The following is a 288,358-nucleotide window of genomic DNA, read 5'->3' on the forward strand; positions in this document are numbered from 1 at the left end:
TTGATTGATTGCAATTCAGTAGGCATTCCCATGTAAATACGATATTTTTTTTTTTTGGTAAGTGTTGTTCAATCACTTAAATACCACTTTTTGTATTTTTTTTGTTCAAACAATTGAACGATTGTTGTTCAATCGATTGAACAACACTTTCGCATTTTTTTCTTTTTTCATTTTTTGTTGTTCAAACGATTGAATGATTGATGTTCAATCGATGGATGTTCAATCAATTGAAAAACACTTATGTGTTTTGATTTTGATGTTCAAATGATTGAATGATTGTTGTTCAATCGATTGAACAACACTTGTGCATTTTCGATTTGTTGTTCAAACGATTGAATGATTGTTGTTCAAACGATTGAACACCACTATTGTGTTTTCTTTTTTTTATCTGTTGTTCAAACAATTGAATGATTTTTTTTCAATCAATTAAATAACACTATCGCTTTTTTCTTCTTTTCAATTTTGCTATTCAAACGATTGAATGATTGTTGTTCAATCGATTGAACAACACTTTAGCATTTTTCCTTTTTCAATTTTGTTGTTCAAATGATTGAATGATTGTTGTTAAATCGATTTAACAACATTTTCATGTTGTTTTCTTTTCGATTTTTGTTGTTCAAACGATTGAAGAATTGTTGTTTAACCGATTGAAAAACACTTTTGCGTTTTTTCAATTTTTGTTGATCGAAATTGAACGATTATTGTTGAATCGATTGAACAACACTTTCCCGTTGTTTTCTTTTTCGATATTTTTTGTTCAAACGATTGAACGATTGTTGTTCAATCGATTGAACAACAATTTTATTTTCTTTTCGATTTTTCTGTTCAATCGATTGAACGATTATTATTCAATCAATTGAACAACAGTTTGGTTTTATTTTCGATTTTTTTGTTCAATCGATTGGACGATTGTTGTTCAATCAATTGAACGATGTTTGTTTAATCAATTTAACAACACTTTTGTGCTTTTTATAGGGAGAACTATGATTTCTTTTATTTTTTCATTGTTGGTCATTCTGGCATCTTTATCTTTTCTTTTATGTTTTGAATAAACACCCTCTTAGTGGATTTGTGCCTAACATGAAGAAAAAACAATAATGTCAATACCATTATGATCTATGAAGCGTTTTGATGGTTATCTTTATTCAAAAGCTGATATGGTGCATCTCGATAGTGACTGGTTGAACATCTTTTCTTTGGACACATCATAAAATGATTCACTATTTTAAAAACCATGCTCACTTATTTTTCACACTTTCAGATGGATAAATCCCTTTGATATGATGAGATGGGGTTAAAATAATAAACTTTCATTGGAATTTTTCTTACTTCTTACACCATCCCTGACTCTTAAGAAGTAAATGAGCCTCCCTCTTTTTACAATAAAAGCATCAAAATATGAAAATAACAAAATATGAAAACAAAACAAAAAGAGGATAGGGGGTCTCATCACGAGTCATCCTACCATGATCATAAGGATGTAGCAGGTGACATTCCATGTTGGCCACCAAACCAAGGTAATGACCTTCTTCATAATTAAAACTGTTAGAAGGGCAGGGGGTGTCATCCCAAGCCAGCCTGATCATTTTGATATATCCTAGTGAATGGCACTATGATTATTTGGTCACAATGCCAGCATAGTGGTCTCTTTATGGCAATAAAAGAAATAATCATCTACATGCTAAAAGGAGGACTCTGGCTCATTTGTGGGGTTAAGAAGCAACCCTGTCGAGGCTATGAACACCTGCTAGAAACAGTGGCTCTACTTGTGGTATTGGAGTATTATCTTACATTGCCAAATTATCTCTATTCTATTACCACCTATTGATTTGTTTCTAAGGAAATTTCCCATTTGAACAACACTCTTACAAGCTAGCATGCATGGTAACTTATGTTATATATTGATTATATTATATTTGTCCAATCACTTTATGACAGTCATTAATACTTACCTCCAATTATGTGTTTGTTACCAATATCAGTTAAGGTGAAAATCTTTGACATAATAATATAAATATCTATTTTTTCAGCCATTTTACCTCTGATACATGTATTGCTTTAATTGCTTTGTCGTAAATCATGCCGCTTTTTTGGATTGGTTTCTTGCATTTATGAATTACCAATAAGTTATATTTCTTTTTACATGCTTGGCGGATGTGGACACCCTTTTCTCAATGGAGGGTGGATGGTCTACGTGTGAACAACATGTGTGAAAGTTATGGATAATTGAGTGATAATTATTTAATTGATTTTTGGGTAAAGGATTGCATGATGATTATGTATGCATAATAATTATCAAATTATTTCTAATTGGAGAAAAGACGACGACCATTATGGATGGCATGCGGATTGATTATGAGCCTGCATCAAATATGGATGAGGAGACAAATGACTTGACTGTATATGTTGTTAATTCCCAAAACAATGTCATTTTGCTGTTAAGTGCTTTAATGTTCTTTTCTCCTATTCTAAACTACGAGAGTGCAAGAAATTCCATACGAGTGGACCAGTCACTGGAAAACAAAATCCATTGGAGGTAGAGCTATCTGAAATGAATCCACAGTGCTCATGGTATCGAACTAGGCTCGTGCAATTCCCAAGTGAGTTGGCTCGCTGCAATATCTCAGTAAATTGCAGGGATTTCAAGAAGAAATGACACTCGAATTCATGTAGAATTTGCATAATGGTAGCACCACTGTAAGAGGTAGGGACACAACAGTCTCTGAATCGGTCATAGCCGAAGTCACTGGACTAATGGATGAGGGAACAAAGTGGACATACAAGCATGGCTTTCTGCACAATGTGATTGCAGTGTTCCAAGACCCAGGGGAACAATTGGTGCTAACAGGGAAAGGGATTCATCCTTCTCTGTTATGACGGCCATGGTAGGAATTGGCAGTCATTGCGTAATGGTACATCACATGTGAGGGTCTTAAGGATGTGGTAAAGCCCCACCAACTCAAATTTTTAGCCATCCTAAAACAGAACATTTTAGTTGATTTGTCGTTTTATTTGAATTCCCTATTGCATGATGTCGCTCGTCGAGTTAGGAAAGATAAGGACCCACACATAGTTATTGGTCATCATGGAATGATCAAATTGATTATCATGCATGGATTGGCCCAAAAATAAATCCTACTTTGGCCCCAATTCCAGAAAACCCAGCAATGAAACAACAATGACCAAGAACCCCAGGTCCTAGAAGGACACTAAAAGGAAAGAATTCATTTGTGCCCTTGAACCCAGCCAAACATAGGTGCCCTTTACGGATGAGGTCCCAGAGACATACCCCAACTCAAACAAATGAGGCCGAAACATCTCACACACCACCTCCAAGTTAGCAAAATGCCCCTTTGCAAGACTATGAGGGAGAGGTGTCCAAGGTATTGGAAAACATGGGGATGTTTGGCGAGGGAAGAGAACAATCGGAGAATGCTAAAGGATAGAATTGTACTCCCAGCTACTTTTCCTCTGCCGATAGCCCTTGTTGTGATCAAACCCTACCATTTACCAATTTCTTGGAATAACAGAGGGAACCAATCCTTTCTGTGGAAAAACCCCTTGAAGCTGAGGTGCATGAGGAGTAAGCCATTAGAGAAGAAAATCACATAATAGATACTAGTCTAGTGGATTCCCCAACTGAAGAAAATCCTGCAGACGAAACCCTGGAAGATGGAAATCAATCGTCCTATTAGGATCAGGCCTACCCAGATGAAAAACTAGAAAATGATAACTGCTCAGGAAACACCATTTTATTGGGGTCTCTTGAGAGGAAAATTCATGACGAAGAAGAGCCAGAAGGTGAAGCTCCATCGGGAGATACAGTTCCAATTGAAACACTCCTTGATGCTGACACAATACCACCTAAGCATGAACTAGAGGAAAATGCAGTTGCAGCACTGCCAGTTGGAAGTCCCATAATAAAGAAGTCCTATAAGGACAGACTCATAAAAATTCTTAAAAAGTATAGAAATTAGAAGAGAATTATTTGGAAGCTTAGACAGTGGTTAAAATAAGCAATGAGAGCCAGAAAATTGAATGTGGAAATGGAGACCATAGGAACACAAACAGAACATTGTTCTGGAAAATATGCTACAACCCAAACTGAGATTCTTTTGGTATGTTCAAGGGAAACTCAAACAGAGCCATGTCTTGTAGAGGACACTAAAATTCAGACTGAAGATCTCTGTTTCTGCTCAGAGGAGACCCAAATGGACTACCCTACTGTGAAGGTTTTCATTCAGACTAATGTTGAAGAAAGCATCCCAAATTATTTTTGCATAATTCGAGAAGAAACCGAGGTCGTTGTCAAAACTGACCGTATAGAGACACAAGATAATGAAGCCTAAACAAAGGAGACACTTGCTTACATTCCCTTAGTAAGGGAGGCATTTATTAGGAGGCTACAGAATGAACTACTAAACGTTCAGTAGGAATTAACTCAGCACAAAGAAGAAGTAGTTCCCCTACTTATACATTAAGAATTAAGGAAAAAGTGTGAGGCACTCACAGCTACTGAGGATGACACCTTCACTCAGTACAAGGCTTAACAGAAAAAGGTTGAGAAAGCACAAGACAAATTACAAAAGGGTAAAGAGAAATTGGAAACTGTCTGCTCTATTTATTCAGACACCCTGTCATGCAGAGCTCCTGCTACAAACTATGCATTACTCCTCCTAGAAAGGTACCCCCTGCTGAAAATCAAAGCTGTTAAGGCTGGCAGCTATGTGGAAATAAAAACTACCCTAGACTTGGTCAAGTGCTTTAGAGAGCAGAATGAGCAGGTACAACGCCTCCTCTATGAAATTTACATGCACAATTTCTTTTCTGAAGATGACAAGGACAACAACCTTGGCCCCTTTCTAGGAGATGTCCAATTCCATGCATTTCTTTCCTTTTCTACTAACCAACACAAGTGGGCCAATGCTCAAAATAATTTTAGAAAGTGTGAATATGGAATCAACCTATGGGTTAGGGGGAAACCTACAAAGCCCTTACATCTCTCTATCGGGCACAAGCAATTTATGAAGGGAGCTGGTGTCGTAGGCCAATTAAGGTCATTCCACACAGATATTATACAAGCTGGAAAGGAGTACCTCCAAGAGATCAAGGATGAAGCCTTGTCTGCAGCCAGACAAAGGTGGGAGGTCTCCAGCAATACTGTTGGAAATCGAGAACCATTTGGATACTGGAATTTTCAAATTTCCTCCTCTTGTTTCCATAAATAGAGTAACATGGTCTTAACCATGGGGCCTGAATAGATAGGATGTTGATATAGAACCCTAATCATATGGCATCCTCTAGATAAGTATCGCGATGACTACAACTTGAAGGATCAAGAAGTAAACCAGGCTGTCGTTGTACTTAACAAGAAAAATGGCTTCAAAGTTTATAAGGAGGAGGTATACCCTGACTATTCCCTAACCCAACTCCACATAAACCATTTAATTGCATGAGGACATGCAACAAGATAAGCTACGGAGTATGTTGGGTCAAGAAAAATGTATGTTTTCTCCTTGGTAATTGCTTTATTTAGCACTCATCCTCAAATGATTATGTTTGTTTATCGATAAAAGTGGAGGAAATAACAGTTAAAGTTGGGTAAAATTAATCAGTAACAAATTAGACAAATCTAAGTAGGAAAAACTGATTTTTACTATCTTTATTAGCAGAAGACATGAATTGGATGATAGTTGTTCAAGCGATATAACAACAACATCTCATAAAGGGAAAAGACAATGTCTGAGGCAAAGCAGGACAATGGAAGACCAGGCAGACTGATGCTATTTTATGACGAAATTAGATCGAGTATTGCGAAATCCTCAAGATGTCCCGATCCTAAGGATTCTCTTTCATCTATTTACTTTTCTACTTTTTAAATATAAGGTTGAAAGGCAAACTACACGACTAGTTCAGAAATACACAGTTCATAATTATTCTTTTAGACATAAAATTTAGTTACTTTGGTGATGTTGTAACTCTGTTATCCATATTAATGAGGAAGACTGCGTTTAAATCATAATTATATTCTAAGTATCTCATAGCGGACACTTATGGTGACTCTGGGCCCAGTCAAGCGAAGATCTACTGCTTCATCTGTGCTACAATCTTTTCTATTTTATTCTTTATTGTTTGTTAATGTTAAGTTAATATCATTTTGATTATCGTGAGGGTTGTCCATTTGATTTTATTTTGATGTTCATTCGAGATTTAGATTTAGCCATGTGTTATATATATGCAATGCCTCTAGTTATATTTCTTATGTAATTCTAGCATTAGATCACTGATTGATTCCACGTAATGTTATCATAGATTTCGGAGATAGAATTGATCGCTTTTTGCAATTTAGTTATTTGTTTTTCAGATATCATTTGCTCTTCAATTGGAATTTGTTTTTCGATTATCATTTGTTGCTCAATTGCCATAATCTCTTTAATAATTGAGTGAGTTAGTTTCAATTCAGATTCCTTTATTTTTATGATAGGTTAAGTAGAATTGCGAAGTATGTTATGAGTTTCATTCAGAGTTATTTCTTTTAGAATTGTTTGGATTGAGTTGGAAAAGATAGTCATTAGCAATTGCAATCATTTGTTATTAGTTAACCTTTGAATTCACTTCATATATAGTGCTAACACTCTTGAGATAAAAATACTTTCCTTGGGTTGAAAACTAATGTAGGAATTAAGATTCCATGTAAAAAAGACATTGTAGTGCACCAACAATCAGCACCTACAACATGATTCGCTTGCAGGTACCGAGTTGCATGTATTTTTTCCTCACTAGTTTTGGCATGCATGGCATATTAATGTGGTTTGTTGGTTGTGATTTGTCATGGGCATGGAGGATGGTCAGGATTTATGGTGGATTTCCTAGCCTTTCCATTTCTTGGATAGTGATGGCGATTGTGGATTTGTTTTCCTTCTTTTTCTTTGGTTGGTTCTCACTTTTCCTTAGCTTGGGTTGAGTTATTAATCCTGGAAGCCCTGGTTGGACAAACGCTCTGGAAGCCCTGTAACAACGTGGGTTAAGTTACTAGTCTTGGAAGCTATTGGCATATAAGATGTCTTTTAGAACTCTTAAATTCCTCACATTAATTATCGACCTGGGTAAGTCTTTTTGTTTCAAGAGTGTACACAGTATGTGCGAGTGATGGAAATCGTTGGATCTATAGAGAGTAATGCTCCAAAATAACTTATTGATTTCAATACAAGAGTAAACGCGTCAAACCATAAACTACCAAACCTGTAACTTCAAACAAATTAAAATATTCAAGCATCAAAACTCAATCTTAATCAAAAATCTCTAATTGCAATTACAAGCCACCAACCAAGTGCACTATAGCGGTAACAGAGCTCTTTCAGCTGAATAGAATAGTAATGCATTTGATCTTTAGACCAATAATACTTTGGCTCTCAATCAACATGAAATAACTCTTATCTAATAATTAAATCAATCTATGACAAAAATAAATGCAACAAATCAACATAAATAAGAACTAATGCGTGAATGCACAAACTCAACACCAGTGACTTATATATCAAATAGATCATTCGTAAAACTATAAAACAAAGTAATTAAACTTTCAGTAAAAAGGTAGAAATATAACACAGGGAAAAGCAATGAAATCCACCAATGACTGGGTCCAAGCCACCAATGATTACTGCCTAGTTACTCAGAATATCCTGATCAAACTGAAACGCAAATTATATATTACTCATTAACTCCGAATGTCATTACAGTAATGATGTGTTCTTCAGAATAACACTTTGTCTCTTAAAATTATAGTCGAATTAAAAAGGCAAAAGTTGTTCTATTCTATTCAATTTTCCCCTCTTATAATCAAAGAGGAAAACAGATAACAGCGATTATCAACCACATGCTATTATCAGAACAATATTTTGTCCTACACTAATCCTTCTAATTCACTTCTCATCTTGACCACACAAGACACACTCTTTTCTCCTTGTTTAGCCTTTGTTGTTCAATAGTTTGAACAGCAATTGTCCCATTCGATAATCTCTGCATAAAAAGCAATGAAAGTTAGTTTTGACAACCAAATCATATCAAAAGTGATTTCGTTCACTTTCTATCGAAATTCTATCAAAATCTTATTACATCATGGAAAAAATGCATAAAAAGGAGGTAAAAGATAATGTAATCAAGAGTAAATTTATACCTTTTACACTACCCTACATACTCCCCTGCTTACTTTGTTTCATGTCCTCATGAAAATAAGTAGTTATTATGCAATGCATTTAAAGAGTAAGCAGGAAAGACATTTTCCTTATATAACCTAAAACTGTGCTTTTGTATTAAATTTGCAAAGGCTATCCTTTCATGACCATCAAGCAACTTGTAATCAGAACAGTATCGTTCAGGAGGGTACCAAATAATATGGCTCCTAAATGGACATCCTAGCCAATGTGGTCCTTCCCTCAAGATAATATTACTATATGTGGCAAAACAGCCTGTGGCAACTTTAAAATTCTTGTAGACAAACGGTCCTTTGTTCGTGACACTATTGATGGAGACTATCCATCTCTGTTTGGATGCAAGTAAGGACCTTTCTTGTATGGATAAGAAATATGCCCTTCGTGCTTGCACAATTTCATTATGTATAGGCCCAAGATTCTTAATTACTCCCTCCTGTTTCATGAACCTCTTGTGTCTAACAAAAAGATGCAAGGTTTGAGTAGGCTCCCCCCTTACCCACAAATCCAGTCCATGTTCTTTCCTTTGAAAGGTGTTATAAGCCCTAGACCACTTAATTTGGTTCATTGTGAAGGAAATGAAGGCTTGGAACTGAATGTCCTCAATAAAAGGGTTAGGATTGTTATCCACCTCCTCGTCTAATAAAAAGTTATGCAAATAAAGTTCATAGAGAAGACGTTGGAATTTTATCCCATCCTCCTTACAAAATTTTATGAATTCTTCAGTTGTCTACAATTCAACTCACTTGTCGGCCTTAATAGCTTTAATCTTCAACAATAAATACCTTTCCAATAAAAACAGAGCATAGTTTGTAGCAGGAGATCTGCAAGATAAGACATCAAAATATAAAGAGCAAATAGCATCAATCTGACCCACAACCTTATCTAACATGGCTTTTACTTTCCTCAGCTGTTCTTCTTCATGCCTTAACTTAGCAAAAGTTTCATCCTTGGTTATGGACAAATCATTGAATTACTTCTGCAGTTCCTAGTACTTTTGCAGAGGAACTGTCTCCTTCTTACATTGTGCTAAAGAAAGATGGGCCTGTACCAGCTCCTCCTGTAACTCTAGAAGAATAGGATCACTGTTTAATGGAGCATTATTGAATATTTCTTCTATCTAGGTGCTTTTGTTGTGAGAGGGTAAACCCTCTGTCTGAATAGCCATATCTATAAAATCTTTATGAAAGCTTGTTTGTGTCGCTACCGTCTGAGTAAAAATTGATTCAGTCTGGGCACCTATTGCCTTACTTTCACATACTTCTGTCTGTGTGGCCACAGTGACTAACATAGGAATAATTCGTGGAGATTCCTTATTTATCGCTTCTTTTAATTTCTGACGTAACCACCTAACCGTTTTATGAAGCTTATGGTATTTCTTCTTCACCTTTCTTAACTTTATTTCAGCCACTTGCTTCTTTTGAGAAGCATCCTTTGTAGGAATAGGTTTATCAATACCCTTTGTGTCTGAGGGGTCTTAGTGCTTGTCTTGTCTATGTTCCACTATGACCGTGTCACCTGACTGGTTATCAGATTCATGAATTATTCCTGTGTCCACTTCCTTGACCCAGTCTGTAGCTTTTGGGGAAGGTAAAATTTCCGTGTGACGAGAATCCTCTGTGGATTGAGACTTGTCAAGCTCTAGTTGAGTAATCCTTTAGGTTGTATATATGTGCTGAAATTTGCAAGAACCTGGGCCATCCCTTCCTCAAATTCATGCAATAAATCATCTCTAGGGCTCATAGGTGGTGTTTGAGAGGGCCCTGCTTCATTTTCTAGTTCACCATCATCTTGAGAAAAGTATTGTGGTTCCCTTTGTTCTGGGTCAGAATCATGTTCTTCCTCCTGTTATGGTTCATAATTGGGTTATTCCTCCTATTCAGTTTCAGAGTTGCATTCTTCCTCCTGTTCATGTTCAAAGTTGCATTATTCCTCCTATTCAGGTTCAAAGTCATGTACATCATTTGGACTAGATCACTCTACCAGGCGCTCGGCGCTACCGTGAGGATCTACGAAAGTCCTCTAAAATGGATTTGTCTTGGCAAAATGCCTGCACTTAGTAGGTCATGTTACTGTACAAGCAGTTATTTTCCTCTTCGAAATAGGGTTTTGTTGTTCAATTTCCAAGGTTGGAGAATTTTGGACTACAGGGTCTGGCCTAATCTTTGGTGGGGTTATAAAATTATCCCAAGTTAAATCTTGTTGAGCAAGATTGTGACTAACAATCAGTTTGATCAACCCATGATGACTGACTACAGTATCGGGATGTTTATCCCGTCTTACTCTATCAACTATATATGCAACAGTGAATTTAAGAAAAATGGCAAATTGACTATAAGCTTTTCCTTTAAAACAGCTAAAAGTTTAAGTTATCGTGGTTTTACCACATCCCGTCGACCATCACAGGTAATGTACTGTTGGATGACACTCACCAATTCACAACATGGTTCTCCCAGAGAGGATGGTTGAATGCCCTTGCCTTTTTGAGTTATCTCTTCACTTGCGTCTTTGAAAATCTCCACTACGTCATGCAACATTACATGCTTTTCCACCCATGCTGCTCCTTCTACTGACAACCCAGAAACCTTAGCTATCATAGCTTCTAATACTGTTATGCTTACACCTTTTACTGTGGACTGCTCATTCTGTAAGTACTGTAAAAATTCAAGAGTGATTTCAATGCTAGGGGTCTGAAGCCTGGTGAAATATGAAATCCATCTCGCATGCACCAGAATTTCCCTGGCTCTGTCCAAAATTTCCAGCAGCAAGGGTTCTCAGTGGACTGATTTTCCACCCATAATGCTTGAATTCTTCCATTATTCGCTCTACAATTTTCAATGATTAACCCAACAAAAACGCAACAAAGAACACCAATTGCTTTGGTAAAATAGAAAAACAAGTAGACATAACAAATAAATCCCATACTGTCAAGTGAAATTTCCATGATAATTAATGATATTAACTCTAAGACTATCATACTGCCACATTTCATTTGATCATGGGATATCATAGCAACATATCAAGTCTAGTAAGCGGAATAAATATAACACATGCAAAGGTGTAATGGGAATCCCCCCCATCCTTAAAAAGAGAGGTTTCCTACAACCAAGTAGATAGGGAAAGTGTTGTTCTAATGGCAAGGCAAGGGAAAGAACAACATGACATTAAATGAAACAGAGTACGCATGTAAATGATAAGACGGCAAGAGTATGGTTATAATGAGACCAGAGTGTGTAAAGAAAGTTATTAATAAAAAATAATACACTTGGATTGATGAGAAAGAAAAGGACAACAATGTTCCAAAAAGATGCTCTACTGATGGTATTCTAGCTAAGAATGATGCGATTGATTGGAAAACAAGTTCTCCTGCGTAAAGGTTCAAAACGGGGAAAAATTAAGGAAATAACTTCTCCGATAAAAAGAAAGAATAAGAAGAGGGTATTATAGTAAAATTTGATGATAAGATATAACTTCAATACCATAGGAAGAGCCTCTGCTACCAACAGACATCCATAGCCTCAACAGGATTCCTTTTTAACCCATATGAGCCAGGATCCTCAATTTATAAATGGAGGGTTACAGTGTTGTTCTACAGAAGAGATCAATATGCTGGCATGGTAACCAGATGACCACACTGCCATTCACTGGGATGTAACAAAAGTGATGAGGTCGGCTCATGATGAGACCTCCTGTTCCAAGGATATTCTGGCTATACAATGGATCATAACCTTGGTGTGGTGGCCATAGTGGGAATCTCACTTTGCTATAGCCTTATGAACATGGTAGGCTGGCTCGTAATGAGACCCCCTATCCTCCACTTGAAAACAAAATTTTGTTTTGATTACACATTTTTATGATAAATAGAGGGAGGCTCAATACTCCTTAAGAGCAGGGATCGTGGAAGAAGTTTAAGATGTCAGTAAAAAAAGTATACTCATAGTCTTATTTATTAAATACAAAGAATATTATAACTAGGAATGGTGGAACCAACATGGTATTAAGATGACCAATCAGTATCAAGTACAACAGAAAGCTATGCAGCGAAGCAATATATAAATAACTGTGTTTGTTTCCTGAAAAGAATCTATCATTAAGAAGTTGTGTTGTTAAAGATCATAATGTTAATGGTATTAACTCCAATAGAATCTATAAATTCTTGTCCTCATAAAAGTAGTGTACTTCATGCCATGAAAAGAAAACAAAATGAAAAACAAAAGAAAAATGGGGCTAAGCATTTGAGTGAACATCAATCATTTAGACAAGGGAAGAGCAATCACACAAAAGAAAAATTTTGTTGTTCAATGAAGTGAAAAGCAGAGATATGCAAAAAGTGTTGTTCAATTGTTTGAACAGCAATAACCGCAAAGAGAAAAAATGTTGTTCAGTTGTTTGAACAGTAGCTTTTCAACTGAATGAACCACAAAACAACGCCAAAAAAGTGTTCAATTGGATTGAACAACGGTTATTCAATAGATTGAACAATTGCTATTCAATTGACTGAACAACAAAACAACACAAAAAGAAAGTGTTGTTCAATTGGATTGAGTAGTGGCTGTTCAATAGATTGAACAACAGTTGTTCAATTAATTGAACAACAAAATTACGCCACAATGAAATTGTTGTTCAATTGAATTGAACAGCAGTTGTTCAATAGATTGAACAACAACTGTTCAATTAATTGAACAACAAAACAACGAAAAAAGAAAGTGTTTTTCAATTATCTGAACAGCAGAATCACACAAAGAAAGAAGTGTTGTTCAATTGGATTGAACAACAGTTGTTCAATAGATTGAATAACAGTTGTTCAATTAAATGAACAACAAGATCACACAGAGAAAGTAGTGTTGTTCAATTGGAATGAACAATGGCTCTTCAATAGACTGAACAACAACTATTCAATTAACTGAACATCAAAATCACGTAGAGAAGAAAGTTTTGTTCAATTGGATTGAACAAAAGTTGTTCAATAGATTGAATAGCAACTGTTCAATTATCTGAATAGCAAAACAACGTCAAAAAGAAAGTGTTGTTCAATAGATTGAACAACAGTTGTTCAATAGATTGAATAACAAAATCACGCCAAAAAGGAAGTGTTGTTCAATATATTGAACAATAGCTATTCAATTAATTGAACAGCAAAACAAGCAGAGAAAAATAAAAAGAAAATCAAATCAAATCAGCGATCATATTTACATATTTTATAGAGATGAAATAAATTTTATAAAGATGAAGCTATCAAAGGATTGCCTTCTGCAGCTGAAACATGCATGGTGGGGTCCTCACATATTTGTTGGTAGAAAGATTCTCTAGTAAGTGGTTTTTGGTATAGGTGCACCCGATGCCCATTCGCCTTAAAAGAAGAACCAGACCCATCAATGGTGGTCAGCGTAAGAGTGCCATTTTCATGTACTTGCTTTATTTCATAGGGGCCTAACCACCTAGTCTGTAGTTTGCCAGGGAAGTCATGAAACCTGGAATCACAAAGGAGTACCCAGTCGCCCTCATGAAATGCCTTTTTCTTAATCAGGGATTCATGCCATTTGGCTCTTTGCTGTTGAATAAGTGCCATATGTTATAGATCTAGTAGCCAAAATTCATCTAATTCGGTCATCTGCTGTAACCTATTAACCTGGGCTTTGGTTAAATCCAATCCCACTTCTTAGGATATCCTTAGTGTTTGTATTTCAAATTCTATGGGAAAAATGGGTTCTTTACTAAATATCAGTTCATACAGAGAGCATCCAGTAGTGTTTCTCCACATTGTGTGATACGCCCACAATGCCACTGGGAGTCGAGCAGTCTAGTCTCATCGATGTGATGAAACTGTCTTTGTTAGAATAGCTTCAATAACTTTGTTGGTGCTCTCCACCTGCCCATTCGCCTGCAGGTGATACGGGGAAGTAATTCTGTGTGTGATATCATGATTTCTCAATGTAGCAGCAATCTTGTGACCCGTGAATTATGGTCCCCCATCAGTAATTACTTCTCTGGTTAAGCCATATCGCACAAAAATTTTGAAAAGAAAGTTAATAATGGTTTTCTCTATTGCTCTTGGCAACGCTACTGCTCCCACCCACTTAGTTATGTAATCTGTTGCAACTAATATATACGATTTCTGGTTGGATGGTGGTTTGGATGGCCCAACGAAATATAGTGCCCAATGCTCAAAGGGTTCTATCACTAGCTGTGGATGCAGGGGAATTTCATTAGATTAGCCACGACAGCCCATCCTTTGGCAACTATCACATGCCTGGACAAATTTCTTAGCATTTTTAAAAGTAATGGACCAATAGTAGCCCATCTATAGAATTTTATGTCCAGTTTTATAGTCTACAAATTGTCCACCACAAGGTCCATCATGGTAGGCTTTTAGGATATCATAAATTTCATCCTCCATGATGCACCTGCGGATGTGCATATTAGATCCTATGTCGAAAAGGTATCCTCCACTCCAGGTGAAATAAGTTCTACGCTAAACAATCAATTTCCTTTCTCTGGGTGTCAAATGTTTGGGTAATTTTCCCACTGCTAAGTAATTTGCTACATCTACATACCATGGCATTTTTACGGCCACAAAAAACAAATGTTCATCGAGGAACTGATCATCTACCGCCACGATATCATCTATTCTTGGCACTCGGGAGAGGAAGTCTACCATGAGGTTCTCTTTCCCTGGTCGATCCCTTATAGTTATGTCAAATTCCTGCAAAAGTAGTAACCAACGAGTCACTATTCCATTTGTAATTGGTTTTTTGGCTAAATATTTAATGGCAAAGTGATCAATACACATAAATACAGGATATCCAGTTATATAGTGTCTAAATTTGTTTATAGCATAAATAACAGCTAGAAACTCCTTTTCTATTACTGTATAATTCAACTCAGCAGGAGTAAGGTTTTTCCTGATGTAATATATAGTGTAAGGTTTCTTGTCTTTTTCTTGGCCAAGAACAACTCCAATGGTTGTATCTGATGCATCTGATGAAATCTGGAAAGGTATATCCCAATTTAGGCCTTGCAATACTGGTGTTGTTGATACTAATCATTTTATATCTGTGAAGGCAGTGTCACATTTATCAGTCCATATGAAATCAACATTTCCTATCAAGGCATATAAAGGTGTAGCAATTTGCGAAAAGTTCTTTATAAATCTACGATAATATCCCGTAAATCCCAAAAAACTACGTACCTCTATTTGAGTGCAGGGAGTAGCTAATAAGAGGATTACTTGTATCATTGCTGGATCTACCTGAATTCCAGCTACTAAAACGAAATGACCAAGAATCAGGCCCTCTGACATCATCATATGACACTTCTGATGACTTAAGCATAGCCTAGAAGCAATACACTGTCCTAGGACTTTCTCCAATGTTTTTAATGCCTGATCAAAGTCATCCCTTTAGGGTGTGAAATCGTCCATGTACACATCAAATCCTTCATTTATCAAGTCTGCAAAAATACTCAGTATGGCTCTTTGGAATGTAGCAGGTGCGTTGCACAATCCGAAAGGAAATACCTTGTAAGAAAATGTTCCCCAGAGGCAGGTGAAAGTAGTTTTATCCTGGTCTTCAGGGGCAATTTGAATTTGGTTGTAGCCACTGAAGCCGTCAAGGAAAGAGAAGAATTTATTTCCCGCCAGTGTCTCAAGGACCTGGTCAATAAATGGAAGAGGAAAATGGTCTTTTTGCATTGATTTGTTAAGTTCTTTGTAGTCAATGCATATCCGCCATTTTCCATTCTTCTTTGGGACAACTACTAATGTAGAAACCCATTTACTTTCAGATATAGGATAAATAAAATTCACATCTAAGAGTTTTTGAAGCTCTTCTTTCGCAATATCCTTTAGATGAGGATTCAATCTATGTTGTGGTTATCAAATGGGTCTTGCATCTTTTTCAGTGTAGATGTGGTGCATGCATAACTGAGGGTCAATCCCTTTCATATCTAGGTAGTCCCACACAAAAACCCCTTTATATCTCCTAAGGATTTGGATAAGTTTTGGTTGCTAGTCATTACTCAGGTTACTGTTAATGTTCAAGATTTTCCCTTGCTCGATTTCAATAAGCTTGCTATTATAGAAAGTGATTGTTGGTATCAGTTGGTCATTGATGTATCTCAAGGAATCTTCCTCAATCTCATTGTCAAGGACTGCTTCAATCATGTGACATCTCAAATTAGACACTGCAGCAGGGTGATTGATAAAGGTGTTAATGACATCATCTTTTGTTTGATTTTTGAATTCAAGCACATTTGCCACAGTCAATGGTGAACGAATATTTTCTTCTAAATATGTTGCTAGTTGTTTCCTAGTTTTTACAATGGTCAGGCTTGGCTAACAAGGAGGGTATAAAGGTAGATTCTTAACAAAATTCCCTCTGGTTATGGTCATATTGCCTGTTTGGAAGCCTATGTAAGCATTGGCTATTTCTAGCCAAGGCCTTCCCAGTATTAATGGATTTCCATCTAGTCGATTTCTGGGGTTAATAATAAAAAAATCTATCAGATATTCTCAAGAGTCCACAAAAACCATCACATCTTGTAATGTTCCTTCTGGCCTAATGACTAAACGATCAGCAAGTTCCAGCAAGGTAGTGGTTGGTTCTAAGGTTGTGATGCCAAGCACTTCACAAGTTTCTGTTGTAAGAATGTTAATGGTTGCCCCTATGTCAACTAAAGCATTGGGAAAAGAGTAGCCATTTATTTGGACTATGACAATGGGATTCCCCGGGTCTTCGTATTTTACAGGTGTCTCTTTGCCTAGTAATAAATCAGACAAACTTCCAACGACATGGACAGTTGGTGTTATTTTTTTCTTCCTCACAGACTTCTTTGCACACAACTCTTTAATGGTTTTAACATATATCGCAATATCTTGAATGGCCTCGAGGAGGGGTATTTTTATACAGATATTTTTGAGTTCACCCAGAATATCAAATTCAGGGTATTCAATTGGTCAAGGTATTATCAATCTTTCTGGGAATGGGGGAGAAGTAATTATGATTTGTTTGAGATCTTTTTGCCTGACTGTATCTTCTCCTTGTTTTATTTGTTGGTCATCTACAGTCAAAGGTTTATTCAGATGCATTTCGTTAACCTCGGGTTGCATATTTTTATCCTCGTCTGGAGCAATTACACATCTAGACGTTAACCTAATTTCATTAGATTCTCTCAACTCAACTTCAGGGTCCAAAATCTCAATAATTTTCACTAACGCAATTGGTCTATTGTTCAGATTCAGATTTGGTTGAGCTGGGAGTTGTGGCCATATCTTAGGTTTAAGATTTTTTTGCAACATGTAAGGTGCTGGTATGGTTGGTTGAGGCAGAGGAACTGTTCCCATGGGCTGGTTTGTGGATCGTTGCCAATTTGGTTGCGAGTTCTGATTTTGTGAGGTAGAAGGAGACCATTAAGATGAATAGGGGGTGTTTTACCAGAATGGTGGAGGGTAAGAGGAATTTGGTGAATTATTGTTTGGATTTGATTGGTTGGGCCATGGTGGAATAGAAAATGTTTGAGGTGGCTAGGTAGAGAAAGGTGGTTGGTTCTGCCACGCTGCTCCTGAATACTACTGAGAATTAAATTGCGAAGAAGGAAATAACAAATATGGTTCTGTAGGCATACCTTTCGGATGTGTTTTCCATTGACGACATTGGTTCAACAGATATACTAGTTCCATTTCCTCTTCTGCTTCCTTGAAAACTGGTTTTAATCCAGGAAGCGATGGACAACTTTCCGTCACATGATACTTAGTGCAAATGGCACATGTTTGTATCATATCTAATGGGCATTCTCTATGATTGTGTTTCTTTCTGCAACATGGACAGAAACTAGCCAGATTTTGTTCTGCTTCAGCCTTCTTTTGTTTGGCTTGCATGATATCCAATTGTGTCATCAAGGTCCCCAAGATATCAGTCTTGAAATCTTCCAACAGATTGCCGATTTCAACTCGTGTAATGCTTCCTCCCGAGTCTCTGTTATCGCTGGTGATCGCTTCACGTCCGGTTGGTTTCAGCCTTGTACTGCCTTTGGATCACTTGATGCACAATTGTATAATATCGTCATAATTCTCTTGATAAATGTCACCCTTCCCCATTAAATTCAGTGTTTCTACCCATTGGTATTTCATACCTTTGATCATCATAGTTTTAAGAACTTTAGGAGGCAAATTTTAATAAGGAGATCTTTGGAGATTATATTGAAAACGTTGAACATATTCTTCAAGACTCTCATTAGTCTTATCTACCGTTTAAAAGATTCCATCCTTCAGTTCTCTAGTTCAGAAATAATCTTGGTATTTTTTTAGAAAGGTTGTTTTCATTTGGTTCGATTCAGTAATGGTACCTCCACCAAGCCCCATAAACCAATGCAGAGCTTCTCCCTTCAGAGTAGTGGGGAACAATTTCAACTTCTGGGGGTCAGTAATGTAATCATATCCCTTACATAAAACATCAAATTCAAAAAGGAATGCATCAAGATCCTCTAAAGTTAGCCCATGAAAGGTAGGAATATTCTGTAATGGAATAGCTTTCATGGGATCATTGATAGCTGTATCAACAATAGGGTATTGTAAGGTAGAGGTCTAAGGCTATTGCTAATTATTAGCCATTTGATACAAAATGTGCCAATATCCTTCACGGATTTTTGGAGCTAGAGATTTGTTCCTGGGGGGTTTAGAAGAGAATTTTAGAATGATTTTAACAACATTGCCTTGGTCCGAAATATTGGGTGTCGTCTGTTCAACTACTACTTTAGGAGATTTGGGTTCTAATGATTTAATTTCAGCACTACCTATTTCTCCTTCTCCTTCACGGAGATTGCAAGAATTCCCTTCTTGGAAAGGGTTAGGCTGTAAATTTTTGGTGTTCTAAAAACTCTGTTTAGACCCTGCAGTCTTGTTGTGAATCTCAGTGTCAGCTACAGATGGTGATCCTGTGGCCTGAAGGGTTACAGTAGGATTTCTTCTACAAATGGTTCTGGGTCCTACTGATGACTAAGACTCAGATTTTCTTATGATTTTGTCAATGAAGGTTGATCGTCCAAGGGGCACCGATCCCTTAGATTTTTCATATCTGGGTGGAGGTATTATATATTTTTATACTCTTTTCTTCTTAGTCATTCATACAAAAACACAAACATTTATTTCTACTTCAATTCCTACGCAATTTTGCTAAAAAGCAGGCAAAGGAGCAAGCACTTTACTTGCTCGTATGTAGGTTCTTACCTTCCATTTTTAATACCCAATTCTTTCACAACAAACAAACATCAAACATTTATTTCTACTTCAATTCCTACGCAATTGTGCTGAAAAGCGGGCAAAGGAGCAAGCACTTTACTTGCTCATATGTAGGTTCTTACCTTCCGTTTTGAATACCCAATTCTTTCACAACAAATAGATATCAAACATACATCACCTTCTGTGAAATAGAAACACTCTTCCCCGGCAACAGCGCAAAAATGTTGCGCACATATAAGATGTCTTTTAGAACTCCTAAATGCCTCACATTAATTATCGACCTGGGTAAGTCTTTTTGTTTCAAGAGTGTACACATTATATGCAACTGATGGAAATTGTTGGATCTACAAAGAGTAATGCTCTAAAATAACTTATTGATTTCAATACAAGAGTAAACGGATCAAATCATAAACTACCAAACTTGTAACTCCAAAGAAATTAAACTATTCAAGCATCAAAACTCAATCTTAATAAAAAAACTCTAATTGCAATTACAAGCCATAAACACATCAACTGAGTGCAGTGTAGTGGTAACAGAGCTCTTTCAACTAAATAGAACAGTAATGCATCTAATGTAACCAATAATACTCTGGCTCTCAATAAACAAAAAATAACTCTTATCTAATAATTAAATCAATCTACGACACAAATAAATGCAACCAATCAACAGAAATAAGAACTAATGCGCGAATGCACAAACTCAACACTAGTGACTTATATATCAAATAGATCAATCGTAAAACTATAAAACAAAGTAATTAAAATTGCAGTAAAAGGTAAAAATATAACAAAGGGAAAAGTAGTGAAATCCACCAATGACCGGGCCTAAGCCGCCAATGATTTCTGCCTAGTTACTCAAAATATCGCGATCAAACTGAAACACAAATAATATATTACTCATTAAATTTAAATCTCATTAAGGTAATTATGTGTTCTTTAGAATAACACTCTATCTCTTAAAATTACATTCGAAGTAAAAAGGAAAAATTTGTTCTATTCTATTCGTTTTTACCATTTTATAGTCAAAGAGGAAAAGAGATAACTGTGATTCCTCAGGATCGGGAGATCTTGAGGAATTTGCAACCACATGCTATTATCAGAACAATCTATCGTCATACACTGATCCTTCCGATTCACTTCTCATCTTAACCGCACAAGACGCGCTCTTTTCTCCTTGTTTAGCCTTTGTTGTTCAATAGTTTGAACAACAATTGTCCCATTCGCTAATCTTTGCATAAAAAGAAATAAAAGTTAGTTTTGATAGCCAAATCATATCAAAAGTGATTTTGTTTACTTTCTATCGAAATTATATCAAAATCCTATTACATCATGGCACAAATGCATAAAAAGGAGGAAAAGATAATGTAATCAAGGGTAAATTTATACCTTTTTCACTGCCCAACAAAGGCCTTGGTTGGAAAAATGTTTTGGAAGCCCTTGATGGGTTGAGTTAGTAGTCCACGAGGCATTGGTTGGACAAATGCTCTAGAAGCCCGATAAAACTTGTGGGTTGAGTTACTAGTCCTAGAAGGATTGGTTGGACAAATGCTTTGGAAGCCTTAGAAGGCTTGGATAGAGACCAAACTGATGATGGTTTTGTGATGTCTCACCGAGAGGTGGAATCATTGTTTGATGGATTATGGTGGATGGCCTCTGGAAGCCCCAGATTGTTTTGGATTGATGTGTTCTATGAGATCCAACATTCATGCTTGGAATATGGCATGGGGGTGAATGACTGAAGAGATATTTGGTTCAGTCATTCTACGATCAGGTGGAATGTGGAAGTCCCATTACGGGTTTTGGATTTTATATCATCAATATGAGGTTATTTCTCCTTATATTTCCATGAGTATACTGGATTATATGTAGTTTATATGACTGTGATTTCTTTGGTATTTCTGCTGCTATTATGCTAGTTATATATGTGTTTTATGACAATATCTATTTATGGATCTCATCGTGTTTTTACTAGTAAACGAATCAACAATGTATCTACGACATAATGTATGAAATGGAGGTTGATTTGTTGAGCCATCAATGTTTCTTAGCGATTTGACAACTAAGTATGAGACCCCTATGCTTAGATCTATTATTTACACTTGTAGATTACATATTCGTGATATGTTTGACAAAATTCCTGTCCCGGCTAATCGGGGTCTAATCAAGGTCTCATTCAAGTGATTGCATTTATACTGTCATTTCCTTGTTATTTTACTATTCTGAAGATGTGATTCAATTATGGGCAGTGAATTGGGCTTTGGGTCCGAAAAACTGGCTCAAATCCCGAGGACGTTGGAAAAACATTGTGCAAAATAGTCCCTAGATGTTGGCTTACAGCCCTATGAGAGCATCCAGAGGTTCCTAGACGCTGACATGCCCAAAGCATGAGAGTTTCTAGAGGTCAAGTGGTCCAAAAGCTTAGTGGGACCAAGTGGTAGGATGGCAGAAAAGTTGGATTGGTTCCTAAGGGTCCTAATGTTGATGTTGAATGTCTGTATGGTGTGTTTATGTTGTTTCCAGTTCCTTAACGTGACTTAGAAAGTTGAATCATATCATTGTGGCCTCTCATCTTATGTTTACCCCGGCTAGCAGGTTATTTGCATAGATGTGGGAGGAGGGTGTTACAAAGTGGTATCAAAGCATGGTTCACCCCTCGGAGTCGATGGGCTGTGTGTTGGTCATGCATGCGTGTGAGTTGCATGTGTGTCTCTTACACTTACATTCCATGAGCTTGTTGTGTTTGCATAATGTTAATGATGGTAGTAGTGATGTCTCCATGTGGAAGTTGATGTTGTTATTGTAGGATGAATCGTTGTGAGGGTATGACTTGTTACATGTTGTTATATGCTTCTTACATGTATCATTTGTGTATGTTTGGTTACATTCTTGTATGTTTGGTTACATTTGTGTATGCTTAGTTACATGTATCATTCTTGTAGGTTTGGTTACAGGTATTGTTCGTTTATGCTTACTTACATGTGTTTATGCATGTGTATAGTTGGTTACACATTGCTTATGTATGTTAATGGTTTCTTGTAGTCAAGTGTACAATGATGTAATGGTTGTTGTCATGCATGAGGTCATGATATGAGTTGTTGATAAGGCCATTCATTGATGACTTGACCCTACCTAGAATGGTGGTTCCATGGTTATATGCTTATGTATTATATTTCTATATGTTGTCATTGTAATAGCCTTAGCTAAAAATTCACGTAAAAATTATATAAGACCATGGTCATGGGACACTTATTCCAAGCTGAATGTTGCAAAAGACCTCCTATTGTGGGTGCTCATTCGGTTTATTATGGTTAAGGAAATTGACAAAAGAAATGACTAAGGCTTTGGAAATGCAAAATGATTTTATATATTAATGAATAAAACAAAACCATGGAATTTAAAATATCTGAAAAATTAATACCTATAAGGTCTCACAAAAATATTTTATAATATATATATCAACCTCATAAATCGTTATAAATCCAACTTCATGAAGTTTAAGAGTACATTATCCCAAATTGACTCTTAATATTCCAATCATATATATCCAATCAAATACCCAACTAGGAAGAAAGAAGAGATAAATCCCATAAACCCTAAACTAACGTTTAAGAGTACACTATCCCAAATTGGCTCTTAATATTCCAATAATAACTATAATGTCTCACAAAAATATTTTATAATATATATATCGACTTCATAAATCGTTATAAATCCAACTTCATGAAGTTTAAGAGTACATTATCCCAAATTGACTCTTAATATTTCAATCATATATATCCAATCAAATACCCAACTAGGAAGAAAGGAGACATAAATCCCATAAACCCTAAACTAACGTTTAAGAGTACATTATCCCAAATTGGCTCTTAATATTCCAATAATATATATATCCAATCAAATACCCAACTAGGAAGAAAAGAGAGATAAATCCCATAAATCTTAAACTGACGTTTAAAAGTACATTATCCAAAGTGGCTCTTAATATTCCAATCATATACATCCAATCAAATACCCAACTAGGAAGAAAGGAGAGATAAATCCCATAATTCGATGCCTGCAGGCTATTAGAGGTCGTCGTTCTCCTCCTCAATAGAAGTCCCTGATATGTGTGAATCATGCGAGAATGACCGCAAGCAAGTATTCCCGTGCAGTTTGCTGTTCCAGAAATTTTGGTAATATTCCTCGTATGTGAATCTTCTGAACAATGCAGGATGCTCGTCGTCAATCGATGCCGGTGTAGGAGTGATGACTGCATCAGGAGAAGGAGAGTAAAATGTGGGAATTGAACGCGTGCTTTTGAAGAGCTCACCACAGCACGATGCAGCACACTCTTCTATCTATCTTCCTTTGCTCAGAACCTGTAAATACATAATTGCATTTAAGCATCAATTATTTTGAAGTTGCAAACAATGGGCATATTGATTCTGAAAAAAGTAAAGTTAAATCAAAAGAGGAGATTAGACTGCCAAGCATATAGATGGAACCTGTAATTGGTCACCGACGTTGATAACAAAAGAATTAGGGATGGGGTTCACTGCAATCCATTTTCCATTGTTAAGAACTTGAAGTCTGGGCACCTCATCTTGAAGAAGAAGAGTGAGGACATTGGGATCTGAATGAACTGGTAAACCAAATGTAAGCTTAGGATTGGGGCACTTGGGAGAGTGGTTTACAGCCATGTGTTGTTCGTGTTTTCCAAGTGATTTGTCTAGGAAGTCGGGCTCCAGTCCTAGGCTCTTCGATATCGCTTCCACCAGCCTCAGAGCAAGCGCCCTCATCTCTGTGCAATACATACCACACACTTCTCTGCCATATTCATCAACAACGAGTGACGATATTCAAAATCAGGAGATTATTGTAAACAAGGTGGTCCTAGTATGTTTTCCTTTGCAATTCACAAATCCTTCTCTCAAACAATTATTTTTGCAACTTATGTCAAAAGCAATGGTAGCACTGAAAATTTTGGAAACTTTTTATCCTCGGCTCAAACTGTTGAGAAATTTTGTGAATTAGTTGTTATTCATGAAAACTTTTATAATAAAATTCATTAATTTTCGAGGCATTTATTTCAATTTTACGTTAGGGACTTTCAACAGGTACGGAAGCGTTACTTTGCTTATCTCCGTTGTCTAAAACTTATAATTAAATTATGTTTGGAAACAAATTTTATTAACTCCAAAATTTTCTATAACTTGTGAAAATGATCTGCATTAAAAAAATATCCCATTCCAATACATTCACAAAAAGTCATAGTTACCAAATTCGAATTCGAATTCGAATTTGAATTCGATTCGATACGAAAAAAATTCGACCTTATAAAATTCAATACGGAAAAAATTCGACATTATATATCTTACACATACTTAATTTTTATTTTTATTTATTTTTATTTTTATTTTTAATTTAAATTAGCAATCATTATATGAAAATTCATTAAATCTTTCTCTACCAAGTATATTTATGTTTACTTATTTCCAACGTTAATTTCTCCTATCTAAAATGTTATAGACCCCTTCATTCGAGTTATCCATTTTAAACTGAAATTTGCCATTTTATATCTTTTTGTAATATAGAAGTTACTGTTTTTCTATTTCTTTTATTCACAAGTGCAAACTTATCTTCATAATTTTTTGTAATATAGAAGTTGTCGTTTTTCTATGCTTTTGTATATGAGTTATGCATTTGCAAGTGCAACTAAGGTTTCCATTTTCCATTTTTTATTATTTTTTTAATATTGGATTTATCCTTTTTTTTCTATTTTTTCATAAGCCTTATCCATTGTAAACTCAATTGTGTCATTTTATAATTTTTTGTAATATAGAAGTTACTGCTTTTCTATTTTTTTTATAAAGGTTGTGGATTTGAAAGTTTATCATTTTATATCTTTTATGATTTTTCTAATATTGATTTTTCTTATTTTATATTAGGTAACTGCAATTTCTTATTTTATATTTTTCATTTGATTCATTTGAATTTCACTGTGCCAAGTTGGGTTCAATTTATCTGTGAGTTGGATTGGTTTTTTTTTTTGGTTTCTTTGTTTGTAGCACTTCATGCATAAATTATCATCCAGTCTGTATGTCAATGATTGGAGAACCTATGAGCAAAAGGTCTCAGCTTAATGATTGGAGAACCTCTCAGCAAAAGGTCTCACGTTGGCATTACAGTCCACGTAAAGTTACCCTTGGGTTTCAAGTTAAATATTGTACAGTACATAATTTAATATATGCACCGACTGCACAGAGCCTTACGACTCCTGGATTTATAATTTAGTTGAATTCAGGAGAGGTGTGTGCCTCGTTTTCACCTTTGAATTAAAAACAAAAAAAATTAGGATTAAAGATCGCTGTATCATTTTTCAATTATCAAATTTCCACGACTAAAACTCGAATTACTTTATGATTTTATCCAGCAGCGATTTGTGAACGTTCCGATCGATGGTTACACAGACACAGCATAGTGGCAGCAGCACAGTGGACGCACAGCATAGTGGCAGCACAGTGGACGCACAGCATAGTGGCAGCTGACCAAAATTTTATTCAAACGCTGACCCGTACCGAATTGGAAAACGACGAATTATTCGCTGTACCGAACCGAATCAGCGAATTTCTGAATTTTTTTTGCTGGTACGGCCGAACTTGGCAACTATGCAAAAAGTGGACATTCACGCTCTGCTGCATTTTGCCCTCTTTTTCATTTGCGCTCAGCTGCGCTTCACTTACATTTCTCAACGGACAACAACAAACATTATATTCACGCTGCTGCGTGCTCCCTTTCGTTTTCTTCAACAAACAGAAACATTACATTTCAATCTCTGCACTGCTGTGCATAAAAGTTTCATTCATATGAGCTCGCGCTGCTGCGCATTACATTTCAACAACACAACAGAAAACTACATACATATACAACAACATAAAACAGGGCATATATGTTTTTACATCCCATACTCCCGTGAAAAATAAAAATGAAATAAATTCTTCATCTACTTTCAACAACCGGAGTAAAAATTTCATTAATTACTGTACTGATAAACTGGCGGTCAACGAGAATTGCACTTCACGTCACGCAATATGTTGCAGGCCTGTATGCGACCGTTGATCTAATCCGATGACTGTGAAACCATATCGCGCGGACCTTCTTGCCAATCTTTATGCTCCGGGGAAAACTGCTTTGACAAAACCACTCAGCCACGTGTCTGCTGATGATTGTAATCGCTGCCATTTGAGAAATACCATCGTCTCTTGAAAAGCGGTGCGGGGAAGTCTGGCTGGTTTTCTGGAAATAGTACGCAGCAGGGGAAATTATATTTCAACACTCCCCTTTAATTTCAACTGCTGGGTTATTAGTCATACCCAGACATTTCCTCAAAAATTCAAAACTTTTCTACCCCAATGGTTTGGTCAGAATGTCTGCAACCTGCTCCTGAGTTCTGCAGTGTACTAAAACAATTTCTCCATTGTTTACCAATTCCCTGATGTAATGAAACTTTGTGTCAATGTGTTTCGTTCTCTTATGAAACACAACATTCTTGGATAATGCAATAGCTGAACTATTGTCACAAAAAATCATAGTTCCTTTTGCTTGTTCTTGGCATAAGCTCTTTAACATCCTTTTCATCCAAATTGCTTGACATGCTACTGCTATAGACAATGCTACAATAGGTTGTTTTTTAGAAGCCCATGAAATGGCTCCTGAAACATGATCTTCATCAAAGAATGACTGTTAATATAGTTCAGCAAGGATTTCATAAGGACCTGTTCACTAATAGCTTCAGCGATAATGATCAAGAATTACAGGCTCCCCCTAACTGTATGCATCGTCTCCTTTTGGCAGAGTCTTCTCAAAAAAAGCTTAGATTGGCTGGAGAGCTCAAGGGACTTTCGGACTGTATTTCCTTCCTTCTCCATACTTGTGTAACTTTCTTCTTTTGCATGGTTCTAGCTTGTGTAAGAGCCCATGTTAAGTTACAATCATGTGCCATATGACCAATGTTATGAAACTTGAAGCATTCTACATTGTTCATGAATAAGATTTCATGATTTCTTCCTGTAAAATTATTTCTTGGAGGTTGTTGGAGACTATAACATCTATCTCTATGAGATTCTTTACAGTGTTTTGCCATATGACCAAAGTTTGAACAAGAATAACAATAACCAAAAAATAAACTTTGGTAGCTAGGAGATGGAGGTTTCCTTGATGTACTTCTGAAGCCTTTCTGCCTTGAGATCCTTTGATGATAACCATTGCCTCTTGCCTCTTTGATATCATCTACATTTCTTTTTGGAGTTGGTTTTCTACTTGGAGTAAGATTTCTTCTTGGAATAGGATTTCTTCTATTGTAGCCTTGATTTTTCTCCTGGCCTTTGCTGGAACTAGGAGCATCACAATTTCTTTCTGGCTTCTTCACATCTCTTTTGCTTAAAGCATTTTCATTCTTGTTTGAGGGTTCACCTGCATACCTAAGTCCTGATTTATAAGATGGACATCTGTGATAGCTGAGCATGTCATCTAAGGCTTGAGAGCTCTTCATGATCTTATTCATCCCTTCAACCTTTCTTCTGAGGAGGACAATCTCTTTTTCCAATCTTTCACACTCATTATTCTTCTTTGCAAGTTGTTCCTCAGTTTCTTCCTTGCTACGAGTAGCTTCAGTTTCTACTATTTTAAGGGAGATGATAGATGACTTCATTTTGAAGATTTCTTCATTCTTTGCTTAACTGCTCTCCATTTTCTTCTCAGCTCCTTGTGCCTATTTCCTGGCTTCTTATAATTGAGACTTAAGGGAGGAGACCTCTACCTTGTACTCACCAATCTCTTCTTCACGTTTGTTCACGCTCTTGTGCCTTTGTTGAAGTTGACTTGACAAGGTATTTTCCTGCTTCTTTGCTTTATTCAATTGATTTGTCATGGATATGACGTCTTCATGATGCTTCCTTTTGCTTTGATGAAATTCCTTCTTAAGTTTGGCAAGATCTTCATCCCTTTCTTGTACTTGAAGCTTGATGACGTCAAATTTCTTCCTTGTTTGATCTTGGTTACCAACTGGAGCTATCTTCTTAAGTGCCTCATTTTCCTTTTTCAAGTTGTTAATCTCTTCCATGGCAGTCATAAGTTGAGCGAGGAGTTCTTCTACAAAGTCCTTTTCATTCTCTTCATCTTCTAGGTCTACTTTAGCTTTGATGTCATGATTCTCATTTTCAGCTTCTATGATGGGTTCAGGACCTCCTTTTGAGTGAAGGTCATGAAGTTTGTCCTATATATCCTTTGCTGATGAATATTTTCCTAGATTCTTCTTTACAGAATCAGGTACCCCATTCAAGATTGTCTTTGCTGCTTTTGCATTGTACTCCTTGGATTCTCTATCCATCCTGCTATGATCAATCACTGATTATCAAATTTCAATCCCTTAAGACTGTAAGAAAGTCCTCATTCTTGCTTCCCATATATTAAAGTTCCCATTGAACCTTGGAGCCTCATCAAATTGATTGTCTTCTATCTTAGTAATAGAGAGAGACACATCCTTAGGAGTATTGGAGACTTTCTTCCTTGACCTCGCCATTTGTGTTCTAAATGTCGACCTTCAAGCTGTTAAGATTTGAATGAAGGAACCGGGCTCCAGCGATTCTTACACTCTTAACTGTGCTTCAAAATACTTGACTTTCCTCAACAAAAAAAAACTAATCTTGAGAAATACCTTGGATTTTTTGACTGAGTCTTCACTCTACTGGAGAAGCTGCTACAACAAGAAATCCTTCCTTCAGCTCCTTTGACACCTTCAAAGAGCCTGGACAAGCTCCGATACCATGTTAGGAATTTTCTATTTAATTCCAAAACAAAAATAACTTGAACAGAACAGAACAATGCTCTGTTTTATCACAGGATCTTAACACAGGGAAGCAAAATTATGTTTTGGGAGAACAGAGTTTTTCACTTGCACAAAGAAACTTGTATTCATTAATAAAAACAACTGTTGTTACAAAATGGGTCTTCCTCTCACAGAGGGATTTCACCAGGAATGCTTCAGCTCCACAAAAAAAATTACTCTGTCTCTGTTTTGAAATTTTACACTGCTGTGTGTAAAAATTTCTTACATTTATGCTGCTGCATATTCCATTACAAAAAAAACTTACATTCGCCCTTCTACGCTGCTGCGTATTCTTTGCATTCAACCTGCTGGAAAAATTCCTCTTACATTCGCTGCTGCGAGTTTTTCCCATTCCAATACATTCACAAAAACTGGACATTCACGCTCTGCTGCATTTTTCCCTCTTTTTCATTCACGCTCAGCTGCGCTTCACTTACATTTCTCAACAGACAACAACAAACATTATATTCACGCTGCTGCGTGCTCCCTTTCATTTTCTTCAACAAAAAGAAACATTACATTTCAATCTCTACACTGTTGTGCATAAAAGTTTCATTCATATGAGCTTGCGCTGCTACGCATTACATTTCAACAACACAACAGAAAAATACATGCATATATAACAACATAAAACATGCCATATATGTTTTTACATCCCATACTCCCGTGAAAAATAAAAATGAAATAATTTCTTCATCTACTTTCAACAACCGGAGTAAAAATTTCATTAATTACTATATTGATAAACTGGCGGTCAATGAGAATTGCACTTCACGTCACGCAATATGCTGTAGGCCTGTATGCGACCATTGATCTAATTCGACGGATGTGAAACCATATCGCGCAGACCTTCTTGCCGATCTCTATGCTCCGGGGAAAACCGCTTTGACAAAACCACTCAGCCACGTGTCTGCTGATGATTGTAATCGCTGCCATTTGAGAAATACGACTGTCTCTTGAAAAGCGGTGCGAGGAAGTCTAGCTAGTTTTCTGGAAACAATACATAGCAAGGGAAATTATATTTCAACACACAGGCCCGACCAATTTTTTGGATAACCTCGGGTCTAGTAGAATCGCATAGGAGACCTTGGACGTCCACGACAGGTATGGATCTAAAAGGAGAACTACTTCATTTGGCCTGGGTCGTTCTGTGGGAGGTCTGATGTAATGTTGCGGAAGCTCGCAATAGTTTACTCCATTCGAAATCAATGGTATTACTTCTCCTCCCTCTCATTGTGATCAGTTATGTGATTAGTTTTAGTAAAGAAGGCCTTCTCCATCTCGACGTCAATGATCTCCATCTCGTCGTCAAACTCTACGTTAATCTCTAAGTAATAATAATAATGATAATAATGTATTCGGGGTTTTCGCAGTGCATTATATTAGATATCATTTTGGGATTCAAGTGTGTTAAGTAAGTCATTCATATATGACCATTTCCTTTTCATGAGAGGTAGTCATATTATATTATCATTATATTATTATAGTAATATAAAAATAATATTATTATTATATTATTATAATAATAATATAATAGCTACTATATTTGTAATAATAATAATTATTATTATGTATTGGGGGTTTTCGCAGTGCATTATATTAGATATCATTTTTGGGATTCAACTGTGTTAAGTAAGTCATTCATCTATGACCATTTCCTTTCCATGAGAGGTAGTCATATTATATTATAATTACATTATTATAATAATATAATAATATAATTATTATAATATAATTATAATAATAATATAATAGTTATTGTATTTGTAATAATAATAATTATTATTATGTATTGGGGTTTTCGCAGTGCATTATATTATATATCATTTTTGGGATTACGCTGCGTTAAGTAAGTCATTCATCTATGACCATTTTCTTTCGATGAGAGGTAGTCGTAACTGACTAATTTCTCATGATTTTTGAATAGTCCACTTAAAACTCATTGCATTGGGTGATGCTCCCAAGGGTGAAGAAGTGGGATTGAAACTAGTGAAATGAATCACATAGCGTCAATCATCATTTCCGGGGCTTGCACCTGGTAACCAGGACTTCCCAGGAGGTCACCCATCCTAGATTGCCTCTGGCGCAAGCGCTATTAACTGTGGAGTTTTCCCCACAATCAGGCCCACCTAGCTTGCTACCCGATTTGCAAAACCTTAGCAAGTATTATGCCTCATGAACCATTCAGGTAGAGTTCCCTTCACTCTTTTGAATTAAGTATTGGGTGTTTTCGTAGTGCATTATATTAGATATCATTTTTAGGATTCAGCTGCATTAAGTCATTCATCTATGACCATTTCCATGAGAGGTAGTCGTAAAGGGAACTCTACTTGAATGGTTCATGAGGCACAATACTTACTAAAGTTTTGCAAATGGGGTAGCAAGCTAAGTGGGCATGGTTGTAGGGAAAACTCCACAGTTAAGCATGCTTGAGCTAGAGGCGATCTAGGATGGGCGACCTCCTGGGAAGTCCTAGTTACCAGGTGCAAGCCCTAGAAGTGATGATTGACGCTATGTGATTCATTTCACTTGTTTCAATCCCACTTTTTCACCCGTGGGAGCAACACTCGATGCAATGAGTGCTAAGTGGACTATTCAAAAATCATGAGCAATTAATTAGTTATGACTACCTCTCATAGAAATGGCCATAGATGAATGACTTACTTAACGCAGTTGAATCCCGAAAATGATATCTAATAATTATTATATTATTTTATCATTATTATAATAAAATATTATGATTATTATTATATTACTATAACAATAATATGAAATAATAATAATAATAATAATCACAATTATATTGCATTATTATCATAATAATAATATTAACTCATAATAACAACCATGATCCAATAATAATCAGAATTGTGATAATTGAATTATTATGTTTAATTTTTTAAAGACAAACTATTTTTGATTATTAATAACTATATAAATAATAACAACGATATTCTTATATACTTATATATTTATAATTATTATATTAATATTATTATAATAATATAAACTTATAATAATATTAGAAATATTAATTAATAATAATAATAATAATAATAATAATAATAATTATTATTATTATTATTATTATAACTCTTAAGCTTTATTAATTCAACCATCTTTATTTTAGTATTTTTAATATTTATCTTAGGGTTTGTATACATTGGGTTTATGATATTAGTCCTTTTTGTTTAATATTATTCCCTCAGGTTTATGAACCCAAGGGAATAATATTAAACAACGGGGACTAATATTAGAAACCCAAGGAACTAATAAACTCAACCGTCTAACATTATAAACCCAAGGAATTAGTGAACACAATGGATAAATATTAAAAACCTAAGGGATCAAGATGCAAATGTGATTAATATTACAAACAAAAGAGATTAATAAAGCTGACCATGATTGATATTATAAACTCAAGTTAATAGTAAACCGAAAGGATTAATACTATAACCCAAAGGGATTATGAATCCAAGGAAATAATACTAAACCCAAGGGACTAATATTATAAACCCAACATTGGTAAACCCTAATATAAATATTATAAAGACTAAAATAAACAGGGTTTATTTTCACGGTGAGACAATCCTTGCCACAATGTTACATTCAACTATGGCTAACCATGACTCGCTATGATTGTCAATGGTTGACCATGATCAATATTATAAACCTAAGGGAATAATAAACCAAAGCGATTGATAGTATAAACCCAAAAGAATAATAAGCCTGAGGGGTTAATACTAAAACCCCAAGGGATTATGAACCCCACAGAATAATATTAAACCCAAGGGACTAATATTATAAACCCAACGTATATAAACCCTAAGATAAATATTATACACACTAAAATAATCATGATTGACCATCATTGATTTTCATATTGAGACAATCCTTATCACAATTCCATGTTGGACCATGGTTGACTATGGTTGACTGCGGAATAATAAACCCAAGCGATTGATATTATAAACCCAAAGGAACAATAAACCCAAGGAATTAATACTAAAATCCCAAGGGATTATGAAGCTAAGGGAATAATATTAAACTCAAGGGGCTAATATTAAAAATCCAAGGTATATAAACCCTAAGTGGAGACAATTTGTTTCATAATGTGAGATCAGACCATGATTGACCACAATTGACCATGGTTGGTTATGGTTGACCATGATTGATATTATAAACCAAGTTAATAATAAACCCAAGGGATTGATATTATGAACCCAAGAGAATCAATAATAAACCTAAAGGATTGATATTATGAACCCAAGGGAAACATAAATCCAAGGGATTATGAACCCAAGGGAATAATATTAAACCCAATGGATTAATATTAGAAACCCAGCATTGGTAAACCCAAATATAAATATTACGAACACTAAAATAAACATGGTTTATTTTCATGGTGAGACAATCTTTGTCAAAATGTGACATTCAACCATGGGACTCATATTATAAACCCAACTTTGGTAAAGCCAAATATAAATACGACAAACACTAAAATAACCATGATTTATTTTGATGGTGAGACAATCCTTGTCACAATCCGACATTCAAATATTGTTGACCATGGTTGGCTATGAATGAAAATTGTTGACCACGATTGATATTATAAACCTAAGAGAATAATAAACCGAAGGGATTGATATTATAAACCCAAATGAATAATAAACCCAAGGGATGAATAGTAAAACCCCAAGGGATTATGCACCCAAATGAATAATATTAAACCCAAGAGACTAATATTATAAATTGAACATTCGTAAACCAAAATATAAACATTACAAAGACTAAAATAAACATGATTTATTTTCATGGTGAGACAATCCTTGTCACAATGTGACATTCAACCATGGTTGACCATGGTTGGCTATGATTGACAACGATTGACCATGATCAATATTATAAACGTAAGGGAGTAATAAACCCAAGGGATTAATATTATAAACCCAAAGGAATAATAAAACTAAGGGATTAATACTAAAACCCCAAGGGATTATGAACCCAAGGGAATAATATTAAACCCATGGGAATAATATTATAAACCCAACAATGGTAAACCCAGACATTAATACTACAAACACTAAAATAAACATGGTTTATTTTGATGGTGAGACAATCCTTGTCACAATGCAACATTCAAACATTGTTGACCATGGTTAGCTATGATCAACAATGGTTTACCGTGATTGATATTATAAGCCTAAGGGGATAATAAACCCAAGGTATTGGTATTATAAACCCACACAAATAATAAACCCAAGGGATCAATACCAAAACCCCAATAGATTATGAGCCCAAGGGAATAATATTAAACTCAAGGGACTAATATTATAAACCCAAATATAAATATTACAAAGACTAAAATAAACATGATTTATTTTCATGGTGAGACAATCCTTGTCACAATGTGACATTCAACCACGGTTGACCATGACTGACCATGATTGATATTATAAACCTAAGGGAATAATAAACCCAAGGGATTGATAGTATAAACCCCAATCAATAATAAACCCAATGGATTAATACTAAAACCCCAAGGGAATAATATTAAAACCGAGGAATTAATATTCTAAACCCAACATTCGTAAACCCAAATATAAATATTACAAATACTAAACTAAACATGATTTATTTTCATGGTGAGAAAATCCTTGTCGCAATGTGACATTCAACCATGCTTGACCATGATTGATATTATAAACTTAAGGGATTGATATTATAAACCGAAATGAATAATAAACCCAAGGGATTAATACTAAAACCCCAAGGGATTATGAACCCATGGGAATAATATTAAACCCAAGGGACTAATATTATAAAACCAACATTCGTAAACTCAAATATAAATATTGCAAAGACTAAAATAAACATGATTAATTTTCATGGTGAGACAATCCATGTCACAATGTGACATTTAACCATGATTGACCATGGTTGACCATGATTGATATTATAAACCTAAGGGAACAATAAACCCAAGGGATTGATATTATAAACCCAAATGAATAATAAACCCAGGGGATTAGTACTAAAACCCCAAGGGAATATGAACCCAAGGGAATAATATTAAATCCAAGGGACTAATATTACAAACCCAACATTCGTAAACCCAAATACAAATATTACACAGACTAAAATAAACATGATTTACTTTCATGGTTCACCATGATTGATATTGTAAACCCTAGGGAATAATAAACCCCAGGGACTGATATTATAAACTCAAAGGAATAATAAAACTAAGGGATTAGTATTAAAACCCCAAGGGATTATGAACCCAAGGGAATAATATGAAAGCCGTGGGACTAATATTATAAACCCAACATTGGTAAACCCAAATATAAATACTACAGACACTAAAATGAACATGGCTGATTTTGATGGTTAGCCAATCCTTGTCACAATGCGACAATCAAACATGGTTGACCATGGTTGGCTATGATTGACAATGGTTGACCATGACTGATATTATAAACCTAAGGGAATAATAAACCCAAGGGATTGATATTATAAACCCAAATGAATAATAAACCGAAGGCATTAATACTAAAACTCCAATGGATTATGAACCAAAGGGAATAATATTAAATCCAACAGACTAATATTATAAACCCAACATTCGTAAACCCAAATATAAATGTTACAAAGACTAAAATAAACATTATTTATTTTCATGATGAGACAATCCTTGTCACAATGTGACATTAAACCATGGTTGACCATGATTGATATTATAAACCTAAAGGAATAATAAATCCAAGGGATTGATATTATAAACCCAAATGAATAACAAACCCAAGGGACTAATATTATAAACCCAACATTCGTAAACCCAAATATAAATATTACAAAGACTAAAATAAAAATGATTTATTTTCATGGTTGACCATGATCGATATTGTAAACCTAAAGTAATAATAAACCCGAAGGAATAATAAAATTAAGGGATTAATACTAAAATCCCAAGGAAATAATATTAAACCCATGGGACTAATATTATAAATGCAACATTGGTAAACCCAAATATAAATACTACAAACACTAAAATAAACATGGTTTATTTTGATGATGAGACAATCCTTGTCACAATGCGACATTCAAACATGGTTGACCATTGTTGGCTATGATTGCAATGGTTGACCATGATTGATATTATAAACCTAAGGGAATAATAAACCGAAGTGATCGATATTATAAACCCAAATGAATAATAAACCCAAGGGATTAATACTAAAACCCCAAGGGATTGTGAACCCAAGGGAATAATATTAAACCTAAGGGACTAATATTTTAAACCCAACATTCATAAACCCAAATACAAATATTACAAAGACTAAAATAAACATGATTTATTTTCATGGTGAGAAAATCCTTGTCACAATGTGACATTCAACCATGGTTGACCATGGTTGACCATGATTGATATTATAAACCTAAAGGAATAATAAACCCAAGGGATTGATATTATAAACCCAAATGAATAATAAACCAAAGGGATTAATACTAAAACCCCAAGGGATTATGAACCCAAGGGAATAATATTAAACCCAAGGGACTAATATTATAAACCCAACATTTGTAAACCCAAATATAAATATTACAAAGACTAAAATAAGCAGGATTTATTTTCATGGTGAGACAATCCTTGTCACAATGTGACATTCAACCATGGTTGACCATGGTTGGCTATGATTGACAATGGTTGAACATGATATATATTATAAACCTAAAGGAATAATAAAGCCAAGGGATTAATATGAGAAACCCAAAGGAATAATAAAACGAAGGGATTAATACTAAAACCCCAAGGGATTATGAACCCAAGGGAATAATATTAAACCCAAGGGACTAATATTATAAACCCAACGTATATAAACCCTAAGATAAATATTATAAACACTAAAATAAACATGACTCACCATCATTGTTTTTCATATTGAGACAATCCTTATCACAATTCCATGTTGGACCATGTTTGACATTATAATAAACCATCATTGAACAGGGAATAATAAACCCAAGCGATTGATGTTGGATAATGGTTAATCATGGTCGAACATGGTTGTTTATTGTTGACCATTGTTGAATAATATTAGACCCTAGGAATATGAACCCTTAGACCAATAAACCGAAAGGATTATATTATAAACCCAAGGAAATAATAAACTTAAGGGATAAAAATTATAAACCCAATGCATATAAACCATAACATGACTATTATAAACCCTAAAATAAACATGGTTGACCATTGTTGATTTCCATATTAGATTAATTTATTATCATATTCACATAATCATAAATAGTTAGACAAATATTTAACCCTTGATATTGGGGTTTTATAAAACAAAGAGATTATTAATATTACAAACCCAAGGCATTAATATTATAAAAAGAAATGATTAATAAATGTGAGGGATCAGTATACCCAAGGAATCAATAAACCCAACGCGCTAACATTAAAAACCCAAACGATTAATAAACACCATAAATTAAGTTTTTAAGTTCACGATATTAATAAACAAGGGATTAAATGATAAACCAAAGGAATTATTAATATTAAAAACATGAAGCATGAAGAAACCCAAGCATTTGATATTATAAGCATAAGGAATTAATAAACCCAAGGGAAAAATATTAGAAACCAAAGGGATCAAAAGTGGTAAGGGATAAATATCAAAAAACATAAGGGATTAATAAAACATAGGAATTAATATTTTAAACCCAACGGATTGATCAACTCACGTGACTATGAATATTATAAACCTAAGGGATCAATAAACCCTAGGGATCGTTAATATTATGAAAGCAACACATTAATAAATTGAAGGGATAAACATTGTAAACGTAAGGGATTAATATTAAACCTTAGGACTATTATTTAAACCATAATATTGGGGATTAATAAACCAAACGGAATACATGATAGACTGTAGGAATTATTACTATTACAGACTTAAAGAACAAATAAACCTAATCATTTAATATTATAAACCCAAGGAAATAGTAAATCAAACCTAAGCCCTAAATCCATGGCATCAATATTATAAACACAAATAATGCTATAACACAAAACAATAATAAAAAACATAAACCAAGACCAATATAAGAACCACATTGCCAACCATAAAGCATTAAAACATGATAAATCATCATCACATTAATAATAAAACATTTATATCACTACATTATAAACAATAAATAAATTTCAAGCCATAAATACATTGATATCAATACATGAATGTATTAATAGTATAAATCTCAGGAATATAGATATAAACACCTAGAACATGAAAGCCCAACAATAATATTATAAATGTAAATGATATTTTCATTTATGAAAGAAGTGAACAAAGTGAAGAGATCCACACAAAATACCACAACAATCACAAATGAAAGAGAAAAAAATAAAATAGTAACACTGCCATTGGAGCAAAGAAACATAAATGCGAAAAAAACATCTAAATTGCACACATTGGATTTAAAGAAGAAGAACATAATAGGACATTTTAAGACCAGAGATATACAATTTTCTACATAAAAACAACAACAAGAAAAAAAATCAATTTCAGCAACATTGCAACCACAAAAAGAACATTGGGTCTTAACATATATTTTTTGTTTTCTTTACATCAAATAATTCCACTACAAAATTGAACTTCTAACACTCCATCAAAATTCATCTATGGAGTGGCCTCTTCCAAAACACAACTAGATCGATGACGAAAGCAACACCAATTCAAATCAACAGGATAATGATCACGATACTTAATGCTTTGCAAATAATTCCTTCTTGTTCTCCTGCTAGACTCCCTCTGGTGCACCTGTAACAAGTACTTTACATGTGTTTTCATTTCATTGAGCTATAACACCCCTCCCTTGTGTAGAATATTATTGTAAACCTAAGCTAAGTTAAATCTAGGTGTGATATCCTCCCTTGTGTGTTAAATGTTGCAAACCTAAGATGAGGAAAGCTAGGCTTGATACCCTCCTTTGTGGGTTAAACTATTCTACACCTAAGATGAGGAAAGCTAGGTGATATGTAACATGACAATAAAGTGTATTATTAAATGAATTAATAAAATAAATCACTTGGAGGGTGGAGCACCAAGAGAGAAGAGATGCTTGCCAAATCCCATAAGGAATGGGATAGAGATGAATCTTTCATGATAAGCTTCGAGACATGATTCTAGATAAGCTTCAATCGATTGGATATCCATCAGATGGATGGGAGATAAGTATTCATTGGACATAAAATCTTTGGGGGAGATAAAGGCAATCTTTTATGCGGAAAAGCGTCGTGGGAGATAAAGACAAGCTTTTCTGGATAAGATCTATGAAAATGGAAAAATCCATAAAGCGAGACGTTTTTACCGATAACTAAATCATGAAAGAGGGTATTAATTACCGAGTGCATCGATCAATTGAGATAGTTAATCCTTGGCAAGATCTTCGGCTCGGGGGGAATTAGAGGTGATTCATGGCTGGGTGGTGGTGATCCTCCCTCCAAGTGAGATCTAGTTGGTTTCATTTGCATGGAATGGCTATATGTCGGTCTCTTTCTATTCATGTGACTATTTATTTGTTTCAGTATTGTATATGTTAACAGTCTTAGCTTATGAGTTGGTCTAATGCTATTTATATGTGTAGCAGTGAGTAGGATACTAAATGGATATAAATGGAAATATTCTTATGTTAGTGAAGAAATTTTTACTGCTATACAAAGTTGTTGGTTAATATGGCAGATAGTGGTAGATGGTTGCAAATTATCATTGTATATTGTAGTTAGCAGGATAATCTATGATGATCAGATTTTCTATTGCATGTATATCCAAGACGCATCGATTTGCATTCTGTCAATTGGTTAAGAGTAATATTTATGATGGAAATGATGGATTTAATAATGTGTGAGACTGTCGTGTGCTCTCATATGCACATCGAATATATTAGAATAAGAAATGGTAGCATGCTTTAGTATTTTGCAGATTTTCATGCTTGTGGAATAACTATGGAGGAATGTCTTCCTTAGTATTATCCAAAGCTTCACTATCATTAATGTTGTGCATAATGAAATTAAATGCTCCTGCATGCAATATAAGGAATTGATGGTATATTATTTTAGTCATGCACGATAAAAGAAAGACTATGATCATGATGGATGATGATGATATTGGATTTAATTAAGATCACTAATATAGGCAAGGAAATTATAACCAAGGAGATCATAATTATAACTAAGGAAAATTTTTAATAACTCGGAAATTAGAGATTATTCCCAGGTAAGCCATGGAGGTACGTGACAAATGGTATCAGAGCCTAGGTTCAAACACTGAGGCCTATGGATTCATCCACCTCAGTAGAATTTCGTTGACGAATTTTGATTATAAAATTCCTATAAGAAAACAAAACCCAAAATTTTAAAGGGTGAAGCCTGAAACATAGAACATGATTTCTTGTCTTCCAAGGAAGTTAGGATTCCAATATTAACATGGTTATTGATGGGTCAAAAAATTCATTATTAGATCAAATAAACAAATTTTACCTAAAATGGATGTCAAGGCAAATGTACATGGATTTTTTAAAACCAGAGGGTAATTCATGATCTTGACTAATTGTCGTTGTTGGATGTGCAAACTGTAAATTTCCATCACGAGGGACAGATTGGGTACTTCGCCCAGACGCTGGGTAGAACCCTTCCTCGTGCGTACTTTATCTTTGACTTCTAGTAAGTCGTTAACAAGCCATTCTTGAATGTTTGACTACACTATGTATGAGGTTTAGGGTAGGAAATGGATGTTTTCCCCTCACGCATCACATTAAATCCTTGGGCAAATAAAACAAGTTGTCTCTGCCCTCTCGAAGATGGCGATGGCTGCGTTACCTATCAAAAATCCACTGGTTGAGGTTGTACTAAAAAATGTGCATGCTGTGATTATGGGAGTGAGACAAATCTCTGTCATGTTGAGGGAAAAAGTAATACAAAGGAAGACAGAGGCTTCTGTGCTTGTGATGAAGACTGCCAGACGGTAGTTTTTAGAGGAAAAGACCTATCTAACTAAATTAATTAATCAGTTATACATTTTGCATGGTCGTGAGAGGATGGATGATGCATCGTGGTGATGATCCTCTCTTGTGGCTTGGCGTTTGATGTACAGGTTACCATCTACAGTGAAGATATGTTATCCCGCATGCACCGTCATTACAGTCAATAAACTGGAATTCACACACAGTAATAGCAGCCCGTGGTGACTGGGTTGCTTGGAAATGTTTTACAAGTGAGCATGGCACGACCAAGCGATCACCTTGAACACATTCATAGAACCACGCATTTAGATATATCGCTGAGTTCGAAGATGGTAGATCCGAGAGATTTAATGTGATAGAACTCTCATAGAGTCATTGTAATAGGACAAAGCACACATACAGTCGCTAAAATATCATACAACTACATGAGTTCAACTCAAGCCTTAACACAATCGAATGTTCCTAAGGCCACTCGAATGACTTTTACAAAATTCCAGTTGTATGATTAGATAAACATGAAGTGGATATCATTTAGGCATCACTGCTCAAGCTTCGAGCAAGTGACGGGGCACTTGATGCATTGATAATGCTATTTTATTCCTCATGCGCTACTGGGGAAAGTAACTATTCTTTTTCGAATCCGATTAGAAGTTTTCTCAATCAGGATGTACACAGATAATGTTGGTTATAGACCGCATTTTATGGATAGTGTGTAAAAAACAACAAAAAATGTCGGCTACTAATGTTTCTTCCTTTTCAACGATGCCCTTTGGAATGTTTATCACAAGTTTGGTGCGATCGAGGGAAAGCTGGCGCATAATTGTTTCCTTTTATCGATTATGGAATTGAAAACAATGGTTTGGGATAATGAGTATCCTCGTGTATGTCATCGCCCTGAGTTGGATAGGGGTTATATGTAAATCACACAACGCTCAATCTTATCCGAGCGATAAAAATCAGAAAGCATAAAAGCCTTCAAACTCTATCCCTGGGTGCGCGAGAAATACTCATAGAAAGCATGGGTAAGTATTGTTCGGTAGATTTTGTTCGGCTTAAAAAAAAATCAGAATTGCGATACACTAAATTGTTTTTCTGATTGTCATTACTCCATTCAATTGATATTCCTCTGTTGAAAACAACCGGGTAAATTCGTTGCAGTCTTGCATCTTGAATAGTTATGATCGTTGATAATGTGTATTCCGATTTTTTTTTTTATCCTCCCATACTCATAAATACGGGAGAAAATGCAGATTTCAAAGATAGTTTGGCTGGAAGTTCTAGTTGTTCTCCAAGTTTGTGGAGAGGTAGCGTAGCGCAGTAGCGGCTGTGCTCACAACTGGCTGAGATAAAAGGTACAAGGGGTTCCGGGAAATTGAATATTTAAACCTTCTTACACAACAATATTTGTGGAGTGTATGGGTATTGTTTTCTTTAATTCTATTACAACATAATCATCACTGTCCGCCATGTCTGGGTTTGTTATGTGGATACAACTTGACTTGGAATATCGACGCCTGAAATCAAAGCCAAGCACCAATTAACTAAAACGATAGAGGTAAGAAGGTTTAGCTACTAATATTGTTATATATATGGGAACCATTGTGAAAAGCCACCGCAATTCAGTTAAACGCCAACATCTTAAACTCGTTTTCCCTAATTCTGTTAAACATAGTCATAAAGATTATTTGTAATCAAGAATAATTCGGTCTTATTAGAGCCATTGTTATTAATAATTATAGATTATTAACATTAATGTGCATACTATTCCACTGTATTTTAGAAATTTATAAATTTTATGCAAAATGTTTCGACGTTAGAAATGCTCTTGTATAATGATTCATTGCTGAAAGTCATGTTTCAAGATAGGTTTTGCATTTCCACCGATAAAAATTCCAAAGGAAGATCTGCTGATTTAAATAAGTATGTATTCTGAGCGATGTTTGATTGTGGTTCAAAGTCAATGCTTTTGTATGTTTCTGCAACAAGAATGTGGAGTTTCATACACTCTCTCCATTTATATACATATATACATATTTGTAGATTTCATCTCTTCTAAGCTTTGTTTATCATAAGAAACAACAACTTAATATACAGAGTTCTGTGTTTTTACTATTAGAGAATCTGTCACTTATGATCACGTGGTGTTTTCATCCACTGTAGCAAACTCCATAAGAAATGGTTGTGCATGCGTTGACTTATAGAAATTAGAAGAATCTCATTCATATCAGAGAAATTGATCCATAGAAAGATTTCAAAAAGATAGTTGGAAAAATGATGTGAAGTAGGGCCAAGTGGCGATGTCGCCCTTTACATAGACAACATGGGCGATCCCATCTGTAGGATTCACCACAGTTCCGCCTATACAATGCTGGCACATTTCAATTTATATTTGGACATTCAATATCAATCTATCGGAAGAGAAAAACCCATAAAATAGGAAAAAAACAATTTATCACCCTTCAAATTTTATTTTGTATGATGCAGGTTGTTGCAGAGTACGGGGTGGAGAGAGATATGGTGGGGGTGATCAGAGGCTCCATTAAGGCGGTCGTATGAGGGAATATGCAACTATGGCCCGGAGAATAGAAAATAATGTTGTTCATCAACACATAGCAAATAATGCTATTCATCAACGTAGGTTACACTCTTGGCATCTGAGTCCTGCACACCCACAGGTCTAAGATTAAATAAGTTTAATTATTAAGAATGTTGCTTAACTACTGAAATTAATCTTAGTAGACAATTGGCTTAATCAGCGGTGAACATTGCTAAAGCGCTGAAGTTAACACTCTTCACATAATTATAATAATAATGTAGATATTATTGCGGAGTCATTATCTGCTGTCCATAGCCACATTAGGTGTATTTAAATTATTGATTTTGAAGCACACTAGAACATGAAAGACCTTATTTATTGGAATACTAAATCATTTCACTCAATGAAATGGCATAATTAGGGATTATGTATGATCAACAATTTCATTGTTATGTGTGTGACTCTCATTACTTAAAGGAGTAGCTGCATAGTAGGTAGTTGTTTTGGCTTGGGGCTATGGAATCATCTTACTGCATAGGACCATTATACCAAAGTGGAACATACTTCAATAAACTTGTTGTGGGAAATACATATACGGGTGTATGAGACATCTAGTAAATCTAAATGTAATCATCATTACAAAGCATACGGTACCTATGGCTAACTAGAAAAACATTCATGCATAAGATCATGGTACATGATAAATCAATATGGTATAATCTACGGTTTTAGTTATCTATGTTATACATTGGTACTAGTTTAGCTAATCATGTTTGTTGCTTAAAAGAAGGGACCTGGAAGGAATTTGTGTGGCGCATACCATGATGCATGCCTTTCTCCAAGTTGAGGGTTTCTGCCCAAATGCTGATTTAAAGAGTCATTGTGCTTACATGCTTGAGATAACTGTTGAATATTAATAGTACATGAAGAAATATTAATATTTAAGAAGCCTTGGAGCTAGTATGCTAGTTGCCCCCAGAATTGATAAGAAAATAATATTATATCATCCATTAAAGGTCAGATAATATGGCAATTAAAAAGCAATGTGAATGTAGGGAACTGTTCAACTCCTCATTAGGGAATGCTCTCACTTGTTAAATTGTCATTCAAGATATGATTGTGCTTATGTGCATGTTTGTGTTTATTAATATTCACAATAATGGTTAGGACTACATGCAAATCCATTATAATCTTTTTGAAGTAACCTGAAATATTCTTGTCCTTGCGAAGAATTAAAGCCAGGAATGAGATCAATTAATCTAAGAGGTGGATGGCATGGATGAATACACAACTATAATGCAAGCAAATTGATACCCCTACAAGTGCTATAAAGGGAATTGACTAAATAAAAGGACAATTGTATAAAAGAAGAAATGTTAAATCCTGGTAAGGGTTATGCAATGAAAAAGGTTTTCATGAACAATGATAAGAATATAAAGAGCATGCATATCTATTGTATCAAATAGAAGATTTACTGGTATGTGACATAGTAGGTAACTGTCCTTGCTTGGGCCACAGAGCTATCCCATTCATTAGAGCCATCTCACTCATGATAGCATCTGCATGGATGATGAGGTATAAGAAGAACCACCTATATTTTGAACATATATGGATGGGTGAAACCTCTTTTTCAAAACATGAACATTACTATGTTTAGTATGGAACATAGTATGCTTCTAACGGATAATTAGATAAATATTTATACATTAAATCACTATGTATAATGATTTTTGTAAATAAGCAAAGTCAATTCTAGTTTATCTTCGCAGGATGATTTTTCATGTAAATCGCCAAACTAGTCATATTTGAGCATATGGATTATAGTTTCGAAAGAAAAGGTAAAATAAATATATGCATGATAGCAACTAGAGAAAAACTTGGGCAAAATTGGCATTGTGAATAACGAAGAGAAATTAGAGAAATTTTGCTTAAAACCTCTAACACAAACCATAACAAGTATCGGTTGGGGAACTGTGTGGAAAACTATATTAGGTCAGAGATTTAAATAGGAATTGGACCAAAAAAAAAAAAAAAAAAACAAAACAAATCTCACCTAACACATGAAAGGAGGATTAGATAATGGAATTATACCTATGCCTTGTCATGGATAGTTTTACATGTTATTACCATAGTATGGTTAAGTAGTCATTAATATAAACATGTTGAAGAGGAACATGCTTAATATCTATGCATATTAATGAGTTATATGAATTTACCATGCAAGCACATGTGTGTGCATTATTATAGACTTTTAAGAATAATACAATTATCAAATGGTTAATGGTGGGATGGTCTTGATATTATTCATCCGTATAAGAAAGAGTCTTGAGTCTAAATCAAGCTATATATGCATATGCTATTATGTGCCAATAGTAAATAGGCAACGTATGCATGACTATGTGAAAAGTCAGGTTGGGCTATAAAAACAACTTATAAATGGTATAATTGCTATAAATTTATAATACCAAAGTAAAGGATGGTGAGAGCATGTTATAGTATAAAGACTATATAACTCCACAAATTGTGGTTAAATTAATCATTTGATTAATGTATCTGCTTACAATGTGACTCGTTCTTCAGTTGGAAGAAAGTATGGTTAAATGGGAAATTTAACTTAAACCGATTTCCAGGACATGTGCATCTTTTGAAGGATATGTATAATAGAACCTATAAGTATCCTTGAGTGCAAACCATAGTAATTGGTGAAGTAGCACAAATGGTATGGACCCTTGGGTCATTTAAATGATATTTAACAATCTATTTAAAATAGATTGATATCATAATTTGTACCAAGAACATTCGAGAGGATCTCTTATCAGATTATGTTGATAAGGTATCTAGACAACAGAAGGAAATGTTGTGTGATTCAAACAAGAATTCATAAACAGATCACTCGGCTTTTGGTAAAGCGTGATTTAGTGTTAATAAAGAGCTAACATGTAAATACCCTAAGATCATAAACACTTACAACTACAAGGAGTGTAGAATTGTAAGTAATAAAAACTTTCATGTATAAGTACATGAAATTATGAATGGTCAATAGGTTGTTGAAGCATAAATAGAGCAACAGTAAAATTACAAGGTGAGTTAATGATCTCATGAATATTGAACTTCAACATCTATGTGTTAATAATATTCTTTAGAACATTAAGCAGAAGGTATGATTAAGAGGAAAATATGCATGAATCCAATAATATGTGATTGATATTGTAACCACATGACATCTGGAATTGATTTACACATGACATAAAAAATTTCTTAATTACATAGATGAACCATGAAAAATGAATGTTGGTATGATACTAACATAGTGGAAAAATATGTGGATAAAGTTTATGTGATGCAGGTGATACCATGAGGATGGTATTATAGGTTGTACCACAGCTCGACTATGTATCACAATACATATGGGACTATATGACTACATATGCTACAAGGTTGTCAAATGAAATGTGTATTAGCGTGTATAACACAACTTGTGTGCAGGGTATGCAATAGTGATTGGATGGATATCTGGCCAGGTAAACAAACCTGGAGATTTCTTAGAAGAAGGAAAGTAAGTTTGGTATAAGTAACTATGGTTAATCATAGTTTGGCATACATACAATTACGATGAATATATGTATATGAATATATATTGTGAAGTGAAAAAAATATTTTATGACTTACACACATATTAATGTTGAAAATATGCTAACTGATGTATTATATGTAGAGAACTGCAAGAAGCAAGTGTTCGACAAGAACACAAAGGCTTGGAATAATTCAAGCATAGGACATGCATTCTTCAGATAAAATAAATTATAAGCAATAGCTTCTTTAATACTGCTAAGTAACAGATTATGATAGTTAAACTTTGCATCGATAAATTGTCACAAATAGTTTGAAAAAAAAGTGTGATAGGTAAATATGGAAGGAGAGATGCTGGGGGCACTCCTTCAGACCGATATAGCTATGGAAGGAGAGATGCTGGGATCACTCCTTGTGGCAAATGTACATCGGAAATAACTGCATCAGATGGCAGAGCCATTAGAGCTGTTGATTAGAAACCAGCTACCTGTGAACGAGGGCATGATGCAGTGATACACCGAGGACAGTGTAAAATTGAAGTGGGGGAGTATGTAACACCCCTCCCTTGTGTATAATATTATTATACACCTAAGAAAAGATAAAGCTAGGTGTGATATCCTCCCTTGTGTTTTAAATGTTGTGAACCTAAGATGAGGAAAGCTAGGTTTGATACCCTCCTTTGTGGGTTAAACTATTCTACACCTAAGCTGCGTAAAGCTAAGTGATATGTAATATGAAAATAAAGTGTACTATTAAATGAATTAATAAAATAAATCACTTGGAGGGTGGAGCACCAAGAGAGAGGAGATGCTTGCCAAATCCCATAAGGAATGGGATAGAGATGAATCTTTCATGATAAGCTTCGAGATATGATTCTAGATAAGCTTCAATCGATTGGATATCCATCGGATGGATGGGAGATAAATATTCATTGGACATAAAATCTTTGGGGGAGATAAAGGCAATCTTTTATGTGGAAAAGCGTCGTGGGAGATAAAGACAAGCTTTTCTAGATAAGATCTAGAAATTCAAAAAATCCATAAAGTGGGATGTTTTTAATGGTAACTAAATCATGAAAGAGGGTATTAATTACCGAGTGCATCGATCAATTTAGGACAGTTTATCTTTCACAAGATCTTCGGTTCAGGGGGAATGAGAGGTGATTCATGGTTGGGTGGTGGTGCTCCTCCCTCCAAGTGAGATTTAGTTGCTGTCATTTGCATGAAATGGTTGTATGTCGGTCTCTTTCCCTTCATGTGACTATTTATTTGTTTCAATATTGTATATGTTAACAGTCTTAGCTTATGTGTTGGTATGATGCTATTTATATGTGTATTAATGAGTAGGATACTAAATGGATCTAAATGGAAATCTTCTTATGTTAGTGAAGGAATTTTTACTGTCATACAAAGCTGCTGGTTAATATGGCAGATAGTGGTAGATGGTTGCGGATTATCATAGTATATTGTAGGTAGCAAAATAATCTATGATGGTCAGATTTTCTATTGCATGTATACCCAAGATGGATCGATTTTCATTCTGTCAATCGCTTAAGAGTAATATTTATGATGGAAATGATGGATTTAATAATGTGTGAGACTGTCATGTTCTCTCATATGCACATCGAAGATATTAGGATAAGAAATGGTAGCATGCTTTAGTATTTTGCAGATTTTCATGCTTGTGGAATAATTATGGAGGAATGTCTTCCTTAGTATTATCCAAAGGTTCACTATGGTTAATGTTGTGCATAATGAAATTAAATGCTCCTGCATGCAATATAAGGAATTGATGGTATATTATTTTAGTCATGCATGATAAAAGAAAGACTATAATCATGATGGATGATCATGATAGTGGAGTTAATTAAGATCATTAATGTAGGCAAGGAAATTATAACCAAGGAGATCTTAATTATAACTAAGGAAAACTTTTAATAACTAGGAAATTAGGGGTTATTTCCAGGTAGGCCATGTAGGTACATGACACTAGCTCACGAATATGATCATCAATAAAAGCAGGATGGAACCCATGTTTTCTATCAAACATGTTCTTAATATAGGAAAGAAAACTTATGGCTCCAACAATATTGCAGATTGTTCTTGAATAATAGATGACATCATTATTGTCCATAACTGCATTTGAAAGACAAAAAACAAAAGCAAAATCAATAAAGACATGCACAAATAAATAAACATACACACACACATATATATATGTATATACATAAAACATAAAACCCCATTTGTATTTATGTTAAAAAACTTAATGTTACAATGTTACATGAAAAAGAACAATATAATGTTACATGAACCAAATGATATAAAAATTTCTACAAATATAAGCCTCATTTCACAATACAATATAAAAAGAAGCGGCAATACAATAAAACCGTGGCCAATATTCAAAAAATGAATATTGGCCATGGTGATGGCCTATATTCAAAAACTCCATTTTTCCATTTCATGATGTATTATGAATCCACAATATTAATATCAATATCAACAAGTTATAAAAATGGCTTTGAATGATTGTTTCATATAACTCGTTGTTTATGTCTAAATGGTCTGTGGCAAAAAAAAGAACAATAGGCACTTAAAAAAAAAAGAAATTAAATTAAACAACATGAAAAATGATGTAAACAACTTTCTCAAATATTACTATGAATATGATGAATTTATTTATCTCATAAATATATGAAAATGATTATTATACTAAAAGTAAATCAAAAGGACAATAAAAGCAATTCAAAAAAAATACTATAAAGAAGGTCGCAATGTTATTAGTTGTATGTCATAGCAATATGGACTTCAATCTCTCCTCTTCTTTCTTCCTAATTCTAAGATATGTGCTATATTTCATCTTGGCATAATGTTGAAAAGAGAAAGGCTGTGCAATTCGTAAACCATCTATTGATTTCACTCTTGATACAGATGTGAAGGTAAGGTCTTGATGCTCTTTGTTACACAGTAATTTGTCACTGTCTCCCTGTCAGTCACCCTACTGTGTCAGGAATTCACAATAATCAAGTTCATGCCCTCTGAACTGTCCCAAACCCCTTTTTTCCAAAATTTTCCTCATCAGCGCGTATGTTTCTAAATATCCGCGATGACTGGCGGCTCGTAGTGTATTCAGTGCGCTGCCAGTGCGGAAGCACATCAATTTTCCACGCTGGTCGCATTTCATGAGCCAGCGCACCCCTCCTTTGTATTGGGTCGCGCTGACATGACTTTCCGAGTCATTGAGGCGCGGCGTTAGCGCGTCAGTTACCTTATAATCCGCGCTGATCCTGTTTGGGTGAATTTGTTCCAACAGCCAGCCTTCCAGATAACTCCAGGCTTGGTTGTTGGCTTTGTGAGTATCGACTCCCTTCTATGGCATGTCTGTTCGACCCTTTGCAACCACTTCCCTTGAGGATAAGCTCATCCTTCCACCCTTTTTGGAGGCTCCTTCTCCTATATAAACTTCCACCATTACCATGAGCAGCTAGTTTGGAATAGCTTGGATTGTATAGAGCTTATAGTGCTCAGATTGCTGCTACTATAGGTATTTGGTGTGCTAGGTGTGGAAGTGATTGATTGCTTAGGGAAGGTTGTTTTGTGTTGCTTGTGTGAGAGAGAGAGTTGCTTGTCTTGGGAGAATCATTTCCAAAAGTGAATTCTTGAGACACTTGCTGACCAGCCCCTCCTGAGAAGGTTACCGACGTCAGAACATTTGGTTGTACTCTTCTCTGTTTGATTAATAATAGATGACTGCTATTATTGTTCCATTCTCATTTGTCTATGCAATGGTTAAATGTGAATTACATCTTTTCTGACTGATGTATGGTTGCTTTTATTAGATTTCACGCTTGTGTTTGTTTCCTCTTCGTGTGTGCAGGTGTCTATTCACGGAGATCGCAAAGGATCGTGACCAGCCAAAGCGAAGGAGCGAAGGCGGCATCTCTTCGTCAAACGACAGCGCTGGAATCCAAGTAGGTGCTCTTTACCTCTTGTTTAATTGTAATTAGGAACATGCATAGCAGCATTGTTTGATTGTTGCTAGACCCTTGCTGGGCTAGTAGGGATCGCCTCTATCCGTAGAGGGGATTTACCTCTCCAACAATTTGGCGACTCCGCTGGGGATCAGCCTTTTTGTCTCTTGTGTCCACTCTTTGTGCTTGAATTTGATTTTTCTCTCTTTTCGAGTTTTGGGGATTGTTTTTCTGCTTGTAGCCTTCCTGGGTCCATCTGGGAGGTGTCTTGACTGTTAAAAGACTTTCTACCTTTGGTTTGGGAGTTTTCTGCCTTGATTCTACTTGTTTTCACCTTCGTCGCGGTTTAATTCAGAACAGACGCGCTGACGTCGCACCCCTGTTTCTTTGTTATTCTTGTCATCGCGCCTGTACCATTAATAGTCGCGCTGACCTCGTTTTTAGAGACAGCGTGCCTTATCCGTGTGCTTCCGCGCTGACGTCGCACACCTGCTTCTTTGTCCTCTTTGTCATCGTGCCTGTGTGATTAATAGTCACGCTGACCTCGTTTTTCTGAGACAACGCCCTTTATCCGTGTATTTCTGCGCTGACGTCGCAAAGTTGCTACAGGCCTCCTCCTGTCAGCGTCGAGTTGCTGAAGGCTACCCGCTCTGATCCTGTAGAATTCATTTTTGTCCAGATTAGCCTCCTGAACTTGTTGCTTTAGCTTTCCCCTCTTCTCTCCACTTGGTTTGTGACTTGTTTTTCATTATCTGAACTCTGAGCTGCTTGCTTGCGAAGTCTTGTCCCACAGGGTTTCGTTTTGCTCATTTTTCGGTTTTGCAAATACCTTCCTCTTTGCTTTCGCTGCTTGGTTTGTGTTTCCGCCATCACTTTTACAGCTGCTGGATTGTGTTGAATCTCTATTTGACTGGTTGTAACTCTTATCCTTCGGGTGTTTGCCTCTTTCCTTTGATTTCGCATTCTAGCCCTTGGGTATCTAGTGGCCGTGTGTGTGTCAAGCCTTCCGTAAGGATCTTGTTTTCTTGTTTGACCAGCCAACTTCAGATTTGTTTTTGCACTTGTTCAGTGATTGTTGAAGTGTTTTTAGGTTGTGTTTCCGAGCGGGTCTCGCTTCCTCCTTGTTTGAATCCTTGCTTGTCTTGCCGAGCTTAGATCACATAGCTCGTGCGGAACTTGGTTTTCCTTTTGATTTGGAAATCTTTGTTGGATGTTTTGGGAACTTTGTGTGCTTTCATTAAGTGATTTGCTTGGTGTTCCGGTTCCTCCAAATTCATTTGGATGCTTTGTGCCATTGAAATAAAATCAAATTAGTAGCTTTGCTTTTGAGAATTGAAAAGGAAAAGAACGTTTTGTTAATTTGCATTTTCAAAAGAAAAAGTTTCCGTTCCTTGCTTTTAGCTGCATTAGGTTGCTTGTTTGCTTGTATTCGTTTTGTTTGATCAAAAATTCTTTACCTTCTCGTAGCTAGAATTCATCGAACAAAATGAAATTCTTTGGCATGTAGTTTGCATCTAGGTAATTGTGAGAGAACATACGATAGAGCCTGAAATCGAAACTTAATTTCAAGATCAACTATAAAATGAACCGAATGAATCTAAAAACGCATTGGAACTAAACGCAAACATCTAGAAGTCTAGGTTAGAGATGTGTTCTGGCGTCTTTAAACATAGTCACTGTTGTTTCACATTATGGTTGGGTGATTCCTCCTTCTGTGACTCGATAGTGGTCTAACACGGACTGCGCTCCCACGTACCGTCGCGTATATAGGGAGACCCCACTAGGCTTTTATCCTTTATCCATAGGAAGCTGAGTCTACCGCCTTGTGAACCATAATGCACTGAACACAACATTCGGGAAGATTGACTGCAGTACGGAAAGTCCTTGGCTCTCATACGATTGCTGAGGTGTATAAGCAGTTTTGCGGGTTGCTTGGTAAACCTTATACCTAGAGTCTCCAGAGCAATCACTTTTGATCCTTTTCGGACTCCCTAAATGAAAAGGTGCGTGTGAGCTTCTTGTCACTTCGTGCTCATTAAACATTCGAAGGAGACTGGAGTCATCTTTTCGTCCTTTTCTCGACTCCTAAAACATGAAAAGGTCAAGTTTGGTTCTTGTGTCTTAAAATTAATTCGGCCGCGATAACATCACCTGATTAGATCTTGTGTGCGTTAGTTTTGAGTAGAGTCTTTATCGTTAGTTTGCTTTAGGTTTTCTAAGGGGTCTTGTCATCCTGGCTGACCCGTCAACTCCCGGTCCAAGTGATCAAGGTTCTCTGTCTTCTGTTGCCCCAGAGGTACCAGTTGTAAGTGGTACTCTTCCCATTGTTCCGAGTATCCAGCCTATCAACGTACGTGCCCCAGGCGACGAAGATTACATAGAAGATTGGAATCCTATCTGGAAGCCTGACAGCGATTATACCCCTCGTACCCCTCGTACTCCTCTCGGTATGTCGTCTCCAATGTCTACTTCCCCCATGGATGAGACAGCTTCCAGCACAGGCGAGACGCCCGTGGTGACGGACATTGAGACTCCGATCCTGGCTTCCTCCCCGCTCCCTCCACGATATCAATCAATGAGAGATAGGATAGCCGCTAGAACTACTTCTACGACTATATGGGATCCTAGTCTTATTGCCTCCACCGGGCCCTTTGTTTCGCAACCTCTTAATACACCTCTTACTTCAGGGCTTAACACACCCGTTACCTCAGTTCCCACCAATCCAACTGTTTGTGTAGCGCGTTCGACTCTAGTCATCAGTGCTGTGCCAGCATCCTCATCTACGAACCCTGAAGTTGGGCCCTTTCCTGGTGGTGTTCCAGGAGCAGGGCCGTATGATGCTCATGGGCAGCCCATTGTGGACCCAGATTACGAAGGTCCGCTCTTTTATTATGATGCGAATGGCCAGTACCTCGAGAACATGTCGGTCCTTCCTCATCGTCCTTTCGAAGAGAACCAGGAACCGTTGAACGTTACGTATGACCCCGTTACTCATGTTTTCCATGGGAGCCGGAATCCTCCCGGACAGCCCCAAGGACCACCCAATCAAGGTTAGCCGCCTTATGTGCAAACCCCTCAGGGGCAACCACTTTATGGCCCGCCTTACCCAGGACAATCTGGGGGCCCACAGGGACAACCCTACCTGGGACAACCCTCGGCCGTTGGAGGTCCGTCGTATTCATATCAAGGTCAACCTACTGGATATCCAGGGCAACCTGGTACCCAGCAAGGTTACCCAACTGGACAACTAGGCCAGCCTTACATTCAGCAAGGCCAACCTGGTTTCCAGCAAGGGTACCCATCTGGACAAACTGGGTCAGTTTATAATCCTCAGAATCAACCAGCAGTCCAGCAGGGATATCCTCTTGGGCAGGGGGGGCAACCCTACTTACAGCAGGGCCAACCTACTGCCCAGTCTGGTCATCTTTCTGGGCAGGGTGGGCAACCCTATGTTCAGCAGGGTCAACCCACTGCTCAATCCATGCACCCTTCTGGGCAAGGGGGGCAACCTGCTATACAGCAAGGCCAACCCTCTGCTCAGCCTATGCACCAAGGAGGGCAGCCCGCTATACAGCAAGCCCAGCCCTCTGCTCAGTCTGTTCACCCTGGGGGGCAGACGGGCCAACCTTCTATGCAGCAAGGTTGACCCGTTGTCCGCCCTAATCGTCCATCTGGACAAGCTGGCCAACCTCAGCGTCAACCAGCTATCCAGCCAGCTCAGTCATCCGTTCCGCAAGGACAACCCTTGGTGGCGCATGGACAACCTGGTACCCAGCAAGTCCATCCTGCTGGCCAACCAGGTCCATCTCAAATCCAACCAAGTCAACCTTCGGGACAGATGATTCAACCCCAGCCGGTTCAAGGACATTACTCTAGACCTCAAACTCAAACGGGTTATCAAATGCAAGGTGGGCCTCAACCTCAACCTTCGTACTAGATGCAGCCTCCCTATCAGGCTCAATATGGGGCCCAGCAACCATATGGCTACCAGCAACCCCAGGGGCAAACTCAGTTTGCTCCTTATCAAAATTATCAACAGCCACAGGTCACTCCTTACCAAAATTATCAGTATGGTGCACCTGCGGGCCAAGTTGCTAATACATGGGGAGCTGGGGGGCAGACTCAGGGACAGCCGTCCGCGTATGGATAGAACCCTTACGGACAAGCTCCATATGTGCCAGGCCCTTTTGGGCCAGGCCCATCGGGACAAAGTTCTTACGCGCCAGGCCCTTTTGGGCCAAGTCTGTCCGGACAGAGTTCGTGGGGGCAACCACCATCTGGTTGGAACCCTAATGTCGCCTCGAATCCGCAGCCACAAATGTCCTTTAACCCGTAGCTACCATTCTTAGCAACGTTGGAACTACCTGATGTGTCCAAGCTAACAAATGATCCTATTTTGCATAATCCGTATTGGCCACCAGTTCCAACCAAAATACCTGGTGACTGTCCAAAGTTTGATGGCAAAGCTGGTGAAGACCCTCAGGCCCATGTAATGACTTATCACCTTTGGTGTTCATCCAACTCATGGCTTGATGATTCTATCCGGCTTCGCCTCTTTCAGAGGACTCTCACTGGTTCAGCTGCTAAGTGGTACATCGAACTAAATCACGGCATGTTTCACGATTTCAACTCGTTGGCTATGGCCTTTCTGACTCATTTTCAGTTACCCATTTGGTACGAGACTGGGACACATCTCCTCACGTCTCTCAAACAGGATACGGCTACGCACATCTCTGATCATATACATGAATCGAGAAGGCGTCGTCGCTTGATTAAATTTTGGATTCCTAATCAACTCCTGACCGACTGGTTCACGACTTCCTTTGTCCCTAAGATTGCAAAAGACATCGCAATGGGAGCATGTGTAACTGAAGAGCAAGCAATCGCGCGAGCTCAGTACCTCGACTTAGTGTACTCTCAGTCGGGTACTCTGTATGAGTATTTGCCAGATGCCCCGAGGCCTGGACAGCCCAAGGCTCCACCAAAACCCTCTGTTGATGGAGTCATTGGTTCTGTGAATTCGTCATCAAAGAAATCAGCCGCGAACCCTGGGAAGCAGAAACAGAACGCCTCTAACGAAAATGCTTCTCAGGGCCAATCTATTTCTGGGACTACCTCCGAGGTAAACGCCATCCAGTCCACCGCGGCGGACAAATCCTCGAAAGGCAAAAGAAAGGGAAGGCTAAAGATAAATCTGGACAGCCCAAGCAGAACCCTCCTAAACCTCCCTCCGAGGAAGGAGCTAAACGAAAGCCTAAGTATCCTTGTCTCATCTGTGAGGAGGATCACTACACCAAGGATTGCCCTAGGCAGTCCGAGGTTAGTCGACTTTTGAAAGGTGCTCCGGGGCCTCCTACTGTGCTCAAAGAGCCTTTCCCTTCCCAGCAGACGCATCAGGTGGTAGATCGTTCTCAATCCTCTTCCTTGTTCGGTTCTCAAGTGTTCATGGCTGGAACGATTCCCATCCATGTTTCAACTCGAACGAAAGATTATCCATCTCTAGCCGGGAAAGAGCCGGAGGTTCCCTCCAGCACTCCTCCGTCCAGTTCTGGTCCCCTTCACATCGAACGGCCCAGCACTGAGACGATCCCCCGACCCCCTCCTAAAGGTGTACTCAGGAAGTCATCTTATAACCCCAATGCTCGTACTGCCCAGCACTATAGCATTGTCGAGGACTTAGCTCAGGCTCCGTCTGCTATGTCCACGTTAGAAGTCCTCCAGAGCTGCCCCTCCCAGAGGAAGTCATTGCTATCAGCGATTGGTGGCATCGACCCGGCAGATTTGGATTTAATTTCTTTTGATCTCGAGGGTTTTACACAGAGACTGCCTCATCAGGTGGCTTTCCTTATACAGGTCCTCATCAACGGCAAAACGATCCACCGTACAGTCATTGATGTGGGTGCCTCAACCTGCATCATGTCAGTTGCTTGCTGGAAGGCTATTGGTTCTCCTGCTCTGAGCCAGTCTCCTACGACCCTGGAAGCTTTCGATGGAAGAGAATCTCGTCCATATGGTATCCTCCCACGATTGCCTATCTCTTTAGAAGGGAAAACCGTAGAAGTGGAGGTTGAAGTTGTTGACGCTAATCTCACTTACAACCTCCTCCTTGGACGAAGCTGGACATACGCCATGCAAGCCGTGGCTTCCTCCTTGTTCCGTGTCGTTCGCTTTCCCCATCAAGTAAGAATCGTCACGGTGGACCAGCTGTCCTTTTTTGCTTCCTCTTCTGAAGGAAATGTGCCATTCGTGGAGCATACCTCAAAGTCATTAGTGAGTGTGGGTGCTGGATTATTCAAAGATCCCTCCTTAATGGGAGTCTTTCCCCTCCCACCTCCGAATCTCGACCCTGTTAACATGATTTCAGTACGTTCTGATCCATGGGTTCTTCCTCCCTTGAATCAGGAAGACTCTTGGGGTGATATGATGCCGTTGAGTCCTGCCGAGCTCAACTACATCGAGATTGTCGCTGCATCGGCTCCCCCTCCTGAACCTGCTTCTTCAAGCAGTGTTCCTGATTCATATGATCATTTCCCTTGGCTGGGTGATGAGGCCACTTCGGATCCCCTGAAGGAAACATTTCCCTCCAATGAGGCCATCATCGAGACTATGTCTCTCGAAGAACTCCCTTGGTTAGATCACCACCATCGTTCTTCGTTTCTCCCTCCACATTCGGAAATGGTCGCATGTCTCGAGCGGTTTGCTTCATGTGTCCCATCTCTGCCTCTCCAAACACCTGTTCAGCTATATCAAGTGTCTTCGAAAGGCAATATGGGTAACATCACGCAGACCCAGCCTATCGACATCTCTGTCAAACCAGGGATTGTCGAGAATATTTTTATTGGAGTCACATGCACTCCTGAGGAAGTGCAACTTTATACCGCCTTATTTCGTGAATTTCGTGATGTCTTCGCATGGTCTTACGAGGAAATGCCTGGCATCGACCCTAGTATTGTGGTGCACGAAATACCTACTTATCCAGGCGCTAAGCCTATTCGTCGGCGCTTACGTCCAGTGCACCCTCGAAAGGCTGCAGCCATCAAGGCCGAAGTTGAAAAGCTTCTTCGAGCTGGTTTCATCTATGCCATTCCCCTCACAGAGTGGGTGTCCAATATAGTCCCTGTGAATAAAAAGTAGGGCACTATCTGGGTCTGTGTTGATTACCGTGATATCAATCGTGCCTGTCCAAAAGATAACTTTCCTACGCCTTTTATTGATCAGCTTATTGATGACTGCGCAGGAAGTGAGATTTATTCGTTTATGGACAGCTTCTCTGGTTATAACCAGATCAACATAGCCCATGTAGACCAGCATAAGACAACTTTCATTTGTCCTTGGGGCACCTTCGCTTATAAGAAGCTTCCTTTCGGTCTCAAAAATGCCGGTGCCACTTTCCAGCGTGCGATGTCATATGCTTTCCATGATATCCGGCACATCGTACAGCCCTACCTGGATGACCTCCCAGCTCATTCAGCTAAACGTCAAGACCATCCATCTCATCTACGCGAGATTTTTCTCCGCTGTCGACACTACCGTATTCGACTTAATCCGCATAAGTGTGTCTTCTGCGTAGAATCTGGCCGACTACTCGGGTTCATCGTCTCCCGGGAAGGCATCCGTCTGGATCCCCTCAAAGTCGAGGCCATTTTGAATCTTCCTCCCCCTGCCTCTTTGCAGCAATTGTAGAGCTTGCAGGGTAAAGCTAATTTTCTCAGACGATTCATTCCGAATTATGCTGAGGTGGCTAAGAGTTTCACACGGTTGTCAAAACGAGACACACCCTTTCATTGGGATGCTATCACCCAGGAATCTTTCGAGCGCCTTAAAGACCTTCTTGTCTCAGCTCCGCTCTTAAGACCTCCGAACTACCACCGTGATTACACTCTCTATCTAGCTGCCGCTGACACCACCATCGGCATGGTTCTGGTGCAGGATGATGATGACGGCACCGAGCACGTTATCTATTATCTTAGTCACAACCTTCTAGATACGGAAACTCGTTACGCATATGTCGAGAAGTTGGCATTGGTAGCTGTCTGCGCCGTCCAACAATTCCGGCATTATATCCTGGTGCGCACAACGACCGTGATCTCTGATTGCAACCCCATGACCTACATTTTGTCGCGTCAGCTGCTGGGGGGCAAATACTCGAAGTGGATTGTAATCCTCCAAGAGTTCGACTTGGAATTCACTGCGGCCAAGTCTAAGAAATCTCTGGTCTTTGCTGAACTGCTCTGTTCCTTACCATCTCACTCCGCACCATCTCGTTCGGAGGAGCATATCCCGGATGAAACATTGTTTCTCATCAGCACCCTTGACCCATGGTACGGGGACATTATCGTATATTTGCAGACGTCTTCCTTCCGTCCAAATGTATCGAAAGATGCCCGACGACGAATTCGTCACCAAGCTCAACCCTATCGCATTTTGGGCGATACCCTGTACCGCCTCGGCGTTGATTATGTTCTCCATCGTTGCTTGACTCTCGAGGAGGCTGAGCGGGTGTTGAATGACTGCCACTCCGGCGCTTGTGGCGGCCATATGTCCGGATATGCTACCGCCCAGAAGATCCTCCGTGCTGGTTATTTCTGGCCTTCCATCTTCAAGGATTGCATCCTTCCTGTCTGTGCATGTCATGAATGCCAGGTTTACCACCGGAATATGCGTGCACCTGTTGCACCACTGCACCCTGTTGTCACCGTAGGTCCATTTGCCAAATGGGGCATCGATTATACGTCCTGTAACCCTCATTCGGCCGGGGGGCATGGATACATCATCGTTGCCGTGGATTATTTCACCAAGTGGGCCGAAGCGATGCCTACACTAAACGAAGATGGTTACACAGCGGCGCAGTTTTTATTCAATCATGTCATTACCCGTTTCGGAGTCCCTCAGGCTATTGTCACGGATCATGGAAAGCACTTCCGAAATCACATGATGACGGAACTAATGACCCAACTAGGCTTGCGGCAAGATAGTTTGACACCGTACTATCCACAATCCAACGGTCAAGTCGAGGCCGTGAACAAAGTTTTGATCACTATGCTTCAACGCACTGTCAATACGCACAAGTCTAATTGGCATCTGATGCTATTCCCAGCCTTGTGGGCCTACCGGACTTCTGTGAAGGACGCCACCGGTTTCACTCCATTTCAGTTGGTCTATGGACTGGAGGCTACCCTTCCCATCGAATGTGAGATTCCTTCGTTGAAATTAGCTGTCGAGTTGCTTCCCAACACCACTCTGGTGGAGGAACGGCTTCTGTACCTAGAACGGTTAGACGAGACTCATCGTTTAGCTTCTCTGGCTATCGAAGCGCAAAAGAAGAGAGTCAAGGCTTACTTTGACCAGAATATTCATCCTCGTTCCTTTGTTGAGGGAGATCTAGTACTGCTCTACGATCAAGCTAAAGATAAGCTAGGGGCAGGAAAACTCGAATCCATGTGGCTAGGCCCCTATATCGTGAAAAGAGTTTTACAAAAGGGCGCATATGAGTTGATTGATTATGAAGGAAATCCTCTTGACAAGCCCCGCAACGGGCTGTATCTGAAGAAATATTATGCATGACTTCGTGCACTCAGTTTGTACATACGCATGTTTAGCGTGTTTTGTGTGCATGATTTCATGTTTTGCTTTGGTGAAGGCATGTTTGCCTCTTATTGTGTTTTCTCCTTCTTGTGCAGATGTCTAGTGCACCTTATGTTGATTTCGCTGATGGCACCTGCCGTAGTACTTGCAATTTGTCCTCTACGGCGTGGGCAATTTATGATCCTCACGGAGAGTTGCTAGATCTTCAAGGAGTCTGCCTCGGTCATACCACTAATAATGTTGCTGAATACAGTGCCGTAATTGAGCTACTAGCTGAAGCAGTTGATCTCGGTATTCGAGCAATGATGGTAAACCTGGACTCCCAACTTGTCGTTAATCAACTCAACGGGCGATATTCCGTCAGAGACCAACGTATCCTAAGGTTGTATCTACATGTCAGATTGTTAGAAAGGAATTTTGACTATATCACATATCAACATATTCCGAGACGATTAAACACGTTGACTGATGCATTGGCAAATCATGTGTTAGACAGACATTTGCGAAATAGATAACATCATACAAGAAGACACAGAAAGCATAGTAGAGTAAAGCATATGTAAATAAGATATTTCCTCAAGCATAGTTTGCATGCGTGTTGTGTGTGCTTTTAAGCTTGCATTAAAAACATTAAAATATATGGGTCATGTGTTGTGCAATTCATACATAGGATCACATTTGTACTGAACACTTGCATAACATAAACGAAACATCATCACATGTAACAAGATCCATCCAAAAATCGGTATGTATATATATATATATATCGTGTGGCGCACTGAGGCGCCCAAAAATAAGTGTATGTGTCAAAAATAAGAGTCACTGTTCTCCATACATTCGAGACATATGTTTCTCAAAACATCAAAAGGAAACCTAGGCGACTACTGTGCTGGGTTGTGCTCTCTATAGCACACAGCTGCTCATGCCACCCGCCTCAACAAGCGGTGCACCCTAGGTGCCACCCCCACTGTGTGGATTTGGTGCTCTATGGGAACCTCCTCGACTCCCTGGTAGTCTGGCACACCCTCCAGCAAACCCTCAAGGTTGCGAGCTATCGCCTCTGAAGTATCAACTCCTGGAAGGACTAAGGCCAGGGCTCCAGCTCCTTGCCCCTCTCTCCGTGCCTCTGGGGCTAAGCCGATGGGTCTAACAGGTCCCACATCTGCGCACCGTGACATTTATCAAGACATGTACATAAAAAATCAAAAAACATTAAAACATTTAAAAAGGTTAAGTGTCATACCTGCATCATCCCAATGCTCTCCTGCGGGCAGTGGCATGTCAGGATCGTTGCGGAAGTCCATGCCTGCGTATGGCCAGTCCTCAACAAAAATGATCTGCTGCTCCAACCACTCTCGAAAGATCACTCCCCAAGCAGCTGGCCGGCCACCACCTCCGCGTGGCATAATGCGAGCCCATCAAGTGGCCCTCGTCTCCCGGGGACCTCTAGGTGGATCCACGGCCATAGTCTGCAGCCGCATGGCTGGCACCCGCTCCAGAATGAGTGGGAGTAAAAGCGACCCATAGCCAAACTGTTTCGTCTCTCCGCGACGAAAGTTGCTGAGTTGCCTCTTCATGCTATTGGTCACCGCTGTGGCCCAGTCAAACACAGTAGGCTGTAAGCACTCAAGAGCTAGTAGCAGGTGGGTCTTCGAGGCCTCATGGTTGGCTAAGCTTCCCGCTGCCCGGGTCACCATAAAAAGGATGGTGCGAAGGACTATATCTGTCACCATGGGAATTGACACCTTCCCACTCCGCGTTTTCTCTGCCTCTGGACATACTCGAGCCATGAGTTGGTCGAGAGTCTCGCCGCTGGGCCGTTGCCCCTCCAGAATAGGCCTCGCGCCCCGGCGCGACAATCCAGTCAAGAAATATATGTCCATATGGTCGAACTCAATGTCTTTACCGCGGATGGTAAATTTGCCGTCTATTGGGTTCCATGACCGGATCAGGAACTCAAGTAAGTCATGATGAGCTCTCAAGCGTGGAGTCAGGAAGAATTTCATGAATCCGCACGCCCGCATGGCATTTCGGCAATCCGCGCTTGCAAAAGTGGCTATATCCTCAACATCATGGACCCTCTCTTGCCACTGAAAGGCCATTACGTCCTGCATGAGCATTAAAAATAATTAGAGTGCTGGCTATAAAAGTTTTCACGTTCAAAAACTTAAAAAACAAAATTTTGTTGCGCCAGCGCGGCTGTTTTTAAAACAGCCGCGCTGACAATGGCAGTGCTTTGTATTTTCTCCAGGTCAACGCGGAAGGACATGGGTTTTCCGCACTGACCGGGAAGGTGGTACGTTCAATTCTATTTCGATCAGCGTGGTCCCGCGCAGGAAATCCGCGCTGACCGAGAGTGCACCAACGCTCCAAAAAATTGCCAAAACGGCCAATTCCCACCGTTAAAATGCTTAAAAAAGGACTCAAAAGAGAGCGCATGGCAAGGGGAACCTACCTGGAGCAAGCCGTTCGATGAATGGTGTCCGCACGGGGAAGAATTCGCTCCGTCAACTTCGCAGCTTCACAACGTTCTCAAAGGCTCAATATGGTAACAATGGTAAAAATGACTATTTACCCTTCTATTTATAGTAAAAATGGCTTAATTAGCTATAAATTTTACAAATGTGGGTTTTATCATGCTTTTACCATGGATTTAGCACTTCTGTCAGTGTCTTATACATGTTTCAATATGTTTTTTAACGTGTCGAACGGATTTATGCGGGTATTTTTATTGTGCAGGTCCTCAGAATCGGTGGAGTCATAATGGTCCTAAAATCACTTGGTTCCAAAAAATGTCATCTTTGAGCTCTTTTCTGACACGAAACAAGAAAAGATGGCCGAGCTTCCTTTCAGCTCGTTAAAGGGAATGAGAGGCGGTCATTTTAAGCTCTTTTTCCGACCGTGTAACTCTAAAAGATTGCCGGGTGTTTGTCGTTTCACGCTCGTTATTGGCTCTAAAACGACGTGTTTCCGACCGCTTTTTTACTTTTTCAGGTCGAAGGCACTATCTACGAAAAGTACTCCTTGATCGTAATGGTCGGGCGGTTCTTTCGAGCATAGTTTTATACTTTTTCGGGCTCGAGAGACACAACTGTACGAAAAAGGACCCCTCTGGAGTCTCCTTTTTCGCTGTCTTTTCAGACTCTCTAAACAAGAAAAGACGCCGAGTTTTTCCTTTGTCAGGCTCGTTAAAAACTTGATGACATCCGGCATTGTCGAAATGACACTCTTCAAGCATATGCTATCCCCGTCAAGCTTGTCATCCAAAAATAACCAGGGTACCTGCCAGAAATGGTGGGGAAAATGGAACTGCAATTGTTGCGTCGGCAGTATGTCGCTCTTGAACATGGCACTGGTCTGCATTCGTGTCGGGTGGGAATTTCTCATTTTGTTTCACAACTGACCTCCGTGGGTATGGGTTATCCTATTTGACCTCTCATCTGTTCATTGCCATCATCATCATACCCTCTACTCATTTGATGTCAAATACTGCCAAATCCGCTATAGTGCCGCCGATATGTTCAAGAGAAGTTGATCTCTGCAATAATACAACCTCATCTGCTGTCTCACACAAATCATTTTTCCTCTGTCTCATGTCGATGATGTGGGAAACATTATGGCCCACCTTCGGTCAAGGTCACTTCCTGTCGACTTCAACTCATTATCCGGGAAGGTGACTTAGAGACTCCCTTCAGGTGCCTTAGAGCCTGCATGCCTCAATGGCAGGTTCTTCGTGTTCGACGCGAGGTTTTCATCATTGGCCTTCGATCGAATGATTCTGCGGGTGTTCGACACCAGCTCATTGATTCACATGCCGCGGATTGTACCTATAGTACCTTGAGGGCCATTGTCATTATTGATGGTACCTCTCGCGTCTGTTAACAGTTTTCATCATTGATTGGTAATCAGACGATTTTCATGCATGTTCGACTTCAGCTCATGTATTCACATGCTTGAACTTGTACTTTGTTCAGGTCGGGACGGAGCGCAAGACCCTGGATCCCTGTCTGTTATGGTCCAGGTTGCGATTTTGTGGATGATCATTACATGACTCATTGATGGATGGCTGCGCCCATACCTGAGTCTTCATGGATGGCTGCGACCATACCTTATCATTATTTTGGTCTCTTTAGCTGGGTGGCTGCGTCCATTCCACAGACCTTTTCGCATGTCTTTCGGATGGCTGCGCCCATGCCTAGACTGCATGTACTTGATTATCGGAGATATTCGGTCCTTCCTGGTGGTGTTCCAATTCGGCGAGTGTTGTAAAGCATTTCACCCCTCCCACTCTCTCGGTCTTCATTCTTTAGGGGGCATCTGTTACACAGTAATTTGTCACTGTCTCCCTGTCAGTCACCCTACTGTGTCAGGAATTCACAATAATCAAGTTCATGCCCTTTGAACTGGCCCAAACCCCTTTTTTCCAAAATTTTCCTCATCAGCGCATCTGTTTCTAAAATATCTGCGATGACTGGCGGCTCGTAGTGTATTCAGTGCACTGCCAGCGCGGAAGCACATCACTTTTCCGCGCTGGTCGCATTTCATGAGCCAGCGCACCCCTCCTTTGTATTGGGTCACGCTGACATGACTTTCCGAGTCATTGAGGCGCGGCGTCAGCGCGTCAGTTACCTTATAATCTGCACTGATCCTGTTTGGGCGAATTTGTTCCAACAGCCAGCCTTCCAGATAACTCCAGGCTTGGTTGTTGGCTTTGTGAGTATCGACTCCCTTCTATGGCATGTCTGTTCGACCCTTTGCAACCACTTCCCTTGAGGATAAGCTCATCCTTCCACCCTTTTTGGAGGCTCCTTCTCCTATATAAACTTCCACCATTACCATGAGAAGCTAGTTTGGAATAGCTTGGATTGTATAGAGCTTATAGTGCTCAGATTGCTGCTACTATAGGTATTTGGTGTGCTAGGTGTGGAAGTGATTGATTGCTTAGGGAAGGTTGTTTTGTGTTGCTTGTGTGAGAGAGAGAGTTGCTTGTCTTGGGAGAATCATTTCCAAAAGTGAATGCTTGAGACACTTGCTGACCGGCCCCTCCTGAGAAGGTTACCGACGTCAGAACATTTGGTTGTACTCTTCTCTGCTTGATTAATAATAGATGACTGCTATTATTGTTCCATTCTCATTTGTCTATGCAATGGTTAAATGTGAATTACATCTTTTCTGACTGATGTATGGTTGCTTTTATTAGATTTCACGCTTGTGTTTGTTTCCTCTTTGTGTGTGCAGGTGTCTATTTGCGGAGATCGCGAAGGATCGTGACCAGCCAAAGCGAAGGAGCAAAGGCGGCATCTCTTCGTCAAACGACAGCGCTGGAATCCAAGTAGGTTCTCTTTACCTCTTTTTTAATTGAAATTAGGAACATGCATAGCAGCATTGTTTGATTGTTGCTAGACCCTTGCTGGGCTAGTAGGGATCGCCTCTATCCGTAGAGGGGATTTACCTCTCCAACACTCTTTATTCCTGATATCAACTGACGCTCGTTCTAAAGTCAGTCCCTGTGACTTGTGTATTGAAAGGGCCCATGCCATCTTCAAAGGAATTTGTTTTTGATTTCCTCTTCTGACTAGTGTGATAGGGAAAATGTTTGGATTGATTGCATCAAATGGAACACCAACATACTTATTAAAAGCAATAGTTGTGAGCATTGGAAGTTGAGGTGGCTTAGAGGTACGTGTATAAAATATATCATTCACATAACCAAGTGCACCATTCACCAAGCCAGCTTCAACCCAAATTACATGTCAACATAACACGTTGACCACGACAGAACAAAACCTTATGGTCAAATTGATCATCATCAACACCAATGATTTTTGAAGGCCTTGAATGCTCAACAACACAACATGTAATTGGAGAATTTAATGATTTTAACATAAGCCTATTATGCAAGGAGACCAAATTATTTGTCGGAAACATCTGAACTGCTGCATTAAATAAATGTCTTTCTCTAGGATTCAACCTCATATCAGCCCATGACATAAGAAACTCCCAATCTCTAAGAATAGGTTCTACATTTCTTATGTTATTGAGGACTCTATGAAAACAAGATTGTTTCTCATTATTCCCTTGTTGGTGAAATATTGTGTCAAGAGTGACAACAATGTTGAATTTGTTCCTCAAGACATTCCCTGCTGCATTACCTGCATATAAATGCTTATCTCTCATATGAGGCAGTTGGTGAAGGTCACCCACAAGGATGATGGATTTGTCACCGAAAGGACATTCTTTTTCTCTAGAAATGCTTCTTGTAATTGAGCATCTATTTGCATAAACAACCTTGATCCTAGAAAGCTCATTTCAACAATCAATATATATCTAACATGTCGAATTTCTTCTTGGAATATTGCAAGTGACTGCCCCTATAGTGGCTACATATCTTTACTTGGAATTTTTAGAGTTGAGTGTATTGTTTTTGCATGTATATTAAAAGCAGCTATTCTTGTTGGTCCAAGAAGAAGCAAAGGGCTTCTTCCATTACTTGAAAAATTAGAAAGAACTTCAAAAATATAATGGATAAGGAAAGACTTTCGAGTGCCTGTAGTGCCCTGAACAATCATAATAACATCTTCACGAATCTCATATTCAACAAAGTGCCTTAAAAAAGTTTCAAAAGAAAGTCGTTGTTTTTCCGACAAAGAATCTGGAGATGCAAATGTTTTGTTTGAAAGGTCAACAATATCACCCCTTGATTTTGCATTCCTTATAAAATTAATAGCTTCCTCTAGAACATCATCAGAAATAGTTGTACTTTCCCAGTGAAAGAATATATCAAAGTCCCTTCGACCAAGGGTGTGAAGATCAAAAACATTCACATCATTTGGTGGAATCAAGCGAGAGAAAATCTGTTATTCTTGAAAATCACCTTCAAGATTCATTTCCTGGTTAGAAAAGTCACCATCTTCTTTATATTCAATATTGTCTATAATTGATAGACTTCAATCAACATGCCATGCTCAATATTGAAAATTCCTCCAATTTTCAATAATAATTTCAACTGGAAAACCAATTTCTGCAAGAATGTCACGAAATGGATTGTGCAAGAGCAATTATGTCGAACAAAAGGTTTCAAATTCCTCTCAAGCCTCACTAAGAATAAAATAATACTGGTGCCAAACTTGAACAATAGAATGAACATCTCTAGGCTTCCATGGATCTTGTTTACGCTTGCTTTCAAATGTCCAAGATATTGTCGTTTCTACCAAAGATAGATTTTCAAGGAAAAAAGGTCTCTTCTGATAATGTTGAATAAAAGTATTCTTAGATGAACATTGCAAGCCATCCCTTGAGATTTTCCTAAAACCCTTTCTTCCAATATTAAAGGAAACAAATTTCCAACTACAAAAACCAAGATGTAGCTTAAGCAACATATGGGACATTTCTTGTGCTCCAATGTCATAGTCAACAATCGTTTCTACAAGAAACATTCTATATGAAGATAAAGCATGATCCTCAGAGCCAATAGAATTTGAAATTCTAGTTAACATATGATGATAACTTTCAGACCTTTTTTTTGCTTTTGATGCATACTTAGCAATATATTTCAAGACAGCATAGCGAGAAAGCATTGGTTGGCAATCAACATTTGCATGCCACATTGTTAGAAGGTCAATGTTACGTACATTAATCCTGTCATCATTTCTTGTTGGCTCATATTTTTTTCTTCCTTGATAATCTATGAGGAATCTTGATTCATCACAAAGATCCCATGGAGCATTGTATTGACATGTCAGAATAGTGCCCTTTTTGCACAAACAAGAATCTATGGTACACTTTATGTTCCTTTGGACACGGTTTAACAATTCTTTGTACTCATTATGAGGATTGCAAGAGAAAATCTGACCAGTATTCAATAGGCAAGGGTCGTCAGTAAGGCTTTGTCAAACCATTATGTTGTGACGATGTAGGTCACGTGGATTCCATGTAGTTACATATTTGTCGAAGAATATCTTTGCAAGTTTTACATTAGAACCATTTGACCAATCAAGTATTTCCATGTCAGGAGTGCCTTCTAACCATAGTAAATCATGGATATGTGTTGAATCTCTATGTTTCCACTCATATCTGAAAAAAATGAAGATATAGTTACTACAAACAATATAAGTAGAATCATAATAAAAGTTGACAAAGTATTGAAAACAAATTCAACAACACAAACCGATACCAGAAGTGCTTAGCTTTCATATATTTTTGGATAACTTCCTCTCGAAAAGTATTAAATATATGGTGCATAAATGCGGAAACAATATGAGGGTACTGGATAACATTCTTAATTTTCATAGGATGCTCATTTAAAGAAAGAGAATGTGAATGTATGGGCATGAGGTTATGCAACTCTAGCCCCTTTGTGTCAACTTCACTCAAAGTAAAATATAAAGATGGACATCCTAACTGAGTAATCATGTCAGTCAATTCAGCTCAACACTTAGTCCAGTATGCCCTTGTACCTCTCAGAGAAGAACCAAAACGCATAAGATGCTAAACCAACTTATTATCTGGTAAATCAGATAGTTTGTGACGCAACTCTTCAATTGTTGTAGCTGAGTTATCATGTAAATAGATCTTTACAAAATCTACAACAGTTGCTTGGCTCCGATGCTACATTATCATGTTCAATAGGTAATATTCAAAGAAAGGATGGCTTCCAAATATCCGATCATAGTACCTAAGAAGATGCAATGCATACGCATGAAGTTCATCACTACAAATAAATGGTTGCAACCAATCCGCATCACCTATGGGGAACAATGTTCAGAATTCCATAGCTAATAACCCCTCTGCATTATATTCATTGACTGGAGAGGTTCCAATAATAGGTCAATCCATGTCCTGAACATGTGAAGAATCAACATTATCAAGAAATTCTCTAATTTCTTCCACTTCTCTTCGTTCATTTGGTAGGTGAGCAAGAAAAGAAGAAGGATGAGAGGGAAAACAATCAACATACAACCCTTCATTATTAGTTTCATTGATCTCAGATTCTTCAATATCACAATCAAAAAATTTAAGCTTGGCGAAGACATCTGTTGATATTTCGGGCAGAGCATTCCCTGAATGCTAGTCATTACAACATCTCGATAATATTGATCATGTTGGATTTTGAAAAGAAATGCAGCCATCACTCTAGATATTTTGACATAACATTCATAATATTTAGATTGAGCAGTATGTCTCCTCACAATTAGAAAGTCAGTATCTTCAACATGTCAGGAAAGACTTTGTACGAGTGTAGAAATATATTGACGAAAGATAATTGTATGGCCACTATACTTATATTGCCCACCTCGAGCATGTGTCCCTTGTAAAATATGATTCACATGTGCTATTAGCATTTCTTCAACTTGAGTAAGAACTCTTAAAATATGAGGTTTCTAAGCAAGATCCATGTTATTATATCGACAAAAACGATGGCCTCCTCTTTCACTCTTACATCGTCTGCAAACAAGTCCTTCAGAATGTCTCAAAACATGGATTCTAGGATATGATTGTTGGCAAATGTGGCACATTTGGACAACTGACAAGCTATCTATCTTTGCTCGAAATATTTTATGCATTGCAATCATGTTTTCATCAAAATCAATATGATCTCTACTGGCCGAACCATGTTGAAAACCATTTGGAAGAGTAAATTTTTTCTAACATGTACTTCATCTTAAGGAACATGAGATTCCCTTCGCAAATTTGAAGCATGTAGAATGGATTGATGAGAAGGTCTTTCCAAGTTTATGGTCTGCATTACACGAAAATGAGAGGATGTAAAGGTCTCTTTGTCATAAAATATTTTAAAATTTAATTTCCAACTAATTATAAATGAAAAAAATGAAAAAGAGTCAAATTCATTCAAAATTTACATTTGTGTCTTGATGTGGATGAGGGTTATGAGATGGTTGCTCTTGGATCCCAACATTAGTGGATGGAAAATTTGGGGATCTATTTTCTACGGCTCTATTCGAATGAGTTGTTTCATGTTTCAAAAAAATAAAATACATTATAAAACTAAATGTCCAACAAAGAAATATTCAAAAATGGGAAATAAATCAAATACATTGAACATCTACATTAGCTCAACAATTTGATGTTTTGGATTCCAATTATCCAACCTAATGAGATGAAATCATGGTTTCTCCATAAAAGGTTACAAAATACAATGTCCAACCAACTGTAAATGAGAAAATGAAGAAAATATCAAATGCACTCAACATTTACATTTGATTGGCGATGTGGATGAACTCTATGAGATGGTTCTTCTTCAATTCTAACATCAGTATGTGGAACATATACGAAGTTAATTTGTATGCCTTTATGAAAATGAGTTGTGTCTTGTTCGAAGAAAATAAATTAGGCCATAAAATTCAATGTCCAACCAACTAAAAATTAAAAGAATGAAAAGCAAATCAAAAACATTGAAAATTTACATTAGTCTAGCAATTTGATCTTCACTTCTCATATTAGTAGATGGAAGACTATGGGAATTAATTTCTAGACTTCTATCCAAATGATTTGTATCCTTTTCCACGGGAATAAAATAACTTATAAGTTTAGTAATCAAAACTTTGTAAATAGAGGAATGTAATAAGACAACCACTATTGCAACAAAAATTAAAATATCATTGTGTTACCTCCATTGTTCCATGCGAAATTCTATCAGGGATGATTGATTCTCTTAGTGGGACCACATTACTTTGAGAAGCGGGATTGGAAGATCTGATGTTTCAAGCAACTGGCTCCGAATTATCAAACAAATGGCCAATTAAACTATCATCCAAATCATCATGCACAATGTCATCATTACCTCCACCACGGGTGTGTTGCAACCTTTGGCCATCAAAAAATGCAATTGGACACACAGAAGGGTTAGGGTGGACATTTTCATCCACGTTATCGATATGATATTGTCGATTGCAAGATGTTTCCCCAATGTTATGAACATTTTCAGGAGAGCATTGAACAACAAAATTATGCTAACGAGGAGCATATTATGATAATGAACTATCAACAGGAAATGTTCTTTCCATTATATCATCCATAGTATGATACTTACAAGGAATTATAAAGTCATTTCCAAGAGTGGCTTCACTCTTTCTTCAATGATATGTAGCTATCCTATGATCATTTATGGAATCCTTATTTTTTTGATACTATAAACAATGACTTTCATTAAACCTATCACGTGATTTTGGTGAAAATTTTCATTTTCTTGTATGCTTTCTTGTGCGTTGAAATGACATGTCTAGAATTGTAACGAACCTCCTAAGCCTACCTGGGAATTACACCCCTATGCCACTTAAAATTGGGATATAGTCCCACTACAGTTAGAATTTAACCGCATGCATTAGTACATTAATCTGATTCACTTCATGAACCCTATTATTGAGCTCCATCATTAAACACGATTTTATAAATTTGTAGAAGGAAACTAGCCCTGTCATGTAATCCCTAACATTCATTGTTTATGTTTGTTGCCATTGTTAACTAACTTAAGTCAGATGTAGTTAGACCAGCCATGCATGAGAATCATAATTCGACAGACTTACTCAACTCTTATACAATAGGTAGGAGGGCTAAGCCAGCCTCCTTGAGTACACATGTAATAGTTAATTGAACTATCATAGACTATACCATGAAATGCATGCATCTATGTCTTGTACCCATTATCTGCCAGAGACATAATATAACATTAAATACAAACTATGTTCCTTTAACATAATGATGATCAGATTTAGACTCATTGGACATTTTACTCATCCACATGCATAAGAGTGAAATCAATTACATGAACACAGATAGTATTATCAACATATATCTTACACAATACGAGTAAAGAACTGGAACATCTCAATTGAACCTAAATCATTTATCATGTATAGTTATCATCACACCTACAACTAAACATATATGCTGAAAGAATTGAAGTAATATCTAGGAAAATAAACAACATACAGTACATTCCATGCAACTGACACCAACTAAACCTTGCTTGGAGGGGAGAGCACCACCACCCAGCCATAAATCACCTATAATTCCCCCCGAGCCGAAAATATTTCCAAGGATCAAGCGTCTCAATTGATCAATGCACTGGATATTTAATACCTCTTTCATGATTTAGTTACCATTAGCGGCATCTTTCTTTATGAATTTTTTCCATTTGCCTAGGTCTGATCTGGAAAAGCTCGTCTTTATCTCCCACAATGCTTTTCCACATAAAATCTTGCCTTTATCCCCAGCAAAGCTTTTATGTCCGATGGATCTTTATCTCCCATCCATCGGATGGATATCCAATCCATCCAAGCTTATCTAGAGTCACATATAGAAGCTTATCATGAAAGATTCATCTCTATCCCATTACTCATGGGATTTGGCAATCATCTCCTCTCTCTTGGTGTTACACCCTCCAAGTGATCTATTTTATTAATTTATTTAAAAATACATTTTCTTTTCATATTACATATCACCTAGCTTTCCTCAGCATAAGTTTTTCAAATTTTAACCCACAAAGGATGGTATCAAACCTAGCTTTAACTTAGCTTAGGTTTACAATAATATAGTACACTAGGGAGGGGTGTTACATACTCCCCCCTTTAAATTTTACACCGTCCTCGGTGTATCACTGCATCATGTCCTCGTTCACAGGTAGCTGATTTCAAATCAATAGCTCTCATGGCTCTCACATCGAATGCAATATTTCTGATGTACATCTGCCACAAGGAGTGCTCCCAACATTTCTCCTTCCATGGCTACATCGATCTCAAGGAGTGCTCCCAGCATCTCTCCTTCCATAGTTACCTGTCACACATTTTTTTCAAATCATTTGTGAGAATTTATTGATGCAAAGTTTAACTATGATAAATATCATAATCTATTACTATTAAAGCAACTATTGCTTATCATTTATTTTATCTGAAGAATGCATGTCCTCTGCTCGCATTCTTTTAAGCCTTTGTGTTCTTGTCAAACACCTTCTTCTTACAGTCTCTCTATGTATAGTACATCAGTTAGCATATTTTCCACATTAATATGCCTGCAAAGTCATAATAGATTATTTCTCATCACAATATATATTCATATACATATATTGTATGTATGCCAAAATGCGGTTAATCATAATTACTTATACAAAACTTACTTTACTTCTTCTGGTTAATTTCTAGGTTTGTTTACCTGGCCAAACATCCATCTAATGACTCTTACATACCTGCACACAAGGTATGTTATATAGACCAACACACATTTCATTTTTCAAACATTTAACATGTGTAGTCATATGGTCCTATAGGCACTATTGTACATTGCCCAACTATAGTACAGCCTATGATACCATTCTCATGGTATCACCTGCATGACATAAACTTTATCCACAATTTTTTTTTCCCACCATGTTAATATCATAACAACATTCATTTATCATGGTTCGTCTATGTAATTAAGAAAGTTTCATGTCGTGTGTAAATCAATTCCATATGTCATGTAATAATAGTATCATAATAGTCATCATGCACACTATAACTCAATCATACCCATACTTTCAGTTTTGGGATTAAATCTATCACCTGTACCAGGTTTTAGAAACAATGAAATGTACCATAAGGCATACTATTGACTATGATACTTAGTCTATCATAGATATTTGAAGTGTCATGATCATCAGAACAAATTTGGTTAGTTCTTAACAAATTATGTCATAGGATTGACCATTTTCCCTTTTTATACCTCTACATCTTGTTGGTCATGCATACTTCAATGAAGGTATGACCTAATTCAATAAATAATATGCATCTACGTATATCTCCCATATAGAGGTTATAAGTGAAATCTATATTACTCATCACTTCAAACCCTTTAAATTTTTATGCGAGCTGTGACCCAACGATATTCACATGTTAGTGCGTTAAATCACCCTTAAACCAAGAGATCTAGTATGAATTCAAGGTTTATGAAACAATCATTAGGCCACCCTGAATTGTTCTAATGCATCAATCCCATCATGTTCAATTTCCAAGTATACCTTACTTGGTTAAAACGATGTTGATCATTATTAATGCATGATGCCTTTTATACAATATATTGTATTACATCTCTGCACCCACTTCACAATCTCATCCCATGAATTGATATGTTCTTTATGCCTCTTGCATATCTAGGTTAAGATATTAACTTACTTAACTAGAATCCCTCAGGTTCCAACCTATGCATGCTTATTTACTTATGCATAATGTCCTGATAAGGTTTTGTTTCCTCAAACAATGTGTAATTGGAACATTTTCTTACTAAAATAATTCATCTATTGACAAACCATATCCAAAGTAATTTACATCATCACTTTGCATGTCAGCTGGTCAACACATCCTCACTAAATTTGAAAGACAACTTTAAGGTATTTAGTCTTATAAAAGACTTGTTTTTTTTCACATCCTCTATCCCTTCTTGGGATCTTTTAAGAGTAACTTAATTTCCTTAAGTTATGTTCTTAACCATACAACTAATCATTTGATTTTGAACATGATTAGAATGAGGTGATGATATTACTAATTTGCCTCAATGAATTTGTATTGTATTACCCTTTGCCCTTGCATACCATCAATGCCATCTTAGAACAAATACGTGTAAAATGTTGACCATATTCACTAATTAATCATACCATTAACATAGGTGTAATGATTAAATCTCCACTTTGCCTTTATACATAGGCATCCATTTAGAGGTTTATTTAATGATTTTGAAGATAAACATAGTTTACTATTTGACCTCAATTACACCACATATGCATGCATATCCATGCAGCTCATTGAACCTCCATGTATTTGTGTACTTAAGTACTCATTTATGTTTCTACATGTATTATTTGTATCAAGATTTAGTATGCATTAATATGATTTCCATGCTTTATCATGGTTAACAATTGTTTAATTATTCTCTATGCATATCTGCAATCATCACTTTCTAATCATGACATATAACCATAGGAATACTCAACTATAGGTTAAGTTTTGAAACTTTCACAATATATGTACATCCCATTCAAGAGTATCCAACTAGGATAGAATAAGACAATCACTTCTTAACTACGTTTGCATATTAGTCAGGAAAGAGAACCAACCCATGTCCAGGTTCATAATTATTAACCAATTTCCTCTGTTAATTGTCTTCCTCCAGTACACAAGTTGACATTGTAATAAAATCCAGAATGTTGTATAATTTGAAAAATTATTGCCAGTCACCATAACAGCAATTGAAGCTCCAGCAAACATAAATTGTCCTATACAAAGCACAAGACTACTAGCTGTCCCTGGCATTCCTGGCAGGTTCTTCATTGCAACCCTGGAAAATATTTCTTTACAATTGAAAAATATCCTATAACTACACCTGATGATCAAGACCACTATTGCAAGACTTATGCCAATATCATCTAGAACGAAGGTTCATCTGGAGAAGCTAACGTGATTGAGTGCAAAATTTTCTAAAATATATGCTTCCAATGACTTATTGTGGCCATCGCAACAAATGCCCCACAAAAATATACAAGAACTTCGACAACCTCATAAATACCCTAAAAATCACACCCTGGATTGCAAACATCATTTCATAACAACCCAAAGAACCATTGAGAAAATGATAGGCTTATTTCTAAGACTGTAAACGCTTCTCGGTGCTGCTAGTCTACAAATAACCTAATAGCATAGTCAAAAGAGAGCCTCCTACACCAAAAGTCTCTGTGCACCTATATCATATAACTTGTTGCTTCATTTGAAAATATCACATTTCTCCGTTACATTTGATGTTAAAGAAATCCATATTCTTAACTTCCAGTGGCAAATAGATCAAAGAGTCTGATTTTGTGCGATTTAAATAATCATTTCCAACAACTTGGGTCAAAACTTTGTATATTTTGTGACATTTATGGTGAAAATAGTGCATAGCATTCCGGTTGATTTTAAATGAGTTTATATTCCCAAAGTGTCAGTGAAAAGTAGGTCGGAATGGATGATTTATATTTCATCTAGGATTTCTAAAGGAAGCTAGACTACGAGTGTTGCAGGCCTGTGTGATTGCTTAAGTTCAAATTCATTGTCAGGAAAGTATTTGTAATGTTGTGGAATACTTTCTCTCTCAAATTTTATAAGTTGTAACAGTTTTGAACTGGAGAGTTCGAAAAATTAGTTTAAATAGAACAAATCCGGGTACTCCGGCCTATCTTTTCACTGAGATTTAAAGGACACACTTCGGATGCCTAGGACATTACTTTGAAAAGTAAGCACCTTACCATGTTTTTCCTTCTCAAAGAATATTTCAACTTCCAAAACTTGACCATGCCTTGGTCATATTAATTTGCTACTTATTACCACGCTTTGTTCACAGGAATTAATTCAATTTCAAATTTCCCAAGTAGAGTTCGATTTCTTACAACCTCATGTTTCAATGATTCTTCACTTATAATAGAATATAATTCTGTAGGAATGAAGCATAACGACTCTAGCCAAAACAAATGGAACCAAAAATAAATACTTAGAGGAATACAACAATTATCCTGGAATCATTGTTTATAACTCTTCCCATCAAAAGAGAAGCTCAGGTATCATTGCAACTCTTCCCATCATCTAAGATTTTAGCCATAGAGAAATCAATTTGCAACCGGCCACACTTAGCAAGTATCTAATTTGTAGCTCCAATAATCCTTAGCGCAGTTCATGGCAGCTCTATCGGTTGATGAAAATAGATTTGACTTCTGCTCCTACCTCTCAGAGATCATTGGTAGATCCCACATTCAGAATCCACAAGGTGTCAATTTTATACAGTGCAGTGCTAACCTGTCACTAGATGCCAAAAGAAGGTCATCACACTGGTTCAAATTTCTCTACGCAGTAGTAGATCCATTTTTTTTTCTTGTGGCCAAACTATCATTGCTTTAATGATATTCCAATTAAATTATAAACAATTTCAAAACTAAAAGAGGAAATGGAAGAGACTTCAACATTGGACTATGTAACATTGCAGAAATCTTCGCAAAATGCATGGGTGGTGAAACTTTGCGGCCATATCGCAGTTGAGAGCCTTCAGGAGTAAATTATATAAGTGTTCCTACACCCACTGGGTGATGTAAAACCGAGAGAAAAACTCCAAATGAAAATCGAATCAGGAGGGATGTTACAAGAAAATAGAGAATCCGAAGGGGAAGACCCATAAGGCCAAGGCCATATTTTTAATCGCACACAATAGTAAAAGGAGTGTAGTTCAAATGACATGCACCAATGACACAAAGATAATTTTCAGATTCATGTCGAAGACTATATGTATAGGACACCTCATCGAATATGAAGAAGAGCTATCCAGTTTACATTAAAAAAATTTAAACAATTGCAACCTCCACGTTCAGAATAAAAATAGATGCTCCAACACAAAAAGCAAAATCCATATCATATTGCAGTTGGATTATGCACATTTCGTCATGGAATCGATAGACACCATAACATGGGGGCGCACCAAAATTTAAGAGACTAAACTTTCAATGTACATAATTGTTTTCAATGAATCCAATGACGACGTGCACGTCTGGCTTAAAGATATTCATACCTCTCCGGAGTAGTAGATAAGGTCGAATAGCCCTGAATCCATATGAGTACAGGAATGAAAACAACTGTCATTTTCGCTTTCTTAACTCGCCGTTCTCACCTTCTACACTTCGCGGATAACCACTATCAAAACGGAAACAACCAAGCTGCGGCTTTACTTTCCACGTCTATGTTTATTGCAGGATAAGGTTATAACCCACTATGGTGCGGATGCCTCGGATGATAATGCCTTTAATAAGTGGCTAGGCATTCATAGTTTACAAAAGGAAACAACCTTACTACTGCTTTCCTCGATTGCTTTATGTAAACGGTTTCAGTTGGCTTTGTTGCCAATTTAGCACCTCTAACCTTTGATAAATATACAAAAAAGCAATGATTTCAAGAAAACAAGGAAACAACAGCCTTATCCTTTATTTCAATTATAGAAATACATTATGACACGTTACCTCTTTTTGTAGTGTTTTAATGGATAGCCTCACTCTATCCATAAGCCAAAAAGGTTAAAGTTTGGGATCGAAAATTTCTGTTCATCTCCAGATTACTAGGTAAGGTTGAGCTCTCTCGATGTTTCCCAAATAGGAAGGTGAGACTATTTTTCTTTTACCAGCGTGTGAGTGAAATACATTATTATATCCATAACACAAGTCTGATTTTGGGATCGAATCCCTCCAAATCATTCGATGAGTTCGAACCGTCTACGATGTTTCCCATGATTCGGATGTGCTCGGACCTATCCTGAATTCTTATCAGAAAATAGCGGAGCTCAACCTATCATTTTCAACTGTAGTGGAAAGTGAAATATTGGTTGGCATCCTTAGGTCGCAGGTTCGAGACCTACATAGTCCATTATTCAAAGGATGTACGTAGTACATACTACAGAATTTAAAAGTATATTTGTGATTAAGTTGCTGGTAGATGAAGTTTATTGACTATCAAGTTTCATGCTACAGGAAAAATTTGTATCAATAAAAAAATAATGTTTTCAGATTTTTTATTTTAGGTGATCCCTCATAGAAACATTACCGTTAGTCATATGCCCAACTCACACATTTCTAACCAAAATCATAGTTTCCTTCCTCTTTTAAATGTGTATGCCTTGTTGTTTTATCCCTAAACGAGTTGCATACTCGGGATAATTACCAACGCACGAAGCGCAGGCCACAAGAAGCTAGATTGATAGGAGGAAACACGCAAATATGCGATCGCATTTCGCAAGACTTTTATTTAGCATCGCATTTGAGCTTTCATGCGCAGAGCCTCATTCCCCTCTTAATTCTGAATGACTGATGTGCATTATTTTAACTGTGTATGATAAGAACCTGTGATGAATATATTTGTTTGTTTGAGCATAACTACAGCGTGATGTCCCGTGAACAACGAAACCGAGGTAAAATCGTTTGGTGAAGGTGCCTTAGTTTGAAGTCCTTTTTTTAGGGGAGGCTAGCAGATAAGTGGGTGTCATAGAGATATGCCAAGACTAAGTCTTGTCTATCATAGGATATTTTAGAGATTCAGTGTTTTAGCTTATACTTTGCCGATGGGCATGCCTTAAAAGATCACTGCTATACATCTGAGGTTTTTGTGAACTTATCTAGGTTTCAGGTTTAATTTCACTTTTGTTCATCATATAATATTCTCCAAATCCTCAATCCAGATAAAAAGTGTCCCTTAATGTAGGTCGCAGACTAGAAGTTGACAATAGAAACTCCAAAAATATTTTGAATTATTTGACATAACTCCTCTTCATAATGTTTTAAAATATTCTCGAAACAAGCAATGAAGATAAGAATGTCCTTGAACACTATTGTCAGGAAGGATCCTGCAGCATACCCTATCCACTAAAATCAATTTTTGACCCATAAAGTATTCCAAGAAGTCATGTTAGTTTATTTTAATAAATGTGTACTCTTTCTACAGTTTCGTATGTAAATAATTCAAACCTCTTTTCATATTAACTTTGCATGAACATAAAAGAGATATTACATGCAACCTGATTTGACTCGTACCATTGTATCACTTAATTTAAACTTTTATTTAATAAGGATCATATTCATAAAAACCCTGTTTTACATATGTTATTGATCCCTTAGTAACCTGTTGATGCCCCGAAAATCGTTGTATCAACATTGGGGGATAACCACCCGGTCTGGACCTTAGTACAGCTCCTTTTCCGTTTGGAATGGTGGCTCCGACTGGGGATAATGGGACCAGTTTCCCAGTAAATGGATAAACGGGATAAATGAATGATTGGTTAACTAATTATATGATAGGCGAATAGCTTAATCTATTGACGAAATAAAGGAACTACTACTAATCCCGGGAACTATTGTACTTTTAAAGTGTAGCGCTTGATGATCTATGTTTATAAACAGGCATGTAGATGACTCTATTCAATAATCATGGACTTTATTCGTTCAGAATTACTCTGCTTAAATCGTTAAACAAAGGATTAGCGCAATATTGCTACACTATTTATATCATCGACACATATATGATCAAAAGAAAGGCATACCATAAACATCCAATAGTGGAAGGAATACGGAAATGCTATTAAAACACATACATATATTCGATAATAGCAAAGGTAATTAAATAACAATTCATATGAAAAGAATGGATTCAGACATAGATAATAGTACCATATGAGCTACTAAACACTCCCAATATCAATCGCTATCTGTGATTCTTTCTTCAACGCAGAAATACTTCCAAACAAAGACAGTAGTGCACATTTGCATAAAAGCTTCCTTGTCGAAATTAGAATAACTGGTCCAGTTTTATAAAAGAATATGGCTGAAGCACAATAATGCAACTTCAATCTTTCAGTCAAGTACAAAACTTTACGACCCTTTTTAAAAACATGAAAGGGTCTATAAATACCTAATTAAGCTAACTATCTATGAAACTGAAATCCTACTTAATTGGTATCAATTGATTTTGATAATATTTTCTTCAGCAATCTAGCAGTCGGCGGCATGAATCATCAAGCAGGCTGTTTGCCTTTAAATCTGAGCTGACTTATCGCAAGCATTGGCTCCACTTCGGGTGGTTTGTTGAGGCGAGTACTGAGCTGGGCGGCATAGGTGGCATCCTGAATATCGGGGATAATATACTCGATTGCATCTGTAAGGCACTTGAGGGCGGCTCTCTGAGTGTGTGGTTTTACCAAGAAGAACCAATAGGTGTCCCACGTTAAACTGTTAATTCCAGCAATTAACCTTCCCTTTTCCTCTAGCTCCGGATAACATGACTGCTCCAATGTTTTCATCGCGGTCAATTTTCCTGGTGTGCATTGGGAAATCATGTTTGACAAGTAGAGGGTGTTATTGACTAATTCAACTAAATTGCTTGAAGTTGATTTGCATCTTGAAACTGCCCTCTCTACTTTCATTAACTGGGACTGCCATTTTGTAAATAGTATATCTTTATGTGACTCTAAAATTCTTGGTAAATTTGTCGCTTGTCCTTGATCAGAATCTTGCCAGTCAAGAAATGTCGCTATCATTTCTTCAGCTTGATCCAATTCCGTCCTAGCCTTTTCTACTTTTTCGCTTATGGATGCCGTTAATTCACATAGTGGCTTTGCCTGGGCGATTTGTTGACATAGAAGCTTAATTTGGGCTATCAATGCAGTATTTATCTGTAGCGCTTCTATTCTGAATTCAGTTACTTGTGGAACGCCCTTTGTTTTCTCGAGCTGTGCTGATAGTTGAGCAATTTGCTCATCTTTTGTTTTTAGCATTTTTTCATTTGCTGCTTTCAACTGTGCCAAGGCCTCTGATAATTCTTTCTGCTTTTGGATTGCACTGTGGTCAATCCTTTGTTTTTCCGCCTGCAATTGTTGAGTTAGTTGATTGTTTAATTGTTGTTGTGTCAACAATTGCTGTTCTGCCTGCTCCGCTTTTTCCTTTGCTTCAGTTAGCTGTGCCTGTAATGAGAAGATTTCCTGGTCTTTTGTTTTCAGTAAAAGACTTACCTCCGATGCCTTATCTATTGTTGCTGCTGAATAGGCTCCAGCATATTGTGACAGTTTTGTCAGGTCATCAGAGGGGTCAAATTCCTCCTTCCAAACCACATTGCCCGTGACCATCTGTTCTGGGAAAAGAGAAGGTTGATCAGGCCTTCTTCTTTTCCTCTGTCATTTTACTACAACTTTATGCCTTGGGCTGTAGAAGACATCCAAGGGAGGAATCTCTTCTACATGAAAAATGATTTGATCGGAGGGGTCCTTCGGTATTATCTCTACTTCTTTTGAAATGGGTGGGCCACTAGTTCCACTTAGAACCTGTTGTGAAGTGGTTTCTTGTGTGTTTGCTGCTTTAGATGTTTCAATGTTCTTGGAACACTCCAGACCACTGATAATAGAATCAAATTGCTGCCATTCCTGGAGCAATTTAGGATCGATATGAGTATCCACATTTATTTCAATGTTGGTCTGTTTTTTCTCTTTAGTCTGGGTCTCCTCCCGCACTTTCTCCTGCTCTTTCTCCTGCTCTTTCTCCTGAGTTTCCTCCTGTGGCTTCTCTTGTTCTTTTGTTGTAACCGGAGGTTCCTTTGACTGTTATCGTTCAGGCTCGCTTGACGATGTTGTTGGGGTTGTTGCTAATAGATCTAGAGGCAGAGTTTGCAACCTTTGTTCTCTAAGTCTGTTGAATTCAATCAACCCTTCATCTTGATATTTCATTCTGGCAAATGCCTTAACCTGCATTATTGACTCAACTGAGGAGAACAAGTCGTCAAACATATCTTCTTTATGATCAAATTTTGACAATTTGGCCTGTTCGAGTGCATTATAGGCGACTTTGTTGGGATCAAATTGCCTATTAGGGAGAGTTGCTAGAGTTAACGATTTCATTTTAGTAGCTTCTTTCTCTGCATGTTTGAGATCATGCAAGGTATAAACACCGCATCTCAAAGGAAAAGAGGGCCAACCCTGTTTTTTATTTTTCTTGAGAGTCTATGTAACACTCTCAGCAATAATCTGGTAAGCTATTTCCCTTGCCAGCAGTTTATCAGGTATGTACAAAGGAAGGACATGAGGTTTGGTTTGGCTGCCGAAAACTCTTATATAAGTGAACTTCTCCTCCCCGAACCATCTTCCTACTGATGTTAAGTCAATTCCGGCTTGATAAGAAATCTTGGGAGCAGGTTTATCAAAAATAGAATAATGAATAGGTAACATAAAGCCATTGCAGACTTGGTATAAATGGTGCTTATACGAGGATTTCCACAATTTCTGATGGTATATATGAATCGGCATGGGGTCTTGTGGCGTCCACCTCCAGCTGAGCACAGGAAATTTAGAGTTAAAACACAAGGTGTCTAAAATATAGGCACTGTAATAGAATGGGGGAATTACCCTTTCAATAACACGGGTCTTATTTCTAAACTCAAGGACAACATTTGCTAGTTTATCTGAGAGAATAGTGGCCCAATCCATTATTTCACTGTTGCATGCCGCTTCCATCAAGGGAACCATTTCTATAGTGAAATTAGAAGAGTCGTGCAATCCCCACAATCTACACATCATTATTCCAGCATAACAATAAGGAGAACATAGGGAATCAACCGAGTACTTAGCGGAAGATTCATGTTTGTGTTTTGCTGGATTTTGTCTCCAATCCCGGATGGGTTCGGATTCCACCTCATTCTCTTTTCGGAATTTCTCCAAAAATGCCTTATTGTACTTCTTCTCTGGCTCAGGCAAATGATACATTTGCCTTAAATCATCAGCCTTGAATGACCCGAAAATCCTCCTGTCTCTGGTGCAGAAGGTTCTGTCCATGATCGGGATTTCTTCAATTGCCCATCGCACTACATCTGTATATGGGAGAATTTGCTCCCAAGCTGCTATCCGATGAAGGAAGGAGTCAGCAAGATCCTTTAAAGTACCATCAGATTTCCGAGTTGAATCTGCAGAAGCTTGTACTGTTGTCACTTTAGGTTCTTCAACTTCAATCAGGTTGTAGGTACTTTGCCAAGTAGTTCTGCCGAGACCAGAACATGTAGTATCATATATCAATCCTTTCTTTTTGTTTGTTGGATCGGTGACGGCTTGTCCTATGGCTAGCGCAACGGAAGCGACCGTGGTTTTCTTAGATTTCTTCCCCATTCTGCTTGAGTTTTCTTCTTTGGATGAATTCTGCACAAAGGTGAAAATGAACGTAACACAGAGAGTTGACAATGAAAACCCAATATGAGAAAGATAAATTGATCAATGCGTGGTGAGGGATTAGCTTTCAAAATGGCCGCGAATACAATCGATGGGAGATTTCAAAACTTATTATTACATTAAATGGCCGTTTAAACCTGCCAATCCTTTAAATGCCCATCATATCATTAATTGGCCGAATGATTCGTTTAAGCGTGCCTTGGATGTTTTGGCGGTTGAGCGGAGGTAAATCACTGTTCGACAGATCAAGCTTTTAATATGAATTGATCGTGATATCCCTTTGTCTTAACGGCTTTTTTGAAATCCGTGCTTTTGGCTTTATCGCAATCGGGCATCGGGGAAAGCTTAACTTCTTATGTTGGCACCTTTTGAAATCCCCGATCGCCGATAGCGATATCGCATCGCATCGGGAGTATGGGCGCTCTATGAAAATATGGATAACATACCGCCGATCGCCGATAGCGAAATCGCATCGCATCGGGGTGAATGGCCTGGGGCGCTTTAAGAACATGCATAGAATATTGCCGATAGCCGATAGCGATATCGCATCGGCGAGAATCATTGGGCCATCAACTTATGCTCCCTATGTCATTGCGATATGCGATCTTGCGATCGCTTTATCGCAATGATCAAAGATTGATTATTTGTTTTATTATGATCAAAATGGGTTTATCGAAAAGGTTTTCATAATGTTTTTCATTTTGTTTTCGGACCTTTTTGAACAATATAATATTGATACCAATCAAAACGAAAAGGGACCCATTTCATATGATAATTTTTCTAAAGAAATAATGATAAGAAATGGGGGGTTGTTGTAAAGCACAACAATTGGCGATTCGCTGGAAGAAACAGTTATCTCTGAAAAGTATGGGAATACTTAAACTTTTCCAAAATAGAGTTCTCATTAAAGGGAAAAGATTCTAATATAACTAGGTATATTTGCATTCTAAATAAAATAAAACTATCTTTGTTAATTTCCTCTCTTGTTTAAAATTAGATACATTCTAAGTTATAAATTGGCGTTTCTTGGTTTATAATGATAAAATAGAGAACCTTTCCAAATCAGCTTTTAGAATTGACTCCTTTGTCATCGGTAGAGCCTCTGCTGCCAGCAAATGTTCATAGTTTCGACAGGGATACCTTTAAACAATATTATTGTCCATGGTCCCATCCACTTAAGAGTGTGATTAACAGAATGAATTCAAAACATGTTTTCATATTTTGTATTTCCTTTCATTTTCTGTTACCGCTAAGACAAAAAGCCATTGTCCTGGTTTGGTGGCCAGCTATTGACAATGCCATTCACTGGTAGTAATTTAACCGAACAAGCTAGCTCGTGATGAGACTCCTTGTCTTAGAATTGTAAACCATTACCCTGTTTTGGTATGCAGTATTGGTAATGTCGGTTAAACGATTTCCCTATGAACATGGTAAGCAGGCTTGTAATAAGACCTCTTATCTCTAATATCAGATTTTTAGAATTACACTCTGAGTAACCATAATCTTTGGTGAATGGGATGGACAATTTTCTCCTTAAGAGTAAATGGATGACAAGGTAAGAATTAAAGATGCTGAAGTTGGACTAGTTTCTATTTTGATATTGATAACCCTTTTGTGGCCAATCTGAAAACATAAAATGATTTACAATACTTCTAAACTTCGAGAGGGGTTCACAAAAATTGAATTGTGATTTTGGGATGCAAGTATACCTAGTTTCCTAGAAATTTTTCCTCTTATGTAAGACTTCTATTATCTAAAAGTAAATATCCACACTACCTCTGTTGAGCAACTTTTAAATACAGCAAAGGTCAATGGAAGATACCTTATAACTTTATTTTCTAATGGTCCTACAAACTACAAAACTCTATTAAACTAAAAAGGAGAAGGGGTTACCTCCTCAATTAAAGAATTTCTTTAAGATAAGGCCATTAACAGGGAGAGAATCTCTCAAACCTGATAAATCTTGTAATATGAAGGTCGAATGGCCTATCTTCTCACAGATCTGAAATGGCCCAAGCCACATTTTCTGGAACTTGGTGTGTTTTACCTTGTCCTCATGGGCTTTGTCCCATTTCAGAACTAAATCACCGACTTGAAATTGTTTTGAATCGGATGAGACTGAATCAAAGGATGACTTGATGATTTGCTGATGTTTCGCATGAATAACCTTGGCTTTTTCCCTTTCCTCTTCTAACTTTAGAATTTGGTCATGTCTAAACTGAATAGAAGAAGAAGGGCTTTCCTCAATAAACTGAACTAGGGCTAAGGAAGGTAGGATAGGATTAGTTGGTACCACTGCTTCTTTTCCATACCCAAGGTTAAACGGAGATGATCCTATAGAAGCCTTCTGTGTTATCCTATCAGCCCATAGTGTGAATATTAAAGATTTGTGCCATGTTTTATGGTTCTGTTCGATAGTTCGCTTAATAATTTTAATCAGATTTTTATTTGTAGATTCTGCTAAACCATTACCCTGAGGGTAGTAATTAGTGGAATATTTTAATTTAAATCCTCTTTTAATAGCGAAATCAAACATAGCATTGCCTGAAAAATAAGATGCATTATCAAAAACAAGAGCATTTGGGACACCAAACCTGGTAATGATGAATTGATCTATGAACTCAATGATTGCATCAAAATTCGTTGTCTTCAAAGGAATTGCTTCAACCCACTTAGTAATATAATCGGTAGCAGTAAGGATATACTTATGTTGTTTGGAAGAATGCGGAGTAATTTCCCCAATGATATCCAATCCCCATTGTTCAAATGGTTGTTCAATGTTGACCGGCTGCAAAGGGAAAGCTGATTTTCTTTGTCTTCCACTAGAAGTTTGACAATTTTGGCATTTCCTCACATACTCATGAGCATCTCTAAACAGAGTGGGCCAATAGTAGCCAACATGAATGATTTTATGGGCTATTGTGTCAGCTCCAAAATGTCCTCCTGCTAGTCCATCATGTAATTCCTGCAAAACCTTTTGTGCTTCAGGTTTTTCTAGGCACCTTAATAAGATTGAATCATAATTTCGCCTAAAAAGCACATCATCAATAATTGTAAATTTTTTTGCTTTCAATCTAATGGCCCTTTTGTTTTTGTAAGACAGGTTAGGAGGTGCATATCCATTTTTCAAATAAAAGGTTAAGTCAGCATATTGTGACTCAGAATCAGTAATACTTATCTGGTTGATATCTTTGGTTTGATCTGTATCACTTGATTCTGGAATGTTGGATGCTCCTGCCAATAACCTGCAAAAAACTTGACCTCTAACAATCTTTGCTGGTTTAATTTCTAAGTCATATTCTTGAAGTGCTGTAACCCAATTTGCCCTTTTTTCACCTAGTTCCCTTTGGATCAATAGTTGCCTTACTGCGGGGAAAGGAACTATAACTTTTGTGTGAGCTTTTAAAAGGAAGGGTCTGTAATGTTTGACAGCTTTATACACAGCAAAGGCTTGTTTTTCTACTTCAGAGTAATTCAATTCAGCACCCTGAAGATTTGAACTATAGAATGAAATGGGTGCTTCCACCTTGTGATCATTGAGTTGCGTGAGTACTGTTGCATAAGAAAAGTTGGATGCGATAGTATACAATGTAAAATGATTAGAAAAATTTGGAGTATTTAAGGCTGGGGCATTGATTATTGATTGCTTGATTAAATCAAACGCTTCCTTTTCTGTTGATCCCCACTTAAAGACTGAATTTTTCTTAATCATAGTTTGAAGTGGCAAAATAATTTGAGAAAAATCTGGAACGAATCTTTTGAAAAAATTGATTTGGCCTAAAAATGACTGCATGGATTTTTTATTATGAGGGAAAGGGATTTCAGAGATTTCTTTGATCCGATCAGGATCAATATAAATACCATCTTTAGACACGATAAAGCCTAAAAGCTTTCCTTGGTCAAGCGCGAAGAAAGATTTTTTAGGGTTAAGAGAAATGCCATATCTTTTGCAGCGTTAAAAGATTTGATTTAGATCATGCAAATGATTTGACCTCTCTTTGGAAAATACAGTAATATCATCTAAATAGACGACTACTGTTCTATTAATCAACCCTTTAAAAGCTATATCCATTGCTCATTGGAACGTCGCTCCTGCATTGATAAGTCCAAAAGGCATTTTTTGATACGCATATGTTCCCCATTTTGTTCTGAATGTGATTTTAAGCTGGTCATCAGGATGAACCAGAACTTGGTTATATCCTGAGAAACCATCTAGAAAGGACATTAACTCAGAGCCTGCTACTGATTGGAGTATCTGCTCCACGGTAGGTAATGGGAAATTGTCTTTTAGGCTTGCTTTGTTCAAATTTCTGAAATCAATACAAATCCTAATGTCGCCATTTTTCTTTCTGACTGGCACCATATTGGAGACCCAGTTTGAACGCCGAATGGGAAAAATAATCTTAGCTTTCAAGAGTTTGTTAAGTTCGGATTTTATTTGACTCTCTAAGTTTGGATGTATTTTCCTCAACTTCTGCTGAATTGGTTTCTGATAGGGAAGCATTGGAATGGTATGTTGGATGATGGACGTATCATATGTCTTTAAATCATCATATTTCCAAGCAAAAACCTATTTATTTTTCCTTAACAGTGTAATGAATGCCTCATTCTCTTCCAAAGAAAGTCCTAATCCTAAATTAATGTTTTGAGGGGTTTTCTCAGTGCCTAGGTTTATCAATTCAAACCTTAGGGTAGAAGTATGGAGCTTTGTATTAGTCATAGGTTTAAACCTGTCTTTAATATCATACAGATCCTCAAGCTTTACCACAGGCTTAGGGATTGAATTTTCCTCAGGTTTACCTCTCATTTGAAGGTCATGCTCGTTTTCCTCGATGATTTGATCATCATAGGACTTTTCGGAAGTTAAGAACTGCAAAATGTCTTCATCATGGTTAAATACTCTCCAATTTGTGACATTGTCAGGAATTGATGGCCTATAAAGCAACTCTAGTGAAAATCTATCTGGGTTGTAGTCTTCGGAAGGTAGGAGCTTGGAAGCGACATTGGCTATCAGGTCGGCTGCCGAATTTTGAGACCTGGGAATAGAAGAAATATTGAATGCCAAAAAGTGGGAGGTAAGTTCTTGTGTCAGCGATTGATAATGCTTGAGATGGGTGGAAAGACAATGAATTGTATTCCTTACCTGTTTGATAATAATTTCAGAATCTCTGAACACTTTCAAATATTGGAACTTGAGGCCAATGGCTTTATATAGCCCTTGGACTAAGGCTTCATACTCTGCTGTGTTATTTGTGCATTCAAATTCTAACCTACAGGACAGCATTGTTTTTTCCCCTTGTGGGCTAATCAAAATACATCCTGCTCCTGAGCCCTCACTAGATTTGGACCCATCGAAATATAACGACCAAAATAAAGAAGTATTAACAAATTTATTTACAGTTTTCTCAACACCATTGAAAAATCTAGACCTATCTGTTTGTGAAAAATTCTCAATCTAAGATGCAAAATGGTTTACTAAGAAAGGGGATGGTTGGGCGGCGAAGTTGCCAAAGAATGACTCTGATGAATAGTTCCCCAAAATGTTATTATTAAAAGCTATTGGTTGGTTTTCTTGCTCAAACTCAGTAACTGTATGGGTCATATGTTTTTCTCGATCAATCCTTATTTGATTTGGCTTACCCTTATAGGGAAGCCACATATGTGACCAATCAGTAGAAATATACCCATGTAGTTTCTCAGACCAATCCCTGCTCAAGATCAAACCGTAAAATTCAGGTATATTGGCTATTAGGATATCAATCCTTTGTACTATTCTCGGATCAGCAGATAACCTGATAGTTACGGAATTAATCTCTCCTAAAACTTGTACTTTGGTCCTGTCCAACTGTGCAATATGAATAGCAGACTTCTGGGGTTCAATGTTCAGTTTGGAACAAACTGAAGCTGGCATTATGTTAAAAGATGCCCCTGATTCAATCAAACAGTTGTGCAGGTTTCTATTGTAGATCTCATAGGTTAGAAGGAAAGGTGGAGTATGAGAGTTTGATCTATCTCCTATTAGGACTGCATCAGTAGCTTCAACCATACCAGAAGGTGGATGACCTGTATCACCAACAGCTTTAGCACTGGGAAGAGGTGAAGTGGGAACAGCATTAAACTCTTTGAGAAGCAATTTCTGCTGATGTTTTAATTTGCTAAGTTCAAACATGGTAATGTTTGCGTTAGTTTTCTTCATATCATCAACAATATTGTAATCCATCGAATCGGATACTACCAAAGTTTTAGATGTTGAAGGAGTATTTGAGGTTGAAGGTTGGTTTTGAGGGACCGCTGTAGGTGGCTTCTTTGTAGATACTTTTTCCTTTGTTGTAGTAGCACCTGCACTCCTTTTCTTTGAAGTTGCCTGAACAGGTTCGGAGGTACTTTTACTCCTAGTAGTGACAGGGAACGCTTCTTCTTCATTATCGGTATCGGAGTTGGGTAGTATGAAATCCCACATCCCGTGACATTCAACAATCTCCTCTTCTTCATCAGTAGGTGTAGTTGTTTCTTCTTCTCCTTCTTCAAGATCTGAATCCGCATTTGATATAACATTTGGTGGTTTTGATTCAGTTTTCTTATAATTTCTAAAGGGTCTTTTGGTTGAGGTTTCGGCTACCTGTTTCTTGATTTCAACCATTTCGTTTGACAAAGTCTTGAGGACCTTTTGCAAACCCTCCATGTCATATGGATCTTTTGGGGTTTTCTTCCTAGAATCATCTTTAAAAGAAACTTTTTTGGCTTTTCTGTCTTCCAGAGCAGCTTTCTTTTCTAGAGCATTAATGCGTTTCTCCACAGCAAGTGCTTCTTTCATGTTTTCAGCTAAAGTAGGTTTCCCAGCCCTGTCTACAAAAATAGCTATATTGGCAGGTAGGGCGGTTATATACCATTCGCTTCGAATTTGTTCACTTGGTTTGGAGGCCGTCGGGATTTTATTTAAGAGTTTATTGAATCGGGCATTAAATTCCTTAATTGGTTCCCTATGCTCTATCCTAAGATTGGAGAGATCGTTTATTAGTGTAGCCAAAGACCTATCATCTCCATACTTGGTAAGAAACTGTTCTTGGCAAGTGTTCCAACTGGTAATGCAACCAGAGGGTAAAGAAAAATACCAGGATCCTGCTGATCCTTGCAAGGTATAAGGGAAAAGTCTAACAACAACATCCTGTTCTGTTACTCCTTTCAAGTTGACTGCCAACATGAAGTTACTAATGTGTTCCTCAGCTTGGGTCCCATCATCTGGGTTAAACTTGGGTAGCCATTTTTCAAGAGCATCAGGTAATGCATGCAATGGTGCAGGCATGTTGACTGCACCAGGCTTGGTCCATGGATCTGCCATTATAACAGCAGTAGCAGATGATGCTACTGTTGAAATTCCAAATGTCTGGGAAGGAAATAATGTTGCGGAGTGAGCAGATGGGGATGTTAAAGCTCCTAGTCCCTGATGAACAACAATATGTAATGAGGGAGTGGATGGTTGACTTCGCACAGGGGAAAGTGAGATGGAGGTTGAGGATGAGAGCTCTTCACTGTCAGATCCTTCAGTATATTTCTTCGCCTTTTTCCTTTTGGGTAAAGGGAACTCAGTAGGTTCAATACCGAGCTTTTCGCTCTGAAGTATGGTGAGAGGGTGAGGTAGATTAAACTGCGAAGTCGCACTACTTTGCGATACCTCAGATTTATGTGGTGAAATCGAGAAGCTCTGAAGTTTGTGGATAAGAGACTGAACTTCAGGGGATTCAAGACTTAATTGTTCTGGAGTATGATGGGTTTGAGCAGTGGTAGTGGATTCCTCTTCTTCTTGTTTGAATACTGGAGAACCAGCATGCAATTGGGAAGTACGAGGAGATACGGAGGTTCAAGCCCTCCTTCTAGCGCCAAAAATGTTGATGCCCCGAAAATCGTTGTATCAACATTGGGGGATAACCACCCGGTCCGGACCTTAGTACAGCTCCTTTTCCGTTTGGAATGGTGGCTCCGACTGGGGATAATGGGACCAGTTTCCCAGTAAATGGATAAACATGATAAATGAATGATTGGTTAACTAATTATATGATAGGCAAATAGCTTAATCTATTGACAAAATAAAGGAACTACTACTAATCCCGGGAACTATTGTACTTTTAAAGTGCAGCGCTTGATCATCTATGTTTATAAACAGGCATGTAGATGACTCTATTCAATAAACATGGACTTTATTCATTCAGAATTACTCTGCTTAAATCGTTAAACAAAGGATTAGCGCAATATTGCTACACTATTTATATCATCGACACATATATGATCAAAGGAAAGGCATACCATAAACATCCAATAGTGGAAGGAATACGGAAATGCTATTAAAACACATACATATATTCGATAATAGCAAAGGTAATTAAATAACAATTCATATGAAAAGAATGGATTCAGACATAGATAATAGTACCATATGAGCTGCTAAACACTCCCAATATCAATCGCTATCTGTGATTCTTCCTTCAACGCAGAAATACTTCCAAACAAAGACAGTAGTGCACATTTGCATAAAAGCTTCCTTGTCGAAATTAGAATAACTGGTCCAGTTTTGTAAAAGAATATGGCTGAAGCACAATAGTGCAACTTCAGTCTTTCTGATCTAGGTGGATATTGGTGGCCACCTGCCAAGTCCACCTAGACCCCCACCATTGTCCCTCTTGACATTTTCAGTTTCCTTAATTATAGCACAATTTACTATTTTTAGCAGTTTTCGGGTCCTAAACTTCAGGAGCCGTTTTGAGGCCCTAAACGACGTTTTTTGGGAAATCCCGCTGCTGTGATTTTTTAGATAAAAAATCGTTGTTTGCGTTATAGTCCTCAGAAAGATCTTTTCAACGGGCTATCATGCGCGTAAAACGGAGATCGTATGCCAAAGTTACGACCCCGGGAAGTTGATGTACCAATTTACCCAAACGGGGCCCATAGTTTGGCGTTTTCATCTTCTAGGGTTAGGTTTTGGAATGTGAAGGGTTTTCCATTGTTTCTCAACTATAAATAGGCCCTCGAGCCTCATTGTAACGCAGTTCGGAACAGTTCAGAGGCATGTAGCCGACACATCTCTTCTCAGAGATAAGCTACCATCGCCCTAGCTGGGTCATTTCTATTTGTAAGCATATTTCAGTATTCTCCATTAGTGAAATGAAGTATTATTTCCGCTGCATCTCCGTTTTTATGGTTATCGCATATTATTATTTCTGTTGCATCTCTGTTTTTATGGTTATCGCATCTCTGTATTTATGGTTATCTATGTAATCTATTGCGTTCCTGCTTAAATCCGGATCAGTGGTATCAGAGCGGTCTGCTTTTTCTCGGTTTTTCTTTGCATGTCCCCAACGAGGTCGGGATATAAGGAGTTAGGTCTTGAACTGGTCGAACATTTGCAAGACCAACCTCGCAAATCTCGACGGCCTCCCATGGCGGATGAGAAGAAAGACAAGGGGGCAGGAGATCCTATCAAAATCTTGCTCGAGGAAGCGCTCGAGCGGCAAAGGAACGCGATGATGGATAGCTTTGCGCAGATCCTTCAGCGGCTACCCAGAGGCGACGCATCGGCTTCCAACAGCTACTCTGGAAACGCCACACCGTTTAAGGTACAAGTTAATTTTGAAATCCCCATCTTCGAGGGTCAAATAGACGCAGATGCCGTAGATAAATGGTTAAATCTGCTAGATGGGTATTTTTCTGTTCACGAATTTTCAAGTCGGGAGAAGATTGTTTTCGCTCTTCTCAAAGCAGCCCCCCACGTCAAGGACTGGTGGGAAACCTATTGCGAGCAGAAGGATGAAAGTACAGGCTCACTATTTTCAACCGCACCCACTTGGAATGACTTTCGGGATGCCATCAAGGAACAGTACTACCCCGTCGGAAGCTATGAGGACAAATACATCAAATGGACCACACTGCGGCAGGGACGAGACCAAGATGTGCCGGAGTTCACAAACATTTTTCATACCCTTCGCACACAGTTGGGTATCAAAGATTCTGAGCTGCATCTGGTACTCAAATACCGCGGCTGCCTACACAGATACATCCAGGAAGAGATGGAGTTCTTGAACATCTCCTCACTCGGCACAGCATACCGATACGCTGTCAAAATCGAGCAAAAGTTCAAACAGAAGAAGCGAGACTTTGGATCTGCAAATCCAAAGCCCAAAGGACAAAGCCAAGGCGGGGTGACCCAAGACAACCCGTCGAAGCTGCAAGAAAAGAACAACACCACGAAGCCGAAGAAGGACACAGGAAAGTGGTGTGAGTTCCACAAGAGTCCCACTCATAACACAAGTGAGTGTCGGACCAAGCAGTCGCTGGTGGCCGAGTTGAAGGCTTCTGAATCAGATGCATGTTCCGACTCTGAGTCAGAACCTGACAAGGGGAATGACAAAGGGAAGCAGATTATTGATGCGGATCCCAGCGCCACTGTTGCTACTGCCAAGATCCAGAAAAATGAGCCCGAAGATCCAGAGGAGGGGGAACGTCTTTTCCACTCACAGATGTGGGTGAAGGGTTCGCCGCTGAAATTCATTGTCGACAGTGGCAGCCAAAAGAACCTCATTTCAGCAGAGGTCGTGAAGCAGTTGGGCCTACCAACTACACCACACCCACAGCCGTATAGTATCGGTTGGCTCCACGAAGGACGAGATCTCAAAGTTCGCCAGCAGTGCCGCCTTCCCTACAGCATCAAGCCCTTCACAGACGAGGTATTGTGTGATGTTACACCTCTGGATGTTTGTGATGTACTATTAGGCCAGCCATACTTGTGGAGGCGACATGCTGTGTATGAGTCAAGGCCTCGCGCTGTCATCATTTCTTTGGATAATTCATTATACAGGATACCGGAGGTAGCCCCACCTACCGCCACCTCTTTGATCACTGCTAAGAAAGGCAGCAAGCTCATCTCACAGACTAGGAAATTTATTTTCTGTCTGGTTCGCTCCCAAAGTAAGGGGAAGACCGTTGCTACATCTATGACCCCCGCGAAGGGTTCCTCCACACAGCAGCAGCAACAGAGGGATACAGTCATGACAGAACACAGGAACAACTTCTTGTTACCCGGAGGGGTACCACACAAGTTTCAGGTGGGCGACAAAGTTTGGTTACATCTGCAGAGGGAGCGCCTTACCAGAACCCATCAGAAACTCAGACCACTTCGACATGGTCCTTACACCATTACCAAGGCTATGGGAGACAATGCATTTGAGCTCAGCATTCCCCCATTCCTTGGCCTGCACCCAGTGTTCAATGTGGACCGCCTTCGGCCATACTTTCCACCATTGCTAGATACATCCGACATTGCAGAACAACTCACCCCCACAGAATTAAATCCAGATTGCATGGAACAAGCTGCAACTGATCGAATCATGGACACACAGATCAAGAATACTCGCCAACAGAATATTCAACTGTATCGAGTTGTCAAAGCAGGCCAACTCCTTCACAATGGCAAGTGGCTCACCAGGGACCAAGTTCAGCAAAAGTTTCCCCATCTCATGGAGGAACTCAACGCAATGGGGACCATTGCTTCCTAAGGGGGGAGGAATGATCCAGGTGGATATTGGTGGCCACCTGCCAAGTCCACCTAGACCCCCACCATTGTCCCTCTTGACATTTTCAGTTTCCTTAATTATAGCACAATTTACTATTTTTAGCAGTTTTCGGGTCCTAAACTTCAGGAGCCGTTTTGAGGCCCTAAACGACGTTTTTTGGGAAATCCCGCTGCTGCGATTTTTTAGATAAAAAATCGTTGTTTGCGTTATAGTCCTCAGAAAGATCTTTTCAACGGGCTATCATGCGCGTAAAACGGAGATCGTATGCCAAAGTTACGACCCCGGGAAGTTGATGTACCAATTTACCCAAACGGGGCCCATAGTTTGGCGTTTTCATCTTCTAGGGTTAGGTTTTGGAATGTGAAGGGTTTTCCATTGTTTCTCAACTATAAATAGGCCCTCGAGCCTCATTGTAACGCAGTTCGGAACAGTTCAGAGGCATGTAGCCGACACATCTCTTCTCAGAGATAAGCTACCATCGCCCTAGCTGGGTCATTTCTATTTGTAAGCATATTTCAGTATTCTCCATTAGTGAAATGAAGTATTATTTCCGCTGCATCTCTGTTTTTATGGTTATCACATATTATTATTTCTGTTGCATCTCTGTTTTTATGGTTATCGCATCTCTGTATTTATGGTTATCTATGTAATCTATTGCGTTCCTGCTTAAATCCGGATCACTTTCAGTCAAGTACAAAACTTTACGACCCTTTCTAAAAACATGAAAGGGTCTATAAATACCTAATTAAGCTAACTATCTATGAAACTGAAATCCTACTTAATTGGTATCAATTGATTTTGATAATATTTTCCTCAGCAATCTGGCAGTCGGCGGCATGAATCATCAAGCAGGCTGTTTGCCTTTAAATCTGAGCTGACTTATCGCAAGCATTGGCTCCACTTCGGGTGGTTTGTTGAGGCGAGTGCTGAGCTGGGCGGCATAGGTGGCATCCTGAATATCGGGGATAATATACCCGATTGCATCTGTAAGGCACTTGAGGGTGGCTCTCTGAGTGTGTGGTTTTACCAAGAAGAACCAATAGGTGTCCCACGTTAAACTGTTAATTCCAGCAATTAACCTTCCCTTTTCCTCTAGATCCGGATAACATGACTGCTCCAATGTTTTCATCGCGGTCAATTTTCCTGGTGTGCATTGGGAAATCATGTTTGACAAGTAGAGGGTGTTATTGACTAATTCAACTAAATTGCTTGAAGTTGATTTGCATCTTGAAACTGCCCTCTCTACTTTCATTAACTGGGACTGCCATTTTGTAAATAGTATATCTTTATGTGACTCTAAAATTCTTCGTAAATTTGCCACTTGTCCTTGATCAGAATCTTGCCAGTCAAGAAATGCCGCTATCATTTCTTCAGCTTGATCCAATTCCATCCTAGCCTTTTCTACTTTTTCGCTTATGGATGCCGTTAATTCACATAGTGGCTCTGCCTGGGCGATTTGTTGACATAGAAGATTAATTTGGGCTATCAATGCAGTATTTATCTGTAGCGCTTCTATTCTGAATTTAGTTACTTGTGGAACGCCCTTTGTTTTCTCGAGCTGTGCTGATAGTTGAGCAATTTGCTCATCTTTTGTTTTTAGCATTTTTTCATTTGCTACTCTCAACTGTGCCAATGCCTCTGATAATTCTTTCTACTTTTGGATTGCACTGTGGTCAATCCTTTGTTTCTCCACCTGCAATTGTTGAGTTAGTTGATTGTTTAATTGTTGTTGTGTCAACAATTACTGTTCTGCCTGCTCCGCTTTTTCCTTTGCTTCAGTTAGCTGTGCCTGTAATGAGAAGATTTCCTGGTATTTTGTTTTCAGTAACAGACTTACCTTCGATGCCTTATCTATTGCTGCTGCTGAATAGGCTCCAGCATATTGTGACAGTTTTGTCAGGTCATCAGAGGGGTCAAATTCCTCCTTCCAAACCACATTGCCCGTGACCGTCTGTTCTGGGAAAAGAGAAGGTTTATCAGGCCTTCTTCTCTTCCTCTGTCATTTTACTACAACTTTATGTCTTGGGCTGTAGAAGACATCCAAGGGAGGAATCTCTTCTACCTGCAAAATGATTTGATCGGAGGGGTCCTTCAGTATTATCTCTACTTCTTTTGAAATGGGTGGGCCACTGGTTCCACTTAGAACCTGTTGTGAAGTGGTTTCCTGTGTGTCTGCTGCTTTAGAAGTTTCAGTGTTCTTGGAACACTCCAGACCACTGATAATAGAATCAAATTGCTGCCATTCCTGGAGCAATTTAGGATCGATATGAGTATCCACATTTATTTCAATGTTGGTCTGTTTTTTCTCTTTAGTCTGGGTCTCCTCCCGCACTTTCTCCTGCTCTTTCTCCTGAGTTTCCTCCTGTGGCTTCTCTTGTTCTTTTGTTGTAACCGGAGGTTCCTTTGACTGTTGCCGTTCAGGCTCGCTTGACGATGTTGTTGGGGTTGTTGCTAATAGATCTAGAGGCAGAGTTTGCAACCTCTGTTCTCTAAGTCTATTGAATTCAATCAACCCTTCATCTTGATATTTCATTCTGGCAAATGCCTTAACCTGCATTATTGACTCAGCTGAGGAGAACAGGTCATCAAACATATCTTCTTTATGATCAAATTTTGAGAATTTGGCCTGTTCGAGTGCATTATAGGCAACTTTGTTGGGATCAAATTGCCTATTAGGGAGAGTTGCTAGAGTTAACGATTTCATTTTAGTAGCTTCTTTCTCTACATGTTTGAGATCATGCAAGGTATAAACACCGCATCTCAAAGGAAAAGAGGGCTAACCCTATTTTTTATTTTTCTTGAGAGTCTGTGTAACACTCTCAGTAATAATTTGGTAAGCTATTTCCCTTGCCAACAGTTTATCAGGTATGTACAAAGGAAGGACGTGAGGTTCAGCTTGGCTGCCGAAAACTCTTATATAAGTGAACGTCTCCTCCCCGAACCATCTTCCTACTGATGTTAAGTCAATTCCGGCTAGATAAGAAATCTTGGGAGCAGGTTTATCAAAAATAGAATAATGAATAGGTAACATAAAGCCATTGCAGACTTGGTATAAATGGTGCTTATACGAGGATTTCCAGAATTTTTGATGGTATATATGAATCGGCATGGGGTCTTGTGGCGTCCACCTCCAGCCGAGCACAGGAAATTCAGCGTTAAAACACAAGGTGTCTAAAATATAGGCACTATAATAGAATGGGGGAATTACCCTTTCAGTAACACGGGTCTTATTTCTAAACTCAAGGACAGTAGTTGCTAGTTTATCTGAGAGAATAGTGGCCCAATCCATTATTTCATTGTTGTATGCCGCTTCCATCAAGGGAACCATTTCTATAGTGAAATTAGAAGAGTCGTGCAATCCCCACAATCTACACATCATTATTCCAGCATAACAATAAGGAGAACATAGGGAATCAACTGAGTACTTATTGGAAGATTCATGTTTGTGTTTTGCTGGATTTTGTCTCCAATCCCGGATGGGTTCGGATTCCACCTCATTCTCTTTTCGAAATTTCTCCAAAAATGCCTTATTGTACTTCTTCTCTGGCTCAGGCAAATGATACATTTGCCTTAAATCATCAGCCTTGAATGACCTGAAAATCCTCCCATCTCTGGTGCAGAAGGTTCTGTCCATGATCGTGATTTCTTCAATTGCCCATCGCACTACATCTGTATATGGGAGAATTTGCTCCCAAGCTGCTATCCGATGAAGGAGGGAGTCAGCCAGGTCCTTTAAGGTACCATCAGATTTCCGAGTTGAATCTGCAGAAGCTTGTACTGTTGTCACTTTAGGTTATTCGACTTCAATCAGGTTGTAGGTACTTTGCCAAGTAATTCTGCCGAGACCAGAACATGTAGTATCAGATATCAATCCTTTCTTTTTGTTTGTTGGATCGGTGACGGCTTGTCCTGTGGCTAGCGCAACGGAAGCAACCGTGGTTTTCTTAGATTTCTTCCCCATTCTGCTTGAGTTTTCTTCTTTAGATGAATTTTGCACAATGGTGAAAATGAATGTAACACAGAGAGTTGACAATGAAAACCCAATATGAGAAGGATAAATTGATCAATGTGTGGTGAGGGATTAGCTTTCAAAATGGCCGCGAATACAATCAATGGGAGATTTCAGAACTTATTATTACATTAAATGGCCGTTTAAACCTGCCAATCCTTTAAATGCCCATCATATCATTAACCGGTTGAATGATTCGTTTAAGCGTGCCTTTGATGTTTTGGCAGTTGAGCGGAGGTAAATCACTGTTCGACAGATCAAGCTTTTAATATGAATTGATCGTGATATCCCTTTGTCTTAACGGCTTTTTTGAAATCTGCGCTTTTGGCTTTATCGTAATCGGGCGTCGGGGAAAGCTTAACTTCTTATGTTGGCACGTTTTGAAATCCCCGATCGCCGATAGCGATATTGCATCGCATCGGGAGTATGGGCGCTCTATGGAAATATGGATAACATACCGCCGATCGCCGATAGCGAAATCGCATCGCATCACATCGGGATGAATGGCCTGGGGCGCTTTTGAGAACATGCATAGAATATTGCCGATAGCCGATAGCGATATCGCATCGGTGAGAATCATTGGGCCATCAACTTATGCTCCCTATGTCATTGCGATATGCGATCTTGCAATCGCTTTATCGCAATGATCAAAGATTGATTATTTGTTTTATTATGATCAAAATGGGTTTATCGAAAAGGTTTTCATAATGTTTTTCATTTTGTTTTCAGACCTTTTTGAACAATATATTATTGATACAAATCAAAACGAAAAGGGACCCATTTCATATGATAATTTTTCTAAAGAAATAATGATAAGAAATGGGGGGTTGTTCTAAAGCACAACATAACCATGGTTAGGTTTGAATTCTATTTTAAAGAAATCCTAATTTCCCTAGGTGGAAAGAAATCAATATGAATCTCAATTTCACGAACTTAAATTTTATTAGGCGTTATTTTTCTGCAGAGGTGGATTGGTCCATAGGGAGAAAGGTTTGAACTTGATTCTCTGATACCATTTCTAACGAACCTCCTTAGCCTACCAGGGAATTTCACCCCTAGGCCCCTTAAACTTGGGATATAGTCTCACTACAGTTAGAATTTAATCGCATGTATTAGTACATTAACCTGATTCACTTCATGAACCCTATTATTGAGCTCCATCATTAAGCACGATTTTATAAATTTGTAGAAGGAATCTAGCCCTGTCATGTAATCACTAACATTCATTGTTTATGTTTGTCTCCATTATTAACTAACTTAAGTTAGATGCAGTTAGCCCAGCCATGCATGGGAATCATAATTCGATAGAGTTACTCAACTATTATATAATAGGTAGGAGGACTAATCTAGCCTCCTTGACTACACATGTAATAGTTAATTGAACTATCATAGAATATACCATGAAATGCAGGTATCTATGTCTTGTACCCATTATCTACCCAGAGATATAATATAACATTAAATACAAACTATGTCCCTTTAACATAATGATGATCAAATTTAGACTCATTGGACATTTTACTCATCCACATGCATAAGAGTGAAATCAATTATAGGAACACAGATAGTATTATCAACATATATCTTACATAATACGAGTAATGAATTGGAACATATCAATTGAACCTAAATCATTTATCATGTATAGTTATCATCTCACCTACAGCTAAACATATATGCTGAAAGAATTGAAGTAATATCCAGGAAAAGAAACAACATAGAGTACATTCCATGCAATTGACACCAACCAAACCTTTCTTGGAGGGAGGAGCACCATCGCCCACCCATGAATCACCTCTGATTCCATGAATCAACTGTCTCAGTTGATCGATGCACTAGGTATTTAATACCCTCTTTCATGATTTAGTTACCAATAGCAGCGTCTCGCTTTATGGATTTTTTCCATTTGCCTAGGTCTTATCTGGAAAAGCTCATCTTTATCTGACACGACGCTTTTCCACATAAAATCTTGCCTTTATCTCCCAGAAAGCTTTTATGTACGATGGATATCCAATCCATCCAAGCTTATCTAGAATCACATCTAGAAGCTTATCAAGAAAAATTCATCTCTATCCCATTCCGCATGGGATTTGGCAATCATCTCCTCTCTGTTGGTGCTCCACCCTCTAAGTGATTGATTTTATTAATTTATTTAAAAATACATTTGCTTTTCATATTACATATCACCTGGCTTTCCTCATCTTACATTTTACATAGGTTAACCCACAAAGGAGGGTATCAAACCTAGCTTTAAGTTAGCTTAGGTTTACAATAATATAGTACATTAGAGAGGGGTGTTACAACAATGAATAATAAAATATTCATTATGGAATCATAAACATGGAACATAACAAATATCTAATATAAACAAACACAAAAGAATGAAAAGGGCACATGTTTTTTCTGGAAATTGTAAAAAAACATAAAAAGTGCATATGTTATTTTTTCCAACCATATAAACATATCAAAATGTATAAGGATTTTTCCAAATGGCTAAACACAAAAATGAATTTTTCAAAATCACTAAAAACATAAATGAATTCTTCAAAATGACTTAAACAAAATTAGTCTAAATTTCCATGTAGCATATTAGAATCAAAAGAAAACTCATACTATTCGGACACAATACTCTAAAAATGATATGACTTGGAAGTATATCTAAAAAATTGGAACTATATTCTATCAAAATATAAATGAAAATATTAAAATGTACATAAAGATATAACATTGTTTGAGAATCAATGACAAAAGGCAATACAAATAACATGTATAACATAACTCATAGCAATTATAATTATACAAACAAAGAAAATGCATAACATCGAGACACATTTACATGTAATTAAGAAAACATTATGCGAAACAATATGAAATACTTTACATCATAAATATTGATACAAACATAATTCTAAATTGTTACCATAAAGACCCATAGTATGTATAGAGAAAAAAATTGAAATACTTTCCACAACCATAAAGAGTATATAAAATGTAAATATTTATAGGAACTCCTAAGAATACTAATATCCTAAGAATCCATATCCATATCCAATGGTGGAATCTCATCAGCAAAATCCATACGTGGAGAAATTCCAAAAACATTTACATACTCAATCAAATCATTGGAATTCTCTAGCTAAGAGAGCACGCGGGAGCAAGGAAGAACGAGCAAGTTTCAACATGTGCATGGGTTGTTAGTTTACCCATGAAGGGTGGACGAGGAGGGGGCTCCACTCCCTCCTACAAGGAGGCCCTGGCCAACAGGGGGAAAAGCCTCTGGAAGATGTCAGGGAAACAGGGGTGGAAGGAGAAAAGAGCACGGAAGCGGGAACAGAGGAACCCATAGAAAAGGACCAAAATTGCACAAAAGACAAGGAGGTAGAAGATAGGAAACAGGAAACTAAAGACAAGAAACACAAGGGACCCTACAAACCCAAAACAGATACAATGCCCAGGGTGATTCTAAATAATCTAGAGTTGTAGGCGTACAGGGAACACATGGGGACATACGCCATCATCTGTAAGTTTATGGGACTATGGCCCACTGAAAAAGCTCTACAATCATTGATCAGATACCACTGAAAACCTAAAGAAAGCATAGATCTTCACCTTGGGTCTAAGGGTTTCTTTACGGTGGTGTTCACAAATATTGAAGATAAGGACAGAATATTTGAAGGAGGGCCCTACTTCTATGCTACTGTAGGACTCTATAGGAGACCTTGGGTTATGAACTTTGTCCCAGAAAAGGAGACTTTTACTTCAGTTCTGGTTTGGGTAAGACTCTACTCTCTACCTCTTGATTACTAGCAAAATGAATCATTAGCGGCCATAGGCAATCAATTAGGACGCTATGTTAAAGCCTCTGAAGCCACTAGAAGGGGAAAATATACCTCCTTTGCCAGAATTTGTGTGGAAATGGACCTATCAGGAGCCCTACCAGAGGAGATAATCTTGGAATTGTTTTATGAAGAATGGGTACAAACAGTAGATTATGAGCACATTCCATTCAGATGCCGCAAATGCCATGAACATGGACATCTTTTTAGAGATTGTCTGCTCAACAAGGAAATAAATAAAAGCAGAAGTAATACAGTGAAAGAATCAGACAGCTTTTAGAAAGTGGTGAACCGTAGTAAAGGAAGTAAGAGAGGTCCGAAGAATCAGCAGCGAGAAGAGCAACAGTTCAGGCAAAATAGTTTCCAGGTGCTTCAGGAAGAGGAAGAGAATACTAAAGAAGAACAAGCAATGGAAGGGAGTTCGGTAGATAAGGAGGAAAGGAAAAACCCAGAGCAAATACAAAATGATGAGTACCAGAAAGAAGCCACTATGAGTGATGTGGAACAAGAAATGGATCAGGAGATGACCCAGAATGACATGGACCCAGAGGACCATGAACTACTAGAAATTCTGGATAAAGAAAACCTAGACCTAGAAGGCTTCTTGAGGCAAGGCACCACGGGGGGAGTGGATTTGCTACCGCAAAAGGAACTCAACAGAATACAACAACTGTTTCTATGGAGATCGCAAACTGGGGAACCAGAACGATGTAACAACATAGACAAACAGGACAGTAGAGGAGTGAAAACGATGAAAACTACACTGGGACCAGTCAATAGAAACCCAGGCAAGAAAAGAGGCAGGAAAAAGCAAAATGAACTCCTGATGGAGTGTGGAAAACTGATGATTGATTCAGGTAAGATGAAAGATCTAGCCAGTTACTCCTTTACAAATCTTTTTTAATGAAGTTAACTTCTTGGAATATTAGAGGTCTAGGGAGTAAGAGAAAGCAAAGAATGCTTAGCAACAGAATGAAATAAGAAATGTTGGATATAATGTCTATCCAAGAAAAAAAATGTTCCATTCAAAAGGTAAGACAAATCCACAGTAAATGGCTCAGCAACTATGAGTTTCTTGAAGTAAAAGCAGAGAATACAGCAGGGGGTTTACTCACGCTATGGAATCCCCACAAAATTGGCATTCTGGATGCTGAGGCATCTAGAAATTACTTATCAATTGTCATTCAACCAGTAGGAGAAAGAGATACCTTTCTGGTCACAAATGTTTATGGCCCTCAGAGAATAGATGACAAACTTAAGTTTCTGGATACCTTGGTGGATCTCTGGGGCAGACATGAAGACATACCCTGGATCATGGGAGGGGATTTCAACATGATTAAATCCCTCTCAGAGAAGAAAGGAGGAACAAGATCTCTGAGTAGAGACGCCACAGCTTTCCAAACTTTCTCTGACAACATTAATCTAGTGGACACTAATTGGAATACTGGCCTTTTCACTTGGAATAACAGGCGAGGAGGAGAAGCCCTAGTCGCCTCAAAGCTAGACATATTCTTCATCTCTGAGAATCTTATGTTAGACGGGAAAGAGGTAACAGCACAAGTTCTTCCCTTTGGAGGCTCAGATCATTGGCCAATTCAGTTGGAAATCAAAGGCATAGGGACTCCTAGGAACAAACCCTTCAGATTTGAAAATATCTCGCTATCTCACCTAGACTTCACAGACAACATTGAGAAATGGTGGTTAGAGGACTTGCAGATTCAGGGAACCAGAATGTATCTTATTCACAAGAGATTAAAGCAAATAAAATTTCGGCTTAAGGAATGGAATAAGAAGGATTTTGGTAATATTTTCGAAGAAAAGAGAACAGTTGAAAACAAAATGCAGGCTCTCAACCGAGCTCTTATCAAGGAAGTCTTTGATAAAGAGATCAGTGCACAAGCAGATAAATAGTATCAAAAATGGGAGGATCTATGTAAGCAAGAGGAAATATTTTGGAGACAAAAATCCAGAGTTCAATGGTTAAAAGAAGGAGAGCACAACACTAAGTTCTTTCATAGAACCACCATGGCCAATAGAGTTCACAACAATATCTCTTCAATCAAGAATGAAGCAGGGGAACTTCAGATTTCCCATAAAGCTATAGAAACTGTGTTAGTCCACCACTTCCAAGGTATAACACAGGAGAACACTTTAGATAGAGAGCAGGCCATCAGGGAAATTACCAGAAACATACCGAAACTGGTATCCAGGGAGGACAACTTCAACCTTAATAGACCAGTAACGGAAGGGGAGCTAAGAGATGTAATCAAAGACATGAAAAATGGCAAAGCACCGGGCCTGGATGGTTTCAATGTGGACTTTTTCAAAGCTTGTTGGAACATTGTTAAGTAAGACATATTGAATGTTGTGGAGGATTCTGGATCAAATAAAACCATTCTAAAATCCCTCAATAGTTCTTTTATCGCCTTGATCCCCAAGTAGGAGATTGCTCTTACATTGGATAAATACAGACCCATAGCCCTTTGTAACGTAATCTACAAGATTATATCCAAGGTGGTGGCTAATAGACTCAAACCTTTGCTTCTAGTCCTGGTTTCTGGGGAGCAATCAGGGTATGTGGAAGGCAGACAAATTCTGGATAATATCATTCAAGCGCAAGAAGTGGTGCACTCTTTAACTAGCAAGAAGCAGGCGGGCATGATCATGCAATTAGATATTGCCAAGGCGTATGACAAAGTTCATTGGGTCTACCTAAAGAAAATGTTGATTGCATTTGGTTTTGATCATCTCTGGGTCAGATGGGTAATGGCACTGGTGACCTCCTCCAGTTTTTCTATATTGGTTAATGGCTCCCCCTCAGAGATTTTCAACCCTTCTAGAGGCCTTAGACAGGGTGACCCACTCTCCCCCTTCCTTTTTATTATCATGATGGAAGGACTGGGGAGAGCTATAAAACAGGTGCGATCTACTGGAAAGATTAAAGGCCTGCAACTAACGGATAATGGGCAAGCTCTGACTCACCAACAATTTGTTGATGATACCATGCTTCAGGGACTCCCCACAGTCCAAGAAGCCTCAAACTACAAAAGAATTCTGAATCTCTTTGCCTTGGCTTCAGGTATGGAAATAAATCTTTCCAAATCTAAAATATTTTTCTTCAATACCAATATTTCTATTCAGAAAAACATCTCCAGAATTCTAGGCTTCCAAAGAGATTCTCTTCCTTCAAAATATTTAGGAGTTCCTCTAACGGCTAAGCCAATGCATAAAAGCATATGGGAAACTTTGATCAACAAGTTGCAGGATAAAGTCAGTAAATGGACTATCAGATCTTTAAACCTTGCTGGCAGACTTGTTCTTACCAAAGCAGTGCTCCAAGCAATCCCCGTCTTCATGTTATCAGCCCTCCTAGCTCCAAAAGCGGTCCTTCAGCAATTCAGAGACATTCAAAGAAATTTCCTTTGGGATAGGGAGGAAACCAAGAGAAGATGGCCCTTAGTGTCTTGGGTTAAAATTTGTAAGCCCAAAAACCATGGAGGGCTTGGATTGGATGATCAAGAGATTCTCAGTAAGGCTCCAAGAGCCAAACTTTGGTGGCGCTGGGTCCAGCAACCAAAAACCCAATGGACTAAGATCTTGAAAGAAAAATATGCTAATTCCTGGAAAAACAGTGATCTTATAAGAATGTCCAGAAATATAAAGGGTTCTTATATTGGAACAAAGCCTGGGAACACAGAAGACTAGTAGAAGAGAACAGCTTCTGGGAAATCAAAGACGGTAATATTGCTCTTTTCTGGGAAGATAAATGGCAGCAAGAATCAATTCTGGTAAAAGAAGAGTTTCTAGATCTTAAACAAGAGTCAGAGTCCCAAGGTTTAATAAAGGTTCAGGATTATTGGACACACTCTCATCTCACAGAAAAGTGGAGAGTATGGAAAAAGATTGATTGCAGTAATAACAATCTCCTAAAAACTAAAGCTGAAGAACTTAGGAAAATTATAGAACAAACAAAAATCTTAGTGGTTTAGGGACAAGATCAACTAAGATGGGGAGAGAACAAAGAGGGCTCCTTTAATCTCAAGGAGGCTAAAAACATTCTCCTTGGGCTAGATCACCTAGTTCCAGATAGAATCTGGAAAAACCTTTGGAAACATCCAAGGTGGATGAAAATCAAAATCTTCATGTGGGTTTTTTATCACAGGAAAATTCTGACTTGGGACAACATAAGGAAAAGGGGTGTGCAGGGACCTTCAAGATTCCTACTATGTGAAGATCACGAAGAAACCTTGGAACATTTACTCAACAATTGCATTTTTACAACCTAGCTGTGGGATTCATTTGCTGCAATCTTCCAACAATCTGATAGGGACAGAAGAAGCATCATCAATACCCTCATCAAATGGAGGAAAAAAATTTCGGACAGTGAAATTCTTAACTCAGCGTGGGCTCTTTTACCAAGCTTTATCGTATGGAATGTGTGGAAGGAGAGGAATAAAATAATTTTTAAGGGAGAAAAAAAGCCCCCTCAACACCTGCTGGATATAATCCTGAAACAGATCAAAGAAACTATGGGAATCATTGTTCGTAACCCCCCCAAAAAACCCCCCTCAGATTCAGATTCAAAGATTCTCAGGTAGCTGGGGATGCAGGGGCTCTCCCCTCTGGGCATTGATAGAAGGATCCTTTTGTCGGACTCGGAAAAGGATTTTTGGCATCCCCCTCCAGCAGGCTATCTAAAATACAACATCGATGGGGCTTCTAAGGGGAACCCAGGAACAACAGGGTATGGAGGTGTTCTCAGAAATTCAAAAGGAAGTACACTTAATATCTTTCATTACCACCTAGGTACAGCAACCAAAAACATGGGCGAGCTTATGGCAATGGAGCAATGCCTGGATTTGCTGAAGTAGGACAATTGCCAAAATGTCATGATAGAGGCAGACTCGGAGCTACTTATCAACTATGTGCAAAAAATTCACAATGGAACTGCACCAGATAAAGTCTCTAAACATTGGAAACTAATTCAAGTTTTCCTTTTGGGCTATGTTTGCAACAGATAGTGACCCTTGTCTGGATACTCAGACTCAAAGTGTTAGAGTTATGTGGATCTCAGAGGTTCCTCAACAAAGGTATGAAGATCAGTGACCAGCCCCTCCTCTGTTCAGGGTTCCAAGTTCAGGCGAGGGAGTTCCACGCGTGCTAGAAGTGCCTTGGTTTTCTCGGATCCCGGTCTTTTAAGTATTTGGAGTCTCGACATGGAATACCGCCCCCCAGGCAGTTTTTGGTTGATCACACCACTTTCTCTTGGGAATCAGTATTGGAGACTCTGCAGCTATGCCACTCACCCTTTAACACGTGGTAGGGACAGTGTTTCGAATACTGTTGTTCCCCACTCAATAACATCAGCCCTTCTTGCCCAGAGCGATATCAATATCATCCATTGGATATAGTCAACAGAGATCAACGGTAGATACGGGTCTTGGGGTTTCCTGAGCGGTTTTCGCTTGCCCCTTGAGTGGGAAGTGGTTTCTTCTCTTTCGCAGCGATCACATTTAAAGATTGACAAGTGGCAGAGGGTCAGTTCGAGAAACCACTGTGATCGCTGGTTAATTGGTGGCATGTTGGGTTCAGTGATGTTCTTTTCCACCGTTGGTTTGGTTGATTGAAATCAACGGTCGATTTTCTTCGGGCATGTTTGTGGGGCCCGTTGGTTTGATTTATTTTTTAGGTTTATAAAGTTCGGTTATGAACAACTGTTCAATTAGTTTTTAATGCGCATTTTGAGTTGCGCTTTTCCCAAGAAGGTAGTCCTTTGGTCGTGGATGTTGTTCCCTGCATCATTGGTTGGTTGCTCTTTAGTTTGTGTAACATATGTAATTCGGTTTTGATTTAATGACATTGAAGGACCGTATCTTGCACTAGCAAAAAAAAAAATCATTGCAATTCTCCAATGTTGTGTACCAAAAACCAAACATCTGTTCATTAGTTGAATTATCAGTATCTATTGGAAATCATATGCGAGTCATCATGTCATTTAATAGGAAAGGAACTTCACTACAGTTGCACATAAGAACCAGATCATGGAGTGCTCAAAATGGAATATAACTAGGATATTTGCTATTTATATCTGCAGAAATTTCTTCCAACAACTTCCATATAAAACCCTAATCATCTTCAAAGTAGTCAATTCTTCGTTCAACACATGGTTGACCAAATTGGACTTGATCTAACTCTTCAATTAACCATATTGAAGTGGAGCCATCATTGACAAGGCATATCAACTGATCCATGTATATTGCTAACGACATACACCATATGTCAGTGATTGGAACAAATGAAAAACCCCATTCATTTTTTATTACATCAAACTAGTAGATTGTATACTCGTACCGAGGATAATCTTCATACTCCTTGTCCAGATATATCCAAAGCAATTTACTTTTATAAAACAAACCATTCTTAGGGGTTGAAGTGCCACCAAATGGAATAGCAACCCTTTTCCATACCCTATCAAGACTACTGAAAACATAAAATTTAGACTGCATTCTATCATACATATGTTTTAGAACAACCCAATCATATTTTCTTCTACTTACATTTTCCAATAATGGAAAAAATCCCCACTCTCCAATTCGTATTGGCCCTATGTTTTTAAAAGCCTTTGTAAATGGATTTTTTACTAAATAGTTGAGTGAATGGGAGAATTCTGTTGGTAAACATAAAACCACCAATGGTCCAACAGTAGACTCTACTTTGTATATGGAATCTATGAATCGCAAACGAAATTGAGATATGTGCCCATTCTAATTAAGGTATTCAGGAGCAAAATAATTGTCTTCACTATTGAGGAAAAGAACCATAAATCCAACTTCGTTCATAGAGACATGCTTGAAACGTAACAAGAAAGAAGGGTTTTGGAAAATATTCTTCCATTTCTTACAAATAGTGCTAAACTTTATCACAACCGATAAAGGCAGCTAGAGGAAGACAAGTTCAAGAATTTCGAATGGAAGACAACTCTAAATAGATGGATCTATGATAAAACAATGAATCACCAAATAGAAAGAAAAGACATCGTTGATATCAAAAAAACAATTTAATGTTGAATAAAATTAAAAGTAACATACATACATAATATACCACTTACACATACAAAAAAACTTCACATATACAATTTGTATAAAATGAAATGAGGGATCATAACATTATTACAAAACCGAACACAATTCCACAACTTTTTAAACCTAATTTCTATAATCCAAGATTATTAATGTTTCTACAAATATATTTATAATATCAAAGAATAACAACTCATTAGGTAGGTTTCCATCAAGTACTACACATAATTGACAATGCCAACAAAAAGATTGCCTAGAAAACACAATTTTATATTTTTGTTGGACAACACAATTTTCCATTGTGTTAAGGATAAAAAATGTTAAACCTAAACTAAATTTTTTAATATAACGTATCCATAAATATCAAATTAAAATGATATTATTAAATTTCTAAAACGATACATTCATATTTTTAATTATTTATCTTTCAAAAGTTAATGGTATTTAATATCAATATTATAATAATACGTGACAATTGTTGTCTCTAAACCTAAACTAAAATTTTTAATATAATAAATTGAGGAATATCAAAGTAAAATGATATTATCAAATTTCTAAAAGAACACATTCCTAGACCATAACTCTTCCTCCTTCCTTGGTGATGCACCTCTTCACCTTATGCTAATGGACCACAGTAACCAAATTCACTTTAAGTACAAAAAGGAATACATAAATTCCTTAAATCCATTATAATCCTCACACCTTAGTGCAATTAAATATGGATAGAAAAGCCTCTGGAAGATGTCATGGAAATAGGGGTGGAAGGAGAAGAGAGCACGGAAGCGGGAACAAAGGAACCCACAGAAAAGGACCAAAATTGCACAAAAGACAAGGAAGTAGAAGATAGGAAATAGGAAACTAAAGACAGGAAAAACAAGGGACCCTACAAACCCAAAACAGATACAATGCCCAGGGTGATTCTAGATAATCTAGAGTTGTAGGCGTATAGGGAACACATGGGGACATATGCCATCATCTGTAAGTTTATGGGACTATGGCCCACTGAAAAAGCTCTACAATCATTGATCAGATACCACTGAAAACCTAAAGAAAGCATAGATCTTCACCTTGGGTCTAAGGGTTTCTTTACGGTGGTGTTCACAAATATTGAAGACAAGGACAGAATATTTGAAGGAGGGCCCTACTTCTATGCTACTGTAGGACTCTATAGGAGACCTTGGGTTATGAACTTTGTCCCAGAAAAGGAGACTTTTACTTCAGTTCTGGTTTGGGTAAGACTCTACTCTCTACCTCTTGATTACTTGCAAAATGAATCATTAGCGGCCATAGGAAATCAATTAGGACGCTATGTTAAAGCCTCTGAAGCCACTAGAAGGGGAAAATATACCTCCTTTGCCAGAATTTTTGTGGAAATGGACCTATCAGGAGCCCTACCTGAGGAGATAATCCTGGAATTGTTTTATGAAGAATGGGTACAAACAGTAGATTTTGAGCACATTCCATTCAGATGCTGCAAATGCCATGAACATGGACATCTTTTTAGAGATTGTCTGCTCAACAAGGAAATAAATAAAAGCAGAAGTAATATAGTGAAAGAATAAGACAACTTTCAGAAAGTGGTGAACCGTAGTAAAGGAAGTAAGTGAGGTCCGAAGAATCAGCAGCGAGAAGAGCAACAGTTCAGGCAAAACAGTTTCCAGGTGCTTCAGGAAGAGTAAGAGAATACAAAAGAAGAACAAGCAATGGAAGGGAGTTCGATAGATAAGGAGGAAAGGAAAAACCTAGAGCAAACACAAAATGATGAGTACCAGAAAGAAGCCACTATGAGTGATGTGGAACAAGAAATGGATCAGGAGATGACCCAGAATGACATGGACCTAGAGGACCATGAACTACTAGAAATTCTAGATAAAGAAAACCTAGACCTAGAAGGCTTCTTGAGGCAAGGCACCACGGGGGGAGTGGATTCGCTACCACAAAAGGAACTCAACAGAATACAACAACTGTTTCTATGGAGATCGCAAACTGGGGAACCAGAACGATGTAACAACATAGACAAACAGGACAGTAGAGGAGTGAAAACGATGAAAACTACACTGGGACTAGTCAATAGAAACCCAGGCAAGAAAAGAGGCAGGAAAAAGCAAAATGAACTCCTGATGGAGTGTGGAAAACTGATGATTGATTCAGGTAAGATGAAAGATCTAGCCAGTTGCTCCTTTACAAATCTTTTTTAATGAAGTTAACTTCTTGGAATATTAGAGGTCTAGGGAGTAAGAGAAAGCAAAGAATGCTTAGCAACAGAATGAAATAAGAAATGTTGGATATAATGTCTATCCAAGAAAAAAAATGTTCCATTCAAAAGGTAAGACAAATCCACAGTAAATGGCTTAGCAACTATGAGTTTCTTGAAGTAAAAGCAGAGAATACAGCAGGGGGTTTACTCACGCTATGGAATCCCCACAAAATTGGCATTCTGGATGCTGAGGCATCTAGAAATTACTTATCAATTGTCATTCAACCAGTAGAAGAAAGAGATACCTTTCTAGTCACAAATGTTTATGGTCCTCAGAGAATAGATGACAAACTTAAGTTTCTAGATACTTTGGTGGATCTCTGGGGTAGACATGAAGACATACCCTGGATCATGGGAGGGGATTTCAACATGATTAAAACCCTCTCAGAGAAGAAAGGAGGAACAAGATCTCTGAGTAGAGACGCCACAGCTTTTCAAACTTTCTATGATAACATTAATCTAGTGGACACTAATTGGAATACTGGCCTTTTCACTTGGAATAAAAGGCGAGGAGGAGAAGCCCTAGTCACCTCAAAGCTAGACAGATTCTTCATCTCTGAGAATCTTATGTTAGACAGGAAAGAGGTAACAGCACAAGTTCTTCCCTTTGGAGGCTCAGATCATTGGCCAATTCAGTTGGAAATCAAAGGCATAGGGACTCCTAGGAACAAACCCTTCAGATTTGAAAATATCTAGCTATCTCACCTAGACTTCACAGACAACATTGAGAAATGGTGGTCAGAGGACTTGCAGATTCAGGGAACCAGAATGTATCTTATTCACAAGAGATTAAAGCAAATAAAATTTCGGCTTAAGAAATGGAATAAGAAGGATTTTCGTAATATTTTCGAAAAAAGAGAATAGTTGAAAACAAAATGCAAGCTCTCAACAGAGCTCTTATCAAGGAAGTCTTTGATAAAGAGATTAGTGCACAAGCAGATAAATAGTATCAAAAATGGGAGGATCTATGTAAGCAAGAGGAAATATTTTGGAGACAAAAATCCAAAGTTCAATGGTTACAAGAAGGAGAGCACAACACTAAGTTCTTTCATAGAACCAACATGGCCAATAGAGTTCACAACAATATCTCTTCAGTCAAGAATGAAGCAGGGGAGCTTCAGATTTCCCATAAAGCTATAGAAACTGTGTTAGTCCACCACTTCCAAGGTATAACACAGGAGAACACTTCAGATAGAGAGCAAGCCATCAAGGAAATTACCAGAAACATACCGAAACTAGTATCCAGGGAGGGAAACTTCAACCTTAATAGACCAGTAACGGAAGGGGAGCTAAGAGATGTAATCAAAGACATGAAAAATGGCAAAGCACCGAGCCTGGATGGTTTCAATGTGGACTTTTTCAAAGCTTGTTGGAACATTGTTAAGCAAGACATATTGAATGTTGTGGAGGATTCCGGATCAAATAAAACCATTCTAAAATCCCTCAATAGTTCTTTTATCGCCTTGATCCCCAAGTAGGAGATTGCTCTTACATTGGATAAATACAGACCCATAGCCTTTTGTAACGTAATCTAAAAGATTATATCCAAGGTGGTGGCTAATAGACTCAAACCTTTGCTCCTAGTCCTGGTTTCTGGGGAGAAATCAGGATATGTGGAAGGCAGACAAATTCTAGATAATATCATTCAAGCGCAAGAAGTGGTGCACTCTTTAACTAGCAAGAAGCAGGCGGGCATGATCATGCAATTAGATATTGCCAAGGTGTATGACAAAGTTCATTGGGTCTACCTAAAGAAAATGTTGATTGCATTTGGTTTTGATCATCTTTGGGTCTGATGGGTAATGGCACTGGTGACCTCCTCTAGTTTTTCTATATTGGTTAATGGCTCCCCCTTAGAGATTTTCAACCCTTCTAGAGGCCTTAGACAGGGTGACACGCTCTCCCCCTTCCTTTTTATTATCATGATGGAAGGACTGGGGAGAGCTATAAAACAGGTGCGATCTACTGGAAAGATTAAAGGCCTACAACTAACGGATAATGGGCAAGCTCTGACTCACCAACAATTTGTTGATGATACCATGCTTCAAGGACTCCCCACAGTCCAAGAAGCCTCAAACTACAAAAGAATTTTGAATCTCTTTGCCTTGGCTTCAGGTATGGAAATAAATCTTTCCAAATCTAAAATATTTTTCTTCAATACCAATATTTCTATTCAGAAAAAAATCTTTAGAATTCTAGGCTTCCAAAGAGATTCTCTTCCTTAAAAATATTTAGGAGTTCCTCTAACGACTAAGCCAATGCATAAAAGCATATGGGAACCTTTGATCAACAAGTTGCAGGATAAAGTCAGTAAATGGACTGTCAGATCTTTAAACCTTGCTGGCAAACTTGTTCTTACCAAAGCAGTGCTCCAAGCAATCCCCATCTTCATGTTATTAGCCCTCCTAGCTCCAAAAATGGTCCTTCATCAATTCAGAGACATTCAAAGAAATTTCCTTTGGGGTAGGGAGGAAACCAAGAGAAGATGGCCCTTAGTGTCTTGGGTTAAAATTTGTAAGCCCAAAAACCATGGAGGGCTTGGATTGGATGATCAAGAGATTCTCAGTAAGGCTCCAAGAGCCAAACTTTGGTGGCGCTGGGTCCAGCAACCAAAAACCCAATGGGCTAAGATCTGGAAAGAAAAATATGCTAATTCCTGGCAAAACAGTGATCTTATAAGAATGTCCAGAAATATAAAGGGTTCTTATATTTGGAACAAAGCCTGGGAAAACAGAAGACTAGTACAAGAGAACAGCTTCTGGGAAATCAGAGACGGTAATATTGCTCTTTTCTGGGAAGATAAATGGCAGCAAGAATCAATTCTGGTAAAAGAAGAGTTTCTAGATCTTAAACAAGAGTCAGAGTCCCAAGGTTTAATAAAGGTTAAGGATTACTGGACACACTCTCATCTCACGGAAAAGTGGAGAGTATGGAAAAAGATTGATTGCAGTAATAACAATCTCCTGAAAACTAAAGCTGAAGAACTCAGGAAAATTATAGAACAAAGGAAAATCTTAGTGGTTGAGGGACAAGATCAACTGAGATGGGGAGAGAACAAAGAGGGCACCTTTAATCTCAAGGAGGCTAAAAACATTCTCCTTGGGCTGGATCACCTAGTTCCAGATAGAATCTGGCAAAACCTTTGGAAACATCCAGGGTGGATGAAAATCAAAATCTTCATGTGGGTTGTTTATCACAGGAAAATTCTGACTTGGGACAACATAAGGAAAAGGGGTGTGCAGGGGCCTTCAAGATGCCTGCTATGTGAAGATCAGGAAGAAACCTTGGAACATTTACTCAACAATTGCATTTTTACAACCTGGCTGTGGGATTCATTTGCTGCAATCTTCCAACAATCTGATAGGGACAGAAGAAGCATCATCAATACCCTCATCAATTGGAGGAAAAAAATTTCGGACAATGAAATTCTTAACTCAGCGTGGGCTCTTGTACCAAGCTTCATCATATGGAATGTGTGGAAGGAGAGGAATAAAAGAATTTTTAAGGGAGAAAAAAAGCCCCCTCAACACCTGCTGGAGATAATCCTGAAACAGATCAAAGAAACTGTGGGAATCATTGTTCGTAACCCCCCCAAAAAACCCCCCTCAGATTCAGATTCAAAGATTCTCAGGCAGCTGGGGATGCAGGGGCTCTCCCCTCTAGGCATTGATAGAAGGAACCTTTTGTCGGCCTCAGAAAAGGATTTTTGGCATCCCCCTCCAGCAGGCTATCTAAAATACAACATCGATGGGGCTTCTAAGGGGAACCCAGGAACAACAGGGTATGGAGGTGTTCTCAGAAATTCAAAAGGAAGTATACTTAATATCTTTCATTACCACCTAGGTACAGCCACCAACAACATGGCCGAGCTTATGGCAATGGAGCAATGCCTGGATTTGCTGAAGCAGGACAACTGCCAAAATGTCATGATAGAGGCAGACTCGGAGCTAGTTATCAACTCTGTGCAGAAAATTCACAATGGAACTGCACCGGATAAAGTCTATAAACATTGGAAACTAATTCAAGTTTTCCTTTTGGGCTATGTTTGCGACAGATAGTGACCCTTGTCTGGATACTCAGACTTAGAGTGTTAGAGTTATGTGGATCTCAGAGGTTCCTTAGCAAAGGTATGAAGATCAGTGACCAGCCCCTCCTCTGTTCAGGGTTCCAAGTTCAGGCGAGGGAGTTCCACGCGTGCTAGAAGTCCCTTGGTTTTCTCGAATCTCGGTCTTTTAAGTATTTGGAGTCTCGACATGGAATACCGCCCCCCAGGCAGTTTTTGGTTGATCACACCACTTTCTCTTGGGAATCAGTATTGGAGACTCTGCAGCTATGCCACTCACCCTTTAACACGTGGTAGGGAGAGGGTTCTGAATACTGCTGTTCCCCGCTCAATAACGTCAGCCCTTCTTGCCCGGAGCGATATCAATATCATCCATTGGATATAGTCAACAGAGATCAACGGTAGATATGGGTCTTGGGGTCTCCTGAGTGGTTTTCGCTTGCCCCTTTAGTGGGAAGTGGTTTCCTCTCTTTCGTAGCGATCACATTTAAAGAGTGAGAAGTGGCAGAGGGTCAGTTCGAGGAACCACTGTGATTGCTGGTTAATTGGCGGCATGTTGGGTTTAGTGATGTTCTTTTCCGCTGTTGGTTTGGTTGATTGAAATCAACGATCGATTTTCTTCGGGCATGTTCGTGGGGCCCGTTGGTTTGATTTATTTTTTAGGTTTATAAAGTTCGGTTATGAACAACTGTTCAATTAGTTTTTAATGCGCATTTTGAGTTGCGCTTTTCCCAAGAAGGTAGTCCTTTGGTCGTGGATGTTGTTCCCTGCATCATTGGTTGGCTGCTCTTTGGTTTGTGTAACATATGTAATTCGGTTTTGATTTAATGACATTGAAGGACCGTATCTTGCACTAGCAAAAAAAAAAATCATTGCAATTCTCCAATGTTGTGTACCAAAAACCAAACATCTGTTCATTAGTTGAATTATCAGTATCTATTGGAAATCATATGCGAGTCATCATGTCATATAATAGGAAAGGAACTTCGCTACAGTTGCACATAAGAACCAGATCATGGAGTGCTCAAAATGGAAGATAACTAGGATATTTGCTATTTATATCTGCAGAAATTTCTTCCAACAACTTCCATATAAAACCCTAATCATCTTCAAAGTAGTCAATTCTTCATTCAACACATGGTTGACCAAATTGGAATTGATCTAACTCTTCAATTAACCATATTGAAGTGGAGCCATCATTGACAAGGCATATCAACTGATCCATGTATATTGCTAACAACTACACCATATGTCAGTGATTGGAAGAAATGAAAAACCCCATTCATTTTTTATTACATCAAACCAGTAGACTGTATACTCGTACCGAGGATAATCTTCATACTCCTTGTCCAAATATATCCAAAGCAATTTACTTTTATAAAACAAACCATTCTTAGGGGTTGAAGTGCCACCAAATGGAATAGCAACCCTTTTCCATACCCTATCAAGACTACTGAAAACATAAAATTTAGACTGCATTCTATCATACATATGTTTTAGAACAACCCAATCATATTTTCTTCTACTTACATTTTCCAATAATGGAAAGAATCCCCACTCTCCAATTCGTATTGGCCCTATGTTTTTAAAAGCCTTTGTAAATGGATTTTTTACTAAATAGTTGAGTGAATGGGAGAATTCTATTGGTAAACATAAAACCACCAATGGTCCAACAGTAGACTCTACTTTGTATCTGGAATCTATGAATCGCAAACGAAATTGAGATATGTGCCCATTCTAATTAAGGTATTCAGGAGCAAAATAATTGTCTTCACTATTGAGGAAAAGAACCATAAATCCAACTTCGTTCATAGAGACATGCTTGAAACGTAACAAGAAAGAAGGGTTTTGGAAAATATTCTTCCATTTCTTACAAATAGTGCTAAACTTTATCACAACCGATAAAGGTAGCTAGAGGAAGACAAGTTCAAGAATTTCGAATGGAAGACAACTCTAAATAGATGGATCTATGACAAAACAATGAATCACCGAATAGAAAGAAAAGACATCGTTGATATCAAAAAAACAATTTAATGTTGAATAAAATTAAAAGTAACATACATACATAATATACCACTTACACATACAAAAAAACTTCACATATACAATTTGTATAAAATCAAATGAGGGATCATAACATTATTACAAAACCGAACACAATTCCACAACTTTTTAAACCTAATTTCTATAATCCAAGATTATTAATGTTTCTACAAATATATTTATAATATCAAATAAGAACAACTCATTAGGTAGGTTTCCATCAAGTACTACACATAATTGACAATGCCAACAAAAAGATTGCCTAGAAAACACAATTTTATATTTTTGTTGGACAACACAATTTTCCATTGTGTTAAGGATAAAAAATGTTAAACCTAAACTAAATTTTTTAATATAATGTATCCATAAATATCAAATTAAAATGATATTATTAAATTTCTAAAACGATACATTCATATTTTTAATTATTTATCTTTCAAAAGTTAATGGTATTTAATATCAATATTATAATAATACGTGACAATTGTTGTCTCTAAACCTAAACTAAAATTTTTAATATAATAAATTGAGGAATATCAAAGTAAAATGATATTATCAAATTTATAAAACAACACATTTCTAGACCATAACTCTTCCTCCTTCCTTGGTGATGTACCTCTTCACCTTATGATAATGGATCACAGTAACCAAATTCACTTTAAGTACAAAAAGGAATACATAAATTCCTTAAATCCATTATAATCCTCACACCTTAGTGTAATTAAATATGGATAGAAAATGTGAAAGTTGGAAAATTAGATATTATCGTGACAATGAAGTAATATTTATCACGAATAACTTGATGAATCTTCAACCATCATTAATCTAACATTTGCTTTCTTGAAGAAAAAAAGTGACTACATGAACATTCTAGATTCTCATACATTTTAGTGATATTTGGGGAAGGATTTTAGTAAAATAAGTGAATACAACTATGAAGTCCACACCTAACAAGGCCTTCTTCAAGGAGGGAATGTCTATATCTCTCCTTAGATTTTCTCTCATAATAACAAAATCAAATGTTTAAATTCAACCTTGAATTCCTATTCCATATAGATCTAAGTAGTTTGAGTAATTTTAAAAGGGCTATCTATCTCAACAAATTAAATCAAAAAGAGAATTTAAATAAAATGTGAAATTTCAAGGAGTTAGATGGAATTTTAGGTAATGACAGGAAGAACACGGGAGCAGGGAAGAACGATCTTAGTTCAGCGCACGCAGGGGTTTTTTGAACGCCTATGAAGGGTGGACAAGGAGGGGGCTCCACTCCCTCCTACAAGGAGGCCCTGGCCAGCAGGGGGAAAAAGCCTCTAGAAGGTGTTAGGAAAATAGGGGCGGAAGGAGAGAAGAACACGGAAGTGGGAATAGAGGAGCCCACAGAAAAGGCTCAATATAGCACAAAAGACAAGGAGGTAGAGGACAAACAACATGCAAATAAAGACAAGAATCACAAGGGACCCTACAAACCCAAAGCAGACATTACTCCCAGGGTGATTTTAAATAATCTAGAGCTGCAGGCGTACAGGGAATATATGGGGACATATGCCATCATCTGCGAGTTCATGGGACGATGGCCGACTGAAAAAGCTCTTCAATCATGGATCAGATACCACTGGAAACCTAAAGGAAGTATAGATCTTCACCTTGGGTCTAAGGGTTCTTTACGGTGGTGTTCACAAACATTGAAGATAAGGACAGAATATTTGAAGGAGGGTCGTACTTCTTTGCTACTACAGGACTCTACATGAGACCTTGGATTATGAACTTTGTGCCAAAAAAGGATACTTTTACTTCAGTCCCGGTTTGGGTAAGACTCTACTCTCTACCTCTTGATTACTGGCAAAATGAATCGTTACAGGCCATAGGCAATAAATTAGGATGCTTTGTTAAAGCCTCTGAAGCTACTAGAAGGAGAAAATACACTTCCTTTGCTAGAATTTGTGTGGAAATGGACCTATCAGGAGCTCTACCGGAGGAGATAATCTTGGAAGTTTTGGATGAAGAATGGGCATAAACAGTAGATTATGAGCACATTCCATTCAGATGTCACAAATGCCATGAACATGGGCATCTTTTTAGAGACTGTTCGCTCAACAAGGAAATAAACAAAAGCAGAAGCACTATAGTGAAAGATGCAGACAGCATTCAGAAAGTAGTTAACCGAAGCAAAGGAAGTAAGAGAGGTCTGAGAAATCAGCAACAAGGAGAACAACAGTTCAGGCAAAACAGTTTCCAGGGGCTTCAGGAAGAGGAAGAGAATATTAAAGAAGAAAAAACAATGGAAGGAAGTTCTGTAGAAAAGGAGGAAGGGAAAAACCCAGTACAAACACGCAATTAGGAGTACCAAAAAGAGGCCACCATGAGTGATGTTGAACAAGAAATGGATCAGGAAACAACCCAGAGTGACATGGAGATGGAGGATCATGAGCTACAAGAAATTTTGGAGAAAGAACATCTAGATCTAGAAGGCTTCTTAGAACAAGGAACCAAGGAGGGAGTGGATTTGTTACCTCAATAACAGTTCCGCAGAGTTCAACAGCTATTCATCTAGAAATCTCATAACAAAGGATCCAAAAATCTAAGGAAGAATGAAAAACAAGGCAATGAAGGAGTGAAAGCTTTGAAAGCCACACCAGGATTAGCACCAAGAATCCCAGGAAAGAAAAGAGGCCAAAAAGATAGAACGAACTATTAATGGAATGTGGGAAGCTAATGATAGATTCAGGTAAGATGAAAGACCTATCCAGCTACTCCTTTAATAATCTTTTATAATGAAGTTTAATTCATGGAATATAAGAGGTCTAGGCAGTAAAAGAAAACAAATATTATTAAGTAACAGAATGAAACAAGTAGCCCCGGATGTGATCTTCATTCAGGAAACTAAATGTTCCACTCAAAAGATAAAAGAGATTCATGGTAAATGGCTTAATATATTTGAGCTTTTGGAGGTCAAAGCAAAGAATACAACTGGAGGTATTCTCACACTTTCGAACCCCCAAAAGATTGACATGATAGATGCAGAAGCATCTAGAAATTATCTTTCAGTGATCATTCGGCCAGTGGGAGATAAGGAAACGTACTTGGTTATGAATGTGTATGGCCCCCAAAGGTTGGAGGACAAACTCTTGTTTCTTGATTCACTGAAGAAGCTCAGGGAATGTCATGCAAAAATCCACTGGATCCTGGGGGGGGATTTCAATCTGATAAAAACGTTGTCGGAAAAAACATGAGGGACTAGAATTCTAACCAAACACTCTTGTGTGTTTCAGACCTTCATAGACACTATGAAGCTCATGGATATTGCCATGAATAATGGGACCTTTACTTGGAACAATAAAAGAGGAGGAGAGTCTCACGTGGCATCCAAACTGGACAGATTTATAATCTCAGAAGATCTTATGATCAAGGACAAGGACATAGTTGCGAGTGTTCTTCCCTTTGGAGGCTCGGATCACTGGCTGGTAAAAATGGACATTCAAGGTATTGGAAAACACAACAACCGACCTTTCAGATTTGAAAATATCTGGCTCTCCCACCTAGACTTCTATAACAACATTGTTGTCTGGTGGGCAGAGGATTTGGATATTCAAGGCACAAGAATGTTCCTTCTTCAGAAAAGTCTCAAACGCATTAAACTTCGACTCAAGGAGTGGAACAAGAAGGAATATGCCAACATTTTTGAAGAGAAAGAAATTGTGGAAGGAAAATTGCAGAGACTCAACCAAACCCTGATTACAGAGGGTTTTGATAAGGAACGAAGTGAATTGGCAACTAAATATTATCAAGATTGGGACAACTTATGTAAGCAAGAGGAAAGTTTTTGGAGGCACAAATCCAGAGTGCAATGGCTAAAAGAAGGAGATCACAACATCGGATTCTTCCACAAAGTCACTATGGCAAACAAAGATCACAACAGGATTTCTACTATTAAGGACAAGAAAGGTAACATGCTCAGCACGCATGAAGAAATATAAGCAGAACTTGTTCAACACTTTTGGGACATTGCTCAGGAAACGTGCACTAACAAAGATCAATCTATCAGGGAGATCACTAAGCATATACCTAAGCTAGTCTCCAAAGAAGACAATTTCAACCTCAACAGACCAGTGTTAGAAGAGGAGGTCAAGGAGGTCCTTAAAGAGATGCAAAATGGCAAGGCACCAGGGTCGGATGGGTTCAATGTAGACTTCTTCAAAGCCTACTGGAATTTAGTAAAACAGGACATTCTGAGCATGGTGGAAGACTCAAGGAGGGATAAAATTATCCTGAAGGCACTTAACAACACCTTTATCACCCTGATCCCTAAATAGGATGTAGCCCTAACTCCTGACAGGTTCAGACCCATTTCCTTGTGCAATGTTGTCTACAAAATTATCTCCAAAGTGGTTGCCAATAGACTCAAACCCCTTCTTCCTACTCTGGTGGCAGCAGAACAGTCAGGATACGTGGAAGGAAGACAAATCCTCAACAACATCATTCAAGCTCATGAGGTGGTTCACTCTTTGACAAACAATAAGAGAGCTGGTATGATCATGCAACTAGACATAGCCAAAGCCTATGACAAGCTAAATTGGACATATATTAGAAAAGTTCTTGCTGCTTTTGGGTTTGATCATAACTGGATCAGATGGGTTATGGCCCTAGTCACTTCACCCAGCTTTTCAATTCTAGTTAATGGTTCACCCTCGGAGACTTTCACTCCTTCAAGAGGGTTAAGGCAGGGAGATCCACTCTCTCCTTTTCTTTTTATAATAATGATGTAAGGGCTGGGGAGGATGATCAGACAGGCCAAGGTAGTGGGTTCAGTCAAAGGTCTCCAACTTTCTGAAGAGGGGAGTGCTTTAACACATCAACAATTTGTGGATGACACCATGCTTCAAGGGATCCCCACGATCAAGGAAGCTCTTGCCTACAAGCAAATCCTGAAAGACTTTTCCATGGCTTCAGCTTTGGAGGTAAATCTCTCTAAATCTAAGTTTTCTTTCTTTAATACTCACATTGCTATTGAAAGAAACATTGCCAAAATTATGGGCTTCCAGAGGGAGATCCTCCCCTAGAAGTATTTGGGAGTTATTCTCACTGCCAAACCCTTACACAAGAGCATATGGGAACCAGTCATTAACAAATTGCAAGACAAGGTCAAGAAATGGACCTACATATCTCTAAATTTGGCCGGCAGGTTAGTGCTAACCAAAGCTATCCTGCAATCCATCCCTGCCTTTATGTTATATGTTCTACCAGCTCCTCAAAGTGTACTACATCAGCTCAGATCCATCCAAAGAGACTTCCTCTGGGGCTAGGGGGAGGATCATAAGAAATGGGCCCTGGTAGCTTGGGATAAGATATCCAAACCTAAGAGATTTGGTGGGCTAGGCTTCGATGACACTGACTTACTCAGCAAGGTTCTAGGTGCCAAATTATGGTGGCACTGGGTTAAAGAGCTAGGGACTCAGTGGGTAACCATTTGGAAAGAAAAATATGCTAGCACCTGGCATAACCATGATCTAATAAGAATGTCAGGTCACAGAAAGGGCTCGTACATTTGGAACAAAGCATGGGATAACCGAGGTTTGGTCCAAGGAAACAGCTTCTGGGAAATAAGAGAAGTAAACTCAGCCTATTCTGGGAGGACAGATGGCAACAAGAACCTATACTATTAAACGAAGACCTAAGGGATCTCAAGGAAATCATGGATAGCAAGAGACTTTCTAAGGTGAAAGACTTTTTGGAGCAAACCAATAACAATGATAAATGGAGAATCTAGAGGAATTTTGATGTTAGGGATAACAGTACCCTGAATGCTAAAGCAAAAACTCTTAAGGAAATGTTAGATCAGAGGAAGATTCTGAAAGCTAAGGGCCACGATCAACTGAGATGGGGCAATAAAAATGAGGGGGTTTTCAACCTCAAGGAAGCAAAGCTCATTCTCCTTGACCTTAATTCTCAACTTCCAGACAAAACCTAGCTTAACCTTTGGAGACACCAGGGCTAGATGAAGATTAAGCTTTTCTTGTGGCTTGTTCAGCATAGGACAATTCTGACCTGGGACAATATCAGGAAGAGGAGCATTCCGGGACCTTCCAGAGGCCAGCTCTGTGAGAGGCATGAGGAAACCATGGAGCACCTTCTCAATAGCTGTATGTTATCCTCTAGTCTATGGGACTCTTTTTCTTGTATCTTCCATCAGACGGATAGGGACAAATATAGCATCTGCAACACCCTAACCAACTAGAGAAAATATTTTTCAGACAATGAAGTTCTAGCCATAGCTTGGGCCCTCTTTCCGAGCTTCATTGTTTGGAATGTTTGGAAAGAGAGGAATAACCAAATCCTTAAAGATGTAAAGAGAACCTCCTTAGGCATCTTGGAGCTGATCTTAAAATAGCTCAAGGAAACAGTTAGCACCATTGTGCGAAACCTCCCCAAGAACTAGCCTTCGACTATCGACCTAAGAATTCTCTGTGAACTGGGCCTACAAGGCATCTCTCCTCAGGGTCTGGACAGAAACCTAACCTCCCTGAGGGACACTCAGGATTTCTAGCATCCTCCTCCTAATGGTTATCTGAAATACAACATAGATGGAGCTTCAAAAGGAAACCCTGGTATAGTTGGTTATGGAGGGGTACTTCGAGATGAGAATGGTGGTGTCCTTTTCATATTCCACTGTCATCTGGGACAAGCTACTAATAACTTGGCGAAATTGATGGCTATGGAGCAATGTTTAGAGTTCCTGAGTCAGGAGAACTAGCAAAATGTGATAGTGGAAGCTGATTCTGAACCTATAATCAATTCAGTCAATAAAATCAGTGGAGGTTCTAAGCCAGAAAAAGTCTCAAAAAAATGGAGGCTTATTCATGGATTCCAATGGATTCAACACCACCTTCAAAGTCTCCGTACTGTTGGCTTTAAGCATTTCTGTAGGTCGGTGAACAAATTGGCAAATTTGCTAGCTAACTAGGGTGTTATTAGCACAGAGAGTAGAGTGGCATCAAATTGGCATGAGCTGCCACGAAGCAGGTTAAAGGCGATGGTACAAGAACAGGCAAAAAATGATAAGTTGGAGTATAGAGACAGAGCCTGGAACTAGGGATCAAATTGACTCAACCTATGCTTTCAACATCGGCATGTGTCTTCATTTTCAAATAGGTGGTTCTGTGGCGTGGAAGATACCTAATCTAGTCGCTCACATTCCGAGGGTAAACGAGAGGAAGATCTCTGTTTATAGTGGAGAACGAATCGCGTCCCTCAGATCTTTGTTCAGTGACAAACCCGTCATCTATTCAGGGTTCCAGGTTCAGGCAAGGGAGATCCTCAAGCGCAGATAGAGACCTGCTTCTTCCGGCGACCGATCCCTTAAAATTTTGGAGTCTCGGCATGGTTTATTGCCCCCAGGAGGTTTTACGATTGATCGCACTGCTTTCTATCGGGAAGCGGTTTTGATCATTTTGCAGTGATACCACTCACCCTCCAACATGTGGCAGGGAGAGGGGTCCAAAAACCGCTCTTCCCCGCTCACTAATGTCGGCCCTTCTTATCCCGTGCGATATCAACATCATCCATTGGATTTAGTCAACGGTGATCTACGGCTGCATCGGTTCGAGCATCTTGGGTTATACTTCGCTCTTTTTGACGGAGCAATATCCCCCTCGACCGTCGATCTTAATGATTTTTTTGGACGGCTCAGATGAACAGAGCTTTTCCTAAAGTGAGGTTGCGGGTTTGTTCACAGGCTTTCTGGAAGCCAGGTGGCATTTTTGTTGATTTTCCGTGGGTTTGGGTTTCCTTGTAAGACTTTTAGGTTCTGACCTGGGGGTCTTGTTCTCCTTACATGTAAAATTGTACACTTTTTTTTAGGTTTTTTTTTGAAATAGAAGGATGCATACTTGCCTTAGCCAAAAAAGAAATTCAAGGAGTAAGACATCCATCCAATTGAATAGAATATTGTTTAAGAGCTATATCTAGAATTAGAAAATTCTTAAGGTTATTTAGATCTACAAGTATTTAAGATGGATTTTTTCAAAAAAATATTTTACAAGGCTTTTAAGAATTTAACTATTTAAAGGGTTTACAAATTAAAAGACAACTAAATATAATTTTAGGTTTATACTATATATCATTAAATGAAAATCGTTAGGATGGCATAGAATCAGAGATTTTAGTTCCTTTTTTTTTCTTAATATTTGAAGTGTAATGGATGTCTGCCATTTTTTTTAATATATTTGAAGTGGAGTGTGTTTTCCATTAAACAAAGAATAGAGAAAAGTAGAAAAATTTGTGGTATGCTTTGCAGTGAATAGAGAAAAGTAGAAAAAGGTGTGACATGCTTTACAATGAACAATGAATAGAACAACATATAGTTGGTAGTAGAAATCTCAATTCAATGTTTCATATATTGAGTTTTTGTAAATTTTAGAAGCCACATTCCACTTGTTTGGGTGCAAAAGTTAATTTATAGTGCCACATAGTTAATTTTATGTTTCAATAATTTATAGTGTTTTTTGGTTTATGAGTAATTTATAGTCAACAATTATGAGCAATTTAGGTTAATTATGAGTAATTTAGATTCATGAATAATTATGAGTAATTATAAGTAACTATGCTTTATTTATCTTTATGAGTAATTGACTAATTCTGTGTTTGAGTTTTTAGGTTGATGACCAATTTCTAATAATTCACCTATATGAGTAAACCAATTCCGAGTTAATAAATAGTTCTGATTTAAATATTTATTAATTATTTGTGATTTAAGCAATTTTTCATTTAATAAATATTTTTTTAATCATTATTGCAAAAATTATTTGATTTCATTAGTATAAACCTTAAGATCATTGTCAAATTAAATCATGAATAATGAATGTTGCATAGTTAATTTTATATTTCAATAATTTATAGGGTCTTTAGGTTTATGCATAATTTATAGTAAACAATTATAAGTAACTTAGATTTATGACTAATTATCATTAACTATGAGTTATTTAGCTTATGATTAATTGACTAATTTTATGTTTTAGTTTTAATTTATACTAATTTAGGTATTTGAATAAACAATTTTTGATTTAATAAAAAAATTGATTTAAATATTTATTAATTATTTATAATTTAAACAATTTCTCATTTAATAAATACTTTTTTAACCATTATTACAAAGCCTAACTAATTTCATTAAAATTAGTATAAATCTTAAGATCATTGTCAAATTAAATAATGAATAATTAATGAGTTGGTGTATATGTTTTTTTTGTAAACTTTTTGATAATGCTTTAGTTAATTGCAAATTTTTTGATCAAGCTTTAGTTAATTCCAATTTTAATTTTAATTTTATTTTGTCTCACTAATTCCAATACATATCTTCATAAAGTAACTATAAAATAATAATAAAAAATAATCAAAAACATTAATTAACAAAATCATTCAAATACCCAATTCTAACATAGGAAAGCCTATAGATACCAATCTTTAAGGTGTAGGAGTGGTTTTATTGAAACTCTGGGCGCAGCAGGTAAACATGTTCTGAGTGGGAGTGGAGTATTAACATGAAGCACAACGATTTAGAGCTTTCAATATAAAAAGAATTAAAATGTTAAATGTAAGATATTTTTAAATTGTGATGTTCTACTGCTTTCTAACAATTTGGAGAATAATGTAGAAATTAATTTCCCATTTTCTATTTCAGATACTTGTAGTTTTTTTCATTTTATTTAACCATTTTCACCTGCAATTCATACTATCTATTTCCCATTTTCTATTTCACATATTTTGTAAAAATATTCATTTTATTTAATCATTTTCATATACAATACATGCTACGATCTATAATATTCTGTATTTAAATTTTAATTATATATTCACTTAATTGTATAGTTTTATTTGTTTACAATAAATAATAATAATATACATATAAATATCAAGATACATTGAAATCTGTGGAAAATCTATTCCCTAATTATACAATTTGATGGCTTTATCAAAACGTTAAATTCCAGTCATGGAATGATTTTATCTTAAAAGGTGACATAAGGGAAAAATGACTCACGTGATTGTTTAGCAGAGTGAATCGTAGTCAATGGAATGAATAATTAGCCAGGCATTGTGGTTTGTGCTGATGCAAACCATGAAACAACCTCACTACATAACGCTACTTTCGTAACCTATCCTGCATTAATAATGGTATTAACAAATCATGGTAATAATACATAAACGTATAGACGAGAACCAAGACAAAATTTGTTGAACGAAGCATGTTCCATTTACTTTCTCGGCATATAAATGTAAAAATTTCCTTCAACAGCCCAAGATTATCAATACCAAATATTTCACTGACAAACTTAATATGATCTTTGTTTAAGATGACATACCTTGATTAACAGCGGAAGAAGTAATGGCTGCCATCTTCTGTCTTCTGTCTTCAGAATTCGGTTTCTCTCCTCTTGCCCTCACTTCCTTATGTGTTTCTTGATGGAGAAGAATACAACCCTTGTGGGGAGAGGGAGGACCCAATCCTTTATATTTTTAACTTTAAATTTGGTACGTCCATCATATACCAATTCAACGCTTTAATGCTTTAATCCTTTAATGCTTTAATGCTTTAATGCTTTTAATTATGGAATGACTTAATTAGTTGGGTCACATTAAGATTTAGAAACTTCCATTTAATTTCTAACATTCTCCCACTTGACCCGACTATTCATAATATTAAGCGTTGAACATCATACTATGATAAATTGCTGAGAGTTATGGCGGTTGTGCACTATTAATTCAATGCATTCCCTTCCATATACTACAATACCAGCAATCCATCAATTCATATTCATAATTTATATAAAACAGCATAATGGTCCACATAATGTCTTATATCATAATGATTAAACATAATATCTTTATAAGACTCTTTCTTGTTTAAAATTACATAAAGTACGTACTACTACATTAAAACAAGAGACACATAATTGTATATCAGAAACACATAAAAGAGCTCAGAATGTCACACATCAATTATCATTAATACAACCAAGACCCATTCTTTGAACATGTTCCTTAAATTGTCTTGGTTGTAACCCTTTCGTCAAAGGGTCTGTAATCATAAGTTCTGTCCTGATGTGCATGATTGACACTCTTTGTTTCTGAACCTCATCTTTCACAACAAGATACTTCAGATCTATGTGCTTGGCACCTTTAGAGTACTTGTCGTTCTTTGAGAAAATACTGCTGCAGAGTTATCACAATAAATTTTCAGCGGCTTGCTAATGGTGTCGACAACCGCAAGTCCTGAAATAAAGTTCTGCAACCATAATGCATGAATTGTGGATCCTTATTGATTCCAATATCATAATCTGATTCTTGCATATAAACCACATAATCATCAGAAATAGCTGACCTACGATTTCTCTGAGGTCTTCTTAATGCTACTTGTTGTGGTTCATGCATATCAGTATTATGTAAGTCATTTCCTTCAGGAAGTACTTCTTCATTTATATGTTGTTCATTATCATCATGCTGTTCTACAACAGCTGGAACAACATTTGGAGTAATAGTAGATGGCGGAACTATTCTAGGCAATGTAACACTTACCCTTGTTTCCTTTACTTCTACTATTTCTTTTCTAGTACTCCCACTGACTTCACCATTCTCAATGAATCTTGCATTACCAGTTTCTATTATTTCAAGAAGCTGGCATACAATCCACACATAATTCTAGATCATTAACATTATTTGCTACATTCAACAAGGAATTCGCATAAGTGTCATTCAGTTTCAATTTATATAAACCATCAATTAGAATACCAGAATCAACATTATCAGTATTCTTATATAAATCAAAACAACCAGATCCAAACATACATCTAAAACCAGAAATATCCAATTTACTTGCGGAAATAAGGTTTCTAGATAATGAAGGTACATAAAGGGTACTGTATAAGTCTAATACATATCCACTTTCTATAAGTCTAATACATATCCACTTTCTAGAATTAGACAATAAGTCCCAATGCCTTCAATTGAAGATTTCATTCCGTTTCCCATTTGGATTTATGGTTCGGATCATACGAAATCCCTCTCCTTTCGAACCAAGCTTTCCTTTTCGGACAGTCACTTTGATAATGTCCTTTCTTTTTACAGAAATGACATTGAATATCCTTTAGTTCCTTCTTTTCCTTATCCTGCCCATTCTTAGCAGGTGCCTTTTTCTTCTTGAAATGACTTGATTTTCCTTTCTTTTCTTTACCAGCTTTATTACTCGCAAAACTTACTGAGTGATTTACTTGATTTTTCAACCGTCCTTCTTCCTGAACAAGTCTACTGGCCAATTCATTAACATTCCACTTATCCTTTATAGTGTTATAGTTAATCTGAAAAGGTCCATATTCAGAAGGTAGCGAGTTCAGGATGAACTGGACAAGAAAAAAATCCTCTACTGTAAGTCCCAGGGAGTTTAACCTTGCTGCAATATTAGTCATCTCTATAATGTGCTCTTGCATAGTTCGCGACCCATCAAACTTCATGGTCGTGAGTTCTGCCATAAGAGTACTAGCGAGTGACTTATCAGCTGAACGAAAACGCTCTTCCACAGACTTCATATATTCCTTAGCACTTTCTGTTTGTGGAATTGTTGACTTGATGTTGTTAGCAACAATCATCTTAATAAACATAAGGCTCAATCTTTTACTGCGTTCCCATGCTTTATGGTGTGATTTTTCTTCCTCAGTACTATCTCTTGTAAGAGCAGCATGCTTATCCACAAGGAGTGCCAAGTCAAGATCCTGAATACCTAAATGGAAATCGACTTGTTCTTTCCATTCAGAAAAATTAACACCAGTGAACAATGTAACAGATGAAGCATGTGTATTCATGGTAACTCCTGCAAATTATAAATGAAATAACTATAAGCTCATAACTAACGTGATTCAGATGTAGACATAATAGTATAATATAGCACTCCTTTGGGTAGATACTATCTTATACTTAACATAATTAAATACCAAAACATAAGTAGGTAATAAATATATTCAATTAAATAGAACTGACATCTTTGGATGATCAATATTTATTTAATCAAAATATCTATCAAACCTCATCATGTCAACTAGTTATAGAACAAGACTTTCCTTTGGGTAAGTTCTCAGGTTCTATCATTAGTGACGCCAGTTCTTAATTGGTATTATTATAACTGGCAATTTCTATCAATAATCATTATGTCACTTATGCACTAAATGATTATTCTGATTTTGACCACTTTGGTGATTAACAAAATCATAAATCTCATGTGCATAAAGCAAAACAACATTCTGATTTTGACCACTTTGGTGATTAGCAAAATCATAAATCTCATGTGCATAAAGCAAAACAACATTCTGATTTTGACCACTTTGGTGATTAGCAAAATCATAAATCTCATGTGCATAAAGCAAAACAACATTCTGATTTTGACCACTTTGGTGATTAGCAAAATCATAAATCTCATGTGCATAAATAATTTATAACACATACCTTATGCAAAACAATCAGTCATAGAGCAATTACTTTTATGCCCAAATTTCAAAAAAACTTACGCTTACCATTAATTCTTTTTGGCATTGAAACCATGCATGCACAGACAATTAAAGAATGCACACTTTCAAACATTTGTCCCTGCTACGCGTCACATTATTTTTCCCTTCATTAATTTGTAAACACTGCAAAACTATAATGCAAGCATACACTTTCGTGTAAAATCAACGTTTCATCATCAAAACTCTTCAAATATTTAATTCTTCATGATCAAAATAAATGTGTCAATAATTTCAATCTAGATTGAAGGGAAGACGCCCATATGAATAGTAACAAGGAATTCAAACCAGATATCTCTGTCCTAAACATTTCTGTCCTAAACATCCTTTTAAACATGTATTGCAAAAGCGGAAGCATAGACGATGCATGCAATGTGTTTGACAAAGTGCCTAAGAGAAATGCTTGGTTTAATGTTACACGGAGGCTTTGAAGCTTTTCATATAAATGCAACAAGAAATCACGAAGCCGGGTTTACATATGGAAAACGTGGAAGCATAGAGTAGGCTAACCAAATCATTTGCTAAAATGTTTGAGCCAGAGATGGTCACAATATCTGCAATGATTTCAACTTATGCATAGCATGGCAATATTGAGGAAGCCTTTTGGCCTGAATTGCTTTAATTAAAATCTCTTCTTCAGGGTTTCATAAGTGCGCAAGGTGGGTGTAAATGCCGAGATATCCAACGAAAAGGTTAAGGAGAATCAGTTCACCTTGACCAGCGTGAAAATGTTGGACGCCTCCATCTCTAAAATTGGCCAACACATAATACCTTAAAATTCGAAGAGCACGGCTTCACTTGCAATAAAAGGGTGGCTTCATACATTAGCGTAAAAGGCCGGCCGCTCCTTGTGATAAGTCATACCGCCATCCGATGTTAAAAGATCCATGATTCATAATCAAAGGCAGCTAGATCCAGTCCATGCCATGTTTCAAAAGATAGCATCAATATGAGGCGGCTTGATTAAAAACAAATGGACCCTGATTTTACCATTCCGGAAAGAGAAAGAAATTGAGACGAAATTCCCCAATGGGAAAACGAATCTCATTGGCATGGGTTGGGAACTCCGGCGTGCAGTGTCCAGGGTGATGCGCATGGCTATAATAATGACTCTAGGGTTATATAAAGCCCTTTCAACATTTCATCATTTGCGAAAAATTCTTAAAGCAGTTTCTAACAATCGCAACAGCCAACAGTCAAGCAATCAGTTTAACTAATCACTGCTAGATAGTCAATCAACTGTTTTGAGTTAGATCATTAAGTCCAGAGTTCTTATATAACGCTTTTGAGCGTATTACAGGCAAAGTGCTACAGCTGCAGTTTATATTTCTCAGATTAATTTGAAGGAAAGGTTCCACGGCAAAATGCTACAACTGCAGTTTAATATTTACACAACAAAACGTTCCAGGAAATTGCGCAAGATAATAATAACAAAGCCAACTTCGTTTTCCAGAGAGCAGCAAGGCCGTTCCATGCATCTTTAGAAACCCTTAGCATCTAAATACGATATCTTATCTAGATTATTAAAATAGCGTACCTTTTGCAGCCCCGCCTCCCACTCAGCCATTTGACTAACGAATTTACATAAATAAAAATTAATGCATGGCGTTTAGACACCGGCAGCGCAATTACATGGCTCGGTTTTTGAAGGCAAGAATTGAGCTTGAAAATTGAAACGATGTTGAGCGGGTAAGGGCGCTTACGGATTTAATCATGAGTAAAGCTCAATTGCAATCATAGGAAATATTTAGTTATTGATATGCTCTGATACCACATGTAAAAATTTCCTTCAACAGCCCAAGATTATCAATACCAAATATTTCACTGACAAACTTAATATGATCTTTGTTTAAGATGACATACCTTGATTAACAGCGGAAGAAGTAATGGCTGCCATCTTCTGTCTTCTGTCTTCAGAATTCGGTTTCTCTCCTCTTGCCCTCACTTCCTTATGTGTTTCTTGATGGAGAAGAATACAACCCTTGTGGGGAGAGAGAGGACCCAATCCTTTATATTTTTAACTTTAAATTTGGTACGTCCATCATATACCAATTCAACGCTTTAATGCTTTAATCCTTTAATGCTTTTAATTATGGAATGACTTAATTAGTTGGGTCACATTAAGATTTAGAAACTTCCATTTAATTTCTAACAATAAATTCATTGCCCTTGGTATGGGTAAAAAATGGGAAAATAGCAAGGATAAACAACTATTTAAGGTAGCCTCATTGGTGGAATGTGTTTTACTATATAGGAGAGATTAGTGGCACCCAGGTGCACTGCTCAGTTGGTTGGGGAAGATGGTTTTCACGCACCCTACCAGTGATCAAATTTCGTTATTGTGTTGCTCCGTGGTAGTGAATGTATTCTGGTATATGTACGAATGATGGGAACAGATGATAGTTTGTGTATATATGTAATATATGATGTACATTGGGCCTAATATAGCTTCTACAGGGACTAGCCCCATTTAAAAAAAATAGGAGATATTAGTGCCTTAAAATGGCAAGTCAATGGACAGAATAAGCCCTGCAAAGTTGCAGACAAAAAAGTGTCGAGGGCTTGTAATATATTTATAAAGGGCTTGGAGGTCATTTTAGGTGTTACCATAGTTATTTCTTTAGACTGGCTGTCCTTCATTATAATTAATTAGATATTGGAATAATCGATGAAGATAATGGTAAAAATTTTCTTGTCAATTCTGCAGGATGCTCTGGTAACATCAGAAACCAACTCAATTTCTAGACTTGTAAGTGGGTTGAGAAAGCATGGAGTACCTCAGCCACCCCCATGGGATGTAAACCCTGCATGGTATGTTAATAAAGTTTTCATATCTTGTTCATTGTCATCCTAAAAGCGGGGCAATATAAATAATCTTGCGATTTTGTTTTTATGCAGATGATTCTAGGCTAAATTTAACACGTTATTAATGTTATCAAGCAGTATAGTTTGTTGAGGAAACTGCTAAATACAAAACTTTTTTTCTTCCAAATAATTTTTGAGCCTGTACCTTTTATTTGTTATTAGCATATTTGCTAATCGAGAATTTTCTAAATGCAGGCTTTTGGCTTTTGCAGAGGAAGCTCTTTCAGAGTTTCTCGCAAAAGCCACTGACACTGGCATAGATTGGATTCAAATACCTGGGATGAAGGTTTTTTTTTTCTATTTCTCCAGCTTGTAGATTTCTATTAGTCTACCCAACCTTCTAAAAACATCTTAATGATACAAACCGTTTCTAAATTAATCTTTTTTTTTTTCATTTGCCAGTGAATTTCGTTGGGATCGTGGTAGTTGGTCACAGTTGTGATGGAGCAGTTGCTCGAGCGTGCAGCCTTGATTCCATTGGGGTCGTGGTAGTTGGTCGTGGGATTGGGATTCTTGATAGTATTTTAATTAATAAATAAATATGTAACTATGGACCCACATTGGATTACAACCTTCAAATATTAGCGAGCATTGGGTTGAGCGCCGCAAGATCATTCTTTTACTTGTCGAGCCACTAAGTTGTTGGGTGGGGTTGCACTGCCAAATGAGAGTAGTGGGATGTGTAACGGAGGAATCGAAATCTACAAAAAGGAGACTGAATCGAAATCGACAAAAAGATCAATAGATTTGCACAACAGTTAAATAACTCAGGATAGAACGATAAACCAAAAATCAAATACCCAACTAGAAAGAAAGGAGAGATAAATCCCCTAAATCCTAAACTCACTTTAAGAGTACATTAGCCCAAATTGACTCTTAATATTCCAATCATATATATCTAATCAAATACCCAACTAGGAAAAGAGGAGAGAAAAATCCCATAATTCGATGCCTGCATGCTTTTAGAGGTCGTAGTTCTCCTCCTCAGTAGAAGTCTTTGATATTGGGGAATCATGCGAGAATGACCGCAAGCAAGTATTCCCCTGCAGTTTGTTGTTCCAGAGATTTTGGTAATATTGTTCGTTTGTGAATCTTTTGAACAATGCAGGATGCTCGTCACCAATCGACGCTAGTGCAGGAGCAAAGGCTGCATCAGGAGAAGGAGAGTAAAATGTGGGAATTGTTGGAAATTTCTGATAATTCCAGAGCAGACAAACAGAAAATAATGCTCTGTTTTAACACTCTGTTTTTAACACAGGGAACTAAAAATCGTTTGCTGAATGTAGTGTTTCAGCAACGCAGTTTCATCAACAGAGTTTCAGCAACGCAGAATTTGCTGAAGACAGTGTTTCAGCAACACTCTATTTTGACGCCGAGAAACTATTTTCTGAATACGGTGTTTCAGCAACACACAAAAAAAACTTGTATTAATTAACAAGACTGTTGTTACAAAATTCTTCCTCTCACGGAGGGATTACAGTAGGAACGCTTCAGATGCTATTCCAAAGATTTCACTCTGTCTATGCTGAAAATTAACACTGTTGTGTATTACAAAATACTCTGTTTCTCAAAAAAATAACACGCTGTCTCTGCACTGTTGTGCATTACAAAAAAAAACTTCTGCTGAAAATCAACACTGTTGTCTATTACAACAACACTCTGTTTTTGCTTCTCTATTTTTCAGCATCTCTGTTTTTCAGCATGAGAAAATTTACACTGCTGTGTGTAAAAAAAAAACTTCTTGCATACAAACTGCTGTGTGCTGCATATTACATTACATAGTCGACAAAAACAACAAACAGAAAACAAATTAAAAACTTTACCTACATTTACCAACCACAGTAAATTTCATTTATTGCCTAACTGATAAACCTGGCCGTCAATGAAGATTCAACTTCATGTCACGCAAAAGATAGCTCCATGCTGCAGGCCTGTACATCGAACTGGCGGTTTTGCAGTTGAAAGTACCATTTCAACACTCCCCTTTAATTTCAACTGCTGGGTTATCAGTCATACCGAGACATTTCCTCAAAAACTCAAAACTTTTCTGTCCCAATGGTTTGGTCAGAATATTTGCAACCTGCTCCTGAGTTCTGCAGTGTTGTAAAATAATTTTTTCATTGTTTACCAATTCCCTAATGTAATGAAACTTTGTGTCAATGTGTTTCGTTCTCTTATGAAACATAGAATTTTTGGATAATGCAATAGCTGAGCTATTGTCACAAAAAATCACAGTTCCTTTTGCTTGCTCTTGGCATAAGCTCCTTAATATCTTTCTCATCCAAATTGCTTGACACGTTGCTGCTGTAGCGGCCACATATTCTGTCTCTGTTGTAGACAACGCTACAATAGGCTGGTTTTTAGAAGCCCATGAAATGACTCCTGAAACCATGTGAAAAACATAACCGGATGTGCTTTTCCGATCATCTACACTTCTAGCCCAATCACTATTAGTGTATCCAATTAAATCTGAACATTCTGAAGTGGTATATAAAATTCCAAACCTTTTAGTACCTTTAACATACCTCAGAATCATTTTGCTGCCTGCCAATGTGCTTCTTTTGGCCTCTCCATGAATCTGGAAATTAAACTAATAGCATACATTATGTCCAGCCTAGTTGCAGTCAAATATGAGGCTGCCAACTATGCTCTTGTACGAACTAGGATCAAAATCCTTGCTGTTGTCCTCTTTGCTGAGTTTTAATCCCATCACTGTGGGAGTGATTGCTGCTTTGCTCTCCTGCATGTTAAATCTTTCCAACACTTCATTAACATATTTTGCTTGTGAAATAAAAATCCCATTTCCATTTTGTTCTACTTCTATTCCTAAGAAGTATCTCAACAAACCTATGTCGGTCATTTCAAATTCTTCTTTCATGACTGTTTTGAAATTTTCAATAAGGTAATCATCATTACCTATGAAAATAACATCATCAACATATAACACAACAATTAGTATTTTAGCATCATTTTCTTTGATGTAGAGGGTGAGTTCTCCTTCACACTTTTCAAATCCATTTTCCAGTAGATAGGAATCTATCCTACTGTACCATTCTCTTGGTGCTTGCTTCAGCCCATAAATAGCTTTCTTCAATCTGCATACTTTGTGCTCTTGGTCTTTATTTTCATAGCCTAGAGGTTGTTCAATGTAAACCTCTTCTATTAACACTCCATTTAGGAACGCTGACTTCACGTCCAATTGGTAAACTTTCCACTTTTTTTGAGCTACTATGGACAACACTACTCTCACGGTTTCCATTCTAGCAACCGGTGCAAAAGTTTCCTCATAGTCTCTCCCATACTGCTGCTTATATCCTTTGACAACCAGTCTTGCCTTGTGTCTTTCTATTTTGTCTTCAGCATTACTTTTGGTCTTGTAGACCCATTTAACTCCAATGACTTCCTTTCATTTTGGTAGTTCAACTAAATCCCATGTCTTATTTCTTTCTATGGCGTTGATCTCCTCATCCATAGCTTCTATCCATTTCCTATCTTTAATTGCTTCTTTGAAATGAACAGGGTCATCAACATGACAATATAAAGCAAACAAAGAGTTCATACCTTCATTTGTTGCCTCTTGTTCATAAATGTCACTTAAATTTCTGAACTTCTTATCTCTTTCATTTGGTGTACAAGTGCTTGAAGAAGCACTTAAATTTCCTCCTTGTGGTGTGCTTGGAGAAGCACATTCATTTCTCCTCAAGGGTGTCTCTTGCTGCCCTTGTGTTGGTGCTGCTATTTGGGGATGTATTTCAGTCATCTCCTCATCATCTTCATCATGAGACAAAGAGTTTTTAATATTCATTGTTTTCTCTATGCTTCTATCCCAAGCTTCCTCCTCAATGAACTGAACATCTCTACTCACAATCAGCTTCTTGGTGGATGGGTTATATAACCTATAAGCTTTGGATTCCTCACTATATCCAATGAAAATACATTTCTCCCCTTTGCTGTCCAACTTTTTCCTTCGCTGATCTAGAATGTGTGCATAAGCCACACATCCAAAAACTTTCATGTGGGTGACTCCTTGCTTTGTCCCACTCCATGCTTCTTCCAGCACTCTGTTCATGACTGCTTTTGTAGGACATCTATTCAAAATATACGCTGCACAATGTACAGCTTCAGCCCAATAATCATTTGGCAAATTCTTTGCTTTTAACATACTCCTCGCCATATCCATGATTGTCCTATTCTTCCTTTCGGCAACTTCATTTTGCTGCGGAGTGTACCTAGTGATAAACTGCTTATGAATTCCATTTTCTCTACAAAAACATAGAAATTCCTTGGAGATATACTCACCTCCTCTATTAGTTCTTAGAACTTTGATATGCTGCCCACTTTGGTTTTCTACAAGTGCTTTGAAATTGCAAAATTTTTCAAACACTTCACTTTTGCTCTTAAGGAAATAAACACAAGTTTTTCTAGTAAAATCATCAATAAATGTTAGAATATAGTGGCTGCCTGTAAGAGATGGAGTTTACATCGGTCCACATAAATCTTAGTGCACAATCTCTAAGGGTGCTTTTGCGCTTATGCTTTTCCCAGATGGAAAACTTTCTCTGTGTTGTTTCCCCAAGATGCAACCTTCACAAACGCTGTCTAGTTTCTCGATCAATAGTAATCCTCTTACCATTTCTTTTCTACTCAACAAGTTAAGACTCCAAAGTTGAGATGTCCAAATTTCAAGTGCCACAACCAATTTTCATCTTTTGGTTCGCTTTGGAAAGCCTCTTGTGTCACTACTACTATTTCTTCTCCATTTTTTAAGTCTGTTATCATTCTGAGAGGGAACATCTTATTCCTTGTCATCTTCACGTCAGAAATACATTGTTTGCTGGGTGTTTTATCCATGATGGTGCATACATCATCCACAAAGAAAACATTGTAACCGTTTTGAACAAGCTGTCCAATACTTAAGAGATTACATTTCATTCCAGGAACATAATAGACATCTGCTATGGTTTTCTTTTCACCTTTCCTTCTTAAGAAATTTACTTATCCTTTTCCCATAACAGAAACTTTACTATCAGTCCCTAGTGTAACTTGTGACTTCACACTCTGATCTAATATAGAAAACAAGGCTATGTTTCCTGTCATATGGTTGCTGCAACCGGAGTCTAGAAACCATACATCTTCACTCTTTTCTTCAGCTATATTACAGGCTAAAAAGAAATTTTCTTGGCTGATATTTTCTCTAGTGAAATTAGCACTAGTCCTATTACTCATATCATGCTACGTTTTCCTACATTCATTTGCATAATGCCCATATTTTTTACAATAGTGACATTGGACATTGGATTTATCATACCTTTGTCCTTGAGCATGATGTTGTCCACTTTGTTGGCTGCTACCTTGGCCTTGGTTCTGATTTGGATTGCTGCCTCTTCCTTGAGCATTTGTTGGACTGTTTCTTCCATCTCTGTTTTGGCTTCTTCCTCTTCCTCTCTTGTTTCCTCTGCCTTGACCTCTTCCAAAGAACATCTGGGTCTTAAAGGCATGTTCTAGAGATGAGTTTTTATTCCTACTCAATCTCTGCTCATGTGTTATCAGTGATGCATGTAGTTCATCAACTGAGAAGTTTGTGAGATCCTTTGTCTCTTCTATGGTGGTGACAATCACATCGAACTTTGAGGGTAGGATCCTCAATAGTTTCTCCACAATCCTCCTTTCTTCAAGAATCTCTCCATGAGACATTATCTGTGTGACCAGACCAATCACATGTGTGAAGAATGAATCAATATTATCTGACTCCTTCATGCAGAGAGTCTCAAAATCTCTCCTCAACAACTGTAGTTTCACTGTCTTCACTTCCTCCATGCCTTGATAGGCTATCTTGAGAGTTTGTCATGCTTCTTTGGATGTCTTGGCTGCTGCTATCCTTGGAAACACACTTTCATGCACTGCTTGATACAAGAAGTAGAGGGCTTTGGAATCCTTCTTCTTATAGCTCTTCAATAGTTCTTTCTCTGCCTGAGTCAAATTGTTAAACTCATCTTCATCTACTGGTTCTTCAAAACCATCCTCAACAAATTCCCATAAGTCTTGAGAAGCAAGCAAAGCTCTCATAGTTATTGCCCAATAGTCATAGTTTTTCCCATTAAATTGTGGGAGCTGAGTATTACAGATACCCATGCTAGTGCTGACTCCAGCCATTCTTGCACTCTTAACTATGCTTCAAAATACTTGAATATATATTTAAAATAACTGACTATACACATTGGATTCTTTCTTGACTGAGTCTTCACTCTGCTGGAGAAGCTGTTGCAGCAAGAAATCCTTCCTTCAGCTTCTTTGACACCTTCAAAGAGCCTGGACAAGCTCTAATACCATGCTGGGAATTTCTGATAATTCCAGAACAGACAAACAGAAAATAATGCTCTGTTTTAACACTCTGTTTTTAACACAGGAAACTAGAAATCGTTTTCTGAATGCAGTGTTTCAGCAACGCAGTTTTGTCAACAGAGTTTCAGCAATGGTGTTTTAGCAACGTAGAATTTGCTGAAGATAGTGTTTCAGCAACACTCTATTTTGACGCGAAGAAACTATTTTCTGAATATGGTGTTTCAACAACACACAAAAAAAACTTGTATTAATTAACAAGACTGTTGTTACAAAATTGTTCCTCTCACGGAGGTATTACAGTAGGAATGCTTCAGATGTTGTTCCAAAGATTTCACTCTGTCTATGCTGAAAGTTAACACTGCTATGTATTACAAAATACTCTGTTTCTCAAAAAAATAACATGCTGTCTCTGCACTGCTGTGCATTACAAAAAAAAACTTCTACTGAAAATCAACACTACTGTCTATTACAAAAAGACTCTGGTTTTCAGTATCTTTGTTTTTCAGAATGAGAAAATTTACACTAATGTGTGTTAAAAAAAAACTTCTTGCATACAAACTACTGTGTGCTGCATATTACATTACATAGTAGACAAAAACAACAAACAGAAAACAAATTAAAAACTTTACCTACATTTACCAACCACAGTGAATTTCATTTATTGGCTGACTGATAAACCTGGCTGTCAATGAAGATTCAACTTCACGTCACGCAAAAGATAGCTCCATGTTGCAGGCCTGTACATCGAACTGGTGTTTTTGCAGTTGAAAGTACCATTTCAACAGGAATTGAAATGCGTGCTTTTGAAGAGTTCACTACACTCTCCGATATTGCTTCCAGCAACCTCAGAGCAAGTGCCCTCATCTCTCTGCAATACATACCACACACTTCTCTACCATATTCAACAACAATGAGTGACGATATTCAAAATCAAGAGGTTATTGTAAACAAGGTGGTCCTAGTATGTTTTGCTTCGCAATTCACAAATCCTTCTCTCAAAATGAACAATTCCATATGTTAGTTACACAGTGTATCAATATTTAAAACGCCATTTATCTTCAACACATTGCAACTTTCTTTCTAAATTCATTTTCCTTTTCTATAAGAGGAAGCGAAACGGTCGAAAACTCTGCAACGCAAAGATGACTGAAATTGTAGAAGTTTTATCCCACGGAAGCTCAAACAAGCAAAAAACGGGAATTCCAACGAACTCATGGACAAGTATCGGCATGGTAAATCACTCAGAGATCAACGTAATCAACATAATCTGGTCCAAATCAAGTCAAAATAATTTGGCACATAACCATGCAGAGTCTCACGACGAATACAAGCGCAATGGTAAAAAAGTACCAGAACTTGGTTATGTAGACAGATTTCACAGCGTCGAATCTCTTGCAAATCCAAGAAGATTTTTCAGCGGGCATTTATTCGTTTAGCATATTCCCAATCGACACTGAAATTTTCCATTACTTAGAACAAACAATGCATGAAATCTATACCTCTCGCAGACAAAGAAGATTGTAGCCTATTGAAACAAAATCGGTGGCTCGTGTTCAACACAGTGAATGAAATATTAAGCTGGAAACTTGCCCTATCTCCATGGATACAGCTCGCCAACAGAATTGGTGGTTATAATCAGCTGAGCAGACATGACCTTTTGAAGCAAAAGGATTTGATGCGATGAAGGGATGAAGAGGGAGCAGAGATGGGTGAAGTAGTAATAGATGTGGAACGCAAGATATTCAGAAAAAATGTTCAACAGTCTTGCCATACGCAACATACCAGTTCACAGTCATACGTATCATACAAAATCCATATGCATCATACATACCAGTCATAGGTTTTGTTTTTCACTCACTCTTGAACCACAACCGAACAATCTGTTTTGAAACATAACTTGCCCATCGGTTTCTCAATGAACATTCTTATTACGACAGTCATTTAACATATTTGAGTTGTATAGCAATAGTTGCCCGATGGAAAGAAAGAAGAGGAGGCAGCCGAGCGCCCTTGGAATCAATGACGGATTGAACGAATGAATGGCAGCGATTCAGAAGGTTTTCAAAGCTAAGGCATGGCAGAACTAGCGCAGGTCAGAATATATGGAATATGGCAGAGAATGGTTATGCGCAGAAGCCACGCATTGGGTAACACAGAGCGCAAAATGGTGGAGACAATAAATATCGCAGAGGTGACAAACGCAGCCTGGGAGGAGAGGCATTCAAGGCAGCACTCGAACTGCATTAACACTTCAATGTTTAAATCAACTGACCAATGTTCAACTCAATCAATGGAGCAGCGTTACAAATTCAGGAATGTGTAGAGGTCGTAGTGAGGAATACATTGCAGTCAAAGATGCATTCTTGCTAGGGCAGAAATGGCAGGTCTGCACAAGGAGAATTTTTAGAACGCAAGTGAGTAAAAATGGTGCCAGAGAAATAAGAGGTCAGGGGTGTCAGTTCTGAAATATGGCCAGAACAGGAAAATAGGCAAAAATTGGACTTACAAAGGTAGGAATACTAAAAATAGGACCTGCTCATAAAGACCATAAAACAAATGGCTTAAAGAAATTATGCAGGGCCGGAATACGTCTACTCTGATACCATGTTAAACACACATGGGCAGCAACATAATTTGAAAGATAAAACATGAGAATACATTTTTATTAACAACTGATATACATTTATAGTACATGGTTTGACCGTTGGGTTTCACATCCCAAGGTCTCTTGGACTTCCTTTTGTCTATTCGGCTTCCACACTAACCCATTGAGGATTAGGTGTCCAACAAGTGCTTCGTGGTAGCCTTATAGTTGCCGAGGCGGGCAGATCTTTGGCCTTCTCAACCCTTACATATAGATATTGCATCTACTCCACCCCGAACACTACCGTCACCCAAATGGGGCGAGGTTTCCGTGAGACTATAGTTCGGAGGCCGCATCGGCCTCTACATCTTGTTCTTCTAATTTTGTTTCGGATTTCTCTCTGTTGATAATATTGGCTTCCTGTTTTTCTCCTCCCCGTCCTCTCGGCTCTCCACTGTTTCGCTTTTAACCAGCGCTTCTGCCTACCCACTTCACATATATGCACTCGCCCACATGGCTAAAGCCAGGAAATTCATCCCGAGTTTTTCCGTTGTGGACTGACCAGAAAGTTCTTTCGTGCGATATACACAATGAATATATGTGAGGAGTTGGGGTTTTTTTTATATTTTATTTCACAGGCTTTCGATTGCGTGTCAGGAGGGGTCCAGTGTTGGAATCTGAGTGTTAGAAAAAAAGAAGCGAGTTCTAGTGTGTATTGTCACGACGCTATGTGTCGGGCTTCAGGATTCATTCATGTCATTTCAAGCTAGAGTTGCTGATGGTTGTTGTTTGGCTACGATATTCATTTTCTGTTTCATAGAAAGTGAATAAACCCCATATTTGTTGGGCATTCCTTATTGTATGATTCCTGAAACAAACCTCCTGCAAGAACAAAGATTCATCTTGGATGGATTGCTTCTTGGCAATGGGCATCAACAACCAAGAAGATATTTCAATCACATGTCAAAACTTGTTCTAGAGTATTGAACAGTCTTGCAGTTGAGCTTTCTCCATCATCTCACCTTGTATCTGACAGGGGGGGAAATGATGGTCATCTACAAGCTTCAAAGCCACATCAAGCGAGCTTGAGCCACAACCTGTCACACCAGATTCAGAGTTGTAGCTAGAAACAAAGATGCCTCTGGGCATGCCTTTAGTTGGTAATCTGGGACACTTCCTCTAGTAGAAGACTTCAGCTTCTTCCCAGTTTCGGAAGAATTCCAGGAACAAAATTGAGAACACTTTCTCTAGCATAAGACTTCATCTTCTCGCCAATTTTGGAAGAGTTCTAGGAATTGCATTAAGCATTCCAGAGTTGTTGGTCATCCTTAAACCATCACAGGTTGAGTCAAAATAATAGGAGCACTTCCTCTAGCAGAAGACTTAAGCTTCTTTCTAGTTTTGGGAGAGTTCCAGGAACTGCATTAAGCGTTCCAATGTTGGTGGTCATCCTTAAACCACCGCCCTTTATACCAACATTTCAGAGAGCATATTCAGCCAAGTCCTGCCATGCATTTTTGCACATTTTGTATTACATCTCTCTTCTTGGACTCATACACAACCCTTTAGATTAGGGGTGGAATTAGGGGGGGAATGTTGGACATCTAATCCTCAATGGGTTAGTGTGGAAGCCGAATAGACAAAAGCAAGTTCAAGAGACCTTGGGATGTGAAACCCAAGGGTCAAAACATGTACTATAAATGTATATGAGTTGTTAATAAAAATGTATTCTCATGGTTTATCTTTCAGATTATGTTGCTGCCCATGTGTGTTTAACACCATCAAACAATTATTTTTTGCAACTTATGTCAAAAGCAATGGAAACACTCAAAATTTTGGAAATTTTTTATCTTCAGCTCAAAATGTTGAGAAATTTTGTGAATGAGTTGTTATTCATGAAAACTTTTATCATAAAATTATTAATCTTAGAGACTTTTATTTTAATTTTACGTTAGGGACTTTCGACAGGTACGAAAGGGTTAACTTCGCTTCATCTCCATTCTCTAAAATTATAATTAAATTAAGTTTGAAAACAAATTTTATTCAACTCTAAAATTCTCTTTCACTGTGAAAATGATTTGCATTAAAAAAAAATCCCAAAAAATAAAATTACCTATAATCTCTCTGTAAACATCATAACTCGGTGGCACAATTCAAGCAGCCGCTACATACCTGTAATCCGCAGGTTTGGAAGGCCACGTGTGAACATGATCTTCTAACAGATAACAATGATGTGTCAGGTAGTCCTGCCAGTTGAACACCTGTTCTTTATGGATGTTGAAGCTCGTCGACAAACGTGTTTTACTCAAAGGATCGTCAGAATATTATCCTATTCTGTTCTCCACGGGCATTGTGAAAAATTCCTCAGTGACTTCTACCATCCTGTTACTCACCGCATCTGGAATGCCATGATTGATTATCTGTTGAACCATATACACAAAAGGAAAATGTTGAGCCATCTTCAACCTGACACGATAATCTTATGCAGATAACGGAGAAGTTAGGAATGCAAATTAAATTGTTATAAGAGTATGAAAGCAGATACCTGGAAGAAGCCGTATTCGGCACAGGCCCAGCCAATTTGTTGGATGACGTAGGATCTAGTAGAATCGCATAGGAGACCTTGGACATCAATGTTGGGAATTTCTGATAATTCCAAAAAAAATAACTGAACAGAGGATAATACTCTGTTTTAACACAGGATATTAATACAGGGAAACTAAAATTGTTTTCTGGGAAGAACAGAGTGTTTCACATGCACAATAAAAAATTTTCTTCATTAATAAAAAAAACTGTTGTTACAAATTTCTTCCTCTCACAGAGGGATTATATAAGAACACTTCAGTTCCACAAAAATTAATTTACTCTGTCTTCTCTTGAAAATTTTACACTGCTGTGTGTAAAAATTTCTTACATTTATGCTGTTGCATATTCCATTACAAAAAAAAACTCTATCTCTGCTGAAAAATCAACACACTGTTGTGTAAAAAAAAGTACATATACGCAGCTGTGTTTTTCACTTCAATCTCTCAACAAAGAAAACTTACATTTACGCTTCTGCATATTACCCTTGCATTTTTCAACTCCTTAATTTTTACTCACGCTGCTGCGTGCTCCATTGCATTTCAATGAACAACTAAAAACTTCACACCACTGTGTTTCTTCACATTACATTTCATATTCAATGAACTACAAAACATTACATTCAACCTGCTCTGTTCTTCATTTTTTTTGCTTCGCACTGCTATGCGTTTCATTACACATACAACACTAAAAGAAAAGAACATAACATAACGTTTTTACTTGTGCCGTAAAACAAAAGACATACTCCCGTGAATTTAAAAATAATAAAATTAAAAACTTTACCAACAATTTACGAATCACAATAAATTTCATTAATTGTTTTACTGAAACGCTGGCGGTCAAACAAAAAAATCACTTCACGTCAAGTCCTAAATGACTTCATGTTGCAGGCCTGTACGCAACCATTGATTTCATCGGACAGTTGACAAACCATATCGCACCGCCTTTTCTGCTGAAGTTTACGCTCCGAGAAAAAACATGTTTTGCAAAACTGCTCATCCACGTGTCCGCTGCTCATTGGAGTCACTGCCCCTCCGATAAATACCACCATTTCATGAAAAGTGATGCGATGAACACTAGTGGCTTTCTAAAATATAACGTGGTAGTATAAATTATAATTTCAACACTCCCCTATTCAACTGCTGGGTTATCAGTCATACCCAGACATTTCCTCAAAAATTGAAAACTTTTCTGCCTATTCGTATCAGCTTTCCTTCAATCGCTCTCACTGCTGTGCTCAGGCACTCCAATCAATCCTGAGCCACAAAACTGTACTTGGTTACTGTTCTGGAGAATAAGAGTACTGTCTTTGCAGCTGGCTATATTCATTGGGGCATGATCTGCATTTGTGCTTTCTGGGAAAAATCAGTGGGTCATTTGCTCTCAGTTCCTTTTGTTAGCTCTTGGCATAAACTCCTTAACATCCTTCTCAACCAAATTGCTTGACATGCTGCTGCTGTAGCTGCCACATATTCTGCCTCTACTCTAGACAATGCTACAATAGGCTGTTTTTTTTAAAAGCCCATGAAATGGCTCCTGAAACATGATCTTCATCAAAGAATGACTGTTAATATAGTTCAGCAAGGATTTCATAAGAACCCATTCACTAATAGCTTCAGTGATAATGATCAAGAATTACAGACTCCCCCTAACTGTATGCATTGTCTCCTTTTGGCAGAGTCTTCTCAAAAAAAGCTTAGATTGGCTGGAGAGCTCAAGGGACTTTCAGACTGTATTTCCTTCCTTCTCCATACTTGTGTAACTTTGTTTTTTTGCATGGTTCTACCTTGTGTAAGAGCCCATGTTAAGTTACAATCACATGCCATATGACCAATATTATGACACTTGAGGCATTCTACATTATTCATGAATAAGATTTCATGATTTCTTCCTGTAAAATTGTTTCTTGGAGGTTGTCGGAGACTATAACATTTATCTTTATGAGATGCTTTACAGTCTTTCACCATATGACCAAAGTTTGAACAAGAATAACAATAACCAAAAAATGAACTTTGGTACCTGGGAGATGGAGGTTTCCTTGATGTACTTCTGAAGCTTTTCTGCCTTGAGATCTTTTGATGATAACCATTGCCTCTTGCCTCTTTGATATCATTTACATTTCTTTTTTGGACCTGGTTTTCTACTTGGAGCAAGATTTCTTCTTGGAATCGGATTTCTTCTATTGTAGCCTTGATTTTTCTCCTTGCCTTTGCTGGAACTAGGAGCATCACAATTTCTTTCTAGCTTCTTCACATCTCTTTTTCTTAAAGCGTTTTCATTCTTTTTTGAGGATTCACCTGCATACCCGAGTCCTGATTTATTAGATGGACATCTGTTATAGCTGTTCATGTCATCCAAGGCTTGAGAGCTCTTCAAGATTTTGTTCATCCCTTCAACCTTTTTTCTGAGGAGGACAATCTCTTCTTCCAATCTTTCACACTCATTATTCTTCTTTGCAAGTTGTTCCTCAGTTTCTTCCTTGCTACGAGTAGCTTTAGCTGTTACTATTTTAAGGGAGATGATATCTGACTTCATTTTGAAGATTTCTTCATTCTTTGCTTGACTGCTCTCTATTCTCTTGTCAGCGTCTTGTGCCCGTTTCCTGGCTTCTTGTAATTGAGACTTAAGGGAGGAGACCTCTACCTTGTACTGACCAATCTCTTCTTCAAGTTTGTTCACGCTCTTGTGCCTTTGTTCAAGTTAACTTGACAAGGTATCTTCCTGCTTCTTTGCTTTATTCAATTGATTTGTCATGGATATGACTTCTTCATGATGCTTTCTTTTGCTTTGATGAAATTCCTTCTTAAGTTTGGCAAGCTCTTCATCCATTTCTTGTACTTAAAGCTTGATGAGGTCAACTTTCTTCCTTGTTTGATCTTGGTTACAAACTGGAGCTATCTTCTTAAGTGTCTCATTTTCCTTTTTCAAATTGTTAATCTCTTCCATGGCAGTCATAAGTTGAGCGAGGAGTTCTTCTATAAAGTCCTTTTCATTCTTTTCATCTTCTAGGTCTGCTTCAGCCTTGATGTCATCATTCTCATTTTCAGCTTCTATGATGGGTTCAGGATCTCCTTCTTGATTGATGGTCATGGTCAGTGCTCCTTCTGAGTGAAGGTCATGAAGTTTGTCCCTTATATCCTTTGCTGATGAATGTTTTCCTAGATTCTTCTTTATAGAATCAGGTAGCCCATTCAAGATTGTCTTTGCTACTTTTGCATTGTACTCCTTGGATTCTCTATCCATCCTGCTATCATCAATCACTGATTCCAAAATTTCAATCCCTTGAGACTGTAAGAAAATCCTCATTCTTGCTTCCCATATATTAAAGTTCCCATTGAGCCTTGGAGCCTCATCAAATGGTTTGTCTTCTATTATAGTAGTAGAGGGAGACACATCCTTAGGAGGATTGGAGACTTTCTTCCTTGACCTCGCCATTTGTGTTCTAAATGTCGACCTTCAAGTTGTTAAGCTTTGAATGAAGGAACCGAGCTCCAGCCACTCTTGCACTCTTAACTGTGCCTCAAAATACTTGACTGTGTATCTAAAATAATTGACTGTCTTCAACAGTAACACAAAAAGCTATCTTGAGAAATACCTTGGATTTTTTGACTAAGTTTGGAGAAGCTGCTGCAACAAGAAATCCCTCCTTCAGCTTCTTTGACACCTTCAAAGAACCTGGATAAGCTCTGATACCATGTTGGGAATTTCTAATAATTCCAAACAAAATAACTGAACAGAGGATAATACTCTGTTTTAACACAGGATCTTAACACAGGGAAGCTAAAATTGTTTTCTGGGAAGAATAGAGTGTTTCACATGCACAATAAAAACTTTTCTTCATTAATAAAAACAACTACTGTTACAAATTTCTTCCTCTCACAGAGGGATTATCCAAGAACACTTCAGTTCCACAAAAAATAATTTACTCTGTCTTCTTTTGAAATTTTTACACTGCTGTGTGTAAAAATTTCTTACATTTATGCTGCTGCATATTACATTACAAAAAAAATCTGTCTCTCCTGAGAAATCAACACACTGCTGTGTAAAAAAATTTACATATACGTTGCTGCTTTTTTCACTTCAATCTCTCAACAAAAAAAACTTACATTTACGCTTCTGCTTATTACCCTTGCATTTTTCATGCATTTTTCAACTTGTTACTTTTTACTCACGCTGTTACATGCTCCGTTGCATTTCAATGAACAATTAAAAACTTCACACCACTGCGTTTCTTCACATTACATTTCATATTCAATGAACTACAAAACATTACATTCAACGTGCTCTGTTCTTCATTTTTTTTGCTTCGCACTATTGTGTGTTTCATTACACATACAACACTAAAACAAAAGAACATAACATAACGTTTTTACTTAGCGCTGTAAAACAAAAAACTTACTCTTGTGAATTTAAAAATAATAAATTTAAAAACTTTACCAACAATCTATGAATCACAATAAATTTCATTAATTGTTTTACTGAAACGTTCGAGGTCAAACAAAAAAATCACTTCACGTCAAGTCCTAAATGACTTCATGTCGCAGGCCTGTACGCAACCATTAATTTCATCGGACGGTTGACAAACCATAAAGCGCGGCCTTTTCTGCTGAAGTTTACGCTCCGGGAAAAAATCTGTTTTGCAAAACTGCTCACCCACCCACGTGTCCGCTGCTGATTGTAATCGCTGCCCCTTCAAGAAATACCACCGTTTCATGAAAAACAGTGCCATAAACACTGGCGCTTTCTGGAATATAACGCGGCAGTGGAAATTATAATTTCAACAGTCAACGACGGGTATGGAGTCTAAAAGGAGGACTACTTCCTCAATACCATTCGAAATCAATGGTATTGACTTCTGCTCCCTCTCATTGCGATCAATTATGTGATCACTTTCAGTTGAGAATGCCTTCTCCATCTCGACGTTGATGATCTCCATCTCGTCTGTCGAAGACGCCAAACTCTACGTTAATCTCTGGATCTGGTTAGAGGTGTTTATAAATATTATTTTGTCCGTTCCTAGGCAGTTAAAGCTTGTTCCGATGGGAAACGATTGACGGAAGGTCTGTGACGTCCATAGAGAGATTTTTTCGAATGTCTGCGACGGTTTAGCGAGATATTCTTGTGAGTGAGTCAAAAGGGTGTAGAAAATGTGCAGTATATGCGGTACGAGTGGCTGAGAAAAATTCTCTTTTCATTAATTCTCTTTTCATTTAGAGCGTCAGAGCGTTGATTGCTCAAGCAATGGAAAATTATTTACTGTTCGAATCCGACAGTGCTGTCTATCAGTGAGCTACTGTCTGTTGGGTATTTTTGATGGGGAAAATACCAAAAACCAAATATTCAAACACACAGAGGCAATGCTCTGTTTCTTTTGCTCCAGGATCTTTTGTGCACACAGAAGACTTAAAAAAAAAATTCACTGAGGAACAGAGGATTTCACCATAAAATATTTCTATTCATTAAAACAAAAAAAAACATTCACTGTGTCTCCATATGAGAATTTACACTGCTGGAAAAATTCCCATTAACATTTACTGCTGTAAAACCTCCATTCACATTTACTGGTGTAAAACAATTTTACATACTGCTGTAAAAGCAAAACTTACACAAACTTACAAAAACTTACTTCGTGCAAAACCACACATGGTTTTCGCTACTTAAAAAAAACTTCACAAAACATTACTAAATGTATTCGTGCACTGCTGTGCATACATCCTCTGGTTCTTCTTCTTCTTTTACCGCACCATCAACATTTTTCACTGCTGTGAATACGCATACATTTTTCCTCCCGTGTGCAATACATAAAAGTCAACAGTAAAAAAACATATTACATACGATTTTTTTTATTTTTAATACATGCCGTAAAAGTCATAGGCTTCTATTAAAACGTGCCCATACCTATGTTTTAAATGCACCATACCTTTTCATAAAAAAGAAACTTACGTGCTATATAAGAAAATATATTGTAATGTGCCCATACTCATATTAAAACGGGCCACCAAAATCTTGTACCAACATTAACTCTTTCACCTACGGCGGTCAACCAAAAGTTTAATCCACGCAAGCCTTTAATGCACCTCGTATGCAGCTTTAGTTCATCAACGGTGGAGAGCACGGGAGCAAATCCAACGGTGGAGAACAATATCGGAGGACCAACAAGTGTTGAACTTTATCCTCCGAGAAAATGACGTTGCGTTACGTCAGGGCTGAACCACGTGTCAGCTCCACATTTTCTCGGGCCCTTGTGTACGAAAACCATTCTCTGCAGGTAGGCGGTCCGAGAAATCTTTAAACCGGTTTGTGGTTTTTGCTGGCGGTTTTGGGGAGCGTACGGCTGCGTTGAAATTATATTTCAACACTCCCCTTTAATTTCAACAGCTGGGCATTCGGTCATACCGAGACACTTTCTCAAAAATTCAAAGCTCTTCTGATCAAGTGGCTTTGTCAAGATGTCTGCTACCTGTTCTTGAGTCCTGCAATGTTCTAGGACAATTTCTCCATTGTTCACTAATTCTCTGATGTAGTGAAACCTTGTATCAATGTGTTTCGTTCTCTTATGAAACACTGAATTCTTTGACAATGCAATAGCTGAGCTATTGTCACAAAAAATCACTGTCGCTTTTGCCTGCTCTTGGCCTAAGCTTCTCAACATTCTTCTCATCCACACTGCTTGACATGCTGCTGCTGTAGCTGCCACATATTCAGCCTCTGCTGTAGACAATGCTACAATGGACTGCTTCTTAGAAGCCCATGAAATGGCTCCTGAACCCATATTAAAAACATAACCGGAAGTGCTCTTCCGATCATCTACACTTCCAGCCCAATCGCTGTCTGTGTATCCAACCAAATCTGAATGTTCTGAGGCATGATATAAAATTCCAAACATTTTGGTGCCTTTGACATACCTCAAAATTCTCTTTGCTGCCTGCCAATGTGCCTCCTTTGGCCTCTCCATGAACCTGGAAATTAAACTAACAGCATACATTAAATCAGGCCTAGTAGCTGTTAAATACATAAGGCTACCCACAATACTTTTATACAAACTAGGATCAAAATCCTTGCTGCTGTCCTCTCTGCTGAGCTTTAATCCCATCACTGTGGGAGTGATTGCTGCCTTGCATTCTTGCATGTTAAATCTGCCCAGAACTTGATTTACATATCTTGCTTGAGATATAAAAATTCCTTTTTCATTTTGATCTACTTCTATGCCTAAGAAGTATCTCAAGAAACCCATGTCAGTCATTTCAAATTCATCCTTCATGACTGATTTAAAATTTTTAATGAGCTGATCATCATTACCTGTGAAAATCACATCATCAACATACAAAACAACAATTAAAATCTTACCATCCTTTTCCTTGATGTAGACTGTGGGTTCTCCTTCACACTTGTCAAATTCATTATCCAATAGATATGAATCTATTCTGCTGTACCATGCTCTTGGCGCTTGCTTCAGCCCATAAAGAGCTTTCTTCAATTTGCACACTTTGTGCTCTTCACCTTTCTTCTCATATCCGAGAGGCTGTTCCACATAGACCTCTTCCATTAACACTCCATTTAGGAATGCTGATTTCACATCCATTTGGTAGACTTTCCATTTATTTTGAGCTGCTATGGACAGCACTGCTCTCACGGTTTCCATTCTTGCAACCGGGGCGAAAGTCTCCTCATAATCTCTCCCATACTGCTGCTTGTAGCCTTTGACAACCAGCCTTGCCTTGTGCCTTTCAATCTTGCCTTCAGCATTGCTCTTGGTCTTGTAGACCCATTTCACACCAATGACTTCTTTGCCTTTTGGTAACTCAACCAAATCCCATGTTTTGTTTCTCTCTATGGCATTCATCTCCTCATCCATAGCTTCTATCCATTTCTTATCTTTAATAGCTTCTTCAAAATGAATAGGATCATCAACATGACAATACAAGGCAAATAAGGAATTCATTCCTTCTTCATAAATTTCACTTAGATTTCTAAACTTCTTACCTCGTTCACTTGGTGTGCAAGTGCTTGAAGATGCACTTGAATTTCCTCCTTGTGGTGTGCTTGGAGAAGCACTCTCATTGATCCTCAATGGTGTCCCTTGCTGTCCTTGTGTTGGCGTTGCTGTTTGGGGATTCATTTCAGCCACCTCCTCTTCATCTTCATCATGAGACAAACAGTTTTTGACATTCACTGTTTTCTCTATGCTTCCATCCCAAGCTTCTTCTTCAATGAATTGAACATCCCTGCTGACAAAGAACTTCTTGGTAGATGGAATGTACAGCCTGTAGGCTTTGGATTCATCACTGTATCCAATGAAGATGCATTTCTCCCCTTTGATGTCCAACTTCCTCCTTAGCTGATCTGGTATGTGTGCATAGCCCACACACCCAAAAACTCTCATGTGGGTGACTCCTTGCTTTCTCCCACTCCATGCCTCTTCTGGCACTTTGTTCATAACTGCTTTTGTAGGACACCTGTTCAATATATAAACTGCACAATGTACAGCTTCAGCCCAATACTCATTTGGCAAATGCTTTGCCTTCAACATGCTCCTTGCCATCTCCATGATGGTTCTGTTCTTCCTTTCAGCAACTCCATTTTGCTGTGGAGTGTACCTTGCTGTAAACTGTTTATGTATTCCATTTTCTCTACAAAATCTTAGGAATTCCTTGGAGATATATTCACCTCCTCTATCAGTTCTCAAAACTTTAATGTGCAGCCCGCTTTGGTTTTCAACAAATGCTTTGAAGTTTTGGAATTTCTCAAAGACTTCACTTTTGTTTTTAAGGAAATATATCCAAGTCTTTCTTGTAAAATCATCAATGAATGTCAAGAAATATAGGCTGCCTGCTAATGATGGAGCTTGCATTGGTCCACACAAATCTGAGTGGATAATCTCTAAGGGTGTCTTTGCCCTTATACTCTTCCCTGATGGAAAACTTTCTCTATGTTGTTTTCCCAAAATGCAGCCTTCACAAAGGCTGTCCGGTTTCTCTATCAATGGTAATCCTCTTACCATTCCTTTCCTACTCAACAAATTTAGACCTCCAAAATTGAGATGCCCAAATCTCAAGTGCCACAACCAATTTTCATCCTTTGGCACGCTTTGGAAAGCCTCTTGGGTGACTGCTGCAATTTCACCTTTGTTTTTCAAATCTGCCCTGATCCTGAGAGGGAACATCCTGTTCCTTGTCATCTTTACTTCAGCAATGCATCTTTTGCTGGGTGGTATGTCCATGATGGTGCACACATCATTTTTAAAGAAAACATTGTAGCCCTTATGGACAAGCTGTCCAATACTCAAGAGATTACATCTCATTCCGGGGACATAGTATACATCTGCTATGGTTTTCCTTTCTCCTTGCTTTGAAAGTATTTTTATTTCTCCTTTTCCCATAACAGACACTTTACTATCAGTTCCTAGTGTGACTTTTGATTTCACATTTTTATCTAGGGTATAAAAGAAGGCTATGTTTCCGGTCATATGGTTGCTGCAACCTGAGTCTAAAAACCATATGTCCTCACTATGTGTTTCAGCCATGTTACAAGCTAACAGGACATTTTCTTGACTGCTGTTTTCTCTTGTAACATTTGCATTTTGTCTGCTGTTCATATCATGTTGTTTCTTTCTACAATCACTAGCATAATGTCCATACTTTTTGCAATAATAGCATTGAACATTAGATTTATCATACCTTTGTCCTTGAGCATGATGTTGTCCTCCTTGTTGGCTGCTGCCTTGGCCTTGGTTCTGATTTGGATTGTTGCCTCTTCCTTGTGCATTTGATGAGTTGTTCCTTCCGCCTCTATTCTGGCTTCTGCCTCTTCCTCTTTTGTTTCCTCTGCCTTGACCTCTGCCTCTTCCAAAGGACATCTGGGTCTTGAAGGCTTGCTCAAGAGATGAGTTTTCATTCCTACTCAACCTCTGCTCATGTGTTATCAGTGATGCATGTAGCTCATCAACTGAATAGCTTGAGAGATCCTTTGTCTCTTCGATGGTGGTGACTATGGCATCAAACTTTGAGGGTAAGACCCTCAATATTTTCTCCACAATTCTTCTGTCTTCAATGGTTTCTCCATGAGTTCTCATTTGTGTGATTACACCAATCACATGAGTGAAGAATGAGTCAATGTTATCTGACTCCTTCATGTTCAAGTTCTCAAAATCCTTTCTCAGCAATTGTAGTTTTGCTGTCTTCACTCTCTCCATGCCTTGATAGGCTGTCTTAGCTGCTGCTAACCTTGGAAACATACTCTGGTCTACTGCTAGATACAACAACACACGGGCTTTTGAGTCCTTCTTCCTATTGTTCTTCAGCAGATCCTTCTCTCCTTGAGTTAATGCATTGAACTCAGTTTCATCTGCTGGTTCTTCAAAACCTTCTTCAACTATTTCCCATAAATCTTGGGAAGCAAGCAGGGCTGTCATAGTTATTGACCAGTAGTCATAGTTCTTCCCATTAAACTGTGGGAGCTGGGTGTTAAACAAACCCATACCAGTGCTTGTGCTGGCCATTCCTTGACTGTGTATTTAAAACACTGACTGTCTCTTCAATAACAAACAAGATAGCTATGAAGAATACCTGAATCCTTTGTTGTCTGAGTCTTCTGTCTGCCTGAGAAGTTTTGCTGCAGCAACAACCTTCTCCCTTCAGCTTCTTTAACTTTTTTTTAAAGAGCCTAAGCCTGCTCTGATACCACTGTTGGGTATTTTTGATGGGGAAAATACCAAAAACCAAATATTCAAACACACAGAGGCAATGCTCTGTTTCTTTTGCTCCAGGATCTTTTGTGCACACAGAAGACTTAAAAAAAAAATTCACTGAGGAACAGAGGATTTCACCATAAAATATTTCTATTCATTAAAACAAAAAAAAACATTCACTGTGTCTCCATATGAGAATTTACACTGCTGGAAAAATTCCCATTAACATTTACTGCTGTAAAACCTCCATTCACATTTACTGGTGTAAAACAATTTTACATACTGCTGTAAAAGCAAAACTTACACAAACTTACAAAAACTTACTTCGTGCAAAACCACACATGGTTTTCGCTACTTAAAAAAAACTTCACAAAACATTACTAAATGTATTCGTGCACTGCTGTGCATACATCCTCTGGTTCTTCTTCTTCTTTTTACCGCACCATCAACATTTTTCACTGCTGTGAATACGCATCCATTTTTACCTCCCGTGTGCAATACATAAAAGTCAACAGTAAACAAACATATTACATACGATTTTTTATTTTTAATACCTGCCGTAAAAGTCATAGGCTTCTATTAAAACGTGCCCATACCTATGTTTTAAATGCACCATACCTTTTCATAAAAAAGAAACTTACGTGCTATATAAGAAAATATATTGTAATGTGCCCATACTCATATTAAAACGGGCCACCAAAATCTTGTACCAACATTAACTCTTTCACCTACGGCGGTCAACCAAAAGTTTAATCCACGCAAGCCTTTAATGCACCTCGTATGCAGCTTTAGTTCATCAACGGTGGAGAGCACGGGAGCAAATCCAACGGTGGAGAACAATATCGGAGGACCAACAAGTGTTGAACTTTATCCTCCGAGAAAATGACGTTGTGTTACGTCAGGGCTGAACCACGTGTCAGCTCCACATTTTCTCGGGCCCTTGTGTACGAAAACCATTCTCTGCAGGTAGGCGGTCCGAGAAATCTTTAAACCGGTTTGTGGTTTTTGCTGGCGGTTTTGGGGAGCATACGGCTGCGTTGAAATTATATTTCAACACTGTCCATGTAGACGTACCTTGCTCTATCATAGCATGCTATTGTGACCTTTTTGTCTATGTAAAGGGTGTTCTTCATATAAGTTCGTGGCCGACTTGTTTTTTAAAGATCGGCTCTGCTTTTCTTCAAAAGCTAAATAATGTGGATTTTAACATAAAATAATTAATGTTGACCTGTGAGTATATATATATATATATATATTTATATTTGTTTCAAAATCTTATATATTCCAAAGTTATAAGATTGATATCTCAAATTAAATATTTACGCTCATAGGTATATTTATTAGGAATATTGCTTCAGTAATTTATATTTTTATGAAATAGATAGTTACGATTTGATATTGAAAAAATATTCTTAATAGTGCACAAAAATGAATGGTTGTGATTTGCTTTTATCATCTACTGAGTTTTTCTTTCTTCTTTTTTCATTCTATAATTATTTCTTAGTTTTTTTCAAATGACAAAGGTTTTTATTAAATGTGGATTATGCTTTTTTCACTCTTTTACATGTTCTATGGCCACATCATGATGAGACTCTTAATGACTATTCTTTTGCATCTCTGGTGTCCTTTTGCATATCTCAAGAACAATGCTCACCAAGATCCATGTACATAATCGAGAATTCACCAGGAATATTGTGATCGAGGATAAGCTCTCAAGGATATCTACCACATCTCTAACAATATGGAAGAAGTCTCTTCTTTATTGATATTTTGTTAAACTGAAATTCAAATTTACCATAGCCATAAACTTATAATCAGATTACGACGGGTCCAAGCGCTCTCGAAGGCGAGTACTTGCACTGGTATGTTGTAATCATCTTGAGCTGCCAGAGAATCGAATAATTTGTATATAATAAATATTACTATTAATCCTACTTGTACATGCTAGTTACGTATTTCGTTACCCTCAATCATCAGGAAGGTATCATGATTGTCTTTTCATTCTTTGGACCTGAAGCCAATCAGCTGAATGCCTTTTAGTACTAACCTGTAATTTCCAATATTTTTTTTGTATTGCTGCAATATTAGATTACGGCCTCGAGTAGACTCTAGTTGCATATGAACCTACAAGATCGATGGGTAGCCGCATGATAGTTCTGAAATTGCTCAAACCAAACGAGCCTCCAAATTTTTAGCGATGAACTAAAGGGAAAACTTCAATAACAGAGGTTTTGCAGTTAAGCCAATACATTTAGACCGTTATTGGTTGCCACTTTTTTCTTATAGTAAACAATGAGAATGAAGAAGAGGACACTCAGAGTGATATCGATAATCAGGCCATATGCAATTATTAGAGTCTACACAAATTAGAGTCTACACAAGTAAGAACTTAGCTAAAGGATAATCGTATAAAATTATAAGAATTAAGAAAAATTGGAAGATGGAATAAATTCTATATATTCACTAGTGATAAAAGAATGAAGGGACAAAGGAGCTAAGCTAAGCTTAATTGGGTGCAAGCATAAATCTTACCGTGTTTTATGCTATTTTAATGGGTATGTAGATCAAAACCTTCTCTAGGCGTAACTTAAGTGAGTATGATGCAACATGGATGAGTCCCAACAATAAGTCCATTTTAGCTACCCATGTACAATGTATGAAAGAGGAAAGAGGAAAAACCCATTGGGAACAAAATACCCCCCAAAATAAAATGAAAAATCGCCCCAAGATGATCCCATAAAAAGTGAAACTTATTCTTAGTGAAACTCTATGTCAATCTGCTAAGAACTCACACAATAATGCAAATCAATGATCCCACCACGAATCAATCCTTTGATGTAGTGCATCTGGATCTTGATATGTATGGTTTATTGTTGTTGAACTAGATCTCTACAAAACTTCAATGTACTCTCATTGTTGCACTATATGATAGTCAAATGATGGATAATGATACCAAGCTAAGTGTAGAAAACATGTGATAGGTTAACAAGATACTGCACTATAAATCAAAGAAGAATACTATAATCTACTTCTACTATCAATTTGCGGAAGCTTAAAAATCGAGCCGAACAATATAACCAAAAGAAGAAGAATCAATGGCACAATACATATGAAAATACTTTGGGAAAACCCTGAGCTAAAAACCCCACGGTATAGTATTATCATACAGGGTGGAAATACATAGGAATTATACAAAGCCTTAGTTCTCATAGATAGCCAGCACTCAGTACAATCCTCACAGATGCTCACAGGCAATCTTGCCTTCTCTCGAGCCTTCCTCTTTGCCCTCCTCGCTCCTATTTCCTTGCGTTGTTCCTTGTGGATGATTCCCAGTTACTAAGTGGAAAACCAAGCCTTCAAAATTGCACAATCCTTAAGGATGAATCCTTGACTGCATGCACGAGTTTTCTCCATGAGAAAACACATGCAAATGATAGTACATTGTCCTTGAACATTATTTTCAACTAGGTCTTCCTCAGAATAGAAATGCATGAGTTTCTGATGAGGGAATCTTCAGTTAACTGGAGTAGCACTAGTTGAGTGCATTAATGCATCAAGTGACTGTTAACTCACTATTAGTTCCTCAAACAGTTTCGAACTAATTTAATTGGACTTAACTGAGTAAACTGAGTTAATTAATTACAACTCAAATATAACTCAATCTTATATCTTTAATTTAAGCAATAACCTTTGCATGACTTCAAAAAGACTTCTAACTTGAATTTCTCCAACTAATTAATTTAAAATAAATTAATTAATTATTTCCAAGTAGCTCTTAAGAATAAATTCGATTTTAATTCACAATTTAATTCAAGGATAAATTGAATTGGAATATTCTTGTCGCCATATTTCAACACTCCCTCTCAACAATAAAAGGATTATTTGCCACCCCGATCCTGTCTTTATGGAACTCGAATTTACACTTTGACAATGCCTTTGTCAAAATCTCAACATCTTGGTCATCTATTGAAATATATACTGCAGCAACATGATCCTTCTCGACCTGTGAAACACCACGGGCAACAAATCTTGCCTTATGCTTCTCCACACTAACATCAGCAACTTGCTTTACCTTGTAAAGCCAACGGGAACTCACAATTGACTTGTTCTCTGGTCTCAGAACCACGTCCCAAACACTGTTAGGAACCATGGATTCATACTCCTCCACCATAGCATCAACCCAAATCGGCTGCTACACTGCTTCCTCAAAGGAATATGGCTCGGTCTCAACACATTCCCCAGCAAGGGCTATGTATCTAGTGTACCTCTCAGGTGACCTCCTTTCTCTACGCTGAGAAGATGGTGCTCCCACATTCCCTCTCGCATCCTCCAATAATCTGTTAGCTTCTCTTGTGCACTTTCGTCCATCTCTGGAAGACTCTGATTGATTAGATGTCTTGACTTTTGGAACCTCTACATGCGGCTACTCCACATCAGCCTGAGGCTCCTCGTCCTTAGGACCCAACAATTCCTCCAGAGCCTGTAGTTAGAGCTCCCTCTCAAGGGAAACTCGCATGGCCTTCTGGTCATCAAACTTGAGATCTTTGCGAACCAATGTCCTTCAACTGGTAGGCAAGTATACCCGATAGTTGTGAGGTGTATCAGTGTACCCCACAAATATCCCCAACTCTGCTGTTGGCTCAAGCTCCTTTCGTGCATCCTTTGTCACATGGAAATATAGCGATGAACCAAACACCCTGAAGTGACCCACATCTAGTCTCTTACCAAAGAAAGCTTCCTCTAATGTCTTCATCCCATGTATGTGATGCGGGCTTCTATTCTACAAATAGAATGTTGTGTTGCATGCCTCAGCCCACAAGTGAAATGGTAGGCCTTAGTCATGCAGCATTGCCTGTGCTGCCCTTACAATAGTTATGTTCTTCCTCTCGGCCACCCCATTCTACTGTGGATTATGACATGCCATCAACTCTCGTTTAATTCCTTCCACTGCACATAAGTCCTTAAACTCTTGAGAGACATATTCTCCACCATTTTCACTTTTCAAGGCCTTGATCTTCTTCCTTGACTCTTTCTTGACCCAAGCTTTGAACTCACAAAACTTTGTGAAAGTTTGGTCCTTCTTCTGCATGAAATAAATCCAGCATTTACGAGAATAGTCATCAATGAAAATCACATAATACCTTTGCTTCACTGTGGATGTCATCCATAATGGTCCACACAAATCAGTATGAACTCGCTCTAAGATAGCCTCTGCTCGACTGTCTCGATCATGAAAGGAATACTTGGTGTACTTTCCCAAGGTACAAACTTTGGATGTGTCAACTTGCTCAAGTTTACCTTTGGGAAGTCCTGTAAATGTCTATTGCATTATCTTCAAAGCCCCATGATGCAAATGGCCCAACCGCCTGTGCCACAACTCGCCAATGTCTTCGCTTTGCACCAATTTTTCTTTCGTACTCAATGTTGCACAATTATCTACCTCTAGTTTATAGAGATTATTCACCCGAGTCCCTATCCTCTTGGTCTGACCCGTGTCTATATGTCTTAAAAATGACTTTCCTTTAACGAATACAGCATCGTAGCCTTTGTCCTCCAACATCGCGACTGATGCCAAGTTCTTCTTCAGTCCAGACACATACATCACATCTGTCAAGGTGAGAGGAGCTCCATGGTCCCTCTGAAAAGAAATCGTGCCCACTCCTGAAACACTATATCTTCCGTCGTCACCCATCTCTATGTGCATCTTCAAGTCTTTCTCTTACAAGGCACTGAATAGATTTTTATTACCAGTCATGTAAATGAGGCTCCACTATCAAGATACCAAACACAACCCATCATCGATGACACCATGCATGCGATGATGGTAAAGTCCATTTCGAGCTGAGAGGCTAATGCCTCACCTTCTGATCCTTCCGAGGATCCCTTCTTGGACTTCTTCGATGAGCAATTATTCGCATAATATCCCATCTTCTGACAATTAAAGCATCTTACTTTAGACATGTCACCCTTCTTCCATCCATTAGAAGAATTTGATTTGAAATGGGAAGCCTTCCCCTTCCCTTCCCTTACCTTACTTGCTAAGGCCATATTTTCTTCATCATCATTCTTGGATGAAGAACCATCTTGTGTGCTCCTCCTGATCTCCTCCTGCATAAGATCTGACCACAGTCGCTCCCAAACTGGCAATTTCTCCCTTCCATTCATATAATCCTAGTAGCTATTCCAACTCTTTGGAAGGCCAAGGAGAGCGAGGCTCACCATATCATCATCGACAGTAGTTATTCCCACACTGCCAAGCTCATCTCTATAGGTGGTGAGCTTGTTCAGATATCTGGAAATAGTATCACCCTTCTCCATCTTGATTCTTCGAAGCTTATCCTTGAGCGCCAATTTCCTCTGGTCGTTGCTGTTCTGGTAGAGGAGTATCCTTCCCATGGAGACTCAAGATTATATGGTATCGAACTCCCTCAAGGATGATCCATCTTGCCTTGACCACACACTTCTTCCACTCAGCCAACTCTTGTGCATTAGTTGAAGCTGGCTTTGGTATTTATTGATCAATGAATTCCTTCAAGCCATTGTCTTCTAATACAACCTCCATTCTATCTTTCTATTCTATGTAATTCGAGCAACCTTCCAAGGCATACTCGAGTCTCAAGCCATAGAATTCCATTGGCCAACCTTGAAGTATGATATGAATTCGATTTGCACCTGCAACCCCAAACTTCAAACTTCGAATTCTCTTCTCAGTATACTATTCACAAGGTCGATACCATGTAGAAAATCTGTGATAGGCTAACTCGATAATGCAATATAAATCAAAGTAAAATACTATAAACTACTTCTACTATATATTTGCGGAAGCTTAGAGATCAAGCTGAGCAATATAACCAAAAGAAGAAGAATCAATGGCACAATACACATGAAAATACTTTGGGGAAAGCCTCAGCTAAAAACCCCACACTATAGTATTATCATACATGGTGGAAATACATAGTAATTATACAAAGCCTTAGCTCTCACGGCTAGCCAGCTCTCAGTACAATCCTCACAGATGCTCACAGGCAATCTTGCCTTCTCTCCAGCCTTCCTCTCTACCCTCCAAGCTCCTATTTCCTTGTGTTGTCCCTTGTGGACAATTCCCAGTTACCAAGTGGAAAGCTAACCCTTCAAAATTGCGCAATCCTCAAGGACGAATCCTTGACTGCATGCATGAGTTTTCTCCATGAGAAAACACATGCAATTGACAGTACATTGTCCTTGAACATTAATCTCATCTGGGTCCTTCTCAGAATAGACATGCATGAGTTTCTGATGAGGGAATCTTCAGTTAACTGGAGTAGAACTAGTTGAGTGCATTAATACATCAACTGACTCTTAACTCACTATTAGTTCCTCAAATAGTTTGGAACTAATTTAACTGGACTTAACTCAGTAAATTGAGTTAACCAATTACAACTCAAATATAACTCAATCTTATCTCCTTAATTTAAGGGATAACTCTTGTATGACTTCAGAAAGACTTCTAACTTGAATTTCTCCAACTAATTAATTTAAAATAAATTAATTAATTATTTCCAAGTAGCTGTTAAGACTAAATTCAAATTTAATTCACAATTTAATTCAAGGATAAATTAAATTGGAATATTCATGTTTCCATATTTCAACACTCCCTCTCAACAAGAAAAGGATTATCTCCCACCCCGATCCTGTCTCTATGGAACTCGAATTTACACTTTGACAATCCCTTTGTCAAAATGTCAGCATCTTTCTCCTCTTTTGAAATATATATTGCAGCAACATGATCCTCCTCGACCTATGAGAAGCCATGGGCAAGAAATCTTGCCTTATGCTTCTCCACACTACCATCAACACCTTGCTTTACCTTGTAAAGCCAACGGGAACTCACAACTAACTTTTTCTCCGGTCTCAGAACCACGTCCCAAACACTGTTACGAATTATGGAGTCATACTCATCCACCATAGCATCAACCCAAATCGGCTGCTGCACTTCTTCCTCAAAGGAGGATGGCTCGGTCTCAACACATTCCCCAGTAAGGGCCATGTATCTAGTGTACCTCTCAGGTGACCTCCTCTGTCTCAGCTAAGAAGATGGTGCTCCCACATTCTCTCTTGCATCCTCCCACAATCTGTTAGCTTCTCTTGTGCGCTTCCGTCCATCTGTGGAAGACTCTCCTTGAGTGGATGTCTCCACTCCTGGAACCTCTGCATGCGACTCCTCCACATCACTCTAAGGGGCCTCCTCGTTAGGAACCAACAAATCCTCCACAACCTGTAGTTGGAGCTCCCTCTCACGGGAAACTCGCATGCCTTCTGCTCATCAAGCTTGAGATCTCTGCGAACCATTGTCCTCCAACTGGTAGGCAAGTACCCCTAATAGTTGTGAGGTGTATCAGTGTACCCCACAAATATCCCCAACTCTGATGTCGGCTCAAGATTTTTCCGTGCATTCTTTGTCATAAGGTAATATACTAATGAGCTAAATATCCTGAAGTGACCCACATCTGGTCTCTTACTGGAGAAATCTTCCTCTGGTGTCTTCATCCCATGTATTCGATGCAGGCTTCTATTCTGCAAATATACCGTTGTGTTGCATGCCTTAGCCCACAAGTGAAGTGGTAGGCCTTGGTCATGCAGCATTTCCCGTGCTGCCCCTACAATAGCTCTGTTCTTCCTCTCAGCCAACCCATTCTGCTATGGGTTATGAGGTGTCGTCAACTCTCGTTTAATTCCTTCAGCTGCACAGAAGTCCTTAAACTATTGAGAGACATATTCTCCATCGTTGTCGCTTCTCAAGGCCTTGATCTTCTTCCCTAACTCTTTCTCGACGAAAGCTTTGAAGTCATAAATCTTTGTGAAAGTTTGTTCCTTCTTCTACATGAAATAAATCTAGCATTTACGAGAATAGTCATCAATGAAAATCACATAATACATTTTCTTCATTGTGAATGTCGTCGAGAATGATTCAAACAATTCAGTATGAACTCACTCTAATATAGCCTCTGCTTGACTGTCTCAATCATGAAAGGAAGACTTGGTGTACTTTCCCAAGGTACAACCATTGCATGTGTAAACTTGCTCAAGTTTACCTTTGGGAAGTCCTGTAGATGTTTGTTGTGTTATCCTCAAATCCCCATGATGCAAATGGCCAACCGCCTGTACCACAACTCGCCAATGTCATGCCTTTGCACCAATTTTGTTTTAATACTCAATGTTTCACAATCTTCTACCTCTAGTTTATAGAGATTCTTCACCTGAATCACTATCCTCTTGGTCTGACCCATGTATATGTGTCTTAGGAATGCCTTTCCTTTACTGAAGACAACTTCGTAGCCTTTTTCCTCGAACATCATGACCGATACCAAGTTCTTCTTCAATCCAGGCACATACATCACATCTGTCAAGGTGAGAGGAGCTCCATGCTCCCTCTAAAAAGCAATCCTGCCCACTCCTGAAACACTATACCTTCCATCGTCATCCATCTCTATGCACATCTTGAGGTCTTTCTCCTCCAAGGCACTGAATAAATTTTTATCACCGGTCATGTGGAATGAGGCTCCACTATCAAGATACCAGACACAAACCATCATCGATGACACCATGCATGCGAAGAGGGTAAAGTCCATTTCGAACTGAGAGGCTAATGCTTGACCTTCCGATCCTTTCGAGGATCCCTTCTTGGACTTCTTCAATGGGAAATTAGTTGCATAATGTCCCATATTGTGACAATTAAAGCATCTTACTTTAGACATGTCACCCTTCTTCCCTCCATTTGAGGAATTCGATTTGAAATGGGAAGCCTTCCCCTTCCCTTTCCTTGCCTCACTTGCTAAGGCCAGATTTTCTTCATCATCATTCTTAGATGAAGAACCATCTCGTGCGCTCCTCCTGATCTCCTCCTACATAAGATCCAACCACAGTTGTTCTTAATCCGGCAGTTTCTCCCTTCCATTCACAAAGGCCTGGTAGCTATTCCAACTCTTTGGAAGGCCAAGTAGAGTGAGGCTCACCATATCATCATTTGCAGTAGTTATTCCCACACTACCAAGCTCATCTCTGCAGGTGGTGAGCTTATTCAGATATGTGGAAATAGTATCGCCCTTCTCCATCTTGCTTCTTCGAAGCTTATCCTTGAGTGCCATTTTCTTCTAGTCACTACTATTCTGGTAGAGGTCCTTCAATATTTTCCACAATGAAAATGGAGTATCCTTCCCATGTAAACTTGAGACAATATGGTCTCAAACTCCCTCAAGGATGATACGTCTCGCCTTCACCACACACTTCTTCCATTCAGCCAACTCTTGTGTATTAGTTGAAGCTAGCTTTGGGATTTCTTGATCAATAAATTCCTTCAAGCCATTGTCATCTAATACAACCTCCATTCTATCTTTCCATGCTATGTAATTCGAGCTACCTTCCAAGGCATACTTGAGTCTCAAGCCATAGAACACCATTGGCCAACCATGAAGTATGATATGAATTTGATTTGCACCTACAACACTGAACTTCAAACTTCGAATTCTCATATCATTATATTGTTTATAGCTCCGATACCATGTAGAAAATTTGTGATAGGTTAACCCAATAATGCAATATAAATCAAAGCAGAATACTATAACCTACTTGTACTATCAATTTGCGGAAGCTTAAAGATCAAGCTAAACAATACAACCAAAAGAAGAAGAATCAATGGCACAATACACATGAAAATAGTTTGGGGAAAGGCTTAGCTAAAAACCCCACACTATAGTATTATCATACATGGTGGAAATACATAGGAATTATACAAAGCCTTAGCTATCACAGCAAGCCAGCTCTCAGTGCAATCCAGATATATGCTCACAGGAAATCTTTCCGTCTCTTCAGCCTTCCTCTCTGCTGTCCAAGCTCCTATTTCCTTGTGTTGTTCCTTGTGGATAATTCCCAATTACCAAGTGGAAAACCAAGCCTTCAAAACTGCGCAATCCTCAAGGATGAATCCTTGACTTCATGCACGATTTTACTCCATGAGAAAACACATGCAACTGATATTACATTGTCCTTGAACATTAATCTCAACTGGGTCTTTCTCAGAATAGACATGCATGAGTTTTTGATGAGGGAATACTCAGTTAACTGGAGTAGCACTAGTTGAGTGCAATAATGCATCAACTGACTCTTAACTCAGTATTAGTTCCTCAAACAGTTTGGAACTAATTTAACTGGACTTAACTCAGTAAACTGAGTTAACTAATTACAACTCAAATATAACTCAATCTTATCTCCTTAATTTAAGGGATGACTCTTGCATGACTTCAGAAGGACTTCTAACTTGAATTTCTCCAACTAATTAATTTAAAATAAATTAATTAATCATTTGCAAGTAGCTGTTAAGACTAAATTCGATTTTAATTCAAAACTTAATTCAAAGATAAATTAAATTGGAATATTCTTGTTGCCATATTTCAACACTCCCTCACAACAAGAAAAGGATTATCTGCCACCCCGATCTTGTCTCTATGGAACTTGAATTCACACTTTTACAATGCCTTTGTCAACATGTCAGCATCTTGCTCCTCTGTCGAAATATATATTGTAGAAACATTATCCTCCTCGACCTATGAAACGCCAAAGGCAACAAATCTTGCCTTATGCTTCTCCACACTACCATCAGCAGCTTGCTTTACCTTGTAAAGCCAACGGGAACTCACAACTGACTTGTTCTCCGGTCTTGGAACCATGTCCCAAACACTGTTACGAACTATGGAGCAATACTCCTCCACCATAACATCATCCCAAATCAGCTGCTTCACTGCTTCCTGAAAGGAAGATGGTTCTGTCTTCACACATTCCCCAGCAAGGGCCATGTATCTAGTGTACCTCTCAGGTGACCTCCTCTGTCAACGCTGAGAAGATGGTGCTCCCACATTCTCTCTTGCATCCTCCAACAATGTGTCAGCTTCTCTTACGCGCTTCCATCCATCTCTAGAAGACTCTGCTTGAGTGGATGTCTTGACTCCTAGAACCTATGCATGCGGCTGCTCCACATCAGTCTGAGGCTCCTCCTCCTTAGGAACCAACAGTCCCTCCACAACCTATCGTTGGAGTTCCCTCTCATGGGAAACTCTCATGGCCTTTTGCTCATCAAACTTGAGATCTCTGTGAACCATTGTCCTGTGAATGGTAGGTAAGTACACCCGATAGTTGTGAGGTGTATCAGTGTACACCACAAATATCCCCAACTCTGCTATTGGCTCAAGCTTCTTCTGTGCATCCTTTCACACATGGCAATATGCCAATGAGCAAAGATCTTGACATGACCCACATCTAGTTTCTTACCGGAGAAATCTTCCTTCGGTGTCCTCATCCAATGTATGCATGCGGGCTTCTATTCTGCAAATAGACTGTTGTGTTGCATGCCTTAGCCCACAAGTGAAGTGGTAGGCCTTGGTCATGCAGCATTGCTCATGCTTCCCCTATAATAGTTCCATTCTTCCTCTCGGCCACCCCATTCTGTTGTGGGTTATGAGGTGCCATCAACTCTCATTTAATTCCGTCCGCTGCACAGAAGTCCTTAAACTCTTCAGAGACATATTCTCCACCATTGTCACTTCTCAAGGCCTTAATCTTCTTCCCTGTCTCTTTCTTGACCAAAGCTTTGAACTCATAAAACTTTGTGAAATTTTGTTCCTTCTTCTGCATGAAATAAATCCAGCATTTACGAGAATAGTCATCAATGAAAATCACATAATACCTTTTCTTCACTGTGGATGTCGTCGAGAATGGTCCAAACAAATCAGTATGAACTCGCTCTAAGATAGCCTCTACATGACTATCTCAATCATGAAAGGAAGACTTGGTGTAATTTCCCAAGGTACAACCTTTGCATGTGTCAATTTGCTCAATATTACCTTTGGGAAGTCTTGTAGATGTATGCTACATTATCTTCAAATCCCCATATTGAAAATGGCCCAACTGCCTGTGCTACAACTCGCCAATGTCTTCACTTTGCACCAATTCTGTTTTCATACTCAATGTTGCACAATCATCTACCTCTAGTTTATAGAGATTCTTCACCCGAATCCCTATCCTCTTGGTCTGGCCCATGTATATGTGTCTTAGGGACGCCTTTCCTTTACTAAAGACAACATCGTAGCCTTTTTCCTCAAACATCACGACCAATGCCAAGTTCTTCTTCATTCTAGGCACATACATCACATCTGTCAAGGTGAGAGGAGCTCCATGCTCCCTCTGAAAAGCAATTGTGCCCACTCCTGAAACACTATAACTTCCATCATCACCCATCTCTATGCGCATCTTGAGGTATTTCTCCTCCAAGGCACTGAATAAAGTTTTATCACCGGTCATGTGGAATGAGGCTCCACTATCAAGATACCAAACAAAACCCATCATCGATGCCGCCATGCATGCGATAATTGTAAATTCCATTTCGAATTGAGAGGCTAATCCCTTGCCTTCTGATCCTTCTGAGGATCCCTTCTTGGACTTCTTCAATGGGCAATTAGTTGCATAATGTCCCATATTGTGAAAATTAAAGCATCTTACTTTAGACATGTCACCCTTCTTCCCTCCATGAGAAGAATTCAATTTGAAATGGGAAGCCTTCCCCTTCCCTTTCCTTGCCTTACTTGCTAAGGCCAGATTTTCTTCATCATCATTCTTGGATGAAGAACCGTCTCATGTCCTCCTCCTTGTCTCCTCCTACATAAGATCCAACCATAGTCATTCTCAATCTAGCAGTTTCTCACTTCCATTCATAGAGTCCTAGTAGCTATTCCAACTCTTTGGAAGGCCAAGCAGACTGAGGCTCACCATATCATCATCGGTAGTAGTTATTCCCACACTGCCCAGCTCATCTCTGTAGGTGGTGAGCTTTTTCAGATATGTGGAAATAGTATCGCCCTTCTCCATCTTGATTATTCGAAGCTTATCCTTGAGCGCCATTTTCCTCTCGTCACTACTGTTCTGGTAGAGGTATTTCAATGTCTTCCACATTGGAAATGGAGTATCCTTCCCATGGAAACTCGAGACAATATGGTCTCAAACTCCCTCAAGGATGATCCGTCTCATCTTCGCCACACACTTCTTCCATGCAGCCAACTCTTGTGTATTAGTTGAAGCTATCTTTGGGATTTCTTGATCAATAAATCCCTTCAATCCATTGTCATCTAATACAGCCTCCATTCTATCTTTCCATGCTATGTAATTCGAGCTACCTTCCAAGGCATACTCGAGTCTCAAGCCATAGAACGCCATTGGCCAACCATGAAGTATGATATGAATTCGATTTACACCTACAACACCAAACTTCAAACTTTGAATTCTCTTATCAGTATACTATTCATAGCTTCGATACCATGTAGAAAATTTGTGATAGGTTAACCCGATAATGCAATATAAACCAAAGCAGTATACTATAACCTACTTGTACTATCAATTTTGGGAAGCTTAAAGATCAAGCTAAACAATACAACCAGAAGAAGAAGAATCAATGGCATAATACACATGAAAATACTTTGGCGAAAGGCTTTGCTAAAAACCCCACACTATAGTATTATCATACATGGTGGAAATACATAGGAATTATACAAAGCCTTAGCTCTCACAACTAGCCAGCTCTCAGTACAATCTGGATATATTCTCACAGGAAATCTTGCCTTCTCTCAAGCCTTCCTCTCTGCCGTCCAAGCTCCTATTTCATTATGTTGTTCCTTGTGGATAATTCCCAATTACCAAGTGGAAAACCAAGCCTTCAAAATTGCACAATCCTCAAGGATGAATCCTTGACTTCATGCATGAGTTTACTCCATGAGAAAACACATGCAACTGATAGTACATTGTCCCTGAACATTAATCTCAACTGGGTCCTTCTCAGAGTAGTCATCCATGAGTTTTTGATGAGGGAATACTCAGTTAACTAGAGTAGCACTAGTTGAGAGCAATAATTCATCAACTGAATCTTAACTCACTATTAGTTCCTCAAATAGTTTGGAACTAATTTAACTGGACTTAACTCAGTAAACTGAGTTAACTAATTACAACTCAAATATAACTCAATGTTATCTCCTTAATTTAAGGGATCACTCTTGCATGACTTCAGACAGACTTCTAACTTGAATTTCTCCAACTAATTAATTTAAAATAAATAAATTAATTATTTCCAAGTAGCTGTTAAGACTAAATTTGATTTTAATTCAAAATTTAATTCAAAGATAAATTAAATTGGAATATTCTTGTTTCCATATTTCAAAAATCCCTCGCAACAATAAAAGGATTATCTGCCACCCCGATCTTGTCTCTATGGAACTCGAATTCACACTTTTACAATGCCTTCGTCAAAATGTTAGCATCTTGGTCCTCTGTCGAAATATATACTGTAGCAACATTATCCTCCTCGACCTGTGAAAAGCCAAAGGCAACAAATCTTGCCCTATGCTTCTACACACTACCCTCAACAGCTTGTTTTACCTTGTAAAGCCAACGGTAACTCGCAACTGACTTGTTCTCCGGTCTCAGAACCACGTCCCAAACACTGTTACAAACTATGGAGAAATACTCCTCCACCATAACATCATCCCAAATCGGCTACTGCACTGCTTCCTCAAAGGAATATGGATCGGTCTCAACACATTCTCCAGCAAGGGCCATGTAAGTGTACCTCTCAGGTGACCTCCTCTATCTTCGCTGAGAAGATGGTGCTCCCAAATTCTCTCTTGCATCCTCCAACAATGTGTCAGCTTCTCTTACGTGCTTCCGTCCATCTCTATAAAACTCTGCTTGAGTGGATGTCTTGACTCCTAGAACCTATTCATGCAGCTGCTCCACACCAGTCTGAGGCTCCTCCTCCTTAGGACCCAACAGTTCCTCCACAACCTGTAGTTGGAGCTCCCTCTCAAGGGAAACTTGCATGGCCTTCTGCTCATCAAACTTGAGATCTCTGCAAACCACTGTCCTATGAATGGTAGACAAGTACACCCGATAGTTGTGAGGTGTATCAGTGTACCCCACAAATATTCCTAACTCTGTTGTCGGCTCAAGCTTCTTTCGTGCATCCTTTCACACATGGCAATATGCCAATGAGCCAAAGATCCTGACATGACCCACATCTGGTTACTTACCGAAGAAATCTTCCTCTGGTGTCTTCATCCCATGTATGTGATGCGGGCTTCTATTTTTCAAATACACCGTTGTGTTGCATGCCTTAGACCACAAGTGAAGTGGTAGGCCTTCTTCATGGAGCATTGGTCGTGCTGCCCCTATAATAGTTCTGTTCTTCCTCCTGGCCACCCCATTCTATTGTGGGTTATGAGGTGCCATCAACTCTCATTTAATTCCTTCCATTGCACAGAAGTCCTTAAACTCTTCAGAGACATATTCTCCACCATTGTCTCTTCTCAAGGCCTTAATCTTCTTCGCTAGCTCTTTCTCGACCAAAGCTTTGAACTCATAAAACTTTGTGAAAGTTTGTTCGTTCTTCTGCATGAAATAAATCCAGCATTTACGAGAATAGTCATCAATGAAAATCACATAATACCTTTTCTTCACTGTGGATTTCATCGAGAATGGTCCAAACAAATCAGTATGAACTCGCTCTAAGATAGCCTCTACATGACTGTCTCGATCATGAAAGGAAGACTTGGTGTAATTTCCCAAGGTACAACCTTTGCATGTGTCAACTTGCTCAAGATTACCTTTGGGAAGTCCTGTAGATGTATGCTACATTATCTTCATATCCCCGTATTGCAAATGGCCCAACCGCCTGTGCCACAACTCGCTAGTGTCTTCGTTTTGCACCAATTTTGTTTTCATACTCAATGTTGCACAATCATCTACCTCTAGTTTATAGAGAGTCTTCACCTGAATCACTATCCTCTTGGTCTGACCCATGTGTATGTGTCTTAGGAACGCATTTCCTTTACTAAAGACAAAATCGTAGCCTTTTTCCTCAAACATCGCGACCAATGCCAAGTTCTTCTTCATTCTAGGCACATACATCACGTCTGTCAAGGTGAGAGGAGCTCCATGTTCCCTCTGAAAAGCAACTGTGCCCAATCCTGAAACACTATAACTTCCATCGTCACCCATCTCTATGCGCATCTTGAAGTCTTTCTCCTCCAAGGCACTAAATAAAGCTTTATCACTCGTCATGTGGAATGAGGCTCCACTATCAAGATACCAGACACAACCCATCATCGATGACACCAGGCATGCGATGAGGGTAAAATCCATTTCGAATGGAGAGGCTAATCCCTCGCCTTCCGATCCTTCCGAGGATCCCTTCTTAGACTTCTTCAATGGGAAATTAGTCGCATAATGTCCCATATTGTGACAATTAAAGCATCTTACTTTAGACATGTCACCCTTCTTCCCTCCATGTGAAGAATTCAATTTTAAATGGGAAGCCTTCCCCTTCCCTTTCCTTGTCTTACTTGCTAAGGCCAGATTTTCTTCATCATAATTCTTGGATGAAGAACCATCTCATGTCCTCCTCCTTATCTCCTCCTGCATAAGATCCAACCACAGTCATTCTCAATTTGGCAGTTTCTCCCTTCCATTCATAGACTCCTGGTAGCTATTCCAACTCTCTGGAAGGCCAAGCAGACCGAGGCTCACCATATCATCATCACCAGTAGTTATTCCCACATTGCCTAGCTCATCTCTATAGGTAGTGAGCTTGTTCAGATATGTGGAAATAGTATCGCCCTTCTCCATCTTGATTATTCGAAGCTTATCGTAGAGTGCCATTTTCCTCTGGTCACTACTGTTCTGGTAGAGGTCCTTCAATGTCTTCCACATTGAAAATGGAGTATCCTTCCCATGAGAACTCGAGACAATATGGTCTCAAACTCCCTCAAGGATGATCCATCTCGCCTTCACCACACACTTCTTCCATTCAGCCAACTCTTGTGTATTAGTTGAAGCTAGCTTTAGGATTTCTTGATCAATAAATTCCTTCAAGCCATTGCCATGTAATCCAACCTCCATTCTATCTTTCCATGCTATGTAATTCGAGCTACCTTCCAAGGCATACTCGAGTCTCAAGCAATAGAATGCCATTGGCCAACCATGAAGTATGATATGAATTCGATTTTCACCTACAACACTGAACTTCAAACTTCAAATTCTCTTATCAGTATACTATTCATAGCTCTGATACCATGTAGAAAATTTCTGATAGGTTAACCGATAATGCAATATAAATCAAAGCAGAATACTATAACCTACTTGTACTATCAATTTGCAGAAGCTTAAAGATCAAGCTGAACAGTACAACCAGAAGAAGAAGAATCAATGGCACAATACACATGAAAATACAGGAAAGGCTTAGCTAAAAACCCCACACTATAGTATTATCATACATGGTAGAAATACATAGGAATTATACCAAGCCTTAGCTCTCACAGCTAGCCAGCTCTCAGTACAATCTAGATATATGCTCACAGGAAATCTCGCCTTCTCTCCAGCCTTCCTCTCTACCGTCCAAGCTCCTATTTCTTTGTGTTGTTCCTCGTGGATAATTCCCAATTACCAAGTGGAAAACCAAGCCTTGAAAACTGCGCAATCCTCAAGTATGAATCCTTGACTTCATGCATGAGTTTACTCCATGAGAAAACACATGCAACTGATAGTACATTGTCCTTGAACATTAATCTCAAATGGGTCTTTCTCAGAATAGACATGCATGAGTTTTTGATGAGGGAATACTCAGTTAACTGGAGTAGCACTAGTTGAGTGCAATAATGCATCAACTGACTCTTAACTTACTATTAGTTTCTCAAATAGCTCGGAACAAATGTAACTGGACTTAACTCAGTAAAATGAGTTAACTAGTTACAACTCAAATATAACTCAATCTTATCTCCTTAATTTAAGGGATAACTCTTGAATGACTTCAGAAATACTTCTAACTTGAATTTCTCCAACTAACTAATTCAAAATAAATTAATTAATTATTTTTCAAGTAGCTGTTAAGACTAAATTTGATTTTAATTCAAAGATAAATTAAATTGGAATATTCTTGTTGCCATATTTCAACACTCCCTCGCAACAAGAAAAGGATTATCTACCACCTCGATCTTGTCTCTATGGAACTCGAATTCACAATTTTATAATGCCTTTGTCAAAATGTGAGCATCTTGATCCTCTGTCGAAATATATACTATAGCAACATTATCCTCCTCAACCTGTGAAAATTCAAAGCCAACAAATCTTGCCTTATGCTTCTCCACACTACCATCAGCAGCTTGCTTTACCTTGTAAAGCCAACGGGAATTCACAACTGACTTGTTCTCTGATCTCGGAACCACGTCCCAAACACTGTTACGAACTATGGATAAATACTCATCCACCATAACATCATCCCAAATCGGCTGCTGCACTACTTCCTCAAAGGAAGATAGATCGATCTCAACACATTCCCCAGGAAGGGCCATGTATCTAGTGTACCTCTTTGGTGACCTCCTCTGTCTGCGCTTAGAAGATGGTGCTCCCACATTCTCTCTTGCATCCTCCAACAATGTGTCAGCTTCTCTTACGCGCTTCCGTCCATCTCTAGAAGACTCTACTTGAGTGGATGTCTCGACTCCTAGAACCTATGCATGCAGCTACTCCACATCAGTCTGAGGTTCCTCCTCCTTAGGAACCAACAGTTCCTCCACAACCTGTAGTTGGAGCTCCCTCTCAAGGGAAACTCACATGGCTTTCTGCTCATCAAACTTGAGATCTTTGTGAACCACTAGCCTGTGAATGGTAGGCAATTACACCCGATAGTTGTGAGGTGTATCAGTGTACCCCACAAATATCCCCAACTCTGCTGTCAGATCAAGCTTCTTCCGTGCATCCTTTCACACATGGCAATATGCTAATGAGCCAAAGATCCTCACATGACCCACATCTAGTTTCTTACCGAAGAAAACTTCCTTTGGTGTCTTCATCCCATGTATGCGATGTGGGATTCTATTCTGCAAAAAGACCGTTGTGTTGCATGCCTTAGCCCACAAGTGAAGTGGTAGGCCTTGGTCATGCAACATTGCTCATGTTGCCCCTATAATAGTTATGTTCTTCCTCTTGTCCACCCCATTCTGTTGTGGTTTATGAGGTGCCATCAACTCTCGTTTAATTCCTTCCACTGCACAGAAGTCCTTAAACTCTTCAGAGACATATTCTCTCATTGTCGCTTCTCAAGGCCTTAATCTTCTTCCCTGGCTCTCTCCCAACCAAAGCTTTGAACTAATAAAACTTTTTGAAATTTTGTTCCTTCTTCTGCATGAAATAAATCTAGTATTTATAAGAATAGTCATCAATGAAAATCACATAATACCTTTTCTTCACTGTGGATGTCGTCGAGAATGGTCCAAAAAAATCAGTTTAAACTCACTCTAAGATAGCCTCTACATGACTGTCTCAATCATGAAAGGAAGACTTGGTGTCATTTCCTAAGGTACAACCTTTGCATGTGTCAACTTGCTCAAGATTACCTTTGCGAAGTCCTGTGGATGTATGGTGCATTATCTTCAAATCCCCATGATGCAAATGGCCCAACTGCCTATGCCACAACTTGCCAATGTCTTCGCTTTGCACCAATTCTGTTTTCATACTCAATGTTGCACAATAATCTACCTCTAGTTAATAGAGATTCTTCACCCGAATCCCTATCCTCTTGGTCTGACCCATGTATATGTGTCTTAGGAATGCCTTTCATTTACTAAAGACAACATCGTAGCCTTTTTCCTCGAACATTGCAACCAATGGCAAGTTCTTCTTCATTCTAGGCACATACATCACATCTATCAAGGTGAGAGGAGCTCCATGCTCCCTCTGAAAAGAAAATGTGCCCACTCCTGAAATACTATAACTTCCATCGTCACCCATCTCTATGCGCATCTTGAGGTCTTTCTCCTCCAAGGCACTGAATAAATTTTTATCATCAGTCATGTGGAATGAGGCTCCACTATCAAGATACCAGACACAACCCATCATTGATGACACCATGCATGCGATGAGGGTAAATTCCACTTCGAATTGAGAGGCTAATCCCTCGCCTTCCGATCCTTCCGAGGATCCCTTCTTGGACTTCTTCAATGGGCAATTAGTCGCATAATGTCCAATATTGTGACAATTAAACCATCTTACTTTAGACATGTCACCCTTCTTCCCTCCATGAGAAGAATTCATTTTGAAATGGGAAGCCTTCCCATTCCCTTTCCTTGCCTTACTTGCTAAGGCCAGATTTTCTTCATCATCATTCTTGGATGAAGAACCATCTCATGTCCTCCTCCTGATCTCCTCCTGCATAAGATCCAACCACAGTCATTCTCAATCTGGTAGTTTCTCCCCTCCATTCATAGACTCCTAGTAGCTATTCCAACTCTTTGGAAGGCCAAGCAGACCGAGGCTCACCATATCCTCATCGACAGTAGTTATTCCCACACTGCCCAGATCATATCTGGAGGTGGTGAGCCTTTTCAGATATGTGGAAATAGTATCACCCTTCTCCATCTTGATTATTCGAAGCTTATCCTTCAGCGCCAATTTCCTCTGGTCACTACTGTTCTGGTAGAGGTCCTTCAATTTCTTCCACATTTAAAATGGAGTATCATTCCGATGGAAACTCGAGACAATATGGTCTCGAACTCCCTCAAGGATGATCCATCTTGCATTCGCCACACACTTCTTCCACTCAGCGAACTCTTGTGCAATAGTTGAAGCTAGCTTTGGGATTTCATGATTAATAAATTCCTTCAAGCCATTGTTTTCTAATACAACCTCCATTCTATCTTTCCATGCTCTGTAATTCGAGGTACCTTCCAAGGCATACTCATGTCTCAAGCCATAGAATGCCATTGGCCAACCTTGAAGTGTGATATGAATTTGATTTTCACCTACAACCCCAAACTTCAAACTTTGAATTCTCTTCTCAGTATATTGTTCACAGCTCCGATACCATGTAGAAAATCTGTGATAGGTTAACCCGATAATGCAATATAAATCAAAGCAGAATACTATAACCTACTTCTACTATCAATTTGCACAAGCTTAAAGATCGAGCTGAACAATATACCCAGAAGAAGAAGAATCAATGGCACAATACACATGAAAATACTTTGGGGAAAGCCTCAACTAAAAATGCCACACTATAGTATTATCATACATGGTGGAAATACATAGGAATTATACAAAGCCTTAGCTCTCATAGCTAGCCAACTCTCAGTACAATCCTCACATATGCTCACAGGAAATCTTGGCTTCTCTCCAACCTTCCTCTCCTCCCTCCAATCTCCTATTTCCGTGCGCTGTTTCTTATGGATGATTCCTATTTACCAAGTTGAAAACCAAGCCTTCAAAACTATGCAATCCTAAAGGATGAATCCTTGACTTCATGCATGAGTTTTCTCCATGAGAAAACACATGCAACTGATAGTACACTGTGCTTGAAGATTAATCTGAACTAGATCTTTCTTACAATAGACATGCATGAGTTTCTGATGAGGAATCTTCAGTTAACTGGAATAGCACTAGTTGAGTGCATTAATGCATCAACTGACTGCTAATTCACTATTAGTTCCTCAAACAATTTGGAACCAATTTAACTGGACTTAACTCAGTCAACTGAGTTAACTAATTACAACTCAAATAAAACTCAATCTTATCTCCCTAATTTAAGAGATAACTCTTGCATGACCTTAGAAAGACGTCTAACTTGAATTTATCCAACTAATTAATTTAAAATAAATTAATTAATTATTTCCAAGTAGCGGTTCAGACTACATTCGATTTTAATTCACAATTTAATTCAAGGATAAATTAAATAGGAATATTCTTGTTGCCATATTTCAACACTCCCTCTCAACATGAAAACGATTATCTCCCACCTCGATCCTGTCTCTATGGAACTCGAATTTACACTTTGACAATGCCTTTGTCAAAATGTCAGCTTCGTGCTCCTCTGTCAAAATATATATTGCAGCAACATGATCCTCCTCGACTTGTGAAAAGCCACGAGCAACAAATCTTGCCTTATGCTTCTCCACACTACATTCAGCAGCTTGCTTTACCTTGTAAAGCCAACAAGAACTCACAACTGACTTGTTCTCTGGTCTCATAACCACGTCCCAAAGACTGTTACAAACTATGCAGTCATACTCCTCCACCATAGCATCAACCCAAATCGGCTGCTGCACTACTTCCTCAAAGGAAGATGGCTCAGTCTCAACAGACTCCCCAGCAAGGGCCATGTATCCAGTGTACCTCTCAGGTGACCTCCTCTGTTTGCACTGAGAAGATGGTGCTCCCACATTCTCTCTTCGCATCCTCCAAAAATCTGTTAGATTCTCTTGTGCGCTTTCGTCCATCTCTAGAAGACACTACTTGAGTGGTTATCTCCACTCCTGGAACCTCTACATGCGGGTGCTCCTGATCAGTCTGATGCTGCTCCTTAGAAACCAACAGTTCCTCAACAACTTGTAGTTGGAGCTCCCTCTCAAGGGAAACTCACATGCCTTTTGCTCATCAAACTTGAGATCTCTGCGAACCACTATTCTCCAACTAGTAGGCAAGTACACTCGATAGTTGTGAGGTGTATCAGTGTACCCCACAAATATCCCCAACTCTGCTGTCGGCTCAAGATTCTTCCATGCATCCTTTGTCACATGGCAATATACCGATGAGCCAAAGATCCTGATGTGACCCACATCTGGTCTCTTACCGGAGAAAGCTTCCTCTGGTGTCTTCATCCCATGTATGTGATGTAGGCTTCTATTCTGCAAATATTCTATTGTGTTTCGTGCCTTAGCCCACAAGTGAAGTGGTAGGCCTTGGTCATGCAGCATTGCTCGTGCTGCCCCTACAATAGTTCTATTCTTCCTCTTGGCCATCCCATTCTGCTCTGGGTTATGAGGTGTCGTCAACTCTCATTTAATTCCTTCCACTGCATAGAAGTCCTTAAACTCTTGACAGACATATTCTCCACCTTTGTCTCTTCTCAAAGCCTCGATCTTCTTCCGTGACTCTTTCTCAACCAAAGCTTTGAACTCACAAAACTTTGTGAAGGTTTGGTCCTTCTTCTGCACGAAATAAATCCAGCATTTACGAGAATAGTCATGAATGAAAATCACATAATATCTTTTCTTTGCTCTGGATTCCATCAAGAATGGTCCACACAAATCAGTATGAACTTGCTCTAAGATAGCCTCTACTCGATTGTCTTGATCATGAAAGGAAGATTTGGTGTACTTTCCCAAGGTACAACCTTTACATGTGTCAACTTGCTCAAGTTTACCTTTGGGAAGTCCTGTAGATATCTGATGCATTATCTTCAAAGCCCCATGATGGAAATGGCCCAACCGCCTGTGCCACCACTCACCAATGTCTTGGCTTTGCACCAATTCTACTTTAGTACTCAATGCTGCACAATAATCTACCTCTAGTTTATAGAGATTCTTCACCCGACTCCCTATCCTCTTAGTTTGACTTGTGTCTATGTGTCTTAGGAACGCCTTTCCTTTACTGAAGACAATAGTGTAGCCTTTCTCCTCCAACATTGTGATCAATACCAAGTTCTTCTTCAGTCCAGGCACATACATCACATCTGTCAAGGTGAGAGGAACTCCATGCTCCCTTTGAAAAGCAACTGTGCTCACTCCTGAAACACTATACCTTCCTTCGTCACCCATCTGTATGCGCATCTTCAGGTCATTCTCCTCCAAGGCACTGAATAAAGTTTTATCGCCGGTCATGTGGAATGAGGCTCCACTATCAAGATACCAGACACAACCCATCATTAATGACACCATGCATGCAATGAGGGTAAGTTCCATTTCGAACTGAGAGGCTAATGCCTCACATTCTGATCCTTACGAGGATCACTTTCTGGACTTCTTCCATGCACAATTAGTCGCATAACATCCCATCTTGTGACAATTAAAGAATCTTACTTTAGATATGTCACCCTTCTTCCCTCAATGAGAAGAATTCGATTTGAAATGGGAAGCCTTCCACTTCCATTTCCTTGCCTTACTTGCTAAGGCCATATTTTCTTCATCATCATTCTTGGATGAAGAACCATCTTGTGTGCTGCTCCTGATCTCCTCCTGCATAAGATCCGACCATAGTCGTTCCCAATCTGGTAGTTTCTCCCTTCCATTCATAGAGTCCTGGTAGCTATTCCAACTCTTTGGAAGGCCAAGGAGAGCGAGGCTCACCATATCATCATCAACAGTAGTTACTCCCACACTTCCAAGCTTGTCTCTACAGTGGTGAGCTTGTTCAAATATGTGGAAATAGGATCGCCCTTCTCCATCTTGATTCTTTGAAGCTTATCATTGAGCGCCAATTTCCTCTCGTCGCTACTATTTTGGTAGATGTCCTTCAATGTCTTCGACATTCAAAATGGAGTATCCTTCCCATGGAGGCTCGAGGCAATATGGTCCTGAACTCCCTCAAGGATGATCCATCTCGCCTTCACCACACACTTCTTCCACTCATCCAACTCTTGTGCATTAGTTGAAGCTAGCTTTGGGATTTCTTGATCAATGAATTCCTTCAAGCCATTGTCTTCTAATACAACCTCAATTCTATCTTTCCATGCTATGTAATTCGAGCTACCTTCCAAGTCATAATCGAGTCTCAAGCCATAGAATGCCATTGGCCAACATTGAAGTATGATATGAATTCTATTTTCACCTGCAATCCCAAATTTCAAACTTTGAATTCTCTTCTCAGTATACTGTTCATAACTCTGATACCATGTAGAAAAGCTGTGATAGGTTAGCCCGATAATGCAATATAAACCAAAGCAGAATACTATAACCTACTTCTACTATCAATTTACGGAAGCTTAAAAATCGAGCTAAATAATATAACCAGAAGAAGAAGAATCAATGGCACAATACACATGAAAATACTTTGGGGAAAGCCTCAGCTAAAAGCCCCACACTATAATATTATCATACATGGTGGAAATACATAGGAATTATTCAAAGCCTTAGCTCTCACAGCTAGCCAGCTCTCAGTACAATCCTCACAGATGCTCACAGGCAGTCTTGGCTTCTCTCCAACCTTCCTGTCTACCCTCCAACCTCCTATTTCCTTGCGTTGTTCCTTGTGGACGATTCCTAGTTACCAAGTGGAAAACCAAGCCTTCAAAACTACGCAATCCTCAAGGATGAATCCTTGACTGTATGCATGAGTTTTCTCCATGAGAAAACACATGCAACTAATAGTACACTGTCATTGAACATTAATCTCAACTGGGTTTTTCTCAGAATAGACATGCATGAGTTTCTGACGAGGGAATATTCAGTTAACTAGAGTAGCACTAGTTGAGTGCATTAATGCATCAACTGACTCTTAACTCACTATTAGTTCCTCAAATAGTTTGGAACTAATTTAACTGGACTTAACTCGGTAAACTGAGTTAACTAATTACAACTCAAATATAACTCAATATTATCTTCTTAATTTAAGGGATAATTCTTGCATGACTTTAGAAATACTTCTAACTTGAATTTCTCCAACTAATTTATTTAAAATTAATTAATTAATTATTTCCAAGTAGCTGTTAAGACTAAATTCGATTTTAATTCACAATTTAATTCAAGGATAAATTAAATTGGGATATTCTTGTTGCCATATTACAACGCTTAGAAAGGAAACCCTACAACCAAATGTGCTAAATTAAAGCATTCATTGCTTCTCGGTACTCAGCCTTTGTTGATGATAAAGAAATGGCAACTTGCTTCTTTCTTTACCAACTAATGTGGCAGGATCCGAGGCTAAGTACATAGCCATAAGTGGACTCCTTATGTGCAAATGGATCTCAAGATACAAACTTCCTTTTTGGAAGTAGAGGTATTAATTCCCATGTTTGGATTGAGGACCGATTCTTCTTATCCATGGTTACATGCCAATATGGATTCCATCCTACTTCATTATGCGCTTGATGATGAGATGCATGTGCCATATAGGCATGCATTGGCATGGATATCTCTAGAGATGCATGCTTGTGCATGCATGGATTTAGGGATGGCTTCGTGGATGCATGCTTGTGTACCGATGGCTCTGCAACTAAGAGTGCACATGTGGCATCATCAAATTGAGACCTTGTGAGATATGCATCATCAACATAATAAATAATAAAGGAATCAAGGTCCTCTTCTATGCTTTCAAAGAAGTGTCTCCATATATACCATAGTCTTCATCACTACTGGAGGAAGAGATTTCCTCATGTGTGACATCTTCATTATTAGATAGGATAAAATTCTCATCTACATTGGCTTCATCATAAAAAAAATAAGTTTTCTTCTTATGCAACACTATCTTGAGAATATTTGTCCACATAGTTGAAGAAGTATTCATCGGTTTCATGACTATGATGATGGATCGAGCTCTCTGTGTCCAAATGGTGTTCTTATATATCATCTGAATCACCACACAATTCTTTCGAAGTAGCCCATATTTCATTTGGTTATTCAATATCTATTATATGATAAAGAATATCACAGGAGAGAGAGATAGACACAATTTTCCATAAGCCATGTCAAATCTGTTAAGCCAGTCAAACTTCTCATCCTCTACCATTGGTCCCATCTACACTACCATGACTATTGAATACAATCCTTTCGTCCTAAGGTGAAGCAAATCATCATCTTCCATTCACAGTAATTATAAAAATTGAGAATAGCAGAAGCTAGGAATTCCATTCTTTAACCAATTCAATTCTCTCGCAGTGTGCTTTATGCTATGTTAATGTGCATGTACACCAACATATAACAAGTTGGAAGAGAATAAAGAATAATTGATTTACATATATCAACCACACTTACTAATGTGATTGTTCATTGAAAGAGTCTCTGTTGTTGAATTTTTAGCTTTTTAACAACTAGATGTTGTGATTGTTTTTGAAGGAATATCCTTCATCTGAATCTGAGTCTGGAGCACGGAGTGAAAATATAAAAATATTTGAAGTGAGGTGAAGTGAGAGGTGAAGCATTTCCATTCTCTTGCATCATGGTGATTGCCCCCAAGTGGAATTCATGTGGTGATGCGTGCATGACGGGCGAGAGGCCAACGAGCTGGGGTGACCGACGAGCTTGGTTCGCCCGCATAGTGCGAAGAGCCATATAAACCGAAGGGAAACGTGAAAGTCATGTTTGAAAAAATAACTAAGTATTAAGAAGTTTGGTGAAGGATGTGGGCACCCTCACCATGGCTGACGTGGGAAAATAACCAAACATCCAAAAGATGGGTCAGCTGGGCCATGGGCCGACACCCCCATAATGGCAAAGATGGTGTATAAGTAAGCATGGGCGAGTGGAGGAAAGACATTCATTCAACCAAGGAAAATCTTCTAAAGGTGATGCGAGCTAGGGGAGCGAGATTCTTGGTGCACGAGATATAGGGTAAGGTGCTGGCGGCATCCCAAGCCAAAGAACTTAGTCGCAAATGGAGAAACAGTGTTCGGTGAGGTGGTCATAGACAGGTGGGCCGCAAGGTGCAGTGACAAGGGTAGCTAGATAAGCCGAGCTGAACGGTTGAGGGGAGCGGGTCGGTTGTTGGTCGGTCGAGCGCACACGAGGGTGGTGGGTAAGACCGCGGGTAGGCAAACTTGAACGAGGGCGCCAACAGGTCGACGAGTCATGCGGGTGTGCGGAGATGTGCCGAACAGATGATTTGGGTGAACGAGCCCTAGGCATGGCGAAACAATGAAGGGAGAATTTTGGTGAACACACCAGTGGATCGATGAAAGGAGTGGGCGAGTTGGGCGAAATGTGCTCGAGCAAGGCGAAATGACAAAGCGTGCACGGGTGACTCGACTGGTTGGCGAGAGGAGTTGAACGGGCACTCGGGTGGAAGGTTGAACGATGCGACGACGAGTTAGTGGCGTTTGGCGGGAAACACGGTAGGCGGGCGAGCTGAACAGGAGTTAAGGGAGTTGGCAAGCCGAACGGTGGGCGTGTGCGGTGGGCGACACGGCAAGTTGGGTGCTAGTGAATGAAGAATCGTGCGACAGTCTCATGCGGACGGTTTGTGCGATGATTTCGTGTGACGGTCTCATGCGGACGGTTCATGCGACGGTGAATGAAAGGTTGGCAAGGCAGCCCGAGGGGCGCCTCTGCCCGGTGAAAATGCAACGCTGCATGGTGGTGCAGCCTTGTTGTAAAATTTACAGGCTGAGTGTAAATTTGTAAAAATTGAAGAATTATCATTGTTTTGGGCAGACTCATATTTATAGGGAGTTGATCCTCCCAAGTTATATCCATTGCGTACTTGTGTTAAATGATGATAATATGTTTATGAGTTAATGTGAATGTTTCCACTGTGTTAATGAAAGTTGTACTTAGAAGTTGAAAAATAAACTAAGTATAGGAGTAGGCGTAGTCCACGATCGCAAGTATTGTTAAAAAGAAAGTGGTTGGTGGTGCCGCACCCCCGATCGTGCGGTTGGAAGATCACCGCCAGGTTAGGGGAGTGACAGGAGGTTCAGGTTTGCAGGTGATTTCAATTGAAGTTTCTAGTTTGAAGACTGATGACTATTGAAGGTGGAGCAAGTAACGAATGCTTTCTGAATAGATGAAGGCAGTCAAAGGATCAATTCAACCGCTGAAGAACATGGTTGATTATTGGAAAGAAGAACTGCAAAAACGCTATGAACCTATTGTTTAAGTGTTTGAACCCTTGATGTAGATAGGGAGACGCATGGTAGATTTGCGAGAAGACTTGAATATTCTTCATGTGGAGACTGATGAGCTCAAGAGACTTGATGAATAAATCCAACAGGATGGTCTTAGACTCCAAGAACTCATGGATTAAAAAGTTCGATTGAGGGAGAAAAGCACCATGGCAGAGACTGAAGTCAAGGAGCTTGAGGATGCGATAAGAAGGGACATTCTTGATAGAAAGGCCGTTGTGATAGAGAAGGATGAGCTCGATTACATTGATAGACTTGGGGACTACCACCGAGAGAATCAGACCGATGTCTGAAGGCTTAGTTCACTTCGAATAGAAGGAGTCAATGGACACTTGGTTGGTGCACTTAAGAAGGAAGCGATGAAGGGTGAGCTTGAAGGAAATCAAGCTGAACCAAGATCAAGTTGCTTAGAGGAGCCAAGCAAGGAAGTGAAGTACCTTAAGAAGGAAGTCAGGTTGAAGCACAAGTCGATAGACTCTTCTGAGGTTGAATTGCTGAAAAAGGTTGCTGATGTAAGATGCAAGATCAAGCCAAAGGAAGATGGTGATTCCTTGAACTTCAGTTTTGTGCAGGTAACCATATGTGGAAAGAGATTTGCAGCTTTGGTGGACACGGGAGCTACTCATAGTTTCCTGAGTAGGAAAGAAGTAAAGTCTTTTGGGAAGAAAGCTAAAACGGGAAGAGAGTGGAGTGCTTTCAAAGCCATAAACTATACCATGAAATTTGTAACTGGTGTTATGGAGAACACTCATGTGAGAGAGGGCTCTTGGTTTTGGAAGTTGGACTTTAGGATTGTGGACTTGGATGATCAGCCTATGGTGCTGGAGCAAGATTTTCTCAACCTTGCACAAGCCATACCGATGATGATCATTGTTGGAAACAACACCCAGAAAAGCGTCCAAAGAAGTATGGAGAAAAAGGTAAGCATAAGACAGTGGCAACTACGTAGGAAGACCTTGGATCAGATTCTGGAGATGAAGCATTGATCACAGCCACGGGAACAAAATGTACTCTTACACCTCATGTTAATTATGAATCGCATGAAGGCACTAGTTCTGGAAATGAGTCCCTTCCTAATGATCGAAAGAGAATTGACTGTTTCATATCAGAGTTGTTGTAAATCATACTAAAGTTGAAACTCTGTTTGATACTAGATCCCAAGCAAATCCTTGGTAAAGAAACTTGGATTAGAAACAAAACCGCACCCGAAACCTTACTTGCTTGGATGGATACATGATAAAGTAAAACTGAATGTAACCAAGCAATGTAAAGTAAAATTTGTAATCTCTTCTAAGCTAGTGGATGAAGTAGAACTGGATGTGATCCCATTGGATATCTGTAGCATGGTGTTAGGGAGTCCATATCTGTATGATAGAAAGGCAATCTTCTTTTGTCACGAAAACAAATACCAAATCACAAAAGATGGGGTATAATATATAGTAAGGGCTCATCATAATAAAATCAATGCCAGCCTTGTAAGTGCTGGACAAATGAAAAGGCTGGTGAATTCCAGTAAGGGTTGCATGCTTATGGTTGTAAGGGAAAAAGAGGCAGAATTAGCTGATGCTTTCCAGGGCTGTGATCAGGAAGATAAACAGGAATTATCTGAATTAATTTCTAATTATGATGAGATATTTCAGGAACCTAAGGGATTACCTCCAAAGAGGGAAATCTGACACGAGATCCATTTGCACCAGGATGCTCCTTTACCAAATATTGGCATGTACTTGATGTCGACCATTGAGATGGAGGAAATCAAGAAACAGGTGCAGGAATTGTTGGACCAAGGGGTCATCAGGCTGAGCACTTCTCTATGTGGCACACCTATTGTCTTAGTCCCAAAGAAAGACGACACGTGGAGGATGTGTGTGGATTACCACGCACTAAACAAGATCACAGTGAAAAATCGTTGCCCTCTTCCATGCATTGATGACTTATTAGATCAGTTAAAGAATGCTATTTATTTCACAAAATTGGATTTGCACAGTGGTTATCACCAGGTCCGAATTGCAGATAAGGACGTGTGGAAAACCGCCTTCAAGACCAAACAGGGGTTGTTCGAATGGATGGTGATGCCATTCAAACTTTCCAACACTCCAACCACTTTTATGAGGGTCATGAATGATCTCTTTCGGCCTTTCATTGATGAATTTGTTCTAGTATATTTAGATGATATACTTGTCTTTAGTAAAAGTTGGGTTGAACATGTGTGTCATGTAAAGAAAGTTCTTGATGTACTGAAAAAAGAAAATTCTTTGTAAAATTGTCAAAGTGTGAGTTCGGGAAAACCTCTTTGGGTTACCTAGGTCATATTTTTGGTCATGGTCAGTTAAAGATTGATCCTTCTAAAGTTGAAGCAATTGTAAATTGGCTTAAGCCTACTAGTGTAACCGAGGTCCGTAGCTTTCTAGGTGCAATCCAGTATTGGAGGAGATTTATTGCCAAATTCTCTGTTATTGTAGCACCTCTGCACACATTGACAAGTGTGAAACAGGTTTTCCAATGGGGAGGAAGACAACAGAAGTCCTTCGAAACATTGAAGGAAACGATCAGCACCCCGCCAGTCTTAGCCTTACCCGATCTCCAACAGCCATTCAAGATCAAAAAAGATGCCAGTGGTTATGCCATGGGAGCTATACTAATGCAGCAAAAGAAGTCGATTTGTTACCATTTCGAGAAGTTTTCTCAAACTATGATAAACTATCCCACTTATGACAAGGAGCTTTATGCCTTGGTGCAGAGTGTGAAAAAGTGGAAACACTACCTGATCGGAAAGGAGACCATCATCCATATGGATCATCAGCCCTTGCAATACCTTCAGTCACAAACCAAGTTCCAGCAATCTCGTCATTTTAGGTGGATGGTTTTCTTCAACAGTTTCATCTGGTAATAAAGTATAAGAAGGGCACTAGCAATAAAGTGACCGATATGCTATCTCGCCCTCCTATTTCTTCTTCTGTTATTTTGCATAATGCTTCATTTTCTTTTGAGAGTTATGCTGAACAATATGCTAACGATGACGACTTCAAGGAGATTTATGCAAAACTAACCCATGGTTCACAGGTGGACAACTATCACTTGTAGGGGAAACTGTTGTATCACCTTGGTAAATTGTGTATTCCCACAGGGGAAAGAGTACATGTAATTCGAGAGGCCCACTCCTCTCTTGTGTCTGGACACTTTGGTGTCGAAAACATTTTATGTCATGTATAAAGATTTTGTTTTTGGCCTCATATGAAAAACATTGTAACTCGCTATGTAAAGGGTTGTGTGATGTGTTCTGTTTCAAAGTCTTCTAATAGAAAACTCGAGCTCTACACACCACTCCCTATTTTGAGTCGTCCATGGGAAAGTGTGTCAATGGACTTTGTAGGATGTTTGCCTTTGTATAGGAAGAGTCATGACTATTTGTATGTCATCATTGACCGTTTTAGCAAGATGGGTGTTCTTATGATTTGTAAAAAGAAGATCCCTGTAGAGCATACTGCTTCTCTTTTTTTTCAACATGTTTGGGTTCATTTTGGATTACCCACATCGATTGTGTTAGATCGGGACTCTCGCTTTCTCAGAGAGTTTTGGAGCAGCATGTGGAAGATGATGGACACCAAATTGAAAAGAAGGATGACATTTCATCCACAGGCTGACAGACAGATAGAGGTTGTCAACCGTACCATGGTACACTTGTTACGAGGCTATTGTGGGAAACATTCCAAGTTGTGGGATGAGCATCTCCCATATGTACAACATTCCTATAAGCAAGCAGTGCATTCATCTACGCAATGTTCACCATTTGAGACATGTTTTGGTTACCTGCTAAAGGACCCTTTTGATATGGTCTTTGGAAGGGAAGATGGCTCCAATGGACGTAATGTTAGGGACAAAGCTCAACAGTTCATTCAGCGAATCCAGCTAATTCACCAAGCAGCGCAAGAGTAGTTGGAGAAACGTCAAGCCCATTACAAGGCTCGACATGACAAACACCAATTCGACCACCAATTCCAGGTGGGTGACAAAGTGTGGTTCCACATCAGCAAGGACAAGATGAAGGGAGAAGGGAAGAAATTGCCACCAATCCGGTATGGTCCATTCACCATTTAGGAGAAGATTGGGAACAATGCCTTTTGTCTCGATTTGCCAATATATGTGCAGATGTACTCAGTTGTGAATGTGGAGTACCACCATTGATCATGAACACCGATGAGGTGGGCACAGTTTTTACAGTTGATGATTTTGCACCCGAATATCTCGATGAGTTACCTGAAGACATCATCCTTGACAGAAGGACAAGGAATTCATAGCGAGGAGATGTGGAATACCTTCGAGTTGGTTTCAAGGGAATGCACCCCAGCAAGGCCAAATGGCTAGAGAAGGAAAGGGTGAGGGAACAATTCCCTCACATGCCAATTGACTAATGAAAGCTTTTGGCAGTCCAAAAGCTCCTCAATGGGGAGGACTGATCTACGTGGATCTTCAGATATAATGGTATGGAAAATCTCAAAATTCAAAGTGGCAGAAAAGCAAGTATCATGATATCAGATCGAAGTGCTTATCGCCCTAATTCCAATGGTGTGCTTATCGCCCTAATTCCAATGGTGTGAATGGCACTCCAATCCGAGTCTGGATGATGAAATTGTGGCAGAAAGAGTTTGCCTTAGTTCCTTTGAAAATGAGGCATTTTCTCTTAAAAATGGACTTAAAGCCTTTAGAAGGCAAATCACAATCGGAGAAGGCAAGAGGCGGGCTTACGGCAGGCATCACGGAACCCCCGATCAGCAATCTCCAATTAAATCAGAGTCGGGGAGAAGAGATAGCTAATATCAGGACTTACGGTAGGCAAAATGTGATCAACATCGGTGATCAGAGTGATCAACCGATTGGCGATTGGCCGGACCAAGGACCAGGACCCCTGAGCCGCAGCGATGCTATATGCCGATCCGATAGGGCCGATGCGATACGCCGATATCGGCGATCGGCGATTGGCGGTCAGCAATCCCCGTCAACAAGACCAGTGCGATGGTTCATGCGACGACGAACAAAAGCTTGGCAAGGAAGCCCGAGGGGCGCCTCTGCCCGGTGAAAAGGCAAAGCCGCACGACGGTGCAACCTTGTTGTAAAATTTATAAGCTGAGTGTAAATTTGTAAAAACTGAAGAATTATCATTGTTTCGGGTAGACTCATATTTACAGGGAGTTGCCCCTCCCAAGTTACTTGTGTTAAATGATGATAATATGTTTATGAGTTAATGTGAATGTTTTAGCTATGTTAATCAAAGCTGTACTTAGCAGTTGAAAAATAAACAAAGTAGAAGAGTAGAAGATCACCGCCAGGGTAGGGATCCCTCGTCTTGAGATTGCGGATGGAAAGACAAGGTGGCATTGCTTGTGTACTTTCACAGAAAAGGTTTGTGTATTGAATCGTCATTAAAGATAACAAGCTATTATCAGACTATAGTGTCTTGGGCAGTAGAACTCATTGGTATTTGACTGAAAATTGTAACGATGGTGGTCAAAAGTAAAGTAACTCGTAATCAAGGTTGATGGAGTATGAAAGCAGATACAGGCCCAATGGTTGATGGAGTATGAAAGCCGTATTCGGCACAGGCCCGACCAATTTGTCGGATAACATCGGGTCTAGTAGAATGACGTAGGAGACCTTGGACGTCCACGACGGGTATGTCTAAAACGAGGACTACTTCGTCCAGCCTAAGTCGCTAGGTGGGAGGTCCGATGTAATGTTGCGGAAGCTCAGGATAGTTTACTCCATTCGAAATCAATGGCACTGAATTCTCCTCCCTCTCATTGCGATCAATTATGTGATCTGTTTCACTTGAGGTGGCCTTCTCCATCTCCACGTTGATGATCTCCATCTCGTTGGTCGGAGCTGCCAAACTCTACGTTAGACGTAGTTATGAATATTATATTATCCGTTCCCAGGCGGTTAAAGCTTCTTCCGATGGAATATGGTTGATGGAAGGCCTGTGACATCCATAGAGAGATTTTTTGGAATGTTTGCGATGATTTAGCGAGATTTTCTTGTGAGGGAGCCAAAAGGTGTAGACAATGTGCAGTATATGTCGTACGGGTGGCTAAGAAAAATTCTATTTTCATTCAATTATAGGGCGAAGTATCAGATCATCGATTATATGGTTGGCAGAAACAAGGTTATCTCCGTCATTTAGAGCATCAGATCATTGATTTCTCATATAATCCACTGCAACTTTATCACCGTCTATTAATGCGCAGGTATGGAATAACTTTTACAATTGGAATCCGAGAGTGTAGTCTAACAGTGTGCTACTGTCGATGTAGAGGGTACCTTTCTCTATCATAGTATGCTATTCTGACATATTTGTCTATGTAAAGGGTATTCTTTATATAAGTTCGTGGCCAATTTTTTTTTTTTTAAAGGTCATATCTACGTTTCTTGGAAAGCTAAATATTATGGATTCTATGATAAAATAATTAATGTTGACATCTGAGGAAACATATATATACAATTCAATATTTCAAATGGTATATATTGCCATGTTATTAAGGAAAAATAATGTTAAAAGATTGGTATATCGAATTAAATATTTAATAAAAAAAGGAAGTTGTGAATTTCTTTTTATCTTCCAAGTTTTTCTTTCTTCTTTTTTTCGTTATATAATTCTTTTAGTTTTTTCCAAATGACGAGGCTTTTATTAAATGTTGATTGAGCTTTTTTCACTCTTCTACCTGCTCCATGGCCACATAGTGATGATTGTCTTAATGACTATTCTTTTGCATCCCTGAACTCCTTTAACATATTTCAAGAACAATTCTCGCCAAGATCCATGCACATAATCCAAAATTCACCAGGAATGTTGCAATCGAGGATAAGCTCTCAACGATCTCTGCCACATCTCTAACAATATGGAAGAACTCTCTTCTTTGTTGATATTTTGTTAAACTGAAATTCAAATTTACCATTGTCATAAATTTTTAATCAGATTACGACAAATCCAAAAGCTCTTGAACGCGAATACTTGCACTGGTATGTTGTAATCATCTTGAAATTTGATCAAATTTGTCATAAGCTAGTACCGAATTTTTTTTATATAATAACCGTTACTATTAATCCTACTTTGTACATGTTAGTTACATATGTCGTTACCCTTAATCATCATGGAGGTATCATAATTGTATTTTCATTATTTGGACTTGAAGTCGATAAGATAAATGCCTTGTAGCACTAACCTGTACTTTCCAATACCTTTTTACCTATTGCTGCAACATTAGATTCCGGACTATAGAAGATTTTGCTTGCATATGAACCTCCAAGATCGTGGATCGCCGCATGATAGTTTTGACATTGTTCAAACCAAACGAGCTTCCAAATTTTGCAATCAACTAAAGGGAAAACTTCAATACCAAAGGTGTTGAAGTTCAACCAATGCAAGTTAGAGAGTCGTTGGCTGCTACATTTTTTTCGAGTAAAAAATGAGAATGAGGAAGAGGAGATTCAGAGTGATGTTGAAAATTAACCTATATGCAATACTAGACTAACATATGTTACATTATTAGAGCCTACACAAGTAAGGACTTAGCTAGAGAATAATTGCATAAAATTGCAAGAATTGAGAAAAAATGGAAGAGGGAATAAATTCTATATATTGATTAGTGATAAAAGAATCAATGCATAAAGAAACTAAGTTAAGCTTAACAAGATGCAAGCACTAAAGCTAACTATACCTTACGCTATTTTAATGTGCATGTACATACTTCACCAACACAACCCCTGCCCTCACCCCGCCCCCTCTTAAGCATAACTTACCTGAGTATGATGCAAAATGGATGAGTCTCAACAACAACCTCATTTTAGGTACCCATGTATAATACATTAAAGAGGAATACGGAAATCTCAGTGGGAAAAAAACCCACCCTCAAAGTACAATTGAAAACTAAAATAAGATACAATTGTTAAGCAGTTGTATCCTTGGCCTTGTTGAAGAATCTAGGGCAATCGAAATTAATGAGATTCTTCTTAGTATGAAAACATGTTGTGAACTGTTTTTACAATCGTATCTTAGATTGATCTTCTTATTATTAATAGTATGTGTGTTTTCTTCATCAAACTGCTATCAGAAATAAAAAGAGAAAAGAACAAAAGATATTTGGCTTTCTACCAGGGCCAAAACCTCTCCATCTTGAAGAGGAAAACCAAGACCATAATCGTTGACTCCTTAGGCCACTCCAAGACCAAGACACCAATCCTCTTCTTTGTCACTGTTGAGCCCATCGTCATTACTGCTGCTATACTGAGGTCCTCATTATTACATCACTGATATCATCACTGCCTGTATCATTGAGGCCATCACTGTGATCCTTACTTCTACAACACTGCTGCACCTTCATCCAGATCATTACTGCTCCTTCACATAACACTTTTTGCCTCAAAATCTGTATATACATCTTTGAGAGCTATACCGAGATCTTCATCAAAAATATGATCTTGAACCTAACACGATTATGACCAAGATCATGATTACCATCATCCATAATATATGCCAAGACAGAGTGTCACTGTGAGAACTCCACATATGCTTAAATCATGACTGCATCTATATGCTGAGACAAGGTGAGTCACTGTGAGATCTTTTCATCACGCGTATATAACTGAGATCTTAGTCATCATAGATATGTTGCGTCTATCTGGAATGCCAAGACAGAGTGTGCACTGATATCCTTATCATTACAGCTGTGACTGTGAGTATGCCGAGAGGGTATAACAAATATGACGAAACTGTGTGCTATTGTGGGATCATCGTGATCCTCTCCATCGAGACTATAGAATCCTCGAGACCATCATAATCATGCCAAGACTGTATCTCTCCATCCATAAGTAACTGCGTTTTTCTTCCTACACCGAGAGCTTCATTACTATGACGAGAGTGCTACCACCGAGAGGGTCCCACTGTAGATACTTACTGTAATTATATACGAAGTTGCAGAGGCTTGTGTGCACTCTCCTGCACCTTCATCCGAGACCCTACAACATTGTGCTTGATCGAGAATGTGAGGAGGCCGAGATGTTATCTGTGGTGCCCATACGAAACACAAAGATACTAGCTCGAAGTCCTTTCTGCCTGCACCTTAAACCCATCCGACGACGCAGACAAATCTGAGCTTCTCTATTTCTTTTTTTCACTGACCTTGATAGGGTATTTATAGTGGTTATCCTTGAATATAAGCCGAAATTACGGTGAATCGTTGTGTCTCCTAGATCTGAGCTGAAATGACATTTCAATATATATATTGAGGTCCACATAGTTGCTCCTTTACATCGTTTTGTTGGCTATCTTTTTCAAGAGGATTGTGCTGGTCTTTGGAGGGCTTCTACACATTTTGTAGGCTACTATACATTACATATAGGCTCAAGAAGAGTTGCTTCATACATGACTTGACACTTTGACATTATTAATAAATCCTAAAGACATCAAGAAAATGTCTTTGACCTAATGACACTTCTTGCTCATGAAACCCATGTAGCAAGGCATACAAAAATAATTAATTATTCTTTTATTACATCATTTAAAAAAATCATGTTATTATGAAGACTGAACCTAGTTACACTTTCTTCAACAGTCCCTCTTAACTAGGGAGGTATTCATAATGATACTTGGTCATTCTCAATATGAATAATTTCTCATAAGAAGAATTGGATTTGCAATCCATCTGTTATAACATAATTTCAACCAACATTGTTTTTCATATAGCAAGGACTTGACTAAAAGCTCTATCTCTCACTTAGATGATAGCACACAATGTTGGCGAGACCAATGACTGAGAGACACACATCATCATTGTCTCTATTAGGGTCATACCCACCTTGGTGTTCTCCGAGTATGCCCTACTAGGACTATTCTCATCTTGGGTTCCCAACCCTCAAGAATATTGGTCCTCTTTCCCACCTTTGTCTTGGATTCCCTACCACATCACCAAAGAGTGTCGGATGCAAGATGATTACACAATCCTCCATTATTTCTTCCAAAATGAAGACAAGAATGTTGTGTCTAACTCTCCCTCTTACCTAGGGATGAGTTCCAAGTTTCTCTTGACTCATAAACTTACTCAAGTTCCTTTACTCATAGGAATATTCCAGAGCTCCCTCCTAAATAGAGACTCTATCATCATCACCTTATGGGGTCTTCTATTTGACTAATGATCCAATAACCTCAATGTCATTAATTTCTTCATATGTAGGGTCCAGCCATCCTTCACTTTCCTTCATCATGTCATTCCTCCTTTTCCCGGAAAGTATCCTCCTTGGCTTTACATCAGGAGATTCCTTCATAGGGGCATCTATATTCACTTTTCCTTCAACAACGATTGCTCTAGATCACAAGGTAAATAGTTGTGACATCCTTCACAACTTCCCTTACCATGGCCTTGCACACATACCTAGACTTTATTCAAACGTTAAAAAAAATCACATATTACCTTTTGGTGATGGCCTTTTCTAGTGACATCTTCTTGTAGGTATCAACATCCTACATACATTTTGACACATCTCCCAAGGATATCTATTGTCAAGGGTCTTCAACTTTTTCAGACCTCCATCAGAGTTTTCAAATCTTTTGGGAGATTTCCTAGTAAAAGCTTCCTAATCCTTTGGATGTTGATTGCCTTTATCATGGTTACATATTCCACAATTTCTTCCTTCCTCACACATTCCATTCCCAAGATCTTTTAATCAAATTTCCTTATTGTAGTCAACCACCTCATACTTCATATGAGGACATATTATGTTGATTTCATCTAGTGTGACTTATGCCTTCATGCATCCTTTCAGAGGAGGAGATACTTTTTCTCTTGATGATGCTTGATCCATGTTACCTGCCACCATATGAAATGACATTACAATATTAAACGCAATGATACATGCCTCATTTTTATCTATGCTTCTTCCAAAGCTTCCTTGGTTGAAAGAATCTTCAATCCCTTGATCTGCTCCATTTCGTATGTCATCAAACTATCATCTCATGAATTCCATGAATTGAGTTTCCTGGTGAAACGTTTGCTACCTTTCCATATTAGTGGACCCTCCATTGAGGTTTCCATCAGAGAATCTTGAGGATCTTCCATATCCCCACCTGGAAAATGTTTCCCTTTTGACTTGATGTATGATGAGCCTTGTCCTGGAGTACTTCTTCCTTTCGTTTAATATCCAAAGAGGTTCCCAATAGTTATATCCTTCATGTTCAACTTCCATGGATTTTGTCCTTCATGATTCCCAAGCTCTTGTCTATAGAGATTCCATGATGCTACGATGCATCTTATTATCATGGTCATATCTACAAAGGATTTTGGTCCTTATGATAGGACCCTTTTGTGAGGGACACCATATCACTCATAGTATAGGATTGTTACTCCCTCTTTCCATCGCCCTTTTCTTTAACTTGCTTTATCCTTTCAGTGATATGAGCTTCATTCCATAATCTTCCCATAGCATTGAATCTTAACTATTTTGTCTTGTTTGAGGACTACACTTCCCTTTCATTTCTACATAATGCACGAGGGACAACCAGTGTTTCTCAGCCCATAAATTGCGCAAATTTCATCCCCAGGCTACAGACTGCTACATGTGCTGTCAAGTTGAGTAGTTCCCTCTAGGACATAGCAATCCTGATTTTCATGCATGGCCTATTTTTCCTGAAAGAAGAAAAAAGAAAAAGCATCCCTATATTTTAAGGTTTTATTTTTAGCAACTAGAGGTTACATACAAAGATCGTTTCAGAAACTTCCTGCCAAGGGTCGCTTTTTCCTAGATTTGTGACATGCGCGTCATAACCTAGATCTTATCAAAACCCATTTCCTGGATGTTGCAGAGCTCATTCCTCACACCGAGTTGTAGGTCTCACATCCCACATTGTATCTAGGAGTCTTCGGCACATTCAGCTCAAATTTTTTAGGACATGTCTGATTTACATGTCTTTTGCTGTGTTTTTGTCTCTTTTTGCATTTTGCTTTTTGTAAGTGTTGTCTGCTTAGTTTTGATGAATGATTTTTGTCATTTTGATGCATATTAACTTGTAGAAGCATTGTTTCAGTTTTTTATTGCATCTCATTGTTGTCACATGCATGACATTGTTTCTACACTCATGGTCGTCGTTGTGGCACCTCACTTCACACACATGCTTCTTCTCCCATTTACTAAATCCTGCACTCACTGTTTCTATGCATGATCATTGACTCTTGTTTACGCTCAGCTTCGCCATGCATTTAGACCTTTTCATGTTTTCAGTCGCCCGTCGACAGGTCTTGACTACCTTGGCTCAGACCTTGCCTTACTCGACTAGCAATGCACATTTCTGGAAGTGATGGCTCTGCCTTCCCTCCAGAAATTTCACAAAACTTGCCCAACACTAGCCTCTAGACTTGCATTACACAATTCTGGGAGGAAGTGACTTTCTCAACCCAGAAATTGCGTAATCTAGTTTGCTGGTTTACATGTCACTACTGACTGAAACTGCACAGTGTGAGGTTTCAGTCCTTAGCAAGCCAAGCTGGACTGTGCATTGCACAGTTCCAACAATCAGTCAGCCTCTGGACAACCCGAACTGTGCCTTGCATAATTTTGGCAGTCAGTCTCCTAGCCTCTCGGTGAAAATTGCACAATCTTCACACAGAGTAAAACAAGTATTTTCCCTGAAAATCCTCCATTTTGTTTTGGTTTTCAACTGAAAAATTTCTTGCCATGAGTGTTTCTATGTCTCCAGGTATCACAGGTGTTGGTCTGCTTCTTAGTAGCATAGGTACAATGGCCTCCCATAGACCAGGGTTAAAGGACACCGTTGAGAGTGCAACTAGAGATGCAGTTGAGGGAGTGTCTATGAGCTTGCCTATCTATGAGGACACCAAGCTTCTCATAGACAATGATATCAAGATTAAATGGCAATGGCATCGCCGAGAGTATCACCATCAGTAGTAGTAGAGGGTAGCAGACTTGAGCATGACCAAGGGAGGAGGAAGGTTGTTGGCAGTGCAAAGGCGGAGAAAAGCTACAAGTTCAAAGCATATCCACTTGTCATGAAAGTGGCTTTGGAGATTGAGGCTAAGAGGCAACAGTGCAACAAGAGGATTACGCAAAGGAAAAGAAAGAAAAAAAGGGTGGAGAAAACATAGAAGGAGTTCTAGGAATTGAAGTGACAACGCAGGGTAGAACAAGAGTAGTGTAGCAGAGAGAAGGAAGCACAGCACGAATAGGTATAGTAGGAGGCGCAACATGCAGAGATTGATGAAACTACACCCATAGAGGTTATAGACCGATCCCAACAGCTGTTACAGAGAAGACAAGGTGAGCAGTCCTTGTTGATCCTCAAAATTACTCGTTCCCTAGCAACTCTTCTCATTCCTTTTCTTTGTTTTTCCATAAGAAAGATGCATTCTCATCACCAATAACTGGTATATACTGTCTTGAGGAGGAGATTTAGTGATTCACATGTTATGCTTTTATGTTTTTCTATTTGAATAAATTTTTGTATATTAGCTATGGAACACAGCCTATTCTATAGCTAATCGGCTATTCTGCAGCTACCTTCATGCTCTAACAGGTTCTAGGTATCAGAAGGAGAAACTAGCCATAAGGACAGCTTTGAAATCATCTTGCCATGGACCCTATCCTATTCATTTAGCCTAGGTCAACAAAGAAGATGACATAAGACTACGGTCAATGGATAAGTCAAACACAAAGAGACCAAAGGTAACAGGACTCTGTTTCATGGTTAATTAATGCGTTTCAAAGTGACGGGAAGCGTTATCCAGAGCAATTACCTGTACCTACGGACTCCAACAGCCACCATGTCTTGGATTTATTTCTCCAGTAACCGAGGAAGAAATTCGCATATCTGTCTTCTACGTGTTTGGCTGTAGCATGCTTTTCTCCACAAACAGTTATATGATTTTTCTTATAAATACCTGTGTAAAGGACCGAAGAAGTTAGTAATAGTAATAGTTTTATTGTGAAATCGAAGTTCTAAGACTCTGTAATTTTTGGGCATTTTGTGTCCCTATTTTAATATGAGAAGACCGCATGTTTTTATGAACATCTGAAGGAATTTTCTTGGAGTTGATTGAGCAAGCGTAGCCTAATCAGTTGCAGAGGGCCCTGCACTGAAGAAGGTTTCATTTCATTTTATTTTTCTTCTTCTTGTTAACTATAAATTCATCATTTTCTTTCTAAGACAGTGTTTATAATCATTTTCTTACTAACAAAGTTTATAATGCAATTTCCATCATTCTCTTATTAACAGTGTTTATAATTTAAAGCAGTTTCCATTAGCTTGATCTCTTTTTAGTTTTTATCAGTACTTTAGAAGATAGAACTCAATAGTGTAATATTGTTTCTTCAATTAGAAACTAACCTTGTTTCAAGATGAGAGTAGGATTGAAGAATGATAAGGATACACTGTTGGATGGTACTTCATTCACTGTTTTGCTTGTTTAAATTCTCAATTAAACTGATCAGTGTCATTTATTGTCTTCACCATTTCATTTTTAGTTTACTGACTCATGATGTTAATGAATGTTTATGGAAAACCCTTCAAGTTGATAATTTATCCTTAACTAAGTGGTTGAACATTTCATCTATGCAATGATTTATTTCTGCATCTTTGTATTTTCTTTCTTTTAGATTAATGAAGTACAGAATTACTCAAATGTCATCCCAAGGAGAATTTCTCCCAAAATTGAGAGGCGGAGTAACCAAGTATTTCATTTAGTTTTATTTTTGTAATTAGTTAGACATCAATTGCAAATTTCACTTTTAGTTTTAGTTCATGATTTCGAAATAATGGTAAAATAAGAATAGAAACTTTGTTTTCATTTCTTTCTTAGCTATGTTTTCATTTTTAGATTTTGAGAAGTGTTTAGGAAAGTTAGATTTAGTTCTGATAATTTACATTGTAAATCATTAGGAATTACAAGACAAAAAACCCCCCAAAAACAACATAAAACATAAAAACAACAAAGTAAGAAGGGTTAACTAGCACAAACAATGCACTACACTTCATGAGTTTACGATACCCAGATTGATAATTTATGTAGAGCAATTTAGGACACTAAATTGACCAAACAGTCCTATCGATCACATGCATGAGTGTTCAGGAGCATGGATGTCATTGTGCACACACATGCGATCTCATTCATTAGCACACTCATTGAGGCGAAGACAAAGTACCAAGTCTCAATGGAGCTAGACATGTACCTTGACGAGTTGATGTGCATAGCTACCAGAACAGACTTGGAGATCAGCGTCGACACTATGCATCAATATGTTGTTGGCCCGACTGCAATGAGGACTATGATGCGCATGTTATCAGACGCATTGGATAGAGGAGCCAAATCGATGCACCCGAATGCAACAGAAGCAAGAGTTCGCTTCGAGAAGGATGTCACCAGAGAGTACAAGGACTCCATCACGAACTAACAAGATTGTCATTGGTTCGCCAGCTGTTACAGGTCTATTTGGGCACATCACTCCTAACATTTAGATCAGTACTATTAGGGCTCATCAAACCCTAATTCAGTTGTTACATGCCATAGAAAATTCATCACATTGAATGCTTCCTTCTATGAAATTTTCCTAGCCTGAAGCCTTGCTGAAATGCCTCCTTAATGCAGCGTTGGTCAGGGGTGACTACGATGCAGAGTAGGCAGGCCCATTCTAGCCTGCACTTTAGTGCACTTAGGCCCTCTTTGACCTATGCTAGGCGAGATCCAGTGAAATTTGCATAGGGTTTTGGGAATATTCCTTGATTTTAGATGATTCTAGAATCATCCATTCTCTTATCTCCACCTATGAGCTCTAAATTAGATAGCCTAAGGATCCATTAACCTCCTATCCTCTCATCCCTTTCTCCATGGAAACTAACTCCATGTTTGGCAGGGCATTAAATACCCTCATTTATGACAAAACCACCTCCATTTCCTATAAATTGAGCACTCGTCATAGTGATCAAGGGGCTAGATTCTGAGGTTTGTAAGGAAATTCTATTGGTTTGAGAATTGAGTTCATGTCAGGCAATGCTATGTTGTTGGATTGGTGTGGTTTTGGTGTGGTGAGGGTTGGATTGAAGCTGGAGGAGTGGCACAGAATCAAACTATATTGGGTGATACTCTTCCTTCTACATTAATAAAGAGTTTATTCTTTTTCTCATATTATTGTTCATATCTATGATGATTATTTGTTTCAATGTCTTCGATTCCATTGGTTTATAGTAGATAGATCATGTATCCTTTGATCGTTACTTGTTTCTATTTATCTTGACACAGGTACCTTTTGAGCGGGTTTAGTTCAAGTGGGAGCGACGGGAGCGATTCAAAAGAGATCAAGGAAGGAAAAGACTACAAGTAAGTTCCTTCATCTCATCTATCTACTATAGGAAAAGGTTAAACTAATTTCTTTCTATTGTTCTAGGTGTAGCCACCCACCTAGGGAAAATGTGTTTATCCGTAGATGCAAATTCCATATAACAAATTAGTGACCATACTGGGGAATGACTTTCATTCTTGGTGGCTTACCCTCTTCATATTACACCCTATTAAACTTTTCTTGACTTTATTGATCTTATTTCAGTCTTTTTGAAGTGTTTTTAGTCAAAAATTGTGCTTGAATGTCTTTTGATTTGACTCTCTGGCACCAGCGCATTGTTGGTCTTGACACAGTGCACTATAGAGCAGCCCCTAGCTTAGAGATAGTGCATTGCAGCACATTGTCTCCCACTTTGGCCTGCACTAATTCCTCTTAGGCTAAAAAACCCACATTTGGCTTGATTTTTCCAAAGTTGCTTTTGTTTTAGCTTGCTGAAAGATCAATGTTTCTTGTGGTTCTAAAATCAAGTTGTATTTCTCCTCCTAGCCCTACTTTGGCTTTGATTTTTTAGTGTTTCTTAAATGATTTATTTATCATTATCAATCCATTGTCAAAGTTAGCTTATAGTCGATTAATCTTTTCTGAAAAGGAAGTGTCGTAAAGTCTTCAATTCTTTCAAAAACAAACTGTCGTAAACTCTTTGTTTCTTGTGAAAAGTATTGATTGATTGTATGTGCATTTAGTTTCCTTTACTTCATCTAAACATTAAGGAAAATGCAAAGAAAAGCTTGCATTATGCAATTAGAGGTTTGTGTGTGCTTGTAGGAATAGTATAGGGAAATTGCATTAGATGTGCTCTATGCTCTTTGATTAAACATTTTGATTGCTCTATCCCTTGTAATTAAGGTTTTCATTGTTCAAATAAAATGAAAAGAATGTTTCTCATCATAGTTGCATTCTACCAATTTCAAATATATCACGTGGTGAACCTTGAAAGGAAAAATCTTAGTCAAGATCAACTTAAAATTTATCTCCATTAACCTAATGGAGCATTGTAACTTAACGCATAACATTTAGAGGTCTAGGCTAGAGACGTGTTTCGATGTCATTAAACATAATAGTTGTCATTAATTGTTTGCGATAAATTTTTAGTGCAATACATTATTCCATGTACGTAAGTATATCATAGCTCGTCCATGTACTTTCGGGTATATAGGGTAGTGTTATAGTATGAAAAGTATGAAGGAATGCTCTCACTCTGTGGTTTCACATTATACATTGCTAATATGGATTGGGCCTCCACGTACTTTCAGGTTTATATCATAGGACTACATTAGGTTGCTATCCATCCATAGGTAACCGAGTCAGCTGCCTTGTACACTGTGATACACCGAACACAACATTCAGGGAGATTTCCTACACGTATGTTAAGTCCTTGGTTTACTAAGGGAGTATATTGTAGTTCAGAGTGGCTTGGTAATCCTTTTGCCTAGATTATCCCTCTTTTGTTTTGTTATGTTAATTTGATTGAAAGAAATTAATTGATGACGGATAACATCCTCGACATCACTCCTTAGTTGATCTTAGGTTGAGACATATGGCATCAACTTCGGAGTCCACCGATCAAGGAATTCCTTTTGATGGGAATCCTAGTCCTTTTCCTCCTTTCGGAAATATTGGTGCTCGATATATTGCTACATTATCCCTTCCGAGATTTACCATTGGCTTTCCAGTATGGTTTTTCTCAACCTCATTGGTTCAAAGTGCTGTGACTCGTACTCCTTCACCTGGACAAAATCAACCTCCAGTTGATCCTAAAGTTGACCCTTTACCTTATTCTTCGGTTGTTTCTTCCTCCCCTTCTTCCTCTTCACCTGGTGAAAGTATTGAGACTAGTAACTAGGTGGGTAAGAAGAAGAAGAAAGGGAAGAAAAATCAAAAGAAGAAAATTCAGCAGGGGGGAACCAAGCAACCATTGCTTTGAATGCAACTTCTGATGAGAAACCATCTGATAAGCCTCACAAACTTGGATATCCCTGCAAACTTTGTACGGGAGACCATCTTCTTCGAAATTGTTCTGGTATTCCTCATATCCTAGAAGAATGGTCTTCTCATTCACATCATCCTATGTCATCAACTTCTAGAGATCATGCTGGTGACACACCATCAACTAGTGCTAGTAAAGTTCATGGAAAGAAGGGTAAAGTTACGTTTCCTTGTAGGTTATGTGAAGGGAATCACCCCATTCACCATTGTCCCTATCTGGATGAAGACAAAAAGGTGTTGGATAGCTGTCCTGCTTCTTCGCAGTGACTTCCATCTGGTGAAAGGAGAATCTCCCTTAATCCTTCACTAGTTCATGAATTGATTGACCCATGAGTCTACACTTGACCAATCACAGGTTGAGGAAAAAGTTGACCCGATTTCACCTTCATTTAATCGTACCTTTCCTGTAGAGAGTGATTATGATACCACTCAGGTTCTTTTTGTTTCTTTAGATTCCAATGAGGTTGGAGGCAACCCTCATGTTCCATCAAGACAGGAGGAAAATCCTCCCATTCTCATAACTCAAGGGGGTAATTCTCCCACTTTTACGACACCCTCTCCAAGTAGTCTGGTCACTTCCTTTTATTGGAATCGACCGGCAGGATGTCGTCTTCCTTCTTATGGGACTTTCCAGATCATAGTACAAGTTTGCAATATTATTGTACTTGGAACTATTATAGGTGAAGGTGCATCTGTAAATATCCTTTCCTCCACTGCTTTTCAAGCGCTTGTTGGACACAGATTGTCATTGATGTCAATATGGCAATATTCGAGGAGAAAATGGAGCCAAGAGGAGCAGACCAAGCCAGAGGAGCCACATTGGAGCAAGAGGAGCAAATGGAGGAGCCATATATATATAACATATATATATGCCAAAGATGAGGAGCTATCGGAGGCAAAACCCACATATATATATATATATATATATATATATATATATATATATATATATATATATATATATATATATATATACATGCATTTAAACACTATCAGGAGTGACCTTAACACTATCGGTAGGAAAGCTATGCATCCTCGACAATACACTATCGAAGGCTAAAAGTCACGTATATATGTCGTTACACTATTGCAGGTGGAAACTGGACTTGAAAATATATGCACAGGAGATTTGGGATCCTATTGGGTCCGGCACATCGCATTGGCACTTCAGAAGTGGGCGTTATAGTGTGTCAAGTGGCCCCTTTGCAATCGCTGATAACGATTATCTCATTGGGAAATCAGAGTGGAGGTAATATAGTGTAAGGCCCTGACCATATGCAACTTGCGATCGCCAATAACGATATCACATCGGACCTCTGCCAAGGGCAAACCCCGATTGCGATGAACAATTGCGGACCCGACGAGAATATCAACTGCTGTTTAATACCATATCGCATCCGCAGGAGGATCGGCCCATCGACCATTGGCGATGTCATGAGGTCACTATATAAATAACTTCGAGAAGACGAGATTTCCGATTGTGATAATGTTGTGGAGGAGCGGACCCGATGTCATTTAAATGTGGGTGTAATATTTCCTGAAGTCCACCCCTTCAGTCTTTTCGACTATTTCACACATATTTCCTATGTAATCAAGTTTTTTGTGTTGCGTGGGGTTTTGGGCTGAAAGGCCTATGATAATTGTTCTGATGAATTAGAAGGTTGAGCGTAAGTTACATGGGGTGTATCAGGGCGATGGAGATTACGATTGGAGCATAACATGTCCGTTAAACGAAATAGTCTCAGTGGATGCCTGTTATCATTGAAAAAAATGGGCCTATGTTACAGTTTTAATACACAGTGACTGTAAAGCCAAGAAGTTGCATGGAAAGCCAACATAGAGGAAGACACAACGACCAAGGAGGGAAGCTGAAAGATCAAGCAAGTCAGAGGAAAGGACAGTGACTTAGGAGGAACCCAAAGAGGTAGTGGAAGTGGAAACAAAGAGTCAGAGGCGTCTGAAATACATATAAAACAATGAAAACAGAGAACTGTTGGTGTTGTTGTTGTGATGAATAACCCGAGCAGGAGATAGTGGAATCAACAGAGGCAAAAGAGGCAGTAGAAGCAGTGGAGGCTGTAGAGGCAGCAGAAGCAGCAGAGGCAGGAGAGTAGGAGTGAGAGAACCTCAGCTGAATAGAGTGCAGCAGCATACCAGTGTATACCAAAGTTGGGTTGGAGCCCAAGAGGTTGGAACCTCAGAACTGAACAGGACCTCTTTTGTTCGATGGCACTAACTTTGGTTTCTGGAAGAAAAGAATGACCTACTACTTAATGTCCCTTGGACTTGAAGTCTGGAATTTTGTTCAAAATGAATACCAAACGACTTCTGCTCTTCCAATAGACTAAGACGATAGGAAAGTGTACATCGCAAATGCGAAGGCCATGAACTCCATCACTAGTGGAATCACTAATTCTGAGTTTACAAAAATCATGGACTGTACCTCTGCCAAAGAAATGTTTGAGAAACTAGTCGGCTTGTACGATGGAGACTCAAAAGTCAAAAAGGAAAAGCTTCATACTCATAGAAGACAATTTGAAAGTTTGAGGATGGAAGATGAAGAATATATTGCAGCATACCTCCGAGTAGTTGAAGTGGTAAATTCCCTCAAAGGATTGGACGAAAAAGTGGAAGAAAGTACCATTGTTCAAAAGGTATTAAGGTCTCTTCCAGACAGATTTGACTCCAAAATAAGCGCTATAGAAGAAGCAAAGGATCTAGATATCCTAAAAATGGATGAACTCCATGGAATTCTCACTGCCTATGAAATAAGGAAAGGTGGCCGAAGCTCCAAAGATGCAGCATTCAAGGCCTCAAAGTCAAAGAAAGGGAAAGAAAGGAATGACTGTAGTGATGAGTCAGATGTGGAATCCGAATTGGCTCAATCTGTACGAAAGCTGAGGAGAGGATCTAAGATTAAACAAAAATATCCTCTTATTTGTTTTAAATGTGGTAAAATAGGTCATTATGCAGCAAGATGTCCTCATAAACATGACAGTGATGATGAAGGAAATTCTAAAAGAATGGAACACAAAAAGAAAGGGCTGAATAAGAAAAACTTCCTCTCCAAGCAAGATGAGTCTGATGAGGATGAGTTTATGGTCATCATAAACAAATCATATGAGGAAAGTAATCATGATGAAAGCCAAGAAACATTATTCATGGCACTCACAAATGATGATGACTCAGGGCTGGAAGGAAATGTAGATGAACTGTTAATAAGCGCCATTGAAGAAAATGAGAAACTACGGAACAAAGTCATTTCTCTCAAAGTGGAAAATGAGGAAATAAGAAGGAGAGAAGATCTCTTGGAAGCAAAGATTAAAGAAAAAGAAGAGACTTGTGAAGAATGTGAGGCCGAAATAGTGTCTCTGAGAAAGGAGTTGGAGCAAATTAAAAGGGGCTGTAAAAGCTCTCAAATACTTGAGACTATTCTGAAAAATCAAAAACCTCAACATGACAAGTGTGGAATAGGTTTCAAAGGAGAATCCTCAAGCACTAAGAATAGTGCGAAAAGCTATGCTGATGCACTTTCCTACAATCCAAAAGATGAAAAAGTATGTTATCAAAAGTGCCTCCCAGATCCCAAGAATGAAGAGAGAATTACTCCAAAGAAGAGTGTGGAGTCGAATCATGGACACTATAGCAAATACAAACCTGTACTCCACCAAGGGCCCATCGCAAATCCAAAGAACAAGGGAGGAGTAATTCCTAGGAAGGAAATCAACTCAAACTGTGGTTGCTTCAACAAGCACAAAACCATCTTTCTTGGACACTGCTTTCACTATAAAGACTTTGGTCATCAAGCCAGACATTGTATGGCTTGCAGAAGTGAAAAGACAAAGCCAAATGATCGAACAATCAACTCATATGCCCCCAAAAGGTAGGGACAAATCAAAACCTTCAATTCATTTGATCCCTTGACCAAATTTGATCTGATTTGCTCTTTCTGCTACAATAATGGACACTATGAACAAGACTGCCCACTCAAAAGAAGAAAGAAGAGTAGCAAGAACTCCAACATGGACAAGTGCGGCCTAGCTCTATATGCTCAAAATAATGGAAACCAGTGGTTTGTAGATAGTGGGTGCTCTAGACACATGACAGGAGACAGAAGGAAGTTTGTCTCACTGAGAAAAAAGGAAGGGAATGTGTCCTTTGGAAGCAGATCTGGTAGAATTGCAGGAGAAGGAATAGCTACTCTGATCAATGGAAAAGGAAAAGCTCAAGATGCTCTGCTGGTTGATGGACTCAAACACAACCTCCTAAGTGTCAGCCAAATCTGTGATCAACGACATAAGGTTGTTTTCAGCACCAAATACTGTGAAATGAGGAACTCTGTCTTAGGGAAACTTGTGGAAAAAGGGGTAAGAACACCAGACAACATTTACATTCTGAACAAGATTCAGGAAAATAAATGCTACTTGAGTCAGACAGATAAGATTTGGTTGTGGCACAAGTGACTTGGACATACAAGCTTTGAAAATATGATCAATATCAGCAAGATTAAAGCTGTATGAGATATCCCAAGGCTGTCCAAACCAAATCAAGGAGTATGCGGTCCATGTCAACATGGAAAGCAGACGAGAATTAGCCACAAGACAAAGGAGCTCTCTACATCAAAGCCCTTGGAGATCATCCATGCTGATGTGTGTGGGCCAACTAGAAATCAAGCACTCCAAGGAGAAATATACTTTGTGTTATTTGTTGATGATTATACTAGAATGATGTGGATATATTTCATAAAGTATAAATCTGAAACTTTTGAGTGTTTTAAGAATCTAAAAGCCCTTGTAGAAAATGAAAAAGATTCAAAAATTAAGTTCCTTAGAACAGACAGAGTAGGAGAATTCACATCAAACGAGTTTAGTGAGTTCTGTAATATTCATGGAATTAAAAGGGAATTCTCAGCTGCCAGAGCAGCTCAGCAAAATGGGGTAGTTGAAAGACGAAACCAAACAATCCAAGAAATGGCAAGAACTATGCTATTAGTAGTAGATTTATAGCCTAGATTCTGGAGAGAAGCAGTAGGGACAACTGTCTATACACTAAATCGAACTCAATTAAGACAAAATTGTGATAAAAATCCTTATGAGCTATGGAAAGGAAGACCTGCTTCGGTGAAGTACTTCAAGATCTTTGGAAGCAAGTGCTTCATAAAAATAAATGATGGCTCACTTGGAAAGTTTGATTCTCGGGTTGATGAAGGGATATTTTTTGGGTACTCTACATGGAGCAAGGCTTACAAGTGCTACAATTATTGACTGAAGAAAATAGTGGAAAGAATTGATGTAAAGGTTGATGAAGATCTTCCAGAAAGGGAAATTGAAGAACATGAAGATGACTATCTCATTGAAGAAGAAGAACCTAAAGAAGAAGAAATAGACGAGGAAGAAGAAGAAGGAGAAGAGGAAAGAGAACCACCTAATACCCCTTCAAAGATGAAGTATGTCCAAAGACATCATCCAGAAGAGCAGATCATTGGAGATAGAGATGAAGGTGTGCAGACCCGAAGAAGGATGACAATCACACCCAAGAGAAAAGTCATTGCCCTCCTATCTATGATAGAACCAGAAACATTTGCAGAAGCAAGTAAGGATCCTCATTGGGTAAAAGCCATGGAAGAAGAAATGTCCCAAATTGAGAAGAACAAGACATGGGAGCTGGTACCTCGTCCAAAGGACAAAAACATAATAGGAACCAAATGGGTGTTCAAAAATAAAATGAATCAGGAAGGAGAGGTTATCAGAAACAAGGCAAGACTTGTCTGCAAAGGCTATTCACAAATTGAAGGAGTTGACTTTGAAGAGACATTTGCACTAGTGGCCCGTATGGAAGCTATCAAGATGTTCTTGGCATTTGCTTGCTCAAAAGGATTCAAAATCTATCAAATGGACGTGAAATCAGCATTTCTAAATGGGGAACTCAAGGAGGAAGTCTACATGGAGCAGCCAGAAGGTTTTGATCTAACAGCAGGAAAGGACTTAGTCCGTAAGTTGAAAAAGGATTTATATGGGTTGAAACAAGCTCCTAGAGCTTGGTATGCAAGACTGGATCACTATCTACAACAACAAGGCTTCAAAAAGGGAGTGGCTAGAAGCAATCTATACATAAAGATGAATCAAGGTAAGTTACTAGTTGCTCTTGTTTATGTCGATGATCTGATTTTTGCTAGTAATAATGATGAAATGAGCCACGAATTTTCTCAAAACATGTCAAAAGAGTTTGAGATGTCAATGATAGGAGAGTTGTCCCACTTCCTTGGACTTCAAATATCTCAAACCAAAGCAGGATTGTGTTTATCTCAAACCAAATATCTAAAAGACATGCTCAAAAAGTATGGAATGGAGGATTGTGCACCCATGAGCACACCTATGACCACAAACTACAAACTGAGCAAAGATGATGACTGCCCTCTAGTAGATGCAACTCATTACAGGTCAATGATTGGAGCCCTTCTATACTTAATAGCTACATGACCAGACATAATGCAAGCAGTAGGAATGGTGGGAAGATTTCAATCTGCTCCCAAACAATCCCATTTTTGAGCTGTAAAAAGAATTCTCAGATATCTGAAGGGAACTTCTGATTTCAGTCTTTGGTATCCAAAGGACTCAACACAGACTGTAACTGCATACACTGATGCTTATTGGGCTGGAAGTATAGATGATCAGAACAACAGTAGTGGAAATGCATTCCTCCTAGGAGACTGTTTGGTATCCTGGCTCAGCCAAAAACAGTCATCCATATCATTATCCATAGCTGAAGCTGAGTACATTGCTGCAGCAGACTGTTGTTCTCAGATACTATGGGTGAAGGAAGCCCTAAAAGATCTCGACATATGTATAGATCAACCAATTACCATTTATTGTGACAACACAAGTGCTATCAGTCTCGGCAAAAACCCAGTGATGCACTCAAGAACCAAACACATACTAATCAAGTATCATTTCCTCCATGAGCAAGTAGCTGAACAAAACATCGCCCTAGAGTATATCAGTACAAAGGAGCAGATAGCTAATATTTTCACAAAACCTCTTTCTTGAGAAGCATTCGAACATCTGCGTCAAAAGATGGGGGTTATTTCTTTATCATCACTCAAGTTCATTCATAAAGATGCATCAGGACAGGGGGAGCAGTTTGACAGGGGGAGTCCATATGCATTCCTTTTCCATTGATGTGAATATGGCAATATTCGACGAGCAAACGGAGCCAAGAGGAGCAGACCAAGCCAAAGGAGCCACATTGGAGCAAGAGGAGCAAAGGGAGGAGCCATATATACATAACATATATATCTATATATATATATATATAGATATATATATATATATATATATAGATATATATATATATATATATATATATATATATATATATATATATATATATATATATATATATGCCAAAGATGAGGAGATATCGGAGGCAAAACCAGATATATATATATATATATATATATATATATATATATATATTTGCATGCATTTAAACACTATTGAGAGTGACCTTAACACTATTGGCAGGCAAGCTATGCATCCCTAACAATACACTATCGGAGGCCAAAACTCACGTATATATGTCGTTACACTATCGCAGGCGGAAACTGGACTTGAAAATATATGCACAGGAGATTTGGGATCCTATCGGGTTTGGCACATTACATCAACACTTCGGAAGTGGGCGTTAGAGTGTGTCAAGCAGCCCCTTTGTGATCGGCGATAGGGATTATCACATTAGGAAATCCGAGCAGAGGTAATACAGTGTAAGGCCTTGACCATATGCGACTTGCGATCGCTGATAGCGATATTGCATCCGACCTCCGCTAAGGGAAAACCCTGATTGCAATGAATGGTTGTGGACCTGACGAGAATATCAACTACTGTTTAATACCATATCGTGTCTGCAGGAGGATCAACCCATCGGCTATCGGCGATGTCATGAGGTCACTATATAAAGAACTCCAAGAAGCTAGGATTGACGATTGCAATAATGTTGTTGAGGAGGGGACCCGATGTCATTTAAATGCGGGTGTAATATTTCTTGAAGTCTGCCCCTTCAATCCTTTTGATTGTTTCATACATTTTTCCTGTGTAATCAAGTTTTTTGTGTTGCGCAAGGTTTTGGGCCGAAAGGCCTATGATAACTATTTTGATGAATTAGAAGGTTGAGCGTCAGTTACATGGGGTGTATCAGGGTGATGGAGATTACGATTGGAGCATAACATGTCCGTTAAACGAAACAGTCTCAGTGGATGCCTGTTATCATTGAAAAAAATGGGCCTATGTTACAGTTTTAACACACAGTGACCGTAAATCCAAGAAGTTGCATGGAAAGCCAGCATAGAGGAAGCCACAACGACCAAGGAGGGAAGCTGAAAGATCAAGCAAGTTAGAGGAAATGACAATGACCAAGGAGGAAGCCAAAGAGGTGGTGGAAAGTGGAAATGAAGAGTCAGAGGCATCTGAAATACATATAAAACAGTAAAAACAGAGAACTATTGGTGCTCTTGTTGTGATGAATAACCTGAGCAGGAGATAGTGGAAGCAGTAGAGGCAAAAGAGGCAGCAGAAGCAGTGAAGGCTATAGAGGCAGTAGAAGCAGTAGAGGCAGGAGAGTAGGAGTGAGAGAACCTCAACTGAACAGAGTGCAGCAGCATACTAGTGTATACCAAAGTTGCGTTGGAGCCCAAGAGGTTGGAGCCTCAGAACTGAATAGGACTAAAGTCATTAGGGGTAGCTGCTCCTAAGTACAGAACCACTACTAAACAGAGTTGGTGCTCTAGAGGTTGGAGCCTCACTGAAGTCCAAGTTGGAGCTTGGCAACTATTCACAGTGAGATATATATTTATATTGTATTTATTTCATTGCACTGTCTTGAGTTTTAATAAAAGCATTTATTCCAACTATTGATTTCTGTGTTCTGTGTATACATATACATATCTATATATGCTTTTGGAAATCACTAGAACAATTAAAAAATAATAAGGAATATTGATTCACCCCCCCTCTCAGTATTTCCAACAGCGCTCAGTTCACCGCCACTTGTGCCTATTACCTAGAATCTATTGGCTTTTAATGGAGGAACTAGTCAACCATTATGGATCCTTCCTTAGTTGCCTATTACTTTGGAATGAGAATTATTTATCTCAATGTGATGGTAGTTGCAGGCCCTTTAGATTACAATTTACTTCTTCGGCGCAACTATGTTTATTACATGGGAGCTATTGTTTCAACACTCTTTCGAGTGATGTGTTTCCCGCATGAAGGCATAATTGTCACCGTTGACCAGCTTTCATTTTCCGATCCAAATATGGCTTCCAGTCAACAATCTTCCCTCAGTCCTTTTTTCCCAATGGTATCTTCCCTGCCACGGGTTAATTCTGTGGCAACCCATTCCAGGCCTACATCAACTGACGATCAATTCCGTGGTGTTGTGCATTATGTACTGGGGGCATTGGAACCAAATCTCTCTAATGGATTCCTTGCTACATATCCCTTCTAGAGCATTGTTCTTCCATCTGATGAGAACCTCTTGGAAGTCATGACCTCTTATGGATCATGATTAAGGAATCATGAGCATAGTTGCTTGTCTTCTGTTAAGCTCATTAAGAAAAATAAAACAAGGTCCCCTGGAGCAAAGTTCCAATTTGAGTCTTTGATTAGTTCTCGTAAAATCCCAGTCGATTCTTTCACTTGATCTCGTAAATGAATCTTCATTCCATCCGCCTGATAGCCATGAGTAGTCTACCTAGAATCGAGTCATCATGTTGTGGGCATGTAAACCAATCCCAAGCATAGTTTTGTTTCATTTCAAGCTTGTGTAAACATGAAACTGAATCCAAGCATATTTTTTCATTTCAAGCTTGTGTAAACATGAAGCAAAATCGAAGCATAGATGCCTATGGTTCAAGCTTGTGTAAAAACCTATCTCCATTTTAACCCTTTTGATTGCCATTCTATCAACCTCTTCTGTTAGATGAGCCTTGGTTTTTCTCCTTCCATAGTCGCTATCTTCTTGGTTGATCATACGCTTTCACTTGGTTGTTTTACCCTTTTTGAGGAACAGTTGCAATGAGTGGTCTTATTAGCCAGCCTATTCACATAAATCAACATGTTTTGAGAAGTTCCAACATTACCGGAACCAGTTGTTATCCTAGACACCACTCGTTCCTCAAAGTGGAGTCCTCTTTGAGCTTTTTTCAGACTCTTGAAATATCAAAAGATTTTCAATCACTTGTCCTTTTCAACTTGTAAATGGATTGGAAATGACATATACTTAGTATAAGTTTAACCCTTTTCTTGACTACGATAAATTACTTATGAAAAAGGAATAAGTTGATCGAACATGGTCAATAGGTTCTCTCTTCCATTATTTTACACTATTTCGGACTTGAGAGACAAATTTATGAAAAAGAACTTGTGGAGTTTTCTTTTTGTCCCTTTTCAAACTCTCTAAACATGAAAAGGACCGAGTTCTCATTGTCGTTAAACTCGTTAAAACATCAAATAGCAACAAACTTGTCCATCATGACCAAACTGAGTTTCACCTTTGCTAGGCTTGTTAAAACATCACATAGTAATGGATTCACCCGAACAGTGGAATTATACTACAAGCATATGTTATCCTCCTCAAGCTTGTTAAAAAATAAAGAGGTATTGGTTAGCAATGACTGGGGAAAATGGAAAAAGGGGTAAATCACTTTATGGTACCAAGTCTCTCTTGAACATGACACTTTCACTTTATCTCCATGCATATTTATGTTGGGTTATCTTCTTGATGGTTATCATACCTATGGTCTATCACACCATCCATAACTTTGGTTTTGGGTTAATGGTGCCAATTCATTCAGTGTCGCCGACATGTTCAAGAGAAGTCACTCAGTAAAATTCATCCCTTGCAATACTCATAAACCTTCATTTTCATGACTGCCATTCCTAAACCTTGTGTCGTCAATCACATTCCGTATCCAAAATCATTACACTCATTTCATGTCATTGATGTGGGATACATCAAGTCCCTCTTGCGACGAGTCGCTTCTTGTTGACATCAGCACACTATCCAAGAAGTTGACTTTGAAACAACCTTCCAGTACCTTCGGGCTTGCATACATCAATGGCAAGTTTCTCACTTCCGGCGACAGGTTGAAATCACTGGCCTTCAACAGAAAGACTTTGTATGGTGTTCGACATCAAAACATATATTAACACCATGAAGAATGTACTATAGTACCATGACAATCATTATCATTATCGGTGATCTCTCTCGCATTTGTTAACAGCTTACATCATTGGCTGGTAATCAGATGGTGTCTTCCAATGTTGGACTTCAGATCACATATTCACATGGTTAGACTCGTACTTGAGCGAATGAGTGGATGAGATAGAAGACCCTGGATCTAGTTTCATCCATCTGGGCTGCAATTTCAGGAGAGTACTAAATCATCTATACAATGGCTTTACATGGATGGTCATCCTATCATGGGTCTATATCTGAAGACGACTATCTATGCACATGTAATGAAAGGTTTATATGCTGAGTATGGGTATGCATTCCCTCAAAAATTCATGATAAATCCAAAATATCATGATATTATGTATTGAAATCGATGCAGGTCATCGTTTGCTTCAGATCCTCCCCATCACATCGTAAAGCATATCACTCGACATTATCATTTTCAACTTCATGCTTTAGGGGGAAACTGTTACAGGTCTATTTGGGCACATCACTCCCGACATTTAGATCAGTACTATTAGGGCTCATCAAACCCTAATTCAGTTGTTACATGCCCTAGACAACTCATCACATTGAATGCTTCCTTCTATGAATGTTTCCTAGCCTGAAGCCTTGCTGAAATGCCTCCTTGGAACACCAGTGCAGCCTTGGTCACGGGTAATTGTGCTTTAGAGTAGGCGGGCCCATTCTGGCCTGCACTGCAGTGCACTTAGGCCCTCTTTGACCTGCACTAGGCCATATTGAGTGAAATTTGCATAGGGTTCTGGCAATATTCCTTTATTCTAGATGATTCTAGAAGGATCCCATCTCTTATCTCCTCCTATGAGCTCAAAATTGGATAGCCTAAGGATCCATTAACATCCTACCCTCTCATCCCTTGCTCCATGGAAACTAACTCTGAGTTTGGAAAGCCATTCAATACCCTCATTTATGACAAAACCACCTCCATTTCCTATAAATTGAGCACTCATGATAGTGATCAAGGGCTAGAATCTGAAGTTTGTAAGGAAATTCTATTGGTTTGAGAATTAAGTTCATGTCAAGCAATGTTATGCTACTGGATTGGTGTGATTTTGTTGTGGTGAGGGTTGGACTGAAGCTAGAGGAGTTGTACAGGATCGATCTGTATTGGGTGATACTCTTCGTTCTACATTAATAAAGAGTTTATTCTTTTTCTCATATTATTGTTCATATCTATGGTGATTATGTGTTTCAATGTCTTCGATTCCATTGGCTTATAGTAGATAGATCATGTATGCTTTGATCGATTCTTTCTTCTGCTTCTTTTGATACAGATACCTTTTGAGCAGATTTAGTTCAAGTGGGAGCGATTCAAAAGAGATCAATGAAGTGAAAGACTACAAGTAAGTTCCTTCATCTCATCTATATACTATAGGACAAGGTTAAACTACTTTCTTTTTGTTGTTCTAGGTGTAGCCACCCAGCTAGGGAAAATGTGTTTATCCGTACATGCAAATTCCATATAACACCAGTGTCGATCACCGTGAGGATGTCAAAGAGTTAGTCTTCCCACAACTGTCTGAGTCTTAGTGATGCCTTGCATGGCTTACTCAAGCCTATTTTGTCTCACATGGGTACATGTGCAGATTGTAAATATAAAAGTGGAAGGCCAAGTGTTGATAGTCAAATATAACATTCATGTTGTAGTTGAAGAGTCATGAGGGTAGGTGAAAAATCACAAAGGGGAATGTCAAGGGTCACCCCATTCTTTGCTACTTATAGAACCTCATAACTCATTGTATAGGCTTTTGGGAGGCAAGCTTCCTATATGTGTATCTTAGAGAAATCTTGAAGAGTATTATAATAAGGCTTGGCTTCTCCACAGTGCAAAGCTAGTATATATCTTTGGAGGAGCAGGTGGTAGTGAATGTAACATTCCATTGTTGCGACTAGTAGTTGGACATGGTTGTATACATGATTGGAACCTTCACTTTCTTAATATAACAGAGCTAACACATTTCATGCATATGTTGTTATTGTAGTTCAATTGTCTTGGTTACTCTAACGATATATGTATATGTTTGTTTACGCATGTATGTATGGACTCTTTCTATATTTGTATGTATGAATCTTATTGAGATGTGCTGTTGGTTTAACCTTCACTTTGGATCGTTGCTTCACTCGCCTTCCAGCTTGTGATGTATCTCTGCTCGTGTGTTCCCTTTCAGGCTATGTGATTCCACAGGTTTCTAAGGACTTCACTCATTCCCCTTTCTGTGCATTAGAGCCATTCATGCACCTTCCTTGGATTGCTGCTCTGGTCACACCCTTGCTACCAACAAGGAAATCCTACTTACCTCTGCATGCAACCACAGTCAATGCAATATCGTACGACCCATTGATGGGACTCCTACACTAAACAGTTTGAGGTCTAGTTGGGACTTCTTACTGGGGAGTCCCTTGACATGCTGGCTAGTCCAACACTGTCAACATTTTGGCACTAGAAGGAGGGTTAGATGACAATCTGAGTCCTCACAATCTATTTTGAATCTCTGCATACCTATCATGACTAACTTCAGAGTTTCTCTTCTGAAGTGTATGTCTTATGGAAACGACTTTGAAATCTCCGTAGAGCCTTGGAATAACTTGTCACATAAAACATATGATGGTGGAGGCTACGTAACCTTGTTTAGGCATGCGGTCGACATTATAGGGTCCTGTGAAAGACATGAAATCTTTGAAGATTACATGACCTGCACATTGTTTTCTTACACGCTTCGAGGGCACCCAATGCATTGGGGTGCCACACTACCCAAAAGTCTATTCATTCTCTTTCTCATTTGGGCGTAGAGATAGACCATGCTTTCAATCACTTTGATTGTAAATCACTCAATGAAGAAATTCTAAAATTAAGGAAAGCACCTGATGAATCTGTTGAAAAATTTGACATGCGCTTTCATAATCTTGCATAATGATTTCCTGAAGATGAAATTGATTGCGAATTTCTCAATGGAAGATTTGATTATCTTCTTTACATATCTGAAAATCCATAATTCTTGAAATCATTTGAAACATGCTCAACGCACTTCAGTGATGGACCTGCGTAAGCACAGGAAGGCACAGTTGATGTCACAAGTGGTAGTCTGCCTTCACCTCATCCAACAACTCCACCCTTATAGAGTCATGTGGGAGAACATGCACACACATATGTTGAACTGTCACATCATCCCACTCCACCTGCTCTTGATATCTGCGCAAATTTGGCTTGCAGGCTTGCTGGTTGTCACGTGGATTCGTTCCCCCAACCTCTGTCCCTGCATTACATTGATCCTCCAAATTGTACTGTCTTGTATTCTTCCATTCCAGTGTCCTCACCTATTTTGAATGAGGATCAAGTTATCGACGGAGTTGTAGTTGTGTATTCAACCTGTGCTATCATTCATGATGAGTGCGTACGGGATTCTAAAGAAGGACCTGTGGTGAAGGATGACTCCCTTCCATCCACCCCTCATCCGCTTTATCCTAACATCCCTTGTGAATCTGCCATTGTTGATTTCCCCTGTGAAAACTTATTTCAAGATGTTTCTGCTTTCGATCGTTCATAGGACACATCAGATGTCAGTCTATCATTAAATTGTAGAGAAGACACTTTTTTCTCTGAAAGTATATCCAATCTGTCACCTATCATTTCTGAAACATAGAGGGTGAACATCCTTGCTTCATCTACCACTCTAAATGGTTCATCAAATCATGAGGATGCCGATGAACATCTCGAATTTTCTGATCATTGTTGTCATGATCTATGTACCTTGTCATTAAATCATGATGTTGATTCACATGCTTTTAATCTGTATAAGTCGTTCATCTCTGATGATCTACCTATTGACAAAGTAAAAACCCCGCAGGTTGTCTAGGCACTTTAGCCTGAGCTGATGGTTATGTGAGGCCCTCACTGTCCTGAGGTTGGTTTCACTTCTGATTAGGAAATTGTTGAAACATGCAAGGCTCGTCATTACTCTCTGCTTCACATTGCAGATCCACCAAACACCTAGATTCCACTTCCCGCACTCCAATAATATGATCCCATCGCTCTTGCATTGGAGGAATCTTATACAGTAAGCACACTTGAGTGACATATGTGGTCTACATTTTTCATGTTTGATTGCACGTCACACTCAAGAGAATGCATATGATTAACATATGCATGCAGCGTAGTACAACACCATGGAAAGTCCATAGAGTGCATGTCATGCACTTTCACTCATTTATTTTCTGTGGACACAATTAAACCTGGAGTGTGTTTGCCTTCATTGTTATGTCTTTCATGTTTGCTGGTTTGCATGATATTCCTATTCACAAACCATGCCTTCACCAACATGAGTCGACCAATACCCTGGTGGCTTCATTGGAAGTATCACTTCACATGAGCAGACCCATGTACTCTTAGCCTAAGAGTAGGAGTAATGTTTGCTTCTTGTTGGTTTTCTTGCATGCATATTTTCTTTATTGTTTGTTTCTTTTCTTACTTTCTTTTTCTCTTACTGCCTTTGCTTTCACATTTTCTTGTTCTCTTCATTATTTTGTTGTTTTTCTCTTGTTTTCGTTCATAGGTTAGTTTCACATGAACCATGTGCGAGTCTTGAAACAAGCTGGGTAAAGTACAAGAGGACTTTTGCAATTATCAATACTTGGTTATTTGTCCTCCTATCTCTGTATTATGAACTTGTTGTCTTCAGTCCATGATACACCAATCGAAAATACATTTTTTTCGAAGTGACCCTTGATGAAAACACAACGCTTGCGCCTTAACTAGTATCACCTACTCTAGTCGGTCATTTTTTTGTTAACCCTTGTCAGCTCAATCAAGTAGAGTAAGGTGAGGGGAAAAACCTGAACAAGTATGTTAGAGGTATATACAAAATACTTCTCTGAATGAAGAACCTCTTCTCCTTTCAATAAATCAGGATCCCTCTTCTGTTGGCATTATGGCATAGGTTTGGAGCTATGGCACAGGTGTTGTCCTTGATGGCAACTCACTCTAGTGACAGATCTCAGTTCAGGCTTTTAGAATGAAGGAAAAGATATATACGCAAGTTCACCTAGACGAAGACGCGTATACACGCGGGTTATACGTTACAAAAGTGCGTATGCGTATACACGCACTTTCACGCAAGGAAAAGCGCGCACATGTTGGAGAACTTACTTTTGGTCCGTGGTATTTAGTCCTTGGTAATTGAACCTATGGTTTTGGGCCATGGTATCTCGCCAGAAGTGTTGATCCCAAGTATTGGGTCCATGGTATTGTTTTGGACCGTGGTATTCTGAAAGGCCTAAGACTATAAAAGAGGAAGGAGATCATTTGGCAAAGGATCATCCGAATTATTGAATATCTGATAAAGTGCTAGATCTATTGGTGATTGGGTTATGGTGTAGATTTGGATCTGAATGAAGGACGAACCTAAGCGCAAAGAAAAGGATAAGTTCTATTGATGGGTCATAATCTTAAGGCTTGAATAATAGTATATTTGTATGATTTTGATCTATTATATGTGGCGCATGTTTGATCTATAAATCTGGTAATCTGGGTTCATTAATGTCTGAATATTTGAAAGATTAAATTATCCTTTATAGATCTGTATGCAGGTTCAATGAAGCGAAGGTGCATATACACGCTGGTTCTATGAGTAAAAACAGCATATACGCAGGTTGGTCCAAACATAGAAGCGTATGCACGCAGGTTTCAGGTTATTAAAGTAGCATACATCTCTTGAATTGTGTTCTAGCTACTTCTGTTTATTGCTGCAGTGTTTTGGGTTCAGAATTTGGTGTGTGGTTACTGTTACTGTGTTCTGGGTAGAGCTGGTAGAGAAGTGTCTACTTGATTCAGTTCTATTTGGTGAAAAGGAGATTGTTTGATGCAGAAAATTCTTGATGATTGATTGATGTTCATGGATCCAGTCTGAAAATTTATGAAACGTGGTCCCTGGTAGAAAGAGAAGGTTGTAGCCTTCTGTAGGCCAACACCTACGTACTAGTATCTTGGCTAGTGCAAGAGCTAAGGGGGTTGTAGCTCCCTTCCAGGAGAAGCTGGAGAACGAGAGAGGGTTGTATCTCTTTGCAGGTTGCAACCTACATACTGGTAAAAGACTGCACCAGTACAGAATCATTGTAAAATGTAGTTTCTAATTAAAGAATATAGAGACGAATTGCAGCAGGTGGTTTTCACCCACATTGGGTTTCCACCTTATATCTTGTGTTCTTGTGTGTGATTGTCATCTGCTCTACTTCACTGTTTCTAGTTACTATTTATTTGATTCTGATACACAGATTAATGATCAACATCTGTAAGATAAAGTAAATTATAAGTTTGCATGTTATATTCGGGTTTCCTTATACGTAGTTGCGTATATAGGTGGTTTTCACTAACTGAAGTAGCGTATATTATCTGGATTTGGAAAGGAAATAATTGACTTGATAATACTGATTCACCCCCCCTCTCAGTATTATTCCCAACAATTGGAATTAGAGCAGTTCCTTCTAAAGAAGCTTTATCGCTTGAAGGAAGATCCATCATCATGAGCAACTACGAGAGAGAAGCATCGATCAGACCACCAATTTTTGATGGGACCAACTTCATCTATTGGAAGGTAAGAGTCACAGCCTATCTTCAATCTCTTGGTACAGAAGTCTGGGATATCATAGATACAGGGTACAATTTTCCATCCACAACTCCTACAGATTCGGCTGGTAAGAAGCAATATGAAACAAATGCAAAGGCTGTCAATACTCTATTAGGATGTCTATCTCAATCAGAATTCGTCAAGGTTATGTAGTATAAATCTGCAAAAGAAATATGGGACAAGATTGTTCTAAGCTATGAAGGAGATGAACAGGTAAAACGAGCAAAAATTCAAACCCTCAGAATTCAATATGAAAATCTCAGAATGCACAATGATGAAAGTGTGGCTAACTATTTCCTTCATGTAGATGAGATTGTTAATTGTATGAAAAACTTGGGTGAAGAAATAAAAGAGGCTATTTTGGTTGACAAGGTTCTAAGATCTTTGTCCCCTAAGTTTGAATCTAAAGTTTCTGCAATAGAAGAAAAGGAGAATCTACGAAACCTTACCATGTCACAGCTGCATGGAATTCTGACTGCTTACGAAATGAGGAAAGGAGGACCATGAGACAAGAGAGAAGCTGCTTTCGAGGCTTCAGGCAAAAGAGATTACTATGACTTAGGGCACATGTCAGAAGAAGAGGAAGAATCAAATTTTGTCAAGAACCTTCAACAGGGTGCTGGAAGATTCAGAGGTAAGTTACCTTTCAAATGCTTTGCTTGTGGAAGAGTCGGTCACTATGCTACCAAATTTCCCCATAAAGATAAGCTTGACAAGGGTAAGGAACCTGTTAGATGGAACAAGAAACAAAATGTAAATAAGAAAAGCTATTACACTCATGAAGACAGTGATGGACTTTCAAATAGTGATGAGGATGAACAAGGTAATAAATATAGACTTTTAATGGCTTTTGAAGATGAAGATTTCATGGATGCTATAGATGAAGAAGGTCTCTATGAAGAGATTTCTAAACTCAAGATTTGTTTAGAAGAGAAAATATGATTATTGATACTTTGCAATTCCAACTGGCTGAAAGGGAAAAACATCATGAAAAGTTAGAATGTGAAATTGTGGGACTTAGAAAAGAGATTGAGAAATCTAAAGCTCTTAATCTTAGATTTGTTAAAGGATCTGAAACATTAGATGAGATTATCAAAGTGAAGCATTCTCCACTAATCAAGACAGGTCTGGGATATAATGAAGAAACAACTCGAGTGCAGGAACCATCTACCTCCAAAAGTTATCTTGATGCAGCAAGGAAAAGTGAACAAAGGCCAAATGGAAATCACCAAGTAAATCAGGGACAATTCACCTCAAGAATGAACAAAGACTATCAGATAAATCGAGGGCAATCTACTTTTAGAATGAACGGAAGATACAACTAGCCACAGGTAAAACTTTCTCAATCTGCCTCAAAAATGGATGTCAATAGAAACTACAATCATTTGGCTGGTCGATTTGATAATCGCAGGAGTTTCTTCAATGGCCAATGTTTTTCTTGTCATAACTTTGGTCAAAAAGTAGTTCAATGTGTTGCCTATAAGACAATCATGACTAGAGAAGCTCATAAATAGAGGAGTATGATTGGGATCATGAAAAGGACCTACAATAACTTCTTTGCTCTTGAAAATGAAATAGAATGTTCTATTTGTAACAATTTCAGTCATGAAGATTCTGAATGCAGGAGCAGGTTTCGGCAGACAACTCAGAAGGAGCAAGCCTCAAGTGCCAAATCATGGAGAATGAAAGAACCACAACTAGAAAGATGTGGTATAGCCTTATATGCAGAAGGGCAGGAAAATCAATGGTACATCGACAGTGGATGTTAGAAACATATGACTGGTGATAAAGAAAAACTTCAGTCATATAGTGCCTTAGAGAAGGAGAAGAAGGTCTCTTTTGGAAATGACACCCCTGTTCTCATAAAAGGTAAAGGTTCTGTTCAGTTGAAAGAAAGGGTCAAAGCTGGAAATGTCATGTATGTTGATGGCTTAAAGCATAATCTATTAAGTGTCAGTCAGATGTGTGATCAAGGAATTGAGGTAATATTTCGATCAAATGGATGTAGTGTTCGTGATCTTGATACAAGAAAAACAATGATCAAAGGCGTAAGAACTCCAAATAATTTATACATATTCAAATAAGGACAAAATCAATGCTATCTAAGCAAGAATGATGAACACTAGCTATGGCATAGAAGATTGGGGCATCTTAGCTTCTCACAGATAAGGAAAGCATGCAAATACCAGGCAGTTCGTGGTCTTCCAGACATCAGAATTCCAGACAATACAATATGCAAATCATGTCAGTTTGGTAAACAAACCAGAACTAACTTCCCTGAGAAGGAAGGATCAGCCAGCAGGCCACTTGAACTTTTCCATACTGATGTATGTGGTCCATCTAGGAAAAGGTCACCTCGAGGAGAAGAATACTTTATATTATTCATTGATGACTATTCCAGGATGTGTTGGATAGGGCTTATGAAGCACAAAGATGAAGCCTTTGAAAAGTTCAAATCATTCAAAGCCTTGGTGGAGAATGAATCAGATCACAGAATCAAATGCCTCAGGTCTGATCGAGGAGGAGAATTTACCTCGAATGAATTTTTTTATTTTTGTGAAGAACATGGAATAAGAAGGGAATTCTCTACAACTACGAATCCTCAGCAAAATGGAGTAGTGAAAAGAATGAAAAAAATGGTTCAAAAAATGGCTCGTGCAATGCTTGATGAGTCTGGAACTCCCGCAACCTTTTGGGGTGAAGCCACATTTGCTGTAGTTGTTATTCTCAACAAGACAAATGTCCGGGTGAACAGCACTCAAACTCCTCATGAGCTCTGGTATGGTGAGACTCCTTCAGTAAAATATTTAAAAAAATTTGGAAGCAAATGCTATATTAAAAATAATGATGAAAATCTTGGCAAGTTTGAACCTAGAGCAGATGAAGGCATTCTCCTTGGTTATTCTCCCCACAGCAAAGCATATAAGTGTTACAACAAAAGACTTGGAAGAATTGTTGACGACATTGATGTAGTGGTTGATGAAGAAGGAAACATTCCTAGGCAAGTGAATTCCGAAGATTTCGAAGATGATGAAGACTATCCTTCCACATCAAATCAGAGTTATGATGAAGAAGAAGCTCAAGAGGCACCAGAAGAATTGATGAGGATAGAATATAAGACTCCATCAAGGTATGTTCAGAAGAATCATCTAGAATCTCAAATTTTGGGGCAGAAAGAGGCAGGTATACAAACAAGAAGAACAATTGTAGAAGCCTCAAGCTATTTGGCATTGCTCTCCTCCACTGAACCACAAAATGTAAAAGAGGCATGCAAAGATGAATGCTGGGTCAAGGCAATGGATGAAGAACTTGAGCAGATCGAAAAGAATAACACTTGGGAGTTGGTTCCTAGACCAAAAGATAAGAATGTCATAGGGACAAAATGGATCTTTAAAAACAAGTTGAATGAAAATGGGGAAGTTATTAGAAACAAGGCCAGACTTGTTTGTAAAGGTTATGCTCAACAAGAAGGAATAGACTTTGAAGAAACTTTTTCTCCTGTTGCTAGACTTGAGGCCATCCGAATGTTCCTTGCTATCTCAAGCTTTCAAAAATTCAAAGTATTTCAAATGGATCTGAAATCATCTTTTCTGAATGGAGACTTAGAAGAAGAAGTGTATATTGAGCAACTAGATGGATTCATCCTTGGAAATGATCCAAAACTTGTATGCAGACTTAAGAAGGCTCTCTATGGTCTTAAACAAGCTCCAAGTGCTTGGTATTATTGTCTGGACAAATATCTTCATCAACAAGGTTTCTCAAAAGGATCAGCAGATAGAAATCTTGATAAAAAATTGAAAATAACAAATTGCTAATACTTGTTGTGTATGTTGATGATATCATATTTGGCAGCAATGAAGAAGCTATGAGTCAAAACTTTGCCTTGGTGATGCAAAAAGAATTCGAAATGTCCTTTCTTGGAGAACTGACATATTTTCTTGGATTACAAATCCAACAAAATGAAGGCGGTATCGTTTTATCTCAAACCAAGTACCTCAAGTAGATTTTGAAGAAGTATGGCATGGAAGATTCAAAACTAGTATGTACCCCTATGGTTACAAGATGCAGCCTCAGTGCAAATGATGAATCAGTAGCAGTGCATCAACCAACTTATAGATCCATGATTGGAATTCTGCTCTATTTAACAGGTACCCAACCAGACATCATGCATGCAGTGGGAATGGTTGGAAGATTTCAGGCAAATCCTAAGGAAACTCATCTTCAGGCAGTAAAGAGAATTTTCAAGTATCTTTAAGGAACTCAAAACTATGGCCTATGGTATCCTAGAGATACAAATCTCACTCTTCATGCTTATACAGATGCAGATTGGGTTAGAAGCGTGGATGACGGGAAAAGCACTAGTAGTGGTGCCTTCTTTATGGGTTCCAGATTAGTATCTTGGTTCAGTAAGAAACAAAGTTCAATTTCTTTACCCACAACTGAAGCAGAATATGTGGCTATCGCATCTTGTTGCACACAACTCCTTTGGATGATGCAAACTTTGCAGGATTTTCAAATCACTTGTACTGCACCTATCTCCATCTTATGTGATAATACAAGTGCTATTAGTATCTCAAAGAATCTTGTCATGCATTCAAAGACTAAGCACATATCGATCAAGTATCATTTTCTCCGGGAACAAGTGTTGGAACAAAAGGTCAAATTGGAATATGTTCCCTCTAAGGAATAAGTTGTTGATATTCTCACCAAACCACTGCCCAGTGAAACTTTTGAATACCTCAGACAGAAGCTGAGAGTACTTGATGCGTCATCTTGCTGTTGAAACTTGTCTGTTTCAGAGAAAAGTGGGTGTATGCGAGTTGCATAAGGATGATCCGCATACATACGTCGGTTTATGCAGAGACAGTCACGTATATGGTAGTTTGAAAGAAATCAGTGGAGACAAACTATGATTGAAGAGAATCTGATATGGGTCTGACAGAGACCATTTGGCACAGGTTCAGGAGGAGCAGATAAACTTCTAATAATGCATTGTTGGCATTATCTTAGAAGCTTTTGGTTCTAGTACACATCTATTGTTGGTTTCAGGTGGAACAAATGCAGAGGGAGAACAGAAAGAAAACATGGTAGCTATTCTGAATAATGATTGATAAATGTTGATGATATCACTTATTGGTGACTTTCATAAGTCTTGCTCTAGATATTTCGTCTCTATGTCATGTATCTCCTTTATGGTGTCAAGGTCATGTAACGGCCTATCTTGGTTTCCCCACTATGCCTAGGATGAATGATGTAATGTACTTGGTTGTCATATGTAAATTTCTGATATATCCCCACTTGGTTGGGTGATGAATGTATGCATAGAGTCTTTTGGTGAAAGGAAGGTCTTTTATAATGTATAAGTCATGTTTCTTCTTGAAGAACATCTTTTCGCAGATCTTGCCTACATTTAGGGGGAGCATGGTCAGCATAGCAGAGCAGAGATTTCAGCATGTACTCAGGGGGAGCACAACCCTTTGCCCTTCATGACAAAGGGGGAGAATGACTTTTAGGACCTTGGGGTTGCCATCAAGTCCAAAGGGGGAGATTGTTGGCATTATGGTAGAGGTTTGGAGCTATGGCACAGGTGTTGTCCTTGATGGCAACTCACTCTAGTGACAAATCTCTGTTCAGGCTTTCAGAATGAAGGAAAAGATATATACACAGGTTCACCTAGACGAAGATGTGTATACACGCGAGTTATACGTTACAAAAGCGCGTATGCGTATACACACACTTTCACGCAAGGAAAAGCGCGTACATGTTGGAGAACTTACTTTTGGTCCGTGGTATTTAGTCCTTGGTAATTGAACCTATGGTTTTGGGCCATGGTATCTCACCAGAAGTGTCGATCCCAAGTATTGGGTCCATGGTATTGTTTTGGACCGTGGTATTGTGAAGGGCCTAAGACTATAAAAGAGGAAGGAGATCATTTGGCAAAGGGTCATCTGAATTATTTAATATCTAATAAAGTGCTAGATCTACTGGTGATTGGGTTATGGTGCAGATTTGGATCTGAATGAAGGAGGAACCTAAGCGCAAAGAAAAGGATAAGTTCTATCGATGGGTCATAATCTTAAGGCTTGAATAATAGTATCTTTGTATGATTTTGATCCGTTATATGTGGCGCATGTTTGATCTATAAATCTAGTAATCTGGGTTCATTAATGTCTGAATATTTGAAAGAGTAAATTATCCTTTATAGATCTGTACGCAGGTTCAGTGAAGCGAAGGTGCGTATACACGCTGGTTCTATGAGTAAAAACATCGTATACGCAGGTTAGTCCAAACACAGAAGCGTATACACACAGGTTTTAGGTTATTAAAGTAGCGTACATCTCTTGAATTGTGTTCTAGCTGCTTTTGTTTATTGCTGCAGTGTTCTGGGTTCAGAATTTGGTGTGTGGTTATTGTTACTGTGTTCTGGGTACAGCTGTTCTAATTGGTGAAAAGGAGATTGTTTGATGCAGAAAATTCTTGATGATTGATTGATGTTCATGGATCTAGTCTGAAAATTTATGAAACGTGGTCCCTGGTAGAAAGAGAAGGTTGTAGCCTTCTGTAGGCTAGCACCTACGTACTAGTATCTTGGCTAGTGCAAGAGCTAAGGGCGTAGGAGAAGCTGGAGAACGAGAGAGGGTTGTAGCTCTCTGCAGGTTGCAGCCTGCGTACTGGTAAAAGACTACACCAGTACAGAATCATTGTAAAAAGAAGTTTCTAATTAAAGAAGATAGAGACGAATTGTAGCAGGTGGTTTTCACCCACATTGGGTTTCCACCTTATATCTTGTGTTCTTGTGTGTGATTGTCATCTGCTCTGCTTCACTGTTTCTGGTTACTGTTTATTTGATTCTGATACACAGATTAATGATCAACATCTGTAAGATAAAGTAAATTATAAGTTTGCATGGTATACGCGGGTTTCCTTATACGTAGTTGCGTATATACACGGTTTTCACTAACTAAAGTATCGTATATTATCTGGATTTGAAAAGGAAATAATTGAATTGATAATACTAATTCACCCCCCCTCTCAGTATTATTTCCAACATCTTCTACCTCTAAATGAATAAGTGTTATGCACAGTTTTTGAAAAAATGAAAAAAGAAAAAATATGAAAAAAATTTAAAAAATGAAAAATTGAATAACGGGAAAGAAGGGAAAGGATTCTTGAATAGAGAGGTGATGGAAGTATCTCCACCAAGGTACAGACCAGGCTCAGTATCTACAGAGTGGTGCTTGTGTTCCTGCATGACTCTACTTGGGTATTGTCCAAGCCTGCTGACACTGGGGCAACACGAGAGATGAAACTTAAACTCTAACTATCATATTGCTTGTGTACCAATATACCCCTCATTCCCAATCAAAATAACTTCGTTGACTTGGCTTGGAATGTGTGCTGAGCAACCAAGAGCATGGCAGGTGCTACATCTTTCAATCAAGCTATTGTTGGAATCATGATGATTAGAGAACTAAACAATACTTCCATAGGATATAGACTTGCTTTTCATGAAACAAGATCCATTCATAGAGTTGGAGTTCTACTAGTCTGTTGCCAAGTGTTGTAGCAGCCACAACGACCCTCCAAATTTTTTCATTAAATTCATTTTGGACCCTCCCTACCAACGATCCTTAGCAGCATGTCTTGCACTGTCAGGTACATAGGCTTCAACTGAGTTTCAGTGGTGTGATAGCCTGCGCATGCCAACTTGTTTGTCCCCCACCAAAAGCTATCACTCTGGACTTAGGAATATTTCTCGATGAGATGCTCCCCCTGAAAGTTGCGCAATTCTGGGAGGGAGTGCCCTGCTGACCCTAGAAATTGCGCAATGCATGAGGGACAACCAAGCTTGCTCAACCCAGAAATTGCACAAATTTCATCCTGAGGTTTGTAGATTGCTGCATGTGCTATCAGGTTGACAAGTTCCCTCCAATACTGAGCAATCCTAATTTGCATGCATGGCATATTTTTACTGAAAAAATAAAAAATAAAAAGCATTGCTATATTTTAGGGATCTATTTTTAGCTGGTGGAGGTTACATGAAAAGTTTGTTTTAGAAACCACTTTCCAAGTGTCACTTTTTCCTATATTTGTGGCATGTGTGTCATAACATCTATTGTATAAAAATTCATTTGCTAGATGCTACAGAGCTCATTCCTCACATCGATCCTGCAGCTCAGACATCCAACATCACATCTAGGATTCTTCAGCACATTCAGCTCAACTTTTTTAGGGTAGGTCTGCTTTACATGTCTTTTGCTCCGTTTCTATTCCTTTTTGAATTTCGCTTTGTGTAAGTGTTGTCTGCTTGGTTTTGATGAATTCTTGCTGTCATTTTGATGCATGTTAGCTTGTACAAGCATTGTTTTAGGTTTTCATTGTATCTCATTGTTGTCGCATGCATGACATTGCTTCCGCACTCACGGTCACCGTTGTGGTGCGTTGCTTCACACACATGCTTGTTCTCCCATTTATTGAATCTTGCATTCACTATTTTCATGAATTATCATTCACTCTTGTTTGTACTCAGCTTCTCCATGCATTCGGACCTTTTCATGTTTTCAGTCACCCGTTAGTGGGTCTGGGCTGCCTTGGCTTAGACCTTGCCTTGCCTAGCTACAAATGCACATTTATAGAGGTGAAGGCTCTGCCTTCCCTCCTGAAATTGTGTACAACTAGCCCAGAACTAGCCTCCATGTTTGCATTGCATAATTCTGGGAGGAAGTGCCTTACTCATCCCAGAAATTGTGCAATGCAGTTTTCTCGTTTACATGTCAGTGCTGACTGAAACTGCACACTGCATAGTTTCAATCCTCAACAAGCCAGGCCTGACTATGCATTACATAGTTCCAACAATTATTCAGCCTCCGGACAACCCAAACAATGCCTTGAGAATTTTTGGCAGTTAGTCTCACAGCCTCCCAGTGAAAATTGCGCAATCTTCACACACAGTCACTCAGGTATGTTTCATGACAATCCTCCAATTAGTTTTGGTTTTCAATTGACATATTTCTTGCCATGGGTGTTGGTATGTCTCTGGGTATCATAGGTGTTCATCCACGTCTCAGAAGCATAGGTACAATGGCCTCCCAGAGAGCAAGGTCAAAGGACACAATTGGGAGTGCAATTGGAGATGTAGTTGAGCGAGTGTCCATGAGCTTTCCTATCTATGAAGACACCAATCTTATCATAGACAATGATATCAAGATGAAATGGCAACGGCATGACAGAGAGAAGTACCATCAACAACAGTAGAGGGTAGCAGAATTGAGCATGACCAAGGCAGGAGGAAGGTTGTTGACAGCTGAGAGGCAGCGCAAAGCTGCTAGCTCAAAGCAGATCCACTTTTGATGAAAGCATCTTTGGAGATTTAGGCTAAGAGGTGACAACATGATAAGATGATCATATAAAGGAAAACATAGGAACAAAGGATGGAGGAAAGTGAGAAGGAGTTGCAGGAGTTGAAGCGGCAAGTTAGGGTAGAACATGATTTGTGCAGTGGAGAGAAAGAAGCACATAAGGAATAGGTACAATAGGAGGCACAACATGGAGAGACTGATGAAACTATGCCCATATAGGTTATAGACCCACCCTTGTAGCTAGCACAGAGAAAGCAAGGTGAGCATTATTGTCGATCGCAGGTACGGGTGTTTAGGAGCATGGATGTCATTGTGTGCATGCATGCGATTTCATCCATTGGCACACCCACCGAGCTGAAGAAAATGAACCAAGTTTGAGTGGAGCTGGACATGTACTCCAATGAGTTGATGTGCATAGCCACCAACATAGACTTGGAGATCAACACTGACACTATGCATCAATATGTTGCTGGCCCAGATGTACTCATGACTATGATGCACATGTTATCAGACAAGTTGGACAGAGGAGCCAAATCTATGTAACCAGATGCAACGGAGGCAAGAGATCACTTCTAGAAGGTTGTCACCACAGAGTACACGGACACCATCATGGACTACCAAGCTTGGCATCAGTTCGCCACCATCGATCACCGCGAGGGTGTCGAGGAGTTGGTCTTCCCACAAATCTCTGAGTCTTAGTGATGTCTTACATGGTTTACTCACGCATATTTTGTCTCACATGGTACATGTGCAGATTGTAATGTAACGAGTTGTAAAATTGCATGGCCAAGTGTCGATAGTTGAATGCAACAGTCATGTAGTAGTTAAAGAGTCATGCCAATAGGTAAAGAATCACAAAGGGGAATGTCAAGGGTCACCCCACTCTTTTCTATTTATAGAAACTCATAACACATTGTATAGGGTTTTGGGAGCCAAGCTTCCTATATGTGTACGTTAGAGAAAGGTTGGAGTGTATTATAACAAGACTTGGCTTCTCCATAGTAGTATATCTATTTGGAGGAGCAGACGGTAGTGACTGTAACGTTCTGTGTCAAGACTAGTAGCTGGACATGGTTGTATGCATTATTGGAACATTCACTTCATTAATATAACCAAGCTAGCACGTTTCATGTATATGTTGTTATTGTACATCAACTGTCTTGGTTACTCTACTATTATTGTACTTCAGTTGTCTTACGTATGTATGTATGGACTCTTTCTATAGATGTATGTATGAATCTTATTGAGATGTGATGTTGGTTTAACCATCACTTTGGGTATTTGGTTCACCTACCTTATAGCTTGTGATGTATCTTTGCTTGTGTGTTCCCTTTCAAGCTGCGTGTTTCCACACGTTTCTAAGGGGCGCACTCATTCCCCTTTCTGTGTGTTAGAACAATTAATGCACCTTCCTTGACTTGATGCGCTGGTCACACCGTTGCTACAAACAAGGACATCCTACATACCTTTGTGCGCAACCATGGCCAGGTCTATACCATACGACCCACTGCTAGGACTCCTACACCAAATGGTCTGAGGTCTATTTGGGACTTCTTTCTCGGGGGATCCCTTGACATGTTGGCGATTCCAACACTATTAACAGATTGAATAATAGGCACTACTTATAAATATATAGTGTAAATGGATGTCATTGTGCACACATATGTGATATCATCCATTGGCACACCCACCGAGGTGAGACAAAGAACCAAGTTTGACTGGATTTGGACATGTGCCTCGATGAGTTGATGCGCCAAGCCACCAACAAAGGCTTGAAGATCAGTGCCGACACTATGCACCAATATGTTGTTGGCTCAGCTACACTCACGACTATGATGCACATGTTATCAAATGAGTTGGACAGAGGATCCAAATCGGTGTACCATGATGCAACATAAGCAACAGTTCACTTCCAGAAGGATGTCACCATAGAGTACACAAACACCATAACGGACTACCCAGATTGGCATCGGTTTGCCACTGTCGATCACCGTGAGGATGTCAAAGATTTGGTCTTCCCACAACTGTCTGTGTGTTAGTGATGTCTTGGATGGCTTACTCAAGCCTATTTTGTCTCACATGGGTACATGTGCAGATTGTAATGTAACATGTTGTAAAATTGAAAGGCCAAGTGTCGATAGTGGAATGTAACAATCATGTAGTAGTTGAAAAGTCAATGAGGGTAGGTGAAGAGTCACAAAGGTGAACGTCAATGGTCACCCTAGCCTTTTCTATTTATAGAACTTCATAACTCATTGTATAGGCTTTTGGGAGCCAAGCTTCCTATAGGTGTATCTTAGAGAAATCTTGGAGTGTATTATAATGAGCCTTGGCTTCTCCAAAGTGCAGAGATAGTATATCTCTTTAGAGGAGTAGGTGGTAGTGACTGTAACGTTCCATTGTCGGGACTAGTAGTTGGACATGGTTCTATGCATGATTGGAACTTTCACTTTCCTAATATAACAGAGCCAACACGTTTCATGCATATGTTGTTATTGTAGTTCAAGTGTCTTGGTTACTCAAATGCTATATATGTACTTGTTTGCTTACGCATGTATGTGTGGACTCTTTCTATATATGTATGTATGAATATTATTGAGATGTGATGTTGGCTTAACCATCACTTCGGATTGTTGGTTCACCTTCCTTCCAGCTTGTGATGTATCTTTTCTTGTGTGTACCTTTTCAAGCTGCGTGTCTCCATAGGTTTCTAAGGGGCACACACATTCCCATTTCTATATGTTAGAACCCTGCATGCACCTTCCTTGGCTTGCTGCTCTAGTCACACCCTTCCTACCAACAAGGACATCCTGCTTACCTTTGTACGCTACCATGGTCAAGGCAATACCATATGACCCATTGATGGGACTCCTACACCAAACAGTTTGAGGTCTAGTTGGGACATTTTTCCAAGGAGATCCAAAGACATGTTGGTGGGTCCAACAATGTCAACACTTTGGTGCTAGAAGGAGGGCCAAACGATACGCTGAGTCCTCACAACCTGTTTTGAATCTTTGCATACCTATCATGACTGACTTCAGATTTTCTCTTCGGGAGTGTATGTCTTATGGAAACGACTTTGAAATCTCAGAAAAGCTCTGGAATAACTTGTCACATAAAACTTATGATGGTGGAGACTACATAGCCTTGGTTAGGCAAGTGGTCAGTGTTGTAGGCTCATGTGAAAGACATGAAATCTTTGAAGATTACATGACCTCCATGTTGTTTTCTTATAGGCTTTGAGGGCACCCAATGCATTAGTGTGCCACGCCGCCTGAAAAAATCTATTCATTCTCTTTCTCATCTAGTCGTAAAGATATGCCATGCTTTTAATCACTTTGGCTGTAAATCACTCAATAAAGAAATTCTGAAATTGCGGAAAGCACTTGATGAATTTGTTGAACAATTTTACATGCGCTTTCGTAATTTTACATACTGATTTCCCGAAGATGAAATTGATTGGGAATTTCTCGATGGAAGATTTGAGTATCTTTTTTACATATCTGAAAATTTCAATTCTTGAAATCATTAGAACCCCACTCAAAATACTTCGGTGATGGAGTTGCGCAATCACAGGCAGGCATAGTTGTTGTGACAAGTGATTGTGCGCCTTCACCTCATCGAACAGCTCCACCACCACAGAGTGATGTGGGAGAACATGCACACACATCTGTTGAGCTGCCACATCCTCCCACCGTACCTATTGTTGATATCTGCACAGATTCGACTTGCAAGCCTGCTGTTTGTCACATGGATCCATTCCTTCAACCTCCGTCCCCGCATTACATTGATCCTCCAGATTGTACTGTCATGTGTTCTTCCATTACGGACTTCTTACCTATTGCGAATGAGGATCAAGTTGTCGACGGAGTTGGTGTTGTGCAACCAACCTGCACTATCATTCATGATGAGTGTGTGCAAGAATCTAAAGAAGGACCTACGGTGAAGGATGCCTCCCTTCCATCCAACCCTCATCCACTTTATCCTAACATCCCTTCTGATTCTGTCACTATTGATTTCCCCTGTGAAAGCTCATTTCGAGATGTTTCTACTTACAATCATTCACAAGACACATCAAATGTCATCCTGTCATTAGATTGTAGAGAGGACGCATCTTCCTCTGAAAATCCATCCAATCTGTCATCTATCATTTCTGAAAAAATAGAGGGTTAACATCCTTGGTTCTCATCTACCCTTCTGTACGATTCATCAACTCATGAGGATGCCAATGAACGTCCTAAATTTTTTGATCGTGGTTGTCGTGATCTCTGTACTTTTTCATTCGATCACGATATTGATTCACTCACTTTCAATATGTCTAAGCCACTGGTCTCTGATGATCTACCTATTGACGAAGTCAAAACCATAGAGGTTGTCGAGGCACTTCAACCCAAGCTGATGGTTATGTTAGGCCCTCAGTGTCCTGAGGTTGGTTTCACTTCTGAGCAGGAAATTTTTGAAACACACAAGGCTCCTCATCATTCTCTACTTCACATTGACGATCCTCCAAACACCCAGATTCTGCCTCCTCCACTCGAATCACACGATCCCATCGCTCTTGCATTGGGGGAATCTTATATAACATGAAAACTTGCGTGACGTAAGTGGTATACCTTTCTCATGTTTGCCTCCCATGTTACAGTCAAGAGAATGCGTATGATTAACATCTGTACATAGTGTAGTATAGCACCATGGCAAATCTACAGAGTGAATATCATGCACTTTCACTCATTTCTTTTTTGTGGATGTACTTAAACTCGGAGTGTGTTTGTCTTCATTGTTATATCTTTCATGTTTTTTGGTTTTCGTGATTATGCTATTCATGGACCATTCCTTCACCAACATGGGTCGACCAATGCGTCAGTGGCTGCATTGGAAGTATCACTTCATGTGAGCAGACCCATGCACTGTTAGCCTAGGAGTAGGAGTAGTGTTTGCTTCGTGTTGGTTTGCCTGCATGCATGTTTTCTTTCCTGTTTGTTTCTTTTCCTGCTTTCTTATTTTCTTACTCCCTTTGTTTTCATATTTTCTTCTTCTCTTTGCTATTTTGTTGTTTTTTTCTTGTTTTCGTTTGTAGGTTAGTTTCGCATGAACTTTGTGCGACTCTTGAAACAAGCTAGGTAAAGTACAAGAGGACTTGTGAAATTATCAATACTTGGTTATCTGTCATCATGTCTCTATATGATGAACTTGTTGTCTTCATTCCATGATACACCAATGGAAAAACATTCTGTTCAAAGTGAACCTTGATGAAAACACAACACTTGCACGCTAACTAGTATCATCTACTCTAGTCAGTCATTTTTGTGCTAACCGTTGTAAGAACAATCAAGTAGAGTAAGGTGACGGGGAAAACCTTAAAAAGTATGTCAGAGGTATATATAAAATATTTCCGTGAAGGAAAAACCTCTTCTACTATCAATAAGTCGAGATCCCTCTATCGCGTCTAAATGAATAAGTGCTATGCACAATTTTTGAAAAAATGAAAAAAATAAAAAATATGAAAATTTTTGAAAAAATGGAAAATGAATAAGGCGAAAGAGGAGAAAGGCTTCATACACTGAGAGGTGATGCAAGTAACTCTGTCAAGGTACTAACCAGACTCGATAGTAGCGGAGTGATGCTTGTGCTCCTACGTGAGTCCGCTGGGGTACTGTCGAGGCTTATTGGCAATGAAGCAACACTAGAGATGAAACTTAAAATCTGGCTATCAAATTTCTTATGTACCAATATACCCCTCATTCCGAGTCGCAACAACTTCGTTGACTTGGCTTGGAATGTGTGACGACCGACCAAGAGCATGGAAGGTGCTACATCTTTCAATCAAGCTAGTGTGGAAATCAAGATGACCAGAGAACTAAAAAATACTTCCGTAGGAGTTAGATGTTATCTACATGAAACAAGGTCCATTCAAAGAGCTAGAGTTCTACCAGTGTGTCGACAAGTGTTTTAGCGGCTACAACTACCCTACAAAATTTTTCCTTAGCTTCATTTTGGAGCCTCCCTACCAACCATCCTTAGAAGCATGTCTCGCACTGTGAAGTACATAGGATTCAACTGAGTTTCAGTGGCCCGATAACTTCTGAATGTCAACTTGTTTGTCCCTTAGTCGTAGGCTGTCACTCTAGACTTAGGCATTTTTTTGGCTGAGATGATCCGCCTGAAAATTGTGCAGTTCTGGAGGGGAACCAAAATTCCCTCCAAAAATTGTGCAATCCTACTGGGCTTCCTGCTAGGCTCCAGAAATGCGCAATCTAGCCAGGCATCCCTCCCTCCAAAAATTGCGAAATCCAGCCCAACACTAGGCTTCAGCTCAGAAATTACGCAATTCTGGGAGGCAGTGTCTTGCTGACCCCTAAAATTTCACAATCCATGAGGGACAACCAATCTTTCTCAGCCCAAAAATTGCACAAATTTCATCCCCAAGTTTGCAGACTACTGCATGTGTTGTTAGGTTGACCAGTTCCCTCCAGGATTGAGCAATCCTGATTTTCATGCATGGCCTACTTTTCTCAAAAAAAGAAAAAGCATCCCTAGATTTTAGGGATCTATTTTTAGCATCTAGAGGTTACATGCAAAGATTGTTTTAGAAACCACTCGCCCAGTGTCACTTTTTCCTAGGTTTGTGGCATGCATGTCATAAACTTGATCCTATCAAAACTTATTCGCTGGACACTACAGAGCTCATTCCTCACATTAATCTTATAGCTCTGACATCCCGCATCGCATCTAGGAGTCTTTGGCACATTCATCTCAACCTTTTCAGGGTAGGTCTACTTTACATGTCTTTTGCTACGTTTCTATCACTTTTTGCGTTTTGCTTTGTGTAATTGTTGTCTGCTTGGTTTCAATGAATTCTTGTTGGCATTTTGATGCATGTTAGCTTGTAGAAGCACTATTTCATTTTTTCATTGCATCTCACTATTGTGGCATGCATGACACTGTTTCTGCACTCACGGTCGTCGTTGCGACACATTGCTTCACACACATGCTTGATTTACCATTTACTGAATCTTGCACTTGTTTTTTGCATGCATGATCATTCACTCTTTTTTGCACTCAGCTTCGCCATGCATTCAGAACTTTTCATGTTTTCAGTGGCCCGTTGGCAGGTCTGGGCTGCCTTGGGCCAAACATTACCTTACCCGATTAGAAATGCGCATTTCTGGAAGTGAAGGCTTTGCCTTGCCTTCAAAAATTTTGCTAAATTGGCCCAGCACTTGCCTCCAGGCTTGCATTATGCAATTCTGGGAGGCAGTGCCTTGCTCGACCCAGAAATTGCATAATGGAGTTCGCTGGTTTGCATGTCACTTCTGACGGAAACTACACACTACACAGTTTCAATCCTTAGCAGGCCCATATGGAGTGTGCATTGCACAACTCCAATAGTTAGTCAACCTCCGGACAACCCATACTATGCATTGCATAATTTTGGTAATCAGTCTGCCAGCCTCCCGGTGAAAATTGCGCAATCTTCACAGACAATCACAGATGTATGTTGCATGACAATCCTCCATTTGGTTTTGGTTTCAAGTGACAAATTTCTCACCATGAGTGTTTCTATGTCTCCAAGTATCACAGGTGTTCGTCTGCATCTCAGCAGCACAGGTACAATGGCCTCCCAGAGAGCAGAGTCAAAGGACATCGTTGAGAACACAACCGGAGATGCAATGCAGTGAGTGTCTATGAGATTGCCTATATATGAAGACACCAAGCTTCTCATAGACAATGATATCAAGATGAAATGGTAGTAGCATCACATAGAGAAGCACCATCAGTAGCAATAGAGGGTAGCAGAGCTGAGCATGACCAAGGTAGGAGGAAGGTTGTTGATAGCACAAAGGCAGAGCAAAGCTGTAAGTTCAAAGCAGATCCACTTTTGATGAAAGTAGCTTTGGATGTTGAGGCTAAGAGGTGACAACAAGACAAGAGGATTGCACAAATGTAAATAGAGGAACAAAGGATGGAGGAAACAAAGAAGGAGTTGGAGGAGTTGAAGCGGCAACTCAGGGTAGAAAAGGAGTTATGCAGCGAAGATAAGGAAATGCAACAGGAACAGGTATAGGAGGAGGCGCAACATGCACATATTGGTGAAACTGCGCCCATACAAGTTATAGAACCATCCTAGCAGCTGACACAGAGTAGATAGGGTGAACAGTGCTGTCAATTGCATGCACGGGTGTTCAAGAGCATGGATGTCATTGTGCGCATGCATGAAATCTCATTCATTGGCACACCCACCAAGGAGAAGACAAAGAACCAAGTCCGAGTGTAGCTAGACATGTACTTCAATGATTTTATGGGCATAGCTACCAACACAGACTTGGAGACGAGCACTGACACTATGCATCAATATGCTACTGGCCTTGCTGCACTCAAGACTAGATGCACATGTTATCAGACGAGTTCGATAGAGGAGCCAAATCGGTGTACCCAGATGCAACAGAGGCAAGAGTTTGCTTTGAAAAGGATGTCACCACAGAGTACATGGGCACCATCACAGACTACCAAGCTTGGCATCTGTTTGCCACTGTCGATCACCAAGAGGATCTCGAAGAGTTGGTCTTGCCACAACTATCTGAGTCTGAGCCTTAGTGATGTCTTGCATGGATTACTCAAGCCTATTTTTTCTCACATGGGTACATGTGTAGATTGTAATGTAACATGTTATAAAAGTTAGAGGCCAATTTTCCATAGTCGAATGTAACACTCATGTAGTAGTTGAAGAGTCATGAGCATAGGTGAAGAGTCACAAAGGGGAATGTCATTGGTCATCCCACCCTTTGCTATTTATAGAACCTCATAACTCATTGTATAGGCTCTGGGAGCCAAGCTTCCTATAGGTGTGTTGTCGGGAAAAGTGTCTATTCAGAACGTCCCTATCCCACTAAGGTGTGACAGTACCTTAGCAACAAACAAGGAAAACTACTTTCGTATTCTTCTTTATGAACTGTAAACGAAGAGGAATAGGATGAACCAACCTGTGTCTTGCACTAGTCCTTTGATCCAATCTCTCTCCTTTTTGACAGCTTCCAGCTACCTGCTCCCTTACTTGCCCAGCTTCACCAAGTTCCTGCAAGATCACAGAAGAGGAAAACTACACAAAGACATGGATTTACAGTCATAAATAGCTTAGGATCAGATTTAAGCTAAACATGAAAATATAACAAAAAACATCATTGATACACAAGCATGTAGGAGAAACTCAAATAGTTTTATTGATATCACAAGAAGGTCCAGGAGGAGTTACAACCGATGATTCCTGATCCAACATCAACCCCCCAGCAAAGGAATCCCCTCTTCACCTCCAACAAAGCATAAATCACCCAATGCACTGATCTCTATCTCAAAACCAACAGCAATTCTCTGCAAAGTACAAAATTCCAGCCTCCGGATCTCTGGGATGAGGGATCCATATATAGATGTATGCAAAGAGGATGAGTCAACTTATGATTTGACTTGTGGCCTCTCTCTGTCAGTTCTTGCTTCCACTTGGAGACTGAGAGCCTCTTACTCATCCTTGGTCGAACTCAGTGAGGCAAGAGTCATTGGGGAAGATTCTGGAAGCTTCCATTGTCTGTCCACCTCGCGGAATGACACTGCCATTTGTCATTTCCCACTCAGCGCACCCTGGTAGTGCATTTGGGTGTGTTGCAACACACCTAGCTAGTGTACTGGGGTGCTATGCAACGCAGCTAGCTAGTGGAGCAGCTGAAATGATCCTGATTTGACTGATTTTGAGCAGTTTTTGGTGGAGAACTTCTGGGAGAAGCTGTAATTGGTTGACCTTGTTCCTCTAGGGGTAGGAACAACATATTTAGGGACTTAGTATCCCTTGGATTATGGACATTTCATGCTTAGAGTTGTAAGGCACAAAAATGTCTATAACAGTTGCCCCCTAAAGTATGAGGCCGTTTATCGGTTGAAATGCTTTATTAGGAGGATTCAAAGTTCTTTCAATGCTTGGAGGAGACCTGTAATAAGATACAATACAATACATTATCTTCATACTATTTTCATGATCTAGCTGAGGCGGGCATTCCCATGCTCAGCTTTATAAATTCATTTTTATGTACACAGGACAGACAATCGTCTGATGGTAGACTGATGATTTTGATGAAGTCATCATCCTTTTGGTAGGATGATTATCTGTGCTGCAATGCTGTACATCTCAATGTCTTTATTTTTCCTGAATATATATCGCAGATCGGATGGATGAAACTAGATCCGGGGTCTTCAATCTCGTCCGATCTTCACTCGAAGTACAAGTCGATCCATGTGAGAAATGTTTTGAAGTCGAACATGGAAAGACATCGCTTGATTACCAGTCGATGATGTAAACTGTTAACAAGCGCGAGAGGAATCACCAATAATGATGATGACCCTCAAGGTACTGCAGTACAGTTCACGTGGTGTGAATAAAGGACTTGGCATCGAACACCACGCAAAATCTTTCGGTCGAAGGTCATTGATGTATACTTGTCGCCGGAAGTGAGAAACTTGCCATTGAGGCATGCAAGCTTCAAAGTACTGAATGGGGTGTTCCTAGATCAACTTCTTGGATAATGAGCTGGTGTCGACAAGAAGCGATCCGTCAAAGGAGGGCCTTAATGAATCCCACATCAATGACATGGAACGGAGCAAATGATTTTGATGGAGGTGAAAACGATCTGATGATATATGGTTCAGGATGGCGGTCATGAAGGAATGAAGTATAATGTATGGTAGTGGATGGGACACGGGTGACTTCTCTGGATGACTTCTCTTGAACATGTCGGCGACACTTATGTGATGGATTGGTAGCATTTACCCCAAATGTGGATGGTATGGCGTGACCATGGTGATGTGACCGGTGAATGAAAAAACCCAACCCGACTTAGGCACGGAGCGGAAGTGTCATGTTCAAGAGCGACTTGCTACCAATAAAGATTCTTTGAGTTTCTTCCCAATTTTTCCCCAGTCATTGCTGACCAGTACCTCTTTATTTTTGTCAAGCTTGAGGAGGATAACATATGCTTGTTCTATAATTTTCCCTTCGGGCAAACCCATCGCTATGCTTTAACGAGCCTAGCGATAGTGAAACTCGTTCTCGTCTAAAGACAAGTTTGTCGCTATTAATCTTTTTAACGAGTTTAACGACAAAGATAACTCGGTCCTTTTCATTTTTAGAGAGTCTGAAAAGGTACGTAAAGGTAACTCCGAAATTCCTTTTTCATCATCTAATCCTTTAAGTCTGAAAAAGTATAAAATAATACAGAAGGGATGAATTTTCGATAGTTTTAACGAGCCGAACAAAACAAGCGCTCGATCTTTTTGTACAATAATCCCTCAGGTCCAAAAAGATTAAAATCTAGAGGAGGGATAGCACTTCCGGTCGCTTTAACGAGCTGGAAGGCCAAAACTCGGCAATCTTTTCATATTTTACGAGTCAGATGAAAAGATCTTAAAGAAGACTCGTCTTTTGAGGAACGAGTGATAAAATGGGTAGCAGCTGATTCCAGGTAAGGTTTGGAATTTTCCAATCATGGCAGTGTCACAAGGATGGCTAATGAAATCACTCTTCGCAGCTGTTCCTCAAAATGGGTAAACAATAAAATGGAGGTGAATGATTGGCCAATGGAAAAGTGGAGGTGACGGTGCAAACATGACCAAGGCTTTAATGGCTGAAATGCTTCATTCACGGTGGTTATTTACCGGGGAATAGTTCATTTTTTAACGAGCTTAAACGCGGATTGAAACACTTGCTCGGTCTTATGTTTATGTTTTAACGAGCTTGAACTATGTGCTAAAACTGCTCGATTAATCCAGTCATATGATAAGAATGTCTCATATAAAACGACAATATTTAGATTTTTGCCCCACATCCTTTCTTTATGCAAGTTAGGAAACGACTAATCCAAAAAACAGATAAATAACCGCTCTTTGCTTGCACTCCAAAAGGTTTGCATGCCCCCAGGTATAAAATATGATTTCAAGGTTACCCCTCAATTTGTAGACAAAACATTTGTTCTATCAGGAGAGGCCTACCTCTTACAGGTTACCAAAGATTGTCTCATTCGCGTTACAAATGAAACACTTCCTCGGCGATGTCTACCGAGATAAACAAAGGTGAGTGACAATGAGCACCACACACATAACTTTGACAAGAGAATCTTATTCTAGACTAACCCCTCTTCCAATCACGGACGGGGTACAGACTAGTCATATTCTCCCGCGAAAACCTACCCTATACCCGAAGTTTTCCTGCCGAAGCAGACCAGGATGCATGCCCCCTGGGTTTCAGTCATATCCCTCCGAATTACTCGTGCTCATCGGGAGGACGGACTGGGGGTTGAGACATTTCTTGCGTGAAGAGACCATTTAAGGATGGTATATGACTATTTGCTATGCGTGATCCGGGAAATGAAAGCTGGTCCACGAGCTTGACCACTCTTCCTTCGTGCGGAAAACACATTACTCTAAAGAGTGATGAGATGATGGCTCCCATGCAATAAATATAGTCTCGTCCAAGGAGTAGGTTATAATCCAAGGGTCCTTGAACTACCATTATGTTCATTTGAACTGTCTTCCCTCTCAATGTTATGGGCACATTAGGAAGGATCCCTAAAGGTCGACTGGTTCCTTTATCAAAGCCTGTCAGATTTCTCATCTCAGGCAAAAGCGATGGCGAACCAAGCGCTTTCCAAGCAATAGAGGAAAGGATACTCACAGAAGCCCCCTCATCTATGATGGTACCAGCCATGACCATTCTATATATTTGGACGATAATTCTGAATGGTATGCTTGCTGGTAAATGGGGTCTGCCTAGTTGATTCCAGTCGAAGGAGACAACTAGGTTGCTTGGAGGTGGGACTGAGTAGACGGCCGGGTACGGCTCTAACGAACTTCCTTCTTGCGGTAAAGGAATGGGTAGATTGCCCCCTTGTTCATCGGAGTCTGTGTTGATGAAGAGAATTTGGACGGTGTCATCCTTGTTCTCTTCAGTGACTGTATCATTCGAAGATAAAACCTCTGAAGGCAAGACCGGGTCAACTGCCTCCTCGACCTTTTGACTTTTGTTTGGTATGGATTCAGCTGGTTTATCTTCAATGACAGGCGCTTCAGCCGACCACTTGAGCGGGCCAGCTGAATTCTCAACTAACGAAGGACTCGGCAAGAGTTTTTTATATCCAGGAGGAAGTCGTAACGGTGAAACCGGACGATCATCCAAAACTCTTTTAGCTTCGTCTAAGAAGGGACAACGGTGGATGGCGTGATCCCCTTCGCACAGTTTACAGGGAGATCTAGCTCTCCATTTTTGTCCTGGGGCTTCATTTTCGCTAGTTGATGGTGTGCTTTCAACATGATCACGAGAGGTTGACGACACCGGATTGTGAAAATGGGGAGACCAGTCCCTTAGTATCTGGGGGATACAAGGACAATCTCTATGAAAGTGGTCTCCCTTGCAAATGACACATGGCGATTTAGGCCTGGTCAGTGCAGTGTGTGGATTTTCATTAGACGACACTTGTTTCCCCCCATTCGCCTTTGGCTCCTTCTTCTTCTTCTCTTTCTTCTTCTTTCCCTTCTTCTCCTTAGGAACTTGACTTTTGGCTTTGCCAGCCCCATCAAGCGAAGAGGAAGGAGGAGAAGAAGAATTAGAGGAAGTAGAAGGTTGGTGGGTAACTCTAGATTCGTCTAATTGCCGATTCGATTGTTCAGGAATAGTGGTGTTCTGAACGACATTGGTTGAGAAGAGCCATACTGGCAAGCCTATTGTCAGTCCTGGAAGCGACAATGTGGCCATATGGGGTGCACCAACATCTCCCCAAGAGGAGAAGGGACTAGGATTTCCACCAAGGGGAATTCCTTGGTTGGTAGACTCCATTTTCTCAACCTAAAGATCAACGTAGGAAAAGGGTGATGAATATTCCGTTTAAAATAAATTTTTAGACGCTTTAGACACAACTTGTTTTTTCAATTTTAAAGAGTCGAGAAAAAACAAAAGATGACTCTAGTCTCCTTCGATTTTTAATGAGCCTGAAGTGACAAGTGCTCAGATGGACCTTTTCCGTTAAGGAGTCTGAAAAGGAACGAAAGGGACTGCTCTGGAGATCTAGGTAGAGGGAGTACCAAACCAATCACAAAAATGCAGAATATGTTTTACGGTACGGCAGTCAATCTTCCCGAATGCTGTGTTCGGTGCATTGCGATCAGTAGGGCGGCCGACACGGCTTCCTATGGATAAAAGGTTTTAAGCCTATAGGGGTCTCCCAATATATACTCGACGGTACGTGGGAGCACAAGTCCGTACTGGCACTTATCGTCTGACAGTGGAGGAATCACCCAACCATCAGTGAGGACAACAGTTACCAGGTTTTATGACGCCGGAATACGTCTCTAGCCTAGACCTCTATGTTGTGCGTTAAGTTCCAAAGCGTTGTTAGATTCATTCAATTTATTTTAAGTTGATCTTTCTTAGAAGTTTGACTTTTGGGATCACCACGAGATGTAGATGTAATTCCTAAAATGCAATCTAAAGATGATAAGCAAGCTTTTATCTCTTTTCAGCAATGAAAATCCTAGCTACAAGGGGAAAAGAAAGACACAATCTTTTCTCAAAGAGCAAAGAGCACATTGTAGATGCACTTTTCCTAAATCAAGCCATACAAACTTTCAATATGAAAATGCACAAGTGCATGTATTTGTTTTCCACTTTCTTAATATTGATGCCTAAAAAGAAAGTTGATGTACAAATCTGAATTTGCTTTGAAGTGAAAAACACAAACAAGCTTCTTTTCGAAATCAAAAGGTAGAGAAGATTACGACACTTTATGATTTTGAAATAAACACTCGTTTCGACACTAGAAAGAGACAAATTCAAACCAAATGCAAAAGTAAAAGCGTAATCAACTGTCAACAGCAAACAAACTTTCTCCTAAGATCAAAATTGACACTTATGACAGATCTAAATCCAAGGACAACAGTATGACTATTCTACTCTTTCAATGGAAAACTGTAAATGATGTAACAAACACACAAAGAACATCTACAGTCTTTTTGTACAAAGGAGGCAGAATTAAGGCAAAGAAAAGGGGTTTTTAAACAGATACACACTGATCACAGGCTGCAAAATCAGAGACAAAACTGAAAAATGAAGCAAAGAACCTCAGCTGTAGAGGGCTAAGCTGATCAGCGCACCTGTTACACAGAGAAACTGAATTGCAGCGCAGGTAGCCCTCTCGGGAACTACGTTGAAATGCAGAGTCTCTTCATAGTGCCTGCGCTGGGGCAGAAACGAGACTTCTATCCGGGTTCTGGGTCACGGTTTGCAGTTTAATCTATGGATTTTGGCTGAGTAAAAGCAATCAGTAATGCACAATCAGAGGGTGGATTTAAAGGAGGTTTAAGAGCTATCACAAAGGGTAATTAGATCATTTGTGAATCAACTGTTCAAATCATAAACAAATCCAGTGAAAGGATTGAAGTAGTGGGTGTCTACTTTGCATTTGATAATGGCAAATGCAGTTCGATTGCTACTTCTGTGTTTATGAAACAAACAACAAGAGAAACACAAACAAACTAACTAGACACGATCCCCAGCGAAGTCGCCATTTTGTTGTCGGGAAAAGTGTCTATTCAGAACGCCCCTATCCCACTAAGGTGTGACAGTACCTTAGCAACAAACAAGGAAAACTACTTTCGTATTCTTCTTTATGAACTGTAAACGAAGAGGAATAGGATGAACCAACCTGTGTCTTGCGCTAGTCCTTTGATCCAATCTCTCTCCTCTTTGACAGCTTCTAGCTACCTGCTCCCTTACTTGCCCAGCTTCACCAAGTTCCTACAAGATCACAGAAGAGGAAAACTACACAAAGACATGGATTTACATTCATAAATAGCTTAGGATCAGATTTAAGCTAAACATGCAAATATAACAAAAAACATCATTGATACACAAGCATGTAGGAGAAACTCAAATAGTTTTATTGATATCACAAGAAGGTCCAGGAAGAGTTACAACCGATGATTCCTGATCCAGCATCAACCCCCCAGCAAAGGAATCCCCTCTTCACCTCCAACAAAGCATAAATCACCCAATGCACTGATCTCTATCTCAAAACCAACAACAATTCTCTGCAAAGTAGAAAATTCCAGCCTCCGGATCTCTGGGATGAGGGATCCATATATAGATGTATGCAAAGAGGATGAGTCAGCTTATGATTTGACTTGTGGCCTCTCTCTGTCAGTTCTTGCTTCCACTTGGAGACTGAGAGCCTCTTACTCATCCTTGGTCGAACTCGGTGAGGCAAGAGTCATTGGGGAAGATTCTGGAAGCTTCCATTGTCTGTCCACCTCGCGGAATGACACTGCCATTTGTCATTTCCCGCTGAGTGCACCCTGGTAGTGCATTTGGGTGCGTTGCAACGCACCTAGCTAGTGTACTGGGGTGCTATGCAACGCAGCTAGCTAGTGGAGCAGCTGAAATGATCCTGATTTGACTGATTCTGAGCATTTTTTGGTGGAGAACTTCTGGGAGAAGCTGTAATTGGTTGACCTTGTTCCTCTAGGGGTAGGAACAACACATTTAGGGACTTAGGATCCCTTGGATTATGGACATTTCATGCTTAGAGCTGTAAGGCACAAAAATGTCTATAAGAAGGTGTATCTTAGAGAAAGCATGGAGTGTATTATAATGAGCCTTGGCTTCTCCACAGTGCAGAGCTAGTATATCTCTTTGGACGAGCAGGTGATAGTGATTGTAACATTTTGTTGTTGGGGCTAGTAGTTGGATATGGTTGTATATATGATTGGAAATTTTACTTTATTAATATAACAGAGTGAACACGTTTCATGGATATGTTGTTATTGTAGTTCAACTATCTTGGTTACTCGAATGTTATATATTTGCTTGTTTTCTTACACATGTATGTATGGACTCTTTCTATATATGTATGTATGAATCTTATTGACATGTGTTGTTGGTTTAACCATCACTTTGGATTGTTGGTTCAATTGACTTCCAGCTTATGATATATATTTTCTTGTGTGTTCCCTTTCAAGCTACGTGTTTCCACAAGTTTGTAAGGGGCATACTCATTCCCCTTTCTGTGTGTTAGAACCTTCAAGCACCTTCCTTGGCTTGCTGCTCTGGTCACACTCTTGCTACCAACAAGGACATCCTACTTACATCTGCACGCAACCACGGTCAAGGCAATACCATACGACCCATTGATGGGACTCCTACACCAAATGGTCTGAGGTCTAGTTGGGACTTCTTACCGGGGAGATCCCCTGACATGTTGGCGGGTCCAACTCCGTCAACAGATAAAATAATAGTCACTACTTATAAATATATAGTGTAAACATATTTTTCTAGTACCACTAATGGACTTTTTTTTTTTTAATATTGAAGCTGAAAATAATTAATAGAATTACACTTATTACATATAACGTTGTAAAATTTAAGCATAGTAGTGAAATTTAATGTTTGAATTTAATTTTACATTGAATTTATGAAATTATGATTTCTATAGGAGTATAGTCCCTCATGCAATACATTAAAATATGCATGTGAATAAATTTATTTCTTCAAACTCTTTGTTAATTGTACTTTTATGATTAAGTATGATTTATTTTTATTTTTAATTTTTTAATTATTTTGCAAATATAAATCATGCTTATTAGAATTGGTTGTAGTAGATAATTATCTATTCTTTATTTCACTCATTTCCCATTACAATGGAAGAATGTTCCCCATCTTCACAAAGTAGACCACCCCTTTCCCAACCGTTCTTTGCTTACGCTTGTATGTATGGAGTCTTTCTATATATGTATGTATGAATATTATTGAGATGTGTTGTTGGTTTAACCATAACTTTGGATCGATGTTTCACCTAGCTTCCAGCTTGTGATGTATTTTTGCTCGTTTGTTCCCTTTCAAGCTGCATGTTTCCACAGGTTTCTACGGGGCGCACTCATTCCCCTTTCTATGTGTCAGAACCTTTTATGCACCTTCCTTGGCTTGATGCACTGGTCACACCCTTGCTACCAACAAGGAAATCCTACTTATCTCTGTGCACAACCACAGTCAGGTCTATACCATACGACCCATAGCTAGGACTCCTACACCAAACGATCTAAGGTCTAGTCGGGAATTCTTGTTGGGGAGATCCCCTGATATGTTGGCAAGTCCAACACCATCAAGAGATTGAATAATAGAGACTACTTATAAATATATAGTGTAAATATATATTTTTAGTACCATTAATGGGCTTTTCTTTTTCTTTTTTATCTTAAAGCTGGAAATAATTAATAGAATTACACTTATTACATATTTCATTGTAAAAGTTAAGTATAGTAATGAAATTTAACGGTTTTAAATTTAATTTTACATTGAATTTATGAAATTAGGATTTCTCTAGGAGTATAGTCCTTCATGGAATACATTAAACTATGCATGTGAATAAATTTATTTTTTCAAACTCTTTGTTAATTATACTTTCCTGATTAAGTATCAATTTTTTTTTTTTTGCAAATATAAACCATGCATATTAGAACTAGTTGTGGTAGATAATTATCTGTTCTTTATTTTTCTCATTTCCCATTACAATGGAAGAAAGTTCACCATCTTCACAAAGTAGACCACCCCTTTCCCAACATAAATATTCCAGAGTAGCATAAAAAAAATACAAAGAAAAGAATATCAAGAAGAAAAAAAGCCCTGTATAGCAAGTCTATGGGAGGCCATAAAATGCACTAAATCTTATAGTGGAGGAGCAAGTGGGTCAATTGGTTCAAAGGCTTAGTTTTTCGCTTATTTTAAAAAACATAAATTAGGGAGTGTAGCAAGAGTTCGACGGCATTTACTTGGAATGGCGAAAAAAGAACAAACAACTATATGTAAGTTTTACCTAACATAGAGAAAGCGTCTCTACATAAACATTTTAATGAACTTGAAAAGTTGAGACATATTATTGAAGGTTCAATTCAAAGCAACAACAATCCTAGTGGATTGTCAATTGACAGTCAACAATCTTATTCTCAACATCAAGTTTCAATTTCCCACCTTGAAAACTTATGGGATGTAAAAGGGAGGGGTGTTATGAAACCATCTCACAAAAAGATAGAAAATATAGATCAATGCCGACCAAAGCCAACCTATCAATAATAATATAAGCACATAAAAATAACAATAGTTGGATTCTATGGAGCACAATAATAACAATATGGGGACAATAGGGGCACTCTAATAACAACAAGGGATACAATGACAATAGTAATGGGGGAATCACCAGTATTATAGGGACCTAACATGCCCCTAACCTTCAAAAAAGTGTTGTCCTCAATTCTTGAGTAGTTTTGGATGCTTCTGTATAAAATTATCATCCTCCCATGTGGAATCCTCAATGGGTAAGTTCTTCTACTTGATGAGATACTCTGGAATTGATTGATTTCGTAATTGTCAAGTTCTTGCTTCTTTGACTTCTTTAGGTTCCAATATGATTTTTCCTTCCTCATCAAGTTCTGTCAAAATTGTTTGACCTGGAAGCTTGCCACCTTTAACCTTCTTTAAGCATGAAATATGGAAAACTGGGTGCACCCGGGAAGATGCAGGAAGCTCCAATTTGTATGCCATAGTACCTATCTTTTGCAACACCTTGTACGGACCATAATACTTCGGTGATAATTTATTATCCTTCTTAGCTTGCTTGAGGGGCATTTGTTTATATGGTTGTAGCCGTAGGAATACCCAATCACCTACATCAAAACTTCTTTCACTGCGATGTTGATCTGCCCGCTGTTTCATTCTATTCTGCGCCTAGGCGAGGTTATCCTTTAAGAGTTGGAGAACTTTTTGCTGATGCTTGATGTGATCTTCCACTACTTGAAACTTAGTTTTTTCTCTTAAATATGATGTGATGAATGGTGGAATATATCCATAAAGTTCCATAAATGGGGTCATTTTTGTTGCAGTATGGAAGGAAGTGTTATACCACCATTCAGCCAGAGGCAACAATTTGACCCATTGTGTCTGTTTATCAAATACAAAGCAACGAAGATATCCTTCCAAAACTTTATTTACTATGTCAGTTTTCCCATCAGAATGAGGATGATAAGATGAGCTATGAGCTAACTGAGTACCAAGATATGAAAATAATTATTTCCAAACATTTCCAGTGAAAATGGGATCTCTATCACTTACAATAATCTTTGGGTTTCCATGTAGCTTTTGAATTGTTTCCATAAAGGTAGTAGAAATTGTACTTGTTTTGAATGGATGAGATAATGCACAAAAGTGTGCAAGTCTATCAACTACCACCATGATAACACTCTTTCCTTCGGACTTGGGTAAACCTGTTATAAAATTCATTGAAACCTCCTCCCAACATTGGCTTGGAATGGATAAAGTTTGTAATAGTCCAGGGGTCTTAATTATTTCAACTTTATTTTGTTGGCAAAACAAACATTCAACCAGAAACTTTTGAATATCCAATTTAAGGCCATCCCAAAAAAAATCCTTCTTAAACCTGTGGTAGGTTTTTAGAAATCTTGAGTGCCCTCCTAAGGGAGAGGCGTGCAATTCCCTAAGAATCTTTTATTTGAGTTGGGAATTCATACATAGGTATAACCGATACTTGTACCATAACGAATCATTTTTCTAGCTAAATGTATCAGATGTATTGGGATCTTGTTGTATCTTTTGAATGAGTGCCCACACTTCCTCGTCATTCTTCCATTCATCCCTTGCTTCGTTTATCCAATCAGGTTGGATAATAGAAATGGCATAAAGAAATACTTCAACATCCTCATCCTTTCTTCAGAGTGCATCTACCACAACATTTTGCCTCCCTTTTTTGTAGATGATTTCAAAGTCTTAACCCAACATCTTTGTGACCGTTTTTTGCTACTCTTCTGAAGATAATCTTTGTTCTAAAATGTATTTAAGACTATCATGATCTGTTTTTATCTTGAAGTGTCTTCCCATTAGGTAGGGTCGCCATTTATTAAGTGCATGTAGTATTGCCAACGTTTCCTTCTCATAAATAGCTTTGTGTAAATACTTTCCTTTGATTGGACGACTTTTGAAAGGAATGGGTCATTCTTCTTGCATTAAAACAACACCAATTCCATTTCCCGAGACATCACATTCCACAATAAAGGTTTTTGTGAAGTCCGGTGTAGCTAAGACTGGCTATTGGCACATTGCATCTTTAAGATGTTCAAAGGCCTTCATTTCTTCTGGAGTCTATGAAAATGCATCTTTCTTCAATAATGTTGTTAGAGGTGCTGCTATTCTCCCATAATTCTTAATAAACTTGCGATAATACCTTGTCAACCCGAGAAATCCTCATAGTTGCTTTATGGATGTGGGGATTTTCCATTCCTTAATGGTTTTAATTTTGCTAGGGTATACCTTAACAGCTTCATGAGATACAATATGACCCAAATATTCCACCTCTTTTACTCCAAATAAACATTTGGAGATTTTTGCATATAATTGTTTCTCCTCCAATAGTTTGAGCACCATGTCAACATGTTTGACATGATCCTTCCAAGACTTGCTATAGATTAGTATATCATCAAAAAATACTAACACACATTTTCTAAGGAAGGGTTTGAAAATGAAATTCATCAAACCTTGAAATGTAGAAGGTGCATTAGTAAGGCTGAAAAGGCATGACAAAAAAATCACAATGACCCTCATGAGTTCTAAATTCTGTTTTTGGAATGTCTTCAGTCTTCATTCTGATTTGATGATATGCTGAATGAAGATCCAACTTGGTGAAGTAAATTGATCCAACCAATTGATCCAATAATTCGTCAATGACAGGAATGGGAAATTTATCTTTAATAGTGAGCTTGTTGAGCTCCTTATAATCTGGACACATGCGCCATGATCCATCCTTTTTGTGAACCAATATTACTGGAGCAGAGAAAGAATTTTGACTAGGTTGAATTATACCAGACTCTAGCATTTTTGCAACCATACGTTTAATTTCACTCTTTTGGACATAGGGATATCTGTAAGGCCTGATGTTTGGAGGAACACTTCCTGGAATCAAATAAATAACATGATCATGATAATGAATAGGTGGGAGGCCTTTGGGAGTCTCAAATACATTGGAATGATTGTCCAAAACTTTTTGGAGATCTCGAGAAATGGATGATTTCGATGTGGGAACCTTTAGTGAACATAATTGTGCAATTATGCTTCGTTGTTCTTTCTTTAGAAGCTTTGTCATTCCATTAGAGCTGATTATCTTTCCCAGTCTCCCTGTGATACCCCTTAATTCAACTTCCTTTCCTTCTGAAGAGAATTTCATGAAAGATTCTTGAAAACTAAAAGCTATTGTATCCAAGGATTGTAGCCACTGGACTCCTAGTACAATATCAGAACCACCCATTGGAATGGAAAGCATTGGGCTATTCAATACATATTCTCCCATGGATAGCTTGATATTATGGCACTTTCCTGAGAAATTTATGGTTCCTCCACATGCAACCATCACTTCACACTCTGGTGTTGGATATAGGAAGCAATTCAATTCCTTGGCTATCTTACAATGAATAAAATTATGGGTACTTCCTGAATCAATCAACACTATTACCTTTTTCTTCTTCATATGTCCTTCTATCTTGATAGTTTGAGGAGTGGTAATTTCAGCCAATGCATTACAAGAGATGGCCAGATTCATTTATTATTTTATTAGTGTTTGTTCTTGGTGTATATCCTCTTCTTTTGACATTTCTTGTCCCTTTTATTCCTTCTCTTCACAATCAATGTAAAATAATTTATTCTTGGCACACTTATGACCTTTAATGTATTTGCTATCACAATTGTAACAAAGCCCTTTTTCTCTTTTCTCTTCCAATTGTTGTGGTGTCAACCTTGTAGGTTGTGGATGGCTAGGGGCAGAAACACTTTCGTCTTTATGATTGTGAGTGGTAGGCTTCCTTATTGCCATAATTTTTCTTTCGATTTTTCTTGCTAACGTAAATGCCTTCTCCAATAAATTTGGTTCCCAAAGGCAAACCTCATGTTGGATGTTATCTTTTAAAGTCCCTATAAACACATCAATCCTATGCTCCTTTGGAATATTTTTTACCGTTATATTCAATTTTTGGAAGTCCTCAATGTTCTCCATCATTGAACCCTTTTGTTTGAGATTTATCAATTGGCTAAAAAAAGTGTTGCTTTTTGTATCCTCATAATGTGCTATGATTTCATCCACAAAAATGGCCCAAGTGACAATTTGTTTACGAGAGCAAAGCCATAGATACCATACAAACAGATTTGGTTTCAAATATAAAGTTGCAATGCGTACCTTTGTGTTTCTTGCAGATTATGGAGATTGAAAAATTGCTCCATATGTAGTATCCATGTTCCGGGATCCTTGCCATCAAACTTCCTCATATCGATCTTTGGAACGTGGTGGTTCTTCGATCCAACACTAGGGTCTAAGAAATCATGATTAACATTTATTTTGTTCTCATCATGAGTCTTCTTTACTACCCTTTCACCATTAGTAAGCATTGCTTGTAGAAACTTTGTCAAATCTATCTTCAAATCTTCCATGCCTTCCTTTAAATCATCCATATTAGCTTTCACACCATCCATCTTATCTTCCACATCATTCATCTTAGCTTCTACACCTTTCTTTAAACTATCAATCTTAGCTTCCACACCATACATCTTAGCTTCTACGTCTTTCTTTAAAACCATCCATCTTAGCTTCTATTACTTTTTTTGCGAGTGAAATTTGTTGCACTTAGTCTCGTAATTTTCATATATCATGTTGCATTTTTTCTTCTTCTTCATGAGTCGTGCTAGAGCTTTTAGGTTGCTTACTAGGTGTTTCCATTTTCTTTCTTCAGGGCATCAATTACTGATAATAATGCTTCACTATGCCCTTTGAATTCCTTCAAAATATTTTTTCAAACCAAGCTTATGCAAAAATTTAAAAGGCTACACACCTTTTTTCACTTTGTAGGAGCTTGATATTGAATCTGATGTATCTCTATAATTTTCGATCTACAAGGTATAAAACTGTGGTAACCCTCTAGGTAATCTTTTTAGCCTCACAAGTCTGATCAAGATTGTATTGTCCAATCAAGAGTTATGCCCAATCTCCCACGATGACCTGAGTATATACTTGTTCAGTAGAGCGAACTTGTACGATGTGCCGCGGGTCACTTTTTCCACCATAGGTTCTGAAAATGGTACCCAAAAAGCTATAGTCCATCCTCTTTCTGTAAATTCTGACAAAAAATCAATCTGATGCTCAAAGCGAAAGTTATGACGATTTTCCCAAGGTTTCCTTTTTGGAATGTAATTCGGGGTTCTGCAAAAACCCTAAATTCCTTAGATTATACCTCTGAAAATATATTTAGCCAGGATCTAAAATTTGGGCCCATGGTTCAGACCGAGTCTGTCTCAAATGGGTTTTTGTTTTAGCTTCTAAAGCTTTGTAGCGCAAAACGTTATAGCGATAATTCCACGATGACCTGTTTGGAGCAATGAAACACTAGAAACCAAAGCTCTGATACTAAATGTTATGAAACCAGCTCACAAAAAGATAGAAAAGATAAATCAACGCCTTAGAAATAAGCCTCTTCGAGAGGGAAACCTCCTTTATATTACAAAAATGAACAATTCTTAGATGATTAAAATGACAAAACCTTCTTTCTATATATAGGAGTCTAAGGGGTCACAATATAACCAAATCCAACCTAACAATAATAATATAAAGGAACAAAAATAACAATAGTGGGATTCTATGGGGCACAATAATAACAATATGGGAACAATAGGGGCACAAAAATAACAATAAGGGATACAATGACAATAGTAATGGGAGAATCACTAGTATCTTAGGGACCTAATAAGGGGAAATCTTGATGCATCCATTAGAAGATTTTTTTTTTGCAAATGATATAGCTTTCAATGTTTGTAGACCTCCTTATTGCAAGGAAATGGTGAGGGATCAATTTAATACTTCCCCTGAAGGCTACACGCCTCCTAGTTATGAAAATATGAGGATAACAATGTTATCCAAAGAGAGGGATCGGGTTGAAGCTAAACTTCATGAAATTAAATATAATTGGAAAGAATACAGGGTCTCCATTATCTCATATGGTTTGATAGATGTCAACCATCATCCCCTTATCAATATTTTGGTTTCTTGCCTGAAAGGAGTTATGTTATTTAAATCCCATGATACCACAGGAAAGACAAAATATGGTCCATACCTAATGGGTCTCTTCAAAGAGGCAATAGAGGAGGTTGGAAAAGAAAACGTGGTCCAAATTATTACAAATAGTGCCTCAAACAATTTTCTTATGGGTGGGTTTATTGAGGATGAATACCCAAATTTTTTTTGGACTCATTGTTCAATGCACTGCATGAATTTGCTCCTCAAATATATTGATAACATTGCATGCATTGTGAAAACTATAAATGAACCAAAGATGCTACAAAATTTTATTATTGACCATGCAACATTTGTAGAAATTTATAAAAAATATGAAAATCTTGTACTTATTCGACGTGTTGAGACTAGATTTGCATCTGCATTCATCATGCTTCAATGCCATATTAAAATGCATCAATCTTTGAGAGAGATGGTGACATCAATGGATTGGCAAAGATGGAATGGTTTTCATATTAGAGATGGCCCAAAAGTTGAGGACATTATTATTGGCATTTCTTTAAAGGAATTTAGGAGGAGATTGCAGGATATCATCAACCTCATCATACCTATTGTTTCCACACTTCGAATATTTGATAGTGATAAACCATGCTTAGGGGATGTGTTTTAGAGTATGGATAAAATGAGAGAGAAACTTCATGATATAATGGAAGTTGAAAATTCTAGGATTGACAAATACACTAGAAATGAAGTGTGCGAACTTAGTGTAACAAGGTAGAAAATGTTTCATACCCCTCTTCATTCAATTGCATTCTTACTTAATCCAAAATGGTTTCACAAGAAACCGTCTACAAATGTAAAGATGATGCAAAACTGCAACACTTTTATAAGTAGGTGTTACGATCATCAGGATCGCACTACTTTACGACTTGAGTTGTGAAAGCACTTTAGATCAGAAAACCACTTTTCAAATGAAGATTGTGCACACAATAGAGAACAACTTGGACCCATAAAAATTTTCATGCAATATCGTAGAGGGACTCCGTTGCTTCATATGTTGTCTATCCTTTTTCTTTCATAGGTATGATCAATAACAAATACCTTTAATGTATTGATTTATTTTTTAAGTAATTAAGTCTAATGTTCATTTTGGATTATTTTCCTTTTAAGATTTCAATTGTTTATTACTAGCATAATTTTAATTTTATTTTACAGGTTACTACTTCATCTTCAAGTTAAAGAAACTGGAGCGAATATGCCTTTATCCATTCATCAAAGAGGAACTGCCTAGGTACAAGAAAGGCACAAGATTTAGTGTTCGTACACTCAAATCTACGTTTTTTGTCTCGACGACAACTAGAGATAAAACTGGACTCACAAGAATGTTGGATTATGGTGGTTCACAAGATGATGGAGATGATGATTTTCCACTTGAGGTGCTATAAGAAAATGCTGAAGACATGCTTGATAATACGAAGAAGTCCATTGTCCGTAACAATGCTTTTGGAATTGGGTCAAGCTCAACAACCATTCTCGAAAATGAGCTTGACAAGCTACATTATTAAGTTTATTTGTCTTTTGCATATGAATTCTTCGAAGTGGCTTTAGAGATACATCTATATTCAAAAACATGCATTTAATTATTTATCGTTCAAATCTCATATTATCATAATATTTCCTATTTTTTTTGGAATTAATGATTAGCTAAATTTTTGGATGCCAATTATAACATCTTTCTTAAAACTAAATCACTCTTTATGCATATTTCTTTATATTTCTTTACAGCTTCACATGTGGAAACATTAGAATTGGAAACATTAGAATTTTATGATTAATGTTGTGTTTTATATTATTCACCCTTAACCATGTATCGTTAGTTTCTGGTTTTGTTTCCCGTTTCTCATTTCCGGTAACATAGACTGGAACATTGGGTAGTAGAATGTTATGAACTTACACAAAGTGTTTCATTTAAGGAATTGAAATGCCACAACTTGTTCTGAGCTTGCTGGCAAAGTACGTGCCCTAGGCACTGTAACAACCGTTATAAAATTCTTTGTGGTTTTGTGCTCCAAATCTTGGCAAGGAAAATGGCACTCTTTGGCAAAACAAGAATAATCCCACCTATAGGCTTCTGCTTGGCCAATTCGTCCGTGTAGGGCAATCTCTTCGATTAAGATTATAATAAGAGGAATTTAATCATAGGAGACAGGGAGGGGAGCTCGATAGGAAACTTGATACAACATTGCTGCTGTTTCACATTTCCATATTTCTAGGGTTTTCTGATTAAGTTTTCATCAGTTTTTTACAAATTTTAGGTTTTTATCAACAATAAGTTAAGGTTGTAAATCCGCCTTTCCCAAACGTTCGATTTGCTTAGATCTAACAGATTGCAGCCTCATTTTATGCGCTTCTTAGGCGGATCCACTCAAGTTTTCTCTAGATCATTGAAGTGTTTTTCTATAGTGGTTTTCCCTTCGAAATCTCGAAATATGAATGCAATTTTCTCTTTGAAGAATTTGGGTATGTTTTTTGTTTTCTCTATGTAATTTCTTCACTGTTTTATATGTGCATATAAATAAGAGATTCAATAATTAATTGTATAGCCCTTTGTTTTACATTTATTTTTATCATAGGAATGTCATCTACAGAAATTTTCATTTGAATTTCCAGTCATTTGAGTTTTCAATGCAAAAGAAGAAGGAATTATTTTTTTCTGGGTTTTGTGTCATCTTACTTTTTAATTTGTGATTTGGATTTAGTAGATTATGCTTTGAAGAAATTAGTTTTGGAATGTTTTTTTTTTTTTTTCGTTTTTCCCCCTCCAATCTATGGTTTTTTTTGTCACCAGGTTTACATTTGAGCTTTCCGTTCTATTCTTTTAAAATTTTAATTTTTAAAGATTTCTATTTGTAGAAACATAGAACATATAAAGTAAACAGGTGAACTTCTGTAACTCTATATTTCTCTATACATTTTCTTTAAACTATATTTATGTATACATATGCTTTAAAAATAGGAATGCTTGACCGAATAAAGAGGGCACTATATAGTTTGATTCGGGCCTACGATTATCTAAAGCTTAGGCAAAATATTGTGAAGAGCCAAGGGCACATTCTAAATACCGATTTCCATGTAAGTTGAATATAATTCCCAAAACCGGAAAATCCATTTCTCATTGTAAGATTGGAATATTATTGAATTCAAGTCTACGAGGAGAGAAACTTCGTCAATATGAGGTGCAAGTTTGCTCTCAAAACTAATTTTTTTTCTGTCTAAATGAAACTTCAAGCAACTTTTACTGTTCATGGAAGTGCATGACAATATTAACAATTGATATAAATTAGTTATAAAAAGAAGTTAAACAAGGACAGCATGTGAGATGTAGTTGCATAAAGCCGATTTGTATATTGTTTGATTACATTATCATTTCGAAATACATATACTCTGGATCCCAACCACATTAGTAAATCTCAAAATCTAGAATGTTTTGCACTCGCTTTTCACCCAAGTGATTAATATTTAGTGGTGATAATTGAACGAAGTTGTATGTGGTTATTATTATTATTTTCAATAAATTTATTTATGTTCTTATTCTAAATCTTCTAATTTATAGAAAAATGTTACTTAGTCTTAGTTTAAAAAGATAAAACCTTCTATTTTAAAATCTTGTCAACTTTTGACACTGAATCATTCTACAGTAAGCAATGGTGGACTGGTTATACCTGGTTTAATGTTGTTAATATTAATATTAATATTAATAATATTAATATTAAAAATATTAACATTTCTTATTATTTAACAATTAATATAAAACCTATATACTTTAACAAGTATGAAATAATTTTTTAACGTGACCGGGTATAAACCCGGTTAATATTCTTATTTATAATTCTTTGAGTTTTCTCTTTATATAGATAAATTTAATACCTAAAAAAAACTTATTTTTATTTAGTTAATAAATTGTTTTTATATATATATATATGGGTTTAAACTTTGAACTTTATAATTTACCATTCTAAGACATTTATATCAATTTTAGAATAATATATTTAGGTTTTTAAATTAATAATTATAACAGAAAAAGAATTTAATCTTTATTGAATATTAATAAATTAAAGATAGAGACTTCTCTTAATATTAATCTTAAAGTTTAATATTACTCTTAAGGTTTAATAATATAATAAACTTAAGGTATTATTGATATTATAAATGCAAGAGATTATAAATCCAATGTATTATAAACACAAGGAAATAATATTAAACTCAAAAGATTGATAAACTTAAAGGATTAATATTATAACCCAGAGGGATTATAAACCCAAGGAAATAATATTAAACTCAAGGAATTAATAAACCAAAGGGATTAATATTATAGATAGGAGAGACTATTAAAATTATAAATCTAAGGGATTAATAAGCCCAAGACATTAATATTATAAACTGAAGGGATTAATATACATAACGCATAAATATAAAAAAAACTGAAAGGATAAATATTTTATACTCAACAGATTAATAATGTCTCATTTAAATAGCACAAATAATTAATATTAAACCTAAGTGATTAATATTCTAAACCCAAAGAATTAATATTAAAAATCCAAAGGACTAATATTATAAACCCAAGGGATAAATTAGGTTGTCCGTTTTTGCATTTATAATATTTATACATTAACACATGCTAATTATGGTTTACTATTGTTAACGAGGTCGACTATAGTCAACATGGGCATCACAACAAACAATAGTCAACATGAATACCATGGTGAACCATACTTATCTTAGAAATCATGGGCTGTCTATTAGTGACCTTCAGTGAACCATAGTGTATGTTTGTGGTTGACTATGGAGGCTTACAGTGGATGGCGAGGGCTAACAATATTAATCATGAGGTTTATAATATTAATCCTAGGGTTTATAGTCATACGCAAAGGATTATTAATATTCTAAACCCAAGGGATTAATAATATGAAAGGATTAATATTATAGACAAAAGGGATTAATATCAAAGACCAAGGGATTAATATCATAAACCCTTGGCATTAATATACCTAAATCATTAATATAAAAAACCCAATGGATTAATATTATAAACCCGAGGGATAAATGAAGTTGACCAATTTAGGGTTCATAATATTTATACATTAACACATGTTGACTATGGTTTACTATTGTTGGAATGGTCAACTATAGTCAACATGGGAATCATAGTCAACAATAGTCAACATGAATACGATGGTGAACCATACATACCTCAAGATTCATGATCTATTTATAAGTGACCTACAATGAACCATAATGTATGGTTGTCGGTGACCATGGAGGCTTACAGTCGATGGATAGGGTTGACAATCTTAATCCTCGAGTTTATAATATCAATCCTAGGGTTTATAATCCTATCATTTAATATATTAAACTTAGTGTTTATAATGGTAGGGTTTATAATATTAATCCTTTCGGTTTATTATATTCGATTCTATAATGTTAGGGTTTCCTATTAAGGTTTAATATCTTGACATTGGAATGGTACATAAATATATCCAACATGGAATTGCGACAAACATTGTCTCAATGTGACAATCAATATGGAAATCATTATCACAATGTTCCATTACATTACAATTTATTCAACATTGCATTGTGACATTGGAAAATTAGGGTTAATATTCAAGCTTTTTAATATTGGGTTTATAATACTATGGTTTAATATTGGATTTATAATTTATAATAATGATGCTCAGATATTGGGCATGATAATATTAATCTTATGATTTATTATATTGGGTTTTTTAATTTTGGGGTTTTATATTAAGATCTAATAATGTGATGTTGGAATGGTACAAAAAATTGTTCAACGTCACATTGGACAAACATTGTCTCAATACGACAATCGATCTCACAATTTGACAATCATAGAGTTTATATTCCTACGGTTCAATATTAATCCTAGGGCTTATAGTCTTAATACTCGGGTTTAATATTAATCCCTTAGGTTTATTAATAGCTTAAATTTATAAAATTAATATTCTCTTGAGTTGATAATCTTAATCCTAGGGTTTAATACTAATCCCTTGAATTTATAATATTAATAATAACTTAGGTTTACCAATCCCTTTAGTTTATAATATTAATCTCGTGTGTTTATTAATCCCTTGGGTTTATAATATTAATAATCACTTGGGTTTATCAATTCTTTGAGTTTATAATATTAGTTCATTGGGTTTATTAATCCATTAAGTTTATCAATCCTTTGAGTTTATAATATTAGTCCCTTGGGTTTATTAAGATAAAATATTCCAAGCTTCTTTGGCCTTGATTATTGTTGTAATCTTGCAAAAAAATGTTATTATCCAAATCTTCTTAAAATAGAAAGAATGATGATGCATGATCATTTATATTGGCTATAAATTAATTTCTTTAAACTTTTATCATGATTATTCTATTTAAAAGTTCCTCAAACTAATTCCATTCAATATAATAAATATCCATAAATATTTTATTCTTTAACGTCATGGCAAAAATCATAATTTTTAGCCAGAAATATAAAAATAATGAAAATTAAATACTATTTAAAAAATCCCACTCAATAATAACAAAAAATAACTAAAACTAAAACTATTTGAATACAAATTTTCACAGTATAAATATATTATTTTCCTTTTATTATTTTTAAACTTTAATAAAAAAATCCTTTTATTTATCTTCAATATAATAATTAAAAACCACTTTCTCAAAATATGTCCAAAATATCATCGAAATATGAAATTAATATCTAAAACTTTTTAACTAACCCGTTCACACCTTTATGAGATCTGAGAATATTTACGGGTATTCATTTCTGTGCCCTGGACAGAAAAATAGTAAACAAGCTTCGTGGCTCCAGCGATTTCTCTCTACCATATTTCACTCAAACAGGCCGCTAAAAGACAGAGAAAAGAGAATACGCAGCTGCAACTACCAACCAAAGAAGGAAAATACAAAGAACGATGAACAACTACGGTTGTGCGTTAATCTTCTATTCTGATCATCCATCTATACAAAATTTTACGTCAGTGAAATGGAGTAAACAATTAATTTTTCCCCTTCAGATTTCTATGAGCTATGGCGGTGCTGCCCCTTCGGATCACGGCTAAGGTAGCGCTTTCTCTTCGGATTGGGATGGGGGCTGTGCTACATCTTCGAGGTGATGGAGGCAGCGCAGCTGCAATATAATTAACATATTTCACATTATCCCGTTTAATTATTTCAACAATTTTTTTTTGCTGGTTACAGTCAAAATTGTTTTTACAGTGAAATGTTATTACACCATACATAGTTTTATATTTTTCATGTGAATTTCAACCAATAATTTTGCCATGACTTTCATAAATATGTCTGCAAACTCGAATTTTTTTGGAGAACTCCATCCAAATTTCATTATTGTTTACTAATTTAAGAATGAAGTGATATATTTTGTCAATAGGTTTATTATCGTTATTTTTTTAATGAAAAACTTGTTTGTTTATAATGCAATAGAAGATTTGTTGTCAAGAAATACTCAAAAAAAAAATTCATCCACACAATTTGACATGTCATTGTTGTTGCTGCAACATACTCTATCTCCGCAGATGATAAAGTCATAATGGATTGCTTCTTGGATGCCCATGCTACTGCACTTGATCCAAAAATGAACACATATGTAGATGTGCTCTTTGTGTCATCATTATTGTCTCCAAAATCTACTATAGCAAACATTTGGACTCCTATTGAACCCTTTCTCAATTCTAAGATACCATACTTGGGGTACTTGTTTCAATCCATATATGTTTTTTTTAACTTATACATGGTATCATCTTGTCCTTCATTTTCATATCCTTGAAGTTGTTTCACATAACCCTCTTCTTCCAAAAAAACTATTTAAAAATGTGGACTTAACATCCATATGATTTTCCATTTATTTTGTGGAACAATACCTGTAGAATTCTGACTATGTCAAGTCTAGATATATGTGAAAAAATTTCATTATAATCAATACGAATATGGTCATTGAACCCCTGAGATACAAGTCTTGCTTTATGTTTCTCAATTTCACCTTAAACATTCAATTTGGTATGATAAATCCATTTATCATATATTCTAATTTTACCTTTAGGCACATTTACAAGCTCCTAAGTATTATTTCTTTCTATAGCATCAATCTCTTTATCCATTGATTTTATCCAAAAGTCTTCTTTAAATGCTTCATCAAAATTTATAGGATCATGGAATTAATGAAAAACCTGAAGATTGACCTATATGCTCATACAATTCTTTTAAACTTCTAGTCTTCTGATTTTTTATTATGCTCCTTAGTGTAGCTAACGTAGGATTATATTCATATCTACTAATAATATACATCTTGGTGATGACATTATAGATTCTATTTGCCTTAGACTCCTAATTATATCCAATAAATATACACTTCTCACATCAACCATCTAAATTTTTTCTCAACTCTTTAAGTACATGTGCATAAGCAACACACCCAACAATTCTTAAATGATATATATTACAACTCTTATGAATCCAAACTTCTTCACTGACTTAGTACTTCACTCTCTTAGTTGGGCTTCTATTAAGAATATAAAGAACACAAGTTACTACTTATCCCCAATATCTATTTGGTATATTATTTTCCTACAACATGCTTCAATCCATATTCATAATGGTTTGATTCTTCCTATCAATCACTCCATTTTTCTGTGGAGTACAACATGCAATAAACTATCTCTTGATTCCATGTGACTAACAAAACTCAATAAAATTATTTAGCATATATTCACCACCTCTATCTATTCCTGAAACTTTAATATATTTTCTAGTTTCCTTTTCAACCATAGCTTTAAACTTTTTAAATAAAATAAAAGCTTCAAATTTCTATCTTAAAAGACAAAACGAAGGTTTTTTTTACTATGGTCATCAATAAAATTTAAAAAGTAAACATTACTAGCCAATGAAGTTGTTTGCATCAGTCCACACAAATCACTGTGTACAATATTCAATGGAGCTTTTGCCCTATATGAAACTACATATAGAAATTTACCTTTGTGAATGTTTGCAACTATACAACTCGCACATAAACTTCTTGTTTGATGGATACTGGGTAACCCTTTGACCATATTCATAATTGTTCGATTTTTTCTCTCATCCACTCCATTTTGTTGTGGATTATAATATGCAGTAAATTATCTCTGGATTCCATGATATTGACCAAATTCAATAAAATCATTCAGCGTATTTATCACCTCTATTTGATCTTAAAATTCCAATAGATTTGTCGCTTTCCATTTCAACCATATTTTAAACTTTTTAAGTACAATAAAAGCTTTGAATTTTCGTAATTCAAGTTGTTTTTTTACTATGGTCATCAATAAAATTTAAAAATAAAACGTTACCAACGAATGAGGGTGTTTTCATTAGTTGACACAAATCTATGTATACAATATCCAATGGAGGTTTTTCCATATACGAAACTCCAAATAAAAATTTCTCAATGTGATTGTTTGCAAGTATAAAACTCTCACGTGAACTTTTTGGTTATTGAATATTGGGTAACCATTTCACCATCTGTTTCTTCTACAACAAATGTAGACCACCAAAATATAAATGACCATATCTTAAATGTCATAACCATGATTATTCAAAATTCTTGGTTTTGTAAACATTCATGAAGGGGCATAATTCATTTCTCATTATATGTAGAAACTTCTTATTCTTTGTCATCTCCACCCTTGCTATTAGTTTCTTGTTTAGATATTTTCCAATGATTGTACATCCTTTATTCTTGAAGAACACTTTATACATTTTCGATGACATAAACTAAAGTGGAGAGCTACTGTTATCGGGAAATCTAGTGTCTATGCAGAGCTGCTAGTCCCACTAAGACGAGCAGCTATCTTAGAAACAAACAGATTAAAGTTACTTTCGTTTTCCTTTATGAGAAGTAGATAGGAGAGGATCAAAGAATACCAACCTCGATCTTTCACTCGGTTCTTTGCTTGTTCCTTCTCCTCACCGACAGGTCTTTGCCGCTTCTCCCTTGACCACTCCGCTTCAAAGAGTATCTGTAAATTCAAAGCAACATAATACTTTCAAAGTGCAGGGATCTACAATCATAAGTAATATAGGACCAGATATATATTGACCACACAAATTCATATACTATCACACATATAAGAATGTGGAGGAAAACTTGAATAGCTTTATTGATGTAAAGATTAGAAGAGAGGTTTACAACCCATTGATCTAACCCAGCGTCATCCTCCCAGCATGAAAGCCTTTCTTCACCTCATGAAAAGCTTAGATCACCCAACACTATGATATTCCACCAGGAAACGAACAACACTTCCTTACAAGATACAAAATTCCAGCCTCTGGATCTCTCGGATGATGGATCCATATATAGATGATTGCAGGGAGGTGAGTCAGCTTTTGGGATTTTGATTAGTGTCTTCTCTCTCATAGTTCTTGATTCCACTTGGAGATTTATGATCTCTTACTCATCCGTGGCTGAATTCAGAGAGGCAAGTGTCACGGGAGAAGTTTCTGGAAGATTCCATGATCATCCACCTCGCAAACTGTCTCTGCCATTTGTCCATTCTCACCCATCACACCCTACAGAAGGGCTTTCCAGTATGCATCACACCTTTTACACTGGGCAGGTGAGATGCATTGCACCCTTAGCACTGAGAAACCTGTATGGTCTAGTTTTGACCAGTTCTGAGTAGTTTTCTGTGGAGAACTTCTGAAAGATGATGTAATCAGCTGACCTTGTTCCTTTAGGGCATGAAACAGCACTTCTAGGGACTCAGAAGCCCTTGGTTTATGGACATATATGATTGGGGTTGCAGTGCCCTAAAATGTCTATAAGAGTTGCCCCCTAAAGCATGAGGTCATTAATCTTTTGATGTCGGGTGAAATGCTTTATCATGAGGATCCGAGGTTTTTCGAACTGGAAGGCCACCTGTAATAAGATACAATACAATACATTATCTTCATAACATTTTCATGATCTAGCTGAGGTGGGCATTCCCATGCTCAGCTTTATAAATTCATTTTCATGCACATAGGACAGACAACCGTCTGTGTGGCAGACTGATGATTCTGATAAAGCCATCATCCTTTGATTGGGATGATCGTCTGTGCAGCAATGATGTACATTTGATGTCTTTATTTTCCTGAATATATCGCAGCCCAGATGGATGAAACTAGATCTAGGGTCTTCAAACTCGTCCAATCTTTGCCCGAAGTACAAGTCGATCCATGTGAAAAATGTTCTAGAGTCGAACATGGAAAGACATCGCCTGATTACCAACCAATGATGTAAGCTGTTAACAGGCGTGAGAGGAATCATGAATAATGATGATGACCCTCAAGGTACAACAGTATAATTCGCGTGGTGTGAAAATGGGACTTGGCGTCGAAAACCACGCAAAATCTCTTGGTCGAAGGCCATTAATGTAAACCTGTTGCCGAAAGTGAGAAACTTGCCATTGAGGCATGCAAGCTTCAAAGTACTAAAAGGGTTGTTCCTAGGTTGACTTCTTGGATAATGAGCTGATGTCGACAAGAAGTGACCCGTCGTAGGAGGGCCTTAACGAATCCCACATCTATGACACGGAACGAAGCAAATGACTTTTGGAGGTGAAAACGATCTGATGATACAGGGTTCAGGGTGGCGGTCATGAAAGAATGAAGCATAAAGGTATTGCAGCAGATGAGACACAAGATGGGTTGGTGAATTCTCTGAACAACTTCTCTTGAACATATCGGCGACACTGAAATGGATTAGTAGCGTTAACCCCAAAGATGGATGGTACGAGTGACCAATGGTAATATGACCGGTGAATGGAATAACCCAACCTGACTCAATCATGTTGATGGAGTGAAAGCGTCATGTTCAAGAGCGACTTGCTACCAATAAAGTTTCTTCAAGTTTCCTTCCCAATTTTTCCCCAATCATTGCTGACCAGTACCTCTTTATTTTTATCAAGCTTGAGGAGGATAACATATGCTTGTTCTATAATTTGCCCTTCAGGAAAACCTGTCGCTATGTTTAAACGAGCCTAGCGATAGTGAAACTCGTTCTTGTCTGTATGGACAAGTTTGTCACTATTGGTTTTAACAAGTTTAACGACAAAGACAACTAGGTCCTTTTTCAATTTTAGAGAGTCTGAAAAGGGACGGAAAGGAAACTCCAGTGATCCTTTTTCGTCATGTAATCCCTTAAGTCCGAAAAAGTATAAACTAATACGAAAGGGATGAATTTTCAATGTTTTTAACAAGCCAAACAAGACAAGTGCTCGATCTTTTTGTGTAATAATCCCTCAGGTCCAAAAAGATTAAAATCTAGAGGAGGGATAGCACTCTTAGTAGCTTTAATGAGTTGGAGAGGCCAACTACTCGGAAATATTTTCATATTTTACGAGTCAGATGAAAAGAGCTTAAAGGAGACTCGCCTCTTGAGGAATGAGTGATATTTCCAGGTAGCAGCTGATTCTAGGTAAGGTTTGGAATTTCCCAATCACGGTAGTGTCACAAGGATGGCTAACAAAATCAATCTTCGTAGCTATTCCTCAAAAGGGGTAAACAATCAAATGGAGGCGAATGATTGGCTAAAACAGAGTGGAGGTGATGATGAGAACACGACCAAGGCTCAAGAGCTGATGATAATGCATTCACAATGGTTATTTACCTCAGGTTGGTTCATTTTTTAATGAGCTTAAACTCTGGGGGGAATGTTTGCTCATTGCTTAGGTTTAATTTTTAACGAGCTTGAACTTCACATAAAAACTGCTCATGATAATGGTAATCGATTATTTCATTTCACTGCTAACACTTTTTTCTTTCGACGGTTGTATTGCCTGTTCAATTGCTTCATCAAACTGATTAGAAATGAACAATACATGCTTGAAAAATGAGTTAAAACACTAATACCTTACTCGAATTACGCGAAAAGTAATTTAAAAGTGGTTTTTACCCCTCATTTTACCATTTCATTTGAACTTTGGTTTATTGGAGCTTTGGAGGTGCCTTCCCCCCTTGATTTTCACTAGCTGAATCCGGGAGGTTTTGCGGACAATTCTCGGCACCGTCTGGACCAGGTAAGAGCTAAACCTGATCTCTTCAGTTGCATTCCTTCCTTTTTGAATTCTGAGCATGTTTCCCTATTTTTCTGAGCCCCTGGGGTTTCAAAAATTCGCCCGGGCTCCATCAAACCCTTCCTATATCGAAAGGTGCAATGCATACTGGCTTGGCCATTGGTAAGTCAGTATGCATCTCACCCAGTACACTGCTGGGGTGTGATGGGCGCAAGAAAGGAAACTTTTGCACTGTTTTCTCATGGAATTTTTGCCTATTTTTTGCCAAATCAGGACCCTGACTCTTCTCTTGTTTGTTTTGCAGAGATTCATCAGAGAAAAATGGTTGTTACATGGTGAGAACGTGAGCATGAAGAAGAGGACATGGTTGCTTTACATGATCCGGGTATGGTAACTGCACTGCGGAACTGTGGCCTGCTCAAGTTTTTCTGCATCTCTAGCATGAGGCAACAAATCAACTTGTTGCAATATTTCCTCGATGCATGGGATCCTACCAACCAGGTGTTCCAGATCAAAGGCAAATCCATCCCCTTGACTGTTGTGGACATCTATTTTTTGACTGGTTTATCAAGGCGTGGTGCCCCTCTCTCATTATCAGGTTCCGCCTGTGGGGGCGAATCCGTGAGAGATTACATTCGTCGGTACTGCAGAGAGGGATCTCAGCCGAGTAGGGATGGCAAGATCAACATCCGAGATGTCACTGACCAGTCCTTGAGGACCATTCTGTTCACTTTTGTTATACTGGCTGGTAGTGTGGCTCTTCACGTGGCTAACAAGTCCTATATGCAATACGCCTTGGAATGCCTTGAACCAAAGGTGTTCAATTGGTGTGATGCAGTACTCCCTATGATGAAAGAACAACTGACCAAGGTAAAAAGCAGAAGATCCAACAATTTCGGCTATGGTTCTATTTTGATCGCTTTTGCCTTGGAAAAGATCCCACTAATGCAGCCGCAGTACATTTCACTTGGTTTACCTCCATCGACTGAGCCACGGATGTAGAGATGGGTTGACCTCATGGCCCGACATGCTAGTCAGTCCCAGGTTTCTTTCTCTGATACCTTCTGTGAGTGATTTGACTGCTAGGAGATGGTTTATGCCGAGTGTCCATATGCTAGTATGGATTTCCGAGGTGACCTAGATTTGGTGCTGCCGGCTGGTGAGCAGTGGGGTGCTATAGGTAAATTCTCTGACCATATCCTTGTTTATTGTTTTTATAATGTTCTTATGTTTTCTTCTATCAAGGCTAATAAAAAACTCTTATGCTCATGCAGATATTGGACCAATGCGACCATCAATACGCCTGAGAGTACCAGCTGCCACTCCAGCAGGAGAGGCTGTGGGGAGGGCTATCCTTTGTGACTTGGATGTGGCTGAGACTCTTGCAGCATTACAGGAGTAGGTCGAGGGTCTCACTCTTGGTATCCCAGATGTGAGGACCAATGAGTTGCCTTTGAGGCTACAGCGACATACTACTGGTGTGCCACGTCGATGGACTAGGCTTTTACGCATGATTGCACAGGCGATGACTTGCTATCACCAGCATCATTAGACTAGGGTGCCCCCTAGCATTTTGAGTTTTGGGTCATTTGACCAATTTTGTCTTGATCGTAGAACATTATGTACGAACCATAAATAGTTATATATATATATATATATATATATATATATATATATATATATATATATATATATATATATAGATATATATATATAGATATATATATTTGATTTTCAGAGATTTATTTTGGTTAAGTTACATGATGTTGATGCAAATATTGATGAAATGCTTCTTTTATAAATGTTGCAAATGTCTATCTAACGCATAATTCGCCAATGAGTCTCTTAATGTCTTTAAGTTTTTGGAAATATGTTGATATTGAATAGAATCAAACTGCCTTTCCAAAATCTTAACCCTTAGGAACATGCGATAGATAGCTGGATTCCGTAAGGAGTAGATACCGGTGAGTTGAAGAATGACGAGTTGTGAGTTTAGCCTGATGACTAGTTGGCATATGCCATGCGTAATGGCATCAGAAAGGAGTTATATCAACGCGTTGTATTCAGTGATGTTGTTTGTTGACCGACCAATACATAACCCTTTGAAACTTACTAACTCGCCGCTTGGATCAAAGATGGCCCAAGCCGTAGAAGATAGGTTCCACGAACTACGACTCACTTCGTCGGCATATCCAACAAATGATTCCAATAGGTTCGACATCTACAACACATGAAAAAGTGGATTACCTAACCAAAACAAATACCCTTAGCGAAAACAAAAATGTAACAAAAGCATAGGGGTTACTATACTGAGCTAAGCATAGTAACGCTTAAGGTACAACCCGTTGCGGGGTTGTGCCAGTGGAATCCCATCATAATCCACTAACTCGTAGGCTCCTTTTGCTAGTACACACTTGACAATATAGGGGCCCATCCATAAAGACTTGAACTTACCTGCTCCCAACTTATCGGACTCCTGGTCATAAAGTAAGACCAGGTCACCTTCTGAGAAGACATAGGGTTTGACATTCTTGTCGAACTGCGCCTTGACTTGTTTCTTATGGGATTCGTTAGCCAAAGCGGCATCATGACAGGTTTCATCCAATCGGATTAGTTCCAAGAAACAAGCCTCCTGTTCTGAAGTTCTGGGGAGAAGGTCGACTACAAGCTTGAGGGATGAGATTTCACACTGAACTGGTAAGATCGCTTCCAGGCCATACACTAGTTGAAATGGTGTAAACCCAGTTGCATTCCTCACCGACGTCCGGTATGCCCAAAAGGCCGAGTACAGGATCAGGTGCCAACTCCGTTTATGGGCTCTGATCATCCTTTGCAGCATGCACTTCACGAACTTGTTGATTGCCTCAACTTGTCCGTTAGCTTGCGGATAATATGGAGTAGAGCTGTCGTGGGACAATCCTAATTTGGCAGCCAAATCAATCATCATGTGATTGCAAAAATGCGATCCATGATCTGTAAATATGGCCTAGGGAATGCCGAATCTGGAGACCACATGATTAAAAAAGAAGAGGGCAGTTGTTTCACCATTGTTGTTTAATGTAGGCATCGCCTCGGCCCATTTGGTAAAATAGTCTACTGCGACTATGATATACCGATGCCCCCCGGCCAAGGTGGGGTTACATGTCATGAAATCTATGTCCCATTTGGCGAATGGCCCAATAGCAACTACTGGTTGCAGAGATATGGGTGGTATTCTGGTTTTGCGATCAAAGATTTCACAGGCATGGCAACTTCTAACTGCTGTTATGCAATCTTTGAACATTGTTGGCCAGAAGTATCCTACTCGTAAAATTTTTTGCGCCGTAGCGTAACCAGACTGATGCCCCCCACACGTGCCTGAATAACAATCATTCAGGAATTTTTCGGCCTCCTCATGGGTGAGGCACCTCCACAGAACTGTATCGACACCACGACGGTAAAGCGTATCACCGACGATCATGTAGTCTTTTGCTTGGTATCGAATGCGTCGTTGTTCCGAGCGGGAGGTATTAGACCTATATGTTTGGGTTTGGAGATAGATTATTATGTCTCCATACCATGGATTTCTTGAAGATATCAGAAACAAAGATTCGTCCACGATCGCTTCTTCTGATGTTGCATCGTTGGACGATGATGGGAAATCGCATAGTAACTCTGCCAAAACCAGGTATTTATTTGATTTGGATTTTATGAATTCCATATCAAACTCTTGTAAAATTGCTATCCATTTTGAATATTTTCCCCCCAGCAACTCTGGCGACAATATATAAGTCATGGGGTTGCAATCTGACAAAATGGTAGTTTCTCGAAAGAGGACAGTGTCGAAATCTCTGTATCGCTTGATCAGCTGCGAGAGCTAGCTTTTCAACGTAGGAGTATTTTCTTTCTGTATCATTTAAGTTTCTACTCAAATAATATATAGAATTCTCAATTCCATTGTCTTCTTTAACTAAAACCATTGCGATGGTCATATCCGCTGCAGCCAAATACAGGTTAAAATCTTTTTGATAATCACGAGCATACATTAATGATGCTTTTATTAGGGATTCCTTTAAAGAATCAAAGGAAGCTTGCGCGACTTGATCCCAGATGAAGGCTACTTCTTTTTTCAATAGACGAGTATAACCTTTAGCATGTTCTGCGTAATTTGGAATGAACCTCCTCAAAAAGTTTACTTTCCCTTGGAGTTTCTGAATCTGAAGCAAATTTGAAGGTGGAGGCAAATCAATGATTGCTTGAACCTTACATCGGTCGAGACGAATCTCGTCCTTTGAGACCACAAACCCAAGTAAATAACCAGAACTGACACAAAACACACATTTGTGTGGATTGAGTTGTATCTTGTAGTGTCGACAACGTAGAAATATCGCTCTCAAATGCTGCGGATGATCGATCTGCTTTCGCGAATGAGCCGGAAGATCATCGAGATATGGTTGAAAAATGTTCTTTATGTCATGGAAGGCATAATTCATTGCCCTCTGAAATGTTGCCCCTACGTTCTTTAAACCAAAGGGTAGCTTGCGATATGCGAATGTGCCCCACGGACAAATAAATGGAGTCTTTGACTGGTCTTGTCGGCGAATGTTAATTTGATTATACCCAGAAAATCCTTCCATAAATGAAAACATTTCACATCCGGCGCATTCATCAATTATCTGGTCAATGAAGGGTCTGGGTTGTTGTCTTTTGGACAAGCTTGATTTACGTTCCTATAATCGACGCACACTCTAATCGTTCCTTTTTTTTTCATTACAAGAACAATATTCGATACCCAATCGGTTAGAGGAACCATGTAAATAAAACCAGCATGGAGAAGTTTTTCAACTTCTGCCTTGATGGCAGCGGCTTTCTTGGGGTGCACCTACCATAGCCGTTGCTGTACCGGTTTGACATCTAGATACATCTTAATTTCATGTTCAACTATGCTCGAGTCAGTGTCTGGCATTTTAGCATACGACCAAGCAAAGACATCTCTGAACTCGTGAAAAACAGCGTAATATATTTCCAGTTCTGAAGAAGAACAAGATTTGCCGACATGAATATTCTCCACAACATCTGTTTTGGTCGAGATATTTATGGCGATAGTCTCTTCAATATTGGACAACTTTCGTTCAGAATCCACCATGTTTACAGTATTTGATAGAAAATCAAAATCCGAGGGATGATGAAGGTCAATAGGAGTATCTTCCTTGTAATCCGGAAGATGGGAACGATGGTGGTAATCTTCCCATGGTGCCCCGTCAATCATCATTAACTGAACAATTCCTTCGTCTGTAGAATGTACTTGCGACCAACGATCTGAAGGGGTGTCATATTCCTTAGACCTATCTATCCAAACACTTAATGAGCATTGATTTGGGTTTGCCTCCCATGTCGAAAACATTGATTGCTACAATATTTCTATTGGGCTTGGAGGCAATACCTGCAGATGATCCATGCTAATATCATTTTCGGACATCTTTTGAATAGAAGATATCATATTGCAGGTTCCCACTGTTGCCACTTCCGCCAGATTGATTGGAGGCGGTACAGAAAAATTCCCCATTAACATAGGGTCTTTTAGTAGGTCTACTCCGATATTTTGAAGCAAATGAGGGCTTCTATGGATCATCGGAATGCTTCCCGTAACTTGTGAACTATTGGGGAGAAATGTTTGTTGGTCGACGATTGTAATACCTCCTTGGAAGGGAAATGCAATCTTCCTGAGGTAGGTCGACACAACGGCAGCCATAGCATATATCTAGGGCCTTCCCAGTAGGATGTTGTAATCGAGGTTTCTGTCAATCACTTCAATATCAATTTCTACTGTTTTTCCCCCCAGTTCGACTTGCAAGTTACTTAAAATCCCATATGGGGTTAATGTTCATCCATCAAATTCTTTTAATGTCATTGAAGATCACGACAAGGGTCGAGATCCTAAAGTTTTCTAGCAACTCATCGACATAATACATGTAGATGCCCCCTCATCAATAATTGTTCGATGAACAGTTTTGTTGAGGGCTTTCACTTGAATAAGGAAAGCTAGTTGAGCTAGTAACTGAGGGTCATATCCTTTATGATTAAAGGCCACAAGATTGGAATCCGTTGGGTCAATCCCACCTATTGTTGATAATAAAGCCTGCTTTTGGGAGGGGCAATTTTGCAGTACCTCAAGTGTCGACATAGCGGATGGCGATTGGGCCAGATCCTCCACTATATTATAATGTTGTGCTGCTCTGGCACGAGGATTAAATGTTGATTTGTGTACTACTCCCTTCGGCAGCTTTATCGTTAGTTCAAGAATGATGGGTGGCACAACTCCGGTCGAAGTTGTTGTCGAATTACTAGGTTGATCATTAGCCTTGTTGTCCGACAGCTGTGGATTCCCGTAATCTTTATTCCTTGTCGATATCAAAGCATCATTTTTCTGCTTCGAAATAGACAACATTAGCACTTGGGACGGGGAAGCATTGTCACTAGCAACCAGATTTGTTCCTACATTCGGAAACAGATCAATCAATACCTCTAAGGTTTTTGAATTCTTAAAGAATTTTCTAAGCTCGGCTTTATGTGGAAAATCTTTCGTCCAATGATCCTCATCACATATGAAGCATGGATGACTTGGTTTCCTATCTCCAAAAGGGTTTGCAGAAGATTTTTCAGGAGACGACTCCTCCTGTTTTTTCTTCTTCCCTTTCTTTTTCTTCTTGCCCCCTGGTTGCTTTTGTCCTTTGCCTTTGTTAGTGGACACGGCATTTACCTCTGAGGTGAGAAGTTCCTCATTTGCATTTTGACTTGAAACCGTACGAGCCTTCTTTGATGTAGCTTTTACGGTTTTCGTGCTAGTCGCACCTATCACGCCATCACCGGCATGAGAGTCTTTGCTTGATTTAGGAGGGGGAGGAACGGAGAATTCCAGTCTAGGAACATCAGGGATTTTATCGTAGAGCGTGCCAGACTAAGTATATATCAAGTCTAGATATTGCGCATGAGCAATGAATTGCTCTTCAGTGACTCCTTTATTATTCCCTCATTAGTATTTATTTCTTCCTTCTAGCTCTTCTTTTATCATCTTCTATCATCTTTCTCTTACCCTGATGATGGATCCCATTTGGGATTCAAAACGTTGGTGTAAAAATTCCATTACTGTGGGTTCTCCGGTCAAAAATTCAAAAAGCTCAAACCACAGATCTCTGAAATCCAATAATGACTTAATAAACCATTCAGCTAGCAGTTGATCGGGAACATATGTTTTTACCATTCTACAACGACGTCACCACTCATGAATATGATCAGATATGTGAGTGGCCGTCGTTTGTTTGAAATTGGTAAGAAGCTGTGTTCTCGTTTCGTACCTTATGGGTAACTGAAAATCGGTTAAAAAGGTTGTGGCTAGGGTGTTGAAATTATCGAATGAAGCTCTAGGCAATTCGATATACCATTTTGCTCTTGGACCAGTTAACGTTCGTTGAAAAAGGCGAAGCCTAATCGAATCATCATTTAGAGTGTTAGATGAACACCACAGATGAAAGGTCATCATATGATTCGACGGGTATTCATCCAGATTTCCATTAAATTTAGGAATATCCGACGGAAGTTTATGTGGAATCACTGGCCACTAAGGGGCGTAAGCAATTGGATCATTTGTCAGCCGATTTAGATCTAGTAACTCTAAAGTTGCCACGAAGGGCAACTGTTGATTCAGGTTCGGCGAGACATACCCAGGATAAGATGGGATTGCTTGACCAATGGGTCTTTGCATACCAGCATAGTGCATTTGACGATGATAACTTTGGTAAGGTTGATGGGCATAACCAATATGAAATGGTTGATGTTGACCGTTTTGAATATACGGCTGCCCATTACTTGCAAAGATTTGGTGCTCAGATCCTTGGTAAACTTGTTGGAATTGTGATTGTTGATATTCCACCAGCCATGGTTGTGAAACCATTTGCTGTTGTCCAATACTGGCTATTTGACCAAGATGAGAGGTGATGGTACCCATTTGAGCCTGGGTCACTCCAGTTAAGGAGCCACTAATCAGTGATTATGGTGGCGTCGTAGAGACAAGAGGTTGTTGTATTACGACCTGAGAAGCTTGAGGTAGGGATACAACAAGCAACGTTTGTACTTGCGACACAGTCACAATAGCCAACATAGTGGGGATATTTGACACAGGTAGACTTTGTTGCATTAAGTATACAACTCTTGGTTGTTGAGGCAGTATCGGCACCCAACCGCTAGATGTAATTCCAACATAACCTGAATTCTGTTGTGAACTCTCGTATGTTTGTTCTCCCGAAGGAGATAATGAAAGGGTATATTGCCCCCCATACGGCAATAATCCAATGCTCAAAGGAATGATTTTCCTTTGAGGACCAGATTGCCCAAATTAACACTGTGAAGGATCAATTTGCAGAGAGTCAACATAACAGATTCCAGATATTATTCCGGATCGACAAATGGGAATAGACCATACTGTCGAAACAGCCCCTGGATGGATTCCATCTAGCAATTGATAGCTAGTTGGGACAGATGGTATGCCGGCGAACATTGTTGGAGTAACAGCAGGAAGTTCTGCCACTGCTGTGTCAGATGACATAGTCCTAGATGTCGACGGTTGTTCAGACATATCTAGTCTATCCAAAATATTTCCTAGCGATTCTACAAGAACTTGTTTTCTACAGGAACTTGTGATGAAGAGAGACCAACTTCTGTTGAAGAAGGATATAGGGTGATCCCAGCTCCAAGATGTAATGGAGTACTTGATGGAGGATCCTCCACAATCTCTTCTATAGACATCAATCCAGGTGGAAGAGGTAGACCGTCAGGTCCGTAAAATATTTCTGTTGCCGAAGAAGGTATAGATTCTGCAGTGACAGATGTTTGGGGAATAACACCTTCCGAATCAGCTATAGATGGAGCCGTTTTAGGAATAGAAGTGTTTACTGTCACACTAGGATCAGTTCTACTGTCCTCTTGTGGCTGCGGAACTTCTTCTGTAGAGGTAGGGATACCAGAAATGTTTGGAGTAACAGGAGTCTCTGAGGGTGTCGGAACACTTGTTCCAACCAAACCAGGGGACTTTGATCTGGTTAAACGAGTTCGCTTTGTCCGGAATAGTTTTGTTTCCGAAGACAAAGACGGTTGACTCGTAAGTCTCCGTGAACGATGGGGTTTCGATTGACTTTCCTCCACGATTGCGGATTACTCGATCAACTAAAAATAAAGGGGAAAATGATTCCTAATTAAATGAATTTTAGATGCTTTGACACAACTTGCTTTTTCAATTTTTAAGAGTTGAGAAAAAATAAAAGATGACTCTAGTCACCTTCGATTTTTAATGAGCCTGAAGTGACAAGTACTCAGATGGACCTTTTCCTCTAAGGAGTTTGAAAAGGAACGAAAGAGACTACTATGGAAATATAGACATAGGGATTACCAAACCAATCGAAAAACTGCAGAATACTTTTTACAGTATGGCAGTCAATCTTCCCGAATGTTGTGTTCAGTGCATTGCAATCGATAGTGCGTCAGACACGACTTCCTATGGATAAAGGATATAGCCTATTATGGTCTCCCAATATATACTCGAAGGTACATGGGAGCACAAGTCCGTATTGGCACTTGTTGTCTCAAAGAGGAGGAATCACCCAACCTACGATGAAAGCGATAGTTACCAGGCTTTATGACGTCGGAATATGCCTCTAGCCTAGACTTCTAAATGTTGTGTGTTAGGTTCCAAAGCATTTTTATATTCATTGAATTTATTTTATAGTTGATCTTTCTTAAGAAATTTTCCTTTTAGGTTCACCATGTGATGTAGATATATAATTCCTAAAATGAAATCTAAGATGATAAACAATCGTTTAATATTCTTTTTGCAATGAAAATCCTAGCTACTAAAGAGAGAGAGATGATATTCTTTCAACATAGAGCAGAGAGCACACACTAGATGCACTGTCCTAAATCAAACCAACAAGCAGTCTAAATGAAAATGCACATGCATGTATTTGTTTTCCGCTTTCTTAATGTGTGAATGACATAAAGAATGCTGAGTACAAATCTGAATTATCTTTTCAAAGCGACAGTACTAACAAATTTCTCTTCAAAAACGAAAGGAAGATAATGACGACACTTTGCGACTTTGAATTGAAAACTGCTTTTGACACTTGAAAAACTACTAATTCAAATCGAATACAAGAGTAACTATATAATTGACCATCATGAATGATAGGATTCTTTTCTTTGACTGAAAACGACACTTGCGACACTTCCAAATCAAGAAACGACAGTTCGATTACGCTACTTCTTATAAAAGAGAACTGTAAATGGCGCACAATACATAAAAACATTCACAATTCTTTGTATGATGGTGGTGGAATCATGCAAAGGAAGGGAGTTTCCACAGTGGTATACTGATCACAGATAGCAAAACTCCTGAATAAAGCTGAAGAGAGTGAACAAAGAAACCAAAATCTGGAAGCAGAAGAGTTCTTATCTGATCAGCACACCTGCAACACAAGGAAAGTGCGATGCATCGCACTTACTGCACATGGGAGGTGCGATGCATCCAGATTCCCAAGAGGAGAAAGTGCGATGGTCCAAGGAGGAGACTTCAACTTGGTTCTTGGTCACAATTTGCAACTTAGTTCAGGGATTTAGGCCGAGCTAATGATAGTCAGTAAATAGAAATCATAGGGGCTGATCTAATGAGGTTACTAGAGCCACCACTAGGGAAATTAGGATGTTTGCAAATTGATTGTTTAGTTTATAAACAAAACCTGGAGATAGACTGAAGCAGCATTGATCTACTTTGAACTTGCATAGAAAATGCAGTTCGAAGGCTAGCTGGCTTAACTTCAGGCTCCGTCTGTAAGTTTATAAAGCAAACAAGTATAAACAAGCAAACACGGTATTCACTCCCCAGTGGAGTCGCCATTTTGTTATCAGGAAATCTAGTGTCTATGCAGAGCTACTAGTCCCACTGAGACTGGTAGCTATCTTAGAAACAAACATATTAAAGTTACTTTCGTTTTCCTTTATGAGAAGTAGCTAGGAGAGGATCAAAGAATACCAACCTCGATATTTCGCTTAGTTATTTGCTTGTTTCTTCTCCTCACCGACAGGTCTTTGCCGCTTCTCCCTTGACCACTCCGAGCAAAGAGTACATGTAAAGTCAAAGCAGCATAATACCTTCAAAGTGTAGGGATCTACAATCATAAACAATATAGGACCAGATATATATTGACCACAAAAATGCATATACTATCAGACATACAAGAATGTGGAGGAAAACTTGAATAGCTTTATTGATGTAAAGATTAGAAGAGAGGATTACAACCCATTGATCTGACCCATCATCATCCTCCTAGCATGAAAGACCTTCTTCACCACATGAAAAGCTTAGATCACCCAACGCTATGATATTCCACCAGGAAAGGAACAACACTTCCTTACAAGATACAAAATTCTAGCCTCTAGATCTCTGGGATGAGGGATCCATATATAGATGATTGCAGGGAGGTGAGTTAGCTTCTGGGATTTTGCTTAGTGTCTTCTCTCTCATAGTTCTTGATTCCACTTGGAGATTGATGATCTCTTACTCATCCCTGGGTGAATTTAGAGAGGCAAGTGTCACAAGAGAAGTTTCCGGAAGATTCCATGATCATACACCTCGCAAACTGTCTCTGCCATTTGTCCATTCTTGCCCATCGCACCTTACAGAAGGGATTTCTAGTATGCATCACAACTTTACACTGGGCAAGTGAGATGCATCGCACCCTTAGCACTGAGTAACCTGTATGGTCTAGTTTTGACCAGTTTTGAGCAGTTTTATGTGGAGAACTTCTGAGAGATGATGTAATCAGCTGACCTTGTTCCTTTAGGGCATGAAACAACACTTTTAGTGACTCAGAAGCCCTTGGTTTATGGACATATATGATTGGGGTTGCAGTGCCCAAAAATGTTTATAACAACTACATCAATCAATATCAACTAGGGCTACAAAACATTGTACCTGATCAAGTGACTATTATGACAAAAGAACTAGAAGATTTTGATATCACAAAAGTAATTGGAGAAGTTCGGCAAGATCCTTTAGAAGCAAGTATACAAGGCATGGGGACTAAAATCAATGGTGAAAATTACAATGAAAATTATTGAAGTAAAAGAAATTATCACACGGGCTTCACTCAATGAACATTTGACATATCACTGTGTTCGTGGCATACTAAAAAATACCCTTAATTTGATTACATATTGGAAAATATCTCTAAAATTCAAATTATTTAACCCCCTACCAATCCAAACCAAATACACCTTTCCAATTAAAAAAAACCCTATTTTCACTAGACATTTTTTACACCCCTTTATATTTATGCATTAAGTTTGAGCTTTTTTCTACCTCTCAATATAAAAATCCTTTAGCCGCTATACATATCCCAATATTTAATGTCATTTTTACCTCAATACAAATCCCCAAATATGAATTCATGTGGTATGGTATTGCTCCCACAATGAAGCCCCCATGGTGATTATGTACAAGATGTATAGAGTGAATATGATGAAGAAATTGAGAGGAGGACTACAATTGGTGGGGCACATTATAAATAAATGTATCAAGAAAAAGTTATTTTGTACAAGATCTATAGAGTGAATATGGTGATGAAATTGAATCTCACTATGTACAAAGACATTTGGAGGATGAAATTGAAATTGAAATTGTTTTTGCAGCAAGAATAGGTGAGAACCTAGTAGTGAAAGTAGAATTTAATTATCACGATGAACTAGTTACTTTTGAAAGTCTAGGTATGATGGAGATGGAAGTGAGTATCTAAAAGATAATAAATAAAGTAGTTGAAGGAACAAGAAGACAAATACATTCACTCAACCATACAACAAGTAGACTAAAAAATAACGATTAGGTGAATAAAACAAAGAACATAAGAAAATATTGAAGGAGCGGGCCACCTTAAAGGACGTTGAAGAACAAAAAAGTATTTGCACAATAGAATGTTTGGAGAAGGGGTAAATAAAAAAAGCTTATATAACGTAAATGTTAGGGCAACCTGCATCAACATACAATGGTAAAACAATATTTTGACTTGTGATACATACATGAGTTGTGGTTGTAATTGAGAAGAAACATATGAATGTGGTAATTAATGTGAGGGTAACCCACACCAATATAGAGAGTTAAAACAAGCTGTTGACTTGAGATACTTAAGACCAACTAGTAATAGTGGTTATAATTGAGAGGAAATGTTTGAATGTGGTAACTATTCCCAATTTTCATATAATTTAAAATTTACTTGTTGAGCTAAAATTCAACAAATTATGTATGACTATTGTTAACTTGGAGATTCATCTAAAGCATATTTTTATTTATGTACTCTTATATTATCAATCAATTCAATCAATTTAAATTTATAATCTAAAAACTCTATTAAGTCTATTATGTATTATTGTAAGTATTTAACTACTATAGTAATCTAATTTTCCTTTATTTAACTTTAGATATATCTTTTTTTATCGCAATACTAGAGAGATTTGATCCATATTAGGGCTTGATCGATTTCGAGTTAAGATGAATCTATATTCTGAGAAAACCCTAGTGAAAATTTCATGTAAGAAAAGCTAATAAAGGAAAAATTAATAACCACGGTTGATGGGACACTTATTCCAAGCTTAATGTTGGGAAACACATCCTAGTGTCGATGTTCATCGGATTATTATGGCTAAGGAAATTTTCAAAGGCAATGGATAAGGATTTGGAAAGGCAAAATGGCATTTTCGCACATTTATTGATGAAAATAATGGAAATTAGGAGAAAAGGGAGGTTAAAGGTCACATGTTGCACGTGAGGAGTAAAACAAACTAAAATAAGGGAAAATGAAGAAAATACAGGCCTCATTCATAAAAAGGCTTCTAAGGATAAGTTGGTAAGCTTTTTTTTGTTCAGTTTTGGAGCTCTCTCATTATTCTCTCTCTCTCTCATACTCTTGGATAATTAGAGTTTTCTTGGAGCACTCTTGGAGGGTGTGAGCTAGTTGGATTTTTTGAGCAAGAAGGAAAATGAAGAGCGGGAAATCACAAGATGACATTAGGATCAACAACTACAGCGGGATTCGCTTGTAGGTACCGAGTTGCATGCATGTTTTCCTCACTAGTTTTCATATGTATGGCATATGCATGTGGCTTGTTGGTTGTGATTTGTCATGGGCATGGAGGATGGTTGGAATTGGCTTTGGATTTCCTAGCCTTGACATTTCCTGGATAGCCATGGTGATTATGGATTTGTTTTCTTTATTTTTTTTTGGTTGGTTCTCATGTTTCCTTAGCTTGGGTTGAGTTATTAGTCATGGAAGCCCTCTAGAAGCCCTCTAAGAGCTTGGCTTGAGTTACTAGTCTTGGAAGCCTTCGTTGGACAAATGCTTTGGAAGACCTGGGTGGGTCCAGTTAGTAGTCCTGGAAACCCTAGTTGGACAAATGCTCTGGAAGCCCATAAACATTTTGGGTCGAGTTACTAGTCTTGGATGCCTTGGTTTTCAAAAAACGCTTTAGAATCCCTAGAAAGCTTGGATAGAGACCAATATGATGATGTTTTGTGATTTCCAACCATGAGGTGTAATAATTGTTTGATGGGTTGAGGTGGATGGCCTCTGGAAGCCCTGCATGGTTTTGGACTGATGTGTTCTATGATATCCCACATTCATGCTTGCAATATGGCATGGGGGTGAATGGATGAAGAGATATGTGGTTCATCCATTCTACGATTCGGTGGAATGTGAAAGTCACATCTTGGGTTTGGATTTTGCAGCATAAATATGAGGTTATTTCTCCATGTAATTATATGAGTATTATACGGCATCATATGTGGTTTATATGACTGTCATTTCATTTGTATTTATGTTGCTATTATGTTGGTTATATATGTGTTTTATGATAGTATCTATGTATGGATATCATCATGTTTTCACTGGTAAATGAATTAACAATGTATATATGACCTAATGGATGAAATGGAAGTTGATGTGTTGAGGCATCAATTTTTCTTAGTGATTGACAACTAAGTATGGGACCCCTATGCTTAGATATGTTAGTTACACCTATGGATTACATATTCATGATATGTTTGACAAAATGTTTTTCATGGCTAGTAGGGGTACCATCAAGGTCTTGTTCAAGTGATTGCATTTATCCTGTCATTTCATTTTTATCTTATTGTTCTGAAGATGCGTTTCAATTTTGGGAAGTGACTTGGGCTCTGGGCCTTAAAAAGTGGCTCAAGTCTGGGGGACACTACCACAGCACTGTGTAGAAGAGTCCCTGGACGCTGGAACAACATTGCGTAAAAGAGTCCCTGGACACTGGCTTGTAGTGCTGTGATATCATCGAAAGATCCCTGGACACTGACATGTCCATAGCATGAGAGCGTACAAAGGTCAAGTGCTCCAAAATCTTAGTGGGACCCAGTGGATGGTTAGTAGAAAGGTTGGATTGGTTCCTAGGGGTCCTAATGCTGATGTTGAATGTTTGTATGGTGTGTTTTAGTTGGTTCCACTTCCTTAACATGACTTAGGAGGTCAAATCATATAATAGTGGCCTATTGTGCCATGTTCACAATGGCTAGTCAGTTGCTTGGGTAGATGTGGGAGGAGGGTGTTACAGAGTGGTATCAAAGCATGGTTCACCTCTCGGACTGGATGGGTTGTATGTTGGTCATACATTCATGTCACTTGCATGTGTCTCTCTTACACTTGCATTCCATGTTCTTGTTGCATTTTCACAATGTGAATGATGGTAGTAGTGATTTCTCCATGTGGAAGTTGATGTTGTTATTATGGGATGCATCGTCATCAGGGTATGACTATTTACATGTTGATATATGTCTCTTACATATATTATTCATGTATGCTTGGTTACATTCTTGTATGTTTGGTTACGTTCTTGTATGCTTGGTTACATGTATCATTCTTGTAGGTTTGGCTACAAGTATTGTTCGTTTATGGTTGATCACATGTATTTATGCTTCTGTATGGTTATTTATTCATTGCTTATGTATGTTAATTCTTGTATGTTATCAAGTGTATAGTGATGTAGTGGTTGTTGTCAAGCATGAGGCCATGGTATGAGTTGTTAATAAGTTCATGCATTGATGACTAGACCCTAGCTAGAATGGTGGTTGCATGGTTATATGCTTATCTATTATGTTTCTATATGTTGTCATTGTAACAACCCTGGTTAAGAATTCATGTAAAAAATATATAAGACCACAGTCATGGGACACTTATTCCAAGATGAATGTTGGAAAAGACATCCTATTGTTGGTGTTCATTTGGTTTATTATGGCTAAGGAAATTGGGAAAGACAATGGCTAAGGCTTTAGAAAGGAAACATGGCATTTTGGCACATTTATTTATGAAAATAAAGGAAATTAGGAGAAAATAAAGGTGAAAGGTCACAAGTCGCAAGTGAGGAGGAAAATGAAGGAAAATAATGGAAAATGAAGACAATAGAGGCCTCATTGATAAGAAGACTTCTAAGGATCAGTGGGTAAACTTGGTGATTTTAGTTTTGTTGGAGCACTATTCTATTCTCTCTCCCTCATACTCTTTGATATTTAGAGATTCCTTGGAGCACTCTTGGACA

The 288,358-nt window shown here is 38.4% G+C and overlaps 1 pseudogene; it reads right to left on the reverse strand.

Annotated features, from left to right (window-relative positions):
• Positions 1 to 23,507: 23,507 nt before the first annotated feature.
• On the reverse strand, positions 23,508 to 152,425 carry LOC149234452 (protein DMR6-LIKE OXYGENASE 2-like; annotated as a pseudogene).
• Between the last annotated feature and the right edge of the window lie 135,933 nt (positions 152,426 to 288,358).

This window comes from Pinus tabuliformis, chromosome 8, assembly GCF_031772625.1.
Source record: "Pinus tabuliformis cultivar Carrire ecotype Pingquan chromosome 8, CPIR1, whole genome shotgun sequence".
NCBI lineage: Eukaryota > Viridiplantae > Streptophyta > Pinopsida > Pinales > Pinaceae > Pinus > Pinus tabuliformis.